The sequence below is a fragment of the Phodopus roborovskii genome, unplaced genomic scaffold (assembly GCF_943737965.1).
Source record: "Phodopus roborovskii unplaced genomic scaffold, PHOROB, whole genome shotgun sequence".
NCBI classification, from domain to species: domain Eukaryota; kingdom Metazoa; phylum Chordata; class Mammalia; order Rodentia; family Cricetidae; genus Phodopus; species Phodopus roborovskii.
Window position 1 is genome coordinate 48,131,138 of NW_026126418.1, and position 288,358 is coordinate 48,419,495.

Sequence of the window (288,358 nt, forward strand, 5' to 3'; positions counted from 1 at the left end):
GAAATCTTTAGTTGAGAAGGAATAAAGGGCATTATGGGTTATGAATGACTGATGAAAATGTTTTAAATGTAATGCTCATACATAAAATTCAAATACATATTTAAAATAAATAATACTTTCTTATTTTACATATTTTATTATCCACCTATAGAAAACTAACATCCTATTTTGCCTGTTTCATTTTGTTTTCCTTAACAGTTGTTCTATAAAATAGTTGCATTTATTAAAGTGAAAATGATAACTATAAATTGAGTGATAAAGTAATGTATTTGGAAAACAAACAAAAACTACATTGTTAATATATGATATCTAGATTTTTCAGTATAGCTTAAGACAAAGATTTATCCTTGATGTGGTGTTACCAGAGTGGGAGACAATCTTTCAGAAACAGAAAGTCATGATAATATCATTTAGTAATGGTTTTGATGTAATAGGCTTAAATATTACATAACAAATAAAACTAATGTTTTCAACACACACTTTTTACTTGCACTTAAGATAGATAACATGGGAGGGGAGGGTGGTTAGAGTGCATGTGAGAGGGCAGAGAGGGTAAAAGGGAGGGAAGGAGGAAGGGAGGGAGGGAAGGAGTGAGGGAGGGAAGGAGGGAGTGAGGGAGAGAGGGAGGGAGAGGGAACTGGGATCAACATGTAAAATAATAATAAAAAAAAATGCTTTGACTCCAAAATTTAAGTTCAAGGACAAGTTACTGGGGAAAAGGATTTCTATTTTTGTTTCCACAGAAAATGAAAAGATGTGATTCCTTCCAGACTAATGTGGTTTGATCAAGCCAGACCGCCTGCAACTGAGTACCAGGTGATACTACATTCAAAACAGCTGGACAAAGCAGCCTTACAGACTACAGCCAGGATTTCTGAATCTTCTTCGAATCCCCCATGACAGTGCCCCTTACCAGCAGGAAGTAATTTGGAAAGAACAACACCCAAATTCCCAAATATCTTCTATAAATGTTTGTTTTCATTTAAATGGACTTGGTTATATAAAATAAATTAAAAAAAAAGAAATTAAGTTACTTCTGTATGGATTTTAAGAACTGAAAAAACAAATTTGATTATTTAGAAGCCAATATAAACCCTTCTTGGTTTCTATTATTATCAATAAAATGAATAAAAGAATTTTCTGAAAGTTTGAAATATTTTTCATCTTGACCTCATTGTTATTTAACTTCATGAAGCTATTTTCCTATAATTAGCATGCAATGCAAGTCATTGTATTGGAATAAATATAATATTAGAAATAAAAAGCAATTTAGCTAAATATTCTATTTGTAAGAATGTGTACATTATAAAATAATTTTAATTAATTTTGACTTTTGAGATTATAAAATAATTATGTTTTTCCTTTCTTCCTCCAAGCTTTTGTCTTTAGTTGCCTTTGCTCATTTTTAAACTCTTCATTTCTCATTACTTGTTATATGGATATATGTGCATACATATACATATATATTCCTAAAAACAATCTGCTGTGTTTAAATGATGTTACTTACTCATATGTATGTTTTCAGGGCTAACTATTTGGTATCAAATAACCAATTGATATGTTCTTGCCTAAAGAGAAAGTTTTTTCTACTCTCAGCATTCATTAGATTGTTGTTAGGGTTGAGGCCTCCAGGGCTTTCCCCTGTCCACTTTGGAATGCCTTTTCTTGTTGTTGTTCACCTCATATTTAGGTACCCATGCCATTGAGAATTTATGGATGTAATTTCTGACATTACTCAAAAGCATTACTTCCTAGAAACATGTTTTCAAAACTGAGTAAAGATATTTTTTGTCAATATGATTCACTAGTTTGAAATATGAGATTTAAATATTGAAAAGAGAAAACAAAATTATGATTTTTTATAAGAAAAAAATCCAAAAGACTCAACATGAAAATTCATAAGAAGTTTCAGCAATGTTTTCAGCCATAACTTGAAAATATATATTAAAGAAACTGGTACAGTTTCATATATCTGGAAGTATCACTTAGATAACACAATTAAAAATTCTATTATAAACATTGAAGCTGTCTACAGAATAGCTGTATCTATGAGTGTAAATGTCTAACATCCTAGAGAGTATATTCCTAAGTTATTAAGTGTCATGAGGATAAAATTATCTCACAATGAGTGTGATAAATACAATATTTGGTAGTATTATTATCCATCAAAGAAGGGAAGTACCAGAAATCCTGAAATAAGTAGTATAGAGGGATTTCTTTGAATATAGTCAACTATCAAAAGAACATTAGCAACACTGTAGGGATAACACAGTCAAGTCCAAAAAGCAATAAACAACAAGAAAATGCTCATCTGATTTAGATATTAATTGACCAATTTTAAGCATATTGTTTAACAGTAGTGTTAGTCAAGTACAGCGGCTGTGATTCCATTACCATCCAAATACAAGGACTTTAAGCAGGTCCTCAGAATCCCATATAAGGTCAAGTATGGAGCACGGTTCTTGTGTTTTTCACACAACTGGCAAATCAGACACAGAGACCTTATTGACTAAACTGTCTTAGAAATTTGATAAGCTTAGTGTCAAGAAAGAAGAGGTAGAGAGGCCAAGAAAGACATACAAAACCCTTCCTGGCCTTTGGGCATGTGCATGCACACTCACTCACACACACACACACACACACACACACACACACACACACACACACACGCCTACACACCTACATGCAAATGTGAATGCACACACACTTATTCACAAGCATGTGTATGCACAAATCACATACCCCCCCCACACACACATGTGCATGAACAGAGTATATATAAATTTCTGCTACAAAAGTTAATGCGCAAAAGTAAGGTAAAAAAAAAAATAATAAAGCAAAAGCAAAAACCTTGAGTGTAGTGACAAGAAAATCTCCATATACCATATCTAGAAGGTAGATTGGGAAGCAGAAGCTTGATGTCACACTGTCAAGGAAAGTATCCACTGTTTTCACAGGCAATGCTAGAACCCTTAGCACTGCTTGTCATGACTTCTAAATCAGATCAATATCTGCCTGTGAGAAACAGCACATTGAAACAATTATAATGAAAGACAAAAAGTAAAGTTAAAGAATCCCCTTACCCCCCTTGAAATAAAGAACAGTCTGATCTGGAATTTGCTAACTTCCCCTCACAAGGCCCTAAGATGGCACCAAGAATTCACACTGCCCCTCCTTTCCCTGAGTCAGCAGGTGGTTAAATAGGGTCCTTAAGAAACAAAGAGATAGCTATACCTCCAGTTAGCCCAGACAAGATTAATTAGCACACCCCAGGCCCTAAAGTCTGTTGACCCTAACAGGGAGACCATCTGGCCTCAAAGGGTCAAGTACTCAATGGACAATGGACTGAGGGTCACACCCCCTCCCTAAGCTTGTGGGTTTTGCTTTTAAAAACACCTTTGCATGGGGGATGGGGTACTGACCAAAACTGGGAGACTCCTCATTCTGAGGGTCTTACAATAGGAAATATGGTTATCACTCAAATACCAAGGTGCTTTTATATTTAAAATCATTCTTTGAAAATAAAACACTATTACTCTCATAAGCATGATAATACTGATGAAGTTAAAAGAAAAAATATGTATAATGTATATAAATCATTTTCTTCTAATAATTTTCCATCTAGAAACATCTGCAACCTGTATCTAGTGGCATTGTATGGATGTTAGGAACATTGATTGTGAAGAATGTATTTGGAAATAACATGAGTATGGGTAAATGTATATATACATATGTGTGTATAAATTATATATATTATTTATATACAATATAAATATGTAGGTATAAAAATATAAATATATTAATGGGGAATGGTCTCTTGTATATATATTTGTCTTATTGGTTGATGAATAAAACACTATTTTGTCAAACAGGAAGTGATGTAGAATGGCAGATACCGCCACTAAATAACTGGAGGTTTGTACAGACAGGCAGGAAGTAACAAAATTGATCTTATGTTGTATCAATAAATGAAAATACATTCCAAAACAAAGTATTCATCTCTCTACCATAATCCACTTTTTACCTTTAAAAAGAGATTAGTTGTGATCATTAACCATTAATAAACATCCCCATTTAAATGAAAAAAAAAATTTACAAACAATATTTGGCAATTTGGGCATCGTTCTTTCCAAACTGCTTCCTGCTGATAGGGGGTGCTGTCTTGGGGATCCTAAGAAGACACATATCCTGGCTGTGGTGGTCTGCTAGGCTGACTTGTCCCAGCTGTTTTGAATGTTGGATCACCTGGAACACTGCTTAAGGGGTCTTGCTTGATCAAACCATGTGAATCTTGAAGGAATCCACATCTTTTTATATTCTGTGAAAACAAAAATAGAAATTCTTTCCCCCAGTAATTTGTCCTTAGACTTAAATTTTAAAGTCAAAGCATTAATATATATATATATGTATGTATGTATGTATGTATATATATATATATATGATTAATTCATCAGCATTGATAATAAAGTGTATTTTACTAGTAGTTGTACCTTCCTTAGAAATTGAGCAATTTAAAGACAACACAATAGCATACAATATCCAGATTCTGTGTATTTTCCATTTTTACATGGCTTTTTTTTTTTTTTTTTTAGTATTGTATTTCTTTTACTTACATGTTTTCATTTATTGAGACAGGGTTTTTCCATGCAACTTTGACTGCCTTGGAATCCACTCTATACACCAGGTTCACTTTGAAATCACAGAGATTTGCCACCACACCCAGGTACTCTCATTATTCCTTCCTTCCTTCCTTCCTTCCTTCCTTCCTTCCTTCCTTCCTTCCTTTCTTTCTTTCTTTCTTTTTAACCACTTTATCCTGCTTTGTTTTTCCTCTCCCAAGCCTATGTGTATTTTAAAACACACTGTAAACCTTTAGAGATTTTTGTTTATCTGAATTTGTCTTTACTGTAATTCTTTATCTTTTTCTGGCTGCAAATCTTTTATCTTCTAAACAACAACATTGCTAAAATGAAAGCCACAACTCTTCTAGCTGAGGTCTATCCAAGATGGCAGGGGTATGATTACTGTCAGCAATGAGAGCTGTGCTCACTGCCTTGGTCTATGCTACCATCCAGCAGCATGCTTCTGTCTTGGAGATGTGGTCACTGCCATTGCCAGCTCTTGTACACACCATTAAGTTTTTAGCAGGGTCGCTTAAATAGCTGTGCAATTTTTTGCCAATTATGCTAAGTCAGGAGACCTCCCTTAAAGGACTCTGCTTGTCTCTAGCAAAACATAGCCCACCCGAAGACAAACACTGCTATTAAGAAGCCTTGCTTGTCTCTGTTTTTTTGTTCCTATAATCCCTTTTAAAGCTTTTGTCAAGTTTTAAGTGGAAGTTCTTATTACCCATGTTGTAGGCACCTTTTTTTAGGAGTAGTTTTCAGCCACTCTTTTTTTTAACAATATATATTATATGTAATAAATATATACATGTATAAAACACATATATAGAAATATATGTAAACAAAAAATACATGTGAACTCATTCACATTTATGTAAATATGTATCCGTATATATTATTGAAGTGAATAAAATTTACACACATATATATATACATATTTCTATGAAATCACATTAAGTAATGAATGAATTAAATGATCTGATTTCTATAAAGCTCAATGAAAATTCCAGTGTATATGCATATAAAAGTAAAAAGATCTATGAAAGGCTTTGAAATTCTGTTCTATTCATGGAAGTATTAAAACATTCCATATGATAATATAGAATTTCTTTGGGCCCATAAATTATGCCTATGTTTTATTATTTATTTTTATTTTTATCAATTATTTTACTTTATTGAATTTATGATTTTCTACCACTTCAGAAAGTACACTTTAAGAAACATGCTGCATCTTATATTCAGTGTCCTTTTATCTTTCTAATTTCTTATCCTTATGTTCACAAACATGTGTAGCTCTCACCCTCAATCAGAGAAACTTATTTTTTAGCAGAAAATACAAAACTGGTCAAAATGTAAGAAATAAATGACTGTAGGATGCTCAACCTTAAAACTTCAACCACAATGCAATTCTTACATCTTATGATCAGAAAATATGGGTGGAGATGGGGAGAAATGAGTGTAAGAGCCAGTATACCAGGATGCTTGCTACTAGATAGTGTCTTCTAGACATATAAGGGAAACTGTAGCATTGAAATCAAAACACCATAGATGCCAGAATATCTGCATAATGACAATACCACAACTGACATGGTAATATGTATTGGGGGAAATCGCCTAAGGCCTCACATCTAGATTAAGAGATTCTGACAACTGATGACTGCTGACATGTTTAATTCTCCTCTAATGATGGTTCAACTGATCAACCCTAAACACATATACCCATGAATACTACTAAATAAACTCAGTAAGTTTAACATACAGACACACACACACACACACACACACATGTATGCATATCAATAGCTAAAGAGGAGGTCATGAATTTTACTATAGGTGGGGGACATAAGAGAAGGGGAGGAATGGAAAAAGATGAAATTACAGTATTTGTGCATGAAATTTTCAAAAACTAAAAATGTCAAAGAACAAATCTAATTTTAAAATTATACATAATTAATAGTATCTACTTTGATACTTTGACCAACATATAAATGGTCAATTGCCTGTAATTATTGGAAAGAAATTAAAAGAACATATAGGATATCTCTATATTCCTACTATTAATTAATAATAAAATCCTATATTAAGTGATAATAATATATGAAACTTAAGAATGGCTAGAAAAGCAGATGTAAATAATGATAATGAAACATCAACTGGTGAGGGAGTATTGGGACTGAAAAAGAAGATTAATTTTTTCGGGTGTAGTCCCTGATAATTGACTACTCTCCAGTGGAAGTATGAACATCCTAGAATACCTGTGCTGTAATAATTGGTGTTGATGTATTAAAAACAGACAGAACAAAATGCTGTGTGAGTAAAGAAGGGGAGGATGGATCTAGGAAGAGTTGGGGAATAGGGGTGGATATGATCACGACCACATTATGTGAATCCCTCTAAAGAATTAATAAAAGAGTCAAGGATGAATCTGATATGAATGGGAAAATTATTTTGTGGACAAAGTAAGTCATATCAAGGAAATCAGAAAGTCGTATCAGGATACGACAGAATGTAAAACTAACACAAAACAAGTTTTTTAGGAGTTGAAATGTATATGTATATATATATATATATATATATATATATATATATATATATATGATTTTATTTAGCTAGTCTAGTGTTTTGTCAATGTATCTCCAGGAAGGGTGAATCCTACTGTGAACTTGTTTTTCTTTTGCTCCATCAGTAGAAACCCTCTGGTACAGAAAGAATAAAGTGATTTAGTCGTTAATGAAGTCAGTATGCTACTCCTCAATCCTCACTCCTTTAAGAAACTCAATTTTGGACTCAAAGCATGGTTAATGAATCTTATGAATAAAGAATTGAACATTATTTTTGAAACAGTGGAAAGTGAAGTAATTGATGAAGTGTATCATTAAGGCATCTTTTCAGTTCCCCAGACTCATTAATGAGGACTATACCAGAACCTTCAAAGATCTTCTACTTTATGGTTCTCAGATTCTCATTTACAACGAGAATAGATAATTTCTCGTTTATGTAGCTGTGATACTTTTAATAGATTATTAGCTTTTTTATCTTTTTTATTTTATTTTATTTTGTATTTATTTATTTATATTTTTTAGCATTGTAACAGCTCTTAGGACTGTTGCAGACAGAAAACCTAAAGGGGAGAGAAATTTGTTTATGTTACTCCTCTTTTTTTTTTCTTTTACATATGGATCCCAGTTCCCTCTCCCTCCCTCAATTCTTAAGAAGGCTGTGACCACTATGGTGGAGAAGGTAGTGTTGAACAATACATATCAAAGACAGACAGAAATCAACGGAAGGAACATGAGCTCTCCTAGGATTTTCAAATTCCTCTTTTACTTCATCTGGGCCCAAACCCTGTGAAGATGATGATACTTACCTTCTAGAATGCAATGTTTCCAAATAAATGTCCTCATAATCGACCTAAATGTGTTTTTCACCTTCTTGTAAGAGACTATAATTCAAGTCAAGTTGATAGTGCAGGTTATCAGAAGCTTCCTGTCTGAACCAGATTGCCTGTTTTCAGACTTAAGGAGCAGAAGAGAAAAATTAAAATATGATTAATTACTAATGGCATATGAGTATTTTTATCATTTCTACCTCCCCATTTTTCTTTACCTTCTCATATGCACCCTACTTCTTTCTCAAATTATTGAATTCTTCAATTTACATATAAAACATATACATATATACATACACATATATACCTATATGTGTATTTATACACACACACACACACACACACACACACAGAGGAATTGAACTCAGGTAGTTTAGCTTGAGAACAAGTGTCTTTAATTGTGATTTATCTCAGTGATACAAAAATGTTTTACCAAAAACCACACAGATATGGAATATGAAACATTCTGTAATAGAAACAGGCAATAAAATGTTGGTATTTTGTCATAAAATTAGTTCTAGTCTTTAGGTAAATCAAGTTAGATTTAATTAATATTTTTCACATCAAATTGGCTTGATTTCAATAGCTATATCCTACTATATAGGCTTATAATATTACATATTTGATACATATTTTCTTCACTCAGTAAATAAAAATTCTGCTAGTGCTGGCTTTCTTTGATGTGGAATTCTCTATTATTTAAAACCATTTTTAACAAAGTAGAAAATGAACTAGATTTTTTTAAAACAAAGATGAAAGTATGCTTATAAAATTCTAATTTTGATTAAAGAAATTCAATATTTATGGTTAAGTATCAATAAAAGGGCAATACGTTTAAATATTTTCATCAAAACTACATACATATAGAATGAACAAAAAGTCATGTTGTTTGCCATAGCAATTCTTGTTAAGAAAGTAAAAGTCATTTATAGAATTTTTAAACATGTTGCTCTTAGTAATTTTCCAATATTTTTATAAATATCTTATTTATACACTTATTATTACAAAAATAACATTTACTTACATATTTTAGGTTGTGACATATGTTTTCTTATGAACTAAATGAACTAAAATATCATTTCTATAAAGAAATTACATTGGTCCACATTGTTCTAAAATTCTTCACCTGTGGTTTCACAACAAACTATGCATTTAGAAGGAATGATGACTATCTCAAAATGTTGAGGTTACCTTGTCTAGATTCTATTAAATAGCAAGCAGAGAACACTATGTGCAACATGTTAGGCTTTCTCCAACAGAGAAACATATGTCTACATTTTTGAGTATATTTAAAATGGAAAGAAAAAAAGAAAACTCTCCTAAATGATACTTTGCAGGGGAAGGAAAATGAGACTAAGTGGATATATATATATATATATATATATATATATATATATATATATATTCCTCATCAATACAACATATTTTAAATTTAACTATGCAGATACATTTTATATAACAGAAAAATAATTAAGAGCTTCATTCATACCTTATAACAAATTCTAAGGCAGTTCTAGAGTCCTCTAAGTAAGGCCCTCAAACCATCCAAATTTCATTTGGAAATGTCTCACAATAATGCTAAAAGAGAATTCCAAACATCAGCAAACAATTAATGTCAACACAGATTTATCAGAGTTCTTAAAATCACCTGAGAAAGATTTTTTAAAAATAGTAAAAGTCTTCAATGAGCAATAAGGACCTTGCCTGGACTAAAGCAAATTAGGATGTCAACAGATTCACAGAAAAGGTGATACTTATATTTATAGGTTATCAAAATAATAAAATAGAGCCAAGAATGTTGTAGAATATAATAAGCAGAGTACTAAAAGTGTATTTAAATAATAATTGCTAAAATATAACAAATCTGGCAAAAGCACAATTCTATAGATTAAGGAACTATAAAAACAAAACAAAACAACAAAAACAAAAAACCCAAAAACTATGTGTTTCAAAGAAATTTACACTAAGAAACATATTAGTGAAACTTTTGAAATATAAATGAAAGGTGTCCATCTTGAAAAATGTTGGGTAAAATTATCACAATATCCCACATGCAATGCTCACAGTAGTGAATGTTTATTGGAAAAGGTGGATTCAGAAGGAAGTACCCAACAGATTTTGAAGAATTAAAGGGAAGACCTTTTAAGTCAGTTCTTTTTGTTATGAAAGCATATAGTGGGCAATAGTAATGGAGAGACACAACGTAGTAAAGAGACTGGTTGCTCACATGTAAATGAAAGCATTTATATAAACCCCAAATCCAATGCTGAGGAAAGAAGAACTGAAAAGAATGTAAGAGCTTGAGAAATAAAAGGATGTGTATGATGTCTTCCATACAAGACCTGAACATATGGGCTCAATGAAATGGTAGTTATCAAAACAAAATCTGTATGAGGTCAAACTGGTAAATATCTCATAATAAAACTTAGGGGTGAAGGCTCCATACAGGTACCAACTTGACCTCTTTACTTTAAATGAGCTTTGTGGATGTTGTGTGCATCAGTGGAGTCCTGGTGTCAGTTTTCAGGAGTGACCCCCTGTCTTAGCACGAGCCTAGGTTGTTTAGGAATCTCCACAGGACCCCTTCAGCCAACAACTCAACTAATTGCAGTCTTGTCTTACCACTGGAAGATGTGCCACTCTACAAAATATGGTCAGTTCAGACTGCATATCCTCCATGTCTGGAATCCTAATTTATGTCACCCCACTTATTCCAGAAAGTTTCCATTTCACCAAGTTTCCATATATTCCTCAAATAGCACCCCCCCCAATTTCAGCTGTCTCTCCATGCACTTCCTCCCTCCACCCATCCACAACCTGGTCTAGTCTGTGATGTAGGAAAGTACTCTGCAGGATATAGAAAGAGAAACATGGATACCAACTCAGTCTCAAAAACCAGGAATTTTCAATCTGTCCTGCTTTCAAGATGTGTTATGTTCAATGGTGGCACAGAGCTTATAGGAGTGACCAACCAATACAAGTTCATTGGCAAGGTGAAATGTTACTAAAATTCATTAGACTTTTAGTCTAATGAAGGTTTTAAACCTAATAAAAGAACTATATACAAGATAACCAGTGCCAAATACATTCCTGGGAAAAGATAGGTGAAAACATACACAAGTTAAGACCTACAACCAGCAAGAGCAACATTGAACAATGGGGTAATGGCATATAACAGAGATTATTCCGATGGCAGTCCTAATCTTGAAAGTGTAAATCTTGTACCTAGTATTTTTGTATATAAGAGAGGGTGTAGCTGTGACTGTCTAGAATTCAACCTCATCAAATACCTGAGAAGGACTAGACAGCTTTGTGCTGTCAGGAGCAGTTATGTCTCGTGCCAATGGAGTTCCAAAATTATTAAGACATTTAAATGCCATAGCTTATAGGTTTTTGAATTGTGTGAAAATCAAAAGCTCTGTTGGATACATCTTTGAGCACATATAGGAAGGACCTAACTAACCTCATTAGGTATAAGAAGAAGCATAGGTAACTATAATCTGTAATTCTCAGAAACATAGTTGCTCAATGGCTGAAGCTTCCCTAAATAATTTAAACAATCTTAAAACTGGTGTGTAGTTAGGCCAATGACCTCAAATTTGTAACTACACACACACACACACACACACACACACACACACGTGTTTGTGTGTGTGTGTGTGTGTGTGTGTGTGTGTGTGTGTGTGTGTATATATATATATATATATATATATATATATATATATATATAAAACAGAGGTAGAATTGAAATGTCTTGAACAGAGGTAAAACTTACAGTATTACATCATAAAAATATCCTAAATTGCATCAATATACAAAATGTCTTAAGCATATGTAGAGCATACATACATAGAATGTGGTAAAAATTGTTTTATTTTAGTTCACAAAACATCCTAAATATAATGACTATGCACAGTATGACAAAATATAATATACAAATTATCCAAAACAGGAATACAAAGTTAATTTCACATCAGTTTCAACATAAGAAGAATCTAACAATGTAAGTTATCTACACATAATAGGTGCTGAAAACAGCTCACAAGATATGCTAATCTACCTATATCCCAACTCATCCATACCCTTAAACTTTTCTAAAATAGATACCTGAGTTTGATCATGATCTTCAATACCCAACCATACACAACTTATAAATCAACTCTAAGCAGGAGATAATTATCCTTTCTCCAGGGACAAAAACAAAACTAAACAAAACAACAACAACAAATACACTTTAAGCCAACTCTAGGGAAATGGAGCATTGTTTTCTTAGAATTACTTCCTATTGTCATCGAGAGATGGTGACTTGATGCCACCCTGTAAGGGGGGAAAAATAAAACTAAAGCAATGGTTAAGTCTCAAGAGGACTAGCTGTAACATTTGTAGTGGCAGGTGATGCTTGTCCGAAGTTCTTACCTGAAGGTCTTTCCATACTGCTATGAGGGACACTATTTAAGCTAGCTAATCTGGAATTGTTTAGAACAGTATTAGTCCCAAACTGGTGTTTACTAGTTCAAAGACATGAAGTTGAATCAATGTACTGGGGCCCCTTCTTCTTTTTGGAGACTTTAATGATTATTGTTATGAAAAGTTTATTTTTCATTGTGGAAGATTTAAACATTAATATCAACATAGAAAGTTTAACTTTCATAGGTATGTATACTGGGAAAGGTAACAATAAGGATGAAAATAAGTATGATGGAGATTAGGATTTTTGAGAGATAACAGAGTTTTGACAGTAATAGTCCCTAGATATTTTTTTCTTCTGTCTTACACCAGTTGGCTCTTTTTATATGAGACAGAAACCCTGAACTTTTATTTTAACACATTCTTGGATTTAGAGATGGAGAGTCAAATTTAATTTTAAAGCCAACTTTCATTTTTATGTGAATTGGCACTACAGAGATACTGGGAAGTAAGGAGCTATAGATGTCAGGTAGAGAAATTTTACGCTGCATAGATATTGGTAACATAAGTCAGATTCTTCTTTGGTTGAAGTTTCTTTCAGCCAAAAGTGACCTTTTAAAGAAAAGATACTCTTTCATACTTAATGTTTCAGACCAGACAGAAAAGGAAGTCAGTAATATTCAGAAGCCCCACCACTTGTTAATGCCCATTAAAAATGACGTTTATCTGTTTGCTTAATCTGTTTTCATTTGACTTTTATCTGCCCCCTTGATTGCACAGTTTTGCCCAAACGAAGAACTATATCCTTTGCTGCCTATCAAATAGCTGACCTACTTCCTGCCAGTACCTACAGCTTTCTACCTATCTCTTTAGTTGGGAAGTATCATCAAGCAAACCATTTCATGCCACATTTTTTTTCCAAATTTTCCAAGTTTTGTATTACCTGAATGATACATTATCACACTTAATGCATGCTGAGCCCAGATTTTATCACCTGATCCCCTTCCCACAACCCACATCCCTAAGTCTATCCTATAGGAATCCCTATTTAGTAGTTTCTTTCAAGAGCACAATTCCCACTTACAGAATAAAATTTATCAGAAAACTCTACTCTTTCAAGACTCTTCTATAAAACTATGAAACCTCCAACATGAACATTTTCTAAAACTCATTTTTGAACATTGCCTGCATTACTGGTAGCACACATTTAATCTTCAAACAGTCTTTCTACTATAAAACTCTTATTTTTATTAACACATTAAGATACAAATATTATACAATATACAGATCACCATGTTTCAAAACAAACACATGTATTTTTTCAAACATTCAAAATCTTTTCTTCATTATGATTACCAGTAATTACCCTGCTGTTGAGTAAGTAGCACATCAGAAGTCTGAGTCCTCTGTAATGTAACTGAGTGCCTACTGAGGAACAACCCTGTCATCTCCCTGCAACATCCTCAATGGGTTGGGAACCACTTTTCTACTTCCACCTCAAACTTGTTATTTCTTGAGTGTAACTGTTATTTTCATTATTGTGTCCCAAAATCCTGGTATAGTTACAGCACACATTAGGAGCACAATGAATCTTTATGGAGTACATAGGCATAATGTGTTCCAAGCCCAGACTTACATTTTAAAGGAAGTCTCTAATGAATGTTGTGTTTCCAGTAATACATGTGATTATTTTCAATATTAATGGATCTGGAATGTTCAATACATTAATTACCTAGTTTCCTCTAAGCATTGCCACTCAGTTAATGTATGCAGTTCTTAAAAGCAGTTAAGGGCATGGTTAGTAATTAAATCATTTTGTGCTAAAAAGAAATCACCAATAGTATTCAATGTTTGTCATTTAAAATTGTCTAGTAACATTTTGAATAGTTTCACAGTATTGTCTTATACAGTACATCCCTTCCAGAGCTTCTGTTCCCTCTTCTCTCCACAGCTCCTCCCAACTCCCCTTTTTCCAAGATGCACTGCTTCTACAATTCCCTTCCAAAAAGAGATTGTCTTCCAGTGAGATCAACTAGACATGGCATAGCTAGATGTAATAAGACTTAGCACAAACTCTTATGTGAAGGCTGAACAAGGAAACTGAGTATGAAGAAAAGGATACCACCAGCAGGTAAAACAGTCAGACACACTCTTCTCACACAATTAGAAAGCTCGTAGAAATCCATGCTAAACAACACCACCATGAATGCAGAGAGCTTAGCATAGACCCATGTAAACTTCATGATCACTGCTTCAGTCCCTGTGAACCCTACTTAGTTGACCCTGGGCCTGTATACTCCTGGTGTCTTCAAATGCTCTGACTCCTATAATTCTTCCTTCCTGAGGTTCCAGGAGTTCCACCTAATGTTTTGCTTTGGCTGTCTACAACTCCTCCCAATAGCTGCTGGAGGAAGCTTCTCTGATAATGAATGGGCTAGGCACTAACCTATGAGTAAAACAGAGTATCATTAAAAATCATTTCATTGACTCACAAGCTCTGAGATACCATTGCATATATAGTAAGCAGTACAAGTTTTCCCTGAAGGTTTTGTGGTTAGGTTGGTGTTCTAGTCCCATCACTTGATGCCTTGCTTGGTTACAGAAGATCCTCCATTACTAGGATAAATTGCTATGATCATCCTCATAGGTTCCAGGAAGTTTTTTTTTTTTTTACCACACTAGTTTTCCACATTTCCCTAAAAGTCCATCTATTCCTGATGTCCCTTTTCATCTCCTGCCCTCTGCCCTTAAGTCCCCAACCTGGGTCCTCTTGTTCCCATCCCCACTCTACCCAGTGCACAGGAAAAAATATTCTATTTCCCATTCCCAAGGAGATCCATTGATCCCCACAAAGCCCTCATCGCTATTTGGCCTTTCTCAGTCTTTGGATTGTATTGTGGTTATCCTTTACTTAACAGGCAATATCCACTAATAATTGAATGCATGCCATGTTTGTCTTTCTGCTCTGGATTTCCACACTTGGTATGACTTTTTTCTAGTTTCAGCAACCCAATGTCCATTAATAACTTTATTTTAGTTGGTTATAATCTTGGTAAAATAGAAGAAATTAGGGAAAGATAAGTGAGAGCAATAACAGTGGAAGAAATGAGGTATAGCAGTTTACAAATTGACAAGTAAAATGAGGTAATATAAGGTACAGGAAATGGGAGAATAAAAGTTAATTCATTAGTATGTAAGAAAGACCTATGACAAGGAAATATTCTACAAGATGTTGTGACTGTTGATTTAACTTCTGATTGAAAAACATCTGAACTCTTGTGTGATGTACATACTACTGACACTGAATTCTTATTTCCTTATGTTGAGATTTGCTACTCGGTATGATTGATAGTGTACAGATACTTCCTATTGGCTTGAAAGCATTCCTCTGGGAAAGAGTAGAGAGATTCATAAAAGTATAGAACTTCACAAAATTTATAACATTCAGAAAGCTTCCAGAACTGTATACCTCATGAGACCATCACCAGGGCAGTATAAGCATGAGCAATAAAATGTTGCTTAGAGATATGAGAATCTGGCAAAGTTGCATTCAGTTTATATAACTCTTTAGTGGAGCTATTTGCAAGTTATGAAAAAATTTAATGATTCATCTCTTGTGACTTGTCCAAGCAGGAAAGGGTACTTTGGTGATGAAACCGCCCTTCATTAATGCTCATTAATACACCTATATATCCTCTAAACCCACTGATTTACCAAACTATTTTGAATTTGAATAGTTTTGACCTGAATTGAATATATATTAGTCCATATCTCTACAGAACAAAATATAATAAAATAAAACCACAGCAGCCAAATGACATCAGCATTGGAATTCAAACAGATATGAAATCAAACCATAGATGAATTAGGAAGGAATAATTATATAGCGAATGAAATGAGAAATAAAATATGTGAATGAGTTGGATCTTTCTGAATGGGAAACATATAACCATAACTAGGAACTTAGCCAATTCCAAAGAGTAAATAAAACTAGACAAATTTTCAAAGGCAAATACAAGCTTATTTTAGCCATCTTAATACACAAAGACTACATTTAATCTTTTCATTGATCCACAGGAAATTTAGTAAAATGTGTTAATAGCTATTGTTTTTATTTTTCAATTTCATTTATATGATTAAACAAATTAAATATTACTACCTTTCAAACAGAGAATGCACTGCCATCATTTTATTGATATTATATCATGCTGCATTTTTAACTCTTTTTGTTGGATGCACAGAAGTTGTCATTGTAGATGTCATTCCTCCTAAATGTAAATTGCATTTCCTCCTAAAAGTATTTCATCTTACTTTCAGCAATCAAAATAATATTTTAAATTTGTATTTATATTTCTAATTTCTATCAACTTAATGCTATACTTTAGTAGCAATACATTTAAATGTCAGCACTGTTCATTCTAGTGCTAGTAAGTTTTTACATGCCCATGTTATTTTCTCTGAAAATTGATCTTTAAAGAAAATCCTAGTCAGATTGAGAGAAAGTATTTGTAACTCAGATACATAAACATGCCAGAATTATAGAAAAGAGACTTAGCCTAAGAAAAACAATGAGGGAATGTTTAAATATTAATTAATCAAAAAAGTATAATTGATTGCTAAGATTCTGTCAGTATTAAACATAAGAAATAGGAATCACAGAAGTAAAAATGATATTAGTAGCAAACTGAAGATGAGTTCAGGTGAATGTATTACCTACAAATGGATATTAAATGTTTCATAGGAAAAACATAAATGGTCAAAATTAAATATAGCAATTGCCCTACAACTGTTTATTTTTTCTAAAAGTTGAACTAACTTTGAAAATTAGCTAATTTTAATTGGTTACATTGTGTCACAACTAAATTGTTCTAGAAGAGATTCTATGTACAATATAGATTATTCTCCATGAAAGTGTAGCAACAGTGTAGTGCAATAAAACAACCTGGTAATGATCGTATTATCATGGTTTTATGTGATTTAAAAGAAGTAGACATGTCTATGTACATGTGATGATTAGTGTTGGTTATCATGGAGACTAGATTGAGGCACAGCTTAAACTAAAATTTGTAAAGCATTCAAGTTATGCTTTACAAGTTATCTGTGAGGGAATTTCCAATGAGAACAAAGTAAGCAGAATGTATCATTTGAATATGTTGGTGCCATCTCCTGGTCTGGAGCCAATAGAACATAGTGGTAAAAGAAAAGACCCAAATTCAAGATACGTCTTTTGCTTCCTCAGTGTCAGGATGTGTCTTCTCTTGACCTCTTTGTTGCCATCGATTTTTGAAGGATTAACCTCATGAAGCATCAGAAAAATAAGTATTTACTCCTTTATATTTCCATCAGATAATCTGTTATGTAAGGAGAGCTACACTTAATATAGTACTTTGGCGTTGTAAATCTGAAAACAGTATTCTTCACAAATTTGTACTCAAAAAGATAAATTTTCTACATTTTTGCTTGAGTTTTCCAATTAAATTAATTTTTATGGTTTGAAGAATGAACATGACCGTAGAAGTAATTGAAGTTGTAAGATAAGACTTCAGGGAATCTATATGTCACAGAAATGAAGCCACAAGAAAATTTCAATTGCCAAGATTATATTTCAATTGGATATTAGATATTTGTATCATTGATCACAAACTCAGAAAAGTAATTAAAAAGGATATTTAAAAGTAAATCATATTTCCTGGAGGCTATAAAAAGATCTGCTTATTTATCTGGTATTACACTAAAAACTTATATTACTGTAAAGCATTGGATGGTTCTTATAATATATTGAAGTGCATTTAAAGAAATGCTTCAGAGAAATGTCCAGAGACCTACAAGACTGATACCTACTAACAATTTGAACAATGGTGGAAAGGCTACTATAAATGACCTTCCCAGAAAATGAGATTAAAGACTAACTTATCCACCATCATAGAGCCACCTAGTATCTGAGCTAAACACTGAGCTGAACTGGAATCCAGATGCAGAGAGGGAGGACAAGACCAGGTTACAGAAACTCACAGAGACAGCTGACCTGAACCAGGAGAAGCTACTGGGCTCCCAGAGTGATAGCTGGGAATCCAGCATTGGACCAAATCAGACCCCTGAACACGGGTCTCAATTAGAAGGACTGGGAAGTTAAGGAACCTCTGACAGTGGAACCAGGATGTATCCCTGGTGCTCAAAAAGATTTTGGGAGCACATTCCCAATGGAGGGATTCTTCCTTAGAGGCAGGAGGGAGGGCCTAATCCCAACTCCAAATGACTTGATGGATTTTATTGACCCCTCCTGGACAGTATCACCCTCCCTGTGGATTGGAGAACATGATATGGGAGGGTGTGCAGAGGTATGGGAGAGGGAACTTGGATTGATATGTAAAATAAGAAAATAAAATAAAATTAAATTTTTTTTTAAAAAAGAAATGCTTCTTTTCAGTAGATTTATTCCTGCATAATCTATATGTTGGTTAAAGAAAACAGTGTAAAGTTCTAATGGATGATATTAGGTAAATTTGTTGATATATTAAACAAGATAACAAATATATGGGCCATTTTGCTGTAAGGTAGCATCAGATTTAACCCTTTGTGTTTCTTTCTTTGCATGGAGTACATATATGAGCAAGGATTTGTTTCCTTGTCCTCTGTGTATTAAAGCATAAAAAGTAGCCATATGTAAACCCATTTGAAGATAGGAAGCATGCTATATTCCTTTGTAAATAATCAGAGTCCTCTGCCCTGTTGGTGTTTCACAATAGAGGTTTCAGCCATAAATACGTGCATCAATTTGGAACTTGCTCTGCAATTCATTTGGTCATGGAAGCATTGCATCACTTGACTAGAAGGATGAAAAGAAAATGGATTGTGTGTGTGTGTTTATGATGAAAATTACACACATACTCACATATGCATATACACACATACACATACACACACACAAACATACGTACACATACTGTTATTTAAGGAAACAATATATACTTCTATTTTCTTTACTATTAATACTTTGTGGCAACATCTTGCCAAGAATCTGTTCAAGGGGAATTGAGGTTAGGGAAGCATTTGGTTTTTGATAAGTAGTCTCTCTTCATTAGACAGCATGTCTATTTAACAGAGGACATCAAATTACACACAACACAGGAACTAACACTATGATTTGATCTCACAGTGACCACGGATCCATCATGCCCCCGCCTTCCTTTATTCTGTTTTCAAATGAAATGGGCTCTGAAACAGAATTTGCCTCTAAGTTGTGTTAAAAATTCTGATGGATGACATTTGTAGCTCTGACAATGAGAGAACAGTTGAAAACTACATATAAAAGTTTTGCTGGCCTTTGCCTCAGTTTTTAAGCCACCAACTTCTTGGGAAGATTTCAACAACTTATTTTTAAAGTTGGAAAATACTATTAGTATCTTGGCAATATAATAGAAATGTATGCTGAAAGCAGACAAATTTAGAATATTATCAAGAACTTCAAAATTTTCACATGTAATATTGTTTTCAATTTTAATTTGCTACAAAACATGTAGTGGGATATTCACTTTTTCTCCTTCTGTGGCACTGACCACTCCCATTGGTGATGGAGCCATGGGCAGAAGTGACCTGTCCCGGAGAGGAGAGCATCCGGTGGAGACTGCTGGTGTTAATCTGTCTAGATTGTAAGTTATTTCTCCCTGAATAAACATCTATTCAGCCTATTTGTTTATCCTGACCCTTATTTAACTGCAATAAAAACACGTGGTATATTTATGAAATACATGTAGTTATTTATTAATGTTTGACATTTCTCTACTAATTTCGTTATTGGATGACAAAACCATTAGATTAAAATACAAATAAAATACATATTTTTATCTTAAAGCATCATTGCTTTATTCTGTCCCTATGTTTCCAGTGTTTAATAATTATTATTATATCTGCATATGACAACCAAGAATAAATTTTATTTACTTTTATAATTGGTACTCTTTTGTCATATCATCTAAAATTTATGGCACTATTTATTACTGTTTGTTATTATGGTCTCCTTCTATTAAGTGAATAAGTACATTACATATTTGATATCTTAATTATGTTTGATGTTTTTCTTATTCCTTCTTGTATACATCATTTATTACACACGCACACACAATTAAGTGAAATGAAGAGAAATTTTATCTCTCTATACCAAAGTAAAAGGCTCAATTATTACACTTATCAATTATTCCTTTGTCTACACTGACTTATTTGTAGCTGAAAAACTTGTCTTTGTGGTGTTATTGATTTCAGCAAGCTACAGTCAAGCTTATAGGAACATTGTTATAGCTCAGTAATATATTATTAAAGGGACTAATCCCATGTTCTTGCTTTGAGTAATATACTGTAAAGGAGAGTTTAAGGAATCGTGACTTCCAATTTTGTACTCACATTAATTTCTTCCATGTTACCATACTTGCCGTTTACTGCATTTCATGAGATACCTTGCTCATACTTGGCTCAGATAATGTTTTCAAAATTCCATGACTTTTAAATTATGTGAACATTTGTGAATTTTCATGTCTCTTTTAATTCTGTTAGCCATGGTCATTTGTCATTAATGAGTATGAATTTTGCAAAATGTATTAATAATTACGTGTATAATTAATCATTGTACTTATGAGACTAATAGTAATTATACTAATTAAATTTTTGGTATAATTAATGATTAATAAAATCCACACTTGATTATTTAATGAAACTCTGAGGTAATTTATTTTCATTTTTTATATTCTGCTGGACATTATTCTGAAATAATTTGTTTAGATTTATTATGTCTAGGATAATAAGTGTTATTAATTATTTGTTTAAATTTACTACATCCATTAAAATAGTTTGTATAATATTAGTCTAGATAATAATAACAGAAATCATGAATCTTAGATCATATTATTCTATCTTATATCTTGACTCTATTAGTTACCTTTCTATTATTGTGTTTAAATCACTTACAGAAGAGTTTTTTGGCTCAATGTTCCAGAAAGATTATACCCCAAGATGGCAGTGGAATCATGGCCCCAGGAAAAGGAAACTGGCTAATAACACCCACAATCACATTCAGAAGTAGGAACTTGATGGGAGATGCCATTATGTATATATGTTTCTCATACTGGTTAATGAATAAAGCACTGTTGGCCAATAGGAAAGCAAGATAGGAGGGACTACGAGACAAGGAGGAAAGAGGAAGTAGTAAGGAGGAGTCAGGATGGAGAGCCTAGAGAGAACAGAACCGCCATTCCTCTGCTCTCGGTAAGACCACGTGGAAATACATAGAAATGGGTTAATATTTAAGACAGAGCTATCTCACTACAGGAACTGGACAGCCTACTCTAAGTGGAGTGATGCTGTAAACTCACAAAACCTGTCTCCACTGATATACTGCCTCTAGCAAGGTTCTAACACCCAAGCCTCTACCAAATTGACACCATATTTTCAAATGCCTGAACCAATGGGAGGCATTCTCAATTAAACTACCACACTGAACTTGCCAATATATTTTTTTTTCTAAAATATGATAAATGCCCATTTTGAAGAAATTTTCTTTTTCTTCAATCTTCTTAGAAAGTAAGATTGGATTTATCCCTAAATGATCAGTCTTTCCAAGTGAGTGATATGTTTAAATATTTTTTAGTATTACAAATAGGACATGATAAAATAAACGATGATAAAAAATAGCATATCAATAAAAAAATCTATGTTATTATCACTATTATTTCATGCATATCATTTTATTTTGGTCTACTAATTTATTTAATCAACTATTGTGTGTGTGTGTGTGTGTGTGTGTGTGTGTGTGTGTGTGTGTGTGTGTGTATTGGTTTCTTGGCTCCTCCTACACTCCTCTCTTCTTCCTTGCCACCCATGTAACAGTCAGTCATTTTGATATACTATTTGTTCCCTGTCATGAGTTTTTCCTCACATAGACCCTGAAACCATAGGCTGACAATGAAGTAAAGACCCTGAAACCATAGCAAGCAAACATACATCTTTCCTCTGCTAAGTTTATCTTTTCAGGCAGATATATAATGAACAGGTGACTACACAACTGGCTGCAGATTAAAGAGTCAGAGATATTAAAGATTTTGAGGGTCTAAATTAGCTGTACCAGTACTGTATTCATGGTACATATCATTTCATAATGTTATAATCACTTTAAATTTCCACATGTCCTTGTTTTTAAAAGCTAAAAAATCACCCATTACTTAAATGTACCATATTATATTTATCCATTCCTCAGTTGAGGGACATCTAGTGTGTTTCCAGATCCTGCTGTGAATATAGTTGAACAAGTGTCCTGGTGGTATGATTGAATATCCTTTGGGTATATGCCCAAGAGCAGTATAGCTCGTGGTAGGCAGATTTCCAGTTTTCTAAGAAATCACTACACTGACTTTCAAAGTGTCTGTACAAGTTTGAATTCCACCAGCTCCCCATCACCTCCAGCATGAGCTGCTGCTTGTGTTTTGATCTTAGCCATCCTGACAGATATAAGATGCTACCTCAGAGTCATTTTGACTAACATTTTCTTGATGGCTATGATGATGAACATCTCCATTTTTCTCTGCCATTTGAGATTATCCTCTTGATAAGATCTGTACTCCATATTTAATGCAATATTTGGTTTGCTGATATCTAGCTTCTTGAGTTCTTAATATGTTTTAGAAATCAGCCCTCTCTTGGATGTGGTGGTGGTGAAAATCTTTTCCCATTCTTTAGCCTGTTGTTTTATCCTATTTTGTTCTCGGTATTATATGCCCTACAGAAACTTTATGAATTGTTGGTCTTAGTACCTGTGCTATTAATGTTCTGTTCAAGAAGTTGCATCATATTCTACTGCATTTGAGATTATTTCTCATTTTCTCTTCTCAGTGTGTTTAGATTTATGCTAAGGATTTGTTGTGGAATATCGTTTTAACTAGGCAAAAAAGTGCTACATTTGTTTATGCTGTGGAATATTATTATAACTGTATAAACATGAGTTACTTTTGTTTATGCTGCATTTGTTTAATTATGAAAAGATGTGTTGTATTGTATTTGTTTCAGACTGTCTGCCTAAAGCACATATTTTTGGTCTAATAAAAAGTGGAATGGCAAATATGATGGGAGATGTCATTCTGTATATGTTTCTCATACTGGTTAATGAATAAAGCACTTTTGGCCAATAGGAAAGCTAGATAGGTGGGACTAGGAGACAAGGAGGAAAGAGGAAGTAGGAAGGAGTCAAGATGGAGAGTCTGGAGAGAATAGAACTACCACCCGCCTCTCCCTGGTAAGACCATGTGGAAATATTAGATTAACAGAAATGGGTTAATAATTAAGACAGAGCTATCCGATAAGAAACAAGTAACTGGCCAACAGAATTGTATAAAATACAGAGTCTCAGTGTGCATTATTTGGGGCTGGCATGGCGGTGGGACAAGACTGGGAGTGGGAGGAAGAAACCCTACTACTTACACAAATATGCGCAGGAGAGAGATAAGCAGGCCTGTCAGGCAGATAGAATAAATAGGAGGAGAAATCTAGGTTAAAAAAGAACAATGAGGAGAAAGAAAAGAATGAGGATGAGAAAAATGGAGACACCCAGAGCAAGAAGCCAGGTTGATGCCAGATAGACAGACAGCAAACAGTGAAAATAAGATGTACAGAACTAAGAAAGTTAGAAAGTTCTGAGGCAAAGGGAAGATTAAAAAACAAACAGGTTACTTTAAGTTAAAATAACTAGCCAAAAATGAGCCTAACCTAAGTCCTATCATGATTGGTGATTGGGCGTTGCGGCTACCTTGGCCAGCAAGGAAACATGACCATGACTCTTCTTCAAGCAGTTTATTCAGGAACCTTTTACAGTTTACAGTTAAGCTTGGAATATCTGGCATCCAGCCTGGCACCATCATGGGGCTGTGGCTTCCCACAATTGGGGAACTGGTTGTTGCTTTAAAAGAAAAAGCCTAGAACATCACTTGGACTTTAGTTTTGTGTAGAATGATAAATAGGGATTAATTTTTGTTTTTCTACATGCTAATGTCCATTTAGACAAGCACCATCTGTTGAAGATGCTTTTTTTCTTCCATTGTATACTTTTGGCTTCCTAATGGAAAATTGGGTGTCCATAAGTATGTAGATTTACATCTAGGTCTTTGACTTAATTCCATTGAGTGAACATATCTGTGTTGATTCCCATACAATGCAGTATTGTTACTATGTCACTGTAGTAAAGCTTGAAGTCAGGGATGGTGATACCTCCAGAATTTCTTTTACTGTACTGGATTATTTTAGTTATCTTGTGATGGGAGATGTCATTCTGTAAATATGTTTCTCTTATTGGCTAATGAATAAAGCACTGTTGGCCAATAGGAAAGCAAGATAGGTGGGGCTAGGAGACAAGGAGGATTCCGGAAGGAGTAGGGAGGAGATCCAAGATGGAGGACAGAGAGAGCAGAACGCCAGTCTTTTTCTCTCTGGTAAGGTAAGACAATGTGGAAATACTTAGATTAATTGAAATGGGTTACTATTTATGACAGAGCTATCCAATAAGAAACTAGTAACTGGCCAACAGCATTTATATCTAATACAGCATCTCTGTGTATTATTAGGGGCTGGTACAGTGCTGGCAGAAAAAAAGTACTCATAACAATCTTGGATTTTTTATATTTTTCATATGAAGTTGAGTATTGTTCTTTCAAGGTCTGTGAAAAACTGTGTTGGGATTTTAATGGGAATTGCATTGAATCTCTAAATTGCTTTTCTTAAGATAGCCATTTTTGCTATGCTAATCCTACTGATCCATGAGCAAGGATATCTTTCCATCTTCTGATCTTCTTCAGTTTCTTTCTTCAAAGACTTGAAGTTCTTATCATATAAGTCTTTCACTTGCTTTGCTACAGTCACAACAAGATATTTTATATTATCCGAGGCTATTGTAAAGGGTTTTGATTCTCTGATTTTTTTTTTCTTCTTAGCCTATTTTTTTTTTCTTTTTGTATATGGAACAGCTACTGATTTTTTGAGTTAATCTTCTATTGAGCAATTTGACTGAAGATATTAATCAGCTACAGGATATCCCTGATATAATTTTTAGGGTCACTTATGTGTACTATCATATCGTCTGACAATAATGATACTTTGACTTCTTTCTTCCTTTCACATTGGTATCTCCTTGCTTTCCTTTAGTTGTGTTACTGCTCTAGTTAGAACTTCAAGTAGGGTACTGAATAAATATGGAGAAATGAGAGATCCTTATTTTCCTCCCAATTTAGTGAGATTGCTTTGAGTTTCCCATCATTTAATTTGATGTCAGCAATCAGATTGCTGTATTTTGTGTTTATTATGCTTATGTATGTCCCCTGTTTCCCTGATCTCTAGAATACTATTATCATGAAAGGATGTTGAATTTTGTCAAAGGATTTTTCACGAACTAAGGAGGTGTGGCCTCAGAGAAATAATTTGGCAATGTTACATCTGCCTCTATTTTGTGGAATAATTGGAAGAGTATTGGTATTAGATATTCTAAGAATTTATAATAGAAATCTGCACTAAAAACACCTGGTCCTGGATTTCTTTTTTCTTTTTTCTTTCTTTTCATTCTTTCTATCATTTTTTGTTTGGTTTTGTTTTGTTTTTGTTTGGGAGAATTTTAATGGCTGCTTCTATTTTCTTATGTGTTACCAGTCTATTTAAATTGTTTATGTGGTCTTGATTTAGCTTACATAAATGGTGCCTTTCAAGAAATTCATTAATTTGTTTTAGATTTTCTAATTTTTGTGGACTGTGGGTTTTTGAAGCATGACCTAATAACTCAGAATTTATTGTTATATCCCGCTTTTCATATCTGATTTCATTGATTTTGATATTCTTTCTCTCTATCTTTTAGTTAGTTTGTACATGGATTAATATATTATGTTGATTCTTGAAGAGCCAACTCTTTGTTTTATTGATTCTGTGTATTGTTCTCTTTTTTTCTGTTTTATTGATTTCAGCCCTCAGCTTGATTATTTCGTGTCATCTACTGCTCTCAGCTGTGTCTGCATCTTTTTATTCTAGAGCTTTCATGTGTGCTGTTAAGTTGATAGTATAAGATCTCTCCAAACTCTTCATGTAGTTGCTTAGTGTTATGAACTTTCCTATTAGTACTGCTTTTATAGTATCCCACAACTATGAGTATGTTGTTCATTGATCTTCACTGAAACTTAAAAAGTCTTTACTTTCTTTCTTTATTTTTCCCTTGACCCAGTGGCAACTTAGTAGAGAATTCTTCAATTTCCATGAGTTTATGGAATTTCTGGCATTGATGAAATCTAGTTTTAAATCATAATGGTCTGATAAGCTACTGAGGGGTTATTTCAATTATTTTGCATCTATTGAACCTGGCTTGTAGAGCCAATATATGGTCATTTAAGCTTTAAATATGTTACTTTTACAAATGTGGTTGCGCTTAATTTGTGGCATAGATGCCCAGAATTTAAATATCATATTGGTGAATTTTTCCTTAATGAATATGAAATGCTCTTCTCCATCCATTTAAATAATTTTGGTTGGAAATCTATTTGTTAGATATTCAGATGACTCCACCATCTTACTTCTTGTGGCAGCATGATTGGAAAATTTTTTTCCAAACATTTATTTTGAGGTAAATTAATTCTTTTTAATTCTTTAATGTTGAAGTCTCTGATATATATATATATATATATAAATTCTTTAATGTTGTAGTCTCTGATATATATATATATATATATATATATATATATATATATATCAGAGTGTTCCTGGTTTATATTAATTAGTTACACTGTGTCTTTCTATTGGTGAATTGAGTCCATTGATATTGAAACATATTAATCACCAAAGATTGTTATTTCCTGTTGTTTTGTGGATGATGGTAGTGTGTGTGTGTGTGTGTGTGTGTGTGTGTGTGTGTGTGTGTGTGTGTTTTCCTTTGTTTGGGTTTTTCTGGTGTGAGATTATTTACTGCCTCTATTTTTGTGGTGTAATTAATGACTTGAGGTCAGAGTATTCCTGCTAGCACCTTCTGTATGGCTCTGTTTGTCCATATATATTGTTTAATTTTATTTTGTCATGGAATATCTTGTTTGCTCCACCTATGTGGTTAACAGTTTTGTTGGGTATAATAATCTGAGCTAACATCCATTGTCTTATAGCTTGTAAGACACTAATCCAGCACCTTCTGGTTTTAGGGTTCCCTTGGGAATTCAGGTGTGATTTTTAATAGGTCTACATCTATATGTTATTTGGCTCTTTTTCCCTTGCCACTTTTAATATTCTTTCTTTGTTCTATATGTTTAGTGTTTTGAATATCATGTGGCAAGAGAAATTTTTTGTGATCCAATCAATTTGATGATCTGTAAGTTTCTTGTAACTTTATAGGCATGTTCTCATTAAGGAAGGGAAAATTTCCTTCTTTTCCTATTATTCTTATGTTTGGACTTTTCACAGTGTCTCAGATTTCTTTGGAAATTTATGTTTGGAATTTTTAAAATTTAATGTTTTCTTTGACTGATGAATCTAATACTCTTCATTTTTCAACATCCAAGATTCTCTCTTCCATCTTTTTTATTCTGTTGGTGATATTGACTGTAATTCCTATTCAATTACCATCTTTTACATTTCCAGGATTCTGTCCATTTGTGTTTTCTTAATTTCTTCCATTTCCATTCCCAGGTCTTGAACTGCTTCCTTCTCTTTTATGTTTGTTTTCATTCAGGAATTTATTGTTTACTTCCAAATAATTGTTTGTCTTTTCCTCAACTTATTTAAGGGATTTGTTCATATCCACTTAAAGGACCCCTATAATCTTTATAAAATATTTTTAGGCCATTTTCTTGTGCTTTAGCAGTGTTGTATTGTTCAGGTCTTGCTTTGTAGGCCAGTTGCAACGGCATGGTTTCCAGTGAAGCCATGTTGGCTTTTCTGATATTTATTACATTCTAACACTGTGGTTTAGGCATCTGGATTTGGAATGATATTTGTTCTAGGTGTTGATCCCTGAATTTATCTTTGTTAGATGGGAATTTTGTCCTTCATTTCCACTTTCTTTCTTGTCTTGTAGACTAATGTCCAAATGTTCTTGTGACTAGTATGTCTTCTTGTTTAGTCAAGTGTCCTCTCTGGGTTTTTGTGGGCTATGGGTTCCTAGATATGACCTGCCCTCTGGTAGGTAGATCAGGATTTGGAGCACAGGGAAAGGGTTTCTGAAGGCAATTGTGTAATCATTTCACTAGACCCAAGATAAATGATAATTGTGTGTTTTTTGGGAAACACACAGAAAAAAATGCAAAGAACTGTAGGAGCACTTCCCTTTTCTTTCTACTGGGTCCACTTACCCAAGAGAAAGACCTGTGCAAATGAGACCATTCCATATGCTTCCCTCTTTCCCCTTCCATCAGCCTAAAGCAACACCCAAAGGGGTGTGGCCAACAATACAGGTTCAAAAACAAGATGCCTACAGATTGCAGACTAGGGTTCTGGCATCTGCAATCCCTAAGATCCAGCTGCTGGCACTAGGGTCTTCAGAACTTGCCTGTGCTCCACCAAAGCTGAAGGTTTTTGAAGTTGTTGCCTTAGGGTTCCTAGATGTACCCTGGCCTATGGTAAAGTAGAAATTTTCTTCTGAAGTTGTAGAGCACACTTTGGAGCTGAAGGTGGGTGGTTGGGCTGATTGAAACGGTTGGGTGTGCAGTCTAAGTTGTTGGCAGGATTTAATGGGGTTTTGTGGGTGGTGGGTAGTGTCTTACATGGGGTTCCTAGAACAAGACTGACCTCCTATAAGGCTGTCAGTGCCCTAGTATGGGCCCTAGTATGGATCACAGGGAAGAGGGTATGAACAAGGTGATTGGGCAGGCTTTAAGTAGTGTTAGCTGGCAGCTGGCTAAGACTTACCTGTGGTTCCATGATCCTGTCCAGCTTCTGGTAAAGCAAAAGCCTTCTTCCAATGTAATAGGCCAGGATATGAGTCCCAGGGGTGAGGGTACAGTCTCAGTTTCTTGGAAAGTCATAAAGGGGTTTAGTGGGTAATTGGCAGTATCTTCCCTGGGGTCCACAGGACCACTCTGGGGCCCTAGTGAAATGACCATTTATAGAGTCACCTCCTACCAACAACTTATAATGATGTCAGCTCCTAAGTGTTCCCAAGACTTCAATTTCTTAAGGATAGAGCTTAAGGATAGAATACATTGACATTTTTTCATGATATTTCATGTCAAAACCAATGCATTCGGCCCATGGAACCCAAAGACTCTTATTCACTTCTCACTGAAAAACACATACAGTTTGTCTCCATTAATTTTCAATATTGGAGTGGTTCAGTCATAACTAAAAACTCAAAGTCCAAATTACTTTGAGACAGATACATTCTTAGGACTGAACCATTTAAATTTAAAAAGATCGTCACGTTTCCAGCTAATGAAGTTTCAATGTAAGTAGTATCATTATTCCAAAATGAAGACATAACAATATAGAAATGAAAGATGGAGACAAAGGGAAAAAAAAACCTGCCCTCTTAAAACAGGAATGTTGCTTTATGAATCTTAGAAAAGTGTTTTTTACTCTAAGCCTACAATGGAACATAGCCTGGGGTTATTGATTCTTTCCCTGAATAACATATTGTGTGAATAACTTGTAAAATGTAGAAGTTGTTTGAGCTTCTATACCTAAAAGTCAAAAGATCCTTGGTAAATTTGAGAAGTTTGTAGATGACCAAGAACTACAGAAGTCCATTTCCAAAGAATTAGGTGTTTTGCTTTGCACATTGCTAGCTTTAGAGTTGCTGAAGTCTAGAAATCTTTAAAGATTACAATAATGGTAGGACAAATACAAAGGTTGATAGTATCTCTATCAATACAGAGTATTACAAAGTCTGAGCTTAGTCCAAGGTATCTTTGACTACTAATTTACATGTTTTTGCCTCCAAGGATGAGAAAAAAAAAGAGGCTCATGAAAAAAGTACAGAATTGTATAATTTTTTTTACTAAACAAAATTGTAAGTTATGATTTTCATATTATGAAAAATTGTATGTTTTATCTATAAAAAGATTTTCATACATGAAAAATATATCAACTGCTAAATATATTATGATCTAAAGATCATTTCCAGTGACATATTTGGTATATGTTGGGGATAAACAAATGCTTTATTTTGAAATCAAATATGATGGTTTTTTGTTTTGTTTTGTTTCCTTTTTACTGTACTCAGATTTTTTATATCATTATGCTAGGAACCTAAAAATTAGTAGAAGGTAAGTGATGGTCTCTTTTAACAGTTAATAAATCTATTGTCTTCTAATTGACTATCTGCTCTCCATAGAAGAAATTTTGATATAGCTTTGTACCAAGTATAGCACCATTTAATTTGAAGAAGATTGTGGAAAACCAGAAAGAATAAGTTGTCATATCTTTACTAAAAATATGAAGCTAACATGCAGCTAACTTTTGTATCATAGAATTCTGTGAATGTCAGCCTAATGCTACCTAGAAACACAGCATCTTCTTCACTAAAACTGGTTCCTCTTAAAACCTAACTGAAATATTTCATGACCTGAGTAATTAATTTCATCAACTTAAAATAATAGTACTTTAAATGCATACTTTATCTGTATTCCATCATCACATACTATTTGTTCATTTGTTTTTGAGATACTATACACATTGATAAAGATATGTAAAATAACAAATAAGGTCTCTTTCCTAACAAAAGTTTATGTTTATATTTTAAACTTCCTAAGAATACTTACAAATATGTTCACACCAAAATATGTCATTGTGGTAAAACAATTATGTAGTTACTTTATGTGTTAAGTATTCGTGAATTGTACCAGTATTTAAAGCAAGTACATGGTAACCTCACAATATATTTTCAAAAATGATGTAAGATTGGTTATTGTTGAGCTATTTCTCCATACTTCACAGTTTTGCTTTGATTTTGAGTTTTACGAAGTCAGCTAATCTTGTTCATGTTTTTATACTTAGATGTGTCCAGAATAACATTTCTTCAAGGTCAGAATCTTTGATGAGTTCTGAGAAATAATTTAAATAAACTTATGCTATTAAGTAGAAATGTTCTAAAATATCATCTTAATATATTTTCCTGTTATTATGATAAAATAATTTGACAAAATTAATTTAAGTATCAAAGCTTTTATTTAACTCCCACTCCATCATATCAAGAAAGTCACAGGGGCAGGGGTATGAAGGATGTGGCACACTGTCTCCATGGTAAAGAAGCAGAGAGTAAGCTGTGAGTTGTACACTAGTAAGTACTCAATTCCATATTCATAGCTCAGGTCTTGCCAAAAACTAAAATGAGTCTTCCCAAGTCAATCACAGACATGCACTTAAGCCTGCCATTCAAGTGGTTCTAGTCTTTCTAAAATTGGCAATTAGCACTAAATATACACATACTTATAAAATGTTATATTGGGTATAAATTAAAGTGGATGTATTCTAGGTGACTGAATGTAATTTGGGAAGTATGCAGTCAATCTACTTCCTAGAAGGTAAGAAATGTGTGATCAATCATTATTCAGAATTCATTGTTTACTACATGAAGTTTACTACATGAACACTAATGTCCAACAGTGATACCTTGATACCTTCTAGCAATCAGTCACTTATTTATATTCAAATAATTACAAAAAAAGATTTTTGATGAATATTTTATACCTACTGACCTATTTGATTTTAGTTCATTAGTAGAGTGCTTGCCCAGCATGCCAAAAGTTCTAGTACTAAGTATACACACATACACGCACACACACACACACACGCACACACAGAGAGAGAGAGAGATGAAGAAAGTGATATAAATTAAAAGTTTATTTTAAAAGCACAATTGGGGTGAGAGACTGGCAAGAAAGTGGACTATGTAAAAGTCACTTGGCACTGAGCCTGATAACCCAAGTTAAATGCTAGTGACCTACATGGAAGTAGAGAACTATTTCATAAAACATGTCTTCAGACACCTACATATATGCCTTGTTATGTGTGTCCCAAGTCTTTCTAATATGAATAAAAAAGTATGTGTTTCAGTCAATCAAAAGAACTTGTGGGGAGATTGTTCATTTGGTAAAGTGATTATCATGCAAGGAAGATACTAGATCCCTGTTGCTCATGTAAAATGCCTTTGATGGAGATGGAGAGCTGGTTCAGTTAGATGACATGCAATATCTGGCTACAGCCAGCCTGCATAAACATGCTGTACAGACACACACACACACACACACACACACACACACACACACACACACGCAGGGAAAAACTCTTATGCATAAAATAAAACTAAATACATCTTTTTTAAAAAAAAAACTAATAAAGTGGAATGTGATCAAGACTTCCATTTCCACCTCTGGCCTGTGCACTCATGTTTACATGCACCTGCATTCACATGTGCACAGACATGAATACACAAACACACACACACAAACACACATTGAAGACACAAATAAAAACACACAAGTTATAGTGATCCTATTAGTTATTCTTTATTTAGTACATTTCAAATAATGAAATATGTAAAAACTTACATAATGTATAGCTTATGTGTCAATGCTCATTTTCTTTCAATTTTATTTTGGAGCAAAGATGAATAGGATTTATTCATCTGAAACACACTACCAGGCCAAAAATCTCCTCCTGATTCACAAAGAATCCCAATACCAAAATCTCTGTGTTTAATCTTTGCCTTTGTGCAGTCCAGTTTTACTGCCTTTCTTTTAAGCAGCTTCCTTTGATTAATTTAGTGAGGGGAAAAAAAGGCAACTTTCAAGTAACATTTTCCTCAGGGAAAGGTTCCAGCAGAAAACTTGATTACATGGAATGAGGAAAGGGACCCTTATGTGAAAGCCTCGTGTGGTTTAAAAGGGACTGAAATTATTGCCGAGTCTTCAGGGAATTTCTGCCTTTCCATTTTTACATAAGGGTAAACACATAAAATGATGTTTCCTTTTAGTCCTACTTGATAATTGAAAAAAATATTAGTTTCAGTAGCTACTAACACCACCATCATTAAACTTTGCACTTGGTTTTATGTTTTTCTTTTCTCAAAAAAATGTAACCTATAAACAAAATTAAATGAAAAATAATTTCAATGGAATTAAGACTCAGTTTATTGACTATCCTTTTATTTTTAGTTGAAAATAGATTCTTCTCTTACATACTTCTCAAACACTGTTTCCACTCCCTCCCAGTTCCTCCCAGATTTTCTCTTCCCCAGATTCACCCCTGCCCTCAGTTTCTTCTTCAGAAAAGAGCAGGCCACCAAGAGACAACAGCCAAACAGGACAAAATAAGATACAAGAAGGCAAGGCAAAATGGACAAGGCAACCAATAGGAGGAAAAGAGTCCCAGGAACAGGTGAAGTAGTCAGACATATACTTTATTCCACTGTTAGGAGTCTCACAAAATCACCAAGCTAGCCGCCATTACATATATATGGAGACTCATTTAGAACTGTGCTTGCTGATTCAGTCTCTTGTGAGCCCATGTGAGACTTATTTAGTTGATTTGGCAAGCCATGTTCTCCTGGTTTCCTCAATCCCCTGAGACTACTAAAATTTTCCCACCCTCTCTTCTGTGTTGTTCCCTGAGCTCAGAGAGGAATGATCCAATGGAGACAAACAAGTTAGAGTCTCTCTGCATAATATCTGACTGTGGGTCTCTGCTCACAGAGGAAGCCTTTCTGGTAACAACTGGACAAAGCTCCGATCTACAGGGTCAGTAACCTTCCATTAGGAGTAATTTTATTTCAGTTTCTTGTGAATATTAAATTGGGTTTTACCTTAGGTCTCTGGTGTATCCAGTCACCAGATCCTGGTTGTCCTTTCAGTAACCGGCATGAGCTTCCTTTCATGGCATGGGCTTCAAGGTAATCAAAACATTGGTGGGCCACACCCACAGTTCTGAGCTACCACTTGCTCCAGAACATATTGCAAGAAGTACAGACTAAGTTAGAGAGTTTTGTCGCTTGGTTGATTTACAGGTTTCCCCTTTGGTAGCCTGTGTAGTACACTTTTTTGTGTGTGTGCACCAAAGAGACTTGAATGAATGAGTAAAGGCTCTGATCATGCACTAACTACTCTTCTATATGTTCAGTGAGCAGTGTAATTACTATCCTCAGCAATGGGGACCCACTGTCAGTTTTCAAAGAGTGAACTTCTGTCCAAGCATCAGGCTAGGTTGTTTAGGGATCTCAGCCAAAAACTCAAATGAATGGAACCCATTCCCACCTTTGGAAGCCTCTTGATTGATATCAGTGTATTGTGGTATTGTGTAAAACATTTATCATTTCTCCCTATTACTTCAGTCATTTAAGGGATACACAGCAACTGTTTGTCAATTTTCCTTTTCCCTTTTGAACAATCTACTATCTGTCTGGGTTTTATAATCCATATTGATTTACTTTTTAAACTTTATTTTGTAGATTTTGAGATTGTATATTTATAAATCACAATGTGCGTTGCAAATACAGTGGATATTTATATATGTTGTTGAATTTTCTTCTACTTTTGAATTACTTAAGAAATATCTTAAAAGCTCTTGAGATGTAATTTCTGTACCCTTTATTATCAACAATTTAAATGTACCCTAATTCTGTGAATTAGGTTTTTAACTTACATCAAACATGAAATATATTGCCTTATCTTTCAGTTTTGTTATGGAATACCATGCACTACTTTGTTTTGTTTTTTATTTTCAAGACATGGTTTCCCTGTATTGTTTGTCCTAGAACTACCAGGCTGGGCTCAAACTCACAGAGATCTTCCAGCCTCTGCCTCCTGAGTGCTGGAATTAAAGGCATGCACCACCAACACCTGGCCTGTGCACTTATTTTTTAAAGCATTCTATTTCCATTAAAAAGCCATCTCTTTTAGAACTTTGATTTTCCAATATTTATATTTACTCTTTTTTTTTTACAGTTTTTTTTTCTAGAATTGAAAACAATGACCTAACAAGAGGTTATGACAAAGCAGTCATTGTAGCAATTTCATCAGTGTAGTTAACTTAAAACTGGATATGATTCAGACATTACATGCTAATAGACATCAGGTGATATTTCTATTATAGTAGCAACAGATTAGATTCATTATTCTCAGTAAAATCTTTTCCTCAGGAAGAATATTTAACAATTTGAAATTGGTGTCATTGGGATTTGTAGTCACAACAGTGATTATAGAATTAAATACGGGGCAAAACAATGGAATATTTGTATGAAAATTGAACATTCACTGTTTCCACCCATTCACATTATACCAAAAACTATGATTTCATATTTGGGGAAAGTAACAATCATACATACCTGGCGTCATGTGTGTTCTTAAAAATTCTCATTCTTTTAACTTGATGATAACTTATTATTAATCCATTAATATGTCTGAATAATATTATTCATTTTAAAAATATTGTATATGTCTTGCCTAAGTTATATCCAAATTTATCAAATATGTTTCACATTAAATCTTCTTTATAATTGAGTATCAGTTTTGTAAGTCATTTATAATAGAAAGTAGTTGGCATTATAAATGCATTCTTATTTAACTGAAAAATTGAAAACTGAGAAAATTATTTGAAAGATCTAAATTTATATATTAAGAAATATATAAATCATAAAAATGTCAGTACAAATATTTCATGAAATATAATTCAGTCCTATAAGTTGTATGTATACTGGAAAGGAATCTAGTGAAATCACATGCACAATTCCACAAACCCAGTTTCTCCTTCAGCTTCACTCAGGAATTATATAACCCTCCAATGTAATTTAATTTCTTTTTTTTTTTTTCTTCATCACTGAATCCAAGTACTTCTGCCCATGCAGGTTGTAAGGACGTTAACTAGAGCATGGGCAGTCTATACTAGTCATGCAAATGAAAAATAAAATGAAGATTTACTCTCTCCTTTAATCACTATTTGTTTCAATTTGGGTATTTGCATTGAAGAACTCATCAGAGAGATCATTTCTGGATAAAACTGATTTTCTCTCTCTGTAGCCAATGACTGTCTGTTGCTCTTTCTCTAAATGTAGATAGAACCTTGTGTAATTTCCATGTTGGCATATTAATTGTTATTGTCACTATGTAAGTATTGTGAAGTTAACCATACTGTTGAGAATTCAGAGATTCAAGCATCCCTGCCATGTGTAGAAAACACTGTATATCTAGCAGAAGACATCATCATGGTTCTCAGGCTTTTACAATCCTTTGATATTTTTTCTCTTGTGATATTATCTGAGCTTTAGCTGTAAGAATTTTATTTTAGGTATAATAGCTTGAGCTGGGCACCCTTGACATTTATTCTCTGCGTTTTGACCAGTATGTCACTTTACAATATTCTCTATTTGTTGAAAGAAGTTTCTTTGATGAAGGGTAAGAGCTACACACATGTGTGGATTTAAGGGTAAGAATTTAGAATATATTTTAAAATTGCACCGGTTTAGAAAAATAGCAGTATTAAGCTGTATTAAGTGTATATGACCTCTTCAACCATGATTAAGTGACTAGATTTATAATACCAGGAATGAATTACCTCCTATTAACCAGGACTTAAGTCCAATTAGATAGTTAATTCTAAGATAATAGTGCCACCATTGCATCATGAGGGGCCTCTTGCCCAATTACTCATTATTGTAGTTTATATACTTTAGGTGAGTAGGACTACTGAGTGCTTTCCTCTCTTGGAATCCATGTGGTATTTCCTATAACTCCATTGTGTGTTCTGAAAGATAATTATGGGCATTGGCTAGGGTACTCTCTTGAAATTTTTTGACCAACAACCAACAGGAGGTGTCTCATGCCTGAGCGCTGGACTTTTTGTTAGATAGTCTACGGATCTTGGGGCAAGCATTATCTCTCTCTCTATTATACTACTATATGTAATCTACATATAGAGATGCACAAAAACACACAATCACACACAGATACAGAGTACTGAGACAGAGAAAAACAGCAACAGAGATAAACAGACATATATAGAGGTAGAGGGAGACTGACATATTATACATATATTTACATGTGAGCTTATATGTGCATGTCATCCTTGCAAGAATGTTCCAATTTTATGTATATATACTGTTGAATTAAGCAAATAAGTTCTTATGCTAGTGATACTTTTGACTCTCATCAGAGATATTTCTTCATTTTTTTAGTAGATGTTGATTGATATCAAACCCCAAACTAGCTAACATGCAGAAAATAGAATGTGAAATGCTCAACTTTAAATGATACATCTATGTCATATTCCTTGCCTCCAAGAGTCAAGAATCAATGAGGAGATTGGTTGGAAAGATTGCCAGAGACAAATCTATTGGATATCTGCAGCTTACACTTTAATATAACTGGGATTACTCATAAGTATTGGAAGTCTTGTGTCTGAAAAGAAAGTGTGTTGACAATATGCAAAGGGTAGAGACATTTTTCTACAATTCTTATATAAACTGCATGGCTAGCTAAGTGCATTAAAATTATATAATATATATGTATATATATTCATATCATATATGTATTATTCTTATAAATATGTATATATACAAGTATAAACACACACATACATACATATATATACATATATATGGTAGAATAATTTCTTTCAAGAGTAAACTTTTTCTGTGTGTATGCAATTTGTGTGTGTGTGTGTGTGTGTGTGTGTTTATGTTTGGGTTCAGAAGAATTGGACTTGGGTAATACTAATTAGGACATTGGGGTTATCACATCTGTAGCTGAAAGTTTTTATGTGTCCTGGCTTTCCCACAGCTCCTTATAAAATGATCATTCTGAGGCTTAGTGTTAATTATAATTGTTTGGCCAGTGGTTCATGTATATTAACTAAGTGGCTATCACATTTAAATTAACCCAATTTTTATTACCTGTGTATTGCCACATGGCTGTGACTTACCAGCAATGCTCTGGCATTTTACTCTTCTGGCAACTACATAGTCTCTCCCTGACTCTGCCTCCCTTTCATTTGAATCTGTTTTGATTTCGCACCTACTTATATCCTGCCTGTCTATAGGCCAAATAAGCTTCTTTATTAATCAATGATAATAAACTACATTTAAAGCAAACAGAAAGGAATGCAGTATCATCTCCCCTTTTCTGTATAACTAAAAAGGAAGATTGTTACGAGTAAGGTTTTCCCACCAGTCTCGTCCCACCGACATGCCAGCCCCAATTACAGACAGAGACTCTATATTAGATATAATTCTGTTGGTCTGTTTCTAATGTTCCTTATCGGCTAGCTCTGTCTTAAATATTAACCCATTTCTATTAATCTAAATGTTTCCATGTGGTCTCATCTTACCATAGAGTGGGGCCAGCATCTGCTCTCTCCAATCTCTACATGCTGACCCCTCCCTACTTCTTCCTTTTTCCTCCTTGTGTCCCAGTCCCTCCTGTCTTCCTTTCCTATTGGCCAACAATACTTTATTCACTAACCAATAAGAGAAACATATTTACAGAATGACATCTCTCATCATCTCCTCTTTTGTGTCTAAAATAAAAAGAAGGGTTTTAACCTTAGTATAGCAAAATATATCACACAACAGTTATCAAATAAGAAACAGTTATCAAATAAGAATCACAGTTAGCAATATTTAGTCCATCAACATTTAGCAAGATTTAAAGAACATATTCTATCTCTCCTATCTTTGTGTGTCTAAAGTCTTATATGTATCTTATCTGTAATCCTAACTAAGGAAAACTATAACCATAACTATTTGTCTTCTATTCCCTCAAAGACCACAGAAGGATAGTATGTAATTCTAGAAATGACAGAGACATCTCATTGCCTGGTCTGTTATGAAACCATAATTGTACAAATAAAAATGACATAAAATATGAAATCCCACTGAATTCACCATGGCTTAATGTCCCTGTGTTGTTTCAAAGGAGTTTAAATATTTCATTAGGTTATAATGTTATTAGAGTACTTGTGTAAGATTAAATGTAAATATTGGGGAAATAATAAAATGGAACATATTATTTTTTTAGGACAAGAACTCATTTATATTATGTATAACCTCCCCCATACAATTTTAATACTAACTCTAATTTGTTTTGTTACACTCATCAGATCATTTTCTTTTTTTCTCAAGAACTATCTCATCACTGAACAGCCAATAATGCTTTTTAAAAAAATTAGTGCTAATTCTTAAGTTTGACACAAGATATTTCATTTGAAGAAAAATATTATAAGAACAGAATAGAAAATTGCATCTTTTAAACATAGGAATATATTAAAAGAGTAGTGAAAAAACATACTCTAAGAAGACAGAAAAAATAAAGATATAATTAGATATCTATATATTTGATCTATATTAATTAAATATTTAAATACCAATATATTTAACACCAATATATTTAGCATGCAAATAGAGATGATATAGTATATTAAATATGTTTACATACTTATGAATTTTGTCACATCACACAAACCCACATACTTGCACACACGATACATAGAGTTTTCTCAAATATTTCCAAGTAGAATGACTTCTGATGAGAGATAAAAAGATATAGAATAGAGTTGATATAAAAGAAATCTAAGGGTTATTTCACATATTTCTACATGGTTAAATCTCCATATCATTGTAAGAAGAAAAAATAGTTATTTTATCTCTTTCAACCTCCAGTCTGAGGTGCATGATTATAGGGAAATTCCATTATTATTCAACAAGTATAAATTTTTATTTATTTTTATTTTGTGGTTTTTTTTTTTTTTTTGGCCTGCATGAATGACTCTGTGAAGTTGTCAGAAGCCCTGGAATTTGAATTACATACAGGTATGAATAGCCATCTAGTTGCTTGGAATTGAATTCAGCTCACTGTTCTTAACAAGCCATCATTCCAGCCCCATTTTTTGTTTTGTTTTGTTTTGCTTTTTTTCTTTAAAATTTGTTTCTTTGTTCGGAGGGAGCAAGTTTTCTCTGTTTAACACCACTGACTACCCTGCAACTTACTTTGGAGACCATGCTGGCCTTGAACTACCATCCTCTGTCTCCTGAGTGGTGAGATTAAAGACATTAGGCCCCCTGCCAGGCAATTAGTTGACTCCTGATCTTTTCCCTTAACAGTGATTCCTTACCTCTTTAGGAAATTATCTATGTATCATTTAAAGCTTTTACCATCACTTGTATTTTCTTTATTTTTGTTTGTATTTCTAATTTTGTTCTAAATATCACAATATGCTGACTGTATCCACTGCTTGTATTCCATTTACCAGATCTTCAAATTATGGAAAAGGAAACAGTAAGCCTCATTGTACATATATCCTGGAGAATTATAACCATGGCAAGCAATCATTGAAACTATGCTATTGTCTGGAATGTTCAATCACTTAACCAAAAATTCCATATACTGTGAAGTATTTCACTTCATGTTTAATTTTTTAAAAATACATTAAACATCCAGAGAGCAGGATTTTTCAAGTATAAAGAGAGAACATTTTACATTTACTTGGTCCAATGATTCAAAAACAATTTTTCAGTCACCATCTAAGTAAATGACATATTCAGGAGTGTAGATGATTTTTTTTTTTTGTGTGTGTGTGAGAATACAGATAGTCCTACAATATATTCTCTATGCCATCCATTGATTATACAAACTCTAACTTTTTTTGAAGTAACTATAGTTTCAGAGAATTTGGCTGGTGAAGTAGCTTAGTGGCAAGTGCTTGGCTACCTTGCCAAGACCCTCACATTGATTCCCACACAAAGAAAGAGAAAGTTTGTGGGAATGTAGGACAGAGATATATGGAGAGAATGGAAAAGATGAAAGAGACTTTCAACTTGATGTGTCGGTACAGACCTGTAATACTAGCATTCAGGAGGATAAAGCAGGGCTGAGAGGTTAGAACCAGTCATGAGAGAGAGAAAAAGAGAGAGAATACAAATTTTATAGTTAAAAAACCAATATCAAGGTATAAATAATAATAGGAATTAATAATAATAAAATTTACTAAGACAAACCTCACTGAACGCAAAGATTAGAGTTTCAAGAACTTTATTTTTGTTTGTGTGTTTTGTATATCTATGTAATTTTATGTTCATCATACGTTGCAAATGCCTGCTGTATATAAAAGGTTTGGGATCATGTGGTGGTTTGAATTAGACCCACCCCAATGGGCTCATATATTTGAATAATGGTCTCCAGTTGAAGGAACAGTTTGAGAAGGATTAGAAAATAACTGAATAAATGTGGCACTGAGGCTGAACCATGATATTTAAAAAGACTTACAACACTCCTAGTCTTCCCTCTCTGCCTTATACTTGAATATTAAAATGTAAGCTCTCTCAAGGTATAAGTCTCCAACTAGACAGTCATTAGTTTGTCACTACCACAATTTCTGTGTCATCTTTACCCGAGCACATCTTGTAGGCTGGACGAATTGTTGGTTGAAGGGTTATTGTGGAGTTGGTGTCCCAATACCTTCACTGGAATTCGTGTCTGGTTATAGGGAATGGATGGTTCAGACTCTATATCACCTATTGCTAGGAGTCTTAGATGGGAGTTTACACCTCTCTAAATTTCTAGCTTATCCTAGAGATACCTACAGATTCCAGAGGTAGGATTCCCCAGACCTAGCATAGAACCAATAACAAATGGTGACAAAAACATGACAGTGATTCCTAATAACATTTCTCTATTCTCATAGAGGCTATATTGGTGCCAAATCCAACTGTCTTTAGAGAGGATTTACCCAGCAACTGAGGAGAACAGATGCAAAGACATACAACTAAGCCTTACTTGGAGCTTGGGGAATCCTGCTGAAGAGTAAGAGGAAGTATTGTAGGAGTCAAAAGGGTCATGAACACCACAAGAAAACTCACAGAACCAAGTAGCCTGGACTCTTAGATGCTCACAGAGACTGAACCAACATTGAAAGAGCCTTCGTAGAACTAACCTTGCTCCTCTGCCTATATGTTAAAACTATGTAATATGACCTTGGGAGACTCCTAAAAGTGAGAGAAGGAGATGTCTCTGACCTTGACATAATTTTGGGGTTCATTCCTCTTACTGGATTCTCTCATTTAGACTTAATACAAAAGGAGCCTAGTCTCACTGCAACTTGGTATATCTTGGCTGCCTAATATCCATGGGAGGACCACCTGTTTCTGAAGAGAAACAGTGAATGAGGAAGGGTTAGATAGAAGGGAGGTGGGAAAGAGGAATTGGGAAGAGGAGATGGGGAGGGATATGTTGGTTGGGATATAAAACTAAGGAAAATAAATAATCTACAAACAAAAAGAATGAAAACAAAATGAGACCTCTCAACTATTTGTACAAAAGCATCCAAGTTTCACATTCATGGACTCTAATTATTTGAAACCACAAACCCAACTCAAATGTGTCCTTTTATGTGTTGTTTTGGTCACAGTTTCTTGTAACAGCAATAGAAAACAGAAGTTGGTACTGCAAAGTTATGTCTTCCTATGGCAGTTGTGACCATGCAGCTTGTTGGAGGAGTGTGGAAGATTTTGGAACTTGGTACTAGAAAAGCAGTTGAGTACTGTAAGCAGGGTTCAATGAGCTATCCTTGTAGGAGTTTGGATGATAATGGGGTGGAAAGCAGTGTGGATGATGGAGGCTCCACTCAAAGAGTTTCAGAGGGAAACAATATTAGCAAATAGACTAGAGTCTTTCTTGTATTGCTCTGGCAAAGAATACGGCTGGCTTTGCAAGTGTCCTAATAATCTACCTGTGGCTAAATTGAAAAGTGAGGAACTAATATGTATGGTAAAAGAGATTACAAGACAGGCTAATGTAGATTCTTGTATGTGGTTTTTAGTAATCATTTTAGACATGTCTATAAGGAAAAAAAGCATATAGAACAGAAAAAAATATATGTACAGTTTGAGGAAAGAAAAATCACCAGGAAATTTAATATTGGAGTCAAGGGTTGTGTTAATATGAAATGACTGAAGTAAATTCTGATATTCAACAGAATAAAGGGGGTAGTGCTCTCAGGGAAACACCCACCCAGTTAGTCTTCTAAGTAAAAAGGAAAGGCCTGAGAAATTACTTGTTCCTGAAAAGTAACAACAAATCAAACTGATATAAATGCCATTCAAGGTTGCCAGAGTTCACCTCAAGTTGATAGGGAAACTTGAAAGTTCCACCCATGTGGCTATGGTTTTAGTCATAAAAGTCCATTAAAAAAAAAGAGGATTTCTGAAATCTTCCTCTGTGTTGATGGAGATACACACTGAGACCAGATATGTGTCAGGGGAGGCTATAATAGAGACCCTATGAGGACACTACCTGAAGCAGTGAACAATGCTAGGGATGTTAAAGTCATGAACAACTGCTGAGGAGAGCTAAATACAAGAAGTGGAACCATCCACAGAAAGAGAAGAATGTTGTAGGCAGAAAACATAAAAACACAGGCCATCAAAGCACTTTCACATCAGACCTGGAACTATAGGATTTGGGTTTTGTCCTGTTTGTTTGGATCTTCCTTAGCTCTAGAGTTTTTGTATTATGTGCCCATCCCTTCTTTTTGGAATGCTATATTCTGTGTTATTTTGCACTGGAATTTAGTAATTTGAGTTTTGATTTTACAGGGTGTTAAAACTGAGATTTCTTTGAGTCTCAGAAGATAGTTTAGACTTTGAACTTCATAGTTTTAATCTTTGTTGAGAGTTTAAAGGGCTACAGGGAATCTTTGATGTTGGAAAACATGCATTTTGCATTATGCTATGGGAACTGGGAGTGGAATGTAGTATTTTGAATAAGAATAGCTCCCATAAGAAAATTTGTGTGAATATTTGATCTCCAGAAGGTGAGACTATTTAGTAAGGGTTGTGAGGTGTGGCTTTCTTCCAAGAGGTGTGTCACTGGAGGTTGAGCTCAAGGGTTTCAAAAGAATCATAACAACATTCCCAGTCTTCCCCCACCCACCCCCACCTACTTGCAGATCAAGATGTAAGCTCTCAAGTGTTCCTGTCAAAGGGCCTGTGTTATGCCATCATAGAGACTAACCCTCTGAAACCATAAGAACAAAGAAAATACTTTACTTTTACTTTAGTTTCCTTGATCATGGTGTCAACAAACAGCAGCAGCAGCAGCAACAACAAAAGTGGTAAAGACCTCCTGGTATTTATATTATAGGCAGTTGCAAGACCCTGATATGGTGCTAGAAACCAATATTAGGTCTTCTGTATGGCCAGTAAACTCTCCTGACTACTGAGAAATCTCTCTTGCCCTGTTATTTGATTTTTAATTTTATTTTATATTAAAATTAATTTTGTAATGATCCTTGGAGTAAGAAACAGTACTATCAAAGGAACTATATAGCACTAGCCTGGTGATACATTTATATCTAGGAAACATTTTCAGACAAACATGTATTAAAATATTATTTATTTGAATAAAACTGTACTGTACTTTTCCTGCTTTGCTTACCACCAAAAAAAAAAAAAAAAAAACCAAACTGTTCTTGAAGATTCCTCCAACGTATCTGGTCTTGAGATATCAATATTAGTAAGTGGAGGCTTCAGGTTGTTGAAACAACTCATCAATGAATAAGCTTTTGCAAGAGTTATAGCAAGAGTTATAAGCGTGCTCTTGTAGTGACTCAAATCACTGTCTTTTAAAATATGAGTCATAAGCTATATGAAGGTATAAAATTCACTGACAGTAGGAAAGTGAAGAAATGATGGTGATGTTCTGCAAATTAAGCTCAACAGTACTGCAAAGATTTATTGTATTTTTCAATTAAACTCTGTACTAAATACAAAAGTTTATATGTTTGTAACACAAATAACCCTGTGCATGGAAATGCTTACAGATTGGATGTTAGAACATATAAGTTTCATACTAATTTAATATGCAAAAAGAATTTAGGCATAAATAGTAAAATATAACATACAGATATACTATGAAGTCAAACTGAACTTTCTTCATAGTTAGAAATACTAGAAATGGTTTGATGCAAATGATATAAGTCAGCTGTGCTGTAATTATACTTTCAGAAAAAAAATCATGCATTAGATAAACCTTTCCCCTCCAGACAAAAGGGCTTTTCAGTACTGGGGGAATAGAACTCATTTGATAAAATGCAAAGTTATATAAATGGTTTTAAGATATCTAAGATTTAAACATAATTGAAGGTAAAATACCCTCCAGCTCATTTTACATATGTTACACAGTATATTTATATTGCTTCAATGGGTAAATTCTTGAACTAAAGATGAGCATTATCAAAATAGTTATGTTTTGTTAACATTTTGATAAATAGAATGAGATCTTTTACTATAACAGGAGATATGATATAAAATGCTAGAAACACATTGGTGTCCAATTATTTGGTAAGATGTTCCTTTCACAATAATCACTAAGGTAGTAATCTGAAAAGCATACTGACATAAATTATCTTTTAGTTCTGTTGATATTAGGTATTGCAACTTCTTTAAATGGAAATAGGTTCATTTTATATGTTATGCCAACACATTGAACTTAAGAGTCATGTCATGTGCAGATCCAACTTCTTTTCTAAGAATTTCTTCAGGCAAAAAGAGGTGATATTAGAATGAGTTTCCCCAAAATAGTTGTGAAAGAAAAGAAAATCAAGAAAAGGAGAAGTAAAGCAATTCTTTATTTTTTTCCAAATATATTAGAGTCAATAATTTTGTGAGCATCAATAAAACTTTACCATATATCATCCAAACCAGGACATATTAGGAATCAAAGAGAGGGGTACTAGTAATTACACGAGTACAACAAGTATAAACTGCAATTTTCCTGGGCATCCTGAAACTTATAATCAACCTAGAAATTGAGATTAAACTGCAAATACATGCAGAAATCATACTGTTCCCACACTTATGCGGAAAAGGTAAACGTGTACTATTCTCTTGAATTAATTTATTATGGCCACACTGGCTCTTTTTGTCATTCAGATCCCAATCCTAGTGTTAACCAACCCCCGAATGTCACCTTTTGTGTACTCATCAACTCACAGCCATTTCTGTTTCTACCCTATTTTCATTCTCTTATTTGAAATGTTGACTAATGGGTAATCTCTCTCTTTTTCAACTGTTCCTCCACACTGTCCTTCTAATACACTGTACATATCTAAATCCCCAGGAAATAAACAAGCAAACAAACAAACAAACAAAAACAACAGAAAAAAATACAATGCCTAAGACAAAGAAGGCATGCAACAATTTTTTGTTAAATGAATAAATCCAGAGAGTTTGTTTTTGGTTCTTCTTCATAAAACCAAAAACAAATTAAAATGACTCTCCAAAGAATATTATGGCTCTGTATAGTTTTAAGGTGTTGGACTAAATGATCTATGCAGCTTCCTCCACTGCTAAATACATACCCGCTGGTCCCCTTCACTTTCTGCTAATATTTTGTCACCTTCATCTGGCAAATAAGAGCATTTAGTGATCAAGGGGTAGGGCAACTTCTCTATTCACAGTGGATGAATGCTAGGATTGACCATTTTTCCAGTATTCATTCCCTGGTATATGTTTGCACCTACGGAATTTGGTTGATACAGAGGTAGCCAGAAGATATAGTGGATGATACACTGTTGATGTAATAATTTGGCTTTAATAAAATCATCGCAGGATCACTAAACAGAAAGGAATGCTGTGATGCTGTGTGCTCAGACCATCCTTTGGTGACTTATAGATTAATGAGAAGTGAGTTACTTCTGGGTCAGTCTGGAATGCAAATCCCAAAGAAACACCCCCCAAAATTATATAATGTTATTATGCCAAGAAGTACTTCTGCATATTCAAAACAAAACCAAACAAAACAAAAACCTCCTTTCACCCTATACCCTGTGTTAAAAGTATACTACTGATCAAGTTTGATTCCAGGCAGATATTGGAGGATTGAAAAACAGGAGTACTAAGCTTATTTATTAAATTTTGGGAAGCCAGGGATCCAAGGCATCAATAAAAAAATTCTTCAACATCAATACAAAACCAAAATATCCTGAGTATACAAACATTCTCAATTCATTTGATTTTAATTTCTCTCAGATCTGTGCTAAATTATGACTGACATGCCTGGGACTATAGTCCCCAGATAAGGGAAAAGTTGATCCTCTCACAACAATTGCCAAAGACAAGAGAACACCATAAAAGTTCTCTGTTAGACATACACATTTAAGCATGAATATTTCATCTGCTTCATTGTGCTGTCATATCTTGAAAGATCTATCAGGTTTTTGTTTTTGTTTTGTTTTTTTTTAATGGATGATAAAAGTTTGAGAAAAAGAAGAAAATATTTTCAATCAACTCTTTTTGAAACAGGGATCATTACCCTGTAAATTTCACACAAACTCAAATATTCAAATATAACCTTGCTACTGACTATTGCAATGATTCAGCATTTGTTCAGAGCTCATATTTTTATTAGACTGTGTACAAATCCAACTTAAAGATATAGTCTAGGAAAAGACTAATTGATGAATTAATAGACTTTTATTTACCCAACAACAGTTCTAGTGACTTCTAAAAATCAGAAGAAAAGTTCAATGTTGTGTACCAGTTACTGGCACACCCTAAAATGTACAAATTAAATACATAATAAGGATGTCTCTGCGGTACCATGAATACCACAGACTTCTGAAAAATCTTTCTTGATAAAGTACAGTTGAAAGATTCCATGACCTTAACAGCAGAAAACATTAAATCAGATTTTTAAATAACAAATAATTTAAGGCTAAAATATTTGGTTTTCATAATCAATGCCAGCAGCCTTCCTAGTCTAATAAAGTAAACATGCACAAGAAATACAAATTTGAACAAAACATCACAATTTTTATTAGATATATATGTTTATATGGGTATGTTATGTATGTGTGTATGTGCATGTGTGTGTTCAATTGTGTGTATGTATATATATGTAATTTTAGTGCCCTGAAAGCTATCCACTGATGTTTGGCTTAAACATATATTAGAAATTATGGGGAGAATATCTCCACTTCAAATATATATTTATATATCTTTTTTCCATAATATTCAATATAAATATGCCATATATAAATCATGCCATAAAACTAAATGCAAAATTTGCACATTATTGCATGCTTGATGTGATAATACATGCCCACTAATAACTTTCTTATGATGGCCTCCCTTCATAACTCATGATCTGCAATGTAACAACACTGGGATGAAGAGTTCTCAAATGTACTTTCTGGACTGGATAGACCTCTCAATTTTCCTAGGGAGGATTATCTTGTAAGCCAAATCTTGGACTAATACTAAATCAAAACATTAAATAATGCCTAAAGAGATGTTTGCTATGTGAAGCGGTCAGAGTTCATTTTTCTTAGTTTGGCTGGAAGATTCCCTTCCATCCTGGCAGGTCCTCCAGCCATTTTTTGAAGCTTTGGTGGCAAATCTGCCACAGACTGGCTCATGGGGTCAGATAACATCTTGGTGGTTTTAGAGACCAGTTTTTCCTCAGAGTTGCCAGGAACTGAACTTATTCGTTGAAGTTTCATGGGCAAATCACCCAAACTATAGGCTTTTTCTGAAGTTGTAGAACTCATCCTCAGGAGTTTTTTGGGAAAGTCTTCTCTCCCAGTAATTTTCTGCAGCTTTGATGGAAGTTTTGTGCTAATGTCATCTAGTCCATCTAAGCACTCCACTGAATTATGTCTTTCTTTGCTGTTGGTTATGGCTGGTGCTATTAAAGGCGAGGACATAAGAAGCATTTCTTCCTGCTCTTTAACACTGTACGGAGGGGTGGGGACTTCAAATGTTGCATGGAACTGGGAGTAATCAACTTTAAAGAAACCTTCTTCTAAAGAAATTACAGGAAAAAAACGATGACCCCAAAGAACTTCATCCTCAGTGTATGATGTCCGAGCTTGACAAGTCATCCCTGCAAGAACAAAGAAATACTTTGATTAATTATGCAAAGGAGAAGCAGAAGAAAAAACATGAATCCATTCCCTCACAGATTCATATAAGTAAAACACAAAGTATAAGAATTTAGAAGTTTTACTCTTTGTTAAAGCTGTACTTCATAAGCTTTTGTCCCACAGAAACACATAAGGTCCTGGAAATGCTCTGATTCACATCATTCAGTCTCAAATATCCATAGAATAACTTTAGAACACCTATCTTTTGGAGGATCTTGAATGGGAAATGATATGATCATGTTCTTATGTTCATCATTTAAGAAGCAATGTAATATGTCAAATATATCTGGCTTTTGATGCAACCTGTACCACAGTTTAAAGGTATAAAAGTTAGAAACTCAAAATCATTTCCTGTAATGTAAAATATGGACACACCACTAATTTCATGCTGTGAGAAATAAATAAAAGTCAAAATATAAACATAAGAAATCATGCAGTTTTTACATGTACTTGACTCTTAGTAAGTAAGTTAATTTTTGTTTTTTACTCTTCAGTTAGTGACAACAAGCAAGGTGGAGACAGGAACCCCAAAGATCTCTCCCCAAAGTACTTGTTAAATTAAGAAAACCTGAAATTTCTATGATGGATAACAGCAAGTTATTGTAGTGATTCTACCTTTTTAGATCTATAATATAAGGATAATCTTTTGTAAACATTTTTATGGTAAAATAGCTACTCTGGTTATTATAATGTATCAACTTATTTAAATTCTACAAAATTCTGGAAGTCATGCTGGATATCAGATGTAAAATTGTACTACTTTTATATTACATTGTTTAATACATTGTTTAAGTATAATGTATCTTATGGTACTGTGACATAACAATTTTCTTATCTTCAATATAATTTATTTACATTAAAATATCTAATCAATCAACATCTGAATATCCACCTTTTGAAAATGAAGCAAAAACTTAAAATACTACATCATATCTCAGCTTTATACAAATCACACTATGATTTTCTGTGAGAAGTAAAATATTTGATTCCTTGTACTTTCATTACCAAACTTCTCCAACTGGCTATTAAAATTTAGAGTCATAGAACTAATGATTCTCCCTTAAGAACTAAGTGATTTCTAATGAACAATGACCATCTTCCTTTCAGGTAATTTCTATTGTTTTAAAACACAGCAGAGAATGAATGAAGGGATATTATCTTCTTCAGCTACCTGAAAAACAATCATACAAAATACTCTCAGAGAATTAGGATGAAAAACTGTCATTGGAAAAGCCACATTGAAGAAAAGATAAATCTTCCATTGATTCCCTCCAAAAACTTACAAAAATGAGTATTATCAGTTATATATTATAAGGTACTTCACAGTCATCATTACATGCAGCCTTTTATAAGGAATTAAAACTTTGTAATACAGAAAATAAATATCCATGTCATGGTAGGCACTATGTTACATGATATGGATCTTATTATTATCCTCTGTACAGTCCTGTTAAGGAGATGGGTTCTGTCAATTAGAAGGATAGGTAACCCAGGGCTCAGAGGTATTAAACATTTTTTGAACTTACAGTGAAACCAATTTAATGAGGTGCAGAGAAAAATGTCAGCATAATTTTACTATCTTTCCTCTCATGCTCTCTCTCTCTTTCATTCTCTCTCTTTTTCTCCCCATCCCTTCCTCTCTCCCACTCTTTCCTTCTCTAACTCAATCATCACTGTAACACTGAAATGAATTATACATGCCTGACAGTCACAAAATCACTATTTATAATAAATGCTATGCCAGGAACATTCCCCTATATAGTCATATGTGATGGTAATTAAATTTAGTTTAAATTAAACTTTAAAAAGTTACTTCTGAATTTTAACACATTAACAGAAAATTTTATATTCTAAACATAATTATAATCCACCACTAAATATTTTTAAATAAAAAAAAGAACTCTACTGTTATAGTCATTTACTTTTATTTGTTATTTGAAGATAAACAACCCAGAAGAAATAAATATTCTATATACTATATTACACAGTAAATAATATTACCATGCTCTTTGTCTCCTCAAGTGAAGCCACTTTGGATGGAATTACAAAATCTTTCTGTATGAGTAAATGAAACAAAACTATCATTTATGTATTTTATAGTTAACTGTTTAATAGTTCCCCTATAACCTTATTTTAATTTAAGACAAATCAACTTCCTTACTCCATTTTTACCACAATCATGGTTCAGTACAATGTTATATCAAGGCACATACTCAGGTTGCAATTGTTCTGAAACTGTTGCATCCTTGTAGGTTTGCCCTAAGATTTCTGTATACACCATTATTCATTAAGAAGTCTCAAAGTAATTGCAGCTATGAGCTTTGTGCAATTATTTCCAACTGTCAGAATAAACACTGAAACATATGACTATTGTAGAATATCATTTTTGATTGCTTGATTATCTATCTTTTGTTGTGGGCATCTTAATAAAAATAGTCACCATTGTGGTGATCTTTTTGACCCCTTACGTTCACTGTCTTCTTCATCTCCACAGCAACTCTTGCACTAAGTTATGTGGTTATACCATTTTTAAGCATTTTTAAGCCCACTGTTTGTGACTTCTGTAAGCCCTCTCTCTGCTAGTAGAAACAATGGATAGTAACTGAGTTAGTGACTGTCTGACAGTTTAATTAAGGACTTGTAATAATATTAAGCTTTGCAATTTTCACCTCAAAAGCTCCCAGACCTATTATTCCAGTAAACATCAAATTAGGTTGAATACATGACCTTGATCTAGGGTTTAAAAACGATTGGCAATAGTAAATGCCAAAGAGGTTATCTGCATTGCATTTACCATTCTAAATTTATAACACTTCTAGAATAAAACACATTAAACAAAGCATATACTCTTTTAATCTGTGAGTCAATGCATGAAACAAATCTCTCTCTCTCTCTCTCTCTCTCTCTCTCTCTCTCTCTCTCTCTCTCTCTCTCTCTCTCTCTCGCTTTCCACAAAATGTTTTTTGTCCAAAGATGCAGGAGTCCCAGCTATTTCCAGCAGCAGCATCTGCTGCTTTGCCAGTTTCCACAGGGATGAGTGCTTGTTGATTTTCACCACATTTGTTCCAGTCTGGAATCTGGTTAACGCTTGCAAACAGTCATCCTGCCAGCTGAGAGGTACAATCACATAGTGCCCTTTAAATGATGGTGCTCACATGCAACTACTTTAATTCAGGTGGTATCATTGGTCTTGAATGTAACCATAGTTTAAATAGTTTTAAAAATAAAAAGTAGTGAAACAATTGAGCATTTTAAAAGGAAGGATTCTATAATGCATGGATATTCTTAGAAAACTTAATTATATCTACTTTAAAGCTTCTCAATTAGAGTTTTCATTTTATTTTTTGGGATACCAATTTGGAACAGACTTTTCAAAAAGTAGTTTCTCAATTACATCTTGGTTCATTGTCTAAGGCAAGGAATAAAGAATTGTAGGTATTTTTCTGTTATCCAATGTATAAAACTTCTTCATCATTATCCATATTTCATACCTGAATTAGCAATATCCCAAGGTAAGACTACATTTTAAAACTATGATGTGTGGACATGGATGTTCTATAAGTGTTATTACAGCCAATAAATGAATGGAAGGATCAGGAAAAGAGAAGGTGCTGAACAAGATTTTTTTTGTGTGTGTCACTAATATGAAGTTATAATAGATTTATTCATTCAATTGCTGGAAGTTTTTTTAATGAAAACCAAGTGTTCACATTAAGTCTCTACGATCATTAGACACAAAATATGGAGTAAAATCTAAAAGAAGGGAATATGAATGATTTAACTTAAAAGTTTTTAAGAGAAAAAAAATGACAAAACAAAATTAATCAAATGGTCAAAATAAAATAAATAAAACAAACCAAACAAAATAAAAACATGAAGTTCATTTTGTGGGCTAGTTACAAGGTACTGCCATAGTGCATGGTGGATATACTCAGTTACACTCCATTGCAGAGAAAATGATTTCCTCTTTGTCAGCAAATATCAATTTCAAATAGTTTCTTGGACAGTGGTAGGACCCCATGGTCTCTGTGTTTTGAGAGATCTAGAGAAGTGGTTAATGGAGGCAGAACAAAAGAACATGAAGTTAATGGGTACAAAGTTTGGGGGTTCACAGAAAAGATGAGAGGGGAAATGCAAAATCTATCGAATGAGAAAATTCTAATTAAAAATGTAAATAATTTAATTCTTTATAGGTTGGCAAAAGTAATTGTGAATATCAAATAGCTTTAAAATTAATTTTCTATATTATCAGTCTATCAAACTTTTCCATTTAGACAGTATCACAAAGTTTCAGGAGCACATCACATAAAAATGATCATTATACAAGAAGGAGTACAGTCGTTAAATCACCGAACACTACACACATCTTTCAACTTCTGCATAAAACCATGAGAGATTCCTGTTGTCTATAATTTATAAAATTAGGAGCAACATAGAAGGCTTTAGGAAAATGTGATAGCTAGTTAATTGTACAAATGGTAAGCTCCTCCTCTTCAGCTCTTTAAACCTGTTGCCCTTTTTCTATGAAGCCAAACCTTATGATAGACTGAGATGCTTGAGGTACTGTCACTCCTTTCCCAAATTCTGGAGGTAAGACTATGTTAGAGGTAGATCACATAAATATGGTGGGTCTGGACCTGAACTGAAGAAACTGGTCTAGAAAACCATATTTTGAACTCCTTGTTACACTGGCTGTCTCTCAAGTTGTACCATGTAGCTAGAAAATGGAATAAAAGATAGTATTTGAGCATTAGATATGCAGCCATTGAAAACTCAACTTCACATGCTAATTTCTGTGGATGGAGTACTAGTTCTGTAAATTAGTGGTTAGGAACAACCAAGTTGATATTGTAAGTACAAAAATGAAACATGAGGAGAGTGATCATGGAGGTAAACACAAAAGTAGACTTGTACAGATGCAGGAAGTAATGACTCATCCCAAACTTGGTGACCACATTCCAGCACTAGTACCTAGGATGCATAACTTTTGGAAGCTACCCACCTTTGTTTTGTTGAATCACAGTTTTTCTAATCTTTAAAAACTAGAATATTATTGGTTCTTACACCTTGCAGCCCTCATGAGGATCTTATGAGGTATTGTCTTTAAATTTTAAAATGTTTGCACAAGTGTTAGATATTTATTTACTGTAGCCATTAATTGAATGACATATGGAAAATATATGATAAACCAAAAATACAACTGCATTTTTAACAGTTAAAAAATATTGAATCATCATTTAGACACAGTAAAAGTTCTTAACTTATGTTCCTCTGGCTATTGTTCAAATGATCATTATTTTTAGAAAAATAACAGTGACAATATTAATCACACATAGCATACTTAACAACACCCAGGGATTGTGCTGTACAGCTGAATATTTTTGTATACTGTCACATTGGCACTCTTCAGGGAAAGTACCAGATTTCCTAAAACATCAGAAGCAGAAAAAACCTTAAAGAAGTAAGTCTAGAGGCCAAACTGGGCCACAAAATCACTTACAACTTATTTACTGTCTCATGTAATCTTTGGTCAAAGAACTGAAATATGAACACAGTTAAATCTAATGTACATATGAGAGCATATGTGTGTAGTGGGCAGGCAGACAGTAGTTTATTGACTAGCTAAATCATTCTAGTTAATCATTCTATGTGCAATTACGAAAAGCAAAGGCAAAACCACTTTTATACATGGCTGCAATGCTATGAACTTTGATTTTATAGGATAAAGTTGATACTCTAGTATCTAAGAAGTGGGTTACATCAACCCTAGAGGGCAGCAGAATAATCATGTGTTCCCATGTCAGACCCTTGTAAAATCAAACAGTGGATCTTAGATCAATTACTAATTAATATAAAATGTGGAAGAGGAAAAAGCTAGTAAGCTCTTGGATTCTTCAGCTTTATTATTTGTTAAACTGCAGCCTCCCTCAAAAGGATGTTGTGAGGATTAAATAAATTAAAAATGTACATAAATTGCTTACAGGATACACAGGGATCAACAGTGTCTCCAAAAGAAGTCTATATTAAACCAAGTTCATTTTAACATTCATACAAATATACAAAGCTGAAAAATTTAACCAAAAGCATTGTTTTTTTTCTTTCTTTCTCAAGTCCTTATTGTCTATCTTCTCTTTAAATTCACAGTTATTTTAACTGTATCAGCTGATACAGTGCATGCTGTATATCACAAGTAACTTCCCAGTCTATACTGAGTATTTCTTTGAAGATTATTGAATAAAGTCTATTACTGTTTCTTCCCTAAAGAGCTTTGAGAATTTCCCCATACCCCTTAGATAGCAACTGTTGGGCTCGTTCAGCATTCCCTTCTTGTTTTCTATTTCACTGCTTTAAGCTGAACCTAAATTTAAACTATAAACTTTCCAATGAATCTCATGATATTTTAACTGTTCTTTACAAAGAAAAAAGACACTGTGTATTCTGATGCTCAGTAACACTGAAGTTATTGGCATCAGGCTCTCTTGGGATACATGCTGCAAGGCCATTAAGTGCACATTATAGTTTCCAGAAAGTGCAGTGTTTAAATAGATGGAATCCCTTTAAAGCCCAACATAGTCTGCCAAAGCGGACTGTTAGAGAGGAGTTGCAGCATGCATTCAACTTTATACTAGGCTATAGTCTATATAGGCACATGGTCTTCCAATGTGTAGTTAGGTATTGGTTTGCTAGTTTTGTGCAAATAAGGTCAGAGATTTGTTTTTAATTAAAGCGGGAAAACCCAATTATGTTTGTAACGGAATCAAATTTGTAAATAATTTGGCAACAAATTTTTAAAATACACTTTATAATTCTAGGATCTTAGAATAAAAGGAAAAAAGATAAAAATATTTTTAACAATAACCAACAGAATGGGTGTTTAGGTTCCAGTCTATTGATGTTCAAGTCTATTGAAAAGCATGCAATGTGCAGGTAGTGTGGGCTGAATACTACAGAGTACAGGGTAATGCTAAAACAAAGAACAGAAACGTAGGCTACAAATCAGAGGTTGCTCCTATAAGACCACTGATGTGTTACTTAAATCACATGAAACTTAGCTGCTATAAAATTTGGATAGTAGTAAGGCTAATAATATCTAATCATCGAGCTGTTTGCTACATAAATATGTACATATGTATAAATAACAAATTTATGGGTCTACATCATAGCCATTAAATATTAAAGGGTGGGTAATAGGAAGAAATTATTCATCACATTGTTATTGCATTTCTTTCTAACCTAAAGGTCAATTTAGACATAATTAATATATTTTTAATACTCATCTCATTTTTAAAAATAAATTCAAAGCAACTGAAGAGACTTGTATTCTTGTTATTCTTAGGAGACCTGGGTTATACCATGGTGCCTGCATGACAGTGGGGTCTGACAAGCACACATTACCATGCTTACTAACAGCAAATCAAGCTCCCTTATATACCCACCTCTCCAAGAAGGAATGTAAATTAACCATAGCAGAACTCCTTCTACTCACTACAATTGATTTACCAGAGACAGTGATAAGGAAACATCTTCAGCTCCCTACTAGGGAATCACTGCAAAATAATAAATTTAGTTTCATCTGATTATCATTCCCTAAATTTAACAATGGATATGCTCCCTTGTAAGTCTATCTATTTAGGGATGTTTCCTTGAAGTATCTATTAAAACATACTACCATATTTCTTTCCCTAACAAGACAATATTTAGTTTCCAAAATATTTACATTGTGTAGCAATGGCATAATCAAGTCACTACAGCACAATGGCCTGTAGAAGACTGATAAAAGAATATGTTATTTTACAAAGGAAAAGATTGTGTAACTCAAAACACACACACACAAACACACACACACACACACACACACAGAGGTTGTCTTTTAGGTGACATTAGCAAGTAATTAACTGGACAAATATATTCCTGTCAAAAATCTGGTGAAGGACTTTAAAAATATCTCCTGAAGCAAAAAGATAGATCAAAATTTTCCAAAGATTACATACAAGTTAATATAATTAAAATTTTAAATTAATACTTATCTTTAAAACTATTCCCCAGTGTCATACCTAACAACACAAAACTCAAACTCATACAGACTAAGAAGCATAATGTATCAAATATATCTTCCAGATAGTCTGAAATACCTTTATAAGATAAATACCTTCACAAAAATATTACTAACACTTAGTAAAAAAAAAAAAAAAAAAAAAAAAGAACCATGTGCCATATCAAAATCAGTCTGTGTATATGATTATGTAATTCTTCAATGCCTGTGAAGAAATATTACTTTCCTCATATCAATTATGAAGAGAATAAAACACACACACAAATAGACACCTGAGTCTTCATTTTTCTGTGAGTAGAAAATATTAGCTTCTCTTCATACATGCTAATTTGAAAGGCTTGAAGAAACCTTCAAAAACAGGCCTCAGCTATGTTATCTACTTAGTTTCCTATTATGAACCAGAAGTCAGATGCTCCATTCCCCAGAAGAAAGGAAGTAAGAATGAAAATAGAAGTGATTTCTATCTACTTATTGATAGCTTATTTTAATACTACTAAAAGTCACTAGAGAAACTTCAGGAGACAACTATTAATGGAATAAACATTTGTGACATTTCAATCTATTAATATCAACACATTGAAAATAAACTAAACTGTTGCTCATATGAATTCAAAAATTGACCCATGAACATCTACAAAAAAGCTCCTCATACCTGCTAGTGAGAAAAGCAAACAAAATATGAACATGATAAGTAATACATGTCACATTAGATGATGTCATATTTTCCCTACATGAATGTAAAATCATACACAGTAGATATAGATGGAAGACGGTTATTAGAAAGAGATAGTTTTCCTGGAATTAGATAGTATGCTATATTGTAATTAAACAAATATGACATTTTGCAAACACTTTAACATTTGTCTTATATAAAACCTATTTAGTAAAATTCCTGTCCATCATATCACTAAATTAGTCACCTCATACAGTACAGCACATCTATTTCTACCTGACAGTTTAAAACTTGTTTTCTCCTAGTTCCTGATTCTTCCTTTTTATAGAGACTGACACATCTTTTACAGTCACCAACTGTAGCTACTTTTTAACATCTCCTTTGGCAGGAATTCAACTGCACTTTGTTTGCTTGCAGGCTCAGAACAGAGCTGAATAAACATTTGCAATTCAGCAGTTGTTCTAGTTCCATGCTTTGCAGTAAAAGGTCAGGGGATTTTTATTCTAATTTTGCTGTTAATGCTATTTTTAGAAGCCATGTGAAAAATAATTTCCCTATAATTTTAAGAGAACAGTTTCAAGGGGATATGTTTTTTTTTCTCTAAGTGTGAAAATAGCACATCACACTAATAATCACAAATACATGTTCTTTTAACAGATGTATTTTAAAATAAAATGAGTGATAAATTGTAGCATGTATGTACAAGTCATATGAATTAATTTTATTTGGGAGCAACACAGAGTCGAGAGACTGTCAAACTATTGTTTTCCAAACTAGTTGGTTTCTCATCTACTTCAATATTTCTTTAATTTGGCTCAACTTTGTGAAAAATGGATTGATTTTTATACATCCCAAGATAAAGAAATTCTAAGACAAATAGTATATGAAATATGAGACACAGTGACTTCCTTAAAGTTGGCATTATCAGAAAAAAAATGATAAGAAAACTCTGTATGTCTATTCAAAAGATAACAAACCCCAAAAGTAGCTTAGACCTTCTCCCAAATGGTCAAGTGAAAAATGGTATTTATCTTTCTAGAGGTAAAACTCCTTTAATGGCTAGCTAAAATTCAGAGAAACTTTACCATATGCATCTTGGAAACACATTTTGTCAGTAACATTAAATCACAAAAATGTTTAATATATTAAAATCCTTAATAGTCAGAGCCTAGTGAATATTGCAAACCAAATAGTACTTAACTGTCTAACTGTGAGAGAGATAGAAGATGAAAGAGATGGAAGGTCTGAAGAATTAGTCAATCTGGAATATTCCAAATCAAGTGCTCTGGCCTGCTATCCACTTAGGACTTACTATGTAGACATGGTAATTCATTAAGAAAAGATTTTTTTGTAGCACTTATAAACACAATCTGTTTTCAAATTTTTCATATCACTAAGAATTTGAAACTACATTTTCATAAATTCTGTAAATTGGAAGACCATTTCTAGTTTTTTTTTTCTAAATTTTTAATTTGGCATATAATAACATTTTCATTGGAGTCTGGAATTGGTAGGAGATTGATGACAACATTAAATGCCATCCTAGAGCCTTCATCCAGTAACTGATGGAAACAGAGAAAGAAATTCACAGATAAACACTGAACTTAACTCCTGGAATCTAGTTGTAGAGAGGGAGGAGGGATGAGCAAAAGGGTCATGCTGGGAGAACCCACAGAAATAGGCAATCTGACCAAGGGGGAGCTCACGGACCCCAGGCTGACAGATGGAAACCATCATAAGACTGAAACAGGCCCCCTGAATGTGGGTATCAGTTGGAGACTTGGGCAATATATGGGGCCTAAGACAGTGAAACCAGTATTTATCCCTAGTACACAAATGGAGCTCCTTTCCTATGAAGAGATACTCTCTCAGCCTAGACACACGGGGGATGGTCTAAGTCCCGCCCCAAATGATGTGACAGACTTTGATGATCCCCCAAGGGAGGCATCATCCTACCAGAGGCATGAATGGAGGGGGAAATGGGATTGGTATGTAAAATAGGATTGTTTTTAATTTAAATAAAAGTGCATTAAAATTAAACCAAAAAGCTATAAAGCCAAAACAAAATAATAATTTCCGATGGTGATATTTTTAAATATTTATCCCAAATTAATGTTGTGGATACCATTGTGAGCTTTTCCTATGTCATCCCAATTATACTTCTCCTATAAACTATTGTTCCACTGCACACTGTTCTTTGCCTGGTATCATGTTCTCCTCTCACAATCAAGTTCTCAGAATCGACCAGTAAGATGTAGGAATTCATAGTGTCCTAAAAAGTCATCAAGATCGGTAGTCTTCTCTTTCAAGATGTAGTCATTGAATACTGGAGGTTACTGAAATTATTGAAATGTTAATATCTATAGTGAGGAACTAAAGTTGACTTACACAATGCTACCTCTCTTGTAAAAGCTTTGCGTTTCCCATTTCCTTTGAGTGTTGCAAAAGGTCTATCAGGGAAATATCTGTTGTTGCATACATGAAAGAAACTGTACTTATCAACTGGAAGCCAGTCTTACTGCATGCAGAAGGAACAATAGGTTGTTTTGTCAAAAGTTTCAAAACAGTATCAGAGGGTTTGTCAGAGATTACTTAGATTGCTGTGTAGAAAAAAAAATATCTGATAAGCTTAAGTGGGAAACTGGACTGAAAGACAAGGGTCAAACACACAGCTGTCAGTAGAGAAGAAATTGGTATTGATGACAACAACTTCATATTAACTGATAACTGTTTGGGTTTGGTAAAGAAGGCTGTCTAGCAAAAGTTTGTGCTGTTTAAATGATGAAGATGGATATGTTCTTGAATGTTACTGGAGAATTTCCTAAGAACATAAAGATAAAATAATAGCTGAAAGCATACATTTTATTTCCTGAACTTTATTCTCCAAAGCAAGTTGACCACCGTGTAACAACCTTGACAACAACCACAGTCATCCATAGCGAGAAAAAAAATTACTCTTTCCTGATCGAAACCCATGCCTTGAAAATAAAAGCAACTACTGTCTATGCATTCTGCTTAGATCAGAGGAAATGTTATGATCAAAGTGTCACCTCGTGCCTCAAGTTTCCATATCAGGCATTAATTTTATTAATTATAGCCTCTTTGTTTTACTCTGGATCTGCTGACAGAACACTGGCTGGGTCTCAGCCAACTAATCAAATCAAATACATTGAGTTTGAAATACAGGCCTTGCATCTTAATGCCACTGTTTCCCAAGACTCTTTTCAGAGTACCAACAATCTTATTGTGGCTTAGTGATGCAAAAGTACAATTTAAATGAAAGCCATTATGTTTCCCATAATATAGGGACTGTTAATATATGGGCATATTCACAGATGCTTTTTCAAGATTATGAGCACAAATCTGGGAAACTGTGTTCTTTGTAAATAAATTTACTTTTTGGGCATGACAATTAAACAATCTAGACTGATTACAGTTGAAGAAGTCTCAGGATTCACATACAAACATTCTATCATATTATAGACAGGGAACCTGGAGTAAAGAATTTACCATCTCCACAGATGCCAGCCACATTTATTTTCTCCCTTTTAAACACAAATTGATAATACCAACAGGTGTGATAAAGCAGGAAGATGGGCCCTTGATGAGACTAAATGGACATTGTCTGATCTCTGTTCCAAAATGAAGAGCACATTAATATCAAAATGAAACAGATTAATTTATTTCTCTGAACCGGTTGAGAACATTCTGAGTTACCTCTTATTTTAATTAACAGCTTGTTTGCTATTAGAATAGTTAATGGAAACAGCCATCTGTCTCATTCTCTGCTGTTATTTAAAAATAATATTTGGGCTCTAGACATTGGCGTACCTATTTTGAGGTCACATCACATCCTCTACAGAAAAAATCAACATGGTAAAATATGTAAAATGTAATGGTCACTACTGATTTAAAGATTTTTTTTTCATTTTTTACTCCAAAGCAAACCCTTACATAAAATAAAAATGCCACTCCACAGAATGTGAAAAGATCTTCACCAATCCCACATCTGACAGAGGGCAGGTCTCCAAAATACAAAGAACTCAAGAAGATTGTCACCAAAACACCAAATAATCCAATTAAAAAGTGGGGTACCGAACTAAATGGAGACTTCTCAATAGATGAATCTAAAATTACTAAAAGACACTTAAAGTACTCAGCATTCTTTGCTATCAGGAAATGCAAATCAAAATACTCAGATAACATCTTATTCCTGTCAGAATAGCTAAAATCAAAAACACCAGTGACAGTTTATGATGGAGAGGATATGAGAAAGAGGAACACCTCTCCACTGCTTGTGGGAGTGCAAACTTGTGCAGCCACTTTGGAAATCAGCATGGTGGTTCTTCAGGAAAATGGGAATAAGTCTACCATAAGATCCAGCAATTCCACTCTTAGGCATATTCCAGAAGATGCACATTCATGCAACAAAGACATCTGTTCGATTATGTTCATAGAAGCATTATTTGTAATAGCTGGAAACGGAAACAACGTAGATGTCCCTCAGCTATATATTGGATGAAGAAAACGTGGTACATGTGCACAATGAGTACTACTCAGTGGAAAAAAAACAATAACAAAACAACAACAAAAAAAACAAACAAACAAAAAAAAAGGCAAACAAACAAAACCCAATGGAATCTTGAAATTCGCAGGCAAATGGATGAACTAGAAGAAACCATCCTGAGCGAGGTAACCCAGTCACAAAAAGACAAACATGGTATGTACTCACTCATTTATTGATTTTTAGACAAAGAGCAAAGGATCACCAGCCTACAACCCCTACCACCAGAGAAGCTAGGACACAAGGGAGACCCTAACATATACATGGTCTCTCAAAAGGGGAAAGGGACAAAATCTCCTGAGCAAATTAAGTGGGGCGGGGGCAGGTAGGGATGTGGGAATTAGGAGAAAGAGGAGAGGAAAGAAGAAAGGAGAGGAGAACATGAGGGTGTAGGAAGATTTAGTCAGGGAAAGAATAGAGGAGAACATTAAAAGAGATACCATAATAGAGGGAACTATTATAGGTTTAAAGAGATATCTGGTACTAGGGAAATGTACAGGGACCTATAAGACTGACCCCAAACAACAGTCTAAGAATTGGGAATAGTCTTCCTTAAACGCTCTTCCTCAATAAAGAGATTGATGTCTACCTTATATGCGTTCCTAGAAGTTTCACCCTATAGCTGATGGAAGCAGAAGTAGACACCTACAACTAAACACTGAGCCAAATTCCTGGAATCCAGTTGCAGAGAGGGAGAAGTGGTGAGCAGAGTGGTCAAGAACAGGATGAAGAAACCCACAGAGATAGCTGACCTGAACAAGGGGGAGCTCATGGACCTCAGACTGATAGCTGGGAAATCAGCATAAGACATATTCAGACCCCTTGAACATGGGTCTCAGTTGGGAAGCCTAGAGACACAGGGGAGGGCCTAGGCCCTATGCCAAATGACTTGACATACTTTTATAATCCCTCATGAAAAGACTCACCCTCCATGATGTCTATATGAGAGATGAGATAAGGGTGTGTGTGGGGGACATGGAAGATGTGAGGGAGAGGGAACTGGGATCAATATGTAAAATAAGAAAAAAATATCAAATAAAAAAAGAAGATAAAAACATAAACTGAAAAATAAGGTTTAAAATTTAATACATAGCTAACACACTTTGATATAGTTACTTAAGCATTTTTTTATTTCTTTGCTTGAAAACCTAAGTGTTCCCCGTATATATTTACCATTGCAGATGAAAATGATGGATTTTGAAGGATTGTGTGTATCACAGGCATGAAATAAGAGAGAATAAGTGGCCAATCTAAAAGCACATTCTAAAAGCAGAGCTTGGAGGGGAGGCAATAAATGCTTCTTAGGCTGGTGCTGTTCTCACTGTCTTACACATATTTTTTTCATTATTCGAATACTAGAATCACTGAAGACATTGAAGAATAAAAGTTTTTCTATTTACTTTTTCTTTTTTCGTTTTTTCTTTTTTTTTTATAGTGAACCCCATGCCTAAAGCATATATTCACATTACAGAATGTCTGTTAAGACCAACAGATTAAGATATGTTAGTCAATATCTTTCTAAACACAAAAAAGTTCAAGTAGAGGGGTTTGAATGACAAGGATACATTGTGGACATTCATAAATAAGCCTATAAGCCAATCCAAAATTATCCTAACCTACTTTTTGTGTCTCTTGAGCACTAGGTAGTCCACTAGCTGACAATGTCTAAATATTTAGAGATTGTGAGTTGTTTTGGAAGCAAGTCATCTCTGCAAAGGGTGACTGGCTTTGCCATACTTGGCAAGTGGAAATAGTCTCCTAATTATGAGAAAGCCTGCTTAGCAGAACATCTGTGAAACTGATTCAGGGAAAACAGCACTCTACAGAGGTCCTGGGGGAAGTTTCTGAGTTGAGCACTAAGCAAAAGAAGGATGATAGACTTTTTAACATAAACCGCCAAAGGAATGAGGAACCCCTTCAATGTGCCTTTGATTGAAGCAGAGAATAAAAACAAACCAATAAACAACACTATTGGAAAGTACAATTTTTCTAACTATGATGAAGCATCTGCATTCCAAGAATTTTCTCAGTCTGTCAAAGGGAATATAAATTAGTTTAAAAATATGCTTATGTTAGGGTATCAGTATAAAAAAGTGAATGGAAAATATAGGGAGATGTATTAAGATATGTGTTTAACCTAGAGGTACTTGTTTTGAGTTGTCAAGAAACCTCATCTTGAAAAATAGAATATACCAATAGGAAAGGAAAGAAGGGAACCTAGACCAATCAGCTGAATCAGCACATAAAGGAAAAGAAAAGAAACAGCAAATTTGTCCTTTGGAACAGATGGAGATCATTACAGATATTCCCAACTTATTAACGTTTGCAACACAACTCCAACACCTTAGCTCAGGGATAATTGTGGGAGAGGGAACAGAAATATTGTAAGAATCCACGAAATAGGGAGCTTGCTGTGAAATTATGTCTGCTAAAAAGATCAGAAGCTATATCCATGAGTCTTACCCAAACAAGTCAGGAACAAGAATAACAGAGTAGACATGGTAACATTGAAATGGAAAGCTCATGTGACCTCAACCCTGAACAAAGAACTGTAAGCAACTAACAATTGCTGAGAGTGGAAAAAATAGTCATCCCCAAAGAAGAGCACAAAAATTGATTTTTCCAATACCACAAGGTTTTCCCTGAAAAGGCAAACACACACATACAAGTATTATTATTATTATATGGATTACATAGATTGAGCATATATGTATATATATGTGTGTGTGTGTATAAATATATACGTAAACAAATATATTGATAAATTATCAATTACAGAAGTGACCATCTCTTTAAAGAATGCAAAATTCTGGAGAAACATAGGAGAGGTGGGAGAAAGGAAAAGAAAGGTACAACTATAATTACAATCCATATATTTTTATTTAAATTAGAAACAAGCATGTTCTAATCAGTCCCAGTTCCCACACCCTCCCATCCTCCTTGATTCCCCCACCACCCACCTCCAATCCCCATTCCGTTCGCCAGTGAGGGTGAGGTCTTCCATGGGGAGTCTTCAAGTCCTCCCGCCATGTGTCTAGGCTGAGGGAGTATCCCTCCAAGTGCAATGGGCTCCCAAAATCCCTTCGTATACTAGTGATAAATACTAATGCACTACCAGGGGGCCAATAGACTGCCCAGACTTCCCAACTAACAACACATTCAGGGACTCTGGGTCAGTCCTATGCTGGTTTCCTAGCTATCAGACTGGGGTCCAAGATATTTCCCTTGATCAGGTCAGCAGTTTCTGTGGTTTTCTCAAGCATGGTCTTGACCTCTTTGCTCATTACTCCTCCCTGTCTGCAACTGGATTCCAAGAGTTCAGCTCAGTGTCTAATGTGGGTGTCTGCTTCAGCTTCCACTAGCTACTAAATGAAGGCACTTAGATGGCATATAAGGTACCCATCGATCTCATTATAGATGAAGGGCATTTAAGGTAGCCTCTTCACCTTGCTTAAATTGTTAGTTGGGGTCATCCTTGTATATCTCTGGACATTTCACTAGTGCCATATTTCTCTTAAAACCTATAATGGCTCCCTCTATTGTGGTATCTCTTTTCTTGCTCTCCTCTATTCTTTCACTGACTCAATCCTCCTGCTCTGACATGTTCATCTCTGCCCTTTTCTTCTCCCTAAATCCCTCTTCTATCACCTCATGCTCCCAATTTGCTTGGGATGTCTTGTCCCTTTTCCCTTTTCCATGGGACCATGCATATCTATCGTAAGGTGCTCCTTGTTTCCTGACTTTTCTGGCAGTATGGTTTGTAGACTGGTAATCCTTTGCCCTAAGTCTAAAAGCCATATATGAGTGAATACAATAAAAATAACTCTGAGATACCATCTTACTCCTGTCAGAATGGCTAAAATCAAAACACAAAAAGACAGTTTATGCTAGAGACGATGTAGAGAAGGGTACACTTCTCCACTGTTGGTGGGAGTGCAAACTTACACAGCCACTTTGGAAATCAGTATGTCAGTTCTTCACAAAAATTGGAAATCAGACTATCTCAAGAGCCAGCAATTCCACTCTTAGGCATATACCCAAAAGTTGCACCCTCATACAACAAGGACATCTGTTCAACTATGTTCATAGCAGCATTATTTGTAACAGCCAGAACCAGGAAGCAACCTAAATGCCCCTCAACTGAAGAATGGATGGAGAAAATGTGGTACATTTACACAATGGAGTACTACTCAGAGGGTTGGGGAACACAATGGAATATTCAAATTTGCAGTCAAATGGAAGGAACTAGATAAAACCATCCTGAGTGAGGTAACCCAGTCATAAAAAGGCAATCCATATAAAACATTTTATAAGTACATATTATTTTTAAAAGGTAGAAAACTGGGCAAGGTACCTAGGGACCTTCGATATTTTGCATATTGATTTGACCAGTAAACAAAAATAGTTGAATATCATTAAATTTAAATACTGTGAATGACATATACCTGATTTAAAATAGAAATTCAGAAAGTTTCCTGAAAACACACATATGCCCATATGCACACACACACAATTCATTTAATACATTAACTCTATATTCCTAGTATTCATAATATAATTGGCCTACAGCAATTATATAGGATTGCTATAGAATTATAGTCCAAACTCATAATATTCATTCTTAGAACTCTGATTTTAATGTTCATATTGTAACTAAACCATATTTAGATTATTCATATTCGTTTATTCCAGTTAAATATAAAATTTCATGTTGTTTCTGCAAATAAATTTTAATAGGGCTTAATAAATTATCCATGAATAATTAATAAAGCTTTTCCCACATTAAATAAAATTAGAAATTACCCATGATCTGAGCTATAAATTAGTATCTTCACCAGATGTTATTTCTTACACTTCAGAAAATAGAATAAAGATTTTATAATTCTTCAAATATTTTATAGGTATCTGAATGTTTTCACGTTCCTTGTCTCAAACTTAGAAGTGGAACCCTTTTAGATTTATTTATTTATTTGTTTATTTGTTTATTTATTTATTATGTAGACAGTCTTCTGTCTGCATGCCTGCCTGCAGGCCAGAAGAGGGCACCAGATCTCATTATAAATGGTTGTGAGCTACCATGTGGTTGCTGAGAATTGATTTCAGGACATCTGGAAAAGCAATCAGTGCTCTTAACCACTAAGCCATCTATCTCTCCAACCACAGAAGTGGAACACTTGTTTGTCCATACATTAAGTCCTGCTATTTGTACTTTGTGAATATTTTTATACATTCTCTTGGAAACAATTTTGTTTGTGTGTGTCTTTTCTAATTATTAATTGAGGGTAGTCATATCTCATGCCTATTTTTTAGGAGCCAAGTGAACACAGATGCCAGGAGGGAGTAAGAACTCAAGTCTGTCTGTCCTTCCTTGCTCAATCTTGTAAATTAAAGAATGTAGTGATATAACTATTCTATAAGGCAGTTAGGCTTAAAATAAATATTAATACTGAGAATTTGTTTTTTTTAAATGGTTATTCATTACTGATCTTTAGACTACTAATATTTTTACATTTGTTCTTGATAATGTGTGCATTCACAGATGAGTTTATTTGTAATAGGTAATCTCTAATGGGTCTTTAGGTCTTCAGTCTTGTGGCTATCTTCTATAAACTTTTTCAAGTTTATTATCATTTCTCGAAATATATTTAGTGAGGTCAGTAATAACTAATCCTCATATTAGGCACTGCACAGGTCATGAACGGGGATGAGTAAGTCAAATACATTTGGTGCTCTTTTTTACAAACCAGGACTATCACAATAGATTGTTTTTTTTTAAATGCTATTTTAAATGGAGAGACATTTCAAGTTAAGAGCACTGTCTATAATTCCAGAGGGCCTATGTACAACTCACAGAACCAACATGGTGGTTCCTAATCATCTGTAAGTCCAATTCCAGAGTATTGGAGATCCTCCTCATCTGGACTTTAAGGCACCAGGCAGCCAAAGTAGTACACAGGCATAAACGTAGGCAAAATACAAATATACAGTAAATTTAAAGTGACTTAAATAACAATAACTCATCAATGAGTGATGAATTAATTACAACCCAAGAATTTCTGAAATTTCTTAAGTTGTTCTGCTCATTAAATGCAAAGAAATGTAAAGAGAGGGTGACAAATAATGATTTTGATGGAGCATAATAGCACAGGGTAAGAATAAAAGAGTCAAAGGCAACCTAAGTTGAGCTACAGAATCAAGCATAAACAACCTGGGTATCTTAGTCAGATCTTGTCTCAAAAAAAAAAAAGCAAAAAATGTCTAGTGGTATAGCTCATTGGAGGGATACTGTGTAAAATGTATAAATACCTAGATTTAATCCCTAGTATTGGTAAAAGCTAAAGCAGAAAAAGAATACAGTGATAAAATTTTTTAAAGGGCTGGAGCTATTTCAAGCTCTGAGTTCTTAAGCAGAATAGAAGCCACAATAATAAAATGAGTGAACTGAAGAAAATTGACAGAAAAGGCACAGGATATTAAAACACAGGGAAAGGAAATGTAAACAAATAAAATACTTGAGAGAAAGCATGTCATGGAGAACCTTGGAGTCAAGCACAGTCAATAGACTTCTAGAGAAAGATGAAAAGGAGAATTTCATTTACCTCCCCACCATAAGAATGACTGCATTACTTTCACAATGATTTCCTTATTAAATACCCCTCACAGACTGCCTTTCACTATTTTTTTCCTAGGGCTTGCATAGCTTCTTTATACATCTCTCATGAAGAGTTGAGGTCACAGTGCTTGCTTTACCCTAGAAGACTCTCTGAATTATTCAATACCAGGATAGCCTTAGCAGAGCCATTTTTATTATATAACTGTTCATTTGGTTTCTACGACATCCTTTAGTGTAGTGGGATTCTTTCTGCTTTCTACACATAGAAATATGTTTGGTGATTGATTTATCACATGATATTGAGACTTTTATCTTTCATATTTTGTGAATGCACTTATGTTTTTCTAAATACAGAAAATACTACCACAAACAAGAGGGATGGTTGAAGATGCTTCCCTTACTGATTTTACTTCAGAAATGCATCCTCAAGGGACACACACCTTTTTATATTACTATCACAATCATAAAATTTGCAGCAGTTTTATGTGCAATATAATTTAGAACTCAATCTTTCTGAATGAAAATCAGATATTTAATATTTTAAGATGTCGATGTGAATTTATCCAAGTAAATGCTATGCTCTCAAGCACAGGGGCATGTAAAGACAAGTACATTTTTTTTCTCAAGTTCATACCTCCTAGGACTAAATAAAATGACATCCAAATATATATTACTATAAGGAGGTAGCGAGTCTTCATTCACTCACTCACTCACAGCATTTTTTTTAATGAGAACTTTCTGTATTTATAGATTAAAAAGTTAAAAGAACAGACTAGAATGAAGAAAGCATAGAAAACTCATATCTTCACAGAACTAACTGGCATTGATAAAAGACAAAACATGGACAGGAATATCACACAAAAATTTAAGATTGGAGATCAAAACAATAGAAAAGTTAATTGCTTAATATTAAACAACTTGTATAAAATTTTAACAATTAGTAAATAAGGAAGCAATAAATGAATTTGAATTGTTAACATGAAAAATAAATTCCAAAATTGAGAAAAGCACTAAAAGATAAAGAAGAATCAATATAATTAAGATTTGGAAAGGCAGTGAATTTACAGGCAGGGAATTACACATGAGATATGTAGGCTTTAGCATCCATGTGCTTGACAGATGGTGAGTTGGCTGTTGAGATAAATGATTAAATAAATAAAACTATCAGTTATAGCTGGACTTTGGTCATTGATTGGATATTATAAAGGAAGTAGCAAATTACTGTGACATATGAATCATGTTTAACATTCTCCCCTCATCTATTTTTATATTCTTCAATGGCCTAATTCTTTATCAATATTACTATTACTTGGTTTTCCACTGTCTGCTTGAATTCCTATTAAGAAATGTGTATTTATTTATAGCAATATGAGGCTAAAAGTTAAATCAATAATTCATTCTTTAATCTTTTACTCTTTTGTGATAGTAAAATAGTAATATTATCTTGTAATATAGATTGTTGGACATGTCAGTACATGTTCTCTATAATTAGAACTAAATATCACAATATAGACTCTATAATAATGATTCATTAATGTTAAAGTATTTCATATATTTAATAAGATTCTAATATATACTCTAAGACAAAATTAATATATATTAATTAGAAAATATTAGGACAGTAATTACAGATCTATATCATTTTAATAAAGCATTTAATATCAGTTTCACCTAAAACTCAAAATATTTCAGTTCTAGTTATGCAAGCTAAAGTCATTTGTGATCCTAGTATCATACATTTTTCTTCTGTAAAAATTTCACATTATTTTCTCCAACATCATTTGTTACATTGTGTCTCACTAGCTAGTATTTTAGGAAAATACAATTTTATTAGTTTGACAAATTTAAAAAATATGTTATGGCAATTTATTTAAGATAACTACCCATCTATGTAGTTCATTTGGAAATGCACTCTTTTAAGTTAATTCAGCTGTTTCAAATTTGTTCTTACATCATTGGAATAAAAGATTCACAATCTTCTGCATGATACATCAGCTGTTTTGGCTATATGAGCTTCATTGCAATATTGTTGTGCAGCAGAATCAAATGTGAAAATGATTGTACTCATTGTCTTATAAATTTGTGGATTTATTTGATCTATTTTTTTTTTAAAAAATTGGCACTATGACATTTTACTTCTGATGGCAGAATGAAGATATGTACACATTACTAGAGGTTAGTTACAGATGCTTAAAGGCATTAGTGGTCTTGGTTAATGATGAGCCACACATTTTGGAGATGAAAGTGGCCTGAATACAATCTTTACAATTTTAATTTTAATTTCACATCTTAAAAATATCCAATGATTAGGTTGGAGAGATGGCTCAGCTGTTAAAGGCTAGGCTCACAACAAAAAATATAAAAATATTCAATGATTTTTTTTCTAGTTCCATTCATTTGGCAGCAAATTTCAGGTTTTTTATTTGTTTGTTTTTTCTGCTGAGTAATATTTCAACATGTAAATTTACCACATTATCTTTATTCATATTTCAGAGGTGGGGCATCTAGGTTGTTTCCAGGTTCTGGCTATTACAAATTTTGCAGATATGAACATAGATGAGAAAGTGTCCTTGTGGTATGATTTTGCATCCTTTGGATATATGCCTGAGAATGATATTTCAGGGTCTTGAAGTATATTGTTTCCCAATTTTCTGAGAAACCGTCATACTGATTTCCAGAGTGGCTGTACAAGTTTTCATTCCCACAAGCTAAGGAGGAGTGTTTCCCTTACTCCACAACCTCTTTAACACATGCTGCCCTCAATATTTTTGATCATAGCCATTCTGACAAGTGTAAGATGGTATCTCAGAATCATTTTGATTTTCATGTCACTGATGGCTAAGGACGTTAAGCAATTCCTTAAATATTTTTTGGCCATTTGAGATTCTTCTGGTGAGAGTTCTGTTTTGATCTGTACCCTATTTTCTAATTGGATTATTTGGTATTTTGTTGTTTAGTTTCTTGAGTTTTCTATATAGTTTGGAGATCTGTCCTCTGTCAGATGTGGGGTTGTTGAAGTTCTTTTCCCATTCTATAGGCTGCTATTTTGTCATATTGACCTTATCCTTTGCTTTTTAGAAGACTCTCAGTTTTAGAAGGTGCTATTTATTGATTGTTGCTCTCAGAGTCTATGCTACTGACGTTATATTTAGGAAGTAGTCTATGTACCTATGCATTCAAGGCTATTAGGTTCAGTGTAACTGGATTTATGTTAATGTCTTTGATTCACTTGGACTTGAGTTTTGTGCTTTGGGATTAATATAGATCTATTTGCATACTACATGTTAATAGCCAGTAATGACAGCACCATTTGTTGAAGATGTTTTCTATTTCCCATTGTGCAATAACTGATGGAAGCAGAATCAGTGACCCACAGGCTGAGCTCCTGGAGTTCAGTTGAGGAGAGGGAAGAGAGATAATATAAAGAAGTGGGGGCAGTCAAGAACATGATGGGGAAATCAACAGAAACAGCTGACCAGAGCTTGTGGGTACTGACTACTGGGTAACCTGCTTGGGACCTGAACTAGGTCCTCTGAATGTGGGTGACAAATATGGGGCTTGATTTGTTGGGGATATACCTGTCAGTGGCACTAGTACCTATCCCAGGTACATGAACTGTCATTTTGGAGCTCAATCCCTATGGTGGGATTGCTCAGTCTTATTCCCCAAAGGTCTTACCCCACTCTGAGGAGTGTATGCAGGGTGAGAAGGGGGAAGATTGGGCAGTGGAAGATGGGGAGGGAGGTGGAACTGGTGTTGATACATAAAATGAAAAATAATTTTTTAAATGAAAAAAAGAAAAAAATCAGTGTTACGTACATATGATATGTGCATTTTTTTTCAAAAAAGGTACACTTGCAAACACATAAAGAGATACTGCAAAAGTAATTAGTGAGTTCAGAAAATTATTCTACTGTTTCCTTGTTTTTACATCTTTTTGGAACCTTCATCTAGCAACTGATGGAGGCAGATTTGGAGATCAGCTAGAGAAAGGACTGTTAATGAGCAAAGGGGTTAAGACCATTTTGGGGATACTCACAGAGGTAGCTGACCTGAGCTAGTGCAAACTTGCTGACCCAAACTGACAACTAGGAAGCCTGCATAAGACTGAAGTGGGCCCTCTGAATGTGGGTGACAACTGTGTGTCTTGGGCAATCTGTGAATTCACTGGCAACAGAACCAGGATTTATCCCTACAGCTTGCATTGGCTTTTTGGAGCCCATTGTCTTTGGGTGGATAGCTTACTCTGCCTAGATATGGGTGGGAGGGCCTTGGTCCTGCCTCAAAGAGATGTGCATGACTTCTTTGATTGTCCATGGGAAGCCTTATACTCTCTGAGGAGTGGATCAAGCAGGATGGGAAGAAGTAGGAAAGCAGAAGGAGAGGAGGGAATGGGAAATGGAATTTGTGTATAAAATTGAAAAATATTGTTTTACTATAAAAAATCATGTCTAAACATTAATTAACTAATTAATTATTTTAAAACTTCTACTTCTATCCTGACAAATGGTATTTGTTAGAAAACTTCTTTCTAGTTTGAAGAAAGAAAATTGATTGCAAAATAATACTGCAGGTAGATGTACACTGATGTTTTAACAGCTTGCATATTCTCTGGTGCTAGCTTTTCCATTAGATCACTATAATCTTCAGGAGCAGCAAGTGTCTTTTTAAAAATTCAAAGCCATCCCAAAGAAAATCAAAGCTGCTGCTTTTAGAATTATAGAATTTTTTGACATTTCTATGTAAAAAGTAGTGTGTAGACAGAATATTTTGTTAGAATACAAGAATATTTTTAACAAAATTTCCCAACTTCAAAACAAATAATAGTAAATTATTTTTAAGAGTTAGTTATCAGTAATATGCCCATGAATATAATAATATATTTCAAAGAAATGCATCTATATTTTAGTCTTTAGGTCTAAGTGTAATCTTTCAATGTTATTTTTTACAAAAAAAAAATGAAAAATAAAGAAAACAGGAAACTTGAACTTTTCAGAAGGTCATCTCATTAAAAATCTGCAAAAGGAAACACACAAGATGAATCTGGTAGTTTACCATGGAAATCAGGACTGCCATCAGAGTCTTAACAGGATTGTCTGCAAAAGGCAACAATGTCATCTAGGTTTGTTTAGTTTTGATGAAAACTTTTATGGTGAAAAAGAATAATAAGTGTAATTACCAGATACCATGAATGATCCAAACACAGAAACTGATAAAAACACTTTAGCAAATATGCATAGATGAAGAAATGAGCCAGCCAAGAGACAGCAGGAGAACAGATGAGAATCATATATCTCATCTGTAATGGGAATAGCTAACATGTCAGTGTTGTGCTGTAGATACTAGTGACAATACTTTAGATATTAGTGAGTTAAATTCATATCAACTAACTATGTCTGGTTATTCAAGCATTGTTTCCCTTAAAGGGTGATTATACAGAATAACTATTTTTAGATTACAATATAATTACATAATTCTTCTCATTTTCCTCTCTCCAAAACCTAATAAATACCCCTCCTTTCTCTCCTAAAGTTAGACAATTTCTAATATATTTTCTCAGAGAAGTGATAATTAAACCAGGCAATGATTATCATTGGATACTAAGGGAAAAGTGGATTTTGAAATTCAGATCCTTTACCTACCACTGAAATGGAATAAGAAAACACATTTTTCCTGATGTGTTACATTATATACATAGTATAATCTTCAAAGTGTTTTATTTCTATTTTTTGTGAGTATGAGTAACTAAACTCAGTAAAACCATTTGTTTTTTTCTTTTAATTATTAGAACTAATCTATATGTTAGGCATAGTTGGTAGGATAGGTAAGTACACTCAAAACAATGAATATCCAGTACATTGGATTTTTTTCTTTTAAAAGCTCACTGTCATCATGGAGAAAAGTGAACTGTGTATGTTATAAAAAATGGATTGAATTCCAGAAGGGAGAAATAAATATTAATTTAAACAATAGAAAACAAAGCAAAACCATGGCGAAAGCTGAGTAGTACCAATGGATTATTGGTCAGTTATTAGTAATTAGTACTGTAACTGATGTTAAATTCTTTTTGTAGAGTAAAAAGTATATTCATTTTTTAATGGTATTGTTCTCCCTAAAATCTAAGATCTGTAAGGAAAAGGTTATGTCACTTTTGTTCATACAATTGTACTCAAAAACTGAAATAATGACCTGTCCATAAAAAAGTACTTTATAAATAAATATTTTTTAAAGCGAGTGGATAAGTTCCAAATAGAAATCCAATGAGTCTTCCATGTCACATGCACTTCTCTCTGCTTCTGTCCTGCCTTCTGCTTCTCTTTCTAGTATATTTTCATCAATCTTTATTTGTTGTTTCCTAGTGACCATTCAGTCTCAAAGATACATTCTATCTTCATGAAAATTCCAGTTCTTATTCAATAACTTTCCCCCTATTTTTGCAAATAGATGTTTTTCTCATATAACATATCCTGATTATGTTTTCCCCTCATCTACTCCTCCAAGTTATTTCACACATCTCCTACCATCTGGATCTACCTCTTTTCTATTTCTCATTAGAAAACAAACAGGCTTCTAAGAAATATAATATATAATATAACATAATACAATATTATGGAATAAAATCTAACATGTAGGATTGGACAAAACAAACCAGGAAAGAGCCCAAGAAAAGTCACAAGAAATAGATGTAAAAGAATAGATCAACTTGGTTGCATACAGAGAAATTCCATAAAAACACAGACTATAAACTTGTATGTGTGTGTGCATGCATGTGCACATATGTATAAATGAATAAAATGAAATAAAATTAGAAAACTCAACAAATCGGGCATGATATTTTAAGACAGGCAATCTCCTACATGCCATTTCATTCATCTCTGTTAGCTATCTACTACAGGGTTACAGTTTACCATTAAGAGTAGTGTTTTTGTCCTGTGAGACTCTCTTTGAGAAAACTAAATTTTAACTTGCAAGTGGTTGTCAATTGATGATAGTTTCTGGGTTAGGGATGAGAACATGTATCTACTTCTCTTTCAGCTCTTTGTCTCCATCTGGTGAAGACCTATGCAGCAGGCCCTGCGCATGTAGCCACAGTATCTGTAAATTCATATGTGCATTGATATTGTTGATTAAGTAATTTTGTTTGATACCATGGTATTCTCTATCTTCTCTTGGTCTAACACTTTTTCCATCTCTTCTTCCAAAGGTCCCCTGAGTCCTGAGAAGATGGATTTACTGTAGATATCCCATTCAGGGCTGAGGGTTCCATTCTCTCTCTTTCTCTTTCTGTGTATTTTCTGTATGTTAGTATGCATTTGTTCCCATCTGCTCCAGGAAGAAGCTTCTCTGATGGGGACTGTGCAATGGAATGATCTATAAGTATAGCAGAATGTTATCTAGAGCCATTTTATTGCTATGTTCTTTAATTTGAATAACAGAATTTTGTTTTACCTTAGGTCCTTGGCATATCTAGTCTCTGGGTCTTGGTCATTCAAGCAGTATTGGATATGGGTTTCAACATGTGGAATGGAATTTAAGTCAAATCAGATACTGACTGGTTATTCCAACAAGTTTCCTGCCACCATGGCATTAGTAAATCTTGCAGACAAGACAACATTGTAAATAAAGAGGTTGGTGTCTGGATTGGTATTTATAGTTCTCCTTTTGTAGTCAGTAGAGTATCTTCCTGTACCAAAAATGCTAGCATGTAGTGGTGAAAGCTCTATGTAGTCACCAGCTCAACTTATCCATGTTCAATGAGATGTGTAGCTGCCATCTTCAGTAATGAACCTGTTTTCTGCCAAATTGCAAAGAGAAAACCATAGTCTAGGTTGCAATGCTAATTCATTGATGTTGAGCATTGAACTGTGCCTAAGATATTAATAAAAGGGAGAGCTGATAGAATATATTCTCAAACTGAATTCTATTTTGTCAATGTTTAAATGATCCTAAAATTATTTATAATTGAACATTTAAAAGTAGTAAGGGACAAAGCAAAGGCAGCCCATATAATTGTTTTTCAGATTTGTAACCAGCTCTAAAAGGAAACTTTTTAGAAAAGCTAAGAAATTAAGTTGCAAATTAAGTATTTAATTTCTTAATTTTCCTGGGATATAATAATGATATTTATCATAAAACTAATATTTGGAAAGTTAAAGAATTTGATGGTATGATGATGGCATACAATGGTTTAACGACAGTAAAACTATAGAAAACAATAAGCTTTGCTTATTCCTCATTGATATTGACTAAATCAGAGAAGAAACATAACAGCTTACCCTACTTGTGTTTGTGTGCAAGCTATAATAATCAATGGTTTCTATATTGGGGATACTGGTAGCTGAAAATTCTGGAACTACCTCAACCTTTATTCGGACTCTCCATCATTATATGTTGTTTGGTATCACCCATTGCATCACTTAATGTTGGTTATAAAGGCTAGGATAATCACTGTGCTTATCTTGAGACTGGAATGGAAAATTTTAGAGATGTTTTAAAATATGAAATTGCAACTAAAGCTCAAGTGTGATGATATTCTATGAAATTCTGTAGGTCACTTTATTCTACCAAAGCTAACAGAGTGACAAATGTATCTGGTGTATTTTATCACAACTTAGATTTTCAGAGGCTTTGAAACGTCTCCATTCATACTCATGTTAGCAGTAAAGCAGATAGATTCTACAGCACTAAATTACTGAGTTTTTCTAGGCGTGGTAACAGTATTTACTTAGAAAATAAATCTGAAATTATTTTATGGTCCATATAAGAGTAGTTATATATACTTTCTTTTAAAATAACTCAAATAGAACACAAACAGAAAAAGTGATTAAAAGGAAAGTCTATTTTTGTTTTAGAGACCACACATTTTTTTGTTAGGTATCTGGATTTACTATGCTATTTTTCCAGATTTACTTCACTTTGTATATTGGATAAAGGGAGATAACAGTAACTGGAATTCAAAAAATTAGGAATAATCAACATAAAACATTTAGGAAACTAGCTAATGCAAAATGATTATTCAATCAGGTCAAGTAAAAGTGGTGAAATTCCAAGATTTTGGTCTCTACTTGGAGCAGTAGATGTAAGTGATGTTCATATGAGTGTTACATTTGTGTTCCACAGTGCTATTCAAGGTCTAGTTTTATCCATAGCTATTTCTTCAGAAAATTACTAAACAATTCTAATTAATTAGCAGTCCATCACACACTAAGGAAAGACATGCCATCCTTCACAAACTATAGAAGACTGAGGTAATTCATGTTATTGTGATTAATGCATATTGTTTTTCTTAAAACTCATCAGTAGACTGTTTATTTCAGTTTTTTACATGAAAAATGTGATATAAATATTTCAGTTGGATGATCAAGTATGGGTTATGATTTTAAAAAGCAAGATATTGATAATATAAAAACAATTGAGGTGAGAATTAAAAATGTAGCACCAGTAAACTAGGCTTTACCTTTCTGATATTTTACAGAATCATCAGAAGCTTTTGTGCTTATGATTTTCATCTCAGAGAATGAAATGTAGTAATTACATTTTATCTGTTTATGTACTTGACTGTTCATTTGGGACTTGGGTTGTATACAAGATATTAAAACAAATAGATACCAAAAAAGGTTGAAAAAGAAATATGTGAAATCAAGAGAGGAAAAGATTTGGCCCTTAGGAATTCCTACCTTACAATGAAATCTATTAGAGCAGGGCAAGTTTTCCTGAGGGAAGTATAGAAGTGTTCTGGACCAAGACATTTCAATAGCTAGACAAAATAATCAAACATGGAATTAAGGGAACAGTCCCCATTGAGAGCGGGATGGGGAAGTGATTAGGTAATCTAATAGAGCTCTTTCATCTTTACATTTCCATGATTGTGAAATTCTGTGAGAGTTTAGACAGTTTGATCACTCACTAGAGAGATTTTAATTTCATTTTTATGATATGTCTAATAGGTGAACAGCAGTGATCATGCAAGCTTGGCTTGGCCTGTTCTCTGGGGATTTGATTTCTGGCACATAGCTAACTGCAGTGCTACATAAACCTCAGTGAAACCAGTAATTACTAAGTAATCCCTGTTCAGATTTTCCGTCAGACATTTAATTCTCTCACATACCAGCTCTGCTAATGTTGAATTATTGAAATTTAAATCAGAAGTGTTTATCCAACATCGTGATGAGATAAAGTGATTTGAGACTGCTTATCATGATTAAGACTGCATATTACAGGTTATTATTAGAAATGAAAAGGAATGTGAATTAATGGGAAGAAAACCAAAAATAGGTTCTTATTATTGGGTTGGAGGATTGTTTCTGGAATGCAATTAGTTCACTTCAATGACTGTAGTGTTCTCCTGTTTCTACACATAAATCATTTTCTTTTTATCATGGGGAATTGCCACAGCTATGATATAGTGTCCAGTGACTGAATCACTTGCAAAGAACAAAACAAAATCTTGATCTTTTTAATATTGCTCCTGGGCTTTGTCAGTGGAATGTAGAACTATTATTAGAGACTTTCTAAAGGTCAATAAGCAGTTGCAATAAGGATAGAAAGGCTTACACTGAGCTGTTTTAAATCCAAATTTCTGAACAGTTCTGCATAATAATTAATACTTGCTAGAAAATTTCATCATAGAGAAATTTGTATCTCCTAAGATCTTGCAATCTTACAGGAATTTTAAGATTTTTAAAATTTTTGGTTTACATTTACTTATGTATTTGTTTTGTGTATGTATGCACACACACACACACACACACATATATATATATATATATATACATATATATATATAATTTTATATACAAATCATATAGGATAGGACCATACTACATTATTTACATTATTAAGTGTTCTGCATATGTGTAATGTCAGAGACAACTGTTAGGTTTTCATACATTTTTTTAAAAGCATTTGTGTGTAGAACTGAGGTTCTAGATACAAAATGTCTTCTTTTTTTTACTTCCAGGAACAAAAAGCTCCTGTATTATGTGTTTGAGTGTGTTCATTAATTTACTCTTAAATATAGTGACTTTCAAATGATGATTTCTCTTTATTTCATTGACAGTTCTGTATCCCTACTATGTGCCAGGCAAAATAACACCCTCATGAAATATGAATTCTTACAAGAAATGCAAAATTTTACAAAAACCAAAGAGAGAAATAATATAGAAATCTAGATGGTAAGCTCCTAAAGACAAATAAATCAGTTTGACAGAATCTGTATTTGTAACTTCATTGCAAGAAACACTTCTCTGCTAGCTATGAAAAATTCTGTTAGAAGTGCTGTTGAGGGCTTATAAAGGAGGGTCAGTGGATAAATGCACTTCATGCCAAGGTTGATAAGTCAGTACATACATGGTGGAGGAATCACTTTCCTCCTCTTGAATGCCTTACAAAGGTAAGCACAAACACACACACACACACACACACACACACACAATTCTTTCTCTTAAGCATTAGATATTTGGGAAAAATAATATACAATAAATGCAAAGGTCTCTTAGTTGGCACATTTTTAAAACTATGGGCAGCAGCAGAGCCCATTACAGCTGACAAGCAAGCAATGGAATTAGTGTTAAATCAAAGCGCTAGCAAGGTGTAAGTGGCCCCTAGAATTTGAAGAATGTGAATATGATGCACAAAGAAGCTGGTTGTAAATTTTGTCCTACAAACCAAATGCAATAGTACTTTCTTTAAGGCTGTGCATAAGGGCATGCTAGGCCAATACTAGGATAAAAATAAAACTTTCCATCTTCCCATCTCATTGATTCTTCTCCACCAACATGAAATAAAACTATAAATAAATCACAAGGCAGAACATAGCTGAAAGCTGACAACACAGTCAATTTTGATGGTTAATGCAACCATTTTACAAGGAGAAGAAACATAGAAAATATAGTTGGTTGCTATTACCAATTATTCACATAGACCTTTAGGTAAGGGTTAGCTGTTCAGATTGTCTATAACCCTAAGCATCATTTACAGCTGTAAAAACAGGCCAAAAAGATACAAAATAGTAATTTTTAAAGAAAATTGTTTTAAAGGAAATATTTATATTGAAAACAGACCCCGCCATTTCCATATCTCCTTGGTTTCTGAAGACCATAGCAGATATTTGTGTGCAACACAGCTGACACAGGTACACAGCCTCCCCTCTGTCAAATCATGGTATCTGTGTGAATTGTATTAACTATTAATGGCTGTATATTGGGAACTGTTTTCTTTTAACAGAATTATCAGGTTAATATTGTGTCTTACAATAAAGACCTTTAGATAACAGTTTCATCTTAGAATTTAATGATTTCTAAAGTGTTCCAGAAAATCATCTTTTACGATAATTTGTGTTATAAACTTCCAACTGAAAGCCTTTGAAACCTTTCTACTGATATGAAACTAAAAATAAACAAATGATAAAAGTAGTTTTACTAACTTCATGTATTGGGCTCATTCCCAAACTCTTTGGTAATTTTATTATTATTACCATATTTCTAAATAGTGATATTAAATGTTAATAATGTTCTATGGTAAAGCTGGTGCCTCTGGACATGGAACTCTCAAAAGTCCTTTTGTAGTTTAAGCTAACATTCACACAACTAAGCAAAGCAGAAATTCACTAAATTTAGTTTTCTTTAAAAAAAAAAAGGTAACTTTTAAAATGTGCTGAGTAATAATCTTGACATATTTCTGAGCATATAATGATAAGAATGGATGAGATGAGACTAAACCCTAAAAACCTTGGGTGAAGAAGGAATAGAAGTAGTCTGAAAGCAATATTTCCAATTATTGCTATAAATGCCACAGTAATACTATTTTCTGAAACATGTAAATTCATTTGGGACATGATATGGTATAAATGTACTTATCTCTTACTTCACCAAAGAGTGATGTACTATTATCTGTAAATAAGGAAGACAGAAGCTGTTGTTTACCAGGTATTAAACTCAAGCCTCAAAGCCCTCACTTACTCTGGAAATTGTATATAAGCACAAAATTTCTGTTTTCAAAATTAGTAATATGAATATATATTTCAATTCCAGGTTTGTAATTTGATTCCACTCAAATATGTTTGATATTATAATTAAAAATATATTAATTCATATTTTGTGGTAGGTTATATAATCCTCAAATAGTAAAATACATATCATTACAAACATAAAATTAACATATATATTTAAATATATGTTCTGCCATAATTCATGACCAAGATAAAAATATAAGAAAGAATATTAACAGGTCTAAGTTTTCAATCCTTAATTGAAATAATATCTGTAATCCTGAAGGATTTGACATGATACAGAGGAGTAAAAGAGAGGCAGACACAGAGATACAGAGAGAGTTGGAGAAAGGAAAATAGAGCAACCAAGAGAGGGAGAGACAGAGACAGAGACAGAAAAAAATGGAAACAAAAAGGCAGAGAGAGAGAGAGAGAGAGAGAGAGAGAGAGAGGGAGAGAGAGAGAACTTGAGTGAAGTGGGGCAACTCCATGAACCTCCAAAGTTCACCCCAGAGATGCACTTCTTCCAGCAATGCTGAACCTCCTGAAGGTTCTATTCCCTTCTGCAAGGAACACTACCTGAGGACCATGGCTTCAAATACATGAGTCTACCTGTGAGACTCCTCATTCAAACCACCACATCTTCAATGAGAAACAGTATTAACTTGGAACTTTTCTTTTGCCTAAAATTTAAAAGTAACAAGGAAGATAAAAAGGAAACACATAAGGCTTTAAATATATTTTGTTCTAGGAAAAATGTAAATCAATGGGGGCCAAACTTCTATGCAAGCATATTATAAAATATAATAATAATTAAATTTAACGAGGAGTTTATATTTAGGAATATGTAAGTATTTACAAATGTGTAGCTTTCAAGGTCTCTATCATCTATCTATCTGTCTAACATTTATCCTTCTGTATCAATTGAATTTAAAAAAGCTATGAATTTGAAAGAGAGCAAGAGGGGCAGCATTTGGCAGGAAGACAGGGAGAGGAAAATAAAAGAAAGAAAAAATCAAAAAATCAATAACATACCATTAATTTATAACTTCAATTCTTCTTACAGAATCAGTTCACTGCACCTTTAGAAGAACATATTAATACATGTTTCTTAATGGCATTTCCTGATCTTGAAATCTAGCTTGATGAATCCAAATATGGTAGTAGTCCACAAGCAAAAGTGTAATAAATGTGTCTTATGGGTTGACAGGGAAGAAAGAGCAACACTTCAAGGAATTGGTGGGATGCTTAAAATTAAGACTACTTTTGCACCCCTTCAATGGTGGTCTTCCTTGATGAAGTACATCACTTCACAATAGCCTATGGGAATAGTTTGGGCCAGTTCCTGTCCTACCTTATCATATTTAATATAGAATACCTTAAGCAATCAGCTGAGTCTTTGCTCCTACCTATTATTCATTCCGAGATTCAGAAGTGATGGGCAGGACTGGCAAAATGAGTTAGTGGGAAAATATTCTTGCCCCAAGCCTGATTATCTGAATTTGACCGGTGAAACACATAAGGTGGGAGGGGGAAAAGGATTCTGGCAAGTTGCCCTCTGATCCACATCTGCATGCTATGACACCTATATACCCAAACACACATACATACGTGTGTGCTGGAAACGATGTAAGAAAGTTCATGGGATAGATGATAAAGGTACAATTCATTAGATTTTTGTTATGTAATTATTTCATTCCAGTTTGACTTATTTTAATTGTTGACTTTTAAGTTGTAAGACTGTCGACATTTGCGTTTATTATATATTTCAACTAAAAAATTTGTTATTATATTTAGATGTTAATGCTCAATTGCTAGTTTAAAAAAATAGAAAGTTTTATTCCGTGCAGACACAAAAACGCAAAAACTGAATGAATAGTATATGTCTTTGAAAATACAGAACAATTGAATAAAAAAAAAAGGGGAGGACAGAAAAGATAGTTCCATTGTTAAAAGAACTACCTGTTTTTCCAGAAAACCTGTGCCTGGTTTCTAGCACACACAAGGTGTACAGCAACTGCCTGAAATTCCAGTTCGAGAGAATCCAATACCCTCTGTGGCCTCCTCAGGCATTGTGTGTCTCATGATGCAAAATTAAAATATTCATATACATAAAGTAATTATAAATAAATCCTTTTTTGAGGGGGCAGAGTTGTCCAGGTTTTATAAATCTAGGCATACATCCTGTTGTTGTTTTGCATAAGAGAGTACAGGAAACATTAAATAAAATGTTGCAAAAACAATGTGCCCAAATAGTCTTTAAGTTGGAATACTAAAAGCACCACCCAGGTCATTTTTCAAACAAACTTTTCTATCCTAACAGAGCTGTACAAGCGTTTGACACTAAAGTTTCTGCTGGGAAGAGAAGTCTTCTGTATGAAGATGTTGATTATTTCAAAGTTTCCTTTCATTTGACAAATGAAATGAATTGCACTTTTTAAATTAAATTAGAATCAAGTTTGTTTTACATGTTAATTCCAGTTACCTCTCCCTCCCCTCCTCCCCTGCCCTCCACCAAGCTCTTATCCCATCCACCTTAGGCTACCCAGGGAGGATGAGGCCTTCCATAGGGAGTCTTCAAAGTCTGTCATATCATTTGTAGCAGGGCCTTGATCTCCTCTGTGTGTCTAGGCTGAAAGTGTATCCCTCTGTGTGGAATGGGCTCTCAAAGAACATTCTTATACTAGGAATAATACTGAATCACTACCACAGACCCCATAGGTTGCCCAGGCCTCAACACTCAAAAATTCAAGACATTAAAAGTCTACTAGTAATTGCTTAATATGTGGTTAGTATTTATTAGTTATTTTTAAATTTTGTTTGATATAATAAAATATATCAAATGTTATAGGAATATCTTACAATTTTTAATGACATAAAATGGTGTGAAATACAAGGTTCAAGACATAGCATCTGTTTTTTAGTGCTATGTTTTTACTAAAAGTACAAATAGTCTCATAATGGTGCTATTTTAAGAACTAGATGTCTCAATTTTGATAAACTACCTTCATAAAAGTATCTTATCATAATGTTTCAAGAACTATTTGATATTCAATGAGCTCCTGTCTTTTAATTTTTAACTCAATATCTTAAAATAAATAACAATGTCCTTTGAAGTAGTATCTATGATCCTGTACCCACAAAAGATATTTTTACCTTATAATGAAATAAGGAGAAAAAATATAAGTAAAAATATGTATAATCATGTATACAAACATATACTTTTCTATGATGTAAAATTTAACATGATTATGTAGAATGCATATTGCTATTCATAGAAAAACCTAATTCAGAGATAAAACATCCATGTGCTCACACAGTGTTGGCTCTTTACATATAAGGACCTCCAAAAAAACTACTGCAAAAAACCACTATTGGAGCCCTAATCAACACCAGTTTCTCTTGGTACATCTGAATTAGTTGTCTTGGGCAAAATAATGGATCAAGGAGAAACAAAAGAGTTAGCCATGTCTTTTCTGAGAATAATTTGCTTTCTGTAAAATTTATTTGGAGAGCTAAATCTGGGACACTTTGGGGCATGGATGGGGGTCAATAATTCAGTCTGTCTCTATAAAGTTGTATGGAGTCATAGTGATAGTATTCAGCAAATTAGTATATACTTTACCCTGTAGATACAGAATTTGTTAATATGTTTTATATTATGACTCATTGAGTCATAGGTTCACAAAAAATAATCTGAATTTGGCAAGGAACATAGTACTTTTTTGTTTGTTTTTTTCTCAATCAGCTTTCCAAAGTTCTGAGCATCCTGTATATTCTTTTTCTTTTTTCTTTCTTTCTTTCTTTTTTTTTTTTTTTGAGGTAAATAACTGTTATTTATTTATTTATTTATTTTGGTGTGGGGGGGGTTCGAGACAGGGTATCTCTGGGTCACAGTGCTGGCTGTCCTTGAACTCACTCTGTAGGCCAGGCTGGCCTCCAACTCACTGAGATCCGCCTTCCTCTGCCTCCCAAGGGCTGGGATTAAAGGTGTGCTTATCTGTTCTCTGATAAACAGAAGAATTTCTAGTTGAAAACAAGCTAAATAACAAATTCACCTATGACATAAATGAATTTTAGGATTATATGAGAACTTTATTGTTTTCAAAAAGAAAAAGAATTCATTTCTTTGATGATTGTTACTAATGATATTAGAAAAATATGAAGCTCAACCATATGCTTTAGATCAATCAATTATTAAAACATAAAGTACTGCTTTGTACTATGTATTTAAATATCTAGTTCCATCAAGTGGTAGTTGGGATGCAAGGAAGACATACACCAATACAATTCATATGCCTGCTGCCAGTTTTGCTATAATTAGTCTTAATCCAGGATCCCACATTTCAGCCACATTCCATGTAACAGACTAACTTTGCAGTTTCAAAGTAGAATAAGATGAATTCTTGGAATCTTTTCAGTTCTTCAAGGAAACAATATGTACTTAAAAATGGTTATAGCCATATTCCATGTAAGCATATCTTCATCATTTACATAAAAAGTATAAGTGGTTACTTAAAGTATGAATATGAGCAGCATAGAAAGGAGAGTAATATTTCAATTAAACATTATGAATGAGAAGCACATTTTAATAATTAGTCAGTACTTCTTTACATGTTGAAATAGTTTCAGAATGGTAGATCTATTTTATGTTATTACATTTCCTATATGATTCTCAAGTAATTATGTTTATTAATTAAAAGTACATTTATCAAAGCCTTAGATCCTATCTTGATAATTTGCATAAATTTGACATAGTTGATTATTATAATCTTTAATACATTAATGATATATACATATTCTTAAAACAATTTAACAAGTTAATTATACCAAGTCCATGATACACACTATGGTCTGTTGTTTGAATAATAAAGGATACTGGTTTCATATTAAAAATAATTCAAATCAAGATACATCTTAGTCTTTTCATTAAAAAGTTCCAGAAAATCTTCATGGTAGCAGTTTGAAAAGTCAAAATACACTCCTTCAGTTCCTTTACTTCAAATTATAATTCATATGTTGTGCCAACTTTGCAATTATCCCTGCAGTACAATTCAATAATTAATCAAGAAGAAAAAAGGGCCAATTTTAAATCATTTCAAAGTGTTACTGAAATATTTTCTGAAACAGAAAAGAAAAAGGACTTAACGATACTCTATTTATAAGTATAAAGTAATTCAACTTCACAAGAATTCATCTTAGCCTAAGGTTGATCTATGCTCACAGACATTTCTACTATCATCCATGCACTTAGGTCATTTCTATAACCCAGGCTAAAGGAACTCTCATGTCAACACCAAGGAATTTCTTTTATATCTCTTTAATCTACCAAACTGAGCTTGTGCAATGAACATCTGCATGAGTAAGTGACCTCGCTGTTGTCTGTGGCTTTAATCTCACACATGTTATTAAATACAAATCTTATACAAACATCTGTAAATCGTTAGTTATATTCAGTTTGTGTATGGACATATTAGGAAATGGAATCATTCAGAATTTTATTAGTTTACTTTCAAATCATTGATGGCCTCCATCTTCATGTTGCAATTATAATGTTTTATGTCCTTGTTCATTTCTGATAATACTGTGTATTAACTTAAAAATTTAAGTGTAGTTGTATTTTCTATTCTTATGTTGCAACATATGACTTATGAATGAAACTTCAGAACATAATCCATTTGCAATTTGCTGACTTCCAAGAATATGGAACCCACTTTTGACACTAAAGATCACAGATAAAATCTACTGCTTATTATGTCAAAAGATTAAAAGGTTTAAGAAACATACCCTAACAAGCAAATCCACACTTCAGTTGAAAACCTGACTTAGATTTTTAACACTTATATTTTGTGGGGGAATATTGGTTAGCTCCTTAAAAGCTTGCATTTTGCATTATTCATTGAGTGAGTGTCTACAAGACCTACTTTACACAGTCGGATGCTATGCAATCACCATGGCTTGTCCACTTTTTTGTAAAAGTTTAAATAAGACACATTATTTGTTAAAACCTGGATGAAACTTATGATAAGAATGTGGAGAGTTGATGGTAGCAAGTGCCTATACTCATGATGTACATAGAGTTCAAGGTGAAACTCAGTTACATAATGGAATCCTGTATTAAAAAATGTGGCAGATAGAAGATAAATGGTAATTCCTTTTTTCTTACTCATGATCATTCATCCATATTATATTATAATATGAAATATACAGTAGATATTTGGAAATAAGTAATTTTTGGAAGTGAGGATCATGGCAAAAATAAAGAAAAGGGTACGTTTAACAAAAGAAGCAATAATACAGCCTCACAATGCTTTTGAATCTGAGCATAAGGGAATGGGAATGCATGTTATCCATTTCTTCTCCCAAGATTGAAACCTAGATTAAGTGCTGAAGAATACTCAATGGGGACCTAAGTTTCATAGGACATACTATACTTCTTTTCAAGTATTTTATTCCACCATGTGAAAAATCTATTTTTGAAATGAATGCTGCTTCTATCATTTTATGGACAAAAACAAATGCTCAAAAGAAAAATATATCTAACTAAAGATGCAATCTAATAAGATTATTGAGCCAAAAAATTTTGAAACACCTTTTATAATATTAAGTCCTTGATTATAATTATAAAAACACATTAAAAATAATTTGGAATAGTGAAGATGGTATGAATTGAGATGTTGACAGACTATCAAAATATTAGAATTTATAATATTTCATATGGTTTGTGTTTTTTCTTTAGTTCAAAATTAATAGTTAATGTTGCAATTTTTTAGCCTAAATATTATTACTCAGCCTCAACTAAGTCAGCATTACTGACTCATTATATTACTGTTAAGCTCAAATTTAGGGTTAATATTAATTATATTTCATATATATTCTACAATAAAACCTCATTTCTATCTGCATTTTATTTTTAGTGTGTGTGTGTATGTGTGTGTGTGTGTGTGTGTGTGTTGTGTTGTGCTTTATGTATGATACCAAGTATATGCAGTACACTTGAAAGCCTGAAGCCTGCAACTGGAATGTTATGGTCAGCATTTTGAGGCTGGAGAGTAAACTCAGGAACTCCGGAAGAAAAAACAGCTGTCTTGGCATCTGTTACATATTTCTAGCCCCTCTCTATATATGTATATCTACAAGAAAAAGTTCTACTTAGCTATTTAAATTCTTGTTTCAAATCCGTCAGAATAAATGTCATCATATGCCAATGTACAAATGTCAAAAATATCAACATATTTAGAGGGTTAATCATTATTGAAACCATTTAACACAGATTTTTGTCTCTAAAGCTGTCTACTTTAAAACTTACTGAGGTTACAGAACTATAAACAGAAGAAAGAAAAAGTGAACGAAAAGAACTAACAATTACTGACGAAAACTGCATACAAGATAACATGGCATGGAAGGAAGAAGAATGGAAGGCGATTTCAATCCCCTTTAACATCCCTAGTCCAGACCATGCTGGACTGTGTCTTTCCCCATCAGCACTTTCAAGTCCACTGAAGACATTGGAAAGTGGAAAGCAAGAAAGCTAAGCTTTCACAATATGAATATATGTCTATATACATACACTATAAACAAATATAGGTTATATAATAAAATTAATATAAAACATATGTTATATTAACATATATACCACACACACACGCACACTAAAAGCAAAAGTCTAGAAATGCTACACTATGACTATCAAGATTTTTATCTCTGAGATGTATCTCCACATTTGTACTGACTTGTAAATGCCATTAGATTGAAATAAGCCATCCAGGAGAATAAACTCAGAGGAAACTGTATATATAAAATCTATGTTGGTATATACTAAGTATATAGTATATATTAGTATCTATCAAAGTTAACAGTGGATGATTCCACCTTTAAGAAAAAAAAAACAAAACAATAAAGGAAAGCAACTAAGTTGTGTATAATAGTAAATAAAGCAGAGAATAGATGTCCTGATTCACACAATTTCTGCTACTTGGCAATCACTCTTTTAAACATTAAATATCTGTGTTTGTGAGAGACAATGCAGGTGAATGAGCTTTCAGCCTAAGCTGAGGGCCTTAGTTTAATTCTGGGATCATCATGGTGCAAACTGAGAACATACTCTTGTGATCTTCACACTCATGTTATGGCATTCACAATCTCTTCTTCTACCTCTTTCTCTCAAGCTTTCAAATGTATTTATGTGTGTGCTTATATGAGTATGTGAATATGCATACATGTGTGAAATTTTACATATGTGCATGTGTGCATGTGTTTGGTGCTAAGAACTAAACCAACAACTTCACAATGCTAGTCAAGTAATATGTCATTAAGTTATAGCCAAGTTACAGGAGGTTTTAGCAGTAAATCTGCTAGGGCTCGGGCTGAGAAGAACCTATCCAAGAAATCAAAGAAGACCAAGCATGTGTGTGTGTGTGTGTGTGTATGTGTGTGTGTGTTGTGTGTGTATATATACATATTTATAATATAAATATATATTATATTTATATCCTCTTTGAGAACAATACAAATTTCACATTCCATTGTCAGTGCCTTGGCTTTTATACTAAAAATTACAACCCTCTGTAAAGGTTACTGCTAACCTCTTTAACCTCTTTGTTTTATTTACATAAGCCAATGTTCTAGCTGGTACATCATACCTATATGTATGTTTCACATTTTTGCAAGGATTAAAAATATTTATAATGTAAATGAAAAAGAAAATTATAACCCTGTTCCTGCCTCTGAGCCATTCCAACACATTTTCATTTATGCTTAACACTTAATGTTAATGTATTAAGAATAGAATTTACAACATATTATGATGAGTGAAATCAATATGTAGATGAGACTATTTCTTAATGTCTGTCAGATTGGAATCACTAGACAGGGAGGTGTAGTGTCTATTCTCTCCACCCATGAACTTGGGCTATCTAGTTTGATAGAGGGAGAGCCAACTTGACACCTTTAAATGAAAGAGAGGGCAGTCATTTGGTCTCTCATATGGTGGTCAGTGCCCTGGTCAGAATAGAAGACCATGTTGGCTATTTACCTTGATGTGTATACGTGAGTATATCCTAATAAATCCTTGAACCCCTTAAAGGGCTCTCATGGATTCACCTATATTCACTTACAGGGAGAAGTGTATGGTTTTACTAAGGATACCCATACATGCTTGTTAAATTAATGAGTGAAGTACACCAGAGAAATGGAAGAAACAGGGAAGATCCAGAAACCTGATTAGATTAATAAACTATAATGATTAAGAGCGAGGCTACGTCTAGAAACGGTCATAGTGGCAATTGGTCCAGGTTTTGATCTCTCCACCACAAGACTCAGTTTTGTTAGGCCCTCTCACCTCAACATTTTTCTGTTTTTTCCCCTTTTTTTTTTCACTATGAATTCTAGCAAATTCATGAGAAAAATATGGATTTTTAGCACTTTATATATTAAGTCTTCTACCATAAATACACATACATAGGCATACACATGCAAACAAAGAGAAACATACATTTTTTAGGAATATCACTTTTGCTTGTAACAATGTTTCATAATTTAAATTAAAATGTTCCCCATAGACTCATGTGTACTAATGCTTGGCCCATAGGGAAGTTCATTATTATCATGTGTGACTTTGTTGGAGGCAGTGTGTTACTATGGATGTGGGCTTTAAGTTCTCATATATGCTCAAGCTAGACCTAGTCTGGCAGTCTCCTACTGGGGCATGTAGGTCAAAATACAGAACTATCAGCTTCTTGTCCAGCACTCTTTCTGCCAGCATGCCTTTATGTTTCTCTTCATGAAGAGAAAGGGCTAAATCTTTAAAACTGTTAGCCAGCCCCAATTAAATGTTTTCTTTGGTAAGAGTTGCTGTGGTCATGGTGTCTCTTCAGAGCAATGGAAACCTTAACTAAGAGATAATGCAAAACATAACACAGTCAAATTTAAAAGATCCTTGTACCAAGGGTCCAATATTTGAAGTAAGTCAGCACTTTAAAATTTCATCAGCAAATCAGTAGAACCATGTAACCAAGTCTAAAAGCTTTCCCTATTAGAGAAATAGATTGAATCTAGCTTCTAATGGAGAAAAACCTGTGGATTAACAGGTAACCAGTTTCTGAGAAAAGTGAAGTATTAAGGCAAGACCAGTCTTCCTCATGGATGAATGTACAAAATGTTAATCTAGCAAAATCACAGTGTTTGAGAACATTGATAGAAAAGAATAGATTCTGTGAATACTTCCATCTGATCAACAAGAGAAATGATGCAGGTAGAAATTGTACTCCTATTGTTGGCTGTTGAATTTAGAATAATATCCTTGCAGCTTTACTCTATAAATACAGTTACCATAGTTTTCATCTTATTAAGGCTGAGTAATACTCCAACACAACTATACGGCCTGTATTACATCATTCATCTATTCATGAAAATTTCACATTGTTTGTAATAATGCTAAAAGTGGTTATCAGAGACTGTAAACAGGAAAAACTGAACACTCGAATGTGTACAGACCCAAGTATGCAAGTTCTACAATTTTCCCTTACAATGCTGTGTATCTAATATTGTATATTACAACAAAAATATTTTAATCAAATGCTAAATATTATTATAATAGCAAATAATAATAATAAAAAGGCATTCTAGATATTCAATCTAGGAAGAATATTAAATAAACCCTCACATATTTAATAAAATGTGGCATATGGAGATATATGAGTGACATAACCAGTAATGCCTGCAGTTGGGTGACTGAGACAGAAGAATCATCAGTCTGAGACCAATCTGGGCCACAAAGTAAAACCCCCTCTCAAAAAATATGTTATATAGACTATAGGAGAATATGCACAATATGCTTCTATAAGGAAAGCAAATTATATGATATATAATATACATGTGCATATATATGTATAGGTATAGATATTTATATATATATATATTAGGATACAATTATAGAAAATTCTACAATGTTTTGCAAATGAACATATTAAAACAACAGTAGAAAAATAAATAAATGTATTGACAATTATTAATGAGTGTAAGTACACAACAGCACACTGTCCTGTTAACAGTGATTTCTAGGGAGGAGGAAGTCCTGAATTACTTGGTATTTTCATAAACAATAGATTTCATGTTTGCATTATAATTAAATGTGCATATATTAGTGTCAAAACTTCTTACAACACTTGCCTAATTTAAGGCTCATATGAAATTCATGAAACACAACCACACAATTATTAATATTAGTAATATTATAACATCTCAAAGATGTTCTGTGGAATATATGTGAAATACTTCAGCACCATGAAAGTGGATAGTATCTAAAACACTGGGTCTTACTGAATGCTAATTGACATGAGGAGAAGATGGATGTTTCTAGATTCTGAGGGTATTAATCTGTACTTTAAGGTTCTCTCTTCTAACCTACACAGAACAAGAAAGCCTTGAACAGTTCATAGCAGATGTTTCTGAGCCTGCAGCTTAGCCATGCAATAACAGAGTGGGAAGAAATAAGTTTAAAATTCAATGGCTGATTCAGCCGACTATGGCCACAGATTGCACATCAAGTGTCTTTTAGAATATGTTTCCTATCCTATCTATATTATTCTCACTGTTTTTCTGATTAGAAACAGTATATTCTGTGACTCAAATAATCCTGCAAATTTAAAACTTGGGAAATTGTAATAAACTAAAATGCCAATACTCTTGAAACTCAATTGACACAGTTTAAACTGTCTCCATGTTCTCCACTTTCAACTCAACTATGTGGTGTCATTTCTTCAAAGTTGACAACTAAAAGGACATTTTAATCTATGATTTAAGTTGAAGGATGCAAAAGCTAATGAGCAGCACCGACTCCCCTGCTATCTTTTCAAATACCGACTTCCTCACCTGAATTGGATGAAAATATACAACCCAGAACCCTCAACTAAGCCATGATCAAAAGACATCTCATTAGCAAAGTGGTAACTTTCTAAAACACAAACACATCACTGTCAGTATAGCAATCAAATCACCAAGAGAAAATATGAAAGTAAGGAAGTGAGATATTAAACACTATCTAGACAATGTTATTGGAAAAACAGAAATTTTTAAACTTTCATATAAAGAAAATTTTCACACCCAGATATTTCAAATTTTCTCCCTGGCAGTCATTTCTTTCAGAAAATATTTTCTTGGTACCTCAAAGACAGACTTCAACTAATTCACTCCCTCAGATAACCTTACTTGGTCATGTAATTTACCACAGTAACACAGTTACAACAGACGTTCAGTTCTATTCATTACTTGGGAGTATGTGTACTAGTTAGAGAAAAGGCAATGAAAGGAAAGTCTGAAACAGAGTAAAGATCACTCCATCTCTGTTCCCATGAATGTGCCTGTGGATATTCCAAAGACACCCATCTTTGCGAGTTAGAATCACTGTCACTTACAGTCTCCTAGGTAAATTCAATTCCTCAAAATCCAATTTCCCAGAGAAACCTAATTATCTAAGTTTGGCCTTACTCTGCAATGATGCTTGGGGCTCCACACTGATTGAACATAGAAATAAAACAGGGAGCTCTCCCATAAGACATGGAAGGGAAAGCTCATGGGAATATTTTGATGACACAAGAGTCCTGTATTTAAAGTATATACTTAAAAAATGTTACTCACAATTAATTTTGTCCATGCAATTACCTGCAAAACCAGCAAGAGGTATTAATAAAGATTCCAATTCACCTTAAGAAAATTCACCATACAGTAGTAATTATAAGAGTCAAGATGGAGAGAGTGTAAAAAAAAAAAATAACTTTACAAAATAAAACTCAGATAGAATTTTAAACATTTCCAATACAAACTTTCCTTTGAAACTATATACCAAAAGTTTGACAGTAAAGCAAGTAAGCCCAAGTTTCTTTAAATGTAAAATCTCAGGTCAACAGATTCAACAAAAATAAAACCCACACTTATTATTCTGAATCTAATCTAGTAAAGTTAATTCTGTTCTAAAATCTGAGTGGTACCAACCAACACATATGTTGCTATTTAGCAAGGAATGTTTGCTAACTTTAAATAAGGTAAGGGAAGGCACAGTTAATTAAGTAGTTGGATATGCAGTATGCAGAGTTTAATTCATATTGTTTCCAGACACTTGGTTATGTTAATACAAAAGTGATCTCCCTCCATGAGGCTTCCTCAGTTTCTTGTACAACACAACCCTCCCCTTGGTATTACTGGACTGTACCTATCACATCATTACTGTCTTGCACTCATTCAGTATCTAACTGTAGAGTGCCAGACATACACTTCTAGGTTTTACTAGAGAAACTCATTCTAGGATAAGATAAGGGTAGGTCACACTGGGTGGAATCTCAATGCTTTATTGTTTTGTCCATTGAGTACCTACTATATGATGAACTACTCAAAGTATAGTACATATTGGTATAACTACACATTAGTATAACTAATCAATAAAATGCCTTTGATAATAATAAGGCAGATAATCATTCTTTTACTGAACCATTTTTAGTATACTACATAAATTAAAATATTATGTTATCTAATAACCACATTTACTGATAAGTGAGATTCTTTGAGACCTTGAGGGCAGGATGTTGCTGGCAGATTAATCATCTTTAGTTAAAAAAATGCAATGAGAAATTTTGCTGTGATCCACCCTCTGAATGCACTTGTTCCTGTGTTTCTTTCTCTCCCCACTCATTCTGCAACATATTGCACACTAATCCAACTTGGAACAAGAACCAACCTTAAAATTCAAATTAGAAAAAACTTTAAAAATAGACTGAGCATAGCATGACGAATCAAACATTTGAAATAACACTGTTGGCAAGGTGGCTTTTTCCTAAATTTGAAAATGTTAACATTTTTCAAGAAGGTGAATTATATTTCTTTGCAGAGAACACTGAAAAGGAATTCTGAATAACAACAAAAGTTTCTAAATTAAATAAGTTATCTTTGAGGAAACAGTACATGAGAAAGGAAGATAATAAAGATGTCTATTATTTACTTGGAAAAAATATAAAAACATTTATATAAATAGATTCTATCAACAAAGGAATAGAGACCAACACACAATAGTCTAAGACACAAAGATGTACAATATGTTAATCCTAGGCTTCAATTAGAATTGAAATGTCAGCACCAAGTTCAGCAAAATCAAACTTTCCTCCTCAGCAATTGGCTTTGAGGAGTTTCTAAGCACCTCCACTTCACAGTGCTGAAAGTGAACACTCAGCAGCCCTCAAAATAGCAAAGTATTTGCTACAGGGAAAGAAATTACCATAATGTTTGGGCTCAGAATCTGCAATCCAAGTGCCTCTAGGCATTAAATCCAATTACACACACTCAACCCACCTTCATTTCATTGGATAGTATTTATTTATTCATTTATACATTCAGGCAGCCTGTCTCTATTAAGTGCCAGGTTCTCTACAGTTGTTGCAGAGTTGACAAAGAGATGCATGCAAAAGTATTAAAGGTTAAGTCCACAGTTTTCAGAAACAAATCAGCATAACTTTTGAATTCTGAGTCTCTCTCTCTCTCTCCCTCTCTCTCTCTCCCTCGTTCTGTCTCTCTCTCTCTCTCTCTCTCTCTCTCTCTCTCTCTCTCTCTCTCTCTCTGTGTATGTGTGTGTGTGAGTGATAGAGAGAGAGAGGGAGAGAGAGAGAATAAAACCTTCCTTTCACTTACCTGTGGCACTGGCAAATCTAATGCTTTCAATGTTATGTGCTTATGAATGTTTCTGATAATTTTTTTTTATTTCACACATACTAACGGATTATGGAACAGTTTAAGAAGCTCAAGCAATCACAGTTTCTGAACTGGTGTAGCCCTGAGCTCATATACATTTAAAAGGATGTAAGATATGCATGATGGTGGCTTTTTTTCTTGCTCTGATAAGAAAAGGGCCACAGAACCACCTTCATCATATATTGTTGAGTGCTGCCTAAACATCACAAAACAATCAGTGTAGTGGCTTTGAATATTCAAAACAATTTGATGTTACCAGTGAACAATCTCCAATGAGCAAAGAGGGGAGAAGAAAGAGCCACACTAACTGTACTGCCTTCAGAAAGGAAGATGTGTCAAATGTAATTCTTACAACCTATTTGGTTGTGTTTTTCAGAGACGACTTATTTCTTCAAATCTTGACTTTTTTGTCCTATCTATTGTACATTGCACTCATATCATATTCTGGTGGAAACAGCCTCTGGAATGTTTGTCATTTCTACAAAACTGTGCACATTAAGAAGTATTTCTAACAACCCCCCCACCCCTGAAGAGCCTGCCCTCTCCCAACCCAGACCCTGTCTACTGTCCCACTGCTCGGGTTTAGCACTGGAAGAGAAGGGGATCCAAAAATCCTGCAACATTCCAGAAACTTCCTGGAGCTGCTCTGAATTCACTAGACCTGCCTATACACCCAGGACCACCCTGAATCTCAGGCAGCCTGATCTCTGATCCCCACTGCCAGTCCTCTGCTGGAGCTCCTGCCCTGGCCAGAGATCTGCCAAATCCTGCACGAACATCCTGAGTCCCTGCCTTCACCAGGCCTCTGATAGAACCTGATCTTTGACTCCCATTGACAGGCCCCTGTCTGAGAAGAGACAACCTAGAGAGTTTGGACCACCCACAGCTATGAACATGGAACTTCTGAACCACCTAAGCCCACAGGGGGGAGTAACATAGACAGAGAGAGAGAGAGACCCCATTACACTTACTGGATGAAGGAATGGGAAGACAGCAATACAAGAAAACAACTAATAATAGAAAGACAAGCATGACACCACCAGAATCTAGGAACTAGACCTGAAACCCAAAGCAGATGAAACAAAAGAGAACAATGACAGAGGCCCTCAAAGATGATGTGAGAAAATACCTTAAAGAAATGGAAGAAAAAAACAAACAAAATTTGGAAGAAATGAAAAAAAACTCTTAAAGTATGGAAAGCCAAGAAAAAACAATTAAACAGGTGAAGGAAACAGTTCAAGACTTCAAAACTGAAATAGCAAGAATAAAGAAAACATAAACTGAAGGACATAAACTGAAGGAATGCTGGAAATAGAAACTCTGGGCAAACAATCGGTAAGTACAGACACAAACATAACCTACAGAATACAGGAAATAGTAGAGAGAGTACCAGGTGCTGAAGATAAATTACAGGAAATAGATTCATAGACCAAAAAAAAAAATCATAATTCCAACAAATCCTTAACACAAAAAATCCAGGAAATGTGAGAAACCATGAAAAGTCCAAAACCTAAGAATAATTGGCATAAAGGAAGAAAAAGAAACATATTCAACAAAATCATGGAAGAAAACTTTCCCCATCTGACGAAGGGCATGCCCATGAAAGTACAAGAAGCATACTGAACACCAAATAGAATAGACCAAAGAAAAAAGACCCCTCGACACATAATAATCAAAACACCTAACATGCAGGATAAAGAAAGTATATTAAGAGCAGCATAGGAAAAAAGACAGGTAACATATGAAGGCAGGCCTATCAAAATTACTCCTGACTTCTCCATGGAAACTCTCAAGGTCAGAAGGTCTTGGATAATTGTTCTACAAGTACTAAGATTCATGGACCAGCCCAGATTACTATACATAGCAAAATTCTCAATCATTATAGACAGAGAAAACAATATATTTAATGAAAAAGCGAGATTTTCACAATACGTATCTACAAACCCAGCCCTACAGAGAGTTCTCGAAGGAAAACTCCAACACAAGAAAGTTAACTACACTCTTGAAGATATAAGCAACAGATAATCCCACTTCACCAGAACCCAAGTGTAAAGTAGGGCAAATATATTCACAATACCACTGACAACAACAAATCTAAAACAAACAAACATTATCAATCAAATAGTACTTACTTCCCCTCAACAGTAACTTAACTAACCTATAAAAAGACACAGGCTAACAGAATGGATATGAAGACAGAATCCATCCTTCTGCTGCATACAAGAAACACATCTAAGCTTCAAAGACAGACATTACCTCAGTGTAAATGGATGAGAAAAGATCTTCCAATCAAATGAACCCAATAAGCAAGCAGGCATGGCTATCCTAATATCCAACCAGTTAGACTTCAAACCAAAATCAATCAAAACAGATGAAGATGGTCATTTCCTATTCATCACAGGAGAAATCCATCAGCACAAAGTATCAACTCTGAACATCTATGCCCCAAATACAAAGGCACCCACATTCGTAAAAGAAACACTACTAAAACTCAAAGCTCACATAAACCCTCACACACTGTAAGCAGGAGACTTCAACACCCCATTCTCACTGCTAGACAGGACCACCAGTCAGAAACTTAACAAAGAAACAAAGGAACTAACAGAAGTTAGGTCTCAATTGGGTTTAACAGACATCTATAGAACATTCCTTCCAAATAGAAAAGAATACGCCTTCTTCTCTGCTTCACATGGAACCTTCTCTAAAATTGACCACATACTAGGAAACATAACAAACCTCAACTGATACAAAAAATTTGGAATAGTCCACTGTATCTTGTCAGACAACCATGTGTTAAAGTTGGAATTCAACAACAACACAAATTGCAGAAACCCTAAAAACTCATGGAAACTAAACAATGCACAATTGCACTATACCTAGGTCAAAGAAGAAATAAAGAAATTAAAGACTTCCTCAAATTCAAAGAGCATGAGGAAACAACATACCCAAACTTATGGGACACCTTGAAAGCAGTGATACAAGGGAAATTCATTGCACTAAGTGCCCATATGAATAAAACAGAGGATAGTCACATTAGAGAATTGACAGCACAAATGAAAGCATTAGAACAAGAAGAAGCAAACTCACCTAGGAGGAATAGACACCAGGAAATAATCAATTTGAGGAGTGAAATCAATAAAGTAAAACCAGGAAAATGATACAAAAAATCAGTGAAACAATGATGGGAGATGTTATTCTGTAAATATGTTTCTCATACTGGTTAATGAATAAAGCACTGTTGGCCAATAGGAAAGGAAGATAAGTGGGACTAGGAGGATCCGAGGAAGTGGTAGGGAGTATTCAGCATGAAGAGACTGGAGAGAACAGAGGTCCGGGCCTACTCTCCAGTAAGATGAGACCACATTGAAATACTTAGATTAATAGAAATAGGTTAATATTTAAGACAGAGCTAGCCAATAAGAAACTAGTATCTGGCCAACAGCATAATATCAAATACAAAGTCTGTGTGTGTTATTTGGGTTATCTTGGCTGTGGGACCAACCAGTAGGAAAATTATTATTAACGATATGGTGCTGTGGTGAGTCCAGGCTTCCAGGAAAAACCTTTCTCGTAACACAACAAAGAGTTCGTTTTTTGAGAATATCAACAAGATAGACAAATCTTTATCCCAACTAGCCAAAAAGGATAGAGCTCATGCAAGTTAACAAAATCAGAATAGAAAAGGGGGGCATAACAGTGGACACTGAGGAAATCCAGACAATTTTCAGGTCATACTTTCAAAATTTACACTCCACAAAATTTGAAAATTCAAAGGAAATGGACAAATTTCTGGATAACTATCACTTACCAAACTTAAATAAAACAGACAAACAACTTAAATAAACCTATACCCCCTCATGAAATAGAAGCAATCATCAAAAGCCTTCCAACCCAAAAAAAGAAAAAAAAAAACCCAAGGGACAGATGGCTTAAGTGCAGAATTCTACCATAAATTCAAAGAAGAGCTAATACCAATACTCCTCAAATTGTTCCACAAAATAGACAAAATAGAAACAGAAGGTTCATTACCAAATTATTTTTATGAGATCACAATTGCCTTAGTACCCAAGCCATTCAAAGACACAACTAAGAAAGAAAACTACAGACCAATATCCTTCATGAACATTGATGTGAAAATAATCAATAAAATACTGGTAAACTGAATCCAAGAATACATCAGAGAAATCATCTACCATGACCAAGTAGGCTTCATCCCTGGGCTTCAGGGATGGTTTAACATACGAAAATCTATCAATGTGTTCTACCATATAAACAAACTGAAAAAAAAAAAAAAGCCATATCATCATCTCCCTAGATGCTGAAAAAGCCCTCGACAAAATTCAACAGCCTTTCATGATAAAGGTCTTGGAGAGATCAGGGATAACAGAACATACCTAAACATAATAAAAGCAATACACAGTAACATGTCATTTAATATAACTCAGCTTTTGTTTTAAATAAAATGATTTTGAAAAGAATTTTTCAATTCACTTGTGATGATTTATGTTATGCATCAATGGTAAATTCCTGCTATTATTGTCAAACTTCTGTGATGCTTATTTGTAATCATGAAATGTAAGCCACAGAGGTTAAGTTATGGTTATACAACAGAAAACTAAGCTAACATTTTTAGATGATCTTATTTACTATTTTAAAATACAAATAGCTAAAATAGAGAAAAAAGGCCAACTTAGTCTTTTCCTGATGACATATCTCCCTTCTTATTTAATCTTGAGTTTTTTAATAGTTTTTTTTTCTTTTTTTTTTTAAACCAAGTATGATAGGTAGCAGAGGAAAGAGGAAGAAGGAAGTGATTGGTAGGATAGTTAACATCGTTTACATATTATGAAAGAAAACTCAGAACCTCAAGGTCAAAATGCAAAAGCATAAATATATATGTGTTCATTTCTCCAGGATCACACCAGTGATGGAAAGCCCTGAGGGCTAGGCCCAATGCAGTAGCATTTCTATAACATGTATCCTGCTGCAAAAGAGAATACCAAGAACAGTGAGCATTCCATTGCCCTTAGTTTCAGAAGAGAAGCTGACCACATGCCAACGATGTTCTGCCCATTCAGAAAAACGTGCTTCATAGTTGCTTCATAGTTGTTTGATAGGAAGCAGATAAATGAAAAGGCAAAGTCTTGCTATCTCAACCCACGGAAGGAATGAGGCAGGACAGGAAGAGACTGGGTGACTGCTTCTTAGTACATTTGGATATTGCTTTGTACATATCCAAGATTAGGGAGCTATGTGCTCAGGACTAGAAATATGACAGCAGTTAAAAGACCAACCACCCACTCCTGCTTGTACTTCTTCTCCCAAGAGGCCACACGAGGACAGATGCTTTTATTTGCTTGCTGACTAATGCAATGTCAGACCAGATCTAAAATTCAACTTATCATAAGATTTATATTGTGCTTTCTTGAATGATTACAGGAACCCTATTTTCTGGTGCACTTGTCATATTCTCTTGAACATTGTGCTGATTAAACACTTGCATACAGGAGGGAATATTGTGCTTGAATCAGTAGGATCTTTGGTTACACACAAAATTTAATTGTCCCCCTAGATTTGTAGTACAAGTATACCAGATTCTGTTTTGATGTTTTGCTTAGCACATGTTTACTTGAACCCTTCTACCTTAAACTCAGACAAGATTAACATGGTTATATGACATACTGCCATAGACATCTGAGGGTTTTCCCCAGCAAACTTTACTCTGCTCCCCACACCCAGGAATTTTACATCATGAAGTTTTGCCTCTGAAACCATTCCACTTTGACTAATATCCTGAATTTGTGGGTGTCAAGGCATCAAGTTTGAGAATGTTCCCAAGCCATCATAACTATCACAAGCTGAGTGAGATTATATAGCTGACACTAATATATGTTCTCTTGTGTCCACAGTCCTCAATGACAGTACTTGAATCAATCTCATAGAGACTTAAGGAATAATGCACTGACATGGGCAGAAGAATCTCCATAGTAACCTACAAGAGTGAGTATAAACATCATCCACTGACCAGGAACCACTGAATAGACCAGAGATAGTCTAAAACCAAACATGACTGGCAAAAAAAAAAAAAAAAAAAAAAAAAAAAGAATGATATAATTCATAATGATACCCTGCTATACTCATAGGTCTGCACATTGTTCAAACAATAATTAGAAAGGCTTCTGCCAGCAAATAGGAATTGGTTAGGAGAACCAAATGATGGGTGATGCCATTTTATAAATATGTTTCTCTTATTGGTTTATGAATAAAGCGCTGTTGGCCAATAGGAAAGGAAGATAGGAGGGACTAGGAGATAAAGAGGAAAGAGGAAGTAATAGGGAGGAGTCAGCATGTAGAGACTGGAGAGAACAGAACGCGGGCTCCACTCTCCAGTAAGATGAGACCATGTGGAAACACTTAGATTAATAGAAATGGGCTACAATTTAAGACAGAGCTAGCTGATAAGAAACTTGCAACTGGCCAACAGAATTATATCTAATACAGTGTCTCTGTGTGTTAATTGGGGCTAGCACTACGGTGCCTATTGGATGACTGTTCTTTTCTGAAGACAAAGAGAGAGGAAGTAAATCTGGGGTGGAGGGGAGGTAAGGAGGATCTAACAGGAGTGGAGGGAAGAGAAAATGTGGTTGGGATGTATTGTATGAGAAAAGAATCTATATTCCAATTATTATGAAGAAAGAGAGGTCCATGCCACAGACAACAAGGAAATCCAGAGGATTGTAAGAATTTCCTTCAAACCTGTACTCCAAAAAAATGGAAATATAAAAGAAAGGTTAATTTTCTCAATAAGTACAACTTATCTATGTAAAACAAAGAAGACAAATAATATATATATATATATATATATATATATATATATATATCCTAGTAAAATAGAACAAATCATTACAAGATTCCCCCATGTCCCCACAAAAAATGTTGAGGGCCAGATGCCAGATTGTTTTAGTATAGAATTCTACGAATTCTACCAGAATGTCTAAGGAGAGCTAACACCAGTACTCTTAAAATTATTACAAAACAAAACAAATCAAACAAACAAACAAAAAACCCTGAAGGAACATTGCTAAATTCATTTTATAAGGCCATGGCCACAGTCACCCTGTGACCCAAACCACACAATGATTCAACAAAGAAAGAGAATTATAGACTAATTTCTCTTATAAACATAGATGCAAAGATATTCTAAAATATTTGTAACTGAGTCCAAGAACACATAAAAATGATGTTATCAAGGATGCTTCATCCCAGAGATACAGAGATGATTCAGTGTACAAAAATCTGTCTATGTAATCTTCCATATATACAAACCGGAATGATGGGGAATTTTCTTCTCTATATGTTTGTCTTACTGGTTGATGAATAACCAGGCAGGAAATGATATAGCGTAGCAGATACTACCACTAGCTAACCATAGAGATCAGGAGTTCTGTACAGGCAGGATGTGACTAGCTCCATAGAATCAGAATATAAGCAGGGTCAAACAGGAAATCTCTCTCTTCTCTGCAGAGATGTAGGCAGGCAAAGGAGATGCAGGTTGAATTTCCCAGTAAGCCAAAACCACATGGAAATACTTAGATTGATAGAAATGGGTTAATATTTAAGGCAGAGCTAGACAATAAGAAGCTCTAGCCATTGGCTAACAGCTTTATATCTAATACAGTGTCTCTTATGTTATTTGGAGCTGATCTGGACTTGGGACCAGGCTGGCAGGAAAGTGCTGTAACACTGAAAGAAAAAAAAAAATGATAATCATATAGATGCTTGAAAAAGCCTTTGAAAAAATCCAGCACCCTTCATGATAAAGGTCTTGAAAAGATTAGAGTTGAAAGTGATATACCTAAACATAATGAAGGCAATTTACATCAACTTATAGACAACATCAACTTAAGTGGAGAGAAACTCAAAGCAATTCCACTAAAATCAGGAAGAAGACAAGGTTGTCCACTGTCTCCATATCTAATTAGTATAGTACTTTAAGTCCAGTTACAGTAAAAGAAAATTGAAATAGAACAAGGGGATAATAAATGTGAAAGAAGTAAAATTATTACTATTTGCAAAAGATATGATAGTATAATTAAGCAACTCCAAAAATTCTACCAGGGAACTCCTGCAGTTGATAAACACATTCATTGAAGTAGTAAATAGAAGATTAACAAAAAAAAAAAAAAAAATGGCCCTCCGATATACAAATCTCAAGTGGGACAAAATCAGGCAGGTGAAAACCACCCTTCAAAATAGGTACAAATAATGTAAAATGTCTTGGAGTAACTCTAAGCAAGCAAGTGAAAGAATTGTCTGACAATTGCTGCAAGTTTTTGATGAAAGAAAAAGAAGAAGATATCAAAAGATGGAAATATCTCCCATGCTTATGAATTGATAGATTTAACACAGTAAAAAAAGAAAAAGTTGTACCCTAACAAAAGCAATCTACAGATTCAACACAATCCCCATCAAAATTCCAACCAAATATTTTACAGACCTATAAAAATATAGCACTCAACTTTATAAAATAAAACAAAACAAAAAAAAAAAAAGAAAATCAAGGATAATTAATACATTTCTTTTTAAAAATAACTACCAGAGATATCACCATTCCTGATTTCAAGCTGTACTACCAAGCTATAACAATAAAAAAAACTAAATGGTGTTGGCATGAAAACAAACATAGATCATCGAAATTGAGTTAAAGACACAGACATAAATCTGTATAATCATGGACACCTTATTTTTGTTAAAGAAGCCAAAAATGCACAATGGAAAACGAAAGCATCTTTAATAAAGTTGCTGGTCTAACATGATTTCTGTATATAGAGGAATACAAGTAGATCCTTATCCCCATGCACAAAACTCCAGTCCAAATGGATCAAAGACCTCAACATAAAAGAAATTAGGCAATAACCTTGAACACATTCGTACAGGAGCCAACTTCCCGAAGAAAACACTGGTAGCATAGGGACAGTGATTAACAATTAAAAATGAGATGTCATGAAAGTGAAAATCTTCTGTAATGCAAAGGGTACAGTCAATAGCACAAAACATCAACATACAAAATGGGAAAAGATCTTCCCCAAATGCACATCTGATAGAGGACTAAGATCTAAAATATATGAAGAACTCAAGAAGATAGACATCAACAAACAAAATAATCCAAATATAAAATGGGGTTCAGATCTAAACAGAATTCTCAACAGAGAAATATCAAATAGTTGAGAAAACTTAAGAAAATGTTCACCATCCTTTAGCCATCAGAGAAATACAAATCAAAACTACTCTGAAATTCCATCTTACACCTGTCAGAATGGCTAAAATAAAAAACAAAAGTGACATCTCATGCTAGTAAGAACACTCCTCAATTGCTAGTAGGAGTGCAAACTTTTACAGCCACAGTGTAAATCAATATGGCAGTTTCTCAGAAAATTAGGAATAAATCTAACTAAAGACCAACTATAACATACTTGGACATATACCCAAAGGATACTCTCCATCCTAGCACAAGGATGTTTGTTGAACTGTGGTCATGGCAGTTTTATTCATAATAGCCAGAAACTATAAACAACCCAGATAATCTTCAACAGAAGAATGAATAACAAAAATGTAATACATTTACACAATGGAGTATTACTCAGCTGTTTAAAAAAATGACATTATGAAATTTACAAGAAATGAGTGGAACTGGAAAAAAAATCATCCCAAGACTGCAAAAACCAAAAAATTAGTAAAATTATCCCTGTTAATATGTTGATATTTGCCTTACTTGTAGATTGGTGCCTAGGCCAGTCACCATCAGAGAGCCTTCATCCAGCAAATGATGGGAGCAGATGCAAAGACCCAGAGCCAAACATTAGGTAAAGCCCAGGGAACCCTGCAGAAGATGGGGAAGAGGGATTGTAGGAGCCAGAGGGTTTGAGGACACTAAAAGCGCACAATCCACAGAATTCACTAAGCAGGCTCATAGGGCATCAAAGAGACTTATGCAACAATAAAGGAGATCAACACCAATATTCCTCAAATATTCAACAAACAGAAACTGAAGGAGCACTGTCAAATTGATTTGATTAAGCCACAATTACCCTGACAATTCTTCTGCATGAAGACCAAACCAGAGAGAGAGAGAGAGAGAGTGAGAGAGATAGATAGAGAGAGAGAGAGAGAGAGAGAGAGAGAGAGAGAGAGAGAGAGAGAGATACAGACCTATTCCTATATATTAGGCTTTCTTTGGGGCCGCTAACCAGCTCCCAAGTCAAGATATGGAGACTTTTTATTAGTTATGAACACTCAGCTTTAGCTTGTGCTTGTCCCACTAGCTCTTATAACTTAATTTAACCTTTTTCTCATCATCTATATTTCACCTTTCTTTAATTCTATAGGTCCTACTCCAAATCTGGCTGACTGCTGCCTGATTGGCCCTGGGTGTCTCTTTCCCTTTTTCCTTCATTCACTCTCCTCCTCTTCTCCTTCTCAAGCCAAGATTCCTTCTTATACTTATTCTTTCTGCTACTGCCTATCTGTTGGCCATTCAGCTTTTGATTAAATCAGTCACATTCCTTAGGCAGGCAAAGCATCACATCATTACATCATTGAAAAATTGTAGCATAAACAAATGTAACAAACCTATACATATATAAAGAAATATTCCACAACATAATCATACATAACATACATTTACATAGTTAGAGTGATACTCCACAACTAAAATATTTGGAAAGAGATTCTGAGAACACATCAAAAATAATATCCACCATGATCAAGTAGGCAGACATGGTTCAGTATACAAAAACCAATAAATGTAATCTACTATATAAACAAATAAAACTTTTGAAAAATGATCATCTCTTTAGATGCAAAAAAGGACTTTGATAAATTCAAAGCCCATTTGTGATACAAGTCTTGAAGAGTTTTAGCATACAAGGGACATTCCTCAACATGACAAAGGTAATTTAGAGCAAGCCCATAGCCAACATCAACTTAAATAGAGAGAAATATAAAGTGATTTCACTAAAATCAGTAACAAGACAAAGTTGTCCACTTCCTCCATGAACATTCAATATAGTACTTAAAGTCTTAGGTAGCACAATAAGACAACAAGAGGATATCTTCGAAAATAAAAAGAAAGAAACTCATCCAATATTTAACTTTAAATCACTGTAAAAGCAACTCTGATGCTTCTCCATTCCTCTTTCCAAGACTGAATTTTGAATATATATGTTGACATCTTAATGACTTCCAGAAATTAATTATTAAATAGCTCTCATGTATTTTATGTTAATAAGACTTTAATTTTAACACTACTATAAATCAAGCATGAGTAAGTGATCTCCTTGGCCAATATAGAGGTGGGTTTAATCTGTCTGTTTTTACATTTTTCTTCTCTTCTAAGTGTTGCACTCTTAAAAAAAACAAAAAACAAAAACAAAACAAACAAACAAACAAAAAAAAATAGCCTCTAGATCCAGAACTTGTAGGAGAGTCTAAGGATTGCATGAGTGGAATCAAAATACTATGAAATAATGGTGATTTCTTTAATTATTTTCTAATTTCTTCACATTCATAGATAATATCATTTTTTGGTTGAGGTACCCTCACCAGCATTCTTGTGAAATAGACAAAGCCAGATGGACAAGTCTTCACATAGCTTTCTTCATCTAGGATCATCACTGAAGGTGAATAGAATTTTATATTTATGGTTGTGAACCTAGCCTTTAATGGCTGGGCTCCAGCCCAGTGAATAGAATTTTAAACATGGAGTCTTGGAATTGGGAACTAACAATAATAACAAAATAATGTTTCTCATTTAAAAAACTGACTTGACCTAATATTGAACACTTTTATGATTTATTTTCATTTTATGTGCTTTGCAGCTTTGCCCACATGTGACTACTTGACCATGTTGCTTTCCCTGGAAGTGGAACTATAGCTACCTTGTGAGTACTAAGAATAAGTAGACTCAGGCCCTCTGGAAGAACAGCCAGTGCTCTTAAATACTGAACCATCTCTCCAGCCCAGGATTGAAGACTTCTCATCCCAGCACTCAAGAGGTTTAGGCAGGGGAGATGTCAGCTTCCAGGACAGCTTCTAAGTTACATAGCAAAATTCTAATTTGACAAATAAAAACCAGCAAGGGACATTGTCACATCTTGTGGCAACCTACATTTTTTTTTTTAAAAAAAAATCCTGGTTCCCAACACTCCCAAACATGGCAAGTATCTTCAAAAAACAAAGCTACAGTAATAAATTTGAGTCAAGCAACACAGTTGAACAACAAGATATCATCCAGTCTTCTGCTGCCTTGATTATTGATCTTAGAAACCTGTAAGCAAGCCAGATAAGCAGGTAGAAAGTAGAAGTAATCAAAGCTCATGTAACAAGGTAATTAAGAAATCATGAGCATTGCTCAGAGTCTGCTAATGCTACTAATGATGCTTGTTATCTTTACTTTATATGCCTAATGATTTCATTTTTAGAGTATAGTTTGGTAAGGTTAAAGTATTTTTACCCATCACTGTATTAGCTGTGATGAAGAATGAATATTCTAGGAAAATGTTGTCATAATATGTGTCAGTTTAAACACATATTGTGTTGGCATTAAAACTATATGTGATGCCTTTCTGTTTTCCCATTTTGAAGAAGAGCCAAGATGATGAACCACAATGAAAATGGTACTTAGGAAACATCAGATCATTTGCGTGCCCTTCCTACTATAAACAATGACACAACTGCCTATTATCTGTAGGGATTGATGGTTTTAACTTATCATTGTAAAATATTCCTAATAATATTCCCATAAGATTTCTTTTGGTAAAATTAATGCATTCTATATTCCTGTAGTTGTTATAAAAGTCTAGGCTAAAAATCCTCATATAATCCCTTCAAATTATCTTCCTTTATCACCTCTCTACATTTAATTACTTAAAGATTTTCTTAAATAGGCATCTTAATAAAAATAATTAAACATTTATGTACATAGTGTTTACAAAGATTTTATTACAATATAGAAGACAATTTTAAATACCTGGGTTAAACAGGGACATGCATGTGTTTAATGTGTGTATATGTGTCTGTGCGTGTGTATGTCTGCATTTGTGTGTGTTATGTGTTTGTGTGTTTATTTGTATTTTGTGTATGTATATGTATATAATGTGAGCACAGAGAATAATGAAAAGTAACTTAAGCACATATACTATGTGTGTGTGTCTTCCCCTTGCCAAAAAACATTAGTTTTAATAATCTAATAATGACTAACATGTTAACCTAATTTTGTATCTCTCAAGGAAATTTAATTTACATTATCTCAGTAATCATGCTAGTAAGTATCAGAGGTACCAAATGCAGAATCTCCCAAAGAAAAGATTGGTTTGCTCCCCTAGTTTCTAATAAAGCTCTCTATCAAGCAAACTTATGAAATTCAGACGGGTAGATAAAATAAATACCCCCAGTGTTTTCCTCATATATAAGCCCACAGTGTTCCAAGAAACAAAGTAAATTCAAAGAGATCCTTGCTTTTAATTTCCCCTGTGGCCACTGTCTTCTTTGTTTTAAGTTTAACTTGATTGCAATTAGGCCCTAGGTACATGGTAACTTCTGGGTTTGCTGGTTAGAAAGAAATGCAATAGTCAAACACCCTTGTGTTTTTCTTCTTGCAGCAGTAGGATTTAGCTAAGAAAAATATCTGCCACCAAATCGTCTTATTTTGAACAAATTGAAAGCTATGGAATTTATATTAGAAAAGTTGGCATGCATACATGTATATTCTCAATCTTTGATAAAGTTCCTTAAACCCTAAAATTAGTCTCAAGCACTGGAGTCAAAAGGCACTCAGAATTCCAAGCAGTAATTATTATTGTTGTTTTCTAGATCTCTTATAGCTGTGCCCACCTATCTTCTCCATCCAGTCACCCTAACTCTTGTAACTGTCTTTACCTACCTCCCCTAATCTTTTTGCACTAACTCTTGTAGGTGTCTTCCCAATCCTGTCTGTCCCAACCAGTTCACACTAACTCTCATAGCTGACTTCATCTGTATGCCCCTTGTTGGTCACCCCATAATAAATTTGGAGAAATGCCTTTCTTCTAAAATTTTCATTTTTAATGTAGCACAATATCCTATTTCTTGAAAAGAAATATATTTATTTGCCATTGTAACACCTGAGAGTCTACCAAACTCTCAAATTCTTCTACTGAATTTTTATGTCCACCTTAAAAACTATAGAGATTCATAGCAGGAAACAATATAGTTGAAACTAATGTTCTAAAATTAGGAAGAAAAACAAATATCAGCATAATTAACCATAAATATTTTCCATTAATATGTGTTTAAAATGCTGATTTTACTAGTATATACGCAGTAGAACATTTAAAAATAATATAAAAAAGACATCTTCTTTGGTATGCAAAGTCATTTACTACCACTGTCATCTGCCAAATAAAAAAGTCCTTTTCATCCAGTGTGAGAACTGAACCTTGGTCCAACTTCAGAAACTGTTAACATTTAGTGCCCTGAAGCCATGTGTTCAGCTCAGGACTTTACACGATGCAAACACCTGTATATCACACAGTAAGCAGACATACTCATTTTTATAGTATTTGCTGGTTGCTTTAGGATAGTTTCTCAGTGTTTTCAATTATACAGCTGCATATCTCTGAGAAGCATTACTCCTAAATAAAGTCTTTAGTGGAGGATTGTGTGCTTCTGCTCTCTTTGGCCTCCTTCTCTGTCTGTAAAATCTCTGACGCTGATTCCAAATTGCTAATTTCAGTTGCCACACACTTTGTGGTCATGTTAACTACTCAAATTCTTAATATTTCCCAATATATATGTGGTTAAAAATGTTTCTTTCTCAGGACACAAGAGATTAATTAACACAGGTTTATTTTGGCTTTTATTATAAGGAAGGGAAATTTTGTTGCTGTAAAGTATCATTTTCTTGGACAGTACCAGGAAAAGCCACTTAGAGTGTTTGCAATGAACACAGGATTTCAAAAGTCAAAGATAAAAGAAGTTTCATTTATTTTATTGTGAAAATCATGGGAAGATCCTTTAAGTATAAAAGGACACAAGATAGTTACAGGAACATGAAGAGTACAGGCTGGACTATGGCCTGGGTATACCCTGTCTAATACACAGTTATCTTGGAGATGACTTTTCCATGCACTAACTTCTAGATATGGGAAGTGGACTTCAGAAATTTTGAGAAAACAGAGTTTAAGAAGGAAAGAAAGAAAAAAAGAAAATACAGGAAGGAAGGAAGGAAGGAAAGAAGGAAGGAAGAAAGGAAGGATTAAACAAACCTCATGGAACAGATTAATGCTTTGTACTCATTCTGTTGGGGTTTCAAAGAAATGCCTAAGGCTTTGTGCCAGGAGTGGCAGAGGAAGAGTAAATAGATGAAGGGCACATCTTCAATCAATCATCAATGCAAACTAGATCTATAAAGATGGTTTGACAATATACCAAATGTTTTATTTAAAAATTACAATGAAAAAAGCAGGATGTAGTAAAAATCAATTTATTTCAAAGGACTGCAAGAGGGCCATTAGTGAATGATGGACCTGGAAGACAAATGAAAGGATGGTAATGCAATGCCAATTATACTAAATGTTTTAAAAATGCAAGGAAGAAGAAATAGTACCATAAAAGACATTGAAAAAGTGTTTTTTCCCTTCATCTCTCAATTACATAGAACTATATTTAAATTGACATATTATTTCTAATGGGTGAGAAAAATATGCATTGCAATAGTCTAGAAAATAGGAGAAAAGAGTCACATGTACAAACTGTTCTCACATTCCTCTAAGTCATATTCCAACCAAAATATGGGAATTGCAAATCAATATCCTCTGATTTATATTACATATGAAGTTATATGAAGCTATATATATTTAAGTCCTTGTCCTCTACAAATAAACCTGTAGACAATAGACCATAATCATTTCATACTTAAATTCCTTTTCAATGACAAGTGACAAGTGATACCTCCATCAGTTCTGCCTGTGTGTGTGTGTGTGTGTGTGTGTGTGTGTGTAAACTGTGGTTCCATAGTGTGGAATTTAGAACCTTGATGTACAAAAATGAAATATGAGTGAAAATAGCATTGGAATGATCCTACGTTGTTTACATGAGGGGTATCTAATATTAAACTGTCAGTCATGTAACTTTGATAGAGAAAGATCATTGAACCTAAAACATGTTTCTCTTGTCTGATAGCTGATGACTCAAAAACAAATAAAATATTTGTGAGTTTTTGTTTTCATTGATGTAGGAAATAACAAGCATTCAATGAACTCTTGCTTCCTAGTTGCATGCAAAGACAGTATAATTTTTGAGCCCCAAAATTCTCAAACTAACATGATAAAAATGTCATCAGAGCAAATAAAAGTAAAATTAAAACACTTCCTTTTCCAGCTGGTAGATTCTTCATCTCTATATGAATGAAATCCCAGCCCTGTGCTAAAGTTTCCTGCATATTTAGAGCCTTATTCAGCAGCTTCAGTCTGTCAGAGCAATGGTGATCATAACCTCTTAGAAGTCACTCATTTACTGCAGGAATCTTAAAGATGGCTCTTCAACTTCAAGACTACAACTTTAAACAGAGATAATGACATTTTAGATTAAGTACTGATACACAGTGACAAATTTGAAATTCATTTGTTTAAAAAAATACTATTAAGGGGTAGGAATACAGCTCACTGGAAAGGGTTTGTCAAGCATGTATGGGGCCCGAAGTTTAATTTCAAGCAATAGGAGGATGTGGGAGAGACTATAATGAGGCAAATCATGCTTCATTCTTTCATTTGTTGGATTCCTTACATGCAATTTGGTTTTGAAATAGGATCAGTAAATAGATGGATTAGGTAAAAATTACTATCTAGATGTGATCTCTAAACGTATCTGAATGCCCTCATATGATAGTTTGGGTACAGAGAAAGACAACAGAGATAATGTTGACTAGAGGATAGACCACATGTGACAACAATATAAAGGAATCCTCTGAAGAAGCTGTACTTGCCAGCATCTTCTTCCTGAATTCACAATCTGGAGCTATGAAATACAATATTCTATTGCTTCTGCTAACCACAACAATTACTTTACTGCTTATTGTTTACTACTTAGATAAAATTATTTATTTTAACTATTATATATTTATAAAATTTAAAAAAAAAAAACCACTGATAGCAAGCCTTCTTAGGAGGGAAAAATTCACTTATATAAGGCTTCCCTGAAGCTTCTGTTTAACCCACTTAGACCAGATAAGGTCTCCAATCTCCTCTTCCTTCCCTTCCTCTTCTTCTTCGCTCTACTATAAGCAATATTATAATAAGAACCATTTATGAAGCACACTGCATGATATAGGCACTTTTCAGCACTTTGTATATTAAATCAGTTAAGCCTCACGGTGATTTTACAAGGTAGGAACTACTTCAATGCTATGTTAGTAACTAGGAAACAAAAAGAATTTGTCTCACTTTCCTAAACTCAAATACACTAATGTACATAAAGGGTCCAATTACAATGTAGACAGCAACTCTGGTTGTGTATTTTATCTACTATGCATCAAGTCCTGGAAAGATAAACTGACTTTCCTTAACTCAGCTACATTCCTTGAATAAACAGACTTTGTTACAAAAGTCACATCCACATTTTCCTCAAATATTTTTCTCTTTCTAATAATTTCAATATCTTTTTGACTGAGATAGATAACTCTAAATTATACCCTACTCTTCTACAATCAGAAATAATGTTACTATGATAGATAACAATCTAAATTATTGAATTGCATTTGAAAATTTATGGGTAACATGAGTTGACACACTAAATTGAGTCTTGTCACAATGATTGACGTGATGTATCCATATAAAATCTACCTTTAAAGAGAAATGTGGCATCTAATAACCCCCAAATTTTGTCTTACATCAAGAAAATATTTTAAATTGGATATTAATTTAAAGTTTTTAAAACACAGAGTGCTCTGTTCTAGTTTGCTTTCATGAATAAATACTGCTACATAAAGTGTTCATGACATTCTTACCATAAATAATCAAAGCAACAATACTAGAGACAGGAGTATGTTGGAAGAATGTACCACATACTGAACTTAAATAGTTAAAGATTATATAATGGGAATAGCAACATACACTTCCTTTTACAGAGCAGAGTCTATCAAAAATGTTAGAGTACAGATGGCAGAGAATAACTACGCTTAAATACAAATTATACTCTATGCCAAGTGAATATACCTTCAGCAAAGTATTGAATGTCTTTCTGCCTCAATTTCTTTTCTATGAAGTAAGGGTATTTATAACACCAAACCCATGGTTTAATAATTTTAAAATTCACTATTTTTTTTTATTTAAAACATGTTTTGAACCCATAATCACCCATACATTGCCTAAAGCCAAGGACGTATTAACACTTAGTGGTAAATCTAGGATCTTAGTAATGAAAGTAAAAACACATTCCAGTGAGTCATACTCTTGTCATGATGCTATGTGATTGTAATCACATGTCCCCTTTTCTTCTAACTAAAGAAATGAAGACTAAAACATAGAAGATACTCATGAAGATCCTAAAAGCCTACTAAAGATAAAACTGAAGCATGAAGATAACATCTTTAAACATATCTGACTTTCAACAACATGAGAATACAAGCTACATTTGGTTCTCTCAGTATTCCTTGATATATTTTTGCAAGTATTTCTCCATTGAAATGGAATAAAAGTATGTTTTAATTAATTGAATGTATTAATGTAGAACTCGATCCAAAAAATATAGGAAACTTCGTCTGCAATGACTTAATATCAGCCTTTATTTTCCCTTTTCTTGACTTGAGCATAAGCAGTGTGACATAATCCTACCATTCACCCAAATCTTTCCCCCAAGTCAGACTTTAAGACACTTATTAATTTTCCCACATAAAACCAGACCAGCAATTGAGGATATTGATTTCTTAGTATATATTTTATCATGTCATTAGATCTTGATTTTCTGAACAAAATTTGTTACATGTGCAGAACATTTATGTCTACATTTTAGTAATGTGAATGTATATGCTATAGTATTTTATTTCATGGCAGATTAAACTGTATTTTTCTCTTTTTTTCAATTGTACATTTAAGAAGAAAAATTATATCTGGGATTTATTTATTGCCTGTTATGAATGATTACTACTCTGGCCACAAAAATATTAATTAATGTAATCATCCCAATATCTGAATGACACCATTATTATTAATACCCACATTTTGTGCAAAATAAAACAAAGACCAGAAAGAATCGATAAATTTTTCATAATCAATTGAGAATCAAGTGTCAAAATCAAGATTAATCAACTACCCATGCTCCATAATCCTTATTTGCAGAATTTCAACATTTTTTTTTTTTTTTTGGCCTTTTACCCCCATCGTGTAGTCGTGCTAAAACAACTAAAATGTCCAAACCAGGAAATAGTTTTACTAATATTTCAATGTCACCAGCAAGCAAAATAGTCCCAGGAAGGTATATAAAATCATCAGAGAACATGATAGACCAACATATAAAATGATTTTTTTTTTAGCACTCAAATACACGAACATTATACCCAATAAAAACACTAGTTCACTAATTCTTGGGCTGACAAAATAAATGTTATTTAATTTATTAAAATTTTACTGCTTTTCTTTTGACTAGCCAGCATAATGTGAGATTTTTTTTTTTAAAAAAAAAATGTATTTCACATTTAACTTCATCTCTACTTCTACTGGTTATTCTAAATAAAATATAAAATTCCCCAGGTTAACTAAGAACTATACAAGTATTGACTTTTTTCCCTTTAATATAGCATATTTAACTATGTTATTAGTAACAAAAGCATGCCAATCAGAAGCCAAGGCTTTCTGAATTCTACTACTATTTCAAAAATTAAAATAATACCAATTCAGTTCAAGTTTCTAAGCGGTCTTCACAGGAAATTCTTGCATCTCTATTTTTTGCTTCTTGCATCTCTACTTTTTTTCTTTTTACTTTCAGAGACTGCCCTGCCTTTAGAAATAGCCTAAACTTCAAAGGTGAGAATTCTTTGAAAAGGCTGTGGGTAATCACTTGACATTAATGTATTACCTGCTATTTCCTATAAATAATTGAGTCCAAAAGAACTCAATTACAAAGTTATAGACAAAGGGGTTGTATAGGTAAACTTATTTATCATAGCAAAAATAATGTATCAAAGTAGCACAAAACAAATACATTATCTTATTGTTCTGTAAACCTGAACTGAGCTTTAGGTCTACCTCATGGAGTAAAGTCAAGGTGAACTGGAGGATATCATCCCTGTGGGCACTGAGGAGGAGATTCTGTTTACTGAGCTTTCCACTTCCTCATGACTATCCTCACTCTTCTCACAGACTTTTCCACCTCAAAACCAGCAGTGACCAGTTGTTCTCATTTTCAGTTCTCAGTACTTGGTTAGCATCCACCTTTAGGCTCTACATTTAGGTATCCCAGCACACAATTACTCTGGGTAGTCTCCCTGTTTTGCAGTCAATAGATTGATGGACTAACTTAGTTCCAACCTCTGCTTTAAATTCTAATTATATGTCATATAGCATTTCTGAAAGTTGGGGGAGAAGAATGTGAGTATCTTGGGGCTGGGGGTATTATTTTTCCATCCCAAAAAACAATGGTTTCATTGTTACAAGTGACTCAAGATATGCCTTTTGATTAAAACAGAGGTAAATTTGAGACATTTTTTTTTAATGTGTAGCTAATGTACATGGATAAAATACATGTACACATACATCTTAAATGAGAGATTGTGCATCAGGAGGCTAATGTCACATAACACAGCCCAGAGAACTTGTGTATACACTCATCTTCTCTCTTTCCTTCCCTCTTTCATGCATGCCTCTATTCTCTCCTTCCATTTTCCATTCTGTCTTTTCTCTTCCTCTCTGACTACAATTTCACTCTTCAAGGACAAATTCTAAGTAACCATTTTTGAATAAATACAACATGTAGCTGCAGTTCACTGACAATCATTTGTGAAAAAAATTAAATAAGTCAGTGTTTGTAAGATTTATTTTTCTCTATACAACAGTAATAAAACATGTATTTTGAAGGCATCAAAGTAAAATCCAAATAATTCTAAGTTAGAGGAACACATGGAGGTTTAACCTTGGGAGAGGTTCTAACCAATATATTATTCAAATGTAGCAGCAACACTGCAAATTGACATAATGTATCATCAGGTATTTTAATTTATTGGGTGGCAAGAGGTAGCTTTCCTTTTAGTGAAATAGATATCCTGAGCAGTTTCAGGTCATTATACATTGTTTCATATGCTATCTCTTTCAGAGACAGAGAGATAGAGAGAAGAGAGAAAGAAAGAGAGGAAGGGAGAGAGAGAAAGAGAGAGAACAAGGACAGACAATAACACAGTACATTTTTCTAGACTGGAAATGAGTAACTACAAACTAATAGAGTTAGACATGTCAAATAAGTCTATATTTAATCAGTTTCCAAAACACAATGATTTTAACAGTCAACATACAACAGTTTCTCCTACCCACATCAGAATAAGGAAAAAATATTAATAAGCTAGTACGTTTTTAAACTTCAGAATAAAAGGCTTTGTTAAATGTCATTAAACAGTAACCTTTGTCAAGTATATCCTGTGGGATTTACATGTTTAATTCTATGACACCTCACATAAAGGCACATTTTATGTTCTCCTTTAAATTCAGAAAGACGGGAAATAAGGACATTTATTGAAGCCTTCAGGTGGTAAGAGCACAAAGTTTTAATCTCATTACCATGAATTCTAGGCTCCAAACTATACTTTTCTGCTTTGACTCTGAGCATGAGAGAAAAATATGTGTGAAATGTTACTGTCTCTTGACACAGGTCAAAAAAAGACAAGGAAGAATAAATATTCTATTTTTAACTGGATCTTCACATAAAGATATGCTCAAAGAGGCAAATGTGTGCATATCACAACTCTTAAATGAATATTGACAACTGTATAAAATTATCTCAGCTACTAAAACTGATGCATTGGTTAAATGAAGCTTAAACATCCTAAAAGAAAACTATTCATGTGTACTTCTGTGACAGACACATTGTAATGTAGTACAATAAAAGTTGCGAAGAAGTACAGTTTCCGCTCTGTAAATGAACATTCTCTAACAGATACTCCAAAAATTACATCCTGTCCGTGAATATCAAGCTACTCAATGAAAATTATCAAAATGAAATATGTCATCTATTCTTAATTTCTTCATTCTTAAATATTATTTTTATTAATATTTTTATTCTTAGTCTCATACTTTTACATAATATATAAAGAGAACATATCTATCCATGTATCCACCACCATATCCCTAGAACTTCTTCTAGAGTCCCCTATCTCACATCTCTCCAAGCCAAATTTTCTATTTCTCAATTTATTATCATTTTATGACTTGAAGCATATACATCAGTTTTCCCAGAAAGAAGTAATAATGTAATATTTAGAGACAAACTGAAATAGTATTTTCAGCAGTTTGATACTTTAGTTTTGCTTTCTCAAATATTTAAAAAGATTTTTTTTTCACATAGATTTGCAGAAGTGTTAAACTACAGCAACTCTGAGTCAGTTGCCCCATTTTAATTTTACAGACTTTGAAATACCTCAGTTCACTAAAGGGACCTTGTTAAAAGCTTACCAAACAGAGTCACAACTGGTCATTTATTCCATTTTAATTGCAGAAGAAAATGAATTACTGCTGAGTAGAATGTAATAAGTCTAAGTATTACTGATATTCCCTTGTATTTACAAAGAATGTACCATACAGTGAGTATGGAGAGAGGGTAATTATTGACCACTTGTAATACCAACATCAGTCAGAAGTACAAAAACATGGCATCTGAATGGCAGAAAATGAAGGGAAAAGATGAAGCAAAATAAAAGATAGCTGGACAGAAAATAAGGAAGAGAAGCTATGAGATGTGTATGGTGTTAATGCGATGGTTTGCAAAGGGTCAGTGATTTCTGCCATAAGACAGTCAACCTCTATGAACCAGGAAATGCACAGTGTTTTTTGGAATTGGAAAAACAAAAGGATATCTGATAAAGTGTGATACTCACATACATATATATACTACATATACCACATTCACTAAGTCAGAATGTCAAGAGGTGACATGAAATTAATGACACCAACTAGAATTCTTAAAAAGACCCTCCTCCCATCCAGCATATTCATGTAAGGTCACTGATGTTCACAGACTGGGCTTCAAGCTGAGTATTTTTTATACTGTTGTGATCAAACAGAATACCTTAGCTCATCCAATTCTCTCTCTCTCTCTGTCTCTCTCTCTTCCTTTCTCCATCCCTCTCTCTCTCCCTCCTAAGTAATACAAATGACATCTAGAAATTTTGGGAAGCACAAGATTTCTGTACAATATTTAGAAAGCAAGTAATGAGCTTTTGTAATGCCATGTAAAACTAGAATCTGAGAACACTGATCCACTCAACTGAAAATCTTTTCCGTGAAAGTGGAGGGATTGCCTCTTAATTCCCAATGAATTACAAAGAAACCTGAAAATAAAATACAAAGATGACAAAATTTCACCCTCTGAAGTACAGGCAAATGCCTAGTTCTATTTTTTTTTAATTAACATAGTTTTAGCTAAAGTAACTTATCTGCATATATATTTATATAGTCAGTATGGCTAGGGTACTGATTCAGAACAACAGTAATAGGTTAAATAATTTAATAATTCTTTAAAAATTTATTTAAAGACTTGGGTCATATACGCAAGCATGCCTTAATTAGATATATGAAAATCTCAAATTTGAAAACATTTGTTTTAGTACGAATAATGCACTTCAAAGATAGCCACAAAAATCACCAAATTCCTCAACTTCAAATTCACTACATGTAACTTCTCTGTAAATTAATTCATTACTGTACATTTTGGTTATTATTGTCCTGTCCTGTTCACATCTCAGTTAAGTACAAGCCAAATTTTGTCATGTGCCTTCCTCATCTAGTTATCAAAACTCAAGAAAATAGCAAAGGTGGGAAGAGAAATGAAAAATAGAAGAAACTAAGAAGATTTGCCTCCTGATTTCTTAAATGCAGTGTCTGTAAATTGAATATGATAATGAGCTTAGAGGAAGGTTTTTTTTTTTTTTTTTTAATCTCAGGTAAAATTGTGTTTACCCAATCTCACTCTGTTCTTGCATTTATTATCAATATCCCAATCGTCCTCTTTTGTACAATTTTTCCCTTACAATGATTTATTTCAACATTGTACAAATGTTTTAAAAAAATTCTGTAAATGAACAAGATGACATGTACAGAATTCCTGTCTATAAAATGAATACTTCATAGACAATGGCATTTCTAAGAATGGAAATGGCTCACAATTCAGCTCGTGAACCCAGTGATAGGTATTATTAATTTTTGTTTGATTGTTTGATTGTTTTATTTTATTTTGGGGGGTTTCTTCTGTTTTTTTATTGGGAGTTGAGATTTTGTTTGCTTATTTTCTTGGTTGGTTTTGATGGGCAGATATTGTTTATTTTGGTTTACTTGTGAGAAGGTTTCACTGGGTGCAGCAAATGGGTCTGGAGCTGCAAATCCTCTTGCTTCAGTTTCCACCACACTGGGACTATGGGAATGTGGGCACAATCAGGAGTGTCTGTTTGGTTCTAGTTATAAGTCAGTTTGCTTCTTGCAATGGGTTGCAAAGGCAGTTTTCAAATTTTCAGCGGAAGCATTAAAATTCAATCATGTCTGATTTTGGGAGTACATAATGTTTAGGAAATTGGGAAAGGAGAGTATAGAAAAGAACATCCACAAATGCAAAAAACACTGTGATGAGAGAAAATGGCAAGAGTCACATGGGTGAGTCACCAATCAAAATGGCTTTGAAAAATACTGGCTCTTACACAAAGCATACAGTAGCCAAGATTCTTTGAAAGGTTGTTTCTTTCTTTATTTTTAAGGCTGAAGATTTATCTATGGTCTTAAGTTTAGTAACAAACACACATAAAATGAACTTATATTTAATTACAAAGATATACAGTTCGAAATGTTTTGCGTTATTTAAGTGAAAAAAGTTAACAAACTGGAATTCAAAGCTAAACTATGAAAAAATGGTAAGGAGATAGCTACATTTTTCCACCTATTTGACATTTAGATATAAAAGTGCCTATTCATGTTACAGCATTGTAAAAAGTAAATGGCATCACAGACAGTAATTATAATATCTTAATAAATAATTATGCATTTGTCAATTTTGCTTTTCTGACATATTTAAAAGTCTAAATTTTTTGATTTCCAAATTTGTTCCATACACTCACACAGAGCTTTAACATATAATTAAAATTGTACCAGAACATTCTGTCCTTTAAATCCACTCACCAGGGCCCCTTAGGAATTTATTGACCTCTTGTTATGGTATTGGGGGATAAATTAGGGTAGAGGAAAGGATTTCAGAGTAGAAGGGATAAGCTATGATAAATAATAGAAAAATAGTTCTCCAAAAATTCACATGGAAATACATTAAAGTAGAAATGACCTAAAATCTATCTATCTATCTATCTATCTACATTAAAAAATTAAAATAATTCATCAAAGGAAAAATATCCACCAAGAAGACATTATAATTCTTAACAAGTATGCACCAAACCCAAAGGCACATTACTTCATGAAAGAAACTACTACAGTTTAAATTAAAAATTGACCCACAAGACCTGATAGTGGGAGATTTCAAAATCCCTTACTCACTAATAGACATGTTATTCACACAAAAACTAAACAGATAAATGCTGGAGATAACTAAGTGACACAATATTTATGGAACAGTTAATCTAAATACAAAGGAATATACCTTCTTCCTAAAACCTCATGATACTCCAAAATTGGCAATATGCTAGTAATAAAGCCAGTTGAAAGATGTACAAGAAAACTGAAATAACATCATACATGCTATCTAAATGCTACAAATTAAAATTGGATATTGACAACAATAAAAATAGCAGAACGCTTGTAAAATTATAGAAACTAAAGAAAACAATACTGAAGGAAAAAAAATAGGTCAACACATGAATTAACGAAAGAGCTGGGCTGTGGTGGCACACAACTTTATCCCCAGCAGAGGCAAGAGGATCTCTGTGAGTTAGAGCCCAGCCTGGTCTACAAAGCTGTACATAAAAAGAAAAGATAAAAATGAATACTGAATGAAAAATGGATAAAAACATAAATGAATTTATGGGAGACATTAAACGCAGTTCTAAGTGGCAAGTTCATACCACTAAATGCCTTCATTATTAAAAAAAAAAAAAAAAAGGAAGAAAAGGAGATATCTCATGCTAGTGACTTCAATGCATACCTAAAACCTCAACTAGGAAGCAATCACACTCAAAAGGAATAGTTGGCAAGAAATAATCAAATTCAGGGTAAAAAAAAATAAAATAGAAACAAGCAAAAACAATGCAAAGAATAAATGAAACAAAGAGTTGGTTCTTGAAGAAAATCAATAAGTTGGAAAACAGTTAATCTAATTAAAATGAGGAGAGTAACTTTCCAAATTAAGAAAATTATAGATGAAAAGGGGAAATAAACACAGGGGGAATCCATGTCTATTCAATATAGTACTTTAAGTTCATGCTAGAGCAGTAAGACAACTGTAAGGGATCAAGGGATACAAATTGAAAAGGAACAACTCAACATCTCATTATTGGCAGATAATATGATAATATAAAAAAAAACATAATTGCTAGAAGAATTCCAATCAATAAAAAAAGTCTTGGACTCACCATTCCCAATTCCAAATTATTCTACAGAGCTATGGTAAGGAAAACCACATGGTTTTGACATAAAAAAAAAAAAAAAAAAAAAAAACAGATAGGGTGAATAAGAACTGAATTAAAGACTTAGACTTAAATCCACACACTGAAGAATACCTGAACTTCATAAAGAAGCCAAAAAATACACACTGGACAAAAGAATGCATCCTCAACACCTCAACAAAAAGTACAATTCAAAGTATATGCCTGAAGAACATACCAGAAGATGGAAAGATATCCCATGCTCATTGTTGAGTAGGATTAATATACAAAACAACCCAAATCATGATGCTAACAAAAGCACTACAGACTCTATACACTCACTTCCCATAAGCACAATTCTTCAGGGATCTTGGAAGGGCAATTTCTAAGTTCATATAGAAACACAAGAAAACTCAAGGTAGCTAAAAATAATCCTGAAAAATAAAATTACTTTCTGTGAACTCAAATTGTATTTGAGTTATTTTAGCACAAAAAGAGACAATTCCATTGATCAATGAAATAGAATTGAAAACCCAGAATTTAATCTACAGTTATAGAAAACTGACTTGCGATAATAATGCTATAAATGCATACTGACAAAATAAACACAATTATCTTCAACAAATGGTGCTGACAATAGGATTGCTGCAATAGAAAAATGTACATAGATCCATACTTTTCAGTCTAAACAAAACTCAACTCCAAATTCAAAAACCTCCATATACAACCATCTACAGTAAATCCAATACAAGAGAAAGCGGGGAATAGCCTTTAACTTACTAGCATGTTAAAAGATTTTCTGAACAGAACACCGTTATTACAAGTAGTAAATCAACAATTAAAAATGGGGTCTCATGAAAATGAAAAACTTCTTTCCATTATCATTTGGGCAAAGCTCAGCTTTTTGATTGGAAAGGATTACTACAATCTACTCATCTAATAGAGAACCTATGTCTAAATCATATAAAGAACTCAATAAATTATATATTAAAAACAGATAACCCAATTGAAAATAATATACAGATTCAAATAGAGAACTGTCAGAAGAAGAAACTCAAATGGCTAAGAAATACTTATATACACGTAAGTGAATACATAACTGCCTGGGCAGTCTAAGGGAACTCTGATAGTGGTACCATGATGTATCCTTGATGCATGAAAGGACTTTGGGAGCACATTCCCCATGGAGGGATACTCCCTTAGTCTAGAGGAAGGAGAGAGGACCTAGTCCCTACTCCAAATGACTTGACAGATTTTGTTGATCCATCCTGGAAGGCATCATCCTCCCTGTGGAGTAGTGTGAGGGAATGGGATGAGAGAGGGTTCAGGGCATGGGAGGGAGGGAGAGGGAACTGGGATTGATATGTAAAATAAAAAATAATAATAATAAAATGAAAATTGAACTAGCACATTCTTCTGATACTCTGCTGCAAATTTCTCTTACATAAAGCCTTACTCCTATCTTTTGGAGACCTTATCTGAGTAACTTACAAAGTAATGCTTCCTTCTAGCAGTATTCACTTATAGACCAGAGTTCTCCAACCTGTGTCTTTTGTGTAAGTTATGATACTAACCAGCAAATATTATTTACAGTCTACTTGATTCCTGAACAATGCCAAATATTTCCTTTTCTTAAAAAGCACTCATATCATTCTAATCATGTTATACATGTTTGATATCACCTGCAATTGACAGTTGCTTGATTCATGGCTGTAGATATATGACTGTTGAAATATGTTAACTCAGTGGTTCAGTCTGCACTATTCTGCCCACTCACCATTTTCTCTGTTCCAACAGCTCCAAACTCCACACAGATTCCTCACACATTGCAATCAATTTAACTTCCCACACTACATCTTTAAAATGTAATCATCCAATATTTCATCTAGCATACATGGGGCTTATTTTTATATTTAAAAATATTTTGTATATTTGAAATGCATCCTAGACAGGTGGAATGTGCCCTATTCATTTCATGTCTAGAAATGCTTTGCATGCTTTGAAATTATTTAGTAAAAGTACAGTAGTTTGCAATTTCTTCCTGGGGAACAAAAATGTTAGTATTTCTGTTTTGGTAGTCAAAATACGTTGAAAAAAGTTACGCTCTTTAGATTTCTTAATTGTGAAAGAATGTTTGTAAAATGATGTACCACCTTACCTAAAAGCTCAAATGAACTCAAAAATAATGCTCCTAAAATATCCTGAAGTTTAATGAACAGACAAAAGACCATTCCATTAAATCCAAATTTCAATTATAATCATAGTATAATACAATTGAGATATTTTTCCAATGCCATGACAAGAAAGAAATATAACGAAGGGATGGAAGGAAAGAGGGAGGGAGGGAAGGAGGATGAGAGAAAGGGAGGGAAGAATAGAGGAAGGGAGGGAGGGAGAAAGCAAGGGAAGGATAAAACCAAAAACACTAATAATCCTCTTTCAATATTATTCCAATATGCCAAAGATAGTTCTTCTCTCTCTGAGATCATTATTAGCACAGAATTTAGGACACCTTTTTCTGCCATCATTAATTCCACTCTTACAGCAGTCTCTGTGATATCAATTTCCAATCAATTAAATCAGTACATAATATGAAAGTTTTCAAAGGATTATTCAATGTGGAGATACCCACTCAGTAGTGAGGTATAATGATACAATAGAAAGAAGTGGCCAAATATTTAGCCACTGGGAGTTGTTCATTTTACAACGGGATCTGCACCAAGTCTGTGAATTCTCAGGCAAACAGCATAACTCATTCAGAAATGCAGTTGATCATTGTTAAACTTTCCCAATTAGTAGTAACTTTAAGCTATTTAAAATTCCAGTGTTTAATACCGCATCAAAACTATCAAGACAGTAATGACAATAATAAACAAAGACTATTAATATTTTAAATTAATGTATACTCATCACATATTTTATTAGTATATCTTAAAACTATGTAATATTAGAATTATAGGCTGTATTTAAAAATGTATTAAAAAGTAAAGACTATCAAAGTCATTAAATGAGATCTGGATTTTCAGCTGAAACAAATTGGATCCATCTATAAATTTATTTCTGAATAATGTTACTTATCATATTTACAATTTATTAATAATTTCATTTGTGAAGTGTGTGACATAGTTGCCTGATTTACAACAAATATGACAATGTAAGTGTTCCCAATCATATTCTCCTCATAAGTTTTCTTTAATATATTACTATACTATATCATAAAAATATAAATTTCTGTGTTTCATGTTGCCTTGCATTTATATTTAGAACTGAATTGTCTTCAAACAAATACAGAAATGAAGAAAGTAATGTTATTGAAATGTTTGTGCGATAGAGACAGATTGAATTTGGTGTTGTGTTATGTTAGCTTTCTGATATTAGTTAAATGTCTCTTAAGTTTTTTCTTCTGGAAGTAAGGCATAATAAATATAGATATAGCTACTTAGTAGGTGATATTATAATTTTAATTACTTTTGCAATATATTCTCCTGTATTCACCTTAGAGGGCATTTTAGGACATTCTTTCTTGCTTTACTTCTGTCTTCAAAAATGTCTTTATGTTATGGTTCCTGGACATCCAGACAGATGTAGTCTTTTACTTTGGGATTACTTTACTGGACCATTTCAAGTGTATGGTATAGCATACCTGTTACTACTTCTCTTCTACTGATAGTAGATGAATCTTTCTTATATTCTTGTATCTTTATATTTTTTCAATTTTTATACAGAAAAAATTAGAACTTGCTAAAAATGTCAAAGGAAGTCAGGAATTAACTGTCAATATTAAATAATGATGGTGATAATTGTGTCATACAAGTTAATTGCTTCTTATATATGCAAGTTTCTAGCTAAAGTGAAAGAAACATAACTTCCATTTTAAAACATTATAAGACAGTCATGCTGTGACATATTTTCCATAATAACTCATATTTGACAAATTATTCAATAGCAAATAAATTATTACTTTGTGCCATAGAAATCTATGTACTAAAATTTTATAATACTAGCGCTACGAACATTTACATATGTATAATGTCATTGGTATGATCAGTACTATGCAGTTTTCTGTCTAATTTACAATTAAAGTCAGAAGTCTTTTCATAAATGTAATATTCAGTGAATGTATAACAGGAAGAACAAATATTCTGGGAAGAGGTTTGAATGAAATCCACTCCAGGGAACTAAATTTTCTCTATAAGTCTACAGAATTCATAAAAAAAATTCTGTATATCATTTTCTATAAAATTAACAAAACAGGTTAGAGATATAAAGTTTTAGAAATAAATGAATAATAGATTTTACAGATACATTTTGTTGTCAAAGTATATTCAAAGCAATTATGATTTCTTTTCATATCAGAGTAAGACACTAGGGAATAAAATATTATAAATCCAGAATATGAATCGACACATTTGTGCGTAACAGAACGTTCCTTCCACTCTTTTTTTAGCATTTTTCTAGATGAACAACTTGGAAAAGCTGCTGATTCTGTACTTGTGAGCAGTATGGCAATATAAGTGAGGAGGATATTTTTAGGGAGGACGATTTAGTATTGCAACAGCTGCTTCAGGCTGTTCCCTGATCAGAAATAGTACTTCTAGACTATCAAAAGTAGAAGAAGGAGCTTAAAATACAATTTTCACTCAAGCAAAAAAAAAAAAAAAAAAAAAAGACAAAAACAAACAAACAAAGAACAAAAAACAAAAAGCTCTTACCTGCTTTCCCTTCTTGAACTCCCTGTTATATTCCCAGGTGTTATATTCATGCACATCTTGTCTTGTCCCCCCACATGAAGTGTTTCTGCTAATGGGATTCAGATTATTGACTTGATATTTATAAATTTACTTTTTAATCCGTAATTTTGAAAGTTTCTTCATGTATTGCACCCTGAAATACTTGAATGGGTTATTAGAAGAAATATAACTTTATTTCTTTCAGCTCTGGAACTGAGGGATTTCAAGGTGAAAGAACTGATAGACTTGGTGTCTGGTAAGGGAGTTCCTTTGTATCTGAGATGGAAGCTTGTTGCTTTGACCCTTGTGGACAAAGGCTAAGTAAATCTCCTTGATAAAGCACAAATCTGTTTATGGGAAGGGAGCTGTAAGTCAATTACCCCTCAAAGCCTCTTAATACTATGACTTCAGCTGGTAGGTTTCTCATAGGAATTTTGGGAAGTAATATTCATGGAACATATTTGAACATTCTATACATGTCAGAAAAATGGTCAGTATTTGAGATTTATTGAACATAATATCTGAATAGCTGCCTCTATTTCAACAATTTTAAAATGTATTTTTATTTATTTCAAGATATATGTTTCTTTGTGAGTATGGGGGTGGTAAATGAAATACATATAGAAAAGTCAGAAAAAAATAGGCATTTGTTACATATGCTATTTGGTCAGCAACACTGTTCACAATTTATATTTGGTGTTGTCTTTTAGAAATGTATACAATAAATTTAAGATAATGCAAGTTTAAAATATAAAGCAGGTGAGACTGTGTAAGAACATTTATATATGAATTTAATATATTTTCATATGAAATGTCAGGTGTCCCTGGAAGAACTGTATTCAGATGAGATGTTAAGGGAAAAGAGCTATTTTTAATGATATGAAGCAAATGTATACCCCTCTATTGGATTAATTATTAAACTGAGTTAGGGACCCAGTTTTAAAGAATGTGTGCTTCTTAAGTATTTGTCATGACAGCTCTATTTTAGATTTTTCTTCCAGGCTTTGGAGTTTGCAGCTTATGTGGCTGATGGAACTCTTATGTTTGCCCTGCAGGTCTCTGACAATATCAAAACCAGTTTCATAAGCAAAAAAATATGACATGATGGGTTTTGTTTCTGCTCACTGAGGGACAGATCTTCCTCCTAATCCTTCTATTACTATCCATGTATAGTTTTTCTTGTGTGTAGCAAACCCAAAGCAAGTCTCAGCTACAAAGTACAGACTGCTGAACAGAATTGCACTATAAAACAAACTCTAAGTGCTGGATAGGGATGTTAGTCTAGTGCTATGACTTGGACTGAGAAGGAATTCCATATGGACCACAAAGCTCCAGCTTTTTGAACTGGAATCTTAGCCGTCTACTCTTTGACATCCATGATTATTGTTGTATTTTTCACTATGACAAAGATATGGACCTATGGACCTAGCATAGATATCCATCGAGGGGGAACTGGTGGTACATGTACATATTGGAAATTATTCAACTGTAGGCAACAACAAAAATAGGTCCTATGTAGGAAAATCGGTGGAAGTGGGGAGCATTATGATTAGTAAAATAAGCCAGATCCATAAAGGCACTTATACCACGTGTTCTCTCACATAAAGAGTTTAGATTTAAATTCAAACACACACACAAACACACACACACACAAAGCAACAACTGAGCTATCTATAGCTCTGTGTATATATGAGTATGTATGTTCATGTTTATTATATATGTGTGTGCATGTGTGGACCTAGATGATATATGTGTGTATTTCCATGAGGGTGAGTGCATATGCCTGAATGCCTGTTTGTGTGTGTGTGCCCATGTATGAAAGTGGCATAATGAAATCTATTATTTTGTATTTTAACTTAAAATTAATAAAATTTAAGACAAAATGTCAACCTTCTGTCTAATGGTCTGATGGACAGCGCAGGGGCATTACTATCCTACTAGGAATGATCTTCCTCACTCTCCATGATTAAAGGCTCATTTTTTTAATTTCTTACTCAAAGATAATTCCAAAGCAGTTGTAATAATAAAATGAAATAATGAAAATCCCTGCCTTTTATTTTTGATTCTATGATTTTATAGATACATATAATTTGGTACAACACAGAGGTGTCTTTAACCCTGGGATGGGCCTGATTTGCTCAGAAGAGAGCTGATATCTCCTGCTCTGAGCTCTTGAACAGAAGCCAACGTTCTACTCATTGATGAGAACAGCACATTTGGTAGGGAAAAGGAAAAAAAACTTTTGTCTCAATCATTTACAGGCATCTCATATGGGAGGAAATTTGTTTTGGTTCATATTGATTAGGAACCACAAAGCCATAATCAGATATCATCAATTTATAACCGCATGCTGTTCTCAACATTTTTCTTGGTGATAGAGCATTGTTTGGGAGCCTCAATGTTTTCAGCAAATGACCTTAGGTCTAGTTACTGTATTTTCCACACACATTTATTATTCTGAGGCAGGTGCATGAATGGTCACAAAGGAAGATCAGGGAATATGGTACATCTGGGAACCAAAGCATAGAAAGAACAATTACAATGATTTCCTTTCAAGATCTGCTAATTCTGAACAAGTTGAGAAAACAACATGCAAGCAGAGTGATTATATAGTTCTGAATGATCTTGATATATGTATATGTCGTAACTTGGAAATAGGAAGGGTGAAAGTTTGATTTATAAAGGTAAGCCTCAAACAACATTTCTCAGAAAGACATTCATTCCTTTTGCTATTTATGCTTCTAGTGGTCTATTCTATAAAAACACTATATAATTAATAAATTTTAACATGTTAAAGCAAAAATTTTAAGTTTGTTTGAGCTGATATCATCATAATGAATTTGGCCCTTTGCCTGGGATTACCTGGTATAGCTTTGAGAATAACTTTGGTCAAGGAATGAATGGAATTATTAACTCGTTTTGCTCCTCTGTGCTCTCCTGATGTGTCCTATTCAAGTTAATATATGGAGCCTACACTCCACCAGTACTGCCAACTCTGTCTAATGTTAATGCTTATTCTTTTCAATATCTTCTTACTGTAGGCTTTACTGTTTGTGCTTCAGAGAAGGTGCAAAACCATGATCTTATATATCCATTTGTTATATGCCTTGGGGTACAGAGTGGCATGGAAGCTCATAAGTGAGAAATGGTGTGTTAAATTAGGTGATCAACTTCAGTTTTTTTCCCAGCAACTTCTAGAAAGGAAAATTTGGCTGGAATAGAATGGATGAATAGAGGGTGTTTGGAAAGTAAGTATGTTATAATAGCAGATTGAGAATAAGAAATAATGGTATCAAATATGAGCTCAGTCTTCCACATGTTAAATCTGGGCAGGCAGAGGCTTGTATGGCCTAATTTCTCATAGTTAAATTGAAGCTGTTTGCAAGATTGAATAGAATCAGATCAAAATATCTCATTTTGAATCAGTCCTATACAAAATAGTTATTTAATAAACATAGGATCCTTATTTGTTAGTCCTTTGCTGTATACCTGTTAAAAGATTGTTTTTAAATGCAGCTCATAGGGAAAATTGTAAATACCATGTGGCTTTTACCATAGCCAGTATGAGGATATAGAAAAGATACAGCTAGCATCTGTGAGCTCTGTGAGCAATACAAAGTTATCATTCCAAGCACACAATATTCTTTTCTTTCAGTTGTGATGTAAATGTTTGGTGTCAATGTACTGCCTTATCTAGCTGCTTATGAACACAAAAATGTTGTGCCCATCTTGGTCACATTCCAGGCTATAAGAAATGCTTTTATTAGAAATAATGAACATAACCATTCACAATGAAAACTGTAAGACAGAGACCTCTCTGTTCATAAAATTCTTCCCTGCCTTCTACCTTTGGATTTTCACCTTGACCAAGTCTGTTTGATCAACCTCTGAATTGTGCAGCTACCAAGTGGCCAACACCACATGGCCACTTGAGGACAGCATAGGTCTTTCAGTAGGTCACTTGCTTTCTTTCATCTGCCACATTCCACAGCAGAAGGTCAAGTTTGATGTTATATATAGCTTAGTGTTAGTTTAAGTAATCAAAATAATGTTTGATTTTCTCCCTCATATTTTCTTCCTTGTATCCTGACAATTATTTAGCAAGAATCACTTTTTCATTATATTTTCCACTCTCTTCTAAGTGTTGAAAATTATTGTATGTGTCTAAAAAAGCCTTCTCTTAGCTGTGTTGTGGTCCAAGTATTATAAAATCTTTTTGACTGCTATTCACTTGACCAAATGATCATGGAGGCTATAACACTTGAACAGACATTACATAATACTTTTACCGTTAAGAATTCTCTGAATTAGGGGAAAGAAAAATCAAAAAAAAAAAAAATTCTCAGAGTGGGTAATATGATTTTTTGGGGGTCAGGTAATTTGTTGAGGAATGATTTCTGAGATCCTTTACCATGTATATTCCCTGCATTATCATATTCAGATAAACCCCAAATACTCCATGAAGGGCAAACTGACTTTTTCTGAGACCTGCATCTTTATTTCTTACTGAAAATTCTAAGGGAAACTTTTTATGGCACCCAAATATCACAGCTTCCTTTATTGATTCTTGATCATCAGTAACCAAAAAAACTTAGTACATGGGTCTTCTTTGTTCACTTCCTGCTAAATATTATGAAAAAAATCATTTTAAGGAGAAAAATCTCTAACATGAAGTAGCTTGAGTTAGTGTGTATGACAAGATTATTTATGGAAACAATATACACACAGCAGAAAAGAATTTTAATACAATCTTTCTAGAGGCTGGCAGTATGCAGCCAGCCACTCTTTCATTGCTTGACCACTGCAGCATGTGGCTGATGCCTGTGAGAGACATGATCGTGGGCATAAATAGCAGTGTTTGCTAGTCTATGAGGCTTTTGGAAGTTAAGTGTACTAAATGTGAATTTCACTTAAATACACTCAATAGGCAGTAGATTTTTCAGATAGGATCTTGTTTCAAGTAGAGGAGTGTCTATATGCTTTACAGTAAATTTTTTCTGCTTAAAAATAAAATACAAAATTGAGATAATGCTCCCCTGCAATTTTCCCTGCTGTTATGCTAAGGACCAAGCCAAGGCCTCACATGCAATGTACAATTATGTACACTTTAATGATTCCCTGTTTTTGAATTTGTGTCTGCTGATTTGCAAGCATAAAAATTACTCTAGTATAATCCAGTCTTAATTCTGAACTTGGTGATTACATTAGTCTTTAGTCTGTATCCAACTATCCAGTGATGACAGGGGAAAGGAGATGTAGTAACTTTTCCACATACCCTTCTAGCTTTTCATGTTTGTTAGTTTAGTGACAACACCAGACTACATCCTTCCAAAGCTAAGTGTTAACAGTTGCTGTCATTAATGGCACATGCAATGTGAAAAGTAAATATAAAACAGAGGATGTACTTGATCGTAATCTGATTGCATAATTTGAGAATTAGTGCAGACTGGTGCATATGTGTTGTTAGTAAGTAACTTTATATCTAAAAATCAAAGAAAATAAGACAACTTCTTTCTAAATATATGTACTACTACTTTTAATGACAAAAACATGTGCAGATATAAATAGGTTGGTTGAGTTTAGTTGCTTAATAAATAGCATATATAGATGATAGTAATAGTAATGATAGTTATGTATTATTACTTCAGAATATATGAAAAGAGACATACAAAAAATGGCAATGAGACAGTATGGAGGGAAAATCACATAGTTTAGTATACCTGTACTAACCAAGTTAACTATTTCATTCTAAGAGTGTTTCTCTTAGATATATTTCACTCCATTGTGTAATAATAAAGTAAGACATCTAAAAAAGTCTTGCAGTAACATATTTATGGCATGATATTTTATTATAATGGGTGAAAGAATATACAATAAAAAGTTTAAAGGGGTTAATTACTGAAAGTTTTATTCTGCCATGATGATATTATTCCTTTAAAAAACAGACGCAAAATCTTGTGTAAAATAGCTTCACATCAAATAAACAAATTTATAAAACTATACTTTCCCCATATTCTCTTTACATTTAAGTATTATTAAAAGAATGTTTAATGAGTAGTAATAGGTTGATTAAATTTTCAAAAGTCTACTGAATGTTTTATGAATTTAAAAAATAATTATATTTTAATGGGTACATAAATATTGGCAAAAGCCAACACTTATTCAGGATAATAATGGTAACAATTTTATTTTAAATATTTCTGTGAAACCAAAGTTTTGTTGCAAGTCTAATTAATAAAAGATATAATTAGTATATTTTGCAAAATATAATCAAGATTTATCATAAAGAATCACCGAAGTAATAAAAACTGCATGATTTTTAACATTACATCATGCTTATGAAAAGATGAAAGTTAAGAAAAACAGTAAAGTTGAGTAAAAACTTTGTTTAGAATTTCTCTCAATCTAAAATTATTCAAAATAACAAATTTAGGGTTTACCAAAAATTATCTCTTTATTTTATTATTTGATAGTTTCAAATTTGCCTGTTTTAAAGAAATGGCAAAGCTGGGTTTGTTGATTCACCCTTGTAGTCCCATTATTCAATAAACTAGGACAGGACAACTGTGTATAATTTGAGGTTACCCTGGGCTACATAGTGAGTCCAGGACAGCCTGAGCTAAATAATGAGTGATCTTTTATCAAAAACAAAAATAAAAATAATGTAACACTGATAAAGTTGTAAAAGAAGGTTCTAAAAGTAGATGCAAAGTTTGAGTAGAGAACAACATTTGAATAATATTTAAAATCTGTTGATTAAGTCATTAACTTGGATAAAATAAACAGCCACAAAAAGGAGACCCTGGAACGTAAATTGCAAAACATAAAGTACCAAAAACTATCTCATTTACATTTACACTTATAAAACAATGTGCATGCAGGAAAGTTAAATGATTAAGATGGTTTTCTAATATTAAACCTGGGTATAGCAAGAATAGTAAATAAACACTCATAAGAAATGTAAGGACATTTCCGAATGTTGTTATCAATGCAATTTTAGTAAGCCAGCTGTTGTCTCTGACTGGATCCAGTCCATGGGAAGTCCTACTTATAAGCATTTCCATGTTGATCCTGGCAGAGAGTAACTGGCAGAAACTCTACTGAAAGTAATGTAGACCATCCACATGACCAGACTTTGCCCTTCTGATTGTAGCATTAGTATCCATTACAACAACATTATTTCATAAGTCACAAGACAAAAATTAAGGTCTAATCTGAGAAAATTAAGGTATTCACCTGAGGTTAATAACAGTGTTCTGACAAGATTACTGTCTTGAAACAATAACTAGTAAACAAACTGTACCAGTGTCATTTCCGTTAAACTATTGAACACATTAAGCATTTTTATCTTCGTCACCTTTTCCTTCTATTACCCATCTTTTAATTCTGTTAATGCTTTAGGAATTCAGATTTGATCTAGGGCTAGTCACATTACCAGTAGTGTCTTTAATCTCAGCACTCTGGTCTCCTGTTGGAGGACAGGCTGATCTATTGAGCAAGTTCAAGGACAGTGAGGGCTACAGAGAGAAACCATGAACCATAAAACAATCAACAGCATCCAAAAAATCCCTAAAGCATTGTTTTCTCAATTTCCTTTTCAACAATTGGCACTTTTTGTGACTTTTATAATCTTTCTGAGATTTATTTTGTAGTACACATTTATTTTGTAGTTATATCTATATCTATATATCTATATCTATATATATCAATTGCATACAAAGTTGTAAAAAGAAATTATTTTGAATTTGAATTTGAATTAAAAAATTGTCATTATGTTTTAAAAGTATCTTTATAAAATATTGAAATCCTAAATATTGAACCCTATGAATGTGAGTATAATGGGGGGAAAGTTCTTAAAACCACAGTTAAATTGAAATGAAATAATGAGAAAGGGAGCAAAGTTATCAGTTCTAATGTCTGTGTGAGAAGAAATTGGTCAGGTAGACCAAGAAATGAGACAGTGAAGAGAAAGAGAAACCTAACATCTCATATCCAAGCTCAAAAGGAAGGCCTTGGAAGAAATCCATATGCATCTTAAGGTAGAACTTGAGTTTCTAACCTAAGAATTGACTCCTGCCTAAGCTGCCATGTCTATGCACTTATAAGGATCTCCCACAGCTAATGAAAACATAGATCACTTGTTCTTTTCCTTTATCATTTAATTGTATAATTGTATTAAATATATTATAAACCCAGATTAATTTCAGTGAATTTTTAATAAATATGAAGGAAAGCACACCCAATAATGATACAGTTTAATAAAGGATACACTATATAGGATATATCATTTTGTGGACAATACTATATAAGCTATTAAATGAAAAGCTTAATTTTGGGAATTAGGAGTATACCTTGGAAAGTAAAAATGGTTGTTGCAAAAGCCTGATAACTTGAGATGAATTCCACTAGCACACAATGAAATGTGAAAATTGATTCCCAAACTTGTCTTCTGAAGTACAAAGACACAAATATAGACACACACACACACACACACACACACACACACACACACAGAGAGAGAGAGAGAGAGAGAGAGAGAGAGAGAGAGTTACACACACATACTGTGAATGGTATATATTTACCTAGAATCACACAAGTAAACATTAATAATCTTGATAAATATACTTGGTAAAACTTAAATTGCAATGCCATATATTTAGCAGCTAAAATGAATTCTAAATATCTTAGCACAAAATAATTAAATTTTTATAATTCTTAGGTAATGAAAAAGTGTAGGATAACCTGAGTCAGTAGGGATGGGACCCTCAGATATTTTTATCTTAAGTGTAATTCTTTGCAGAAGAAAATGTATAATGTATATTAAAATATGATTTTGTATGTTGAATATCCACTTCAAAAATTTAGAAAAATAGAAAATTAAATTCACAGAACTTTTATTTTTTTAAATGGGTTTAAAACATCATTTGATACTGTAATGATCATATTCCAAAATAATTTTTCTATACCAAATATAAGTTTTCAAATGTTATTTCAAAGAAAATCTCTATTATTGATCAAAAAGTTCAGAAGTACTGTTTTTAATGGAATATGTACGCTGTTGTGAGGATTTCTGTTGTCACTATGATCACAATTTATGCTTTTTTACATTCAATTCATGAACTTGTAAATATGAGATGTTAATATAGACAAAACTGGTAAAAAGCTATTAATTGATAATGATGCTACAAAGACAAATCAAAGCTCTATATTGAATGAGGTCTACTTCTTAAAGCATTTGGTATGAGCAACAGGCAGCTATGGAACCGCGGGTGCATCAGCATTACCTGGTGATTCCTGAAGGTTGCACCTTTGTGTATTTTGGTTAGGCTGACCAGAGCAGAGCTGAATTGTTGCACTTCAGAAGCTGTCCTTGGGAAAGTGTACAGTCCCAATAACACCCATGATAACTTAGAGAGCAGCAATACTGTGTAGTTTAGGAAGTTAGTTACCATTTTATTAAGTGTAATTAATTCTTTTTAAAGTTTCATACAGTTACCTATATTGGTATTATCTAACATATTGTTTAGTACAGATATTCTTATCACATTTGCAATAATCATAGTGCAAATCCATTACATATCATCAAAATTTATAACCAATTCTTATATGTTCAGAAATCTTTTAAATACCTGTGATTACTACAGCAACATAATGTAGGAGGGTTATAGTTAAACATAATGTTGCCTTTTATGAGAACTTGTTTCACACATATGTTGCACATTATGCTTACATTTATCTCATTAATATTGTTTGATGGGACCAATATTTTAAGTGTTTTCTTCTTTTATACATCTTATCTATAAGGCGTTTATAGAAGATAAATTATTTTAAGCATAATTTTCAGTGTTGGTCTTACAAAAGAAAAGTGGTTGAATGTTGGTTTCTTTTTTAATAGACCACCTCTACTTGTGATATAAATATTTCCTTCCATGAGATAAGAGAAATGAAACTAAAGGAATTTATCTTACATTGCCAAAGTTATAAATCAAAGAGATAAATCCATCATCAAAGTGTACTCTAAACAGAGAAAAACAAAAGATGAAATGCCTAGAGTTATTACTCTCTAGAATGAGATACATGCTCAGGTAATTGAATAGTGGGGATCCTATGTACCCATCACATGCAGGTTAAACTTATTCTTTCCATTCATATCTGCATAGCTGCGAAACTGTGAGGTTAGCAGTTTAGGTTCCATCATAGTGATTAGTAATCTAACTACTACCTTCATCATCCACAAAAATGGGCTTATGAAACTTTTGAATAAATATAGATAGTTTCATGACCTGCACACAAGACTTTGTACAACAGCAGTTAGTATCTAAGTTAGATTTAATTAATTATAGGAGTCATGTGGTATCAAGTACATATATTTCAGAGTTCTCATGCTTGTCATTAAACCCATTATGTAATGTTTGGTAGCTATGTTCCTAGGTGATAATTTACACAAAATCAATGGCTTCTATGAGTATCAAGTACCTTGACTGGCTTATTGATTCATTCTGCCCAATCACTGCCCATCCAGTCCAAGGTGACAGTGTGACTTTCCTTATAAAGATTTTCAGGTAATCCTACAATTAAAAGATAATGATTCCTACTGATGCCAGAGAAGGAAAACATTAATAGTTCTTTATTACAGAGTCAGGTCTGGTGAAATATACAAGGAATTTTATAAACCATTTCATTTTCCATTGTCAAATGATAAAAAAAATCTACAGGTAATGTTTAATTTTCCTATATATTTAGTGCAATTATCAAATATTCAGTGTTCAAGTTCATTTGCAAATAAAAAGGTATTCCTTGGCATATCTTTCAGTTTTCTCACTAACAATTTTAGCTTGAAATATTTGGGGTCTATTTAACAGCTGCTTGAAAATGTGTGTTATTATTTAATTTGCTGTTCTAATGTCAATGAACAGAGAAAAGTATAGTTTTCTTGGTAATTTTCCAATTCCTGTATAACTGATAGATGATGATACATTCTGATTTCTTAATTAGCACATTGCAACTGGATGATTTGGGTTTATGACACAGTAGAAAAAATATAAGGCAAGCAAGGAACTTATGCAGATTAAACTCTCAGCTGCTTTCCCTAGAGGATATGACACTTGAAACGTATGGAAAACTTCTCTGAAATTTACAGTCAGTATGAACTGCTATATAATAAAGTGACAACATATGTTTACTATATTTACACATTTTACTTAAAATGCTACTATACTTCTAACAATTAAAAAGATTAGAATATAAGTATTTGAATTATTTGAACTTGATTAAAAATGTGTAATGACATTGCTTTCACAGAATAAACAGGCATGAACAAAATAGGTATAAATTCTTCCAAACACTGGGTGTGAATGCAGCACAGGTTGACAGGACATTTTAATTTAGTTATGTGTTATAATTTGCAGCAGGAGGTAAAAACAAGGAGCTCCAACAATCTCTAAGTGGCATATTTTATCAAAAAGGAAAGGTTGAAGAACTATGGGCTTGGTGAAAATTGCATACTAATGATATGTATACTACTTACCCAAGACCATTGAAAGTTTATTCAAAGGCAAGTTATTTTCATGCCTCGGGTATTGAAATTTCAAATGATGTTTCTGAAAGTCCCTGGTTTTAATATTCTAGTAGATACCTATCTCCCAACAAATTTCTTCACATTATTTTGTGGGGGAAGAAATTCTACTAGTTTAGGGTTCACAATTGCTTCACTGCTAAGACCAGGTACATTTCTCTTGAGAAATTGCCTCTGTGTTCAGATTTTTGGTAACATTTTTGTTGAAAATAGAGCCCTATTTTATCTGGTGTGGAGATAAATAATCTGTTGTTTAATTCCAGTAGAGTAGATGAACATCATTTGGAAAACTCAGATTTTAGACACATTAATGTAGCATGCTACTCCAGCTTTCTTGGGATGGTGATAGAAAACAGAATATTCTGACTAATAGATCCTTGGTAATGAAAAACACAGTTTTACCTCTTATAAATCCTCTTAAATTAACAAAACATTATATCAATCCCATTCCCACTGATGGAAGAGGAGGAGTAGAGGCCATTAACAGCTCAAAGGTGTACTATTATGTGAATAGTCACTCCCCTCATTTCCTAATAAAGTAAATGCTAAAGGAGTCTTCATGATGATAAAGTACGACAAGTTTAGAGTGTGATACAGATATCCCTGTACTGTGTAATTCCCTGATTTTCAATAGCAACAGCAGGGAGCAAATCTCTTACTAGAAGCCATGACTGTTATTTCATAAGAACCATATAGATTTGATTACTAAGAAAAAAAGCTATATGCTATTGGTGCTCATTAGACAAAAATGTCACCGATTTTATGATCTAATAATGAAGGGAATATATTTCATAATTGATTTTCCAGAATGTTGGATAAGAAACCTAGAAGTGAATAACTGTAAATACCCTTAGTTTTCCATGTATCTTGAGAAACTTTAATGATTGCTCCGGTGCTCACTATGATTCTTATTTTTAATAAATAAAATTCAACTTTCATGATATGAAATGTGTAACAACCAAATATGAAAGATTAAATTTCCACAAGCACAGAGTCCTAAAACCTGTAACAGTGTCCTTCCAAAGAGATTCAAGGGCTAAGAGGAAAGTGCTTATATAGCAGGAACGAGTTCCTGGGTTCTTGAGATCAATTGCCTAGATATATAGTGAAAGGAGTGAGTTAGAGGTAGAAGTAGAGATAAAGATGATCATAATGAAGATTGATAGATACATGATAGATAGATAAACAGACAGATACAGACAATTGCCACTAGCACATGAAAGTGCTGTATTTCTCAAAATGAAGTAATACTATCAAAAGTCACAGACTTAAGTATGATCTCACAATTAATCCCAGTTACAAGATTCTCTGGAAATGGACGTTATAGGGAATAAAATATTCAGCTCCTTGGTACTTGTACCAAGCCTTAAAGCAAGCTCTTGAAGTGCTTCATCCTGGTCTTCTTTGTAGTGTGCTTTACTTTCAGTGAGGCAAGTCAAATATAGGATCCACAGTGGCAGATTGTGTGAATTCAAAATCTGTAGTTTTTATTCCATACATCATGAGCAACATTAAGTGATTTTACACTTATTTTGTATGGGTGGTGTAATTTTTATTATATAAAATGCTCAACAAAATATCTATATATGCATATATGTGCATATAAATAGGTGCACATATAAAAAGGGAGTTAGTGCTAAAACAAAGTCTTCAGAAGCAAATGCCTGCCATCTGTAGCAGGAGTACTTCACAAAACCCAGGGGTGTCTTCTTGCCCAACTGTCAACACCAGGAAAAGTGCCAAAGGGACAGATGCTAAAACTGGAAAGTCTCATTGAGGGCGTGACATCAGAATCCTATAATTTCTCTCTAAAGAAGCACCATCCTCCACAACACAGAAGTAATGAAAAAACAAAAGTGCCCTCCTAATGAAAAATGGCCTCCATTACACTGTTATACTATGAAATTCTATTAACAAAAATGAGCATACTGCTTTGTGGAATGTGATGTAAAATCTGTATTGAGCTAGTTTCCAAGAAACCGGCAGGCAGTTTTTTTTCTTTTTCTTTTCTTTTTTTTTTTTTAATCATTGGCAGCAACAGGGAACATATGATCAAGCAGGAAAATAATAACAGAAGCCACTACTAAATATAGTGTCCAATCACAGTGTAGAGTTGAAACAAAAACAATAAGGAAGTCTTTCTCTGTTTAACAATACCCTGACAAGCATGTGGAGATAAAAACCAATGGCTCCCATGTATCATGCAGAATTAAAACGAAAGACAATCTATAATTAATACAAAAACCAAAAACAGATATCCCTTATTAAAACCTAGTTTGTATTTACACAAGAACTGCTAAATGTGTATTTCTACTTTCTTTCAATTTTCACCTCTATCAGAAAATAATTTTAGCTTATAAGCTTTAAACATGTTAATCTGCAACTTGTGTTTCACAAGTTAAATAAATAAACGGACATACTGACAATGACTTTAGTTCATAAGGGGAAGGCTATAAATTAAAACAGTGGGAAAAGCAGATAGTAGGAATGAGAGAGCCATGCAGTGTGAAGACTGGGAACCTGGAAAGGGAGTTCAAGGTGTAAAGGATGTACTTTTTCAACTTCAAGCTACAAAGATATTCTGGTAATACCGAATCTCATTTTTCAATATAAAGAAAGGGGCTGTTGTTTCAGTTTGAAAGGCCCATGTTACATAAGTGCTCATAAATGTATGTATCAAGCTTTGTTTAAAAACATGGGGGAACAAATAATGTCAAATGTGAAAGCCCACAGTGTATATGAGTCAGTGATTTCATAAGGGTCGCTGTCTCAACTGAAGCTTCTCACTGAGGTTTATTGCAATACTGTTATAATTCAACTGTGTTGTTCCTGTTCAGCTTTGCATACAAACAAAACTAAGAAAAGTAAAGAATGAAAAAATGATTGTGATGCTCTAATTTCACCCTTAAGAGAAAATAATAGGAGATTTCATAAGAATGTTAAGAATAAAATAAAATAAAATAAAAAATAAAAAAAAAAGAAAACTCTGAAGTTATTTTCTTTCTAAAAAAATCTGGCAACAATATCAATGTCCAGATGTGTTTCAGATGAGAATTCCCTGTGTTACACAGTCTGGTTTACAGTCTATGCAGTTTTTCATACAAAGAAAAAAATATTATTGCAAGACACGAAGGAGTTTGAGCCAATAGAGAATACCTTCCTGAAGGGGCTTCAATACTGTCCCTTTCTCCCTTTTTAATAATGGAATAAAAGCACATGTAATTAAATGAAGCCTCAGTAACTAGAAATTGATGAAAGGAATGTCATGTGTGGGCATTTTACACATTTCATTTTCTGCTTCATCTTGTAATGCTTTTATTATCCACTTTTACTTCTTTCAATCAGAGACAAATTGATCAGGAAGCCTTATCATCAGCTAGCCCTTTTTAATTTCCATATCCAATAATTATCATATCTTTTATAGAAAGGAAAACTTATAAATATGCCCAGGTAACACAATACTATATTAAAAATGAAGAGCCCAAGAAAATGTTGGCGTATTTCCCAAGTAGTAAAATAAAAGCAGGAAAAACAAAAGCAAACATTTGTTAAGGCATTTTTCGAAGCAATATCATGAGAACCCTCTAGTACATTTTTTAAACACTTTTCCAAACTTGTAGTTAAGATAACTCAAAATTGGACTGTTTTGTTTTCTGCTAAATAAAATTTTAAAAGTTAAAGAAAGAGATGTCTCCTTGGTGAAGGCTGAGAACTATATTCATCTTTGGGTATAAGGATAGGTATTTAGAATGTAATTAATAATTATGCTGGCATAGTAAAGTAGGTAGATCCATCTCCAAGAACAATGGCTTTATAGCTCTGGGTAGCTAGCTAATTTGCCATAACCAGGGTGTGACAATAATATGGCAGCATGAAGAGGAACAATGAATAATCTTCGCCCAATGACGATGAAGAGAGTTAATTGACAAGTGAGGTAGAGAGTAGATAACAAATTTTCTATTGTTAAATGTGGAAATGTGTTAAATGTTCAAAAATTCAGGTCAGCACTCAAGTAAAATAAGAGTCTTAAGTAAGAGTCCCAACAACAAACAGAACTTGAACTTTTGTGAGAATAGATTCTTGAAAGAAAAAAAAAAATTCCAGGTATTAGTACAATGAACTTCATATAGAAAAGTGGTACATATGCTTCTGGAGTAGTTTAAGATCATTTATATGGTCAATTGAAGAAGAGATTAACATTTCACCACAGGGTAGAATTTTTAAAATCTCAGCTACATTGAATCTAAAACAGCTCATAACTGGCATTCTGTTCTCTAAAGATGCCACTTTTCAATTTCAGAATATATGAATGATATAGAGATTTTAGGCTAATATTCTAATATTCCTGATTTATTCATGTTGCTTTATTAACCGTTAACTATTAACCATTAACTATTTGGGGGAGGGTATTTAAAATATGTGCTAAATTTCACCTGGAGATATGGCTGAGAGGGTAAAAGTGCCTTCCATAACCTGATAATCGTAATTTGATCATTAAGAAAAAAGTTCTAAAAGGTACCCTCCAATCTCTACATGGAAGACTAGCATATGTGAACCTACACATGGACATTTAAGCAACTCAATAATACTAGATACATCTAGGAAAATATTTTTAAATGATATTAAAAATTATTTTGTTGGATGCTAGAAAATGGCAATTAGATTTGTTGTGCACTAAAGGTTTTACACATTCTCATACTTATTGATGAACTTTGTTCAGAAAATTATTAAATTGGATTTTCAAGTACTGCTTTTAAACAATGCCAAGCAGATTTAGAACAAACTTTAATCTAGATTTTGGCCTGGATTTTAGTAAAGTCTTTGGCTATTTTATGTGCTGACTTGTGAGTTATGAGATTTTTCTACTCTGAAAGACATGAACAAAATTGCTCCCTAGCCTTGCATATTTTCCAGCTAATCTGCTGATAATATTTTTGAGGTAGATTGTCTCAGATAGCTTCCTCATAAATATTAGCTGAAACATGCCCAGCCTAAGATTATGGACTCTGTCAGCATCCATAGTTTTTTCTGTTGTAGCTTTCTCATCTCTGGTATGACATTTTGTGACTTGGGCCTTCTTCGTCGTCTCTGTGCTCCTGCTTTTCTCCCTGAAATGAAGAAAATCTATAGGTTCAACCTAGGTCCTCTCCCAATATCAAAGTCTTAAAATATACAAGAAGCTGGGCAAGTCAGAAGTCTTATTTAGTTAACTTATAGGCACCATTGCCATCCCTTATTTGATTCCCACTGTTCAGAAAGTTAATATTTCTTTTATTTATTTTTTATTTATGGCTTTGGGTTTAAGGAAATACTTAGGATCTATCCATTGATCTTTATTACAATGGGATTTTGCTACCTGGAATATGAAGCTGAATTGAAATTCTTACAATGTTTGCCACTCGTGGCAAAATATATTAGTTTTGCTTATGATTTTACAGAAAATAAATTGATGTGTCAGAGCTAAAACTATGGTTTTTCTCCAGAAAAAATTGAACAACCTGCCTGAAATGGTTACTTTTAAAAGCAACCTATAATATTATATCATAATGAAAAATTATTTATTTAGAATAATTTCCAGTATAATTACATGTCCTATTTTTACCTTTAAAGTAGACTTATGGATTTTTAATACTTGAGAATATTTTTATTCACATAAAGAAATTTTAAAACTTTAATTAAAAACATCTCAAATCCTTGAATTAAATATCTCCTTGAAAACTGATAAGGTGATTTGTCATTGTAACAGTCAAGAGAAGGGACCTTGAAGAATAAATATATTTTGAGTGTAGTTATGTAAAAGGTGAGACATATAAATCTTCTTTCTTTCATCTACATATGGAAGAAAATCCAGTTTTCCAGCCACGGTTCTCGGAGGCTGTCTTTTCCTCATTAGAGAAGTTTCTTTGTATATTGTGTTTCTGTTAATGAGGAATCACATGAGTGATTGAAATGCCATAAATAAATACAACATTCAAATCCTAATGAGATCTACATCATACACCCACTAAAGTTTGGGAACATCAGGGAACAGTTGGGGTGAAAAAGTTTAAAAGTCAGAGGTTGAGAAGAACCAAATAGAAATATCTTCTGGACATAACAGGACTGCTACTCAGAGCACCTGTAGCTTCCTTTGCAAGACCAATTTAGTAATGTTCTAAAATGGAGAGAGGCGACATTCATGAGCCCCTACCCTAACCTGGGGAGCTATTGAAATTTGATGGCTTCTAGGGGAGGGCATGGCAGTTTTCTTTAAGGGAGTTTCCCCTAGAATGTGTGACATGCTCCAATTGTCACCCCCACACACACACACACACACACCCTGAAGTGCATGGCAGAAAAGAGTGAGCTCAGTGAGTTACAAAAACAAAACAAAACAAAACAAAAAAAAAAAAAAAAAGAAAAAGAAAAAGAAAAAAGAAAGAAAGAAAGACATGATGTAAGGAGGACTTGGAATGGTGAGGGGTGGATGTTGTAGGACTTAGCCGGTGGTAAAATGATCAAAATTAATTTCATAAAATTCTCAAAGAATAAGCCAGGCAGTGGTGACACACATCTTTTATCTCAGCACTCAAAAGGCCGAGGCAGGTGGATCTTTATGAGTTCAAGATGAGTATGTTCTAAAGAGCTAGTTCCAGAACAGGTTCCAAAGCTATAGCTATATATATATATATATATATATATATATATATATATATATATATATATATATCACTTATACCCTTAAAGAATGAAGTAAGAAGAAATAGGGGACAAGGCCAGGCTACAGAAACCCCCCAGAGACAGCTTACCTGAACAAGGGGAAGAAAATGGACTCCCAGACTGATATCTGGGAAACCAGCATTGGACTGACTCAGATCTCCTGAACATGGGTCTCAGTTAGAAGGCCTGGGCAGTCTAAGGGACCTCAGACAGTGGAACCAGGATGTATCCATGGTGCACAAAAGGACTTTGGGAGCACATTCCCCATAGAGAGATACTCCCTTAGCCTAGAGGCAAGAGGAAGGGCCTAGTCCCTACTCCAAATGAATTGACAATTTTGGTTTATCCCTCTTGAAAGGCATCACCCTCCTTGTGGAGTAGAGGGGGGGTGGGAATGACATGGGAGGCTGGTGGCAGGGATGGGAGGAAGGGAGAGAGGGATGGAGGAATGGAGGGAAGGAGTGAAGGAGGGAGGAAGGGAAGAAGGGAGGAAGCCTAGAAGGGAGAAAGAACTGGGATCAATATGGAAAATAATGAAATAAATGATATTAAAAATAAAAAAGATATACAATAAAAAGAATAAAAGTATTTATTTTTAAAGATATAAGATGAGAGTGTCTTCTACCTAAATGTATGTTTTTGGTTTCTTTTAAAAACCATTAGGTAGCTGTATGGGTGTAGAGATGACTCAAAGCTGTTAAGAGCATATACCCTCTTGAAGCAGACATAACTTGCATTTCCCTTACTCACATCAAGCATCTCACAAGTGATGTAAGGTCAGCTCCATAGGAGCTCCACACCTTTTTCCTCCGTTGTAGCTGTTAAACCTGTGGGCATATTTCTGGGTGTTTTGTTCTATTCCACAGTCTACTTTTGTTTTATTAACATATTTTTGTTAAGATGTCTCAAAAATATAATTTTGTTTAGGTATTTTAGGCCTCCAGTACTGAACTTTTAACTGAGACCTGCCTTTGTGCTTCCTAGTTATTTTGGGGATTTTTTTTTTCCTAGTTCTGTGAAGAGCATGGTTGGAATTTTAATTTGTTTCAAGATCTTGAAATGTATAGTACTTTGAAACTACTAGATAAAGCCTTTTAAGAGAAGCAAGGACTTTTCGAGAAGAAGACTCAAGTAGCATAAGAAATAATCAGGAAAACTGACAAATAGATTACATGAAATGAAGATGATTTCTGCACAACAAAACAAACACTCGCCAGTGTGAAGAGACTGATGACAGATTGGGAGAATATCTTTACCAATTTCACATCAGACAGTGTTAATATTCATGATGTATAAAGAAAACTATAGAAATTAAATACCAAAAGCAAAATCATTAAATTGCCACTTGGACGTAGACAGTTGTCAAAAGAAGAGATACAAACAGGTAAAAAAGTACTTTTTAAAAGTCTTAGCTATCATGAAAACCCAAATTAAAACTGCCTTAAGATCTTATGTTATTCGAGTCATAATAGTTGTCATCACAAAAACAAATGGCAAAAGCAGGAGTTGATTTGCAAAAAGGAATACATATTCAACAATAGCAGGAATGCAAACACGTGTAGCAATTATACAAGTCAGTATGGAAGTTCCTCATAAAACTGAAAATAGAACTACCTCATGAGGCTTGGAGATATGGTTCAGTGGGTAATAGTGCATGCTGTGCAAGCATAAGAGTGAAAAAACTTAGCTAACAAGTTGGTTATTGCATTTCTATAACCCCAACCGAGTGGGTGTGGGGTCAGTGGAGGCAGAAGTATCTGAACACTCGAGAATGAAAGACCTTGTCATAATAAAATGAAAAGTGACAGGGCAGGACACCCACACTTCTCATTTACCCTTTGCATACATTCATAGAACAGACAAACATGTGCAAATTCATCACACACTTATATAAAACATTATACAGATTCATACCCACATTTAAAAAAAAAAAGTGGGGACTGGAACTGGAAATATTGCTCAGTGGTTAAGGTCACTGACTGCTCTTCCATAGGATCTGGGTTCAATTTGCAGAACCCAAATGACAGCACACACCAGTCTGTATCTCCACCTCAGTGGACCTGACACCTTCGCATAGACATATATCACACCAATACATAAAAAATAAAAATAAAAAGCCTTATAACTCAGCTGTACTAATTTTTTATATATTCAAATTTTAAGTTAATATGCCACAGAAAGACTTTTACATCCATTTTGTATATGTAAAATTCACAATATGCAGGGAATGGAATCATTCTAGATGTCCATCATAGATGAATGAATAAGGAAATAAGGAAAATGTAGTACACATTAACATGTTATTTCTGTGCAGCTATAAATAAGAATGAAAACATGACATTTTCAGGAAGATGAATAAAGCTGGAAATAAAAATGTTATCCAAATTAAACCAATTGATCTGAAAAAGGCAAATACTGCATAATTTCTCTGATATAGAATATATTAAGATAATTATATATGCTTATGTTATATGTGTATTTTCATAGGTCATTGTAGTGGGATATTCACTTTGTCTCCTTCTGTGGCACTGACCATGCCCATTGGGGGGAAGGGAACTAGGTCAGAGGAGGAGTGGGGGGGGTACCTCAGGAGGACTTCTGGAGGCATTCTTGGAAGCAGGAACATGCTGGTGTTCACCTGTCTATGTTGTGAGTTATTTCTCCCTGAATAAACATCTGTTTGGCCTAATTTTTTTATCCTGATCCTTATTAAACCGCAATAGGTCATGCAACTATAATGGGGGCAATAGAAGAATAATCATTATGTGAGCTTGAAAATAGAGGGGATTTCTCAACTTAATGTGCCAGATTCTGTTGACTCCCCATGAGATGCCTTACCCTTTCAAAAGAGTGGACAGGAGGTGGGTTGGGGAGTGGAGCAGAAGGAGCAGTGTGAGGGGGGAAACCGTTGTTGGAACATATAGTGAACAAAAACATAAATAAATAAATAAATAAATAAATAAAGTAAAATAAAAAATAGAGGTGATGGATTACAGATAAAAGAGAATGTGGAAGTACCTACTGCCAGGAACAGAAAGGAACCAGCTGAAGAGAAAGATAGGAATGGGTACTGGGGGAAGGAAATAATGGAGAACTTTTACAACCACACACTAGTGGAAAATGCCATTCTAAAACCCAATAACTAAGTAAGAAATAAATGCAATAAACTGGTTTTCAAAAGGAATGGTATGAGTTTGAGGGCTATGTTCTTGTGAATGGGCCACAGTCCTTATCTCAGAGTGAGTTTGTTACAGGCACTGCCTCTTTTCTGTCTCAAGCAAGTCCACTGAATTTTCCACACACACAGTGTCATTCTTTTTTGACATCCCAGATTACAAAACTATTAGCCTAATAAAGCTCTTTTATTTACAAACTACACATCTAGGTATGATATTATAGCAAACTAAAATAGACAAAGTTATCAGACAAAATTAAAATATTATAATGATGACTAATTCCCATGTTTGCCTTAGGGTCCAAATAAAAGCCTCCACATAATGAAAACTATTCTGCCTGGATGAGCCTGGTTGTCTTTCTCTTAGGTGACTAATGCTGATGATAGCACACTGAGAAATCCCCTCAGTGACCAGGCAACAGGAGTTCAAAGTCCAGATAACTGGAGCCATGCTGTTACTTGACTGTTAATGGAGCAGCCTGAAATTGATGTGGAAAGAAGGGCAAATGACTTCCCTTTCTCCATATTCTCTTGCCATTCACTCTTTCAGATCTTCCTTCCTCAACTCTCTGACATTTTGACCTTTCAGGTCCCCTTGTGGTGTGAAATGAACCCTTCACTGATCATTAGAGCTAAATGAACTGTTTTGTTTATGGGCTTTTGTGTTTTTCATTTATGTATTTATTTGTTTGTTTATTTATTTTGGGTTTGGCTAATTTTGTCTTGTTGGCTTTTAGTTTATTTAGACTTTGATCATTTTATTCTGTTTGTTTTCTTTTTTCAGAGATGGCATGAAGTTGGGTAGGTAGGCAGATTGGAAAGGTGTAGAAGGACTTTGGTTTTGGAAGCGTAAAAACATCATCAAATTATATTGAATGAACATAAATTTAATTTAAAAAAAACAAAAATATTCCTTGCAGAATAACATGTCCCATGTTAATATTTATCATTTATAGCTTTTCAAACAGAGAACAAACAAGGTATTAATTTTCATTGAGCAGTTTTTCTTTCTTTTTAAAAATCCCACAGGCAGCATCCAGCATCTGCTTGTGACATGAGCCATCCATCACTGAGTCATTCAACTTGTCCTTTAGTATTAATACTAAGGACAGGATTTTTCATGAAGTTCCTGTAATGTCCATTTCATTCACTTGAGATGATAGAGGTGAACATCACTGACTCAGGATTTTCCATCCATCCATCCAAAAAGGAGCCTAATTCAAAACCTAAATGATATTTGACCTAACAAATTTATTTTATGTTTTACTTATATTTCCAGGAAAGTAAAAATTTGTCTTTCAGAGAAGAAAAGAGATAGTTAGTAATTTGTTTTCTATATCACATGCTCAGCATTTCTCACCAAAAATTAAACGTTGGAGGTTCATTTCTCAGAGACTTGAAATCTCATTTTTCTTTCAGAGGTGTAATTCTTGTAAGGGGAGAGGGAGCCAATTGAGAATTATATGTACAGAAATTTTTAATATAAAACTGAATCTTCTAGAGGTATTTTCTACTTCAGCACTCAGAATAATTTCTCAAAGAGGTGACATGGCTTAGTTTAATCTCTACTTTTACATAAATAAAGTTTGTTTTGGAAAACAAAACACCAACATGTTAAGTGAAAATTATTGCCAAAGGTTTGTTTTAAGGTTTTATTGTTGTTGTTTACCAGATCTTTTCCAGTAATCTACTTGGCAGAATTGGCCTCTCTTTCAAGAAATCCATGTAAATCTCATTTACTCTCTAATCTTAACATAAATTATTGATTAAAAATTAAATGCATTTTTCCATCCCTGTTTAATTCTCCACACTTATAAATGATCTGTAACTAATACCTGATTGTGATTGACCTCTTTTCAGATTCTTGCAACAGGACTATAACTGCACACTGAGTTTTGATGATCAGTTAGCAGAGCAATGAAAATAAAGTAGATATGAACAGGTAATGTGCTGTTCAGTTGCTAACTTTCAATTTTCTCCATGCAAAACTTCAAGCCAAGTGGTGATGCAAAGTGAAGAAAAGGAATTGAAGCCACCAAGTATGGGTTCCTTCATGCATTCCTGAAAATTTCACTAAATCACAATTGTCTTTTATGTTTTCAAACACTAGTGGGTAAGAAGGCAAGAAGAGAACTAACTAGAAACACAAATGGTCCCAAAAGATTTATTCTGGTTAGAAAATGTCAAGTCAACAATTTTTCTTTTGTATAAACAGGACACTTAAGAAGGTTTAAAAATTTATAAACTCAGAACTAAAACATGAAAAACTTCAGTAGCTCTCAACCCTGTATAAAGTGTTTCATGAGAAGAAAAATCCATGACAAACATCAAGGTGTATATCTGCCCTATTTAACAAAACAGCTAAGCAGATTTGTTTTAATTTATGTCATGAAGGCTATGCTAGTTTGAATGAGAATGGTGCTCATGGGTGAATATGTTTGCATATTTGGTTCCTATTTAATGGAACTGTTTGAGAAGAAGTAGAAGGTATAGCCTTACTGGGGAAACTGTGTAACTGGGGTTGAAACTTACATTTAAAAAAGCCCTTGTCAAGCTCAGTGTCTCTGTCTGCCTGCTGCATGTAAAGCTCTCAACTAGGTCTCTAGCATCATGTCTGCTTGTGTGTCACCATGCTCCTAACCATGATTATAACAGACTAACATCAGAAGCTATAAATAAGCCCCCAATTGAATGGTTTCTTTTATAAGAATTGTCTTGTATACTGTTACTTGTATGTTTCTTTTCAGACCTGACCATTTGGTAGTAAGTAGCCAGGTGCTATCAATTTGCCTCCGGAAGACTATTTCTCTCACTCTGTGTTCCTTATATAACAGCAATTAATGAAAAAGGAGACCACAAAGAAAGCAAGGCATAAAATAAGAAACACTTTAGAGGAAGGAAAGGGAAGGGAGAAATTGTATAACTATATAATCTCAAAAATAATATAAATTTTAAGATAAGGTAAATAATTGAAATTTCTCTACCCTTGCCAATTTCATCTCTCTTCTCTATAAACAATACATTAGTGCTGTTCTTTTTTTCATTGCAGTAGAATGAAACTATTAACAGACAAAATTCTGCTTTTGATTTTTTTTTCCAGAACACAGTTCATTTCCTTGTCACCTATTTGAAAGAATAATCTAACTAACAGTAAACATACCAGACAATGTTATATAAATATCATTGTTTAGTTAAATAGAAAGTACTATGACTTGTATTTGAAATGTAAAGAAATAAATCACTTTGCTTATTTTATGTATTTCATGTATATTTTAGGAATAACACTATCCTTGAATCAACTATGAATTTTTGTATTACAAGGCAGGCATATTGCTGTAGTACAATGAAGATGGGCAATTGAAGCCTATGGGTTTATATTAAAATTATACTGTATATACTTTAGTTTCCACAAATCTCCAGGATTCACCTTACCCCAAAGAAGATATCAGCACACCCTACAATCTGACCACCCCTTTTTTATCATATGCTCATGTAAAAAATAAGTGCAATAAACTGCTCCAATCAAACTTTACCATCACAAAAAGACTTTGGTAATAGCTAATGTTATCCCTGCAACTGAAAATCTCCTGAAGAACCACTTCATCTGAGTGAATGGCCTTGACCTCATATTCTCAAGGTCATTTTAGCATATCCACCTCTTTAAGAGTTATTTTACTGCATACATTTTATGACATAAAGGACACCACCACATTTGAGTAAATCATGTTCTTTATTTTAGAAAAAAAATGCCTTCTAAATTAGTTACTTTTAATTAATTATTTAACTCATTTTACATCCCTGCTGGCTTCCGCTCTTCTCCTCCCAGTCCCTCCCTTTCTACCCCCTCTATCCCCACTACTCAATCCAATATTGCTCCATTTCTGTCAGGAAATAACAGGTCTCTCATGGATATCAACAAAACATGACAAATCAAGTTGCAGAAAGACTAATCACCTTCCCATCTATTAAGTTTTGTTGGACAAGGTAACCCAGTACGAGGGACAAGGTCCTGGAAGCCAGCAAATGAGTCAGAGACAGCTCCTGCTACTGCTGTTAGGAATCCCACAGAGGACCAAGCTATACAACTGTAAGATATATTCAGAGTGCCTAGATCAGTCTCATGCAGGTTCCCTGGTTGTCAGTTCAATCTCTGTGAAACCCTGTTGATTCTATAAATTTTCTTGTGGTGTCCTTGACCACTCTGGATTCTACTATTGTCTAATATTTAGTTGTGCGTTTATATATCTTCTACCATCAGTTGCTGTGTGAAGCCTCTCTAATGACAATTGGGCTAGGCACCAATCTATGAGGTTCTACTCTTTTTATGGATATCTATGTATGCATGCATCAATGTGTGTACATGGGTCTCCAGGAAAGTCAGAGAATGCAATCAAACACCCTGGAGATGGAGTTGTGGGTGTTGTTGAGCTGATAGGAATTAACTCTAGTTACTGAATTACTCATCAAGTAAGGGATAATTTTAGCTTATACTGGATTGTGAGGAAATGATATACTATAGATAAGAATCATACTGAAGGTACTATTTTTTTCATCTCTGGTGGAATTCGATCTATATGTATCAGGGATAAAAGCAAATTTTGTTAAACAATAAAATGTAATATTCCTAAAATATTGCACATGGCATTTAATATGCATTGTTCCTGGGCACTGATGTTGGCTTTTTGTTTAATTTTTTTAAATTCTTACCTTAGTATTTTTACTTCATACAACAAGCAGAGGCTGACATTCACATTATTTAATAATGTACGATGTAGCAATTATCTCCCAAACATGTCTTCCTCTTAGATTACATAGTGTTAAAATAAATACCCTTTTATTTAATTACTTAGGTTTTTTAATTAGTAAGATAGAAAATTTTAATATAAAATAGTGTTTTTTCATTTTGTTTCTTTAGCATAACTTTTAGAACTTGGCTGAGTAAAGAATTCATTTTCATATGTGAGATTATTCATTCCCCACCTCTCATTATTCCTCACTAAAAAAAGAGGATCTTTATTTAGTCTAAGAAAGTATGTACAGCTAAAAATACTGAATTACTAAAACTCATCCAGTTGGGACCAGGGGGTGGATGGAGGTAGTTGTGGCCAAGGCTATGGAAACAGGTTTCCCTAAGAACTATTTTTTTTTCTTGCATAAAATGAGAAAAACATCTCTAGCAGTAAGAACTATTGGTCTTTCTTCTTCCCCACTTCTTCACCTTAAAACTGGGATGATGTATCTTCCTTAGGTAACCATTTCTAAGTCCTAAGGAAGGTAGGGCAATGCTTAAAAGAGTCAAAAACCAGGCAGAAGTTGGACTCTTTAATTCCATCTTTTAGCAGCAGGGCTAGCTATAGCTCCTATTTCTGAATCTCTCTTTATAAATAAACTAGCTGTCTTATGTTTTCTGCTATTTTAAATGAAGCACACTCCTAATTTGTACAATATAATTTGGAGGGAAAGTACTACAGGGATAAATTGAGCTTTCTGGATAGGGTCATTCTGATTTAACTGCTCATTATTGTTTGGTTCATAATATATACACTATTCTCTGTCTAATTTTTAAAAGGATTTGTAGAGTCTATGTTTGCTCCTACATGGTCCCCTACTCCCCAGTCTCTTCCCTCCTCAGTGATGAGAAATCACTGTGCTTATAGTTCATAGGTATTGGAAACCCATATATTGTTTCACTTTGGTGGTTTATACAATAATGAAGACAGGAAAAGCACATATATCCTGAGGGGGGGAAATGGGGACAAAATAAAGGAAAGAGTCAATTAGAAGCAAATATTAAGATTTTAATAAAATGTGAAATAGCAATATTATAAATATTGAATTTTGTATTGAAGGTCCCACTCAGGTTCAAAACAAAATAAATGATCATAATCAATCATGTGAACAGCAGCACTATATTTCTTTTAGTACTTTGTTTTATCTCATAGTATTTAAAATCATAGAATTGATGAACTGATGTTATGATCTGACTGGCAAACCAATAGTTAATGTCTAAGATATGTCTGAGATATAATTTTCCCAACTCAAAACTAATCAATCTAATTTCCTTACTTTTTTGTAATTATACAAGAGAACTTGCTGTTAAGAGTAGGCCTGGGCCCACTGCTACGCCATCCCCAAATAACACACTGAGACAGTTTGTATTAGCAGCTGTTGGCCTGATATTATCATTGCTTATTGGCTAGCTCTGTCTTAAATATTAACTCATTTCTATTAATCTAAGTATTTCCACGTGGTCTTATCTTACCGAAGAGAGGTCCCAGACCTCTGTTCTCTTAAGTCTCTACATGTTAACTCTCCTCTTTTTCTTCTTCCTCTCACCTCCTAGACTCCTAGTCCCACCTATCTTGCTTTCCTACTGGCCAACAATGGTTTATTCATTAACCAATAAGAGAAATATATTTACAGAATGACATATCCTATAACTGTGCTTGTAAGCAAAAGCATGTTGAAATTATGAAACTCTTCATCTTTAGTACTTGTTTCTAAAATGTTATAAATATAAATTTCACCAAAGTCAGTATAAATTACAGATGCCAAAATGTTTCAAGATGTTTTTAGTCTTCAAATTTGGGTAAACTGAAACTATTATGCCATTAAACATTATTAAGATTTATTTTATGTGTGTGTATGTGTATGTGTGCATTCATGAATGTGTGTGTGCACATATGTGTGTGAGTGTGTGCATGTGTGCATGCCTGTGTGTGTGTGTGTGTGTAGTGTGTGTGTGTGTGTGTGTGTGTGTGTGTGCTTCCATGTGGGATCCTATAGAGACCAAAAGAAAGAATCAGCTCCTCTTGGAGCTGGAATTTTAAGTGGTTGGAAGCTAGGACTTGTGGGTTCTGGGAACCAAACTACAGTCTTCTTAACAGATCAAGGCTAGGCTGTAAAAGCCCACAGAAGCTGCCGACCCGAATAAGAAGGAGCTCATGGACTCCAGTCTGATAGCTGAGAAACAAGCATAGTACCCACACAGACACTCTAAATGTGGTTGTTAGTCAGAAGGACTGAACAGTCTATGGGGCCTCAGGTAATGGATCAATATTTATCACTAGTATACAAATTGACTTTGGGGGCCCCATTCCATATAAAGGAATACTCCCTCAACCTAAACACATGGGAGGAGGGCCTACACCATGCTCCAAGTGATATGACAAGACTCTGAAGACTTCCCATGGAACTCTGCTCCATGGGGAGCAGAAAAGGGGATGGGAAGGGGGTTGGTGGGGCAAACAGGGAAGGATGGGAGGATGCAGGAACTTGGAATGACATGTAAAACAAGCTTGTTTCAAATTGAAATTAAAAAATGAATATTTAAAAAGAAGAAGCAGGTATTCTTAATTTCACCAACTCTCCAACTTCATATTAAATATTTTTAATGATAAAAGCAACTTAAAGTTATCCTTACATAGCTATGAGCTATCATTACCACTGTACAATCTTATTTTAATGTTGTTAGTCTTGTCCTATTTTTAATGGGAACATTGCATGACATAACTTCACCCTAAATTCATTGTATACAAGAACTAAGCCAAAAGAAAGTAAACCAACTTATCTTGAATCACACAAATAATACAAAGCACAGAGAGACTAAACCAGGCAATTCAATCCAAAGTGCTTCTCTCAAATACTGCAGTCCAACTTCCTTCTAAAATCTTACATATTTTAAACATCAGTAAATTGAAATGTCATGTACCACATTCTTCCACAGGAAATCCAAGCAACTATGTGAGGATTATATTTGACTATTGGATATGTATTTGTCCTAGTACTTTCAGGAACCAAGTTTATAATGTTAAAAGAAAAAATAGTGACACAAAGCAACTTAACTATATCTAGTAACCTAACAGAGAAGACATTTTAGCACAATGAAGCTTTGAGATTAAAAGAACTACTTCAGTGGCATTTATATACATAGGAATTCCACATAACAGTTATTGTTTTTGCTATAAACTTTTACAAATTACATTTAATAAATGAGCTGATAAAAATGTAGATAAAAGTGACAATTCTATTTCTGTAATAAGAATTGATGCCAAGGGTACAAGTAATTTTAAGTACTGTAAGCACATTGATATTAATGAAAAACATATCACAATGAATACCCAAGTTTTCATTGGCAAGGTTCTGGGTATAAGGGGAGAGTGAAGCAAGGAAACTGAACATTATTTTTTATTGGAAAAACAAACTTTTTCTTTAATATTTTTTCAGTTTACATACTACCAGTAGTTCCCTTCACTCCCCTATTCCTTCCCCTCCCCTTTTTTCACCCCATATCAACTCCTCAGGGGGAGTAAGGCATCCCTTGTTGAGTCAACAAAGTCTGATATACCATATTAAGGGTCAAGCCCCTCTCCCCTGTATCAAGACTGAGAAAAGTATCCCACCATTTGGAATGAGCTCCCAAAAGCCTGCTCATATACCCAGGATAAGTCCTGGTACCACTGCTAGGAACCCATCCCTATCCTCCACCAACAATAACAGAACATTCTTATTAGTCTCCGGTTCCCTGGTAAGAATGGTAACAGCTATGTATCTTAGACTGGCCTTGAACTTGTTCCAATTTTTTTCAGTAAATAATAATGCAACATAATACAAAATAGTCCTTATTTTGATGTAATCAATAAGAGAAAATGACATAAAAGTTATATTTGAGACATTTTCGTTCACCCACAAATTTTTTGTCATATTTTAACACTTAAATAACACATAAAATAGTAGTTTTTCTTTTTATTAGAAAAAATTAGGACATAATATGGTGATCAAGTATTATGTGAAAAACCAGTTGTACTTTAGAGTAACTATTGGTTTAGTAGAGAAAACCTCAGTTAAGAGCACAACTGAAATAATAACTCAGCCTTTCTGTAGCAATTGTTGTATATATGCAAGACAAGTTTCTCCCTAAAGCTCAGGGAACATCATGAAATATGGACGGAGAGATTGTAAAAGCCAGAGGACAGGAAGAGTTGTGACTATAAAAAGAAAAAGGAAGTGTCTACTGACAGGGATATTGCACACATGAAATTGTAGTTAACTTCACAAGACCCGAACAAAATCAATGTTGTCAATATTCTAGCATGGATAAGAGAGGGGCATAAAAGCCACAGTCCAAGCTGTGGAGGAAGTAGTAGTCAGTGATTTGTGGGAGAGAGTCCATTCTTTTCAGATTCTTATTCCTGGTATGTTATTCGTGCTCTGGTGACAATCCTATACCAGCAGCGCTGTACCTATAGGCAGCACTACAGACTCAGAGAACTGTAGAACAAGAAGAAGAGGAGAAGGCAAAAAAAAAGGGACAGAATTATGGAACAACAGAAGGAGGAAGGAAGTAAAGAGGTAGAGAGGAGGAACAGGGAGAATTGTGTCAGAGATTTCAGAAAAAAAAAGTCCAGGGAAGTAGAAAAGTGGAGTGAGAAGTGGATATGATACACACACACACACACACACACACACACACACACACATTATACAGATGTACATATAATATACACATATATATATATGTATAAAATTCTGTAAAAGGAAATAATTTTTTTAAAGTTAATATCATATGTATATTGGTTACTGCTTTGTTGCTGTAATAAACACCCCACAAAAAAGCTACATGTAGACGGAAGAGTTTATAAGACTTATGGGTACAACAATATGAATCCAACATGGCAAGCAAGCATGGCTTCAAACAATAAGCATGGCAGCCAGAGATGGAAGTTGAGAGCTGACTTCTTAAAGACAAGTATGAAGCAGAAAGCCAAAAGTAGAAGCAGAGGAGAATTTAAACTCTAAAAGCTTACCCATATTGCCATGTTTCCTCCAGCAGTGTGACATGTCCTAAATCTTCCCCACATAGCACCAATAACTGGGGATCAAGTGTTACAATACACAAACCTATTAGTGGAGCAGTATTCATTCAAACTTATCATATATAAGCCCTGGGTTCTAAAAATGTAAATATCTAAGTAGGTATTATTAGTAGGATTACTCACAATATTCAATAGAAACTAAATGTACACCTTTAAGCCGTTCATGTTCTTTCCATCCATCATAACAGCTCAACACAAATGATTTTAAAATTATTTGAAAGTCTATTTAAAATATACTAAATAAGTTTTTTTTTTAAAGTGGGGAAATAAGACTATTTTCATGAGCTAATGTTACAGAGTACGATATAGGAACCCAATATTTCTAATAATCATAATCACAATGTCACTATACCTATGAAAGTCTGTTTTAAGTTGGCAGCAAGGAAGAAAAAAAGTAAGACAGTCATACTTAGCGAGCTTGAAAATGTTTTCCTATATAGGACTGCAGCTTCACAACTCATGTGCTAGGCCCTCATAGATATGAGTTCTCAAGAGAACTCTGAGAGTTATACCTATCTTATTGGTAGATTCTACTTCTAAGGTGTTTTACAGATAAATAAGTAACCTGGAATGACCACAGGAGCATAAAAAGAAAAGGGAAAAGTGACCCTGTTAATTGGGAGAATAGGTGGTGGGGTTAATTGGGAAGAGGTGAGGAAGGACAACACAAAGGAAAAGGGAAGGAAAGGGATAAATAAAACTAAGTATGCTTGAAAACCCATAAGGAACATAGTATTTCTGATTATATTTATGTGTAACTGTATATATATATATTAATTATAGATATTCACATGAGTGTGTACATGCATATACACTTGTGTGTATCTGTGTGTTTGTGTGTGTATGTGTGTGTGTAGAGAGAGAGAGAGAGAGAGAGAGAGAGAGAGCAAGAGAGAGATTAAATGAGATCATGCCACTTAGGGTGATATTGCTAACCCCAAGAACCATAGAGTAGCTAAAAAGAATCCAGGGCTAAGCATAGGAAACTTCTCTTCTTAGTCAAGAGAACAGAATAAAAATTTAAAAATGTGGAGTTTCTGTTGCACTAGGTTTCCACCTCATGTGAAAGTAACCCTAGTAAAGACTCTTACTAATGGGAACAAAGAGCCTGGACCAGCCACCTTCTGTAACCAGGAATGGACTCAAGTGGAAAGACTGACAACAACCCAGCCACATAGCATTCAATTTAGAGTTTTTCCTGCCTGCCTAGTGTTCTGTGACCAGAGCCTAGCAGAATTCTCATTAGATAAACTTCATGAAGCAAGTGATGGGAACAGATGCAGAGTCCCACAGCCAAACATTAGAAGGTGTTTCAAGAGTCCTTTGGAAGAGGGGAAATAGAGGGGACAGGAAAACCACAAGATCATGGCCCACAGAATTAACTAACTTGGACTCATTGGAACTTGCAAAGACCACTGAGCCTGTGGGGGTCAGACCCATATCCTCTGCATAGATATTATGGCTGAATAATTGGTAATTGTGTGGGACTCCTAACAGTGGGAGTGGGGGCTATCTGTGACTCTTTTTCTGCATGTGAGACTCTTTTCTTCCAAATGGGTCACTTCAGCCAGTCATGATATGATGGTATGTGCATGGTATTATTGTAGACTATTATGCCATGTTTTGTTGATGACCGTGGAGGCATGTTCAGTACTGAGGGCAGAAGGAGGAGGATGTAGGGGAAGATGGGAGGAGAGGAGGAAAGACTGGGGTGATTGGAGGAAGGAAAAGTTATGGTTGGGGTGTAATATATGATAAAAAAAAACATTTAAAAAAGAAAGAAAGAAATGAAATTCCAAAACGAATATAGCTTACTGCTGTCACCCCTAGTTTGCTCCAAGAATTTCAAAGTACAAATCCGTTACTGAAGATGTCATCTACTGTGGACACAAGACTTGGTGGAATTGAGCTGGAAGCTCCCTCCCTGGGGACTAGCTCTCAAAATATGAGCAAGAAACACATCACAACTTACATGATCCTTGGCAATATTGAAAAGGACAAACATTGAGCTATAATAAAAAAGTGAATTAGCTGAATCTTTTCTCAATAAATCTAGTGAAAATTTATTTTGTTCAAAAATAGGGCAGAGTTTATCTGTAGTCAGCAGTTACTAAACTATTTTTCTCATAACAACAAAGAAGAACAATAACAATGATGATAGCAATAATAAAACATGGCCTTCTCTTGACCTTAAGTATTCTGTATCAGCTGTGATAATCATTATATTTAAACCCCCAAAGAAACCGATCTTTGAGCTCTGGTTGATGATCATGGCTAGAGTGTGAGGAATTTGGGGCTGTATCTGTGTATGTACGTGTGAGGAGGTATATATGCTCATGTGTACACGTGCCTATAGAGATGAAATATCAACACCATGTCTTCCCCAGTATCTGACTGTTTTAAGACTGTGTCTCTCACTGAAACTGCCAGCTCACTGACTTAGTGAGGCTGGTTGGTCAATGTCTTTACTTCTTCAGTGCTGAGATTATAGCCCAATTACATTTAGCTTTCTTCATGGGGACTGTGATCATGGTTATATGACAAGCACTTAACTGATGAAGTCACCTCTTTAGAGGGTCACACACACACATCTTGCCTTGTTTTTTACCAATTGGTGAAATTCATCTAAACAAAACTTTGGAATCTGTAGATGCCAAATGGCAAAGGTCACTGTTATGCCTAATGAAATAAGCTCTCTATATTATTTTTTTAAAAAGTAGCAGGAAATATATTTAAATAAATTAAATTGCTGTAATAAGAAGAATTCCAGAATGAGACAGGAATATATAACATGTTCCAGACTAGTCTGAATAAGGGCTTTAATATCAGCGAGTCTTTCCATGTCATTAAACCTTAGTTTCTGTCAAGTGGAAAGTTTTAATAAGATTATCACTGAGGTATATTTCATATTATAATTCTAATTATACTATCCCATTAGTTGACAGATGAAATTCAAAAACATATAAATGTGCCTTTTGTTGTTTTCTTCTGTATTTATTGTAGTTACATTACATGGATAGGTAGGGATAAGAAATGTGTTTTCTCATATTTGTTCCTAAATAAATGAAGTTTAGGCATGTCACATTGTGTGGATATAATTAAATAATCAATTCAGGTAAATTATAATATTGTCACCTGAGCTATTTATCTGATAGAACTTGAAATATATTAATACATGTTAGCTTTATATATCTTTTCTTAGTAACATCAGGTATACTTTAAAGAGAAACTAAATTCAGCTTGGTAGACTGAATGTTTAAAAATTCAGTAAGTGAATTAAACATTGTTATGGTTTGGAACACAAATGTACTCCCAAAGATCTAGTTCTAAAGGCTTGATTTCTGGATGCTGGTGCTATTATGAAGTGAGAGGGCCAAGTGAGGGAAAATTGGATGAATGGAGACATACTCATGTAGATAGATATTGGTACCTTGGGCCTTCCTCTATATCTCTCTGTTCCTTGGCCTCCGTGAAAGAACAGCTTCATTAAAAGCTCACAGGAGTGGAATTGGGAGAAGTATGGACTAAAACATGATAAGATGAGTCAGAAATATTGTGTCTCTCTTACTAGGTAAATTGTCTTGGTGGTTCATCAGCATTACAAAAAGCTGTCACATTAATCATATGACCATTTGTAATTGCACTTTAAAGATAGCAAAAGTACAAGCTGAAAATCAATCAATTTCAGCAAATTATCCTAAAGCCCTAAGACATGTGATTTCTTTTCATCAATATAACACATGACTATTCTGGAATCATAGGTCATAAGTCATTAACACTTAAGTATGTAGACTACATTCTGCATACTTGAGATCCTTTTTATGGAAAGTGTAGCAAAATAAGTGGCTGGGGGCAAACTAAGTGCAGAAGCCAAAAAAAAAAAAAAAAAAAAAAAAAAAACTCACAACAAAGCAAAGCATGGGGACAGATAACACTTGTTGAAATATTTGGGAAGCTGATAGTGCTAATAGAAATGAATAGAATATATATATATATATATATATATATATATATATATATATATATATATAGAGAGAGAGAGAGAGAGAGAGAGAGAGACAGAGAGAGAGAGAGAGAGAGACTATGTCAGTTTCCTCATCAGTTCTCAAAGTAGTGTTTCCAAATTCAGAAAGATTGAAGTCATTTCTAGGGTAACTGCTAAATCAGGCAGGACTATAAGTCAGAAAGGAAACTCTCTTCTCTCTCTCTCTCTCTCTCTCTCTCTCTCTCTCTCTCTCTTAATTCTCTGGTTCATTGCATCCTGACTGCAGTTTCCATCCCTCTACCCCTTCCAGTCCCTCCCCTTCCCCTCCCCTTACCCCTACCCCTCTATGCTAGATTCAATCCTCCTCTGTTTTCCTTCAGAAAACAGCAGGCATCCCAGGGATATCAACCAAACATGGCATAACCAATTAAAAAAAGGCTAAACACAAACCTTCATGTTAAGGTTGGATGTGGTGACGCAGTGGGAGGAAAAAGGTCTTAAAAGCCTACACACACACAGAGAGAGAGAGAGAGAGAGAGAGAGAGAGAGAGAGAGAGAGAGAGAGAGAACCCTCCCTTTTAATGTTAGAAGTCCCCCCCAAAAAACCAAGCTACAGAATGATAATATATATGCAGAGGACCTAACTTGAGCCATTCAGGATCCATGATAATGAAACATTAGGTGCAGAAACAGTATAAAAGTTAGTGCTGTGTGACGGAATGTGTGCTTCCCATGATGTGTAAAACTGGAAGGTGGAAGAAGACTACCTAAGACAGACACAGCCATCTGTCCTGCAGCAGAAGCACAGGTATTTTTTAAATTATGTTAAGAAGGGGGAATTTGTGGGTGCCCATAAAGATGGCTGCACTCCATCTTGACACAAGAATAGAGAGCTCAAAGCTGTCCTCAGCAAGTCATAAAACCTAAAGGTCAAAGGTGTGGCTACAGTAGGTTGTTTAGCTATCTTAGTCTAAATAACAACAGACCTGAATCTGAGGTGTGGCTACTCTTGACCTCAAGGCTATGGAACAAGAAGTTAGAGCTAAGATATGGTTACTGAAGCCTTAGGATAAGTGAGGGAGAAAAGTCTATTTGTTCTGTATACATGATACTATGTTCCCCTTTTTGGATAAGGTATATAAGAATGGTAAAAAATAAACTCATGACATTTCAGAATTGACTGATCTGCCCTCCTGACCTTAAAGAAAGAAAGGAAGGAAGGAAAAGAAAAAAAGGGAACTCTTTAGTAGAAAAGACAATGCATTTCACATAAGCGAACACACATTGATTTTCCCAATGAGAAGTTTGATCTTAGTTGAAGTGTTGTATATTTTGAGAAAGACTATGCATATCTCTTACCTATATTCACTGTTCTATTCATGTTTCTGTCTACAGTGAAAAGAAATCCGGCCTCATTTCTTAGATAATATAATGCATTTCTTATCAATAAATATTCTCTTTTTTTTTTTCAAAAAAAAGTTAGTGCTGTGAGGACATCCACAAATGGACAGATATGTATTGTCTGTAAGACCCCAGCTTTCTTTTATCCACAGAACATGATGTGTCTGCCCCTCCCACACTTATTCTCTCAAACTTATTTGTTTGGGGGCAGCTTGCTTTCCAATGAGTCAATAATACCTTCATGTAATGGTAATACATAGCCAAAGATACCTGGCACTACACATGACTAATGATGGCTCTGAAAACAGAACAGTTTCCAACTTAGCCAAAAAAATAAAATTAGATATAACAAAATGAAGAGATTAAATTATATTAAAAATTAGCTTAGACATATATGGAAAATTATTTGACAGTAATGTGAGGGAGATAAAGGATTTCTTTCTTTTAAAAACTATAAGATCTAATCATCACTAGGTAACAGTCTAGACATAGTTCTGCCCTGAGGTTGGCAGCAGCCATGGATCAAGCTAGTCTTAGGTTGATGGGGAAAGTTTTGTAAAAGAAACTAAGCAAACGCAACCTATGTGTAACTAAAAAATCAGGGGTAAATTTTCCATTGAAAAATATATAATCAAATATAAATCTACCCTTTTCTCAGCACTCTAGTCCATAATGGCACCATTTTCGTATTTTGATGCCATTTTCCGGCTAACATTAAAAAAATATTAAGATACCACAATTTTAAAGGAATCCCATGTTACTTTATCTGCTTCTGTGTTTATGTTGGGCAGTAGCACTGTTTTCCATTTGAATGCCAATGCCAAAGTCCCTGCCATGTTCTGAGTATGACACAGTCTAAGGCATGGAAATAACATAGGAAAAACTAATCACAATGAGGCAATGTCAAATTGGGCTTAGAATTCTAATTTGTCAAGTTACATTCACTCTATCTGAATGTAAAATCTAATCTATTTGCTACTATTGTCTATTAAAAGGCTCTTTCTATTTAATTGATGCTATCTCTCAAATTTGTCCTCAGAAAAGAAAGGTTCAAAATGGTTTGGGATTGACTAATTGCCAATGTTTGTCTTTTTGTGAAATGAAAGTTGTCTTTCTGAACTTTGTTGTAAGCATAATGCTTTCCCTCTTGTGCATCAGTAAATAACTGCACACTGTGTTCTGCATCTAATGAGTGTGCAGCAAGTCTTCATCCATGAGTGGCATCAGCATCTTTGTTTGGAATTTATGTCACATCTTTACACAATGTTCCACAATAGATATCACATCTTGTTCATAGTTAGGATCATGAACAACAACACATTTTAATTCATACCCCTTATTTTCCTGTTCCCTCCCCACATTAATTTGCATTTGGCTACATTGATCAGCACAGCCTGAGTCAACACAAACTGCAACTCTGAAGATTGCACAAGTTTAAAGAGCTGTGTTCTCTTTCAGTTTTAACATGTGTGAATGTGGAAAGTTTGCTCAAGCAGTATTCCAGTTGAGAGCCTGTGAAAGGTCTCAGTATGTAAAGCTACTTCCATATCAGCCTGGATATCTAAGCTCAACCACCAGAACCTAAAGAAAGGTAAAAAGAGAGATGGGGGTCCACAGTAGGGTCCTTTGACCTTCATGTGCCTGCCATGAATTATTCCCTCCTCCAACACTCAAATAATCACAATAAAAGTTAAATATAAATATTAATAAATGTGATATTTTCAAGGTATATTGCAGTTGATGAGCATCAGGCTATCTCAGTGGGCAAAGATGCTTCATGTCATCCTACCTGATGTAAAAGTAGTCCTCTGACCAACAAGTGTGGCATACACCAAAACATGCACAAAAATAAGTGAAAAGATGTTTGAAATGTAAAGGTATATTGAAGCTGAGTAGTAAGTTCAGTAAATACTTAAATCAATAGGACATTTGGTTGACTGCTCCTGTATAGAAACTTCACCCCCATGTTCTAGTGTCTTTGACATGAAAAATTACTCTTCAGGCTACCAAAAGAAAAATGTAAACACAAACCCAAACACAAAACCTTTTATATACAATCTACCCTGTCTGCAAAATATTTTAGGACAATAGTGGCACAAACCTTGTGGAAATAACTAGTGATGTTTGACTTGGTTTAAAGCTTACTCCATAAGATGGCACCCTTACTTGACACTGCTTGGGTGACCAATAATCAGAGACTATATAACCCAGAGACCAGGAGTAAAATCAAATACAGCAAGTCTAAGAAAAAAGTCACAATAAAATCATTACTGCTAATGATATTCTACTATATTCATAAATCAGGTCCCTGCTCAGCCGTCATCTGAGCAGCTTCCTCCTGCAATAGATGGTAACAAACACAGAGATCCACAGCCAGACATTAAAAAGAGAGAAAAGCCTTCAAACACATAGCTCTAAATGAATGTCAAAATCCTTCCTCTTTTAGAGAAGGCAGAAGAAGTCAGGAAAACAGGTGTTGGAGAGAACCAGGAGAAATAGCCTCTCATATGAACTCAGAGAGACTGAAGTAGTAATCACAGGCCTACACAGGTCTATACCAGGTCTTCTCCATATATACTATAGTTTTCAGTTTAGAACTTTTATGGGCATCGTGAATGTGTGATGTGTGAATGAGGGGGTCTCTGAATCTTGTACCTTCTCTTGGGGTTCTTTTATATTTCTGTTGGTTTGTCTTGCCCAACTTTAATATGATGTTTTTGTTCTATCTTATTTTGTTATGTTTTATTGTTATATCTTAAAAGAATATTCTTTTCTAATAAGAGACACAAAGGTATTAGATTTAGATCGGAGAGAAGATGGGTAGAGACTGAGAAAAATAGAGGGAAGGGAAACTCTATTCAAATTATATAGTATGAGAAAGGAATCCTTGTTTAATAAAAGGAGAAAATTATCTTTCTTAATATTATTTCTTGGTGCTTGTATTTAACAATTACTTGTGTTATCCAAGAAGGTTTCTAACTTCTTTTGCTCCTACATTCTGAGACAAAATTGTAATAATGGCAGAACTAAATCCCAATTGCATGCCCAGGAATCCCCACTGAGAAACCCCCTTCCAAAGATAGCATCAAACAAATTCTAATGAACAATTAAAAACAATGAACAAACTAATAGTGATTGTTCTGTTTCTTGAGAGAATAATGTTGATAAATGTAGACTAAGTGAAATGGTGGAAGATAAAAAACATGAGCGCTAAAAAGTCTATTCCATTACCAATGAACCAAAATTCATCAGAATTGAAGCTAGTATTTCATAAGGCTGTGCTAATAATCTGTGCTCCTGTTTGCTCAGGACTTTTTTAGTTTCATCACTGAAGTTCCTCTATTCCACAAAGCCTTTTAGTAGTATGCAGCTTTAGTCTATCATCTTCCCACGTGATTCAATACTTAAATATTATTTTTTCTAGCTTGAAATTTTCTATGACCTATCTATCAAAAGGAAACAATAAGATTTAATTTTGTTAAGAAACAGTTTATAAAAATGTTGCTTTAATTTAAACAGGAATCCAAGCCTCTGAGATTTTTGTTGACTCGGTAAATCAAGGTTACAAACTACCATATAATCATGGAATTTACTAAATGAATGGTAATGGAAGCTAATGTGAAGATGCTAGCTAGGGACCTCCCATCAATACAGATTACATGTCATTGACAAGGGCAGGTAACAACTCTTAGATCCAAATTATATATTGACTCACTCAAAAACTAGTAATTCAGAAAGGGTACAGTAAGGAAAGATGAATACATGTTCCAGTAGGAATGTTTGAGTAGCCTCTTTTTAGGTACAACAAGGCAGTTTGCTGATTGCTGTTTCACAATAGATCACAAAAGGCCCAATGACTGATTACAGATAATAAACCTAAATACTATAAATCTTCAAGAGAAGAAAATGATGGCACATCTCAATTACTAAGAGGGTGAGATGTTACTCTTTGAATTCTTCTATTTTAGTGATTTTTCATGGGTAAGAAAGAGTCAATAGCTGATTAGTGCTGTTTTATTTACTAATCCAGCCTCCCACTCCACTGCCCCTCTGCCCCAGATGTCTAGACTTCTCAGTAATTAGTACAAGTTCAGTGGGAAAGATCCTCGGGCCTTTTCCCCACCATCCCTGTTTAATCACAAGGGCTTTAAAAACCTGAGGCTTTTTTCATTACTTCCAATATCCACGCAGTTGCATTAGCCACAAAATTTCAAACAGAACTCAATTACCCCTGCTCTGGGCACTTGTAACAACCTAATGACTAGTCTGTAGTCAGTCTCAGATCCACTGAATCAATCTTCCACCTGCTGCCAGAGGGAACTTTCTACCATGAAGTATCATCATGGCACATTCTTACTTAATATATTTCAGTCTTGTCTGTACTTTACATTTAGAAAATTATCCAGGATTCAGTCTATGCTTGTCTTTGATCAGTCACTCTACACTTCCATTTGCGTTCCAAATTGTCTGTGATGCCCTTAGCAAAATGAACCCTAGGTATTCATGCTTGCTGTCTAGCTAGAAGGATAAAGTCCCATTCTGATGATCTTCTGCCTTGTCTGTAACAAAGTACTTAGAAATAAATACAATATACTTATTTGGATTTGCATAACAAAAATGTTTATATCAAAAAGTAAGACCTATCAGGTACATCACCTTAGCAATTATACAGGTAGCTTATTCATAAAAAGAGGACATATTAGCAAAAAATTTGGAAGACAAAAGACAGCCAGTAATAACAAAGACATAATGCTTTCCTCCTCATCACTAATCCTCATCACTAATTAGAAATGAGGAACATTTTTAAACATGCTTACTTTAGGTAGCTATAAGAAGAAATGAGCACCTTAATTTACAGTTGTTTACTGACAGTGGCATTTCAGATAGCATTCCTGAGACTCTTCACATATTTAAAAAGAGCAGGCAGCTGTAGAGTTGTCTCAGTAGTTAAGAGTACTTGTTATTCTTGCAAAGGGCCCAGGTTAAATTCCTTATGACTGCTCACAACTATCAGTAATTAAAAATAGTTGGGTTCGGAATGTGGTGACATGATTCAGCGCTTCTTTACTTCCAGCAAGAAGTTGAGTTAAATCACCAACACTATAGAATAATAACTAATTTAATTAAAAATAAAATTGAGGTGAACAAATTTATATGAAGCAGTATCCTACCTTGCTTTTCCTTACTAAATTAGAGGGGAAGAAAATGATTCACACAAATGCCTACAGGCCAATCTGAGGGAGATAATTCTTTAGTTTAAGGTTCCCCTTTCTCATATGATCTTAGTTCATTTCAAATAAATAAAACCCAACCAGCATAAACAATAATTCCATCTCTAGTAGTTTACCTAAAATAGCTAGTTGGGAGCAAATAAATTGAAGCTATCTATAATGTTTTCCTTGTTAAAAAGAAAATATTTAAAGACTCTAGATTAGAAGCTTAGCTGTAAATAGTTAAAATAGGCATGTGTTAGCATATAATGAAGCTATTCAAATATATGATGTAGCATTACGCCTTGATATAAAGGCAGCAAAAATAGATAATATAATAACAAAAGTTAAGAAATGCAAACTGAGCACAGTACTATATCAAATACAGATCTTGAACAGTTAATAAATCAAGATGTTAATAGCACAACAAATGAAATTAAGAAAAAGTTTCTAATTTGCATATTTGTACTTTTTACATCTTCTGAAAGGAGTATTTAAGTAATAACCCTTGTACTGTTAATAAGGCTTAAGACCTAGTAAAGGAAACTATGGTCTAAGTGAGCACACAAAACTCAGAGCCTCTGCAGCTTTTGCAGACTTGGGAAAGATAGAAATGTCATTCTAGGCAATGAAAATTCGAAAGGTCACAAACATGAGAGGCAAAAGTGAGTGTTAGTACAGGAACTTTAGTAGAAGAGATACAATCTAGTTTTCTCAAAAAAATAGCAATAATATGTGCATTTTCATATCGTTGTTTGGATTTTTGAACAGAGACAAAAAAATGAAAGTAGGTCTTAAGCACATGTACTAGACTGTCATATACCATCTGCTAGAGAGTAGAGCTTCTACAGGAGCTGAAACCTCATCTGAGCAACTGTGATTTCAAAGTACCAGCCTGGTGCATGCCTTAACAGGAGGAAGAAGGTAACCACACAAAAACAAAACAGACATTACTAAGATCATTAGCATCTGCTTGGGAACATCCCCATCTGCTGGCCCCTCTACCTACAGTCACCTTATCAAAGATATTTCTTTTGCTCAAAGTTCAGCTGTCCACTTTTCACTGTGGCCTTCTGGCTCTGCATTCCCAGTCCCTCCTGTCCACCATTACTGGTTGTTAAAGAACTTTTCATTTGCTGATATGAGTCATTACCTCCTGTTTCTTGCATTCCTCACAGAAGCCAGAAAAGCAGGAGTTTTGCTTTTATAATTTACATTTTCTATGGTCCAGAATAATAAGTTCTCCAGATTTATTAGTGTGATGAATAAACTATCTGGATATGAAAAAGAAAGGGATGGTCTGTCATAAAAATGTTAGTAAAACAGATAAATGATCCAATATGAAATACATTATAATTGGAAGATAAGAAGATGACATGATACTTGGAAAAGGAAATTCGGAATTGAAATGGCAGCATCTAAGTAGAAAATGATATGGTATTAATAGAATATACAAATATCATGACTGAATGAAGATTTCCTAGCTAGACATGAATAGGAGAATAGTAGAGTAATGAGAGTGATAACTGAATTGAAAAAAAAAAAAAAAACAAAGCAAACAAACTATCTGGCTGGCAGTTGGGGCCCCCAGCAGTGGGAGCAGACTCTTTGAAACCTATCCCTTATGGAGGGATGCTTTGTTCAGCCTTGATGATTGTGTGTGTAATACATCGGTGGTAGGTACTAAATATGATACATTGGTGGAAGGTAACAATGCTTAAGGAACATAACTAAGCCAGATGTGTTATCTCACACAAGTAAGGGCAGCATTTGGGTGGCTGAAGCAAGACTATCACTATGCCAGGCCATCCTGGTTTGAGAATATGAATATGTCTCAAAAAAAAAAAAAAAAAGAATAGAAAGAAAGAAAAAGGGAAAGGACAAGCCTTTGTAACAAATACCAGGAAAGAACAGAACATAACTATGAGAAAGGAGTGAAAGCAAAGAAATGTACAAAAACTGAAGTGTCATATAGTTTTTAATAGAATAACTGGAGAGATGACATGCCAAGAAAGGGATGGGACAGCTGGGACTGGGGGCATGGAGACAGAGGAAAGGTCTAAAATAGATCCCATGGGGACTGAGCCTGAAAGTACAGCAAAGACAATTAAAAAAGACTGCCAAATAGCAGCAGAAACCAGATTGAAGCCTGAAAGCATCCAGTTCTAATGAGCCAAATCTGCAGTGCTTTGTTTGCATCCAGCAGTGCTCACTCTCCTGGGAGATGTGATGAAGAAAACAGAAGTTAGAGGTATATTCTACACAGGAACTTACTGTGTGAGCAAGGGGACAAGAGCTATTGTTGAAACCCAGGCAGACTGTGGCATGCACAGGAGCCTGCCTCACTTCAGTTAAGCAGAGTAACTTCTTGAATGGAAAAGGTTAATTTAGAAGTCCTAGGCTGCTATCTAACCCTTCCTGTAAATTAGGAGGCCTGTTTCTTGCCTCCTGGACTTCTGCATTGCTGCTCAGACAATGGCATCAGTAACAAACAAACAACATGAAATTTAAAATTCTTAGTAAAGGATTTTATTGAAGAGACAAGCTATGAGTGTGAGTGCACAGGGGACAGAAGGCAAGGATGAGTGTCAGGCAGGAAGGAACTGTCCAGAATGGGACACATTTCCAAGACATTAGTTACTAACTTTTAAATAAACTACACGTCAGAGGGGAAACTGGATTTTTGTTATGTACAAGCTGAGTTGACCAAATGATTACTCATTTTTCTAAGTAATCCTGAATGCTTGCATTCAGTGAAGCAATACCTTTTGAAGTGAAGGCTAGCCCTCCTCTTTAACTTCTCACTTTACATTCCACATTGTTAGCTCTTACTCCAACCACCCAACCACAAGCCTTCTCTTGGTTACCAAAACAAATCCAGTTCATTCCACATTCAGGTATTGGAACCAGCTCTTCCTGGGGATCAATCATATTCTGCCCTTAGATGAACAAGCTGAGATTTGGCTTAAGTGTCCCTTCCCTTAGAAGATTTTCTGAGCTTCAACCTAAAGTAGTCTTCAGCCACCAACATCCCCCACTACCAGATAACTCTGCATGGGGGGAAAGGGGTTTGGTTTTAGTTTGATTTTATTTAATTCTTGACAATAATAACATTTATCTTATTTATGATTTATAATATGTTTCTGTCACTTACAATAAAAACTCCAGAAAGAAAAGGATCCTGTCTAAGTCACCATTTTACCTTTAGTCTTTCAGATTCCTGCAAGCACATAACATACATTGCTTACATGACAAGGTAATGAATGACATTAATGTTGATTCTTTAATATCAACTATGATGGGAAATTACACCAAGCACAAGTTTAATCCCAAGGCTCTGTACCCAAACACTGGAGGAAAAAATCATGTTCTTGCCTCATAAATCTCTCTGACCCTATCTGCCTTGTTGCCCTAAATAAGACATGAGGAAGAATTTTTTGTTTTGTTTTCTAGATGGTGGCATATGGGGCAACAACCATTCAAGAGGAAATATGAGCATATTTCAAAAAAAAATACTGAATTGTCAAGTGAAACAAAAATGGTGTTATTTCAATCAAGCTAGAACATGGGAGCTAAAAGCGGGTTTTACAAAATTTGAAAAGTGTAAGATTCTATTAGCTGTGTCAGGTATATATAAAAATATCAGGTGAATATATGAGTTTCCCATAAAGTATGTGTTACAAGCAGTAGTTTCACTTTGTATTTTGCTTAACTAAGATTTTTAAAGGAAGAAGAATGTATGTACTTACTTTGTAAGTAATTCAGTCTACACTCATGTTCACATTACCTGTGCAAAGTATTTTCTGCCATTTGACTTACAGTAAAACAGACAAAATAAAAATGGAAGAGTGAAGAATGTCATCAAAATAAAATCAATGATAGTAATGAATAATTGATGCTACAGAATTCCATCTGACCTTATACAGCTCCATTTACTAATCATGATTCTCTGAAATACAGTTAAAATTAAAAAGTAACATGTTTCAGCATTCATCCTTAAGATAATGATATGAAAACAGTAACAAAAAAACATCTTTTTACCTACACACCTCAAAAAAATACTAATGATTATATGAAGATCAGGCACAATTAGAACTAATATATAGATAACCTGGTCTAGATTCTTCAAATATAATACGGTCAAAAAATACAAAATAAAGGAATGGAGAGATGACTCTATACTTAAAAGAATTTACTGATCTTACACAGGACCTTAACTCCAGTCCCAATACCATACTATGTGTCTCACAACTGCCTACTAATTACAGCACCAAAAGATCCGACACCATAGTTTGAGGTGTCTGAGGGCACACACACACACACACACACACACACACACACACACACACACACACACACACACATCTATACATGATTAAAACTCAAATAAATCCCAAACACACACATGAAAACTAAGGAAGTATTTCATATTTAACATGACTTTGTACGGAAATGTTCTCATGCTTTAAAATTGCAGTGGTTAGGGTGGGAAATCAGATGGATGAATGAGTACACAGTTACATAGGTAATGGATTTTTAAGACTTCCATTAAAAGTAAAAATTCACTTATCTCAATGACTATGACAATAATCATTTAAGAAGTACATAAGTAATAGGCAAAATATGATATTTGTCTTTAAGCTCTACTATTAAATTTTATTGTGATAAATGATACACAAAAATTGACATGTAAAGTAACTTTAAATTGGTTCCTTATTTAGTAACTTATTTCATAAGAACACTACCACTATTTAATTCTAAAGTAAAAACAGTAGGGAAATATAAATCATCAAACACACAGAAGTCAAATTTCTGACCTACTTGACTTAAATTATTTGTCACTTCTTTAACTCTTAATCTTAAACTAAGCATCAATAACAAAGGCAAAGTTAAAGGGCAGTTGTGAGTTTCTCATGATATTACCCTCACTGTAGTAAGAATAGCTCAGTTTAGGGACAGTCACTATGCCACACACCTGCCTACTTGTTGGACAAGTGGTGCTATCAAAATCAAAGACACCTAGTATGAAACTTGAATTTATATTCTTGGCACTGTTAATTCCGGTATCGCCATACTTTAACAGTTACTGTTTTGTATGGTATTTGTCCCAAACAATAAAAATAAAAGAGAAAAACTGAAATATTTCTTGCTTACCACCTGAAGAAAATGCAAAGGTTAAGTTGCATACACGTATATTTGCTTATGTACACAAATAAGTGTGTAGATAGTCATGTAACATTAGTCTCAAGCACTTAGCAGTCTCTAAACTTAACTGGCAATGCTTATGACCCAAATAATACACTTACATTTACTGGTTCTTTTCTTTGCCTGCCTAACTCTCCTCAGAGAGTAGCAATTTATTTTTGAGCATTCCAATGGCATTGGATGCTTAAGGACTATTCAATCGTAAGCATGAAAAACAAAAGTTCTCTTTTAAGAAGAAAGCTATAGTCAATGTTTAGATGTGAAAATTACTGCTCTACACTGGAAAAATAACTGCTTCTATGTGCACACACAAACATGTGAGAAACGTTCCCCTGATGCTCCACATAGTGGATGTCAGAGCTTTATCAAGAAACTCCCCTTGATCCCCAGTTTACTACCACAATTCAAGAACACACATATTGAATTTATGCTGATCACAGATTACTATAAAGTTTTCTTAGCCTTAAATTTCAAAAGAGAAATCATGATTATATTATAGGAATTCTTAGTTTGTTATTAAAATAGGGCAACACATTCATTTCCAAGACATCATCTCAGGTTAGTTTTAACCACTATTTCTGGGTTAATTCCAGGAATATAACCGTCAAAACAACCATCTTCAATTGTAAAGTCATATCTATTTTGTGCTATCAGGGTGTTGCTTACATTAGGCCAGTTATTGCAGGTACATTGTAAAGAATTCTAAATGAGAATTTTGATGACATATCTATGTTCTTACTCACCCGTCGTTTCCACGATGCCTTCTAGGATGACGACAACCTCAAATTGTTCAGTCTGCATGCTTCGCTGGGATAGGTCATAAAAGGGGCTTTTGGCATCAATCACGTGGCAAATTGTGAGAGGGGACACAAGAAAAAGTTGATCTGCCCCTGTACTAAAACCTACATCCAGTTCAAGTTGGTCAAGGGGAAGGAATTCACCCTCAGGTGTCTGCCGAGACTAGACAAGCACACAGAAAAAGAGAAGAAATCACCACTTGTACTGACAATTTCAATAGCCCAGCAATCATGTACATTATTACCAACATTCTGCACTATCAATCATCAGAATGTAATTCAAACAAATCATTACACAACCATATTTTATGAAACTGGCTGAAATCCTACATAGCCCATGCAGAACATACATGCATTATTTATAATAAACAATTTGCTATAATTACCAGTCCCTAACTCCTGAGCTTTGGAGAAATAGTTGTTACAACAATGGCTGTGAAGACAACTCTGGAACTGAGTGTGTATGTCCACACTGCTTGAAAGAAATCTATGCATGATAACCAATGGCATGCCAGAGTTGCCTTCCCTCAAAAAGCAAATAAATTTGCAGTTCTACTAGAGGTTGTGAAACTGAAAAAATGCTGACCATGATTTACGAACAGATTTGTTGATTTCTTGAAAAGCAAAATGAATAATTGTTTATTTTTTCCTGGAATTTAGTAAAGCAACAAATGGATATAAAACAGAAAAGACACTATCATACTGAATCGTGATATGTACCATAGTTTTAAAAGGCAGGTGCTATTACTTCATGATTTTTATTCTCATAATAATAATAAGCTGTATTATAATTATCTATTCCTCTACTTTCAAATTTTAAAATGTAGCCAAAAATGCCCTATTGAACATTTTTAAACGAAATAGAATTTTATGATAGGTGTCTCTGACAAATTGTTCATTAAAAATGTCATGGGATACTGGCATTTTATTTTATATTCAATATAATCACTCTAAAATTTAATTCAACAAACCAGTTACATTGTAAGACTATGAATATAAAGGCAATATCAGGAAATCATAAAAGCAGACTTAATCAATCTTCATGTTCCATTCATTTTCATTTGGTTTAGCATATCTATTACACATAATATTTATACAAGCAAATATTTTGATTTAACATAAATAACAGAGGCAAAATAAGAGCTGGGTAGTAGATTTATACAGAAAAAAAATGGTGGGAATAGTTCTAAACCAGTGGTCAACTAGGACTTGGAAAAGACCAGTATATTTTAAGACCCTTCATCAGCTAATTTAATAAAAGAATCTAGAGCATGAGTCTGCCCAAAGACACTCTCTTCATTCCAAGACAGAAATCTTATTTTCATTTGTTAAAAAAATATTAGATTTCATGTTTGGTAAATAATACTAGAAATTTTTCAAAATTGTTGAACAGTCTGTTTTTCCTGGAAAACAAACAAACACACACACAAAAAAACCTTAATAGTTTTGAAGCAGTGGTGGTATTTCATGGTTGTGGTCACCAACAGAACTTCAAAAGATGAGCTGATTCATTTGAGAGGTTCCATTACAATTGTTAATACTGGAAATTTTTACATGTGTGGGAGAACATTAGGGGAAAACACAGAGACCACTATTCTTTAAGTAGCATGTAAAAGTAGAAGAAAAGGAGGAAGGGAGACTTTTGGTAAAAGGAGGATGGATAGAAATGGTTCCTCATCATATTTTTGCTTTTAATCTGTGGGAAACCCTCATTGTCCAAAAACCAAAACCTCAGCTCTAGATATCAATATTGGAAAGCAATTGGTATTTGTAAGTCAGCACCAAAAGTACCTGTTTGAAGCTTTTATCAGACACCTATATCTCAACATATTGCCAAGTTAGTAAAATAAGAGTGAGAGTAACAACTTCCCAACTGCCAGATGTAATACTTAATTCATGTATGAAAATAATAACTGACAAACAGAAAACAAGGACAAAGACAAAGCCCATTTCATTTTCTTCCAGCTAAGAATCAACAGGGGCTATATAAGCACAAGGTGATATTCTGAAATCTGTAATTAATAACTATAGTTTGGGTCCTTTTTTTGCTATCCTAACTTCTTTGTTTCTGTACTATACAGTGTGAGCAATGTCTTTAAACTCTCATGGGGTGGGGGTTAGTAATAGTTCTCCTAAGAAGATAATTTTTTAATATCATATGGCATATCAAAACTAAAATTTGCCTAGTTTTTTGATATATTTGTTATTCATACCTGTGGCTTTATAATAAGATTTACACATAATGTGCTGTAACCTTTGTACAGCTAAAAGAAGTGGCCTAAACACACTCAGACTACCAGGAGATCAACTGGCTTGAGTTGGAGATACTTCATTTTTCAGTAAAGCGTGTTGTTAAGATACAGGCAATTTATATTTAAATATGTATAGGTCCATTCCATGCAGACTCAACATGTCTTCATTTTTGAAATGCTTCTTCATTATAATCAAATTAATAATCTTTAACCCACCTCTAAGCAATGGAGAGTAAGTGTCCTGACAACTGTTCTATCCAAATCCCCCTTCTGTGTGACACTATGGAGAAAATATTAATAACTTCTTTTCTTTGGAAGGTGCTTTTCCTGTTTCTTGTAATATAAGTAATATTAAAATTGTTTTCTAACTGTCACTATGCAATGTATTGTGCCTGAGATACTTCACACATATTTCCAAATTTATCACCCATGACTTGGTCATTTATGTTAGGACATCAGACATTTAGACTAGAAATTCATTCATTTTCTGATTGTTGTTTCTCTTTCTGACTTGGCATCATATGAAAGACTTTGATGCAGGTCAAAAGTGAAAGACATGCTATCAGAGAAAAGGGTGTTTGGAAGATTGGACCTCTCTGAAGTCTAAACTGCTAATTAGAGTCAAGTTCTGTTATCACTAATAGCCAAACAATTTTAAGACTGCAGAAAATGTAGGTGCCTTCTATATACATTCTCAAAACAGACACATTGTATTTGGATTTCTGACAATTATACTCTAGGAGCTTCTGATTCTGGTTAAGTCTCAAGATTTTTCAGCGCAAACTTAACAAAGGAAAAATAAAAGTAAGTTATTTAAGTGGGGAAGAAGAAGTTTGGACTTTCTCTTTAAAGAACTATGACATTTACATGCATATTAGAAATAAAGGTAACGAGGAAAAGATAATTCTGTAAATAGCTTAATAAAAGTGTGCCGTACTCTATATTGTGACTACATGATTAAAGAGTACCACTTATATCCCACCAGATTTTTGTCTTGTGTGGCTAATAACTACTTTGCTTAATGTAGAGATATTAAATAATTGGAAGAATCTTTTTATGTAAAAGGAATTTAATCTCTCTTAATTATGTCATTGTAAGAGTTCAGAATCAAGGAGGATGCCATTAATAGAGTGTTTGTGGCTATTGTAATTTGATCCTGCAATTCTACAGTTTTCCTATTCCAAAGGGAGCATAGAAATAGTGGTTTGATTAGACAATAAGCCACATTGCCTTCAAATGCAAAAAGTTGCTAAAAACTTAGATGGATATAATAAAATATTTAACGTAAAAATACTGATTATAAAAATTCATGAAAGCTCTAAAATTTCTGAGAAAATAAGGGTAGGAGGAAAGACAGCAATGTAAAATGAATAATTGCTAACAACTTACAAGGTAAGTTGATGAAACTCTGATCTGAAAATGGCTTACAACAACTGACCTTTGATTTTGTGGAATCATAGAACAACACTAAATATTGCTCTATCATTTCAAAGTCAAGCTAGTTGCTAATACAAAGCAAAAATTATTTTTAGAGTTAAAGGAAAGATTGAAGGTCTCTAAGGCTTACCAATTGTTTATATAAAAAAGGATTTTTGAAACAATTTTATAATTTTAATTGTGATAAGAACTTCTAAGTTATTGTTCATATTAAAACATCTAAGTAACATATATTCAATTACATAGGATTAACATTTAATGAAAAGAAGTCTTTGAATATATTTTAAGGGTTTTGTGTACTGTAAAGTGACTTTTATTTACTTTCAAAGAATCTATTATTATCCAATGACTTTGTTTCCTCTCTGTTTCCAAAATATATAGAAGATAATAAAGTACATATTTAACGCAGATAGAAAAATAGAAAAAAGTAACATGTGTTCAGAAGGAAGCATCACATCCAGGTACTTTTAAACTAATAGTGTTCTTTCAGTGTAACAAAAAGGCTGTTGAAAGTACATACACATGCACATTGCATCACTCTCCTGGCATACATAAACAGACCTGTACTCAGTTGTTATCTTTCTGGGCGTTATGTAGCTAAGTGTCTATATTCATTCTGAAGGGCCACACTTCATTGATGCTACCTAGAAGCATCCTGTTCTCCCATCGCTGACCTGTAGCTGTAATCTGTCCTAGCCTGAGGTTAGGAACAGGAATTATAACTAAAATGCCAACTAATAACCACCTAACTCTGCCATGGTCTGTGGTCTGAACATAAGTCCCACTCCTTACAATTATCAGCTGATAATGTACTGTACAGTTAGTGACAAGATGGAGAGGATCAAAAAGTCTTTCCTACCACTTCCCATCTCTATGTCTGGAATTTCAATCTATGACCTTATATACACCAAGTATGTGGTAAAGTCATGAAGAAAAATACAAAGAATGCACTCAGAGTGATATCCTAAAGCTAAATGTTGGAAATATGTCTAAGCACTAAGACCAGAAATTAAACTGTCTCTCTACTCAAAGCAATTAAGACAAAACCTATGACATGCAGGTCTAAACTTAAAGTAGTTAGAGCAGCATGTAGGCCTAAAATTTTCCCTGGACCACCATAGAGCTTTGTACGTTTATTTGGATGATTAAAGCTTGAAATTTTAGCTCATGTAGAATGATTAAAGTCAATGCCAAGTCTAAAATAAAGTTTCCTTTTTAATGCAAAGCTAATTAACCCATAAAATGTCCATTTTTATGGAAGAAATGTACTTATTAAGATGAAATGTAATTTATCCTGTAATAGATTGTGTAAGCCTTTTGAACTGTTCACATGAAAGCTCTGCTGTGTGTCACTATGGGGGCCTTTTGTTCACGTTATAATAACTATGGGCAGGATATGTATCCCTGTTTGTACATTACTTTCCTACTCAACAACACCCTTCAATCCATGAAATGCCTTTTGCTGTTTCCTTTTATCATTTGTTCTTACCTACTGCTGTTTACTTGTGGGATTTTACATCCCTTACTTGTCTTAATACTTGCCCTTAACAGAACAAGGAACCCTGTACTCTTTAAAAACAATATTTAAAATAAAAACCAAAAAAAAAAATATTATTACTAGAGTAAAAAGGAATAAAAACCACAGATTTTAGAAATAACCCAAGATCTATACCTATTAGAAAATTATCACTCATGTGTCAAAAGAAACAAAGTTAAAATAAATATGGGGGAGTTATGAGTTCATCTAAAATAAATAACATCAAGTCTAGCTCCCAGCAGTTATGAGGTACTCTATCTTAGACTTCTCAAGTATTTTGGGAGAAAGATTTTATCATATTCAAATATACCCAATTATGTTGATTGATGTTTTTAAAAGAAAGTGGAGGTATGAAGGAAAGTTTAACCAAGATCTATTTGTAAAAGTGGTCATGCAGGGAAGATGAAGTTATGTACAGTAAAAAGCAAAATTGAATTTATGTGCAAGATAAAAGCCAATCAATACACTTACAAGAAAATCTATGTATCATTGTGGTTGCTGACTAATAAAATACTTTGAACAGGACTGGGGGTGTAGCTCAGTGGTGGACTAATTTCCCAGTATGGATAGTCTTGGGTTAGACCCCTATAGTGATATAATAATAATAATAATAATAATAATAATAATAATAATAAGTAATAATAACAAAGATAATAAAAAATTTGGTCAAGTTTGTGTCTCCATGGCAAAGGCTTTCTGGCTTACATGAGACTTTTGGTTCCCAGCACTAAGAAGAGAGCAAAGAACTTAATGTTTTTGCAGACTACAATATTATTTTCTGTTGCATCTGAACATGATCACACTACTATTATAGAAACCAAACCTCAAATTTTGATTAGCTACATAAATGGAGAAAAGAAGCAGTGTACTCAGACAATGTACATGAACATAGAGGAAAAAAGGAATGTTCCCTAATACCTTTTAATGAGTGAAAGTTAAAAGCTGTGTAGGGACTCCAAAGGAAGACAATGACTGTTGATAATAAGAGAAATATGAAGAAGTAAGAACATGTTTCCATGAGAAAGCTCTGCTTAACTCTTTTAAAGTATGGCTATAATAGTTGCCCTTTCTGTTTATATTGTAAAAACATTTGGATGTAAAGCACAGTGTTTGAACAATAATCTATGAATTCTTGAACCGCTCATAAGAGATCATTTTATTCTTCCTCTAGTAAAGGCAATCAATTATTAGTGACTAGTGACAGGAAAGGCAAATGATCTTTCTACTTCACAGACCCACAGTAGGTTATATGCTCTACTATCTTGGCCACAGAGCTTTCAACTCCCCAGACCAGGTTCTTTTATTAGAATTTATCAAGGATAATACATTAACTTAATCAAGCAAATTATTAGTTAATCTCTATTCCTTAGGTTGAGAGAGAGGTAATTAAAACAAAATTTAAAACTAAGTAAATATTAATTTCATGATGAAAAGGGGGCATATTAAGAATATTTACCTAAAATAGCTTATAGAGGTGTATTCATAATTAGATTGTAGATATTTAAAATAACTTCATGTCACTTTTTATTGAATTTATAAGAAAATATTGACCTCTCTAGTTATTAGGTTAGGAGACCTCACCATGGTTAGTCAGAGTAATGTCAGTGTTTTCAAGCAGGAAGTTGAGTGGTGGAGTTTAAATATAAATATAAATATAAATACAAATATAAATATAAATAACTTCATGTAAGTTAAAAGCAAAATTGAATTTAGATAGAAAATTTAAAATCATTTACATCAGATAATTGGGAACTCCAAAGAATTATGCATGGAAAACTTCACAGTATCTGATAGTAAAAAGGTGGGTTCTTGCTTTTAGTGTCTTCCCCCAAATTGAAACTACTTTATAATGACTCATTAAGGCTACATTTATGCCAATAATTGATCTTTTATTCACCAAATAAAATATGAGTAGGAAAATGTTAGTTAAATTATAAGAATATATATGTGTACTATAATTACTATGGTTCAATAATATACTGGCTTTTATTGGCACAAAAATTCTGTATATAGTGTATTGAAGATAGATAAATATAGCATTCAAAGTGTTAAAAACTGTTACAATAAGAATGAATATGTGAACTGATATTTAGTCAGATTGTACACATTGATAACAAATATTAAAACTATATTTTTTCTCCCATATCATAGTTGACTGCTTTAAGTCACTTCAAGTGTCTCTGACAGAAAATAAGTGTCACTCATTAAGGCAAATGTCGCCTCAAATTTTGCTCAGTTTTATTAATTTCTCAGTAGACCATTACTTCTTTTCAATATAGTAATAAAATGATAAAAAACTACTAGAATCCATTGTATTTAGCCTGGCTACCAAAAAAACAAACAATTTTCAAATGATATACATTAACTTCACTTTAATTTTATTTCAATAGAATTTAATATCATATGTTAATAACTTTTATTACTATTCTATTTTATTACTACTATTCTATTATTTTAATGTGATCTGGTTTTTTAATCACCTTGTATCAATATAGCACCTTGCTCCAACATTATATTTTATTTCTTAATTAAAGATACTCTTCTGGTAAATGTGGTACATAACATTATATAGAAAAATCATTAAGGGTATACACACCACTGTAGAGACCAAGAACCTCAAATTCATTGTACACATCTGTGTCACTAATCTTTTAATTGCATCTTTAACTTGTTAAAATAAGCTCTGGTAATGTTCAAAACACCTATAATGAGTTGCAATATAAAAAATACTAGTTTTATTTGGTTTGAGAAGTTAGATAATGACAATAACTTCAACTCTTGTGAAGAGGATAAACTATTCTTAATGGAAGTTCCAAAGTGATATCTACTCACAAATTCCTTGACAGTGGCTGTAGTGCAGCTTGAACCTTCAAAGTGCTCCTATTTGCCCACTAGGCTTGGCTAAGCAAGGAGTGGGAGGGTTCACTGTATACACAGAAAAGAGCACACACAAGTAGCACTGTGTGCAATTCACCCACTTACTTTGACCTTCCAAGCCACTTAATTTAAACAAATATCAATAAAACAAAAAGGTTGCCTTAAAATGTAATAATCTTGTATAGTTAGTGTATTTTTTAAAAATGTAGTTAATTACAATTAATTACATAACCATAGCTATCATTATGAAAATGTAGACCAGAAGCAGGCTGAAAATTTTACACTCTGTTATCAAAAATGTCATGTATGTGCTAATGTGGCATAGAAAATACTCATGTGATGAGAAGTGACAAGGCAAGTGAGCTGCTTTAATTCAAACACTGCACAGGGCAACTTGGTCAAGAATAATTAGAATGTGATCTTATAAGTGATAATGAAAGTGACATAAGAGCAAAACATTTTCTAAAACATGGGAGAACACTTGGAACTGCATAATAAGTTGAAGTTGTATAAAATGATACATAGTTGAATGGTGTAAACTGAAATTTCAAAGACAAAATTTCCCTCCATTCAGATATCAGTCATATTTTTACCTGTAAGTATTGAACCTGGCTATGCTTCTTTATTTAATTTCAGATCACTCATTTTCAATAATGAACTATTCATTTGAGGTTATCTTTTTAAAATTATGAACATTTAAAACCACTCTGGAAGGAAGTCAGGAAGGAAGGCAGGAAGGAAGGAAGGTGACACCTGTAGACTGTGAGAGCTAGACTTTAACCCCTCCACCCCAGACTCTAATTGGTAAATAATTAGGGACCCTTTGTGGTGGTGCCTTCTGTGAGCTACAAGGATCTGACCTTAATAACTACTCTATGAGCACCTCGTTTAAGCCTTTCCAACAGGGTGTTAGGAAGCAGCCTTCTTTAAAGGATGCTGAAAGGCTTCATGTGAAATCTATAATTGACAACGGCTTCATAGAAACAGGCAATTAAGAAAAAAAAATTAACAAGACACTCTACAGGAAAAGCACTCAGACTTTCACAGAATATGTTTCAAGGAAACTATTTAGTAAAAAATAACAATTTTAAAGAAACAGATCTTCTATTTTACTAATAGCTGTCTGGATCTGTGTGTTTGTTTGTTTGTTTAAAAGAAGACCACAGTTAAATTACTGTGTCCTAAAAAGTAATCCACCTGGTGATATTACTGGGAGGAGATGCACTGAAAAAAAAAAAAAAATCCCCAAGCTGAAGTAAAGGAAACTTCAACACCTAATTCTTCAAAATAGAAGCTGTGGTGCCTCAAGTTCAGGGGAGTAATGAGTTGATGGCAAACCAAAAGAGATCTCAGGACAAAGCAGCAGCATGAGAGTAGGGCTTCTATCTCCCTCAAAGCTCCAGGAGCCCACAACTCTCTTTCACCATCATGGTGCCTTGGAGGTGAGGAGCAGTAGCAACTAAGTAGGGTCAAAAGCAGAACTGGCAACTAAGTCCTCTGTGCAGTCCCCAGATGCTTTAACTGTTTCCTTGCTCCAAAGAAGTTTGCCTATGGTAGAAGGAAAACGCAAGAAGAGGGCAGAGTGGTGCCCAGGGGTTTGAATCTTTGGATTTCTGAGTAGCTCATCCTTTCTAGGGAATGGGGGTGGGGGGTTGCACTTACCTTGAGCAGCTTGCAGCGGATCTGAGCGGATACCATGTGGCTGTTGCGCAGGTTGCCCACCCGGAACATGAGAGTGAGTTTTCCGTCCCTCATGGAGATCACCGCATGCTCGCTAAACATGAGGGTCTCGGCGCGCTTCTTGGGCTGGGACATCTTAATGAACATGCAGCCTATGAGGAAAGCGTCCACGATGGATCCCAGGATGGACTGGAAAAGGAAAAGGATGATGCCCTCGGGGCACTTGTCGGTGATGTAGCGGTAGCCATAGCCGATGGTGGCTTCGGTCTCGATGAAGAAGAGGAAGGCGGAGGGGAAGTTATAGACATTGGCCACACAGGGAGTGTAGTTGCCTACATGGGCTTTGTTTAGGTCGCCCCGAGTATAAGCGATCACCCACCACATGGACGCCATGAAGAGCCAGGCCACGGTGTAGGTGAGGATGAAAATGAAGAGGTTCCAACGCCACTTGAGGTCCACCAGGGTGGTGAAGAGGTCTGAGAGGTAGCGACTGGTCTCGCTGCCCAGGTTCCCGTGCTGCACATTGCACCGGCCGTTCTTGTCCACGAACCTCTGCCGCTTCTTCTTGGGTACAAGCTGCTGCTGCGGACCCTGCCCTGGCCCCTGGGGCTGCAAGCCCGAGCCGCTCGACGAAGTGGTCACTACCTGATAATCGTCCCCAAATTTCCTTCGGAGTGCAGACATAATATGGAGGGGCGAGCCAGATTCAAACACGAAGCAGAGGCGCAGGAGCCAAGCGCTGCAAACCAGCACCAATGAGGAGGTGGGGGCAGGGGACGAAAGCAGGAGGGGAGAGGACGAAAGCGGGCGCCTGGGTGGGGGGTTGGGGAGCACCCTGCAGGTAGCAGCAGGCTCTGCCCCTTCAGACGCCTTTCCTCCCCTGGGACAGACGCTTTCTTTCGAAGAGCGGTTTTAAAACTGAAGTGTTCTCCCACACTCAAGGCAGCAGGGATGCAAGGTGTAAGACCCCAAGCGTAATTTTGCCTCCAAGCTCATTGAGGTTCCGTTTCTCTACCCCCAACATCGGCATCCCGGGCCACCTCTTATGTTTCCACAGCACCCCACCCCCGACTACCTTGCAGCACCCCTGAATTGGCTGCTGAAAATTAATGAGTTTGACAAGCAAGTCCCACCCTACCTGCCAACTCCCCAAGCTTCTAAGCTGTGCTACCTTCTTAGTCCAGACCCTCCCCCCTCCCAGCTTCACCCCGATCAGCGGCCCCTAGGGAGTGCTCCTGGCTCCCTTGTCACTCCCGCCTCTTATCTTTTCGCCAAAATCCCGCCCAGAGGCATGTCTGCTGGGCAGTGGTGCAACGCCCCCTACCCACGCTCTGCTGGCTCAGAATCCCCCTCCCGGGACTCCAGAGACCTGTACTCCTGCCGTGCGCGGGCGGCAGAGTTTCCACGCGCGCCAGGGGGGCCTTAGGATGGACCCTTGGGGGCCGCCAGTTCACCCCGGTACTCGGGTGAGCGCTGGGAGCCTGGGCACTCACCCAGCTGCAGAGGACAAACAGAGGCGCCGCAAGCAGCTTAGGCAGTCAGGTCAAGCACCCTGCTCTCAGGGCTGCCTGACCCCTTCCTACTTTCCTGGTGTTCCACGGTGAGAGCCACTGCAGGTACCTCCGCAACCCCCGGTGTGGGGGGGGGGCACTACACAATCTCCGCCAGAAGACCCTGGTGCTCCAAACAGAGATTGACTCGGACGCCTGACTCTTGTGTTCCTTAGCGCGCGCGATGCCCTCTTTCCAGGAGACAGCGCGGCTGCTTAACCGAGGTCAGACTTTCAGGTTAAACACTGGCATTGCTCCAGCTCTTCCTGTGCCTAGCAATAGAAACATTTGAGTCTTCGTTTCCTGGTTCTCCTATTCCATGTCCGCGCTTTGATTGCCCCGGTGGATGGAGGATGCGAGGCTCCAGCAGAGACAGCAGGAATGAGGTGTGTGTGCTGGTGCGTGTGATCAGCTGCAGAGCCGCACTAGCCCCGCCTGTCCTTGCCTTCCCCCGCTGCTCCACCAGCCTGAATTGCACCTCCGCGCCTTGGTTGAGCCCGCAGTGTCTGGCAGCTTAGAGAATGCGAGCCCCTCCAATGAGAAGCTGCTCTAAATCTGCTCTCTAACCGCAGCCAACTCTTTCCTCGCCCCCTTGCATCAATCAGAAAGCCCCCAAGCAAGCAACAAATGCTGCTTTCTGCGAAGAGTACAATATGTCTCTATTTCTAGGGCTCTTGCTTAAGCAAATACTAGGATTTGGGGATGCATCATCAACAGAGATCTGGCTTTCAGATAGGCATATTCAAAAACCAAAATTACAAAAACACCGACCTGACAATGGGAACAGCAAGCAAGGGCCACACTGAAAGGAAATCCCCAGTCCTTTCTGAAAAGGATTCTATGAGAAAGGCTTAGATTATTTCGAGTTAGTGTGTGACTGTAATTGAGGGGAAAGTGATGTGTTTTAATGGCCCCAGTCTAGCAGTTAATTTAATGGAGGGACAAAGTGCAGAAACAGCTGATATAGCACCCATGAGTAAATGCCAGCTTATTTACCACATTTCATGTTCGTTTTAAAATGTCTTATGTCATATTCCGCTCAGTCCAGATACACAAAGTTGGTAGAAAGTCAGCTCTTGCGATAAAAGCAAAGAGCTGCTAAGCAAAAGAAACACATAATCTCTAGACCATCTCTCCAGAGAAGGCACTGGCTCCTATGCCCTATCAGAAACCTTTGTACAGGCAAAAGTGGAGGACTTGTGAGTCAGGAGTGGAGGACTGTAAACATTCAGCTCCAGTTACAGCTTCTCCTGTGGGTCTCTTATAAGATGTCAGCAATTTATTCTCTGGAGATTACATAAGGACAGTGACACTACTAGGAGCATGAAAGGCTGATCCTTGAATCCTAAGGCCTGACTTGAATCCTAGCTGTGCCATTTACAGGCTGTGTGACCTTGAGCAAAAGCTCCAAATTTTCTCCTTTAGAAAACTGAGTTTTCCCTTTCCCCAGTCGTGATATGAAAAGCAAAGAAAACCGAAAAAGAGTGAATGTGATTTTATTATTTCTCCTCTGAAGGAAGTACTGGGCTACAATGATTTAACAAAGCCAAGGGAAGAGTATTAATGAGTTTCGTAAGTTGTGGCCTTGCTGTGAGCGAACACACATTCTCATCTCCTCTCTGACCTCCTCCCTCCATAGTCTACAACCCCCTTGGCAGGCTGAGGCTCTCCACTGTAGAAACACATCCAGAGACACTCTGATCCCTAGGTCTTCCCACTGTCTTCCTTCTCTTCCTGTATTAGTCCTGTCCTCCCAACAGGTGTTACTAGCTCCTGGAATCACTAGGCTCTCTGCTGAACTGTATTCTCTCTGTAGGGCTACATTCCTTACTGTCTCAGGCCCCACTCTGTCTCATCAGCTGGGTTCTTCCTTCAGGAGAAAGCTTTCTCAGTGTTGCCTTCTGTTGCTTAGTGGTCCTCTCCCTCCATGGCCAACTATATAAAACAGGTTTTTTAGGGGCAAGGGCCCTGTCAATACTCATTTTTCCTTTGCTTGTTCCTTGCTTTTTCCTTAGAATAGTACCTGGTTCATACGTGGCAAACAATTTTTCTTGAATCATTAGGAACTCCATATGAGTCCACTAAAATTCTGGGTCAGAATATAATGAGTCATTTATTTGGATTGATATGAAGGAATATTTAAACATAAAAGAATATTTATGTTTGTTACTTTAAAACATCATATTCTATCAGTCCTTTGCTTCTTTATTCAATAAGTTTGTAATGACTCCTCTACTTTCTTAAATACATCATCATTTACCCCACTTTAGAATCTCAATTCAGTCAAGCATGATACAGTATGACTTTAATCCCAGAACTTAATAAACAGAGGCAAGCAACCTTCAGGCCATCCATGCATACATAGTAAGGCTCTTACAGAAACGTAATGGTTAATAAAAAATATTTTAATACACCCCTACTACCATTCCTCAGTAAGTATTAAAGTAATATATATTTGAATTCTATTGTTTTAGAATGATTGGTTTTAATTTTTTGTTTGAGCTACCTTCCTGAAACTCATTTTGAAAAATTCTTAAATGAATTTTTGCTAAGGAGTTGGGAAGAATTTTGAACCATTTCTGAAATAATGCTAAGCATTTTCACTTCTGTCATTTTAAACTACATGTACATGAAAAGTGTCATTTTCATCACTGACAACTACAAAGTCAAAATATCGATCAACCCTGAAGAGAAAGTTGTATTTGTCACACATGATGTGGTGTCAAATATTCAGCCAAGCTGTAATTCTTTTCAGAAAATAATCACAAATATTCTATTTGTTCACAAATTTGTGGCTACCTTTAACAAATAGTAAACATTTATGTATACAAAATATTTTTTCATAAATTTGTCTTTTATTATTAATCCTCTTTGATTTGTATGTATATTTTCACACTTAGAATCCAAGTTGAAAGTTTAAGAAGACTTGGTCAAGTCTAACTTTCTCTTTTTACAAAAGAGCACCCTGGGGTTAGAAAGGGCAAATGATTATTCTGTATCACACACATAAAAGTAGACACTTAAATTTTAATTCAAACAGTGTGTGCCCAGAATCTTTGAACCTTTGTGGTCCATCCATCCCTTGCCAGCAAGTTTAGAGGAGTGGTTTATTACTCCACGAGTGGCTTACAGAACTTCAGACCTTCTTCGGATAAGCCGTGTTTCTCATTTCTATTAAGATCCATAGCTCTTCAAAATGGTCCCCCTTGGCCTATCAATGGACTTTTCTCTAGTCACCTCTATTCTTCAAAGAGTGCTTGATTAACTTCATTAACTCACTGTCATATTAACTCACCTTATTTTTCATTACTTGTATTATCTTTTTCCTATCATTCTGAAATCTATGTCTCAGACACTAGCATACAAGATAGCAATAGAATTTCTTCACATTTTATTTCAGTGGCCACTTCTTACATAACACTTTAATGAATCCTTCTACTGAAAATAATAAATCATTTTCCTATGTACCCATTTCTTTAGATTTTCATTATGACATGTTTAACATTCTAGTTTGGATTGAGACTGGGATTCCTCAAAACTGTTTAAGTGGACAACCAGCCCACAGAGCATGAATCTGTTAATATTTTGATACTCTCTGTACTCCAGTGGTATCCTAGCCTTTTTTATGTAAAGTACTTAAGAGAGCTCTAAAGAACCAAGCTTTACAAAGAGCTTGTTGAAATGCTCCAAATAACATACTTTCATCTTAAGGTTGTATCTGTAGCACTTAGCTAGGAAGCCAGTAGGGCAGAAATTCCAATAAATACTGGCTTGCTATCAGATTGCTATCATTTTGGATACACAATACTTCCTGGTAAGTAAACTTTTTTTTTTTTAACAGAATGCCATCATCTCACAATTCACATGAGACTGAAGCTTTGACCCCATTGTGACATTGAATCCCACTCCTTGAAATGGTTTACAGATGAACCAAGCTCTTCTCTCCCTGTGAGGACAGCTGCTTCCAGGATGAGGTCTGGAGGGCAGCCAGCCCCACGGTGCTGAGGCCAGGCGAAAGTGTGAGGAACAGATGACAGAAGGCCATTGAATATGGTGCTGTGGATGAACTGAGGGAAAACACTGTACAGACTGGGTCAAAATGTGGGAGAGGGCAAAGTTTCAGACCAGGTCACAGTGGTCAGAAAAAAATCTGAACAACAATAACAAAATAATCGCAGAATGCATAATCATTTGGAGTCCAGCATTTCAAGATAAGGTGGTAGACGACAAGTGAACTAACCTGGGGTTCAGAGGGATAGAACAAAGCTATATTTAACAACAAACTCAGATAAAGCCCAGCTGCATATTTATTCTGCCCAGAGAGTACTTTTGGCAATGTCTTATTTTCTGTGTCCAAAATAAGTAATATCATGAATAACTGTTACTTCAAAAGTGAAGGATATGATTTTGTATTTTAAACTAAAAAAGCATGACTTTGAACATGCAGTTATCCTATTATGTAACAGAACAGTGTGAGGAAAAGAACATACCTAATATAAAAGATAAAACCTCTGCCCCTGAGAAGTCCAAATTCTAAAAATGACTTAATCGGCCAACTGTGACAAAAGCAAAGCTTTGAGCATCCAAGTGCACCTGGAGTGGGTCTCCTCATTCATGGTCTGTGACAGTGACACACCATGAGACAGCTGGCTTGATAGCTTGCCAGAGTTATTAATTACTCGCAAAAAAAAAACTTGTTTTATATTATTTTGTAAGTGATTTTCTTTTCCAAATCCTTTCCAGAAGAATAATTAAGGTGTGGCAAACAGGAGTCTTTAAGCTTTCATCCTTCAAAAGATGACAAACTCCCATTGCCAACAGAGGTTTTTGCTACATCTGGGAAGAGGTTACTTTTTGAAATTCTATATGCAATTTTGAGAAATAGAATGATATCCCTTTCCTCACTCTCTTAAAAAAGAATACAGGAGTTATTTTCTCTCTTGCCAAAAAAAGAAGAAGAAAACCAAAAAGAGAAATCAGTTTGAGATTTGATTGCACAGACTTGAGAACAGAGGCCTTGTCAGACCATGGTGGATGACTCAGGAAGCTTTTAATCTTGGCTCCAACCTGGCCTCTGCCTAAGGGTTCAGAGAAAGGCAATAATCCATTGTCACCAGGAGGCCATTTATTAGCAAGGCTTTCCTCACTAAACCTTTCCTTTACCACAGAGGTGTGCCATGAGTACTCTGGTCTATAACAGAATGAGGACTTTTAAAGAGTCTTCTGGAATTTGGTCTGTTTAATAAGTAAATGTTTATTTTATAACATGTAAAGGTACACATGTATAAAGAGAAGGTACAAAGGAAAAGAAAATCCTCCCCATGACAGTATTTCCTAGGATTGCCCTTTAACAGCACCAGCTGACTTACAGATACCAAAATATCTATGAGGATTGTACTACTGAGATACATCAAACAATGAAAGTAAGAAAGTAAGTATATCATACACACACACACACACACACACACACACACACACACACACACACACGTATATCAGTCATTAGGCCAAGGCTGTGCAGATGGGGAATGAGAAGACATTATACCAACAAGATACTTTAACAATGGTATCAATAACAACAATAATTTTCTCTGTATGTGGTAAGTATTAAATGAAGAGGATTACTTTATTAGGAATCCTAAAATGTCCCTAAGGAAACTTTTCCAGCTAATGGACTCTTCCAACTTCCATCCAGTAGAATCACATTTTGTTCATCATTAGGTAATATCATTTCAAGTTATTTTAAAACTCAGAAAACAAACACAAAATTCATTAAAAAAATTAAAGATTTTTTTATAATTAGAAAAAAGACATAGTGCTTAATATGTGTGATAGCTAATACTGATGATTATCAGTTACCTAGAAGATGGAACTGTAGACATTCCAGTAAGGAATTAATAACTAAGCTTCTGATCAACTTTATGAAGAGCTATATAAATTAAAGTAACTGAGGTCATATAGTCAACATTACATATGGGCTGTGTGTGTCAGTCAATAGCTTAATATCCTAGACTGAATAAGGAGAAAAGGAAAAGAGTTTTCAATGTTCTGGACTTTCTGAAAACAGATACAAGGTGACCAGCAACCTCATGCCCATACCATGACTTCCTCACCAAGGTGGGCTGCTCCAAGGAACTGCAAGCTATTCTGGCTCTTTTGCATTTCCATATTTAGTTGAGTATTGTCCTTTCAAGATCTGTGAAGATTTATGCTGAGATTTTGACGGTGATTGCATTGAATCTGTAGATTGCTTTGGGCAAGACTGTCATTTTTATTATGTTGATCCTACCTATCCAAGAGCATGGAAGATCTTCCTATTTTCTGGTATCTTCCTTAATTTCTTTCTTTAAAGACACAAAGTTCATGCTATACAGGTCTTTCACTTGCCTCGTAAGCATTACCCCAATAAACTTTATGTTTTTTGTGGCTATTGTAAAGGATAATGTTTCTCTGATTTCATTCTCCGCCCCTTTATCATGTATATTGTAGGACTACTGATTTTTTTGAGTTTTTCTTGTATCTGGCCACTTTGCTGAAGGTGTTTATTGGCTGTAGGAGTATCCTGGTAGAGATTTTCAGGTGAACTATCATATCATTTGCAAATAGTGAGATTTTGACTTCTTCCTTTTTGTATTCCCTTGGTCTCCTTTTGCCTTATTGCTCTAGCTACAACTGCAAGAACAATATTAAAGAGATATGGAAAGAGTGGACAGCCTTGTCCTGTTCCTGATTTTAGAGGAATCACATTAAGTTTCTCTCCATTTAGTTTGATGTTAGCTGTTGGTTTAATATATATTGCATTTATTGTGTTTATGTATGTTCCTGTTATCCCTGATATCTCCAACACCTTTATCATGAAGGGGTGTTGGATTTTGTCAAAAGCTTTTTCAGCATCTGGTGAGATGATCATATGGTTTTTCTTTTTCATGTTGTTTATATGGTTGATTACATTGATAGATTTTCCTATGTTGAACCATCCAAGCATCCCTGGGATGAAGCCTACTTGGTAATGGTGGATGATTTCTCTGATGTTCCTGGATTCAATTTGCCATTATTTTACTGAGTATTTTTGCATCAATGTTCATGTGGGATATTGGTCTGAAGTTCTCTTTCTTGTGTCTTTGTATGGCTTCAGTGCCAAGGTAAATGTAGCCTCATAAAAAGAGTTTGGCAATGAACCTTTTGCTTTTATTGTGTGGAAAAGTTTGAGGAGTATTGGTATTAGCTCTTCTTTAAATTTCTGGTAGAATTCTGCATTGAAGCCATCTGGCCCTGGGATTTTGATGACTGCTTCTATTTCGTTGGTGGTTATAGGTCTATTTAAACTGCTTATCTGTTCTTGATTTAATTTTAGTAAGTGATCCCTATACAGAAATTTGTCAATTTCCTCTGAATTTTCTAATTTTGTGTAGTACAGGTTTTCAAAGTATGACCTGAATATTTTCTGGATTTAATCAGTGTCTGTTGATATGTTCCTTCTTTTCATTTCTGATTTTGCTAATTTGCATGTTCTCTCTCTGCGTTTTGGTTAGTGTGGTAAAGGTATGTCCACCTTGTTGATTTTCTCAAAGAAACAACTCTTTGTTACATTGATTCTTTGTATTGTTTTCCTAGTTTCTACTTTATTGATTTCAGCACTCAAACTGATTATTTCCTGGTGTCTACTCCTCAGGGGTGAGTTTGCTTCTTTTTGTTCTAGGGCTTTCAGTTGTGCTGTTAATTCTCTAAGTGACTATACTCCATTTTCTTCATATGGGCACTTAATGCAATGAACTTTCCTCTTAGCACTGACTTCAAAGTGTCCCATAAGTTTGGGTATGTTGTGTCTTCATTTTTGTTAATTCTAGGAAGTCTTTACTTTCTTTTTTCCTTGACTCAGAAATGGTGCAATTGTGCATTGTTCAGTGTCCATGAGTTCGTAGGTTTTCTGCAATTTGTGTTGTTGTTGAATTCCAACTTCAAAGCATGATGGTAAGATACAGGGGCTATTCCAGTTTTTCCTGTTTTTTTTTTTTTTTTTGGTTTTTGTTTGTTTGTTTGTTTGCATCTGTTGAGGTTTCCTATGTTACTGAGTTTGTGGTGGATTTTTAGAGAAGGTTGCATGTGGAGCTGAGAAGAAGGTATATTTTTTTGTGTGTTTGGATGGAATGTTCTATAGATGTCTGTTAAAACCAATTTGGATATAATTTCTATTACTTAATTTATTTATTTGTTAAGTTTCTGTCTAGTGATCCTGTCCAGTGGTGAGAGTGGGGTGTTAAAGTCTCCCATTATAAATGTGTGAGGTTTTATGTGAGATTTTATTTAATAATGTTTCTTTTACAGATGTGTGTTTCTTTGTATTTGGGACATAGATGGTCAGCATTGAGACTTTGTACTGATGGATTTTTCCTGTGTGTGATGAATATAGAATGCCCTTCTTAATCTATTTTGATTGATTTTGGTTTAAATTCTAATTTGTTAGATATTAGAATAGCTACACCTGCTTGCTTCTTTGGTTCATTTGATTGGAAGATCTATTCCCAACCATTTATGCTGAGATAGTGTCTGTTTTTGGAGCTGAGATGTGTTTTTTTTTTTTTTTTTTTTTTTTTTTTTTTTTTTTTTAATGCAGCAGAAGGATGGGTTCTATCTTTGTATCCATTCTGTTAACCTGATAGGCAAATTAAGACTATTACTATTGAGGATATTGATCACTGATTGTTAATTCTTGTTTGTTTTGGATTTGCTGGTGGTGGTGGTATTGTGAGTATATTTCCCCTGCTTTTTCTTTGGGCTTCTGGTAAAATAGGATTACCTATTGCCTATATTTTTGTTGTATGTAGTTAACTGTCTTTGGTTGGAATTTTCCTTCCAGAACCTTCTGTAGGGCTGGATTTGTGGATATGTATTGTGTAAATCTAGTTTTGTCATAGAATATCTTGTTTTCTCCATCTACAGTGATTGAGAGTTTTGATAGCTATAGTAGTCTGGGCTGGAATCGTGGACTCTTAGTATTTGTAGAACATCTATCTAGGACCTTCTGGCTTTCAGAGTTTCCATTCAGAAGCCAGGTGTAAATCTTATAGGTCTTCCTTTATATGTTACCTGTCCTTTTTCCTTTGCTTGTTGCTCTTAATATTCTTTCTTAATCAAGTTATTCTTTGGTTGGGAAAGTTTTCTTCAATGATTTTGCTGAATATGTTTTCTATGCCTTTGAGCTGTGCTTCTTTAACTTCTTCTATGCCTATTATTCTTAGGTTAGGTCTTTTCATGGTGTCCCACATTTTCTGAATGTTTTATTTAAGGATATGTTGGATTTAAGATTTTCTTTGGTCGACGAATCTATTTCATCTAGTTCATCTTCAGCACCTGAGAGTCTCTCTTTGATCTCTTGTATTCTGTTGGTTATGCTTGCATCTGTAATTCCTTATCTTTTATCCAGTTTTTCTATTTCCAATATTCTCTCAGTTTGTGTTTTCTTTATTGTCTCTATTTCAGTTTTCAAGTCTTGAACTGTTTAACTTTTTTCCTTCATCTGTTTGATTGTTTTTCTTGGCTTTCCTTGATTTTTTTTAAAGAGATTTGTGCATTTCTTGCATTTTTGTTGGCTTGGTCTTTTCCTCTGACTCTTGCAATTTTTTTGTTTTTCTTCCATTTCTTTAGTGGATTTTCTCATATCATCTTTGAGGGTCTCTATAATTTTTATGAAATTGTTTATTTGGTCATTCATTTCTGTTTCATCTGCTTTGGTATGTTCTGTTCTAGTAGGTGTAGAGTCCATAGATTCTGGTGGTGTCATACTGGTCCTTCTAATGTTCAATGTTTTTTCTACTGCTGTCTCTCCATCCCTTCTTCCAGTGGGTGAAGGTGGGGACTCTATTTCTCTTTTTGCTTTCCTCTCCCAGTGGGTATGGGTGTAAGTGGGTCAGGACTTCAGTGTCAGTAACTCTGCATGACCTGAGCTCTCTCTGAAACAGAGACCAAGGATGTGGAGAGGGCAGGCTTTTGATGGCCTGGTGTGAAAGTGCAGGCCACTTAGGCCAAACTTATTTTGGGGGGTGTGTTAAGATGCAGAACTAACCCAGGAAGTTCCAAGAATAGGATGTGTATGTGTGTGTGTGTGGGGGGGGTTCTACCTGGGCTGGTCTCAGGCTTACCTCAAGCTGAGTGTGAAGGGTCTCAGGGGTCAGGTGAGGGCAGGCTCCCAATGGTCCTGCCTGGAGGGGCAGTTCTAGTATGCACAGAGCAGACCCAGGAAATTCCAAGGAGAGGGAGGGTGTGTTGGACCCAAGCTAGCCAAACACTCACCCCAAGCAGTGGTCCCAGTAGGGCCAAGGAAGTTTATGTTGAATTTTCAATTTGATATCTTGAAAAGTTAGAAACTGAATGTGTCTATGATGCTGCTAGAGCCAGAAATAGATTAAATAGATTAAATAGATTAAATTTATCAGGAGAATGCTTATTAAACATTATTTAAGAGGACTGACCAGAGAGAGGATCTATAGTTAACTGTGTATATACCTGTCATGTGATACCATAACCAACCTGGGAAAATTTGTTGACCAGACTGTTATCACAAAATACAAACCCTTAACTCTCTCGAATTGTGAGTTAAATACACTTATTTTCTTTTTAACATCATGAATCATTTAGTAGCAGTGATGAAAATATACTACTACATCAATAAAAGGTAAGGCAGCTAATAAGAATTGATTATAAAGCTAAACCATGGTATAAAACAGATACTCTTTTTACTGAGCAGAGTAGGAGCTCTGGAAGAAAAGTTATTTGCCCTGATCTTGGATAGCCCAGTCCTGAAAGCCAACTAAGTTTTAATGGCTGGTGTCTGCCAGTGAAAAGGCTACTTTTGAGATGATTTAATTACATCATCTGGAAGTAGAGTACAGCTGTTTTATCCAACTGAAAAGCATGGTCCTCCATCTTGGAAATATAGCAGCATCCATGCCTGGATAGTGGAGAAGAAAAACATAAGAAGTTTACTTAGGAATACCCAGAAGTACTTCCATAATTTAACAAAATAATATTAAGTATGTTCATACATCTTTGGCTTCATTTTGGTGCAATCACATGAGATGCTCTGAGAGTGGAGTGGGTGGCCCAGGGATATTTTGACCTTAGTTTTTATATTTGCAAGTAGAAGGTTTAAGTTATCCAATACTGCTGCTTTGGTACCCTCCAATACTAAGGTAGAATGAAGTGTATGGAGAGATAGAGAGTAATGGAGCAGTGGGGCAACAGTCTAAGACTTAGGACAGAGATGAATGCAGAAAACTAGGAAAGATGCTATGAGATAAGGGAAGAGGAATTGCAGCCAAAGTTTTATTTCAGGTAATCTAGGTTTTAGAAAGAGAGTGCCACAAATTCAATTCTTTGAAATACAATAATCATGTTTACTGCTTTGAAATATGCATTAGAATTACATTCATACTTCATTCAAAATTATATATATCAAGCTCAGTAAGAGGGTGACCCAGGCATCAGAATTTTCAACAACCCCTCTGTTGGTTCTGACAGCACAGCTGAGTCTAGAAGCACTGCTGCTTGGGAAATTCACTCCCATTAGCAATAAGCTTCCCTGGGAAACTTTACCTACAGAATTGCCATTCATCTCTGCCCCTCTCCTGACAGCCCTCATCTTCAGTGACAAACTGAGTAAGGATTACCAAATGCAGGCTCAGCAGATCCCACCATCCATGGACATAACCTTGCAATTACACTAGGTTCTTTTCCCTCAGTGGAAAGAACCTAAGCAATACGTTTTGCAATGAGGGCAGGTTAAACCAATCCTACCACCCACACAGTCATAAATAAAACATGAATAGGGGAATCCAGCACTACTGGTTGTAAAATCCATAAATGATTTAAGTTATTCATTAATAATGTTTCTGCTTTCTGCGGAGGAGTATGTAAAAGTTCTGCTTTCAGAATTGTTTTTACCACTATATATCACATTTTGCTGAATTAAGGTATAGAGGAAAGAGGAAAGGAAGAAGAGGAAAGAAGAGAAGCACAGAAATTTTAATCATCAAAATGACTATTTATAAGTTACTGGAGATGCTCATCACTATGGATCAGAAGGACAGGTGTAAGCTGGGGTCAAGCATGCTGGTCAGTTTTTGGTTTTGTGTTTTTCTTATTTATTTATTTATTTATTTATTGCATTGTGATTGTTTGGACACAGTGAAATGAAGAGTATCTTAGGAATGAAACAATTACTATAAATAAAAGTATCACTTCACATGCTTCTGTGCAGAGTATCATGCTGGTTTTCTCTAGGAAATTCCATATTAGTCATCATTTTTTTACTTTAAGAAAGAAATCAGTTTCAAGTTCAACCTGCTGAATGCCAGCAAAGACCTGCCTACCTTCGTGATTACCCAGCAGCCCATCCAATTATACTCTGGATTTCCTGGAAAACCATGGAAAAGGCCACTTTCCATTTCTTGTCATGCAGTCATTTTTTTCAGCTTGCAAATTCTGCACTTAAGTAACTATAATCTGAAACTGAATATCATTTTCTCATCAAACATGGTCTGAAAATATGTTACATATATTTTGCTTACAGATGTCATCTATCTGTATAATGTGGCCCCAAAGTTAAAAGTGTAACTCTAGAAACAGATACAGGGAGCACTTATAACTATTTTGAGTCATTTCTAAAGCTAATCTTGTTCATTCTCTCTTCTTGCTGATCAGCTGTCCTTCAAACTGAGTTATGACGACTTAAATTAAGTAAATACCTTCCTTAAAAGTGCAAATGTGTATCAGAACTCTGTTATAAACATAACATCAGTAGGATATCCACTATATAATATTTACATGCATGTATTGTTTCTGTCTTGTACCAAGTTTAAAGACAAAACTAATAAAATATGATGAAGTTATCAATTAATAAATTACCTTTGCATATATGTGGAAAACAAGTTCTTTCTGTGTGATTATCTTAATAAAAACAAAGAGGTGTGTAGCCATTAGAAGGCAGAAAAAGGTCAGTGCCCAGTTCCAGCTATCAATCAAATGCATTTCAATTTTGCAATGTGCAAGGCTGGAATTGCTGCTGATGCAATGTCCTCACATATTCAGTCAATGTCAGGATACAAACATCACTAAATAAACCCTTGTGTCAAAGTGTCACCCAGTGATTATTTATGCTTCTTCACAACACAAATGAATGACAAGACTGATTTTGTGGATGCAAAAGGTCTCACATCAATTGTTTCAGGTAACATAGATGAAGGACTAGGTAGTCTCAGAATAAACTTCAATTGTACTAATTAATTAGACATGTAAGCACTAGCCAAAACTAAGCATTACAGTGATTATTGGGGGTGAGGAATATTATACTTAAACAATTTAATGTAAAACACTTAAAAATGAGCCTGAACCACTGAATTTCCTGTCAAGCTTATATTCTGCATCTATGTTAAAAAGGAAGTGTCATTCATTTGCTTCTTTAATTGTCCATTGTTTTATATATATATATATGTGTGTGTGTGTGTGTGTGTGTGTGTGTGTGTGTGTATGCTTGTATGTGTATGTATGTATGTGCATGCTTTTGAAGGAACATGTACAAAACATATTTACACACACACACAAAGAAAGAAAAACAAAATGGCGTTTAAGAGTTTAATATCTTGTCACACATCTTTGATGGTGTTAAGAGATTGTTAGAGTAGAAATTATTGCTTTACATTTCCTGATTGTGTGGTATTAGACGAGTTAGTGATCTCTTGGTGGTGCTGTGTAGTTTTCCTATTAAAATTGGGTGGAAATATCATTTATTTCTGAGGTATTTGATTCCAGGTTTGTACAACATCTAAATATAAAATAGACCCTACAATCGGTATGAAATATTTTCAATGTCAATTAAAAATAAATCAAAATATTATGTCTACCTGAAATTATAATTCCTATGGAGAATACCTATTATAAGTATACAAAGGATTTTGGAGACAAAATAATGCATCATTAAAATCGTAATTAATTGAGAAGATTTCTTCTAAATTATTGTTTTCTGTCTTCATTATAATGCTGCAGGTTTGTATTGCAGCCTGTTTTCTGTCCTCAACTCAAAAGAAATCAGAATGTGTCTAGTTTTGCTCTACCATAGCTAATCTGAAGTTACCCCACACTGTCTCTCACTGGTCTTTCTTAATGATAAAATATGCTACTCCTTTATTTGCTTGCTCCTGTTCATGTTTCATTTGGCCACAGATGAGAGCAGTTCAACTGCATCCCTACCCAAGCATGCAAGAAACCCTTGTTTTCATCTGGAAAGGACTGAATTCTTAGCATTCAAAAAAAATAGGCTTTCATTCATGCACAATAACAACAACAAAAGTAGAAGAAAAAGCAAAATAACATAGTAATTCCCCTAAAGACCATCTTGTATTGGAAAACTGAAAGATTTTCCAGCAAAATCTGTCCTAGGAATTGAATCTGTCAGATACTGGAACATTAGAAGTTAGGTAGAGAGCTCTCGGTGGGAGACTGGAGAATTGCTTGTTATTTCTCCCAGAGAAGAAGAGGGCAAGAAATAGGAGAAGGGCCAGAGGCTGTGCAAAACCTGAAGATGGTCAGCTTGTCATTGGCAGAATGGTCTTCCATAAGAGCCTTCATTATTCACAGTGTTTCCCAGTCTCTAGATTATTTTTGAGCTTCAAAAAATGCTTGGACTGCACACTCATTTTGACAGAAGACAGGACATAACAGGAGGAGCAGGAGCTCAAGGCACACACACACACACACACACACACACACACACACACACACACACACACAGAGTCTTATTCCATTCCAGTACCCTTAGTGCCACAGATCTATAACCATAGAATGTATATGGCTACTACATTCCACTGAGAATATAATACAGGCAGGATAAGCTAAATGTATGTAAAATGAAGCCCAGTTCTTCCGGGGGTTCAGCCTTCAGACGTAAATCCACGGAGCCTGCACTGACATGAATAAAATTTGCTTCCTAGTTGAAATCTTTAGGGTCCAGTTTCTCTATCCAAGAATCCTGTAACAAGGGGAAAGCTGATGACTTACCAATGTCTGATGGACAAACTCCATTTTTCCTTTCTTGTGGAAATTACTATATGAGACAGAAGGATAACAGTATTTAAAAATTCTTTCCACAAAGATAAAGCATTCCATCATGGTGGGAAGTTCCTAAGTCTCAGTGTGGTCTAAAGTGAGGAGGAGAATCCTATATTGAGGGAAGATTCTTAAGTCTCCAATAGTAAACAATTTAAAGTCTTCAGGAAATCACTGAAATAGAGAAGATGCACTAGGCAGAGTTCCTCCCAAGATTAAGCAGAGATAAGCTAGGCTGACTGGAATGAACTCAGACAACTGACCATCTAGGAAGGCACTCCAACCTGTTGAGCCACCTGCAAGCTGTGTATTGCACTCCAATTTCCAGCTTTCTTTAGCCATCATCCATATTTGGATGGGTTTGGGTGACAGAGCTGTCTTAAAACCATTTCTGCTCCATAGCTACCTGTTACTCATAGTTCTGTAAGTAGATCTAATAAAATGCTATACAAAAATGGTAAGTGTTGAAACTACATACACACACAAAAAATAAAAAGTACTCAGCATGCTGTATTTTTATATTTGTTCATATATGCATGTATGGGTAAGTATAACAATAATTCATATGTGTGTGTGTGCGTGCACACATGCATTTATATAACAGTAATAATCAAAGAAATCAAACTATGAATTTTAGAGTAAGGGCACATGGAAGGAGTGTGGGAGGGAAAATTGGAGGGAATGGAGAGGGGAAAAATAGAGAACAATATAAATATATTGTAATTAAAAATGTGCAAAAAAGTTAAAAGATATTTTAGTAGGTAAAAGGTACAAACTCATTGATTCACTGAGTTGTATTTTGGTTGTCTCCTTGCTTTAGTCTGAGTGTTACCTATCTAGAATGATAAGACATTTGTTCCTCTCACAGAAATAGTGTCACACAACACACAGTAAGGGAGAATGTTAGCTACACCCCAAGATACATCTGTTTGTATTTGAATTAAACATGTCACAGACTTAACAAAACTTCATTGCTTGAGGGCTAATGTATAATAAAATACTTAAGACTTTCCTTCAAATAGAAGATAAAATACCTCAGAACAACCAGTAGCAAAGCCTTAGTCACCAAGAATGAGCAATACTACCATATGCTGCGTATCACATAAAATGTCTCTTATCTAGGCACTAATGCTCTAAAATGTCCCTTAACTAGGCACATACATCACAATTGTTCAGGTTTGGAAGGGTAAGAATGATTCTAGTTTTAAAAGTCAAGAGACTGCTTTACTAATATTTTTTTTTGAGGTAGCTATTGGCTATGTATGTTTGTCCCATTCTAGAAAAGCATGAAGCTTCAGAGAAATTGTTGTGTAAAAGCTTGATTTCAGAATCACTGCAATAATCAAAGGATGCTTAATTTCTGTTTCAGGATGAATAGAGGGCATCAGGTGTACAGCACATTTAGCCAGGTTGATGTAGTCCAGATTAGTTACTCAGTCAGAGTTCAGGGAAAGTGGTAAGTTATCAGAAGATATAGGCTCCTGTTCTGTAGGGAATCCCCTTTCCCTAAGGTAAAGAAAGAAAGAAAGAAGGAAAGGGAGGGAAGAAGGAGGGAAAATGGAAGAAAAAAGAAGATCAAGGCTTTGTTATTTGACCAGACCTCAACCTACCCTAAAAGAAACCATCAGAAGATTCCTACAAAACATGTGATGGATAGTGTAAACTGCATGATAAGAAAACAAAATAAATGTTAGGATACAGTGCCAAGGAAAAGGAAGTTGGCTATATAGAATAGGCTGTATCATTTTTTTCTTTTACATTCCATGAATGGGTCACATTCCTCCACTGTTTATTTACAGTCTGTTTTCTTTCACTCCTGGAATATTTCTGACATTTTGCATTCAGTGTTTTTATGCAGTAGGGCTTGTTCCAGACTAGTTGCCTTGCAAGATATTTTAATGTCTGGGCAACTGGCACTTTATTATATGATAAATAAGGATAGGAAGTCACCATGGAATCACTGGGGCTAGTATTGGTCAGAAAGCTAATCTACTCTGGAGTCACTGAGAGCTTGTAGGTACAGCAGAAGCCTAGGTTTGATAAAGATGATACATATATATGGTTGAGATATGGGGAATGTGATCCAGACATTCTGGATTCCTGAGATGGCAAAGAGCTGTCCTTTGCCCTGACCCAAGTTGGAGAAAATTAGATTTATTCTCTGGGGGAAAGTATTCATTTTTATTAAGATAGTCTTAGTCACTACAAATGTAACATCAAAACAGACTCCCAGTTTCCCTTCCGACCTGACCTTCAGATCTCTCAGGCATCTGAGCAATCTTGATCTCCCTTGGCAGCTCGCTCTTAATTGTCCAAACTTTAGGCATCCTCCAGAGGCCATGTCTCACTATCTCATATTCATGAATTAAAAGAATTAAAAGGATTTGAACCTCAATGGGATTAGCCTCTTTAGAAGAGCTTCCATTTTCAAGATATGTTGAGTTTCTTTTGAGTACTTTTAAAACTTCCCCGCTTGTACCTTGCAATCTCAACTGGACTCTGAAGTTCTCCTTTTTCTACTGGACTTAGAGTCAGTCTTTGCCTCAACAAACCAAGTTTTGCCACCCAGGATAAATAAGCCAATTAAAGGATGCAAAATAATAGTGGGCAAATGGCTATCCTGTGAAGCTAGTTTCTCCTATAAGGTCGTCTAAGACCTTGTAAATCTTTTTTCCAGGACATCAAGTTCCTCTTCTGGAAGCCCATGGCTTCTATTAAACCTCTCAAAAAGGAGATTTCTGGGGAAATTGTTATTTCATAGGATCCATATTCTGAATATTCTGATAGACAAATGAGAAATGGAAGTTTCTCTTTAGAATATATTAATTATTGTGCAAAAATATGGCTACATTTCAGCTTCCTGCTTTTGAGAGTCCATCTATTCTCCTAACATCTTTGCTTTGTTGCCAGAAGCATGCTGGAGTCCCTCATGAAATGTTTACAGCTTCCACTCCTTGCAAATATATTGCCCCACCAGTATAGCCTGCTCCCTGTGAAAGCTCTCTTCTGTGACCTTTATGGTCAGTCATACAGGAATGGCCGCTTTCTTCTATACTTTTCAGTTGTGATTCAGGCATTTGTTTCAACATACCACAAGTTGCCCTGGACACCATTCAAGAGTGGCTGTCCTCATCTACTTTGAGCAGTTGTAAGGAAGAGACATAAAAATTTATCAACTTTCTACAAAACCATTCTCAATATAGAATTTTAATAATAGAGAAATATTTCTTATACCCGGTAATGCCTTCTTGTTAGGCAGCAATGCCTAATCAAGCAGTGTTGCTAGAAACATTAAATATTTGCTTTTTCTGTCAAACAATGTGAAAGTTTTACTTAGGTCAAGGGATTTATCTTTTTTTTTTCTCACACTTTGTAAAATTTGGATTCAATATTTTTAAAAATTTCTGTCTTGTAGAACTTGACAATCAATTCTTGAACATTTGATTATACAATAGTCCTGATGCATTCCAAAAACATAATTTAATGACAATCCTATTCTAGTTTCCTTTCATTTCCTTTGTGCTGATGATGAAACACATGCAACACACACCTGGCAATGTTAAACATAGGTCACATTGTAATTGATTATTGTCTTAGTCAATGTTCTGTTGCTGTGATGGGACACCATGATTTTGGCCACCCTTATAAAGAAAAGCATTTAATTGGGGCTTGCTTATAGTTTCCTAGGTTTAGTCCATTATCATCATGGAGTGAGTATGTCAGCATACAGGCAATCATGGTGCTGGAGAAGGAGCTAAAAGTTATACATCTTAATCAGCAGGCATCTGGGAGAAAGACACTGAGCATGATTTGAGCATTTTAGTCTCCAAAGCCCATACACAACGACATACTTTCTCCAACAAAGTCCAACTCTTAATCCCTGTCAGGTAGCACCACTCCATCACAATGAGGCTAAGCATTCAAACATATGAGCCTCTGGCGTCATTCCTATTCAAACCACCACAATCACATTTTGTATGAAATATAAGTAATTGCTGTAGGTATTAATGCCATATGTTGATCATTATTCCAATCAGTGCATGCTGGCAGCAGTATTATAATTGAGGAACCCAAAACATTATAACCCAAATAAGTAAAATATAGTATCAACTAAATTCTTTCAGCTTTTAGAATTATTTTTATTTTTGTTTTCATCTTATAAGACAGAGTCCTCATTCTGAAGACAAACTGCATTTCAGTTCAGAGCAATCCTCAAGCCTCAGCCTGCAGAGTAACGAGATTGTGACCCTGACACCACATGGTCATTATTCTGAGCATGCTAAAAAGGAAATTCAGAAAAACATATTATAGAAGTTTTCCTTCAGTATGTATGTTTCTCTTATTGGTTAGTGAATAAAGCAGGAAGATAGGTCTAGGAGACAAGGAGAATTCTGGGAAAAGCAGGCAGAGTGGGCTGCCTGAGACAGAGTCTTCATGTAGAGCCCAGAAAGAGGTGAGGGGCTAGGCATTCTCCAGTAAATCAAGACCACGTGGAAATAAATAGATTAATAGAAATGGGTTAATCATTAAGATAGAGCTAGCCAATAAGCCCAAGCCACCGGCCAACAGTTTTATAACTAATATAGCATCCATGTGTTTATTTGGGGCTGAAGGGCAGTGGGACCAGCTGGGACAAATTGCCTCTAGTTACAAACAAAAACACACAAGTTTTACAGACCTCTAATCCTCTATGGCTCCCCTAGAGATGAACACATAGAACTCCTCTCCTTGAAATCTATCAAAGAACACTCTTCTGGCTTATAACTTCTCCCTACTCTGCTGCACAAAGGGGTTCATATGACAAGAGTTCTGCTAAAGGGTGGGAGAGGAGTAACATAAAAGCATAAAGGAATCGAAACAAATACATCTTACTGTATTCTCACTATTAATCATTCTATCATACCACCACCCTCTCATTGCCATTCATGAGATTAATATCAAAGTATGCTATCTTTGGTATTAGGGCTTCCTTTCTGTAAGCTCTTACATGATAAAAAATTGGAATCAAATGATTTTTTCCTTTCTTTTATATAACCAAGTCCATTTAAATGAAAACAAACATTTATAGACAATATTTGGGAATTTGGGCATCGTTGATTCCAAACTACTTCCTGCTGGTAAGGGACTCTGTCATGGGGGATATTAAGAAGATGCCGAAATCCTGGCTGTAGTCTATAAGGCTGCTTTGTCCAGCAATTTTGAATGTAGGATCACCTGGTACTCTGTTTCAGGCAGTCTGGCTTCATTAAAACTTTCCTTTCCTTTTACCCTCTCTGCCCTCTCACATGCACCCTAACCACCCTCCCCTCCCATACCCCCACCCCAATTCCATATATAGGGGAATGCCATCCAGTTGGTGTCATGTAGATCTGACAGGTCATGTGAAGTAGGGACTAGGGCTTCTCTCCTGTATCTAGATTAAGGCAGTTATCCCCACATGGAGGATGTGTTCACAAAGTACTTTTGTGCACCAGGGATACATCCTGGCTCCACTGTCTGAGGTCCCTTAGACTGCTCAGTCCTTCTAGCTAAGACCTATATTCAGGGAGGCCTGAGTCAGTCCCATGCTGGTATCCCAGCTATCAGTCTGGTGGCCTGTTAGCTCCTTCTTGTTCAGGTAAACTGTCTCTATGTGTATCTGAAGCCTGGTCTTGTCCTCTCCATCTGCATCTGGGTTCTAGTTCGACTCAGTGTATATGTATGGGTGTTAGCTCCTGTTTCAAACAGGTATTAGATGAGGGCTCCATGGATAAGTTAGTTCTTGATCTCAAGGGAGGGGCATTTATGGTAGCCTTTCCACGGAAGCTCAAATTGTTAGTTGGTGGCAGTCTTGCAGTTTTCTAAATCTTTCATTGTGTTCAATTTTATCTTCAAACCAATATTGGCTCCCTTTTTTAAGGTCTCTCTCTCTCTCTCTCTGTCTTTCCTGTCTTCTATTCATAACTGGGCTCAATCTTCCTGGTCGCACATGTTTTCCTTTCCTCCCCCTCATTTTCTCTTACTTCTCTCTCCATTCGCTGCCCCCCCCCACTTCCCCTGTGCTCTGGGGGACTTGTCCCTTCCGGGTTCTATGAGGGACTTTATATGACTCTCTTAGAGTACACCTTGTATCCTAGTTCCTCTGGTGGTGTGAATTATAGGGTGGTGATCATTTGCTCTAGTCTAAAATCTATATATAAGTGAGTACATACTATGTTCCTCTTTTTGTTACTGGGTTACCTCATTCAGGATAGTTTCTTCAAGTACCATCCAATTGCCTGCAAATTTCAAGACACCATTATTTTTTTCTGCAGAGTAGTACAGAGTAGATGTGCCACATCTTCATTATCCATCTTTCAATTGAGTTGCATAGGTTGCTTCCAGGTTCTTGCTATTATATATAGTACTGCTACGAGCATTGTTGAACAGATGTCTTTGTTGCATGGATGTGGATCCTTTGGGTATATGCCTAAGAGCGGGATTGCCAGGTCCTGTGGTAAACTGATTCCCATTTTCTTGAGGAACTGCCATACGGAACTTGAAAATGGTGGTACAAGTTTGAACTCCCACTAGTAGTGGAGCAGTGTTACCATTTCTCCACATCCTTTCTAATATGAGTCATCATTGGTGTTTCTAATTTTAGCCATTATGGCACGAGTAAGATGGTATCTCAAAGTTGTTTTGATTTGCATTTCCCTTATAGCTAAGGATGTGGAGCACTTTCTTAACTGTCTTTCAGCCCTTTTGATTTCCTCTATTGAGAATTCTTTCTTCAGTTTTGTACCCCATTTTTTAATAGGGTTATTTGGTTTTTTTGTTGACTAGTTTCTTGAGTTCTTTGTATATTTTGGAGATGAGCCCTTTGTAGGATATAGGATTGGGGAAAATCTTTTCCCAGTCTGTAGGCTGCCTTTTGGTCTTCTCGACTGTGTCCTTTCCCTTACAGAAGCTTCTAAGTTTGAAGAGGTCCCATTTACTAATTGTTTCTCTCAGTGTCTGTGCCCCTGTTCAGGAAGCAGTCTCCTATACCAATTTGTTCAAGGGTACCTCCTACTTTCACTTCTAAGAGGTTCAATGTGGCTGGATTGATGTTGAGGTCTTTGATCCATTTGGACTTGAGTTCTGTGCATGGCGACAGACATGGGTCTATCTGCAGTCTTCTACATACCCTCATCCAATTGTGCCAGCACCATTTGTTGAAAATGCTGTCTTTACCCCATTGTATAATTTTAGCTGTTTTGTTGAAAATCAGGTGTTCATAGGTGTGTGGTTAATATCAGGATTTTCAATTTGATTCCATTGGTCTACCTGTCTATTTTTGTGCCAATACCAGGCTGTTTTCAGAACTATAGCTCTGTACTAGAGCTTAATGTCAGGAATGGTGATACCTCCTGAAGTTCTTTTATTGTATAGGGTTGTTTTGGCTATCCTGGGTCTTTTGTTTTTCCATAAATGTTGATTATTATCCTTTCAAGGTCGGTGAAGAATTGTGGTGGGATTTTAATGGTGATTGCATTGAATCTGTAGATTGCTTTTGGCAAGATTGCCATTTTTACTATGTTTATCCTACCAATCCAAGAGCATGGGAGATCTTTCCCTTTTCTGGTATCTTCTTTAATTCCTTTCTTTAGAGCCACAAAGTTCTTATTATATAGGTCTTTTACTTGTTTGGTAGGCGTTACACCAAGATATTTTATGTTGCTCATGGCTATTGTAAAGGGTGATGTTTCTCTGATTTCTTTCTCTGTCTCTTTGTCGTCTGAAAAAAAGTAGGGCTACTGATTTTTTTGAGTTTATTTTGTATCCTACTTTGCTGAAGGTGTTTATCAGCTGTAGTTCCCTGGTAGAGTTTATTGTGTCCCTAATGTAAACTATCATATCATCTGCAAATAGAGACATTTTGACTTCTTCTTTTCCAATGTGGATCCCCTTGATATCCTTTTGCTGTCTTATAGCATTAGCTAGAACTTCCAGTACGATATTGAAGAGATATGGAGAGAGAGGGCTGCCTTGTCTTTTTCCTGATTTTAGAGAAATTGGCTTAAATTTCCATTCAGTTTCACGTTGGCAGTTGGTTTGCTGTATATTGCGCTTATTATGTTTAGGAATGTTCCTGTTATCCCTGATCCCTCCAAGACCTTTATCATGAAAGGGTGTTGAATTTTTCGAAGGCTTTTTCAGCATCTAGGGAGATAATCATATGGTTTTTCTTTTTCTGTTTGTTTATATGGTGCATCACGTTGATAGATTTTTGTATGTTATACCATCCCTGCAATCCAGGGTTGCAGCCTACTTGGTCATGGTGGATGATTTCTCTGATGTATTCTTGAATTCAGTTTGCCAGTATTTTATTGAGTATTTTTTCATCAATGTTCATCAGGGATATTGGTCTGTAGTTTTCTTTCTTAGTTGTGTCTTTGTGAGGCTTGGATACCAAAGTTATTGTGGCCTCATAAAAAGAGTTTGGCAATGAACCTTCTGTTTCTATCTTGTGGAACAGTTTGAGAAGTAGTGGTATTAGTTCTTCCTTGAATGTCTGGTAGAATTCTGCACTGAATCCATCTGGCCCTGAAGTTTTTTTTTGGTTGGAAATCTTTCGATGACTGCTTCTATTTCATTGTGGTTTATAGGTCTATTTAAGTTGTTTGTCTGTTCTTGATTTAATTTTGGTAAGTGATAGTTATCCAGAAATTTGTCCATTTCCTTTGAATTTTCAATTTTTGTGAAATACAGATTTTCAAATTATGACCTGAAAATTTTCTGGATTTCCTCTGTGTCCCTTGTTAAGTTTCCCTTTTCATTTTTGATTTTGTTAATTTGCATATTCTCTCTCTGCTTTTCGTTAATTTGGATAAATTTTTGTCTATCTTGTTGATTTTCTCAAAAAACCAACTCTTTGTTGCATTGATTTTTTGTATTGCTTTCCTGGTTTCTATTTTGTTGATTTCAGCCCTCAAATTGATTATTTCCTTGAGTCTACTGCTAGGGGATGAGCTTGCTTCTCTCTGTTCTAAGGCTTTCAGTTGAGCTGTTAATTCTCTTATGTGACTATACTCTGTTTTCTTCATATGGGCACTTAGTGCAATGAACTTCCCTCGTAGCACTGCTTTCAAGGTGTCTCATAAGTTCGGGTATGTTGTGTCCTCATCTCCCTGAATATTAGAAAGTCCTTAATTTCTTTCTTTATTTCTTCTTTGACCAGGTGGTGCAATTGCATATTGTTCATATTGTTCAGTTTCCATGAGTTTGCAGGTTTTTTGCTATTTGTGTTTTTGTTGAATTCCAAATTTTAAACATGGTGGTCTGATAAGATACAAGGGGACTATTCCTATTCTCTTGTATCTGTTGTGGTTTGTTATGTCACCTAGTATGTGGTCAATTTTAGAGAAAGTTCTATGTCGAGCAGAGAAGAAGGTCTTTGTATTTGGATAGAATGTTCTATACAAGTCTCTTATCCCCAGTTGATACATAACTTCTGTTAATTCTTTTATTTCTTTGTTGAGTTTCTGATTTGTGGTCCTGTCTAGTGTTGAAACTGGTGAATTGAAGAATAAGTATGTGAGGTTTTATATGAGCCTTGTGTTTTAGTAGTGTTTCTTTTACAAATGTGGGTGCCTTTGTATTAGGGGCATAGATGTTCAGAACTGAGACTTTGTGTTGATGGATTTCTCCTGCGATGAATATGAAATGACTGTCTTCATCTCTTTTGATTAATTTCGGTTTGAAGTCTAACTTGGTAGATATTAGGATAGCTATGCCTGCTTGTTTCTTATTTCCATTTGATTGGAAAATCTTTTCCCAACCCTTTACCCTGAGGTAATGTCTATCTTTGAAGCTTAGATGTGTTTCTTATATGCAGCAGAAGGATGTATTGTTTCTTCGTATTCATTCTGTTAGCCTATGTCTTTTTATATGTGAGTTAAGACCATTAATGTTGAGGGTGAGTAAGGACCATTGATTGTTGATGTTTGTTTGATTTAGGTTTGTTGTTGGCAGTGGTCTTATGAATATATTAGTTCTACTTTACCCTTTGTTCTGGTGTAGTTTGATTATCTGGTGCCTACATTTTTATGGGCATAGTTATGTTCCTTGGGTTTGAGTTTTCCTTCTAATACTTTCTGTAGGGCTGGATTTGTAGATACATATTGGGAAAATCTGGTTTTGTCATTAAATATCTTGTTTTCTCCATCTATAGTGATTGAGAGTTTTGCTGGATATAGTAGCTCAGGCTGGCATCCGTGTTCTCTTAATACTTGTAGAACATCTATCCAGGACCTTGTGCCCTTGAGGTTTTCCATGGAGAAGTCAGGTGTAATTTTGATAGGTTGCCTTTATATGCTACCTGTCCTTTTTCCTTCGCTGCTCTTAATATTCTTTCTTTATTCTGTATGCTAGGTGTTTTGATTATTATATGTCAAGGGGTCTTTTTTCTTTGGTCCAGCCTATTTGGGGTTCAGTATGCTTCTTGTACTTTCATGGGCATGTCCTTCTTCAGATGTGGAAAGTTTTCCTCGGTGATTTTGTTTTCTGCACCTTTAAGCTGGGCTTCCTTACCTTCCTCTATGCCTATTATTCTTAGGTTTGGCCTTTTCATGGTGTCCCACATTTCCTGGATGTTCTGTGTTAAGGATTTGTTGGATTTATGATTTTCTTTGGTCGATGAATCTATTTCTTCTAGTTTATCTTCTGCGCCTGAGAGTCTCTCTTCTATCTCTTGAATTGTGTTGGTTATGCTTGTGTCTGTAGTTCCCAATTTTTGCCCAGTCTTTGTATTTCCAGCATTCCTTCAGTTTGTGTTGCCTTTATTTTCTCTATTTCAGTTTTCAAGTCTCGAACTGTTTCCTTCACCTGCTTAATTGTTTTTTCTTGGCTTTCTGTACTTTCCTTAAGGAGTTTGTTCATTTCTTCCACTTTTTTTGTGTTTTTCTTCCATTTCTTTAAGGGATTTTTCTCATCTTCTTTGAGGGCCTCTATCATTTTTATGATGGTAATTTTTTAGTTGTTCCTTTTTGCTTCCTCTGCTTTGTTGTTGTGTTCCGTTCTAGTTGGTGTAGATTCCCTATATTCTGGTGGTGCTGTGCTTGTCTTTCTGTTGTTAGGTGTTTTCTTGTATTGCTATCTTCCCATAGCTTCTTCTAGTAGGTGTTGGTGGAGTCTCCCCTTCTCTCTATGGTACTTCCCTGGTGGGCATATGTGGGTCAGAGATTCAATATCTGTAGCTCTGTGTGGTCCAAATTCTATAGGAGTTCTCTCCACAGACAGGGACCCAGGGATGGGGTCAGGGCTGAGGATCCAGTAGAAGATGCCACTAGCCAATGGCTCTAGCCAATGGCTTGCAGAAGATGACAAAGCCTGATCTGAAACTGCAGGATATCCTGATCTGCAGGATAGTCTGATCTTTCTGGAAACTGGCTCTCTCCAGCTGAGGCCCCTTTCTTTAGCAGTGGTCCTGCTTTCGAGGTCAATGTTCTTGCTGGCAGGTACTCAGAGTGGACCTGCAGAGATAGTAGGATATCTGGGAGGGGCCCGGGAGTCCAGCAGAGGACTGGAGGTGGGGTCAGAGACCAAGCAGTTGGAAATTACGGGTCATCCAGGTCTCGTTTGTTCAGAGTTTCTCGGAGAAGTCTCCGAAGTAGGGTGGACTGTTGGCTCCACCCTCTGAATCAAATAAATTTTTATGATTGATATTTGACAAACTTTAGCAGTTTTATTTTTAGCCCCAGCAAGAGACCCCAAAGAGCTTACAAAATATTTGTCCTCTACAAAATGTGGGACAATGTATAGAGAGTTGGCCTATTGGATATATAAAAAATTATTATGGAATGGGAATAAGTAAACTAAGGAGGAAAAAAATTAATTGGTTTCCCCCTCATGAACTTACTTAATTTATTAATACATAGACGAATTACAAGCCAATGAGAATGAGTAATTATTAAATTCTGATTCACTGTATAAGTCTTGAGTATTGCCTCAACCTTAGATTAAAAAATTAGATAACTTGCTTTTGGGGCCTACCCCAATTGTTCTTGGTTATCAGCATGCTTCAGGCAGATTAATAATGGAAGACTACTAAACACATATTTTAAAGAAACAAAATGGTAACCTCTCACTCCCTTTCATTCATTAGGCCTTAGGCAGGAGGCAGAAGGGTCCATTTGGTCTTAATGATAGTTCCAGAAGCTGGCACAAATGAATACATGACAAAGAAAATTTGTTGCAGAACTTTTGTGATTTGTTGCATATTTTAGACTGAAAATTTGACAATGGATTGGGTAAGAGAAATTATTACTTTAAACCTATATACTGAATTTTACTGCATTGACATCCCCCAAAAGGTGAATGAATTGAAGAATTAAATAAAGAAAACAACACTATCAAATAGGTGGTTCATTAGCAAGTTGCATATTTGCAATTGGTAATTAATTGCAAATTGAGCAATAGTCATTAACATCTCTAAAGATGTTTTTAAGTACCCCAGCTAAAGAACAGACTATAACAACAGAAATGAAGAGTAATCGCTGCAGCACTAAAAAACTCTCTTCCTTCACTGCCACCTAGAACTCCATTTTTTTTTTTTTTTTTTTTTGCTTAACACCTATGTTTTAAACTGCTGTCTCTTGGATTTTATCATGTGCACTGTACTCTTGAGCTAGACTCCTATCTTGTTTCTTTTTCTTCTGTAATCAGTATGCTCTGTCAGTGTTCTTGCCCTCACTCCCGAATCCAATTATCTCTAGGTTGATGTCCTCTAAATCTATCTTGTCAGCTCTTGTCTCTTTTGACTTTCATATCAAGATTTCTAATTCTAGTTTGATGTGTGACTTTTGTCCTACAAGTTTATCAAAGTTAGTGGGCCCAAATCTGAAGTCAATGCTGCCTTCCCCTAGACACATTCCTTCTTCTGTCTCAAAGTTGGTATTAAAATTCCTATTCTGTGTTCAATGTAGAAACTTTTCTCTCTCCATTACTTCTGCTTATTCAGACACTTGCATCCCTTATTAGTTGTTTCTCAGAATCTTTTATCTTGTGTTCTGTCATTTCCCTGGGTTGTGTTAGCTCAGAAACTCAGGATCGATTTTCTGAAATACTGCATTAGCTTCCCATATATTCTTTACCCCATCAGTCTGTCTTCTCTACTATCCTCTCCATATTCCTACGAATGGGTCTAAGATACCATTAATTGATCAAGACTGAATTCTGCTCTAAGATGGAAATACAGTATTTGAAGCAATGCTTATATTTTTAGTGCCTAAAGTCTGCCTGAAACACAAATGTGCCATTCTCCAGTTCCTTATTCCATATTGACCCTTCATTAAAATGCTAGACAACAATACTGTAATTTTCCTTTGTCCTATCTAGAAATTTCAACCTGCAGATCCCTTTAGAACAAGAAGGCATCTTAATTCACATTTCTGTGTCACAGTGTAGATGTGCAATACCATCTACAACAGGAAGCTTTCAAATGGGCTATTAGTACATGAGCAAGAACTTTTGAATTAGCATCTTATAAGTGTGTGTCTCAGAAGTATGCTAAGTAGTGTAAAATGAGAGAAAAAGTTAGGGAGGTTTCAGAAAAAGGACTGCAACCAACTTTCCCCATAATATGCCAATTTGTTAACTGTCTTTATTGCATACCACGACTCAGTCAAGCATTACAGCATAGTGTTAACTGAACTTCTTTATGACTGAACTAATATTTCAAAGGAATAATGTCTAAAGGAAATCATTTTAGAAATATTTCCATAAATAAACTATATAATTCACTGTATACAGCTATAAAGCAAGCTTCCTCTCATTTGTAGCTCTATTATCCAGGAAAATGTACAATATCCCAAAGCCACACTCTTATTAAATTTTGAGGATTGTGCAAAATAAGAAGGTGATCTCTGTAACCTCTTTAGACAGATCTAGATGATGCCCTATAATACAATAGTAATAAATAAATAAAAACTGTATAAATATTCTTTTTTGAATTGGATCCCCACTTTTAATGAGTGTTTTAGTTCAAGACTTTGAGAATCCAATACAAAGCTGATGGTAGAAAGCAAGTATATGGACTCCATAAGTAAACAATCCAAGTAAATAATGGAAACATCTATACATGTGTTCCAAAAATAGATCTAAAGATGTGATCTGAGGACAGATGTATTCTAAACTACATATAAAAAATGAGGTTATTAAAAGGGAGGATAACAGAATCTACATATTTGTGTTTTTATTATGATTATGTTTTCAATTAAGATGCAAAATAATTGTTTTCATTATAGAATTTTCCTACAAAGTTTGTTTGCCATTCAATTATTGTGATTTAAAGATTTAAAACAACAAAAACAAAAATAAAATCTTAAAAACAAATTAGGTTAAAAAAACTCATAAAACAAAACAAAAGGCACAAAAACACATGGTGTATTTTATGTTAGCCAAGAATGTCCATCCGGACATGGGGTCAGCCCTAGACTATGTCTAATATATCTAGTGATACTCCATGGATAAAACTGATTTTTCCTTTTCTAATCAGTTATGAATTGCAAATAGTTTTTGGTTAGGTTGAGCCTGTAAGATACCTTATATTAACAAATGAGGTCAAGGAATGGTTTACATCCTGTTCAATGGTTAGTTACAGAGATTCTATAGAGCCCTACACACATCATATATCATTTCCAAGGCTATTGGTTACTCTCTACAAGCTGATGATAAGCTCCTATTGCTGAAGACACCACTTATATAATACAACATGGAGAAATTGAGCTGGTTCCCAAGTAGAAAATTTACTCCTACCTACTAGTCATCATGGTGCTACAACCTTGTGACCTACAACAGCAATCTTCTTGCAAAATATACTTGTGCAATAGTGGCACAGATGTTAGGAATGTAATCATATTTTTTTAAAATATGGGTTTAAGGAACACTTTATGAAATCAAGTGTATATCTAACATGGCTATAATGGCCAGGAATCTGATAATAGTTCATGTGCCTAGAAAAAAAAAACTTACTAGTATTATTCTGCTAAAGAAAAATAGCGGTAAAACAATTTCTAATAATATATTACTATATGCATATATCAGTTTATCTCTCAGCTCTTATCAAAGAATCTTCATTGGGCAGTATATTGTACAACTAGACAATGTACAGAGGATGAGAGATTTTGGAGAATTCTGCCCTATGTTGGATCTTTATCAAACCTCTCACCTTAAGACTCAAGGAGACAAAAAGAAAAGAGGCAGAGGTGGTGGATGACATCAATAAAACAGTGTCTTTTGTACATAACAGCATTGATACATATATGATCCCATAGAGACTGCAATAGGTTCAAGCCAAAATCCCAGAATTGAAATGTATTCTTTATATAAATTCAATGACATATTTACAAGAAAAAAATCCATGTATTATTCTCTAAATATATGTTCTAGTAAAAAGCTATACAAAGAAAAAAGAACGTATTTTAGTGATTACACACACACACACACATTAGCTGCTACAGATATTTGGGGGAAAGAAAGGTTTCCTTGTCATAGAGGCTGAAGGTCTATTTATAGTAAAATAATGATTGAGCATGGATGATGGAATAGTATCTTTTAATCTTGTTAAATGTTAATGGACCAAATATTGTTAACTATGATTCTTACTTGGTAACTATTGTGTTATATATTTTGCTATGTTAAAGTTTATTTAGACAGAAAAGAGGAGATGATGGGAGATGCCATTATGTATATATGTTTCTCATACTGGTTAATGAATAAAGCACTGTTGGCCAATAGGAAAGGAAGATAGGAGGGACTAGGAGACAAGGAGGAAAGAGGAAGTAGTAAGGAGGAGTCAAAATGGAGAGTCTAGAGAGAGCAGAACTGCCGCTGTTCCTCAGCTCTCTGTAAGACCACGTGGAAATACATAGAAATGGGTTAATACTTAAGACAGAGCTAGCCGATAAGAAACAAGTAACTGGCCAACAGCATAATATTAAATACAGAGTCTCTGTGTGTTATTTAGGGCTGGCGCGGTGGTGGGACAAGACCAGGTGGTGGGCGGAAATACCTTACTCCTAACAAAAAGCAACTTGTGGAGCAGAGTTTATTTCAGCTTACACTTCCAGATCAAATTCAATCACTGAGTAAAATCAGGGCAGGAATTCAAGGTAGGAATCTGTCAGCAGAAACAATAGAGGAAAACTGCTTACTTGCACTCTAGCTCATACTCAGCATGTATAATTTTCTTGTATAGCTCAATTCGGTTTTAAGTCGTATCACACCTCCCCCTATTAACCCATTACCAACTACAGCACAAGAAAGAGCTGGCCCCTGGTCACAAGAGTGGGAGAACTAGGTCTGACCCTCAGCAGCTGAAGCATACTATAGAGGTGGCACTGCATGCCATCTGGGCAACATGCTAAAGCTGATCCTGTTTGGGTAATGCAAGTGAGCTAGCCCTGAGAGCTTGAGAGCAACAGAGCTGACCCTGTCCCCTTATCTTTCATGCAGTGGCATGAGTGAGGGAAAGATGCCCTAGCCCGTCTGCCTTTGCTACTTGTGCAGCAAAGAGAGCTAGCTTCTCCTGGGGACAAAAGAGTGAATGAACTAGTGCTGCCCTTAACCAGCTGCATCACCCCAGATAGCAAGCCTGAAACCTGCCTGCACAGAACACTAGAGCTTATTGGCTGTATAGGTGAGCCAGCTCTGAGAGCATGAGAGCCACCCACCCCCCACACACCTCTACAACATGCAAGAGAAATTCCTAGTACCTCACCTGGGCAAAACAGTAGAACAGGACCTGGTGGTGGGATGATGGGTGACTTGGAACTGAGGACCTGAGAGTAAGAGATCTGGCCTCACTCTTTGCTGTAGGCTGCACTGGGTGAGCCAGCCAAGGAAATGCTGTAGAGCTTACCCAGGGTGTGACTTATGAGGGAAAGCTGGTATGGTGACCAACCTGCCTAACACCCAGGCCCAGAACCAGAGCTATGAGTTGGCCCAGCCCAACATTTACCTCAACTATGAACTGTGAGAACATGTGAAAAAGACAAACCCACATGTCCAGAACAACAGAATCTCCATGACACAGAACAGCAAAAATGTATCTAAGAGGAACCCCAGTGACAGCCCATTATTGGTGGCACAGCAGAAAGCAGAGGCTTAGAGCCAGATCGCTGACATGTAGCAATGTCACTCTCTCCATATCTCTTCAATATTGTACTTGAAGTTCTAGCTACAGCAATAAGACAACAAAAGGAGATCAAGGGGATACAAGTAAGAAAAGAAGAAGTCAAACTCTCACTATTTGCAGATGATATGATAGTTTACATAAGTGACCTGAAATACTCTACCAGGGAACTCCTACAACTGATAAACACCTTCAGCAAATTGGCAGGACACAAAGTTAACTCAAAAAAAAAAAAAAAAAGTTGCCCTATTATATACAGAAAAATAAAGAGGCTGAGAAATAAATCAGAGAAAAGTCAACCTTTACAGTTGCTACAAACAATATAAAATATGTTGGGGTAACACCAAACAAGTGAAAGACCTATATAATAAGAACATTGTGTATTTAAAGAAAGAAATTAAAGAAGATACCAGAAAAAAGGAAAGATCTCCCATGCTCTTGGATAGGTAGGATAAACATAGTAAAAATGGAAAACTTGCCAAAAGCAATATACAGATTCAATGCAATCCCCATCAAAATCCCACCACAATTCTTCACTGACCTTGAAAGTATAATATTCACCTATATATGGAAAAATAAAGACCCAGGATAGCCAAAACAACCCTGTTCAATAAAGGATCTTCAGGAGGCATCACAATCCCTGACTTCAAGCTCTGTTATAGAGCTATACTCCTGAAAACAACTTGGTATTGGCACAAAAATAGACAGTTAGACCAATGGAATCAGATCAAAAATCCCGATATTCACCCATACACCTACAAACACCTGATCTTGAACAAAACAGCTAAAAGAATACAATGGAAGGAGGAAAACATCTTCAATAAATGGTGCTGGCACAACTGTATGATGGTGTGTAGAAGAGTGCAGATAGACCCATGTGTATCACTATGCACAGATCTTAAGTCCAAATGGATCAAGGAATTCAACATAAATCCAGCCAGACTGAACCTCTTAGACGAGAAAGTGGGAGGTACCCTTGAACGAACTGGTACAGAAGACCGCTTCCTAAGCATAACACCAGTAGCACTGACATGGGAATGGATAATAAATGGGACTTCTTGAAACTGAGAAACTTCTGTAAGGTAAAGGACACAGCCAACAAGACCAAACTACAGCACACAGAGTGGAAAAAGATCTTCACCAACCCAACATCTGACAGATGGCTGATCTCCAAAATATACAAAGAACTCAGGAAACTAGTCAACAAAACACCAAATAATCCAATAAAAAAGTGAGGTACATAACAAAATAGAGAATTCTCAATAGAATGGCTGAAACACACTTAAGAGAGTTCTCAATATCCTTAGGCCTCAGCGAGATGCAAACAACTATAAGATACCATCTTTCACCTGTCAGAATGGCTAAAATCAAAAACACCAATGGCAGTTTATGCTGGAGAGCATGAGAAGAGAGGGGAACACTCCTCCACTGCTTGTATGAATGGAAATATGTACAGTCATTTTGGAGATTAGTATGGCAGTTCCTTAGGAAAATGGGAATCAGCAATGTACTCTTGAAAGTAAAGATGAATGGACTAAAGTGTAAAGTGTGACTCAACAGGCCACACTACTGCTCCCACAACAAGATTCTTCTTTGATTTTCTTTTGTTTTTGTTTTCTTGTGTTGGTTTTTGTATTGATGGGAGATGTCATTCTGTAAATATGTTTCTCTTACTGGTTAATGAATAAAGCCCTGCTGACAAATAGGAAAGCAAGATAGACAGGACTAGGAGACAAGGAGAATTCTGAAAGATGTAGAAGATGTAGAAGAGAGGAGTCAAGATGTGAAAGAAGAGATAAAGACCCTTTCTCCAATAAGATAAGACCACATGGGAACACTTGGACTGATAGAAATGGGTTAGTATTTAAGACAATAAAAAAGGCTAGTAACCTGCAAACACTTTAATAATATAGTATCTCTGTGTGTTATTTGGAACTGATGTGACTCTAGAACCAGGCTGGAGGGAAACTGCTCCCAACATTGTATGTTTTCTTTTAAATTTGGTTTTGTTTGGGGGTGTTGCAAGTGTAGAGGGTGAATGCCGGGGGGGGGGAAGATAAATGGAATCAGAATTCATGATGTGAAATCAACAAAGAATCAATAAAAGTTAAAAAAGAAAGAAATGGAAATGGAATTACAGACAGTGGCCCTTTTTTTTTTTTTTTTTTTTTTTTTTGTACATTTATCAGTACTGTGTATCACAGATATAGCCACACGTTAATGTAATTAAGACAATTCTTCAAATGAAGATTGCTTTTCCAGCAGACTATAGTTTATGTCTAGTTGACAAAAAATAAAAACTAACCAGGACAATACTATACATAATTTATCTAAATGTAGACATAGACCTATTTATTATGTTTCAGAGACTATATTGCCTGGGGATACTGACAACTAAGATATATTCATGTTCATAAAGATGGCATTGATCCAAGTATCTTTAACTTACGGTTGGTTGAATTTAGATGTTCAAAACACATGCTATAAAGTATATTTCTTCATACTTATAAGATACAATAGTTTTTTAATACAAATCCCTGTTTGTTCGATTTTTCTCGGGAATACTGTGTGTTACAAAGCAAGTCATGGCCACAAGCATACTGCTGAATAGACAGTTATTGATTGCATCATGTCCCAAGCATGACTGGGGAATGTCTGTTGACTGGTTGATCGATTGTCAGCTCTCTCTAATCATTATCTTTCCTCTACCTACTCCTCTGTCCATTTTCATCTGCACGACATATTAGGCTCAATAGACTGTTTACTGGGAGAATCAACAGTAATATCAGCGAGTGAAATCAGTATCTATTGGGCCACTTGGAATGTGTTTACAAAGCCAGTGTTAAGAACATGTGGTACATGGCATTATGGGCCATGCCAAGATCAGGGGACTTTGTATTTATGTTTATTCTTTGTAATAGGGAAAACAAAATAAACAAACAAAAAATCCCAGACAACTAATAAAAAACAAAAGTAAGAACAGGTAGTTCAACAGTAATTATAAAAGGGAAAGGGCATGAGTTTATACTCAAAGATCAAATCATTTAATAGCTTTTTTCCCACTAACATTACACAGAAAATTCTTTTATACCTTAAGACCTCTTTTGTTCACTCAAACTTTTCTTGTGGACAGATGTTTCAATGACTATCAATCACCCAGGACTTGGACTTGATTAGTGCAGTAAATTGTAAGCCTATTTTCTTTTGCCTGTGTACATCGCAACTGTCATGTTCATATCATGACAATAATTATTTGAATAACTTTCCTGGATCTGTCTATCTGTCTAATGGTATAATTGGCTAATAAATGGAAGAATCGGTAAATTTTACCAAAGAGATATGGTTAATCGAAACATGGATACATGGATAGCATGATTAATATTGTTATTTGGCTTTTTTTTTTTTTTTTTGCTAACATTGGAATGTGTCTGATGTTAAAACAAATTTTACTTCAAAGATATTAATGAAGCCATACTGTGAAGACTTGACTCAGGAGGGCTGGGAAATTGTCCAACCTTTTCCTCATTCTTCATCCCTGCTGAACTCCTCTTTGACGCCCACTCCTGACAAGGCACAGAAGAGTTGAAGTATTTTAAGGACAATATCAGACTTCACTTACAGAACAGAACATAGGAGTCAGAAGAACACAGATGCTGTTGCTGTTGTTTTATAGTACACTGTGAAGCTACAGTCTCTCTTTATGTACAATATCTTCATTATCTATTTTCCTTTATTTACATTTTTTTGCAACAATCTCTGACTTTAATTTGATATCCCAGTGTTTCCAGTTTTATATCCTGGATGGAATCCAAGTATTAGGTGTGGGGAATATACCACCTTAACATAGGTTGTTCCTTTGCTCAGCTAATGGTTTAGGGATGTAAACATTCTATCGGGCCAATAATATTAAACCTCAGAGTTAGTAAAGTATTGCTAAGCTGTTTATGGATGATAGCATCATACATAGATATAACCCAGGATATATACAAAACCATCATTAGAATAAATTGATATATAAAGACATGCAGAATGGAGACATTTATAGCTGAGTTTCCTATGAAAGAATAAACCTCCAGATGAAATCATATGTTAACCAAAGACTTCCTTTTCCACAACATGCATTCAATCAAACCAAGTATGTCTTTGTTATTTGCAATTTAAGACTACTAATTAGAATAGTCAGCAAACAGATAATTAAATTGATTAGGAATTGACAATTATATAAACTAGAAACGCTGCCAATTAACATGAAAGAAAATTTTATGGTATGAGGGAAGGTGTTGGGCAGGAGTATAATGTAGTTGACAGGTACATTTGCATGGATATCAGTGAACACACTAATGTATACATATGCCCAGATATCTTCAATATGCATTGCCTACTGCATAGAAATTCAGTAGTTGCTCTTGTTAGTTTCCGAAGAACACATACCATGAATTGTACAAAAGATCTGTGTTGTTACTTTGGTCCTGAGAAACTGGCCTGCAAAAACATCACAATACAGCTGATATCAGAAGGGATCACTTCAAAAACTTTCATAGATTAAGCTTCTGTGCTTTAACCATAAAAAAGAAAAGAAAAGAAAGAAGAAAGAAAAAGTGAGAAGTGAACTTCAATCAGAGGATAGAAATGTCATTAGAAATAAATGACAATGAAGAATCAAATGTTGTGAATGAGACTTATTGTTATGTAATCATAACCCTCATCTTGACATGCTATCTTTACAATTATTTTTAAATTTTCAGAAAAATCTATGCCATTCACAAGCATGTCTTTTGTTATACCATAAAACAATAATGTTTTTACATATTAATACCAAACTTTAAAAAGGCAGCAAGTTAATGAATTGAAAAAATAATCATTTGCCATTTTCCAAATATTATGATGAATGTAAGTACATAATGAAATGACTCCATTTTCACTAAAGCTGTTTCTTCAGCCTATGATATAGGAGTTGCATGAAAAAAAAAAAACAATTTCTACTAGATCAAATCTTGTCAAATTTGGGCGATATTAATATAGAAGTATTTAAAAATTAATAAGGAGAGTGTTATGATAAAACTCCACAGTGTTTTTGTTCAGGGCCTATAGCTAGTAATTGCTTTCTCAAAGAAAGATTCTTGGGGATGCATCATTAGTCTTGCCCTGTAGTCAGAACTAAGCTGTTCCTGAGATTATTCACAGCTGGGGAATGGCTTGTGTCTGCATTCTGCTTCCCACTGCAAGGAAATGTGAGATGGTTAAGCAGGCTCATCACCACCAACAACTGGGAAACAGAAATTATGACACAATGGGCAGATAAATCCTTTGCAGCCACAGAGTCAGTGTAAAAAAACAGAAAAGTTTAGTGATGGAAGAGCAGCTTGGGAAGATTCTGCTTCAGATATATGAGAAAGTTAGTCTTGAAAACTGGCTTCAACAGAAAGGACACATTTGTTTTGGAACCAAAGAATTTTGAAGTGAGAAGGTAGGTTTACTTCATCAGTAGGAGAAAGTATAAGTCTTAATTTTCTGTAACTTGTGAGACATTCTGATAACACATTGCAGCATAACACACATTTCACATTGATAAATATCTAATAATCATAGACTTTTCCTTTAAACATTTGAGTGCAGTATGAGTTACCTACCAATTATTTCTATCTGTAGACTTGTAAGTGTAGAAAAGACTATTAGAGCTGGATAGACACCTCAAGAGTTAAGAAAAAAGGCTGTCCTACCAGAGACTCTGGGTTTGACCTCGACAATACACATGAAACTCAAAACCCTATCCCCAGGGAATTCAATGCCCTCATCTGCCTCTGCAGGCACCAGACACATGTCTTATATAGACACACATTGAGGCAAAACATCCATACACATAAAAAAGAAATAATAAAAACTAACCTGTAGTATAAAAATCTGAGTAGGAAAGCAGTACAACCCAAGGCATACTCATGTGGTTATCATTTTGGTTATCATATTATCATCATCATCATTTTTATTATTACACACAAACATTGTGTAATAGTGTCTGATGGATTAGATTAACTGTATAGATTTGTGAATTTCAGCAGAACTAAAATGAGGAAGCATTTTTAAAGTGTGCACATCTTCACAGGCAACTGACATACAGAGCAATCCTTGAATTGGGTCACAGATTCTACACTAATTCATGAGAGATAAGTGGTATGCAACATGGCTCAGTAATAGTAGTCACAAATATACAGCAATTAACTTTTTTGTTTTCTAAATAAATTACCACATAGCAATGTTTTAGAATGATTTTACTCTTTATATACAGTAAATCTATACAGGGAATATATTTATTATAATTGATCATTAGTCATGTGATATTCAGATTTTATGTATAACCTCTTTTTGAAAGCATTTGATGGGGGTTTATTTCCAACTGTTTTACTCCTTTTCAATTAAGTTTAATTTCTAATTCTGTGAAATAAGAAAAATGCCTTTTAGTGAAGATTTTTGTTGGCCCAGATGTTCTTCTCAGCATCTATTCTCATCTTTCTGACCTTTCAGTTTTTAACTTCCTTCAATGCACTTCTCCAATTCACCCAAGGAAAACTGATATATGATAATGGTATTAGTTGTGATTTTGCTAAATCATAAGATACAGTTTAAGAGTTATCAGAAAATTTCAAGTATTCTTAATTACTGACTTGATGATTAGTGATTAAATTTAAATATTTAAATAAGTATGGCATGCAAGGATTGTACAGTTCCAATAAATGTTAGAATATTGCATTTAGAAATACATTTATGAGTTGTTCCTCCCCCTCCCCTGCCCAAACTCCCTGGGTTGACCCCTGATCCTGCTGCTCCTGTCTCCAGTCGATGCTCCCATCAAGAGCATCCTTGGAGCTCTGATATACCCCCACTCATCCCCACCGCGAGCCTACCACCCTACCCTGTTCCCTACCCTACCCATGGTCCTGCCACTCTGGTTGAACACTGGGACAGAGGGTAGAGCCAACAGTCCACCCTACTTTGGAGACTTCTCGGAGCAACTCTGAACAAAGGGAACCTGACTATCCACACGGGACCACCCGTAATTTCCACCTGCTTGGTCTCTAACCCCACCTCCAGTCCTCTGCTGGAGTCCCGGGCCCCTCCCAGATCATTGCTGGCAAGAACCTTGACCCCCACATCCGGGCCTCTACTAAAGAAAGAGGCCTCAGCAGGAGAGTTCCAGTTTCCACTGAGATCCGACTATCCTGCAAAACCTTCCCAAGTTCCAGCTCAGCCCTTGTCCTCTTCCACCAGCTATTGGCCAGAGGTGAGTCTGGGCCTAATCTGGTTGCCTGTCCCCTACAACCTCTTCCCTGCCCTCCCCTGCACGAACTCCGTGGGTTGGCCCCAGATCCTGCTGCTCCTGTCTCCAGTCCCCATCGAGAGCACCTTGGAGCTCTGATATACCCCCACCCATCCCAACCGTGAGCCTACCCCCCTACCCTGTGCCCTACCCTACCCATGGTCCTGCTGCTCTGGTTGAGCACTGGGACAGAGGGTGGAGCCAACAGTCCACCCAACTTCAGAGACTTCTCTGAGAAACTCTGAACAAAGGAGACCTGACTATCCACAAGGGACCATCAATAATTTCCACCTGCTTGGTCTCTGACCTGACGTCCAGTCCACTGCTGGAGTCCTGGGCCCCTCCCAGAGATCCACCTATCTCTGTGGGACCACTGTGAGTACCTGCTGGCATCTTCTACTGGATCCTCATCCCTGACCCCATCCCTGGGTCCCTGTCTGTGGAGAAACTTCCTAGAGTGCTTGGACCACACAGAGCTATAGATATTGAATCTCAGACCCACATAAGCCCATCGGGGAAGTACCATAGAGAGAGGGGGAGACCCCACCAACACCTACAGGAAGAAGCTATGGGAAGAAGGCAATACAAGAAAACACCTAACAACAGAAAAAACAAGCATGACACCACCAGAATCTAGGGAATCTACACCAACTAGAATGGAACACAACAACAAATTAGAGGAAGCAGAAGGATACGACTTAAAAATTACCATCATAAAAATGATAGAGGCCCTCAAAGAAGATGTGAGAAAATGCCTTAAAGAAATGGAAGAAAAAACAAACAAAAAAGTGGAAGAAATGAACAAATTACTTAAGGAAAGTACAGAAAGCCAAGAAAAAACAATTAACCAGGTGAAGGAAATAGTTCAAGACTTGAAAACTGAAATAGAGAAAATAAAGGCAATACAAACAGAAGGAATGCTGGAAATAGAAAAGCTGGGCAAAAAATCGGCAACTACAGACACAAGCATAATCACACAGGCTAACAGAATGGATACGAAGACAGAATCCATCCTTCTTCTGCATACAAGAAACACATCTAAGCTTCAAAGATAGACATTACCTCAGGGTAAAGGGTTGGGAAAAGATTTTTCAATCAAATGGAAATAAGAAGCAAGCTGGTGTAGCTATCCTAATATCCAACAAGTTAGACTTCAAACCAAAATTAGTCAAAAGAGATGAAGACAGTCATTTCATATTCATCGCAGGAGAAATCCATCAACACAAAGTCTCAGTTCTGAACATCTATGCCCCTAATACAAAGGCACCCACATTCGTAAAAGAAACAGTACTAAAAGTCAAAGCTCATATAAAAACTCACACACTTATAGTAGGAGACTTCAATACACCACTCTCAAAACTAGACAGGACCACAAATCAGAAAGTCAACAAAGAAACAAAAGAATTAACAGAAGTTATGTCTCAACTGGGGTTAACACACATCTATAGAACATTCCATACAAAGACAAAAGAGTATACATTCTTCTCTGCTCCACATTGAACCTTCTCTAAAATCGACCTCATACTAGGTGGGATAACAAATCTCAACAGATACAAGAGAATAGGAATAGTCCCTTGTATCTTATGGGACCACCATGCTTTAAAATTGAAATTCAACAACAACACAAATAGCAGAAAACCTGAAAATTCATGGAAACTGAACAATGTGCAGTTGCACCACTCCTGGGTCAAAGAAGAAATAAAGAAAGAAATGAAGGACTAATATTCAATGAGAATGAGGATACAACATACCCGAACTTATGAAACACCTTGAAAGCAGTGCTACGAGGGAAGTTCATTGCACTAAGTGCCCATATGAAGAAAACAGAGTATAGTCACATAAGAGAATTAACAGCTCAACTGAAAGCCTTAGAACAGAGAGAAGCAAGCTCATCCCCTAGCAGTAGACTCAAGGAAATAATCAACTTGAGGGCTGAAATCAACAAAATAGAAACCAGGAAAACAATACAGAAAATCAATGCAACGAAGAGTTGTTTTTTTTTTTTTTTTTTTTTTTTTTTTTTTTTTTTGAGAAAAATCAACAAGATAGACAAAACTTTATCCGAATTAACGAAAAAGCACAGAGAGAACATGCAAATTAACAAAATGAGAAACGAAAAGGGAAACATAACCACAGACACAGAGGAAATCCAGACAATTTTCAGGTAACACTTTGAAAATATGTATTTCACAAAAATTGAAAATTCAAAGTAAATGGACAAGTTTCTGGATAACTATCACTTACCAAAATTAAATCAAGAACAGACAAACAACTTAAATAGACCTATAACCCGCAATGAAATAGAAGCAGTCATCGCAAGCCTTCCAACCAAAAAAAGTTCAGGGCCTTATGTATTCAGTGCAGAAGTCTACCAGACATTCAAAGAACTAATACCACTACTTCTCAAACTGTTCCACAAGATAGAAACAGAAGGTTTATTGCCAAACTCTTTTTATGAGGCCACTATAACTTTGGTAACCAAAACTCATGAAGACACAACTAAGAAAGAAAACTACAGACCAGTATCCCTGATGAACATCCATGCAAAAATACTCAATAAAATACTGGCAAACCGAATTCAAGAATACATCAGAGAAATCATTCACCATGACCAAGTAGGCTTCATACCTGGAATGCAGGGATGGTTTAACATATGAAAATCTATCAATGTGATCCACCATACAAACAAACAGAAAAAGAAAAACCATATGATTATCTCCCTAGATGCAGAAAAAGCCTTTGACAAAATTCAACACCCTTTCATCATAAAGGTCTTGGAGAGATCAGGGATAACAGGAACATACCTAAACATAATAAAAGAAATATACTGCCAACTGCCAACATCAAACTGAATGTAGAGAAACTTAAGCCAATTCCTCTAAAATCAGGAATAAGACCAGGCTGCCCTCTCTCTCCATATCTCTTCAATATCATACTAGTAGTTCTAGCTAATGCTATGAGGCAACAGAAGTAGATCAAGGGGATCCAAATTGAAAGGAAGAAGTCAAACTGTCTCTATTTGCAGATGATATGATAGTTTACATTAGGGACCCAATAAACTCTACCAGGGAACTCCTACAGCGGATAAAGTCCTTCAGCAAACCAGTAAGATACAAGATAAATTCAAAAAAAAAAAAAATCAGTAGCCCTACTTTTTTTCAGACAACAAAGAGATAAAGAATTCAGAGAAACATCACCCTTTACAATAGCCATGAGCAACATAAAGTATCTTGGTGTAACGCTTACCAAACAAGTAAAAGACCTATATAATAAGAACTTTGTGGCTCTAAAGAAAGGAATTAAAGAAGATACCAAAAAGGGAAAGATCTCCCATGCTCTTGGATAGGGATAAACATAGTAAAAATGGCAATCTTGCCAAAAGCAATCTACAGATTCAATGCAATCACCATTAAAATCCCACCACAATTCTACACCGACCTTGAAAGGATAATAATCAACTATACAATAAAAGAACTTCAGGAGGCATCACCATTCCTGACTTTAAGCTCTACTTCAGAGCTATAGTTCTGAAAACAGTCTGGTATTGGCATAAAAATAGACAGGTAGACCAATGGAATCGAATTCAAAATCCTGATAATTACCCACATACCTATGAACACCTGATTTTCGACAAAACATCTAAAATTATACAGTGGGGCAAGGACAGCTTCTTCACCAAATGGTGCTAGCACAATTGGATGAGGGTGTGTAGAAGACTGCAGATAGACCCATGTCTGTCGCAATGCACAAAACTCAAGTCCAAATGGACAAAGACCTCAACATCAATCCAGCCACTTTGAATCTCTTAGAAGAGAAAGTAGGAGGTACCCTTGAAGAAATTGGTATAGGAGATCGCTGCCTGAACATAACTCCAGGGGCACAGACACTAAGAGAAACAATTAATAAATGGGACCTCTTCAAACATAGAAGCTTCTGTAATACAAAGGACACAGTGGACAAGAGCAAATGGCAGCCCACAGACTGGGAAAAGATTTTCACCAATCCTGTATCTGACAAAGGGCTAATCTCCAAAATACACAAAGAACTCAAGAAACTAGTCAACAAAACATCAAATATCCCTATTAAAAATTGTGTACAGAACTGAAGAAAGAATTCTCAACAAAGGAAATCAAAAAGGCTGAAAGACAGTTAAGAAAATGCTCCACATCCTTAGCTATCAGGGAAATGCAAATCAAAACAACTTTGAGATACTATCTTACCCCAGCCAGAATGGATAAAATTATAAAAACCAGTGATTACTCATGTTGGATAGGATGTGGAGAAAGGGGAACACTCCTCCACTGCTGGTGGGAGTGCAACTCATACAGCCATTTTGGAGATCAGTATGGAGGTTCCTCAGGAAAATGGGAATTAGTTTACCACAGGACCCGGCAATCCCCCTCTTAGGCATATACCCAAAGAATTCACATCCATGCAACAGACACATCTGTTCAACTATGTTCATAGCAGCACTATTTGTAATAGCAAGGACCTGGAAGCAATTTAGATGCCGCTCAATTGAAGAATGGTTAATGAACATGTGGCATATCTATACAATGGAATACTACTCTGCAGAAAAAAATAATGGTATCTTGAAATTCACAGGCAAGTGGATGGCACTTGAAGAAACCATCCTGAGTGAGGTAACCCAGTCACAAAAAGAGGAACACAGTATGTACTCAATCATATATGGATTTTAGACCTAGATCAAAGGATCACCAGCCTATAATTCACACCACCAAATGAACTAGGATACAAGGTGTTTCTAAGAGATTCATATAAAGTTCCTCAAAGAACTGGGAAGGGACAAGTCCCCCAGAGCTCTGGGTAAATGGGGGGGGGGCAGCAAATAGAGAGAGAAGTAGGAGAAAATGTGGGGGAGGAAAGGAAAACATGTGCGACCAGGAAGATTGAGCCTGGTTAGGAATAGAAGACAGGAAAGAGAGAGAGAGAGATAGAGAGAGATACAGACACAGAGAGAGAGACAGACAGAGAGAGAGAGACAGAGAACATAAAAGAGGGAGTCAATATTGGTTTGAAGATAATATTGAGCACAAAAAAAGGTCTAGAGAACTACAAGACTGCTCCCAACTAACAATTTGAGCTTCCGTGGAAAGGCTATCATAAATGCCTTTCCTGGTGAGTGAGATCAACAACTAACTTGTCCATGGAGCCCTCAACTAATTCCTGTGGAAATAGAATCAAACACCCATACATAAATACTGAGTCGAACTAGAACCCAGATGCAGATGGAGAGGACAAGACCATGCAGCAGAAACACATACAGACAGCTTACCTGAACAAGGAGGAGCTAAAGGCCACTAGACTGATAGCTGGGAAGCCAACATGGGACTGACTCAGGCCCCCCTGAATATGGGTCTCATCCAGAAAGACTGAGCAGTCTAAGGAACCTTAGACAGTGGAGCCAGGATGTATCCCTGGTGCACAAAAGGACTTTGTGAACACGTCCCCCATGGAGGGATAACTGCCTTATTCTAGAGACAGGAGAGAAGCCCTAGTCCCTACTTCATATGACCTGTCAGATCTATATGACCCCAACTGGATGGCATTCCCCTACATATGGAATTGGGGTGGGGGGATGGGAGGGGAGGGTGGTTAGAGTGCATCTGAGAGGGCAGAGAGGGTAAATGCAAGGGAATGAGGGAGGGAGGGAGGAAGGGAGGAAAAGAGGGAGGGAGGGTAAGGGAACTGGGATTGACATGTAAAATAACAAATTAAATTAAAAAAAATGCTTTGACTCCAAAATTTAAGTTGAAGGACAAGTTACTGGGGAAAAGGATTTCTATTTTTGTTTCCACAGAAAATGAAAAGATGTGCATTCCTTCCACACTAATGTGGTTTGTTCAAGCCAGACAGCCTGAAACAGAGTACCAGGTGATCCTACATTCAAAACAGCTGGACAAAGCAGCCTTACAGACTACAGCCAGGATTTCTGAATCTTCTTCTAATCCCCCATGACAGCTCCCCTTATCAGCAGGAAGTAGTTTGGAAAGAAAGACGCCCAAATTCCCAAATATTGTCTATAATTATTTTTTTCATTTAAATGGACTTTGTTATATAAAATAAATTAAAAAAATAGAACCTAAAACAAAATGCACAAAAAAAGAAATACATTTATGAAAATGAATATGATTTAGGTGTAATAATGTCTATAACTTTTGATGTAGAAATTCAGTTATTCAGTTAGTATATTCTAAGAGGATATTGTCTAGTCAGAAACAAGATTCATATAACTCTTAAAGAGTTACATTGAGTTATTGCTTAGACTCCAACAGAATTGAATTATCTGAACAATCAAAAATAAAATACCTTTAAAGACCATTTATAAATTTATCACTTGGTCTATAAAATGTTTCTGAAGAAGAATAATGTAGAAAGATTAATATCAGCAAGTGATTTATAAAACAAACAGAAATTTAAAGATATATTATATCATTAATAACAGTGATCTTAGGATGATATGATAATTATATTTATCATTTTATTAATATTTTTAGAACCGTAGGAATACGCCTAATACTGGTTTCCTAACAGAAAATTACTTTCTACTGATTCAATATTTAAACACACTGGTTAATAATGAGAGAATTACAAAATTGATTTGTATGTGCAAACAATATCTCTCTTTTAGATTTTTTTGAAGTAATTTTCTAGTTTTTAATAAAAAACTGCTCTTCTTTGAGCTATGCTTTATTTACAATTGCTACACATTTGAAATATTTCTTGAATACCATATGCAATGATGGTCTGGAAATATATTGAAAACTTAAACTTTCCTATCATCTTTATAGCTTTTGTTATGGAGACTATTGACGTGTTTATTTCTGGGCATAAGTAGATAATGTCCATCCCAGAAGCCAATGAGGTGCCTTCCTGGAAGTTACTGTCTAGAAGCCCATAAATCATACAATTTATGGCCTTTGATATTAATTGTCTATCAGAACTGGATGGTGAGAAACTGACCAAGTTGATCATAACATTATTCTGGAATGGGTATAAAAGCTTCTTCCCTATCTATGAGGCTTCAGAGTACTGGAACTCGCTAAACAGACAATTTGTCAAGAAAAATAAGCAATGGTCATTCCTAGCAGTACACATTGCATCCTACAATACCACTTTCCAGGCAAGAGGTACTTACTAGTGAAAGTGACACCACTCTTAAGGGGATAAGTAATTTCTGATTAAATATGAAATTGAATGCTTAAGAGGCAGTACATGGTGTGTCAAAAGTCTATGACAGGGTAGATCATAGATACTAAGACTGAGTCTGTTGCTCCCTCTCTCTTTTTTTCTAGATAAACAAATTTTTAAATATTTTATATTTGTATCAGTGGACTAGTATTCGTCATTAGCCTTGATCAAACATGCTTATCTTTTCAGTGAATGGAGGTTAATGCCTGTTAATAATGACTCATGCCTGTTAAGATATTGAGAACATATGACTGTTGAGTGGTCATCTTTAAATAGTGCACCCATCTCATCTGTTGATGAAAGTTTCTGTTCCACCCAGTCTTGCAGCCCGTTAGCCCGAATAAATACACAGAGGATTATATTAAATATAAAATGTTTGGCCTATTCATGCTTATTACTAACAAACTCTTAGAACTTAAATTAACCCATAATTCTTATTTATGTTTAGCCATGTGGTTTACCTTTTGTAAATAAGGCATTCTCATCTTTCTTCCTCTGTGTCTAGCTAGTGACTATGTCTCTTCTCAGAATCCTCTAGTCTGGTAGCCTCACCTATGTTTTCTGCCCAGCTACTGGCCATTCAATGTTTTATTAAACCAATAAGAGTAACAAATTTTTACAGTGAACAAGACCATTATCCCACATCATTCTTCAAAGAAAAAAAGAAAACACTCTCAAAGAGGAGGCAAGATAGCATGGTTAGGGGCATGAAATGGCATGAATATGATATGGCTATGGTACTCACAAACTCACAGCTTTATTGCCTGAGTAACATCTACACAAGACTGAGGCAGTAAACTTTAAGTCATAGATAAGGGAGAGCCATATGGGAATCTCACCTCACTCAAGGAATTAAAGACTGTTGAAAGCTGAAGGAAAGGAAGTCATTGTTTTCAGTGCTATAACCATTGGTGAGTTAGTCATCATCCAATTGACAGTTTTACACTCATGCCTATCGAGAAGGCTCTGATTAAACTGGTGGGTCACTAAACTAAAACAATACCAACAACAAAATAGATATGAAAGCAGGATGAGCACTCAATAGAAGGAAGGGGTCTAAAACTGGGAGGAGGATAAGAGTGTGGAGTGATGAATATGACCAGAATGTATTCCATACATGGTTGATATTGTTGGGAGTAAATTAACAAAAATGTTAATGCTTTAAATGTTATAAAAATATACAGCTGTATTTATCAGATCCATTTTAGAATAATGCAATGTGAATATGGTGACATAAGTTCACCAGAGAACAAATATGGACATTCTTAAAACTAAAAAGAAAGTGTTTCATGTCAGCCAATAGTTGCATGGGGAACTTGCTCAAATCATGCATTCCAAGGCCTCCTAGTTTTGTTTTGTTTTGTTTTTCCATTTTATGAATTTTGTGGAAGTATGACAATATGTATGACGTACTAAGCAGCAGAACTACAGAACCCAAAAGCAAGGTTAGTATATTTAGGGACTTTCCTGAGTCCTGGAACTACGAGCCAGCTCTTTGATGGATTAGGACTTTGTTCCTATTTTGGCAAGTATTAGAACTTACATGCTGAGTTTTAATGTTGAAATGGTGCCTCTAACAGGGTGTCAGTTGTGCTAAGGTGGATGGGCCTCTTACAGTGGAAATGTGCAGAATGCTGGGGAGTGGCTTAGGAATAATTCTCCAAAGTTAGAGACCCAGTACTCTAAATTTATAACTAACAGTCAAGTGAGTACTTGTAATGAATAGATCAGACATTGTTCTCTTTAAAAGTATTGAATTATTTATTAAACAAATAATCTTAGCATGATAATTTAATATGAATTTAATTACCAAAGATGAAAACACTGTAGTAGGGAAAAGCCAGTATATTAGTAAGTGGCAAAATAGGTTATTTTTTTTTAAGTGGCTAGCTTTCTTTATATTTGTATCTGCAAATCAGGGAAAACTGTATACTAATTACTAAAACAGAATTATTAGCATATTAATTTTAAAATTGATTTTTTGTCATGCCCTTTTCCTTTTACTGAAAATAGATTATTTTCTCATATAACATATCCTGATTATTATTTCTAACAAAATAGTGCTTAAATCTTTCAAATCTAGCTAGAGTCTTTAGTCTTTACTCCTGCACCATGAGATCGAGAATTTGTTGAGAGGGAGTAACTAAAACAGAAGAGCAATTGTACAACTCTAATGTCAACAAGTGAGCAAACTACGGATGTTACAGAGGAAGGGGTTTGTGAGCCACAGGACTGCAGACTTTTAGTTGGAAAGTGTCCAGAGGGAAATATGGCAGTCTTCAGGTTGCCAGCCTCTGCAAATTACAAGCATTTGGAGTTTATATTGAGGTGATGGTAGGAAATTTCAAATAGGATTTTACTTTTTTAAATATTTAGGTTTTCTTTTTTATTAATTCTTCTCTCATACAATACATTCTGACTACAGCCTCCCCTTCCCCCACACCACCCAGTTCTCACCCGCCCTTCTCACCCAGATTCATTGTTCCTCCATTTGCTTTAAGGAAAAAAAAAAAAAAAAAAAAAAAAGGCTTCTCAGGGCATATCAGTTGAACATGGCATAACAAATGTGATAAATCTAGACACAAACTCTCATATCAAGGCTGAATGAGGCAAACCAGTCAGAGGAAAATGGTCCCAAGAGCGGGCAAACAAGTAAGAGAAACCTCCACTCACATTGTTGGGAGTCTCATGAAAACCCAGGCTAAACCACTACAGCATATGTGAAAGAGATTAGTACAGGCTTTTATAGGCTCTATGATTGTTGCTGAAATCTCTGTGAGCACCTATAAGCCCTGTGGGCCATGTTCTCCTATGTCCTTCACCCCTCTGGTTCCTACAATCCTTTCTTAATAAAATTATAATTACATCACTCCCTTCTCTTTGCCTCTCAAATTGATAGCTTCTATTCTTTTTATTCTTCTATATACATATATGCACAAATTTGTCAACACTACCTGCTGAGTCTGTTTTCACTGTTTGTGTGTATATGATTTCAGGGTAATACCAGTTAGAAAACACATTACTAGGTGAAGCTAATTCTCCTTCCTTAGCAGTCATTATTTATGTGTAGTTCTTTATCCAAGATTTGTTTCACATGAGATTTTTCCCTTCTTTCATTTCCATGCCTTTTGATATTGCCATTGTTTCCATAGATCTTTTCTCTGAAGCCATTTCAGGAGACACTCTCACAGAAGACTTAGTGATCCTTTGACTCTTACAATCTTTCTGCCTCCTTTTTCTTAATGGTCCCTGAGTCAGAGGTGCTAGGGTAGTTTTGTAGATGTATCTGTTGAGGCTGGTCTTGCCAGGATCCATTGATACCTGCATGGTGTTCAGTTGTGTTTTCTGTAATGAATTCCATTTGCTGTAAAGAGAAGTTTCTTTGAGAATAAGTGAGAACTACACTTATCAGTGAGTATAAGGATACGTTTTTAATGGAGTTAAGAATTGTAAGGCCGGGGAGCACACTAGACCTGCCTATCCACACAGGACCACACTGAAACCCTGCCTGTCTGATCTCTAATCCCTACCTCTGGTCCTCTGCTAGAGTTCCAGGCTCCTCCCTGAGATCTGCCTATCCAGGCTGGATCACCCTGAGTCCCTGCCTACCAGATCTTTGACTCCTATCTCCGGAGGTCAAAGACCTCTGCTAGAGGCCTCAACTGGAGACCTCTATCCCCCCAGGGGCCATCCTGAGTCCCTGCCTGCAGGATCTCAGACCTCCTTTGCCAGGCCTCTGCTGGAACCTAATTTTTTAACCCCATTGCCTGGCCCCGGACTGTGGAGAGACCTCCTAGAGAGCTTGGACCACCCAGAGACATGGAACATCTGACCCACCTAAGCCCACTAGGAGAGTATGAGAGTGAGAAAGAGAGAGAGAGAGAGAGAGAGAGAGAGAGAGAGAGAGAGAGAGAGAGAGAGCACCTGCACCTACTAGAAGAAATGATGGGAAGAAGTCAACACAAGAAAGACTTAATAATAGAAAGACAAGCATGACACCACCAGAATCAAGGGACTCTACACCATCTAGACCTGAACACCCCAAAGCAGATGAAGCTGAAGAGAATGATTTTAAAAATATCTTCATAGGCAGAAACATCCTGAGTATCAACCTAGCCTTTGTCTTCTACCGCCAGGCCTCGGCTAGAGGTGAGTCTAAGACCAATTGGGGTGGCCTCTCCCTTACACCCTTCCCTGGGAACTCCCTGGGTTTGCCCTGGATCCCCCTGCTCCTGTGTCCTGTCCCCATCGAGAGCTTTCTTAGAGCTCTGATACACCCCCACCCACCCCTACCGAGAACCTGCCCTCCCCTACCCTGTGCCTTACCCTGCCCACTGTTCCACTGCTCTGGTTGAGCACCAGGACAGAGGGTGAAGCCAACAGTCCAGACAACTTCAGGGAACTTCTGGGAGCGGCTCTGAACACAGGAGACCTGCCTATCCACCCGGGACCACCCGTAATTTACGCCTGCCTGGTATCTGACCCCAACCTCCAGTCCTCTACTGGAGTCCCAGGACCCACCCAGAGATCTGCCTATCTCTGCAGGACTACTCTGAGTTCCTGCAGGCAGGATCCTTGACCCCCATAGCAGGGCCTCTGATAAAGAGGCCTCAGCAGGAGAATGCCAGGTCCCAGTGAGATCCTCCTATCAGTGCAGAAACATCCTGAATATCAGCTCAGCCTATGTCCTCTACCACCAGCCCTTGGATAGAGGTGAGTCTGGGCCCAATTCGGGCAGCCACTACCCCACACCCTCCCCCGGGGAACTCCCTGGTTTGGGCTCGGATCCCCGTGCTCCTGTGTCTTATCCCCATCAAGAGCTCTCTCAGAGATCTGATACATCCCCACCCACCCCCAAGGAGAGCCTGCGCTCCACCTACCCTGCCTACTGTCCCACAGCTCTGGTGAGCACTGAAACAGAGGGTGGAGCCAATAATCCAGACAACTTTGGGGAACTTCTGGGATCAGCTCTGAACACAGGAGACCTGCCTATCCCCACCACCGGTCCTCTACTGGAGTCCAGGTCCCCTTACAGGGATCTGCCTATCTCTGCGGGACCACTCTGAGTTCCTGCCAGCAGGATCGTTGACCCCCATAGCAGGGCCTCTGCTAAAGAAGCCTCAGCTGGAGAGTACCAGGCCCAGGCTAGATCTGCCTATAGGCATAAGGAACATCAAGAGTCCCAGCCTTCAGTATCTTTGACCCCCATAGCCAGTCAGCTACTGGAGCCTGATCACTGACCCCAATCCCTGGGCTCCTGCCTGTGGAAACACTTCCTAGAGAGCTGGGACCACCCAGAGCTACAGACAAGGAAACTCTGACCCACATAAGCCCACCAGGGAAGAGCCATAGAGAGAGGGAGAGACCCCACCAATCCCTAAGGGAAGATGACAATACAAGAAAACAACTAACAACAGAAAAACAAGCATGACACCACCAGAATCTAGGGAATCTACATCAACTAGACAGGAACACAACAACAAAGCAGATTAAGCAGAAGGGAACGACTTAAAAATTTCTGTCATAAAAATGATAGAGGCCCTCAAAGAAGATGTGAAAAAAATCCCTTAAAGAAATGGAAGAAAAAAACAAACAAAAAAGTGGAAGAAATGAACAAATTTCTTAAGGAAAGTAAAGAAAGTACAGAAAGCCAAGGGGGGGGGGGAAACAATTAAGCAAGTGAAGGAAACGGTTCAAGACTTGAAAACTGAAATAGAGAAAATAAAAGTAACACAAACAGAAGGAATACTGTAAATAGAAAAACTGGGCAAAAGATCAAGAACTACAGACGCAAGCTTAACCAACAGAATTCAAGAGATGGAAGAGAGAATCTCAGGCACAGAAGATAAAATAGAGGAAATAGATTCATCGACCAAAGAAAATCATAAATCCAACAAATCCTAATCACAGAACATCTGGAAATGTGGGATACTGTGAAAAGGCCAAATCTGAGAATAATAGGCATAGAGGAAGGTGAGGAAGCCCAGCTCAAAGGTGCTGAAAACATATTCAACAAAATCATCGAGGAAAACTTTCCCAATCTGAGGAAGGACATGCCCATGAAAGTACAAGAAGCATACTGAACCCCAAATAAGGCTGGACCAAAGAAAAAAGACTCCTTGACATATAAAAAAATCGTAACACCTAGCATACAGAATAAAAAATGTATATTAAGAGCAGCGAAGGAAAAAGGACAGGTAACATATAAAGGCAGACCTACCAAAATTACACCTGACTTCTCCATGGAAACACTCAAGGCCAGAAGGTCCTGGATAGATTTTTCTACAAGCCATCCCAGGCTACTATACCCAGCAAAATCTCAATCAAGAACAAGATATTTAATGACAAAACCAGATTTTCCCAATACTTATCTACAAATCCAGCCCTACAGATTCTGACAAAGCCTTAGACAAAATTCAATACCATTTCATGATAGAGGTGTTGGAGAGATCATGGATAACAGGAAAATACCTAAACATAGTAAGAGCAATATAATGTAAACATTCAGCCAACATGAAACTGAATGGAGAGAAGCTTATAGCGATTCCTCTAATATCAGGAACAAGACAAGGCTGTCCTCTCTCTCCATATCTCTTTACTATTGTACTTGAAGTTCTAGCTAATGCAATAATAAAACAAATGGAAATCAAGTTGATACAAATTGGAAAGAAAGAAGTTGAACTTTCACTAATTGCAGATGATATGATAGTTTATATAAGCGATCCAAAGAACTCTACTAGGGAACTTCTACAGCTGATAAACACGTTCACCAAACTAGCATGATAGAAGATAAACTCAAAAAAAAAAATCAATAGCCATACTATATACAGACGACAAAGGGCCTGAGGAACTAGTCAACACAACACCAGATAACCCTATTAAAAATGGGGTATAGAACTGAATAAAGAACTCTCAATAGACTAAATGAAAAAAGGCTGAAAGACAGTTAAGAAAGTGCTCACCATCTTTAGCTATCAGGGAAGTGCAAATCAAAACAACTTTGAGATACCATCTTACACCTGCCATAATGGCTAAAATTAAAAACACTAATGACAACTAATGCTGAAGAGTATGTGCCTAAAGGAAAACACTCCTCCAATGATGTACAGCCACTTTGGAGATCAGTACAGCAGTTCCTGAGGTTAATGGGAATCAGGATACCACAGGACCCGGCAATCCCTGTCTTAGGCATATACCCAAATGATCCACATCCATGCAACAAAGATATCTGTTCAACTATGTTCATAACAGCATTATTTGTAATAGCAAGAACCTGGAAGCAACCTAGATGCCCCTCAACTAAAGAATGGAAATGAAGATTTGACACATTTACACAATGGAATACTGCTCTGTGGGGGGAAAAATGTAATCTTGAAATTCGCAGGCAAGTGGATGAAACTTGAAGAAACCATCCTGGATAAGGTAATCTAGTCACAAAAAGGAACATGTTACATACTAGCTCACATATGGATTTTAGACATAGAGCGAAGGATCATAAGCCTATAATTCACACCACCAGAGAAACTAGGATACAAGGAGGATTGTAAGGGATTCTTATAAGATCGCTCACCGAAGGGGAATGGAACAAGATCTCCAGAGCATATGGTGAGCAGGTGTGTGTGTGTGTGTGTGTGTGTGTGTGTGTGTGTGTGTGTGCAGTAATGGAGAGGGAACTAGGAGAAAGAGGAGAAGAGGAAAGCACGTGGGACTAGGAAAATTGAGTCAGGGGAGGAATAGATGAGAAAAGAGAAAGAGAAAGAGAGACAGAGAGAGACATAGAGGGAGAGATAGAGACCATAAAACAGGGAGCCATTATAGGTTTGAAAAGAAAACTGAACCTAGAGAAATGTCCAGAGACCTACAATTCTGACCCCAACTAACAATTTGAGCAACTGTGGAAAGGTTACCATAAATGCCCTTCCCTGATAATGAGATCAGCAACTAATCATCCACCATCATGGAGCCCTCATCTAGTTGCAGAGGGAAACAGAAGCAAATACCCACAACTAAACATGGAGCCTTACTGGAATCCAGATGCAGAGAAGGAGGACAAGACCAGTCTGCAGAAACACATAAAGACAGCTGACCTGAAGAAGGAGGAGCTAATGGGGCCCCAGACTGATAGCTGGGAAACCAGCATGGTACTGAGTCAGATCCCCTGAACATGGGTCAGCTAGAAGGGACCTCAGACAGTGGAACCATGATGTATTCCTGGTGCACAAAAGGACTTTGCGGGCACATCCTCCATGGAGGGATACTCCCTTAACCTAGAGACAAGAGAGAAGTCCTACTCCAAATGACTTGACAGATTTTGATGACCCCTCCTGTAGGGCATCTCCCTACATGTGGAGTAGGTGTTTGATGGGAGGGAATGGTGGTGGTGGGGTCATGAGAGGGTGGGAGAGTAGGAAGAGGAAGGGAGTGAGGGAGAGGGAACTGTGATCGATATGTAAAATAAAAATAAAAAAATCATAAAACATAGTAGCATCATGAGTATTTTATTGACCTGAGGAATAGCTGAACTAACTCTTTCTCTTTCTTGTACTAGATTCTGGCTCTATATAATTGAATAAAATTGACTTAAGCCAATAAAAACAAAAGAATTATAAGGCCTGACTGGCCACACAATCCAACCTGGCACCATTATTGTTGAACAAGTACAGGGTAGGAAAATGAGAGAGAGAGAGAGAGAGAGAGAGAGAGAGAGAGAGAGAGAGAGAGAGAGAGAGATGCAGGATGATTCATATGGGGTTAGAGATAGATCTGAAGAGGTGAAGGCAGAAAGGAATGGCCTGCTTACCACACAGGGCCATGGTGATATTAGGGCCTGAGTTCTGCCAAAGGCCATGATTTTGTCCATGGGCTCGATGTGGCTGTAGGCATCTGTTTTTTAATTCCATGATCTGTGGCACCACTGAGTACCATGCAGTTGCCCAGAATCTGGGTACCATCTGTGACTATGTCCATGTCTCAGTGATATGTTACCACAGGGTCCATGATGATCCAAGAGGCTGCTTGTGCTACCACGTGGGACCTTGAAGGCATGCAGATCCAGGAATTCTGCACTGCCAACCAGGACCATGGTGACATCCATGCTGCCAGTGCCATGTCTGGATCCATTGTACTGTTGTAGCCAGTCTCTGAGTTGATGTCCATGGATTCTGTTGTTACTGAGGGCATTGCAGAGGCCCACAGTCTGGACTGAGACCTGAGGCCATTTTGATCTTTGTGGGTCAAGCTGCAGCCAGTGCCACATGGACTTTGATGGTCCATGCTGCCACCTGAGGGCATGGTAGTGTCCAGACCTGAATGTGGCTTCAGGCTATGTCTAAGTCATTTTCCTACAACACACAGAGTATGTGGTTCTTTTTTTTTTTTTTTTTTTTTTTTTTTTGTTAGCAACAAAGGCAGATATTTGGGTCTGGGCAGCCACCTGAGGACCTGTTGACATTTGAGGGTCATACCAACACTGGAGCCATGCCAGTCTGGTCAATCTGTAATGGAAACTAGAGCTACAATGACATCTGGGCCTAGGCTATTGCCAAGGGCCTTGGCCCAGCTGCAATCTGTGTTGAAGTCTATGGGTCCTTATTACCATTGGAAGAATTAGTATAGGGATGATGCACAGAGTTGGTTCTGCCACTCACTGGCTGCAGCATTGGGGGGGGGGAGTGGGCCCTAAGTCTTCCCAGGGCAGCACTGATAGCATTGCTGTCAGGGATGTGGATGAGCCAGCTGTGAAGACCTGAGAGTGGGAGAGAAACCCTAATAGTCAGTCATGCAGTGGTATGGGAAAAGAAGAGAAAGCCACCCCTTTACACGCACTTGCTTATAACCCATCACCTTCTGGTCCCCATACAAGAGTGAGGGAGCTGATCCTGAAGTCACAAAAGTGGGAGAACTGGTACTACCACACATCTGCAGCAGCACTTGCGAGAGCATGTCCCACATTGCTCCAAGACAACACAATAGAGCTGATTCTGTTGCCTGGTCTCATGTGAGCTTGCCAGGAGGACATGAGGGCAGTTGGACTAACCCTTCTGCCCCTGCACATTCTTTGTCTGCCATATGGTAGCATGGGTGAGGAAAAAGAATGCCCTGACTCTCTTTCCATCTGCAGCAGGGGAAAGAATTGGCTCTGGGGTCAGGAGAGTACTAGAGCTGTCATTGCCTTCAACAGCTACCTTACATGAGAGAACAAACCGCTCACCTTGCCTAGAGACCACCCTTGGTGGGGGAACAAGTGAGTCAAACATGTAGGCATGAGAGCTACAGTGCTTCCCCTGTCCCCTCTCTCTTATACTATGGGGTGGCAAGAGTGAACAAAATAAACCCATCCTCCATACCCCTTGCAACCTGGGGAAGGCAGGAGAGCTGACCTTAGGGGCACTAGCATGCAGGAGCAAGTCCTGTCCATATTTGGCCAACTCACTTGGGCAAAAGAATCGGGCTGTTCCTTGTGGTGTGAGTACGTGAAATGCTCATAATTGTCCATTGTTCATGAGCATCACACTTGGATACAACCCCCCCCCCACACACACACACCTTGGTAGCTTTCATAGTACATTTTAGTACTATGGAAGCTAGACCACAGGAAGGAGGCATTCAGGTTATATTATGTTTTAGTTAACCAAGGCTTGTGTCCTAAATATGCAATGTCTTCAGTAATAAGAATTTCATTCAACCACTGAGAAGTAACCAGTGGTAACTGCAATAGCCTTTATTGATTTAAACAAAATTTTATGTTATTAGATCAGCCACCCTTCAAAATGAGTATATTGGAAGCAACATACAGTTGAAATTTTTTTCTTTGCTAATTATAGGTTTCATTTATTATCAGGTACTTTCTTTTCTAATTGTTGATGATTTTGCTTCTTTAGAATTTGAAGCTTAATACATTTTTTTTATTTTTTGCTTCATATAAGGCATCCACTTAATTGAGCATATTTATTATGACTTTTTATCTGATACTGATCTAAAATAAAATTCACTCAACTTGTCCAAATGTAGGGTAATATCATATTTTACATTGTTATTCGTGTGTGTGTGTGTGTGTGTGTGTGTGTGTGTGTGTGTGTGTGTATGACAAATATATACAACTCCCTACAGTTGCCAGGAGACAATGTTAAATCCAGTGGAGCTGCAGACAGGGATCTTTCTGACTTGTCCAACTTGGGTGCTTCCAAACTCAGGTCCTCTACAGAAGCAAGTACTCTAAACTCCTGATCTATCTCACCAGCTCAAATGTAGAGTACTCCTGGGTAGCTATCAAGAATCCTAGACTCTAAAAAATTGTCTTAATTTGTTAGGGCTGACAAACAAATCACAGGTTGGATGGCAAAAGCACCATAAATTTATTTTTTGTAGCCTTAGAGAATAGAAGATGAGAATTGGTATTTCCCCAGCTTGGCTCTTCTTGATGTCCATACTTGTTTTGCAGAGAGCTTTGTTTCTCACTTTGTGCTCACGTGACCATTTTCTCTGTGGTATCTTTTATTTCTTATGAAAGATAAAGGATCTAAAGCCATGATGTGATCCTTCTCATTTAAAATTAATTACCTTTGAAAAAGTCATCCTTCTAAATATTGTCACATTCTGGAATAAAGAAGGTTGGGGTTGGCCCAGGTGAAGTTCAAACTGATATATTTCATACAATAGCAATAGCTATGCCAATGAAGTTCACAAGCTACAAATTATAAATGAAATAACTTATCATATTTTCATAAAAATCAAGGCAAATAACTTATAAAGAAGGATTTCTTGATTTGGGGAGAGGACTCAGTGAGAAAGGCACTTGCAGCAAAACCTGATGATGTAGCTATTCCTAAGACCCACAAATTGGAAGCAATGATTTTGTCAAGTTTTTCTGACTTCCACATATGTACCATGACATGCCCTCCCCTACACACAAACAAACATACTAAGTAAATATAAAAGAATAGTGAAACATTGCTAAGGTGAGAAAGTTGATATACTTAGAGAAATAATAATATTTAAAATTTTAAATCCAAAATATCAGATGATCTGATAAAGTGTATTTTAATTAATTTTCATTTAAATTAAAAATAATCTTAGTCTATATAACAATCCTTCTTCCTTCCAGCCTTCCATTCGCCCCTCCAACTATTCACTCACCCCCCTTCTCAGAAGGGTGAGGCTTCCCACTGGGTATGATCAATGTCTGTCATATCATTTGGAGCAGGACCTAGGCCTTCCCTCTGTGTATCCCTCCACAGAGAATGGGATCCCAAAGCCCATTCATCCACTAGGGATAAATACTGGTTCTCCATCTAGAATCCCAATAGACTACCCAAGCTCCACAACTTACATCCATGTTCAGAGGGCCTGGTTTGTTTCTATGCTGGTTTCCCAGCTGTCAGACTGGGGTCCATGAGCTTCTACTTGCTCAGGTCAGCTGTTTAGATGGGTTTCCCCAGCATGGTCTTAATCCCTTTGCTCATTACTCCTTCCTCTCTACACCTGAATTCCAGGAGTTTGGCTCAGTGCTTAGCTGTGAAGCTCTGCTTCTGCTTCCATCAGCTACTAGATGAAGGCTCTAAAATGATATTTAAAGTAGTCATCAATCTCATTATAGGGGAAAGGCATTTAAGGTAGCCTCTCCACTATGAAGATAAAGTGTATCTTTATTTGATAAAGTAAACAAAATAGTACTTTAAAATAATGTCAAAGTAGATTTATTAGGCTAATTACACAGCTCATTTTGTGAAGAGACACACCACCATGCCTGATGATATGACTTCTGCCCTAGGATCCACATGGTGAAGGACAGAGCCATCTCTTGTAATGGTCCTTATATATCCACATGTGGATGACATGTACATCTCACCCCACCAAAAATATAATTTTAATGTAATCATAAATAAATAAATTTAGTTCTCTGTCATAAAGTGGGGATTGCATGCAATGAGGTAAGTCAATCTCCCCGTTTCTAAAGAAAAAACACCAAATATTTTGATCTCCTAGCAACTATAGTTGGTAGATTTGAAAACAGGTGACTAATAAATCACAGATTCAAATTCATAATTGCCTAATAATCTGAAGCATGGAGAGGGGGCTGCTATCATTTTTTTTTTTTTGAAAAGAATGACATGTTTTGCCTTTTGTGTCATTTTTTTAAAATCAAAATAAATGAGGAGGTGTAAAATGTCTACTTGGGAAAAATCATTGACACACATTAGTTAAAAAGAAATTTTAAACCTATTTTTATATCCAGAATAAGTGGTTATTCAGCTTGTAGTTGAATGCAGTTGACAGCATTTATTTTTGTTCTTATCCATATTCTTAAGAAAAATATAAATATGAAACACAGTAAGGCACATCAACTCACATAATTCTTAGTCCACATCTTGTTTATATATACATATATAAGTGTATATGTATTTAAATCTACTCTTGTGCATGACATCCAGATAGTTTTCCCTCCCCCTACTCCTCCAAACATGGAATAAAAGGATACAATAAGACTAAACAGAAACACTCATATGAAGGCTGTGTGAGGCAACCCAGTAGGAAGGGGTCCTAACCAGGCAAGTGAGAAATGAGTTAGATATAAAAGTAAAAAAATTATGGAGGAAGGAGGATGTCAGTCAGAGGTATAATTTATTTGACAAAGTTTCTTTTTTACATTGGGATAGAAATAATACCCACACTTTTTATGTCAACTTAAAAGTGTTGCTTTATAAATTAAATAGGATGATGTTTATTAAGCATTTAATCAAATGCCTACAAACAATTAAACAAGGATTTTAGCTTGCTCTGTTTCCTTCATTCTCCTTTTTATCTGAAATCAGAAAGGAGACTCCTGTCTTGAGAAAGCAATATTACGGAAGTCATATCCAAGTGAAAAAATATTATTATATTTTAATTTAAATCACGTGAGATATTTCATTATGCTTGTCATCAATGGAGTGACTGCAAAAATCAATTTACATGTCACCTTCAACAATTAATTCTGTGTTTGGGAATGTAAGATCAAATTAAAATCTGTTGCATAATAGATTAGTCTAATGAACTATTTCCTCCTGCCATTCACTAGTGATGTACATATACTTATCCTGCATCTCTGACAGTTTATGTCTTTTGACCATTCCTCACATTTCCATTTTTGTCTACCAAAATCTGCTCTGTTTCTATTTTTACTTAAAAATACTTAAGGCCAAGCAGAAGTGGTGTATGCCTTTAAACCCAACACTTAGGGGGCATAGGCAGACAGATCTCTGAGTTTGAGGTCAACCTGGTCTACAAAGGAAATTCCATAGCCAGGAAACCCTGTCTCAAAAGAATAAATAAATAAAACAAACAAAAAAAAAAACCCTTAAATAAATTCACAAAGTCTTTTTCTTTCTGTGTATGATTTACTTCATTTACTGCTATTGTTTGCTTTAATTGTAAACTTGACACAGCCTAGACTAACCTGTGAAGAGAGGCTCAATCCTGGATTTTCTAAAACAACATAGTCTATGAGTGTGTCTGTGGGAAATGTTCTTGTTTGCCTTAGTTGATGTGAGAAGATCCTGACTGAAAATAGGCTGCAGCATTCCCTGGGCTTGCTTCCTGAATTCTCTAAGAGTGATCTGATCATGAAGTTTTGCATGTATTCATTACTCTCTGCTCTTGACTGTGGATGTGATGTGACTTGTTACTTTAAGTTCCTGCCTTGGTATTCCAAAAATGGTGAACTGTGGGCATCAATTATGAGCCAAATAGCTTTTTTGCTCCAACTAAATTTGTCAGGGTATTTTATGACAGCAATGCAAGTAAACCAGAACACTTAGAATAACATCCTTCCAGTTTGCCCATGTGGTTGCAAATGGCATTATTTCTCTGCAAGGTCCAATAATATATTGTTCATAGAAAATTTATGTGCTTATTTATTCCCTTGTAAAGTAGTGTGTTTATTTGTAGATAAATGGTATTTTTCCATATCTTGGTTAAAATGAGCAGTTTACTAGTAATAGAAACTTAGACACTTCTTGAAATACTACTTTCATTTGATTACATACCCAGAGGAAGGACTGGTAGATTGTTGATTATATAAAAGTAATTATTTAGGATTCTACTTTGTGGCTTTTCTTTATGTAAGAGATATCTTTATATTCATTGTTGGTTAAAAGCCTTGTATTCTGTGCTGGAAGTATAAATCAGTGGTAAGGCACTTGACTAATAGGTGTCAGGCCATAGCTTCAGTGAATATCTAATACCAGGGGCAGAGATGGAGGTATTTCCATGCAAAAGTCACTTCATCTTTCTAAGTGTAAGCATAAAACATTTCTTCCCTGTGGTACCATAGTGTCGAATTAAAACAGAGTGCTGATGATATTTGAAAATAAAAAGGAAATGAAAACAAAGCAAATATGCTTGGAGTACTGTCAGACAATCAGGAGCCTAGAGCCCTAGCTGTAGCACCAAACTTAGAAAACATTACATTTAAGATTTCCATGTATCCTAGTTAATGAATTTTTAACAAAATCTGTACTTCATTTTAAACAAAGGCCACATGAATATTGGTTTTAATTTATTGATACAGGCAATTGGAGTAAAGTACCTGGAAATAGTTTATCCTAGCTTGTTTGCCACCCCCAGTACAGGAGTGACTCTACTATAGGCAGTATATGCGGAGAATCCATCCTCCCACCATCTAGCCAGCTTATCCTAGATATCTCTGACCAGTGCTTGCAGTCACTCTCCAAACAAAGTGCTTTTCTGTCTCTGAGAAATACACTTTCCCAAGGCCTATTTAGAATTACAGAATATTATAGTTTGTACAAATTGTACAAACATGTTTTGAATGTGCTTGGTGATTTTAAAATGCCTAGGTAAGAGTGGAGTGTGTACATGGAGAAATTAACAGCCACTGCTTCACTGACTGATCTGGAAATTATCTCCCCAATTATAAGCTGTGTTGGCATTTCCAGATGTTCATTAGTTATTGCTTACTCAGAAGACTGACTATGTTGGTCTTCATATATTTTTAGGTTTATTAGAGTGTGAGTGTACACTGTAATTATGAGATGCAGATGAGCAACCATCTGCAGAAAGTTCTCCTCCTCTCAAGGACTCTCAGATCAAACTGAGTCATATTCTACTGATGAGTTTCCCCTGGATTAAAGCTTCTCAGTGCTGAAAATGACAATAATTATGGTGCTGAAAATATAATGCATATTTGGACAAGAGACTTCCTTCTCTGCCCTTTTATACTTTTAAAACAACTTCTAAAATATACAACTTGTGTGACACATCATGAAGCCCTTTAGGTCAACATATTTATTTATGTCTTTAGTGGATTGTTACTGATAAATGAGTAATTACTTTCAGGTATAATTTGGACACTCAATGCAGCAACTTGAACGTTTATTAGAAATTGTTAATGGTATTGTTTTATACAGTTAGTCACCTTAAATAGTCTCCTGAGTCTCAAAAAATCACATTGTCTCAGATTTGTTGTTTGATTAACTACATGCAATGGAATGTATAAAGTAGAGAAAAGAATGTAAGACAGCCCCAACTGTTATAGTATAGTCTACCATTAGAAATGGAATACATTCAAATTCAGTCAGCAAAATTTGCCTAAGACAAAGAAATTTGCAGAATATTTGAGCAAGTATTCTGTTTATTGTGTTAGCCTTTATCTTGTTGACTGCATACTGAGAACTGTATTCTTTCAACATTGTGAATGAAAATAGTAACCTTGTATACTATTTTTGTAATCAATGGTTATGTTTTCAATTATAAAAGAAAAAATAGCTTGGGAGAAGTAAATTCAGGGATGCATAAGATTAATTTCCAGGTTGAGAGATTTCCTTCAGACTTATTCTTCAATTATTCAAAACACATTTACTGGAAACTCCAAATGAGTGAAGCTGTACTATGTACTTGATAGCCCTTGAGAGGAACAATACAACAAGTTTTGAAGTTATACAATATTGGGAAAAGATGTAAAAACTAAATAACTGTAAGTACGAGCACAATTGAATTGATGCCATCCCTATATGATGCCCTGGGTTATGATTTGGATATCAAGGGGTACCCAAAGTCCACATGTTGAAGACGTGTCCCCAAATGATTGCATTATTCACTGGTGCTTTGGTCATGAGAATACTACTATGGCATAAATTATGGGTGCATTTGTAGCTGGATGAACTACTAGAAGGAAAGTCACATTAGAGGGATTAGGTATATAAAAGTGTGCCTATTACTCGTATCTCTGTATATCTTGTTTCTGGCCCTGACCCCTTCCTAACTTTTTCAGTCTTTATAGTCTATTAGGAGATGAATAACACACAGATACCCCTTCACATTGATGCTATCTTTGCCTTACCATTGATCATGACAATAGGCCCAGATGACCAAGAAAGAAAATCTTTTCAACCTGGAGCCAAAACAAATCTTTTCACTCTCACACTCCTTCTTTCAGCTATTTCATCACAAGAATGCAAAGATACTAACATATTCCAGATTAGGAAGTATGAAGCACTAACCCCTGCTTTTGCTCTGGTGAAACGATCCTTTCCTATTTCTGGATAGTACTGTCTGTGTAGAAGTTCTTTGGTATCATTACCTCAAATTTAACTAAGGGTTATGGAAGACTTTAATGAGTTTTATTCTAATTATTCTTTCCAAAGTCAGATATAGGAGTGAAACCCCACAGGATCAGAGAAGCAGAGAAGCCCTGTTCCTTCCTTCAAAAGGGCTGAGATTCCTTTCTGCTCTGCCTTAACACTTTGTGTCCTAACTGTCTTTACTCCTTCCAAACTTTTGTGGTTAATTTTGGTTGGCTAGTGGCTAGCTCTGCACTGTATCTTCAAACAAACTTTATTTGTTAGAACATGATCAAAATATCATACAACATCAAGAAAGATTTTTATCTAACAGTAAAACTACATACAATAAGTATAATAACTATATACAAATACATAGAGGTAAGAAATACATTAACAATGTCTAGTCCATTTGCATTTGACAAATTCAGAGAAAATACTCCATTATCTATCCTATTTTGGTTTCTATCCTAACTTGTACTAACAACCTAAAATCTTAAAACTATCTTTTTATGTCTCTCAATCTCATACACTTTACATATCTTTTTTGAGTTTCTTTTCTGAATTTGGTAACAAGGAAACCATAAATGTCTAGTCTTAAATTTCATCAGATTCCTGAGAAAGATATAATACTATCTGAGTAAACAGGAAGCAAAGAACTTATAAAACCAATAAATAACAGCAACAACTGGCTGCCTGGACTGTCATCCAAAGTTCCTCTGAAAAGTTGGGGCACCCATCTTCAGGCTAGAGGCCTAGAATATCTGACAGACTTTTCTATGAAGCAGGAATTTTAAAGGACTGTCCTACCTTGTCTTGGTAAAATTTGGCAATCACTTTCCTTTGTGTTCTGCTAGTCCAATTTATACACTTTATTGTCAGCTATCAAAGCAAGGGCAGTTGCTTCCCCAGTAGCTTACATTTGTCATGAAGAAAGTAAACTCCATGTGGAGTTTCTTCCATGACCACCATCTTTCTCTGAAGTAGATTGGTGCTGCCAGGAGCAGATATGTCTCATTATCAAAAAAACAAAACAAAACAAAACAAAAAACCAAAAAATGATATTATTAAAACATCTTAAATGCCATATTTTTAGATCTCTGAATTATTTGAAGAAAATGTATCTATCTAAAATATATCTCTGACCTTGAAAATATAGCTTACATACTACAGTTTGATTATAATAAATGACTCACTACTAACCTGTATTTCTTTATTATCCTAAATAATTTGTAATATTAACTTTCAAGGACTACAAATTTATATTACATTTTGAATGAGTTATATAATACCTTAAACAAGACTAGAAGGGTAGGTATAGTATGTACTAACAAAATAACCTTAAATTTGTATCAATATACAAAAGTATCTTAATAAAGAGAAGAAACAAATGTATCATATAATAAAATAAGCTCAGATTTGTATCAATATACAAAAATCCATACCAATATAAAATATTGAAGACTAGAAGTTGAATTTTTGGTTTAAAAGTAGAATCAATAATCTACCCTTTTATCCTATAATTTCTGCAACTTCCCTTTTCTTTTAGAACAAGATCCCTGAATCTAATCTTGTTTGTTCAACTTTTTCGTTGATCCTTACCAACAGCAACTTGTAACAAACATCCCTAAATGATGACAAACATCCAAATCCACAGAAGAAAAAAAAATCCAACACATATATTGGGAATATATACATAGTATTCCTTAAATTACTTCCTGTGTTCTGAGGGTGACAGCATCTTTAGGAGATTCTGAAAAAAAATGGAGATAATCATAAAGTCCTTGGGGAGCTAGTTGTATCTTTTCTTTTCCAGTTTCTTTATAATGGGAAAGTACAGGGCTCATTTCAATCCTGAGTAGAGTAGTCTTTGAGGTTGGACAATCATCTCAGCTAGCTATCTTTCATTTTTCCTGACAAGTTTGTAGTCCATAGTCTATATTTATCTGGTGTTTGTCAGATAGGTGGCATTACCACAATCTAAGAGGAATTGTCATTGTGGGGCCCCTATCTTCCTTTTGGAGACTTAAAAGATCTTTGTTAGGAGTGGTCATGGTTCACCTCACAAAACTTAAACAATTTAAATGTCATATGCAGCAGAGCTTAACAAGGGTATAGGACCACAATTTGGTAAGTACATTCAGAGCAAAAACTTAATTTCTAGTTATCTGATAGAGACTCAAATCCGATATCACATATAGGAAGCTAAATGAAACCTTCTTCTAGAATTACTTAGTACTCTATATGGCCATTAATATCACAACAACAACAACAAATATATATATATATATATATATATATATATATACATATATATGTATATATATACATATATGTGTGTATACATATATATATGTTAAATCTTTTAAAATTTAAGATAATATTTATACCTTAAGCAAAGCTTTAAAGATTCAAATTAAAATAAAAAATTATGAGATTGATGGCATTAGAAATGTCCCTTAATTTTGGTTTTTCTTCTGTATTATATCAGGTGGATATTCTGACATGAGACATATTTTGGATTTTCCTTTAACAAGCATGTTTTGGTTTAGAGAAGGAGACAGCCACATTCCAACTCCAAGGCCAGCTTTAAGTTTTAACAGAACAGGGACTGCAAGAAGATGATTTTCTTTATACATCTGTAGAAAACAGCAGAAACAACCATTTGGGAATATTTATGAAATATTATGTTTTAGGAAATGTAATATACCAATAAACATTTACTATTATTCATGGGACATTTTCTCTGGGTGATTTGACCTTTTTATTCAGATATGTCATTTGTTCAGTGTTAGTCAGATTGCTTGATTTGATGCCTTCATTCTCCTCGAAAGAAAAAAAAAAAAAACCCTGCCCCAATGGCTAACTTTCGGGAGTTTCCCATTTGGCAAGTTATATCTGATCAAATGAAAAGCATCTGTTATTCTTATAAGTTAGTTTAGATTAAATGGTCACAATGTTTGATGAAGTGATCTCTTGTAATCCAAAGCTGTTTCTTGTTGAAATTTTATTTTTATCAGTTTTAATGGCATCCATGGTTTTTATTCTTCTGTGAAAACAAAAGCAAAAGTTCTTCTGTAGTGTAACACATATCCTGGTTTCCATTCAGAGGTCAACACATCGTTAAAGTATACAAGTTGATTTAATTCAGCAGATTTTCCTATTATCCCATGTTTCTCCGCAGATGTTATTCCATCCTCTTTAGCATTTAAATATTTTAAAGTTAATAATGAATTGTGTAATCTATTTCTGGGTGTCTTAACTACCCCTGTTTGTTTAAGCATATATTTTAAGATGTGATTAGATCTTCCTATAACTGCTTGCTCTGTATGATTATGTGATATACCTGTAATATTCATTTTACAAAACTTCCATTTTTACTAAAGATATATACTAAGGCATTTTCTTAATTTCTACAGGTATCCCTATGATGCCACAACTTATAATAAGTGTATAATTACAAAATCAGCCTTTGCAGAGATCAAATCAGATGCTCATTAAAATCTTAAATATGTGTTTATGGTATAGTGTACACATTTTGATTTTCCAAACTCTGAAAAATGAAACATATTCATTTGCTAAATATTATTTCTTTGAGTACCCTGTGGGTTACTTCTTGCAGATAATGAAGTTTGGTTATAGGAAGAACAAGTAGGACGTTTTCCTATAATTTCCTTGACTTGTTACTAAATAATGGAAAAATCTTTCTGAAACTCATTGCAATTAACATGGTGCTTCTTAATAAATTATGAGGCTTCCAGAACATTTCCTACCAATAGCTCATCAATTTCCTAATAATTTTGTCTGTGCTAGGTGGCCTGGTAGACTTCTATGAGATTTGCTATGTATAAACCAAAAGGGATGGTTTCTATTTCTGATTATTTCTTTAAATGAATAAATATCAAACTTAAATCTGCATCATCTGGAATATTGAGAGACAGTAACTATATTAAGAGGTTCTGGTAAATCTAATAATACCATGAGAAGAGCACATAGTCTTGATTTTGAATCAGGATTCTTTGAGTCATTTTAATTAAATTTCCTGATTTATAACCTGCTTTTTCTGATTTCCTTTCATCAGCTTAGAATGTAGGGGCTCCAGAAGTTGGTGTTTCCTATACAATGTGAGGAAAGATCCAATTATTCCTCTTTGTAAACTGAAGTCTCTTGCTTTGGGGATATTTGTTATTAATCTTTCCCCCAAAAAATTACTGTAAGCTCTTTGACAATGTTCATTTTCTGTCCACAATGAGGAAATTTCATCATTAATGAAAGGAACCAAACTTCTCCTTAGTCTATTCCTGCTAAGCTGTGAAGTCTTAGTTTTCCTTTCAGAATCAACTAAGAAATCTTTTTACATGGGTCTTTAATTTATTATTCTGTTTGGGTGATAAAAATATCCAAGCTAAAATAATTAATTCTATCTGCATTAAATTCCTATAGGGGAATGTGTAGAAGATAAAATAACGATAATACAATAAAACTTGACACAAGCAATTTACATGTGCATCCTATAATTTAACTTCTACAAAAAACATTTTCTCTCAGCATCAGGTTTTAATTTTCTTGACTATGTAAGTCCCTATCACTTTGTAAGGTTTGAAATAATTACTAGTTCTTGAGTTGTCAATCCAATTGTGGGCCATAACCAGCAATATTTCACAGCAATGTTAGAAAATTATTAAGAGATCATATTTGATCTTCCTTGATTTATATTTTGTGTTGATTTTTTTAAAAAAATATCTAATATCTTAGGTAATTAATAGAATCACCTCTTTGTATTTTTTTTCAGGAGCAATTTGGAATTTCCAACAAGGCAAAACTTCTTCAAGCATTTTCTCTAAGGTATCTGCATATGAATCAGAGAGTAAAATATCATTTATATAATGGTAAATATTGATAGAGGAAACAAATTATTTTCATTGCTGTTGTACAAAATATTAACACAAGTTAAGGCTGTTTAACCTTCTTTGGGGACAGAGATTCCCTTGATATTTTTTAACAGATTGGGAATTGTTTTAAGTAGGTACCATGAAGGTAAAACTTTCCTTATTCTGTTCCTGAAAAGGTATAATAAATCAGTAACCTTTTGAATTAATCATTATAATATACCATCCTTTAGGTAGTAGAGAAAACAAGGAAATTCCACACTGTTAAGAGCCCATTGGCTGAACCACCTTATTAATAGCTCTTAGATATGTGACCATCCTCCATTTTCCAGATTTCTTTTTAATAACAAATTCAGAAATCCAAGGACTAGTTGATTCTTCATTATCTTGTGCATTTAGCTACTCTTGTACCAACTGTTCTATGGCCTGTAATTTTTCTGTTATCAAAGGTCATTTTCCAACCCAGTTGGTTTTTCAGCTATTTTAAAGGTAGGGCTGTTGGTACCTTTGATACTAGCAACTGTTTTACCTTTGTTTATGTACAACCTGAATGGTCAGTGACTGTATTTTTTTTTGTTTCTTTCAATATTTTCCCCAGAGACATATGCTAGTTTATGGTTTGTTTCTGAGATTAGAAGAATATTAATCTGTAATAAATCACATTCCCATAAATTAATTCCTATGTTAGCCACATACAGCTTTAATTTCCCTCTCTGTTCTTCAAGCCTTATACATTCAATCCATGTTGATCTTTGTTTTACTTGAAATAAAGTTCCAATTCCTGAAGCTGAACTTTTACCTCCAAAGGAGGCCAATTTGGATGCCAAGATTATATTGCAATTACTATTTCTGCCTCTGTTTCTACTAAACCCTCAACTACAATGCCATTTCTTCATATTTTTCATTTTTATCTTTATTATTTATTAAAGTTAGCCAAAATATTTGCTTTATGGCTTCTTCTGAAAAATTTGTTTTATCTACTAAAGCTATTAAGTCATTCAGAACAGTATGTTTTTTCATAACAAATGTTAACTCTTTTAATTCTTCTGTAGAGGACTTTCCCCAATGCTGACATTTGATACAGAGGCCTGCAGGAGGCTTCTTAAGGCATTTTCTAGTGGGAAAGTGTTATCTTGTCTATCCTGTGTTAGATTGCATTCATTAGACAATGTTGGCCTTGGCCACATCTACTGCATATTCCAGAAGGCTGGGACCTTATGTTTGGATTATCTATAAGAAAAAAAATTATATATATATATATATATGAATATATATATTAGGAATATATATAATATAGGAATATATATAGGAATATGTATATTAGGAAAATATATATATATGGAATACATATATATTAGGAATACCTAGCCTGCAATCTCTTTTCAGATGATCTGGTTTATCACATTTCAAACATCTAATCTTTAGATTTCTCTTGAAATTTTTAGAAGTTACTTTTTCTATCCAAGTATCATCATAAGTGTAAAATCTAATTTCAGCTCTGTTTCTAATCAATTAATTTATGGGTGCTGATCTTGCCTTTAAAGACCTGGTCACTCTTTTACATTCACAATTATCATTTTCAAAAACCAAACATTTGATTAATATTCTTCTAACTTCCAGATTTGATATTATTTTATTTACAGTCCTTGTAAAACAAAATCAGTGAAACGTTCTTTTCAGCCTTGTACAATTGTAGCAAATGGCTCAGTTCTCTTTCTTGATTCTTCATTCTTGTCCCAAACATTCAAATCTTCTGTATGGCATGGGGGACAAGGTATGACTATCAAATATAACCTGTCCTTTCTTGTCAGCATAACAGCACTCAACAAGGATTTGACCTTGGGAAATCTCATAACCTCTAACCCTACCTTGCTGTTTCATCTCTCCACCAAATAGTCCATGGTTGCTGAGGACCAGATTCCGAAGCTGCTGTAACTAAATCTTTCTAGTTTTGAAGAATATTTCTGTTCTAATGGACCATGAATTTAATATATGCCTCACAATGTGTAAATGCATATCTATCATATGAAATTATTGCCTCCTTAAATCTCTTCAAATATAATATTTCTATATGTTCCAGTAAATTCCTGAATAGCCTTTGGGATGCCTATCCTCTCATGGTCATTCTTGAATGGTAACTGAATGAATTAAGGGTAGTTTTCTAATAACCTTGTACATAATGCTCTAAACTCCTTTGTGTTTGAATATTACTTAGTTACATTAGTCTTTATTGCTGTGTATGTGAATACTTTTCTTAGCCCATTATCTGTCTTTCTAAGGATTTTATCAGTCACATTTTTATATTTGGTACTAATATAAAACAATGTTTTTAGGGATAAAATAAGAGTTACCAATAAATATGATACTTGACATTATGTCAAGCCTAACTAATTTGATCATACTTTTATGTAACTGTTCAATTTTCCAACAATCCATTGTGGAACTATACAGCAACCAAATTCTGTGCATAATGTTTCCCATTTTTATCGTGGGGAAAAAACATTCTCTCTTTTTAACCAATTCCACCCTTTACTAATTCATGGGTGTCTCACCAGATGTGCTACCTATGACAGTGAACTGTGAGGCCAGTTGAGGTGGAGAGGCCTGGGTGTAGAACATAGCATTACATAGATTGGCTGAGGGCAGTGGCAGCTGCAACTGCTCACATATAGATTTGAGCTGAGAGTATGTGGCAGTTGTAACAATAATAGAAGCCAGAGCAGGTGTTGGGGTAGCTAACTTAGTGTGGCAGCAGCCTGAGCAGGAAGATCTAGGAGAAGCTCACACCCTACAAGAAAAAGGAGCCAAGTAGCCTATCATCTCAAAGGTGGGCACAGGGAAATATGCAGAAGCAGCACCTGTGTTGGGTAGGAAGTGAGAGCACAGAACTGCTTGAAGGCAGAGCTAGCTGCTAGTAGGAAACTGATTCTGATGCTTTTAGAGCTCAGGCCTCTATAGAGTTTGAGGAGTGTGGGGACTGTTGTAAAAAAAAAAAAAAAATTGCAACTGGAAAATTCCAGACTCTTTTGGAGGGCTTATGGCATGGATGAAAACCCCATCAACTGTGGTCAACTGTGACCACCTCTGCTGCAACCACAGGTGGAAGCTGCCAATAACATTAGAAAAGCCAGGGCTAAGCTATAGTGCCCTAAATTTGGACACAAGATGAAGCATTGTTCTATTTATTCTTTATCAATAAAATTTCAGGAGTCAGATATTGGGATAAGAACCTGAAGGATTAGAAAAGCAGAGAAGCCACCAGTCTTCTCCTACCTGTTCCATTTCTTCCGTCAAAATGGACAAGATCCTTCTCTGCACCCCCCTTACTACTTCCTATCTTATCTATCTACAACCCTCCTAAACCTCTATGGTTAATTTTGGTTGACTAGTGGCTAGCTCCTCTGTCTAACTCCAAGCAAGCTTTATTTGTCATAAACATGATCAAATTATCACACAACCTTCTGATGTACACTAAGTCCTGAAATTAGAAAGTCAACAATGAAAAGCTGCTTAATATGTCATGAAAATTCAAGTCAAAGCAAGGATAATACAGTTCCCACTAAATATACAACTTTTAAAAGGAAAATATTTGGAAGGTTAGTGCTTGAAAGAACAAGTGTGAGTGTAAATCAGAACTGGTAATGGGTTTCACCATTAAAGAAAATCACACCAGTCCAGCATTTTGTATGTCATTATATATGTAGGTTTCCATGGTCACAAGTAATGCATGGGGTATTTCTTTTTCAAAAGATATATATATATATATATATATATATATATGTATATATATATATATATATATATGGCTCACTGAATGTCCATTAAAATGGGGATTGTCTGGATTATAAAAATATGAGGTGTTCCTTCTTTTTTCTTTTTTCTCTCTGTATGTTTCTCTAAGAGTTGAGGTTCAAATTCTGAACCTTGTACATGCATAGGGAAACTCTGAAATCAAAGGAAATTCTGCTTGCTGTCTTTATCCACAGATAACACACATAACCTTCTACTTCAGGCTGATCCATTTCTTTTTCAGAACACTTGAATCCAGATGGATGAGTTATACAGTTATTTTAGATGGTGTACATATAGTGCTGTGTCTGATAGCAGCCGATTCATGGGAAAAAGGCAAGTAGATATCTGAGAAATAGTGAGTTTTAATTTCCCAAGGAAGACTACCTAGACACATAGTTCTAAACATATGGGGCTTGACCCCTTCCACATGGGTTGCATATGGGATATCCTGCTTATCAGATATTTACATTACAATTCATTAGAGTAGCAAAATTACAGATATGAAGTGGCAACAAAAATATTGATGAGGTCCCCACATGATAGTCACATTAGGAATGTTGAGAACCATTGAGCTAGAGTGTCTTAGAGTAAATGCAATGGAATCAAAATCAGTGTTTTAGTTGTAAGGGATAGTACATTAAAAGGCTCAATGTCATCATGGTCAAAGAATGGTATGCTGTGCTGTCAGCATGAGGTTGTAATTAAGGATAAAGAAAATAAAGAAAAAGAACCCTCTGGAAATGCAGAATATAGAGACTTCAGCATAAAAATAAAGCAAAACAAACAAACAAACAAAAAAACAAAAAACAAACAAGCAAATATACCCCACACTCCTTAAGTCTATCCTTTTGTTTTGGCTATAGAAAATTTATTTCACTTTAAAATTTTCTTTTTAACTTTTGAAATTAAATATAATTACATCATTTTCTCCCTTTCCTTTCTTTCATCCCTCCTCATGTACCTCTCTTTGTTCTCTTTTAAACTTATGACCTATATTCTTAAATTGTTGTTTTACATATACATATATGTGTGTATACATATGCATGTTACACACACACACACATATATATATATATATATATTCCTAAATATATATAACCTGTTCTGTCTGTACATTACTAATATATGTATAAATTGCCTATATTGTTATCTTGAATAGGAGTGGTGCCATTTATATTCAGTGTAGATAAACACACAGCTCCCTGCTCATTGCAGTAATCTTTAGAAAGAAATGACTAAATACAAAGGGTTTTGTTATTCACAACCAAACCCCTAACCAAATAGCCACATTTTTTTTTTTTAATCTACAGAAAGAAGATAATTGTCTCTTGTTTTCCCAGTTAGACCTTTAGAACTTGGAGAGTCAACAATTACAGTACCATCACTAATGGACTGAACATTATACAAATAACTTGAAAATTGCCCTTTGTCTTTTCTTCTATTGGTTGGAAATTTTGAAATGTAACACCACAAACCAGACAGCACAATATTTGCGACTTGTATTGTTTACTCCATTAGTAACTCTAATGTTTACTCACAATACTGCTTCCTCTCCTCCCTCTGTCACTCATTTGGTAACATTTTAGCAATATTTACATTAACTCTCTTGGGAAGGTCCCTAGAATTTGAAATCTAGACCAAATATGTGTTGTGAAATACCACAGCTAGTGAGCTAGTGGAAGTTTACAGAAAAAGGAGGTTTTTTTTTTTTGGTTTGTTTGTTTGTTTTCTTTCTTGTAACTAACATGAACACTGTATTTTTTCTGTTTTATTCTATAATTTATCATACTTTTGTCTCATTTTAAAATAGAACTTCAAAGGATTATTTATTTGCAAAACAAATGACTTTGCTATCTGCTAGGATGCCCCTTACACTGATTAGTATGCGTATTTACAGTCCTAAAGTAATGGATGTGATTCACTTAATACAGTGAAGTCCATTAAATGTTTGCTAAGCTAATGAGGAAAAAACATGTGAGTAGTATTCAAATTATATCTGCTCCAAAGAGGAATAAAATTACCAATATTTTAATTAGATGGTTAATTCATTTCAGATTATTCTTTATATAATAAGAAAATCCAGTTTGGGATAATACTATGTCATAGTTTCTTTGAAAAAATATCATTATATTTTTACTGACAATTGCCTTAGTTTGTCCACTAGACATACAACACAATATTTACAATAAGAAATAATATGCTTCCTAGGTAACAAAATGTTTACATATGACTATCTACTAGAAGTCAGATAAAACTTTAAATTTAGAAGACAAAATCTATGATACTGTGAACTGTCTGAATTAAGTTCAAACGTCTCAAATACCCAGGGTCTTCTTTGTTTGACTTGACAGCCTTGACTCAATATATGAGACAAAGAACTTGCAAAGATGCCACTGAGTTTGTTTTATATTGTCTATGTATTGATGGGCATGAGGTGTATCTTTCAGTGTGGTTTCTTTACCCATGATTATTCTTCCTTGGGGATATAGGGATATATATATATATATATATATATATATATATATATATATATATATATATATTGTTTTCGGGGTTTTTTTGTGCGTGTTTGTGTGTGTGTGTATGTGTGTGTACTTCTTTCACTTTGAAGATCCCATATCCTATATGCCCAGGCCCTGGGCATGCTGCCACCATCTCTTCATATATTTGCCAGCCCTGTTGTGACTAGAAGGCCTATGTTTGTCTTAGTGACTGGGTAACCTCACTCAGGATGGATTCTTCTTGTTCCATCTATTTCCCTGTGAAATTCAGGATTCCATTGTGTTTTTCCACTGATCAGTAATCCATTGTGTAAATGTACTGCATTTTCTTCATCCATTCATCATTGAGGGATACCTAGGTTGCTTCCAGCTTCTGGCTATTACAAATAATGCTGCTATGAACATAGTTAAACAGATGCCCTTGTTGTATGAATGGGCATCTTTTGGGTATATACCTAAGAGTGGAATTACTGAATCTTGAGGAAGATTCCCATTTTCCTGAGGAACTGGCATACTGATTTCCAAAGTGGCTGTACAGGTTTGCACTCCCACCAGAAGTGGAGGAGTGTGTCCCTTTCTCTACATCCTCTCCAGCATAAACTGTCTTTTCTGTTTTGATTTTAGCCATTCTGACAAGAGTAAGAAGGTATCTCAGAGTTGTTTTGAATTGTATTTCTCTGATAACTAAGGATGTTGATCACCTTCATAAAGTGTCTTTCATCCATTTTAGATTCCTCCATTGAGAATTATCTATTTACATCTGTACCCCATTATTTATTTGGGATATTTGGTGTTTTGGTAACTAGCTTTTTGAGTTCTTTGTATATTTTGGAAATCAGCCCTCTGTCAGATGTGGGGTTCATGAATATCTTTTCCCATTTTGTGGACTGCTGTTTATCTTGTTGACTGTGCCCTTTGCCTTACAGAAGAAGCTTTTCAATTTCAGGAGGTCCCATTTATTAATTGTCAATCTCAGTGTCTGTGTTACTGGTGCTATATTCAGGAAACATTCTCCTGTACCAATTCATTCAAGGGTACCTCCCATTTTATCTTCTAAGAGGTTCAATGTGGCTGGGTTTATACTGATTTTTTGATCCATTTGGACTAAGTTTTGTGCATGGTGATAGACATCAGTCTATATGAAGTCTTTGACACAGGAGCATCCATTTATGCCAGCACCATTTGTTGAAGATGTTTTCTTTTTTACATGGTATAAATTTAGCTTCTTTTCAAAAAATCAGGTGTTCATAGGTGTGTTTGTGGTTAACATCAGGTATTTCAGTTTGATTCCATTGTTCTTCCTGTCTATTTTTGTGCTAATAAAAAGCTGTTACCAGGACTATAGCACTATAATAGAATTTGAAGTCAGGAATGGTGATACCCCCAGAAGTTCCTGTATTGTACAGAGTTGTTTTGGCTATCCTGGGTCTTTTGTTTTTTCCACATAAAGTTTAGGGTTGTTTTATCAAGGTCTGTGAAGAATTGTGCAAGGATGTGGGGATTGCATTGAATCTGTTTAAATTTGAGACTTCCTGATGGATTTCGCCTCTGAAAAGAAATTATGTTTTTTATCTCTTTTGATTGATTTTATTTTAAAGTATAATTTGTTAGATATAAATATTTCTATACCCACTTGTTTCTTGGGTTCATTTGGTTGGAAAATCTGTTGCCAACCTGTAAACTCTGAGGTAACATCTTTCTTTGTAGGTGAGATATGTTTCTTGTATGTAGCAGAAAGATGAATTCTGTCTTCTTATCCATTCTTTTAGATTGTGTCTTTTTATAGGTGAGTAAAGACCATTGACATTAAAGGACCATTAATTGATAATTCTCATTTGTTTTGGATTTGGTGGTGGTTGTGATGGTGTGTGTTGATTTCCCCCATGTGTCTTTTGGCTGATGGTAAAGTTGGATTATCTATTGCCTATGTTTTTGGGGGTGTAGTTAATTTCCTTGGGATGGAGTTTTCTTTCCAGAACTTTTTGTAGGGCTAGATTAGTTGATATGTATTGTTTAAGTCTGGCTTTGTTATGGAATATCTTGGTTTTTCCATAAATAGTGATTAAAAGCTTTGCTGGGTATAGTGTCTGGGCTGGCATTCATATCCAGGACTTTCTGGACTTCAGCATTTCAATAAGTCAGAGTAATTCTGATATGTTTGCCTTTATATGTTATTTGGCCTTTTTCCTTTGTTGCTCTTAATAGTCTTTCTTTATTCTATATGTTTTGTGTTTTGATTATTTTGTGGTGAGGGTACTTTCTTTTGTGGTCCACTTTATTCTATTCTGTAAGCTTCTTGTACTTTCATTGACATGTCTTTCCTTAAGTTGTGAAAGTTTTGTTCTTTGATTTTGTTGAATATTTTCTGCACCTTTGAGTTGGGTTTCTTCACCTTCTTCTATACCTAGTATATTTAGGTTTGGCTTTTGTAGTGAGATAGTCCTTCTGTAGCACTGACCACGCCCATTGGGGGGGTGGAGCGATGGGCAGAGGTGACCTGAGGAAAGAGGTCGGAGGGGGCCAGGAAGGTGCTCTCTTTCTGGTGTGACTGGGACAGGAGAGGATTGGGTTGAATTTCCTGGTGTTCATCTGTCTAGGTTGTAAGTTATTTCTCCCTGGATAAACATCTATTCGGCCTATTTGTTTATCCTGATCCTTATTTACTGCCATAGGCTTTTCCAATGTTTCCCATATTTCCTTCTTGTGTCAGGGATTTGTTGGGCTTAAGATTTTCTTTGGTCAATGAATCTGTTTCTCCTAGTCTATCTTCAACACCTGAAATTCTTTCTTCAATCACTTGTATTTGGTTGATTATGCTTGCATCTGTAGTTTCAAGTCATTTGCCTAATTTTTTTTTATTTCCAGCACCCCCCAGATTGTTTTCGTTTGTATGTTTGGTTTTGGATTGGTTTGTTGTTGTTGTTGTTGTTGTTTTGGTATGGTTTTGGTTTTTGGGTTTTTGGGTTTTTGTTTTGTTGTTGTTTTGTATCTATTTCAATGTTCAAATCATGCACTGTTTGATTGTTTCTTGCAAGTTTTGGTTAGTGTTTTCCTCCATTTCTTGAATTTTTTTCTTCTATCCCTTTAAGGAATTTTCTCGTGACCTCTTTGAGCATCTCAATCATCATCATAAAGTTGGTTTTAGGGTTGTTCTCTTCTGCTTCATCTGATTTGGGATGTTCAGGTCTTGCTCTTGTGGATTCCCTAGACTCTATTGGCGTCATATTGATCTTTCTGTTGTTAACTTTGTTCTTACAATGTCATCTTCCCATCTTTTCTTACAGTTTATACTGGTAGGGTCTCTTTCTCTTCTGTTGGGTACGGGACCAAGGTTCTCTTCCGGTGGTTGCAATTGGGTCTAATACTATGATGGCTCTCCTACTCCAGTGGCCAGACTCCTCCCTTGGTTGGAGGTTAGACCAGGATGCTGATAGACTCTGGTTAATCCAGTCCACTAGAGTACACTCCCCTGAATGTAGTCCTCAGTTTTCAGTCCTCTGGAATCTATGAGCAGGGCACCAGGAGGCAGGCCAGAAACAGTCCCAGATTTACTCCTTCCCAATTGTTAGAGGTAAGACAAGGGCACTGGCAGACTCCAGGTTAGCCAGTCTGCTAGGGCAGGCTCCCCTGCATTCAGTCCTCAGACCTCAGGATGCTCTGAGCAGGGCACTGGAAGCACAACTAGCTCTTACCTCTAACAGCCTAAATGGGCTGGCCCTGCTGCTTCTCCTCAGCTTGGTGGAGAAGCCTGAGACTGAATGTCTTCCTATCCTCAATTTGGTCCAAGAATGAATTCCTCCTACCTCAATATGACTGGAAAATGAATGTCTGACACTGAAACCTTGCTCCTGCCTTATATATTTACCTAATTCTGGGATAAAAGGCATGTGATTACTGACACTGGGGTCATATTTGTGTGAGCTGTTTCTCTGTAAGAATGGATCAATCGTTTTAGATCTGGGTGGCATTGGACTCACAGAGATCCATCTACCACTTAATCCTGAGTCCTAGGATTAAAGATGTGAACAACCATCCTTGCTTTTGGTTGCTGGTATTAAAGATGCATGGCTGGCTTTCTAAGGCATGTGACTGGCTTTGCTTTCTGAATCTTTAGGCAAGCTTTAATAAATCATAAATAATATATCACCACACATAAACATGAAAATGCTTGGATAAGAGAGGTGATTTCCAGAGGACTGAAGAAAAATAAAAATCTCCAGTATTTTAGGTCAACTAAAAAGGGATTGTAGACTGGGTATTCCAAGGTATAATGTTTCTTCTAAACAGAAGGCCTTTGACATCTGGAGAATGCAGAAGGTATGACAAAGGCCTACATGGGACCAAAGATGCAAATCAACAACGGACAGATAGGGTATCTCTTTATTGTTAGAAAATGCCTTGAGGGGCCTCTCTCAGATCCCCATGTCAAATTTGGTGCAGTCATTCCCTATCACCAAAGGGAATTCTCACACCAGAACAATTAAAGTACCTAATGCCTATTGTAAAACCATACTGTTCCAGATAATAGTACCTTCAGATGATAAAATAAAAATTTCAGGAGAAACTGTAAAGCAAGCATCTTGACAAACTTCTAAATATGATCAAAGACCAAAGTTAAAAATACAAGAAAATGCCAATTCAAAGGAGAAGAAAAACAAAGAATACCATCAAAATTAATAAAGATTAGAAAAGATGATAGTTCACCAAATAGTGTGATCATTTAATCTAAACTTACTTATACAACTAACAACACTTTTCATTTGATAGATGTAATTTGACAAAAGCGAAACTCCCCAAAGTTGTTAGAGTTGGGGCAGGGTTTGTTTTTGTTTCTGCAGGAGAATGAAGGCATCCAATCAAGAAATCAAAAAGTCAATGGGAAAATAACACATCTGAAAAAAAAAAAGATGAATTATCCAGTGATAATGTCCCAAGAAAAGAGTAAATTGGCCCACTGATATATCATACCTCCCAGAGAATAAAATTTCATAATCTTTCCAAATGTTTGTTTCTGATGTTCTCTATAGACCCATAAAGCAAATGGTATTTTTGTAGTCTTAGTCCAAGTAAAAATTAAAGCTGCCTTTGGAGTTGCAATGTGGTTGTCTCCTTTCCTAAACCCATGCATGCTTGCTAAAGGAAAATCCAAAATATCTTTCTCATGTCTGAAGAGCCACCTGATATGGGACAGAAGAAAAACCAAAATTAAGGGACTATTCTATTGCCATGAACCTCACAATTCTTTGCTTTTAGTTTGAATATTTATGCTTTTCTTAAGATATAAATACTAGCTCAAAATTGATTATACACACACACACACACACACACACACACACACAAACTTTTGTCATGATATTAGTGGTCATATAGAGCACTAATTCTAGAAAAAGGCTTCATCTAGCTTCCTGTATGTGACTTCAGGTTGAAATCTCTATCAGGTAACTGGGAATTAATTTTTTGTACTCTGTATGTACTTTTCAAATTGTGGTCCCTTTACTTCTTCCAGATCTGCTGTATGTGATATTTACATTGTTTAAATTTTCTGCAGTGAACCAAAACCATGCCTAACAGTGACTTTGAAGTCCACAAAAGGAGGATGGGGACCTACAAAAACAATTACACCAGGATTTTTATAATGCCACTAAGTGCCACTAAGCTTAAAGACACCGCTGAAAGATTGACCTTGAACTACAAACTCTTGGGAAAAGTTTCAAGTTGCATAGCTGAGATGGTCCAGCCTCACATACTATTCAGAAAGGACTTGAGAGAAGCCCTGCACTTTCACATTATGCAGAGACTGGACAACAAATGATACAGCTATCTCTCCCAGGACTTGGTAATTATTCTAATTTTTCCAGGTCTCACAAAAATTGAAAATTCAAAGGAAATGGACAAGTTTCTGGGTAACTATCACTTACCAAAATTAAATCAAGAACAGATAAACAACTTAAATAGACCTAAAACCCACAATGAAATAGAAACATTCATCAAAATCCTTCCATCCAAAAAAAGTCTAGGGCCAGATGGATTCAGTGCAGAATTCTACCAGACATTCAAGGAAGAACTAATACCACTACTCCTCAAACTGCTCCACAAAATAGAAACAGAAGGTTCATTGCCAAACTCTTTTTATGAGGCCACAATAACCTTGGTACCCAAGCCTCACAAAGACATGACTAAGAAAGAAAACTATAGACCAATATCCCTGATGAACATCGATGCAAAAATACTCAATAAAATACTGGCAAACCGAATTCAAGAATACATCAGAGAAATCATTCACCATGACCAAGTAGGCTTCATCCCTGGATTCCAGGGATGGTTTTACATACGAAAATCTATCAACGTGATCCACCATATAAACAAACTGAAAAAGAAAAACCATTATCCAATGTATCATACATGTATAAGCCACCTGTAGTAGCAGGTCTTTGTGGTATAAGTCTGTATTAACATGTGTTTATGCCTGAAAGATGCAGTGTAGATTGAGAAATGGCAGGTAAAGATGCTAAGAAAAAGACAAAGAGCTGGGGATAGAATCAGGAGGGCATTCCAGTGAATACTGAAACATCAACCCATTCTTCACCATTCTTATATACCCCAGCCAAAAATGGGAAAATGGTAAAAGACTTCTTTATCAAGATAAGGAGAGAAACAGACTTTCTTCCTTAATTTTCCAAACATTTGGTAATCATGTCTTATACTAAATTTCTCATTTTCTGGATTTGAGAGTTAAGAGTAACCACATCTCAGACCAAGTGCCTTGTTATTTAGATAAGACATCCATGACTAGGACCAAGAACCCTACAGTAGCAATGCCTTAGACCTTTAGGTCTTATGACTATTAACCTTGAAAGAGTGTGGAGCTAGACAGTAATTTACCACAGAAATTGAGGAATGGTGGCACAGTACTTGAGCAGTGGAGACAGAAAGTAGTAAGATGGGGAGTAGACAAGATCTAGGCCTTTCTAGCCTGAGGATTTGGGGAGATTAGAAGTCTATGTTAACACTACTGTTTCACTTCTTGGATTGTTCAGCTTTTATCCCAATATTTGATTCATACTTTCATTGAGTAGGATTAATTAAAGTGATCTTCAGTGAAGAATTGTTTTATGTGTGAAAGGTCTATTCTACATCTATTGGGATGTTCATGTGGATCATTGTCTATTTGTAAGGTGGGTTTCCTTCATTGTCTTCTTATGTAGATTCATACCTGTATTGCTGCAATGAAGCCTAGTTGCTCATGGTGTCTTTTTCATGTGTTCTTGAATTCAGTTTGCAAGTATTTTATTGAGAAATTTTGCATTTATGTACGTAAAATAAATTTTTATGCTATTATTTGTTTTTAGATCTTTATGTGCTTTAGGTATCATAGTAATTGTGGCTTCATAAAATCAGTTCAGAAATTCTTTCTGTTTCTGTTTTATGGAAAAATTTGAAGAGTATTGTCATTGACTCTTACATGAATGTCTGGTAGAATTCTGTGCTGAAACCATCTGGCCTCGGGCATTTTGGGGATGGGAAACTTTTAATTACTATTACATCACTAGAAGCTGCCAGTCTGTTTAAATTGTTTATTCAGGTTTTATTTTAACTTTGGGAAGTAGAATATAATAAGAAAATTATCCATTCCTCAAGACTTACCAATTTAATATTATCATTATTTAAGCATTGTCTTTGTTCCTTCAGTATTCCTGCCTTTCTTGCCATTTGATAAAATAGCTCTCACTATATTTCATCATCTCCAAGCTGTGTTCTGCTCCAGGAAACAATGACAAATGACTAATAACTGAGTATAACTTCTTTATGTCTGCTCTAAAGCCAATACTGTGGGATGCATGGCTAAGAATGTACTAAGCTTCATTCATTCATACATCCATACTCATATTTGTAATCTGGAAGTGTTTCAGGTATTCATTTAACCAATTGAAAAACTGGATTGCTCATACCATTAATCAAAATCAAAATATTGTAGATTATAATATATAATGTATATGTAATATTTTAAAGAAATATTAAGGAAAAATAGTTCTTACTGGATGGTGGTGGTCTATGCTTTAAATCCCAGCACTTGGGAGGAAGAGGCAACTAGATTTCTGTGAGTTTAAGGCCAACCCCTAGTATACAACACTAGTTTCCAGACAGCCAAGTCTGTTACATATTGAAACCCTGCCTTGAAAAAAACAAAATAAAACAAAAAAAAGTGCTCTGAAAAAAAAAAACAGTTCTTAAAGACAGATGAATTTTAAAAATTATTTTGAAAGCATATCATACAGTTTGTTTATAAAGGTGAAAGAAATAACTCTTTCCAGGAGTTGTGCATGTTTATTTCAAGGACTCAAGTGTGTTGGCATCAATGCCCCTAATCATAAGCACTCCACCAATGACAAAGTTAGATGTCCAAAATTAGAGTGATACTGTAAAACAGAACATTTGGGTCATGTCATAACTACTCATACCACAATATATCTGAGCTCTTTATGGAATTATCTATAAATATGTAAATTGATATGTAAATTAGTATTTTACTTTTCAGGAAAACAATGAAGGCTTTTTAAAGTATGTGTGACCCAAAGCATTGAGCATCAAATTTACTTATATTTTTCCTATAAATAATTTGAACAATTTACCAAGAAGAAATTATAGAATGTTCCTAGGGATCTTTGTCCTTGAGCTTATACAACCTGTTTTTTTTTTTTTTTTTTTTTTTTTGTGGTATAAACATAAGTTAAGGACTTGTGAGAAATACAAGAGAGAAAGGGGTGAGAGGGAGAGGGAGAAACAAAGACAATATTTCACAGAATGGTACAAAGTTTTATAATGTGAATGGGGATGATGTACTTCAAAATCTCTTAATGCTGCTTTCATTCTATACCCTTAAACTAAACTCTTTTGCATCCACTTTCTCATTTGTTAATTGTGGAGTCAACATAAACAAACTTCCACCTAACTTAGAGAGTTATCATAGTAACCCATCTATATTTAATAACTGAAGGTTTTATATCAGTTAATATGCCAAGCATTATATGGTGCTGCAGTTGTTTACAAGCATGTTCAATAATATATTCAAACTCCTGTTCTTTTCCATTATTCATTTCTTATCTGAGCTATGATTGTATAATGCTAATTCAGCTATCTAGTATCTTCTAGCAACAACAGAATAAAGCAGATAGTGCCTTTGTTAGAGAGTTAAGTTGAGTCTGCTTTAAAGTTGTGGCAATTAATTACACAACTTCACCTTAAGTATATAATACTTTAGCTTTAACTTCTTCATCTGGCAATGTATTAGTTTTATTAACAGAGATATGTGAATATAGCAGCATGATTAGTTGGCTATTATCATGGTTAATAACTATTGTCTGCATCCATGTGCCTATAAAGGAATAGTTGCTTTGTGAAAGCACATAAACATCTTTTCTATTAATTTGTTCATTCTTCTTCCAATTATTTGTGAATAGAGGGCTAATTGGAGGGTTGGGAAAACAGATTCATCCCACCTGAGGGTTCTAGTGTAAGACTAACAGTAATAAGCTTTCATTCTGTCATCTCTAGCATGGAAAACCTTTGTCCTTAAAATATTAACTGGCATGGGATATGATTTTAAAATTATATTTTCTCCTTTTGATACATAGGTATATATATATGTACATGTAGTGTATATGTATGGGAATTCTTAAATACTCTCAGTATGTGTTAATATCATAGAGCCTTGGGAAGAAGTAAAATGACTGCTGCATGAAGCTTGCCTAAAGACTTCCCAGGTGTGTAAATTTGAGCAAAGGAACTGTGAATGACTACATAAAATACACATGAACCAAAATAACAACTACACATGATGAAAAACAAGGCATTTATAGAATAGATGTTTTAAGTTCTAGTTTTCTTAGACATTTTGTAAAACATAAAATAAAAATAAAGTGAACAATAACCCTCTAAACTGAGAGGAAGTACTGTAGATGCAATCCACAACACTTTTTATTTTTTTTAACAATAATAATTTTGGAACTACATCTAATAGCATTTGTAAAAGATAATGCAGCCTTGAGAAAACTATGATTATTAAGCTGTACTTCCATTATTCTAGGCTCTCTAACAGTTCAGCTGGGCTGACACTTGCAAGGTTAGTTGCCAAAAAACATTTTTCCCTTCAAGAGCTAAAAGTATGAAAAATAATAATTTAGACAAGCTTTTACAGGTCTAAGAATTTAGATAATCAAAGATCTCATTTTCTATAAATTGGAAGGTTATAACTTATACCCTGAAATAATCATCATAATTAATAACAGGAATACTTTAAAAAAATCTCTTCAAGGATGGTGCCAACTAATAATCTGAGCAACAGTGGAAAGGCTATCTTAAATGCCCTTCCAGATAATGAGATTGATCACTAACTAGAACCTTCATGTGGTAGCTGATGGAAGCAGAAGCAGACACCCATAGATAAACACTGAGCTGAACTTCTGGAATCCATTTGCAGAGAGGAAGGAGTGATTAGCAAAGGAGTCAAGACCAGGCTACAGAAACTCACAGAGACAGCTGACCTTAACAAGAGGGAACTCATGACCCCTAGACTGATAGCTAGGAATCCGGCATTGTACTGATTCAGACCCTTTGAATATGGGTCTCAGAAGGCCTGGGAAGTCTAAGGGACCTCTGATAGTGGAACCAATATATATATCAGTTGTACACAAAAGGACTTTGGGAGCACATTCCTCCCTGTGGAGTGGGTGGGAAATGGTACTGGAGGGGGTGTCAGGGGCCATTGTAGGTAGGGAGAGGGAACTGTGATCAATATGTAAAATAAGAAAAATAACAATAATATAAAAGAAGACATGACTTTTTAAATGGAATTACATAGGAAAAGTTATTGAAGGATTATAATTACATTTATCTTAATAGTCAAGAATCAGGCTGTGGCCTGCACTATTATATCAATATTTGCATTGTATTTTGACTACTGTTTTTGTGAAATTCCTACTCTCTTAAATGTCCTGTGTGTGTATGTATATGTTCTTTAGGCTTTCATACACATACTATTCTTTTTGACAAAGCATACAATGCTAATCTTTTTTTAAAAAAATTCATTCATATTTAAAAAAAGAAGACATGAAAAATATCTATGATATATATTTATGTTTAATTTTTAATTCAAATTTAAAAGAATAAAGATTTATAAATGGAATCAAAGACTAGTTAATATACAGAATTAATAATATAAATTAACAACAAAGTTAGAATCTAAATATGAACAAATTAGTCATAACTCTCTAAGTAATGTTTTATTATATATACTCTACTCCAAGAGCAAGGGATATTTTCCCTGAAGTAGGTTAGATTTACTGGTACATCTTCAGAAGTCAGAAGTACAATCAATCAATGCTGTAACTGGGAGACAGATTTAAGATCAACTTTAGGAGACATTTTTTAAAAAAAAAAAAAAATATCACTCTCTGGCCTAGGATATAAGAGCTTGGATGCATTCAGTAAGATACTGAAATGGCTTCAAGGATGGTCAGTAGAGAATTAGTACACGAATGGAACACAGAAGTCTTAGGAGGAAATGTTCACCAAACATTTTCACAGAACAATTGAAAAGACAGCTGAACAAAAATCAAGTGCCAGATGAAAATGATCAGTGTATAAACAAGGAGAATCAATAAAAGAGTTTGCTTTTAAATTAAAACAAAACAGCTTGTGATGGGAGATGCCATTATGTATACATGTTTCTCATACTGGTTAATAATAAAGCACTGTTGGCCAATAGGAAAGGAAGATAGGAGGGACTAGGAGACAAGGAGGAAATAGGAAGTAGGAAGGAGGAGTCAAGATGGAGAGTCTGAAGAAAGCAGTATGCCGCCGGCTCACCGGTAAAAGAAATACATAGATCAGCACAAATGGGTTAATAATTAAGGCAGAGCTAGCCGATAAGAAACAAGTAACAGGGCCAACAGTATTGTACCAAATACAGAGTCTCTGTGTATTATTTGGGGCTGGTGGCATGGCTGCGGGACAAGACCAGCAGCGGTGGGCGGAAAAATCATACTCTTACAAATGGTGCCCACGTGGCTAATAAGAATTTACACTTAAGTTAAAAAAAAAAAGCTTAAAAACACAGTGTTAGAAACAAAAGAACACAGACAAGCAAGGTTTCTTGGTAGCAGCATTTTTCTCGGTTGGAATCTGCTTTGCAAGAGACAAGCAGATATTTGCGTGGCTCCTTTAAGCGAGGATTCCTGACTCAGCAAAAGCCGCAAAAAAGCACAGGGCTTTTAAGAAACTCTGCTAACAATTTATTGGTGTGTATGAGAGATGGCAATGGCAGTGACCACATCTCCAAGCCGGCAGCATGCAGTGAGCGCAGCTTTGAGTGCTGGCAGTAAAAGTACCCGCCACCATCTTTGGTAAACCGCAGCAGAAACAAAGACTTTCATTTTAACAATGTTGTTGTTTAACAGCTAAAGACTCATGGCCAGAAAAAGATAAAGATTTACAGTAGAGACAGATTCACATTAAGAAAAGGTGCTAAAAGTTTACAGTGTGTTTTAAAAAAAAAAAAATACATAGGCTAGGGAGAGAAAAATAAAATGGTTTAAAATAGACAAAGAGGAACTGGGTGTGGTGGCACACACCTTTATTCCCAGCACTCAGGAGACCTAGGCAAGCAGATCTCTGTGATTTCAAAGTAAACCTGGTATGCAGAGTAAATTCCAGGACAGATAAGAGTTACACAGTGAAACCCTATGTCAAAAAATAAAAAAAATAAAAGTAAAATAAACAGAGTAATAAAGGCACGTAAAGATGAAAAGCTCAGAGAGAATCTGGTTACTGTATGCTATTGTGTTGTCTCTACATTGTTTGACTGCTGAGAAAATAACAACTGATAAAGGAAATGCTGATGGATTAATTCAATTTATATATTTTAAAAATGCTTTGACTCCAACATTTAAGTTTAAGGACAAGTTACTGGGGAAAAGGATTTCTATTTTTGTTTCCCCCAAAATGAAAAGCTGTGGATTCCTTCCAGACTAATGTGGTTTGATCAAGCCAGGCCCCCTGAAACAGAGTCGCTGGTGATCCAACATTCAACATTCAAAGCAGCCTCGAAGACTACAGCCAGGATTTCTTCATCTTCTTAGGATTCCCCCATGACAGCGCCCCCTATCAGCAGGAAGTAGTTTGGAAAGAACAACGCCCAAATTCCCAAATATTGTTTATAAATGTTTGCTTTCATTTAAATGGACTTGGTTATAAATGGTTAATGATCACAGCCAGTTCTTTTTAAAGGTAAAAAGGGAATTATGGTATAGATATGAATACTTTGTTTTGGAATGGATTTTCATTTATCGATACAATTTAAGGTCAATGTTGTGATATGTATATTTCTCTTCTTGTTTATGTATTGTGTTTATATAGCTCATTTAGAAATGTAATGTATAATTTAGTACAGATTTTAGATAGTTACCTATAATAGTCAAAACTTATAGCTAGGTGAGTTAAGTTTTCTAGATATACAGAGATGTATTTGAGATGAATAGGCATTCTTCAAACCTTTCAAAGACCTACAGAATATGGCATTTAAAATGATTTAGGGTTTTACTTGACAATGAGACATAAATGCTCCTGGTAACACCACCTGTGTCAAAAAGGAAGATGGACATTAAAGAAACACGTTTTGGAGTTTACTTCCAATATGACAAGACTAGCCATTTGGACAAGATACTCCTCTTGTTTGGACTGTTTGACTTTGTGATGTATAAACTGGACATGCAGGACCCACAGGAAAGTGACTTCTGATTCAAGATGGACATTGCTACAGAGATCCTGCTTCATGGAAGAGTCTGCGAGACAGTATGCAGGACACAGACAAAAGTGACGGACAAACTGCCAATACAAGAAGACAGTTTAAAGTCTCCTGCTTTGCTGAAGAGTCTGCCAGACATACTATGGCCTATGGGCTGAAGATGTAAAATTACAAAAGAACTTCGGGTGACCAAGCAGTGAGTTGTCTCTGTCATTTCTAGAGTTTATATATTATCGTTCTGTGGTCTTTGAAGGAGTTGAAGACAGATAGTTATGGTATAGACTTTAGACACACAAAGAATAGATGATGGAATATTTTCTTAAATCTTGCTAAATGTTAATGGGCTAAATATTGTTAACTGTGATTCTTATTTGATAACTGTTATGTGATATATTTTGCTATGTTAAGGTTAAAACCCTTTTTATTTAGACAGAAAAGAGGAGATGATGGGAGATGCCATTATGTATATATGTTTCTCATACTGGTTAATAATAATGCACTGTTGGCCAATAGGAAAGGAAGATAGGAGGGACTAGGAGACAAGGAGGAAATAGGAAGTAGGAAGGAGGAGTCAAGATGGAGAGTCTGAAGAAAGCAGGTATGCCGCCGGCTCCCCGGTAAGAGAAATACATAGATCAGCACAAATGGGTTAATAATTAAGGCAGAGCTAGCCGATAAGAAACAAGTAACAGGGCCAACAGTATTGTACCAAATACAGAGTCTCTGTGTATTATTTGGGGCTGGTGGCGTGGCTGCGGGACAAGACCAGCAGCGGTGGGCGGAAAAACCGTACTCCTTACAAGCTTGGATGACAAATTCCTTTCTAGGACACATAAAGCCCTGGATTCAATCCCCAGCACTACACAAACGGGGTGTACACAATTGCAATGCTAGGCAGTGAGAAGTAGAGGCAGGAGAATCAGGATTTCAAAGTTCAACAATTCACTCCTCCGTTAAACACTAAATTAAAAAATAAAATACTGAATCAAAATGTTTAAGATATTTAAAATAATCATATTGAAATTTCTATTTAATTATTGCAGACAGCTAAAATGTGTTTTTACACAAACTCATATTTTACACATACCATATTTGTCATGTCTCTAAGTATCAGTTTTTGGAAGTTATGTGTACTGTATGTAGAACTTTATAATAATGCAATGATTATACATTTCATAATGAAATGATAGTCATGGTCAGTTACATAATCAGAGTCCTTAAACATCATGTAGTACTGAAAACGTTTGTAATTTTTTCTAATTAATGTTCCTCGTCATTTTAAATTGGACTTACTTAGACTGTAAATATTCTTGAAGCGTGCAGTTTATATGTGTTATAGCTAGACCTTTATACCAGGCAGATTCCCTGGAACAGTATTCTCAATAAGTGATAATGAGAAAAAAAACTTATTTTTTCAAGGGGTATATAGTTATTAATCTTCTTGTAAAGTAGAATACAAACATTTCTGTGTGGCACTGCCTCCTGATAAACTGAATTAAATATATACTAACCTGCACTGAACTTTAAAATTTTTAATTTGCTATGTAGGAGTGGAGTACTTGAATATTCTCCTAGCCAAGTGTTTGTGTAGCCAGATGGGAAGAATAACACTTCCTATCATAAAATTTCAAATTTCCACAATGAGAAAGCAAGAATTCCCACCAAGAATGATAAGGATGTATACCATGGAGATGCAGAATTGGTAGAATAAAGGCTTAATTCTTGTTTGCTTCCAGATGGTAAGTTGTAGGTTGGCTTTGTTCAGTTATCAAGCTGCTGGGAAAGGATTACTCTGCTAAGAAAAGAGCTTCTAAATGCTGCAGTAAAGGAACATTTTAGAACTGTATAATACTTAGAGCTTGAACTATTTCAGCTAACTTGTTTCATGGAGACACATTCCTCTCAATGTTCTTGTTTTAGGTATCATTTACTGACAGTTTTAGAGTTAAAATTCCAGAAGATCATTAGTTGGCTTGTTAAAAGATGTTTGTTAAAATATAGAAATTATTTAATTTTATTTATCTATTTTCAGACTAACACATCTGAACTGCTTATATCTAGTTAGATATAAGTAATTTGTGCTCTGAGAAACAAAAATATCTAAAAAGTAGTCTTTATGATATAGGGTTCTCTTTTTAAGGCTTCTCTTTTCTTTAATATCGCTTTGACCTTGAAAATGGTCTGGAATAAACCTACACATCTATTATTCATTCCTGACCTCTGGGCTGTCCACAGTTTCATTGACTTACACCCATCCACCTGCCTGTAAATTAAGGGAGCTATAAAGATGAATTGATCAACAAAGAAATGAGTATAGATAGAAAGGAAGAAAGTGAACTCAGAAATTATAGTACTTAGAGGTCTGGGCAATAAGGACAAAGCAGCAAGCCAGATATTAAAGGTTAAGAATGAGCTACACAGGCAATAAACTAGAAAGAGACGAGTTACTGGTCTGAGATTGAAACAGTTATTAAAACAACAAGATGTAGCTAAGACATAAGAATGAGAGTGAGCAGTATGTCAGAGTAGAGGACACAGTCACCAGCAGAAACAAAGTCTGAGCAGTGGGCATATTGGAGGGATATAAATATCAACTTATCATATACACTTGTTATATATTTATACACACAATAAATACATTTTATGAACTATTTATCATGTAAATTAATTAAAAATGATTTATGGTAGCAAGCTATAAAATCAATAAGGATTGTGAGGTCCTATAGGCTACTATAATAAACACAATTATGTTCCAGGTCCAGTAAATTCCACTTAAAAAGCAATATTGTCATATGTGATTGAATAAAGAAGTGATCTGTAACATCATAGCAAAATAAAATGTCAAAAAAGAGATCCTTTTTTTTAAAAAAAAAAATTATAAGAACAGGTGGTGTCCAAACAGAAACATTTACAAAGTGATGGCTTAACTTCAATGGGTCAAGATAGACATTAGAAAATGTGATTTTCTATCATTATTCAAAGATGAAATGATTGTATGCATAAAACTCTACCAGGGAATTCCTTCCCCAACCCCAAAAATCTACAAAAGAACTCCTACAGCTAGCTGATAAATACCTTACTCATGTGACTAGATATAAGATTAGCTAAAAAAAAAAAAAAATCAGTAGCCCTCTTATACTACAATGATAAATAGACTAAGAAATCAAATAATTAAAACCGTTTTCAATAGCCTCAAAAAAATATAAAAAGCTCAGTGTAGCTCCAACTAAACAAGTTAAGAACTTGTATGACAGGAATTTCAAGTCTTTGAAAAAAGAAATTGAAAAAAGGAAAGATCTCCAATGCTCATGGATCTGTATGATTTGCATAGTAAAACCAGAATAAAAATAGCCATCTTAACAAAAGCAATCTATATCTTCAATGCAATTCCCCAATAAAATTTGAAAACAATTCTTTACAAACCTTGAAAGAAAATATTCAACTTCATATGAAAATACAAAAATCCATAATTGCTAAAATATACCTGTACAATAAAAGAACTTCTGAGAGCATGACCACCCCTGATTTCAAGCTCTACTATAAAGTTACAATAATAAAAACCATATGGTATTGACATAAAAACAGACATGTGGATCTATAGGTTCAAATTGAAGAACCTAATATAAATCCACACTTTACGGAAATCTGATTTTGAAAATTGTGATATGAAAAAAAAAATGTCTTCAGCAAATGGTTCTGGTCAAATTGGATATCAGCATTTAGAAGAATTCAAATCAATCAATATTTATCACCTTCAACAAACTCAAGTCAAAGTGGATCAAAAACTTCAACATAAATCCAGTTACACTGAACATGACAGAAAAGGAAGTGGAAAATAATCTCGAACACATTACCACAGGAGATAACTTCTTGTTTTCTGAACAGAATACCAATAGGGCTGGTACTAAAACTGATAATAAGTTGGACCTCATGATATTGAAAGATTTCTGAAAGGCAAAAATACCACTGTGAGTAGAACAATTGACAACCCACAGAACTGGAAAAGATCTTCACTAACCCCACATCTGACAGAGGTCTGATTTCCAAAATATATACAGAACTCAAGAAACTAGACATCACCAAATCATATATTCAAATTATAAAATGGGGTACAGACCTAAACAGAATTCTCAGAAGGAGAATCTCAAATGGCAAAGGAACACTGAAGAAGATATACAACATCCTTAGTCATCATAGAAATGCAAATCAAAACAACTCTGAGAAACCATATTACTTCTGTCAGAATGGCTAAGGAAAAACAAACAAGCAAAAAAAAAAAAAAAAAAAACCACACACAAGTGACACCTTATGTTGGAGAGGATGAGGGGCAAAGGAAACACTCCTTCATTACTGTCAGGAGTGCAAACTTGTACAGCCACTGTGAAGTCAGTGTGGCAGTTTCTCAGAAAACTAGGAATTAACCTACCACAATACCCACTCTTTGGTATTTTCCAAGAGGATGCTCAATCATACCATAGGACACTTGCTTAACCATGTCCATAGAAGTTTTATTTGCAATAGACAGAACCTGGTAACAAACTAGAAGTCCCTCAACCCAGAAATGGATAAAGAAATGTGGTACATTTGCACAGTGGAGTATTATTCACATTTTAAACACAAGAACACCAGGATATTTGGAGAAAAATCATCCTGAATGAGGTAACCCAGACCAAGAAAGAAAAACACAATATATACTCACTCATAAGTGGATATTAGCTGTGAAATAAAGAATAGCCATGCTTCAAGTGACATCCCCAGAGAGGCTAGATAACAAGGAAGATTCATGGGAATGAGACACCAATATCTCCACGAGAAGGGGAGTTTATGAGTAGACTGAGGGTAAGTGGTGATGGGAATATAAGCAATCATCTTGGGGAATTAGGGAAGTGCTAAGAGGAGAAATTCCAAGTATGAAAAGAGTCTGGCACAGGGGGAATCTCCCAGGAGACTACTTCGAGGAACCCAGCTTGGACTCCTCACAAGAGTGGATAAGTACCCTAAACAGAATGTCTCCTGTGACCAGATTGGTGCCTTGCTCAACTGTCATCAGAGAGAAACCATCCACCAACTGATAGAGAGATGAGCAAAGGTCCACAACCAAATATTAAGCAGAGTATGGGAATCTTGCACAAGAGAAGAAAGGTATGTAGGTACCATGGGAAGGGGCGAGGACATCATGGGAAGGCTCACACAATCAACTAACCTGGGCTCATAGGGGCTGAACTGACAACCAGGGAGCGGGCATGGGATTGACCTAGACACACTGCATATATGTCACAGATGTGTAGCTTGGTACTTTTGTGGGACTTCTAACAGTAGGATCAGGGGCTGTGCCTGACTCTTTTACTGGGATTTGGAACCCTACTCCTCATACTCCTTACCCAGCCATAATATATAGGGAGGTTAGACTTCCTGAAATTAAATAGGCCATTATTTTATTGATACTCATGGGAGAACTGCCCTTTCCAGGAGACAGAACGAAGAGGATGGAGGAGGAGGAATTGGGAGGGGAGAATGGGAGAATGCTGTGTCTTGGATGTAATATAAATAGATAAATAAAAAATAAATAAAAGTAATCCCCCTTACAAAAAAGAAAATGTATTTTTTCTTCAAAGAATTATAGTTTTATATTCAATAATGAACATAAGTGAAATTGGACTTGCAGAAAAAGGAGAGAGAGAGAATCTTTGTCACCCCCTTTTATCACTGGAAGTAAGTTTTGGTAAGCAAGGCAGTCAAGGGGGATAAAATAGATCTGGGAATATTGATCTCCTCCAGGGCATGAATTGGAGGTTAGGGTATGTGAGGTAACTAGAATTTTCAGGATAATGTACCTGAAAGGTAGTAGCTATGCAGACAAAGAACTCCAAAGATATAATTAGAATGAGTATATTTTTTTCCAGGATGCATAATGAATGGACTACAAATCTACTGGCTTAAAACTGTATATATTTGTTATCTTCCTGCTTTTATTAGGTTGGGTGGGCAACCACAAAATCACAAAATTTCTTGCTTGGTGTCAGTGATCTGTAATTCATTTTTTTTCTGAGTGTTTTAGTCTCATCAAAGTTCAACTGGGGAAATTTCTTCTTCAAAATATCCTTTGTTTGTATACAGAATTTATTTTCTTTTTGTGTCATAAATCTGAGCCTGGTTTCTTGAGATATAGGCCATAGTTTGTCTCAAGTCTGAAATGCCACCCTCAAGCCTTTCCACATGGGATATTTCCTTCTTAAGCAATTGCAGGAGAGTATTTTCTTTTTTTAACTTTTTAAAAATTAAAAATAAAAACCATACAAAACTTTTTTTTTTCATTTCACATACCAGTCCCAATTCCCACTCTCCTCCTGACCTCCCCATCTCACTCCCACCCTACCCCCATCCACTCCTCAGAGAATGTAAGGCTTCCCAAGGCGGGGGTCAAATTATGTGGCTTATCACTTTGAGGGAGGACCAAGGCCTTCACCCTTTATCTAGGCTGAGCAAGGCATCCCTCCATAAGGAATGAACTCCAAAAAGCCAGTTCAAGCACTAGGGATAAATCAAGGAGTTTCATGTTATACAATTAATTATCGGATTGACAACTCATCACCTTCGCCATATCTTATTTGCAATAGAATAATCTATAAGCAAGTCACAAGTCTTGTCCAGAAATGAAGATAGGGGACTGTGAAGAGCTCATCTCTTGTGGTTAGCAATCAACAGGGACAGAGTCTTCAATGGTCCTTGGATAAAATTAAACTAAAGAGATTCCACAATTCTGAATAGACTACAGTTTCAAAAGGGAGTATAAAATGTTCAACATAATCTGATTATTTATAACACTCACAGCATCATACTAGAATGCAGTAGGGATATTATTAAAACTTTCTGTCTTAAATCTTAAGAAAAGGTAGAACATTTTCATCAACTTTATTCAACATAGTACAAGAATTTCTGGTCTCAGCCATTAGAGAAATTAGGAAGGAAGAAGTTAAAATAAAAGTAGCAATATTGTTTTCTGAGGTCATGGAATATAGAAAAGAATTTGCTACTACCACATTGCTAGACCATCATAATTCTCTATTGCTTACTGTCTCTTATCCTTATACTTACAGACAAGCTATCAAATCTTTTAAAAGACACTCTCTTTATAGTAAATCTGTTACTTTGCACCATCACAGGAATCCATTATTACACTAACAGATGAAAAATTATGGGGAGCCCAACAATAAGGGATACATCTATAATAAGGGGTACAGTTCCAGCACCTATGTATGGGTCAGGGAGAATCAAGGAAGGGATGACAGAACATGGACCTGAGAACTTCCACTTAAAACTTAACAAAAGCTTAAATGAGGGTTTTAGAAACAAAACAACAAAGTCAAGCAAGGCTTCTTAGTAACAGCATTTTATTCAGTTTGGCTCTATTTTGCTAGACTAACAGAGACTTGTGCGTCTCCTTTAAGGGAGATTTCCTGACTTGGCATAAGGGGAGAAAACCTGCACAGCTTTTAAGAAGCGCTGCTAACAAATTAATGGTGTGTACTAGATCTGGTAATGGCAGTGACCACATCTCCAAGCCAGCAGCATGTTGCTGGGTGGCAGCATAGACCAAAGCAGTGAGCATAGCTCTCAGTTCTGGTGGTAAAAGTACTCGCCGCCATCTTTGATAGATAGTGGCTGAAACAACTGTGGCTTTCATTTTAGCAGTGTTGTTGTTTACCAGGCGATGAGGAATCAGAAAGGTATAGTTGGGGCGAACAGAGGAGAGCAAGGAAAAAGATACCTTAACAGAGGGAGACATCATGGGCTTAACAAGAAGCCTGGCACCAGGGAAATCTCCAGGAATCCCAAAATATGGCTCCCAACTAAGAATCTAAGTAATAGTGGAGAGAGGCCACATTAAATGCCCTCCCTTGTAATGAGATTGATGACTACCTCAAATGCCATTGTAGAGCCTTCACCTGGTAGCTCATGGAAACAGATTCACAGATAAGCAATGAGCCAAACTCCCAAAATTCAGTTGTAGAGTGGGAGGAGTGATGAACATAGGGGTCAAGCCCATGCTGGTGAAACCCACAGAAACAGCTGACCTGAGAAAATGGGAGCTCATGGACTCGAGTCTTACAGCTGGTGAAACTGCCTAAGACTGATTCAGGTCCCGGGAATGTAGGTATCAATTGGGAGACAGGGCAGTTTGTGGGGCCTCTGGTAGTGGAACCAGTATTTAACCCTAGTGCAAGAATGGACTTTGGGAGCCCATTCCCTATGGAGGGATTCTCTTTCAACCTAGATACATGCGAGAGGGCTTTTGTCCTTCTTCCATCTCCATTCAGAAAAGGACAGACCTCCCATGGGCTTGCAGAAAGCATGGCACATCAAGTTGACCCAGGAAGGAACTCCTCCCCTTATAATCCAGCATGGGGAACAAGTTACCAAAAGCCAGTTAAGTGCCAGGAAGAGGTCCTTCTCTTACTGTTAGAAACCTTACTAAGAGTCCAAGCTACAAGATTGGCACACACATGCAGAGGGTCTTATGCAAGCTCCCTGACTGTTGGTCCAGTGTCCATGAATTCAGGTCAACTGTCTCTGTGGGTCCTCCCATCATGAACCCCTGGCTGGTACAATCCTATCCTTTCTTCTGTAAGACTCTCAAAGCTCAGCACAGTGCTTGTCTGTGGATGTCTACCTCTACTTCAATCAGTTACTGGATAGAGTATTTCTGATAGTGATTAAGGAAGTCACCAATCTCCTTACTGTAGATGGCCAGTTCAGGTCACCTTCCCATTATTGCTATGAGTCTTAGTTGGGGTCATCCTTGTGCTTTCATGTTGAGTTCTCTGGTACCAAGTTTCTCCCTAGCCCTGAAATAACACCCCCCATCAAGATGTCTCTTTTGTTACTCTTCCCCTGCATCCTGCCTCCAACCTGCCACCTGCACCATCCTGCTCAACCCACTCTCTCTAGTTCCCATCCCTCCATCACCTTAACCCTCCAGTATGCAGTTTACCCTATGTGATGATATCTTTCTTGTACAAATAAAGTCTGTCTGGGGGTCAGAGAATGGAGCTTGCCACTAGCTAAACATAGATGTCTGTAGGTCTGTACAGACAGACAGGAAGTGACATAGCTGGTCATAAATTTGCCAGCTAACCGTAGCTGGAAGTCTGAACCCATAAATGGGAAATGGCATAACTGGGCGGAAACAGTATATAAACAGGGACAAACAGGAAATCGCTTTCTTATCTTTTGTGCTGTGGCTTGCTCCTTCTCTGTGATCTCTCAGTATTTTTCCTCTAGATCTGACTCCAGCCTTTTATTATCTAGACCAATTAAGAACTCTCTTTACAACCCTACTTCCCCTTCTCAAAAAAAAAAAAAAAAATCCTTGCATCCTTCTCTGGGCCCTCCTTGTTATCTAGTCTCTATTGGTTTGTGGTACGTAGGTTTGTTATTCTATAGTTTACTCCTAATAACCACCTATGAGTAAGTACATATCATGTTTGTCTTTCTGTATCTATATTACATCATTGGTCAGAATGATCTTTTCTTGTTCCAACCATTTGTCACCAAATTTTATGGAGACCTCTAAAATTGTGACACATAATAATCATCTTTATTTATTAACATATGAAAAACTAGCAAAAGAGGCTCAAAGGTGGAGGCTTTTTACCTGAATGTATATGGACTTGATCCCAACAAATACTAGTGACATGTGATCTTATTCAAAGATGGATGTCTACTACTAAGATGTATTGAGATCAATTGTCATCATTCACATGTAAAATAGATAAGATTGAGATATCATCTAACAAACAATGGAGGACAAATGCCTAAGCACAGTCAGAAAACTAATGTGGGGCCCATGGTGTTATTTTGCCACATTCAGCCATAGTGCCATTATATAATAAGTATATTTTCAACCATTTCTTAAGATAGTTAACAATAGTAGCCATATCAACATTCCTAAATGTTAGTTTTTGTTAGGGAATTTAAATTGTCACATTCATCCTGTATGGTAGAGATTCTTGCTTGCTTATCTAGAGACCTTTCTTATTACTCATCCTAATTAGTACATCTTCCATGAATCTAATCCTTCCCCACCTAGCTCCTGGGAATTAAAATCTGTTGAGAGCATTTTTATGCTTAGTGTAGAACATATTTGCTAAGTCCTCATTAGTCAGACAAGTTGTGGTTCTCCTATACTCTATGACAATGATCAGATTGTTACTGCTCTAGAGACTATAATTTGAGTAAAGATGAGCATCCTATTCTAAATTAAGCTTTTATTTTTCATAGCTAAGAAGTGTTTGTCTTTCTCTGTCTCTCTTTTCATGCATACAGCTCTAACTGCTTCTAGCAACTACTTGATTTTAATAAATGGAGCTGCAAAAGTATTTAAAAGTTGAGAAATTTTATAATTTTTTTTTTCCGCCCAGAATTAGGAAGAAGAGACATGGGACTTTCTTCATTTGAGGAATTTCTCCTTATGATTATTCTGTGATAAATCTGTTTTTTTTTTCAGTTGTAACTTAACAAAAGCGTGTTGTAAATTCACTCCCCAGTTTGGTTAATTAACTTAGCTATGAGACCATTTTGATCCTTTTTTTTTTTTTTTGATTTTTTTTTTAACTACTGTGTCCTTAGTTTATTTCATACATTTCTATGATCCTAATTACTCCCCATGTTGATATACTTATATAATTTGCTATTGATGGCCTTGTTCCTAAGTAAATAACAGACTTTATTGAATTGGCAATCTACTATTAAAATTTTACTTTAATTAATATTCACCTTTTACTGAATTATTTTTTACATAATTTGAAGTTTGCAAGTTTCTTTCTCAACTTCCTAAAAATGATCCCATCAATAATACATACTTTTCTAATCTTTAAAATAATTCTTAATCCAGAAATAATCCTTAATCCATTTTTCATAGCCTAGTATAACTATATACCATGAGTCCTGTAGTGTTACCATAGCTCAGTCCTAAAATCTCCATCTTGCTTTTGTCTTTAAGATGCAACTCTCCAAGTCATCTTTCTAAATCAATATGCACACTACCTTTTGCCTTCAGGATAAATAAAATGCTCAGTGTGACTTTTGAAGTTTTCATGACCACATCCTGTTCCATCTCTGTGCTAAACGTGTTTCATTTAACTTCTATACTTCACGGTTTTAATATGCAACATTTTGAAAGCCTCCCTTTTCTCCAAGCATACATGTTAATCTGTTTCAAAGTTATACATCACTTTCTTCTTCTCAAAGATCATAACCAGAATTTATTTTCCTATATCCAGGAAGCAGCTGTTCTGAAGACCTCTGTTTAACAACAGCTTTAGGTCACAGGCA

General features: G+C 35.1%; 1 protein-coding gene across 1 annotated transcript; it reads right to left on the reverse strand.

The window, feature by feature from the left end:
• Window positions 1-47,715: 47,715 nt before the first annotated feature.
• Window positions 47,716-187,076, reverse strand: Kcnj3 (potassium inwardly rectifying channel subfamily J member 3). The gene is made up of 3 exons (XM_051184675.1): window positions 186,159-187,076; window positions 176,340-176,556; window positions 47,716-49,271 (listed from the first exon to the last, which is right to left on the reverse strand). The coding sequence occupies exons 1-3, from the start codon at window positions 186,858-186,860 to the stop codon at window positions 48,685-48,687; spliced, it is 1,506 nt and encodes a 501-aa protein (XP_051040632.1). The 5' UTR covers window positions 186,861-187,076; the 3' UTR covers window positions 47,716-48,684.
• Window positions 187,077-288,358: the final 101,282 nt, after the last annotated feature.

Coding starts and splice junctions, on each gene's coding strand:
- Kcnj3 (XM_051184675.1), bottom strand. CDS start 186,860: ATGTCTGCACTCCGAAGGAAATTTGGGGACGATTATCAGGTAGTGACC. Junction 176,557..186,158: donor TCCGCTGCAAGCTGCTCAAG/GTAAGTGCAACC, acceptor GTGCTTGTCTAG/TCTCGGCAGACACCTGAGGG. Junction 49,272..176,339: donor AGGCATCGTGGAAACGACGG/GTGAGTAAGAAC, acceptor TTGTTCTTGCAG/GGATGACTTGTCAAGCTCGG.